This window comes from Dermacentor variabilis, chromosome 10 (genome assembly GCF_050947875.1).
Source record: "Dermacentor variabilis isolate Ectoservices chromosome 10, ASM5094787v1, whole genome shotgun sequence".
Lineage (NCBI taxonomy): Eukaryota > Metazoa > Arthropoda > Arachnida > Ixodida > Ixodidae > Dermacentor > Dermacentor variabilis.
Genome location: NC_134577.1, coordinates 70,816,840 through 71,105,197, shown reverse-complemented (window position 1 = coordinate 71,105,197; position 288,358 = coordinate 70,816,840).

The window sequence follows — 288,358 nt, the reverse complement described above, 5'->3', positions numbered from 1 at the left end:
GGCAAACAGCTGGTGAATGCAGGCAAATCTTGAAGTGGCCCAGGAAGGGCTTAACATAAAAACGACTAATTGGCGTCGCGTATGCACCGTTACATTGGACACGCTGCGAAAGACTTGTGTTTCAACATTATATACGTAAGTTGTCGCAGATAGAGTTAGGCAAGCTGATAAAAGAAAAAATCGTTTAAAAGACTCGGTGCAAGGTAGTATTGTACGAGAGATCGTACTCAGTTGTCACACCTCTGACAGTATAGCACCGTAGTTTTTTATAATCGTATATTGCGCCGTGTTCTCTTAAATTTTTTTTCTTGATTAACGTTAGCGGGGTACAGGGTAAAGCAAATGCACTGCAAAATAAATGTTAGCAACACTCTTGGTATATAATGAAATTTCTGTATTTGTTGTTGCTTGCGTAATTCCTAGTATCTGTGGCATGTCATCAACTCACCCTTTCTGTATCACTGATGCATATGTTTCTTAACTTCCTTTCAGCGGTGATTGATACATATTTGTGATTAGCAGATATTCTTTCTTTTTTTTTCATTTTCCTTCCTATGGCAGAACGCTTACGTGCGCATTGTAGTACATTGCTTGCAATACCCGTTGATTTCCTCGCTAAAGATCTCGTCTGGGCGAAATTCTTATAATTTTGAATCTTTCCGCGTTAATGTGTTCTTGAGTTCTTGTTTTTTTATTGGGTATGTTACTCGTGGCGCTTTCGCATTTGACTATTAAACGTTGCGGAAAAGCTGGCGACGAAAATTACCAACTTATCAGGGACGTGCCATCGTCAGACGGTGGCATGTCAGATGGTGGCACGTGGTTCTTTCCTGAGCAGGAGTTACACGTTCTATACGGAAAGCGCAGCGAAGGCCTCTTGCACTTGACGTGGAACCCTACAGGGGTTTCCTTGCGCAAAACCATCTGTGCCGAAGAACTTGTCATGCACCTCTGAGTAGAAGCACGCGCCACAGGCTTGTTAGAAACAGCAAAAGGGGAGGGGCGACAGGACGATGTCTGAAGTAATTAAGGAGAAAGTAAGCTTTACACTGGGGTGCTGTTGTGGAATTCCTGTTGATCGACGTTTTCTTGGATATTGAAAAAACTGGCGCAGCGCCTGTCAACGTGAAGAAACCACAGTTTCTTCACGTGGGAAAGTGGTACTCGCGTGTCTATCGCGCGCACGTTATTAGCAGCAGGTAGAAAATGAAGTTATCGTTGAGGCTGGGAGAGCATGCGCTGCCATACCGTGGTTTAAAGGGTCATAAAAACAAACGTTAAATCAGAATATTTGGATGAGGCATCACTAAAAGCTCTATTTTAGGTGTTTGTTCGATTGTGGGTCGAATACCAAGGACAAAATGAGCGGAGATTTTTTTTCCATTTCTTTGCAGTCATGCGGATAAATTAGTGCGACGTTAAAAACTTGAAAAAACAAATGCTTTTGTATTTGGAACTTTGCAGCCCAGTGAAAGTACACGAAATATGCTAACTTCAATCTACAGCTATTTCGGGATAAGATTCAGTCTTTATTGATAATCAGTTACTAAGCCCGAGGGGATGCGGCCAATAACCATGATGTTCCAATAACCATTACGTTATGTCCGCAAACCAATCCATGCTTTGTGTCCCAACCCGATGTCTTCGCACATGTAGGCTTGGGAGAAGCACCTAGAATAATGCCCACCGAGAATGTTCGTGCAATTATCGTTGCCAAAGAAGAGGCTGAAATCTATCGCTCGAACAGGTATGTTGGGCATACGCAGAATGCGGTCGCTAGTGTGTCCGGTTCGTGGCAGCGGTCGCAATTCGGGTTGCTCTATTTACCGGCAGGGTGCTCATAGCCAAGCCTGATTGCAGCACAAAGTCACATTCTGTGCACCAGCTTACGTCACAGCATTTAAAGTTAAGGTTAGGTGGTATTTCGCTGTTGAACTTGTGCAAGCGCCCTTGGTTAATAGTCCGCTTGTGACCTTAGGAAAAACACCGTATCACAAATGCAAGCAGAGAATTATCAGGTCCCGCTTCGATCTGTACTGAATATAAGAAAAAAAATAGGCCGACACTATTGTGCGTACAGACCTATTGCATCGTTATTCATCATACAACTTTCCTCATTTTCCCCTTCCCACTGAGCAAAGCAGCCAGTTAGAGGACTTCTACATCTCGCAAACCATTCTCTTTCTATTCATACATTCTCAACTTTCTCCAGTCGATTTGTCGGGTTATTGGTCGGATTGCGATCACAAAATACCAGCGATTTGAAAAATATCTATTAATCGTGATCCTTCACGTCTATTTATTTATTGATTTATTTTTTATTTTAGCCTCGCGGCCGAAGCATTACGGAGGGGAGTGGGTAGAGAATAAAAACAGTGCATAGTAAGAGAATAACAAAATAATAATGAACATAATGATCGATTATGTCATCTTCCATCGTGCCATCTTTCATTATGTCATCGTCACAAAAGTTTTGTTCCCGTGCATGAACAGTAGGACCATGTTCAGCAGCCCGACGTACCTACGTCAAGGTAGCTAGACGTGCCACTATTGCATGTGCATCGCACTGAGCAAGAGCATGGAGCAGCAAGCATTGAAACGCTATCAGCGACTGTGAAGAAGCAGATTTCATTGCGATAGCAACTATATGAACACTGCAGCCACATTTTCGCCATCGGCGTCGCCGTGGAGTTCAGTATAAACTGCAAGGGCAAGTATAACAGCGCGTCCTATGCTGTATGTGCGACTGTAAGCAGGCGAAGGAAGCCGGGCATCGCGGCTCAATCTGGCGCACGTGAAAGAATCGGAGAGCAAATGCGTCGTCTTTCGTTGCACGAAAGGTCGTGGGGTGATGGAAGGGATGGAGGGAGGGGGCGGCGTTGTGCTGCAGCAGCAACTGCGCATTTCGCGACCTAGCACAAGGGCAACTGACGATCGCGGCTCAACCTCGCGCGCCACATATCGAGAAAAGCGTGGAGGTAGAGCGAGAGGGAAGGGGGGGGGCGGCGGCTGCAACGCTCCAATACGTGCGTACTTCGCACGGCCGCGCGCGGCCATTTCTGCAGATCCTTGAAACCTTGAAATCCTGATCCTGAAAATCTTGAAAGGTTCTGAACCATCCGCAGATCCTTAGAAAGGGATCTGCAAATCACTCATATCTTTGTGCGCGTTCTGTATCGCCACTTTAGCGTTGAAGCGATAGACCGCACGAAGGTCACTCCGCTCGCTGCAGCTGCCGCGCTTGCTGACACAAGCGTTTTGACATCGAGTTTCCGCACTCCACTAGCGTGATGCGTTCATATTTGCTTGTGTGCGCAGACGCCATGCTTGTTAATTTAATGAGTAGGCGAATACTTCCAAGTTTATACCGCCGATAAAACTAGTTTCCTTACTTCGTATAGCTGTCGTCTACATTTCTATCGCAATGGATTCTTCGCCTTTCAGTGGAAACTGCGACTTTTTTTTCACGCATCTTTAGAATCACACTATGAGATTCATTTGTACGTCCGACATCCATACGTCTGTGGTACGTGTTCGACAGTCGGATTGGAACTAGTGATCCAAGTGAAGCCGCGTGATGCTTTGCCAATAAGGCGAGGGACACATGCATCGCATGAGACAGTAGCAAACTTACAAGCCTTCCTGCCATGAAAGCTACCACTATCAGACACTTGACACTTAAGTTGCGTCTCACAGAGCAATGTGATTATAAAAAAATTAAATTATGGGGTTTTACGTGCCAAAACCACTTTCTGATTATGAGGCACGCCGTAGTGGAGGACTGCGGAAATTTCGACCAACTGGGGTTCTTTAACGTGCAACTATACCTAAGTACACGGGTGTTTTCGCATTTCGCCCCCATCGAAATGTAGCCGCCGTGGCCGGGATTGGATCCCGCGACCTCGAGCTCACCAGCCTAACACCGCAGCCACTGAGCAACTGCGGCGGATCAATGTGGTTATATAAATGATAGAGTGGAGGATAACAGAAACTTTATTTGTCGTCACGGACACAACATGGTTATTCCGATGCGTTTTTGTAGAACAGATCCAGCAGTCTCTGGATATGTGCTGCTAGATGATGCTGGTGTTTTGCAGATGACGCTTAGGCCAGCTAGGTCAGAACCAGCGGGATGCACAGCTGTGATTCGGGCTGTTGGTTGAGGTGAGGCCAAATGATGAGACATTCCGGAAAGAACGCGCAGTGCACTGGGCGCAGCACGCTTGCTTGTGGCGTGAACGTCCAATGTGAGTGAATGTCCAACGAGAAAGAATGTGCGATAGTGAACATTCAGTCTCATTGGACATTCTGTCTCGCTCGACATTTCGGCTCGCTTTAAGTGCCGTAAATTTGCTGTTATTCTGACTGCGCAGGAATTGCAAGTTTTATATGAAAGGTAGAGGTAGCGCGGTCCGTGGGTTAGGTACGCTCCTTCCACGGTGAGCTCCAACCCAAGGGCAATACTGGCTTCCAGCTTTCGTGTACTCGTTGCCACTCAAGTGTCGTGGAGGCGTCGCCCTTAATACGAATAGGGACACGTCGTGCACGCTTAGCATTGCAAAAATTTCGCTCTTCTGTCGTGGCATGGCAAGGATGCTGGCTTGCACTAAAAGCTCCATTTGCGTGCGTAGACATTTCGTCTCGCGGGAAAGTAAGAAATGTTGCAGAGGGGAATTCAAAGTGGTTAAGCCTTAGCTGCTTAAATACATTTTTCGGATGGTTTAAAGGAAATGTGCACGTGGAATATATTTAGCTCAGAAAGATTTAGCTCTGTGTAGCACGTTAATTCTGTTATCATGGCACTCCAGCGTGTCCACGAATCAATATGATATGAAAGTTATGAGTATAGCACTGACTGGGATATTCGCAGTGTTTTTGTGTAACCTATTCAGCTTGATCTTTCGGCCTGCCTTCCGGTAGTCCGTAAGTATGAGTGTTGGGTATCACTGAGGATAAGCGTAGCTATGCTGGTGTTTGAAAAATCAGTTCTTCGGAAGCCTTCGAGGTGGAATGAAGCTCATGAAAGGGAAATATTGACACCCACCTGTCTTGTGGCATGACATTACAAAAGCAACAGGTATGGCTTTCTCAGAAATAAAGCTACGCAGTTGAAGAAACAATTCTCCTGGTCAGCAATTCAAACCTTGACGTTTGTGGACGTGATAGCGCACAGCTTGAGCAATCTTTTACAGCTCTATGACCGTGTTGTTTAGAGAGGACAGAAATATTCTCTGCAGGAGCAACTACGCCATCAGTGTCAAAATTGAGGGCGGTGATGCTAGCACGATTGTCACTAAGGTGTGCAGCCCGTGACGGCGAGTGGTCTGAGGGCGCCGAATGTTCAACGCTCTTTTGTATTTATACTCCGCGTCCCGTCGTCATTACACAATGCTTCATGTAACATTGATTTCCTTGTGCCATGGGATCTGCGTAAATTTCTTTTGTGTTTGCATACACAGTCAAATGCATTGTTTCCCAATTCAACTTAAAACAGTTGTCATACTGAATCTCAATAATTGAGCAGCCTTTAGGCAATGTATTGCGATAACACACTCTAAAGGACATTAACGTGATGTTAAGTGCATATGAAACACACTTACACGAGGAAGCGTACTTTCTTATCGGCTGCTGCATTGCATATATTTCACTGTCAGGAGCTAACAGTCTCGTACGTTTTGTGATTTCTCATACCTTGAATAAGCACACAGGAAACAAAGTTTGGAGGAGCGATGCTTCTGTAAAAACTCAAGAAAGTACCCAAAAAATGCAACTGAGGCCACCCTATCGACAATGTCTTATACCCAATCCATTCAATTAGTCCAGTCAACGTAAGCGGCACAATCCCTGCTCTTGTAATGCCAATAAAGATTTGTTTGACGCGTGTCTCTGCAAAGTGGAACATTAATTGCAAGAAAAGAATGAGTGTAATACGCAAAACGACATATCATACAAAGGCACATAAAGGCATGGAGACGAGGAAGCAAGAACGGCGCGCGAACCATACTTGGGCAAAGGGACGTCAGATGCGAGAAACTTTCTTCGCGGTGCTTCGGCGACAAACCACCCATTTCGCGACGACAGGCTTATTACGGAAGCAGCTCCGTTGTCTGCGACCACGTGGAAACCACGCCCCAGAGCCGAAATATCCCTTTCTCTGCGGAGAGAACGACGACGTGGTGTCAGTAGCGTGTTCCTTCTGGGGACTAACATATAACGAAAGGGGCAAAAAAATACTTACAAAAGCCTTGCTGATCGGGGCGGCTTAGCTCTCGCTTCCTGTCTTCGCTCTCATTTATTTTTGCCAGCTTCGCCATCCCGACTGTGATGGATGTTTTCGCCGGCTGGAATTGGCTGTCAGGCGACGTACGTGGGGCGTCATAAGGGAGGTCTCACCCAGTCTTCAACCCCTGAACAACGAGCGGCGTTCCCTAGGCATATCTGGGGCCTTGTTGCGCGTTGCTCCAGGTTCTTGTGCTTCCCGAACCGTGCTCTCTGTCAACTCTAAATCGAACGTGTGCTGTCGATATTATTTTGTCCTCGACATAACACATTCAGGCGCTTTTTATTGACGTGGTTCAACGTCTACTTCTTCCTGAAACACGCCGAAACTCATGAACAACCACTTGGACGCACGCTATTTTTTTTTTGTACGAGGCAGAGTAATAAATGTACGGTAAGCAACTAAAGGGGCACTGAGAGAACAACATGAACACTATATTGGTTGCTTCGCTTCACAAATCCACGCGAATGCGGGCATGTGGATACAAAAAAAAATTTTTCCGCAAGGCTTATTCGCAGTTAACTTTCTTTTCGGATGTCAGAGAGCCTGCAACGTGCTAAAAAATTTGTGGGGGGAAAATTAAAGGGTCACTATGCCCAGCTTCATAGGAGGTGCATAGGAATGCTATTCACAGCGTGTTTACAGGAGGTATTCAGAGACCTGGATTGGGAAGAATTGGGGATAAAAGTTAATGGAGAATACCTTAGTAACTTGCGATTCGCTGATGATATTGCCTTGCTTAGTAACTCAGGGGACCAATTGCAATGCATGCTCACTGACCTGGAGAGGCAAAGCAGAAGAGTGGGTCTAAAAATTAATATGCAGAAAACTAAAGTAATGCTTAACAGTCTCGGGAGAGAACAGCAATTTACAATAGGCAGCGAGGCACTGGAAGTCGTAAGGGAATACATCTACTTAGGGCAGGTAGTGACGGCGGATCCGGATCATGAGACGGAAATAATCAGAAGAATAAGAATGGGCTGGAGTGCGTTTGGCAGGCATTCCCAAATCATGAACAGCAGGTTGCCGTTATCGCTCAAGAGAAAAGTATATAATAGCTGTGTCTTACCAGTACTCACCTACGGGGCAGAAACCTGGAGGCTTACGAAAAGGGTTCTACTCAAATTGAGGACGACTCAACGAGCTATGGAAAGAAGAATGATAGGTGTAACGTTAAGGGATAAGAAAAGAGCAGATTGGGTGAGGGAACAAACGCGAGTTAATGACATCTTAGTTGAAATCAAGAAAAAGAAATGGGCATGGGCAGGACATGTAATGAGGAGGGAAGATAACCGATGGTCATTAAGGGTTACGGACTGGATCCCAAGGGAAGGGAAGCGTAGCAGGGGGCGGCAGAAAATTAGGTGGGCGGATGAGATTAAGAAGTTTGCAGGGACGGCATGGCTACAATTAGTACATGACCGGGGTTGTTGGAGAAGTATGGGAGAGGCCTTTGCCCTGCAGTGGGCGTAACCAGGCTGATGATGATGATGATGATGATGCCCAGCTTCGCTGAGACTAACTGCCTATCAAAACTGTAACCCTTAAAATGAACGGTCTCGGGTCAGCACGAAAATATATGTCAACATAGAAGGTGCTTTTGAGATCCTGTGTGTTCATGAATGGTCCCATGAAATAAATAAAACAAACGAGACGTTTAGCGTCCCTGTCGCTATTTCAGTCCCTCCTAATTTTCAATGAATGTGCTTTCAAATCTAGACTAAGCGCAAATGGCAACTGAAAGCAAGCGTCTAAGAACGTGTTGTTTATTCCTCTCTCTTTTATTTGTCCCTTAATATACATCACGTTTCCCTTTTGAGAGAAAGCTGCTAGCCTACTTTCTTTTTCTCCTTGGGATATTTGTATAACTTTACCTGATTATTAATTTCAATATTGTACAAGGGTATCATAGTTATAAAGGTCCCTGTCAACATGTGCGTAAGAGGCTAACATGGCCCAATGAGTCATGTTACATGCGTCACTCAGTATTCATGCGCAACATCTCCTTCTTACCATATCGGCAAAAATGAAAGGAGGGATGCCCATGAAGACGGTGCTAGGAAGCAGACAGCAACGGTGACAATAAATAAAAAAATAGGAACAAAATCGGCGAGAACGCAGGCTGCATGACAACAGTGCCGTAGCCTTGACGAAGACTCACGCATGGCAAACGTGTGGAACGGACTTCTAGCGGAGGACAAATGAAGGAGTGATTAGGCGTGTTCATTTCAATCTGAACTGAAAAAGAGGAAAGGAACAAAATACGATGGAGATTTCAGTAAAACTTAAAGCCTGAAGGTAAAGCCTGAAGGCAAAGAGCTTTCAGTGTTCATATAGCAGATCACACGAAACCGACGAGGCTTCAGGGGATCAATATATGCTCTATGTGAGCAAGTACATTTAGGCACTTATTGCCCCAGCCTCCGAAGTACAGCTTCCAGAGGGCGTCCCCAAGAGGCCTACGTTCGGAGTTTCCAAAAAATATGTTTCGTGTAATGTGCCGTTCTCCGCAAGTGAAACGTGAACAATACCTGCCGCATTTTTATGGTGGCATCCGTATCCGAATAAGATGCAGTACTGTCATGCGTTTAAGACCGGGGATATATGGGTTGCTATTGTACTTCCCGTGCCAGTTCCGATTCCTCGCCCTGTTGCGAACAGCATCCATAATCTCGACGATGACGCATGACGAATGATGCATTTGCAACTTATCAAATACGTACCCTGCATGTATTCTTTTGCAGATGTTCTTAAAAACACCCGCACGCGCCGTGGTGGCGAGTGGCTTCGGTATTCCGCTGCTAAACCTGGGGTGAGGGTGCGAATGCAGGCTGCAGTGGCCACATTTTAATGGGTGCAAAACGAGAAAACACTGCGCATGTTAGGGAACCAGAGTGGTCAAAATTATTCTAGAGTCCCTCACTACGGTGTGCCTCATAACCATACCTATCTTCTGACACATGAAACCCCTGAATATATTTTTTCTTCTTTGGACTAGCCGCAAGATACTGAGGCGTAAACAAAGTGAGGGGGCGCGCTACATGCATTGAAGTAGGTAGAGTGGACGTCATCGGGGCAGGGGGGGGGGTGCAATGCATCGTAATCACGCTTCCTTTTAGCCTGCTAGAGGGAACGAAAAAAAAAACATCTAGCAACTCCCCTGAACACATAGTGTGCCATTCTCGAGCACGATTAGCTCCACTAGAGCAGCCGGGTCGAATGGGCGTAATTGAATTCGCCCTGGTTGTCGCCTCAACGAGCCGCCACGCGGCCACCAATCGGTGGTCGCTGAACGCCAAGTTTGGTAACCTTGTTAGCGGGCGTTGCCGGTGCCTCAGGGAAACGCCGTTTCGGCTCCTTTTCGTCATCCACGATCGTTACGTTGGGGTGTGCGAGGTGGCCCACTTTTTTCCGGTTGTGTTAACTGCTGATATATTGCTCCACCACTTTCCTTTTGTATTGCCTAGTTCATGCCTTGCAGTGCTGTTGCCGTGTCTCTTTGCACAGTCTGTTTCTCTCACGGCTGGCTAGTAATACACTCATCGGTTATCCAGACCGGTCAGTACTTATATGTTTTTCGAAAGCGTAAACGAGTAAATACGTTCATAGGACTGAGACACGAAGCCAACGAGGAAAAAGAAACAACATCAAATATCGGCCCCGGGTTACGCAAAACGACTGCTAAACGGTGTATCACTTAGCGCCACGTTGTGATCATGACAGAAAAACTGGTAGTTTCGCCCGAAGTGCGAAGCATAGTCAGCCATAGAAGGGTAAGTAAGAACAGTGCTTGAGCACTTTGGGCGCTGTTCTAAGTATACGCGAGTGCCATAAACTGGCACAACGCAGCATGCACGGCAAGGTGGTTTAAACAAAAATCGAGCCCACCACTGGTGTTGCACCCTCAATGGTTCGTGAGATGGAACCCACATAAAACTGCTACGCTTTAGCCAGGGCCCAATGAAATAATAAAAATCGCGCTAGCACGACTATTACTGCTCAGGCAACAGCATAAACGGATCAGCTCAGAAGAAAAGGTAGCGTGCGTATGGCGTGCGTGGACACAATGGTCATGCCAGCAGCGGAAGGCAGAACTCTGCCTGTGCTTCGCAACCGAGGCGATTGTGCGCTGTCTTGATGGTGAGTATGGTTCCAGCTGGTTCTGAGAGCTTTGGGTCAGTCTACTTTGCTTCGTCCTTTTATCTGCCGACAAGCGCACTGCGTGTTTGTAAAAGCTGTCTTGCCATTTGTGTGCGAGCCGCGCATGCGTCGTCAGCGAGAGAGCACGTCAACGGAGGCGGTGGTGTCGACGGCCTTATTGCGCCTTGAGAGTCCATACCTTTTTCGTCTCAATGAATGTTTGTGAAGAAGCAACCCCGGTTGCTATCCAAGACTGTGTTGAGCACATTTTGGTGAAGTGATTTCTTCTGGCACTATGTCCGAACTATGTCCTATGAGAGGCGTTCGTAATGCCACCGTGCCTTACTCGTACGCGGAAGCCAACCGGTAATTCCGGCGCCGCTTCCTCAAGGCCCAGCTTGGAACTTCGTGCAGTGTGTGCCACTGTCTGGGTGATGACGCAGACGCTGCTGCACCTTTGTTCGCAGCGTCTTCAACCATTTGGTTTTAGCGTCTTCTGCTGACTTGCTAATCCTCACCAAGACGCAGCACGACTGAAGTTACCTGGTGAACTATACTCAGTATGTCCTGGAAATCTCATTAGCGAAACTCTAGACTGAGGGTTTCGTAAACTAGAGGCAACTTAAAACGAACTAAGGGTTTGTTTATTTGAAGCTCCAGCATTGTCGCCTTCCGCCACAGGTGCAGCTGTCAAAACGCTAGCTGTCATGAGAAAAATGGAGAGAATGGCCCCCTTAGCAATGGCAACAGCGATACCACCGTGTGGATTACTAATAAACTATATGATCTTTGGGATCGGGGATCACAGTCGGTCACGAGAAATAGCGGTTTGTTCGCAAAGAATGCGAAAAGCAATCAAATCCTTTGCAGATGCATGTTAAACTGAATAACGGACGCACGAAACGACAGCTAAGCTCAACAAGCGGGTTGGTCCCACCCTCCGGAAGTGCCAAGGGTCTATTTTGTTGCTTCTCTTATGACTTATTACGGCCATGAAGTTCATTCATGTCTGAAGTACCAAATTACTACCGACTTGCACAATGCGCTACGTTCCTGGTAATGCGGCTGCTTGCCGACTTCCCAGTAGACTACACTGCTGGCGGCTCTTTACAACCGCAGTTGCACAAACTCCTACATGACAACCAACGGAGAGGCGGCGAAACACAATGTGAGAAACAAAATTAAAAAGACAACGTGCAAAGAAGGCGTTGTCAATTTGTGGGCGGTGTACGCAAGGTGCCTTTTTAGTTATAATAATTGTTAATTACGTTTCGAAGCAAACATTCTTCTCAGAGAAGCACGTTTCATTGCCGATTGATACCTTCAAAAGTGCACGGCGCATCATGCCAGGTATTTGCAAAGTGCGAAAGTCGCGCGCAAGCTACTGAATCTCGCTGTCTCCGGTGTTTTGGTAAATGCTCGGCTGCTTGCGACGCATCTATTCGCAGTGGTTCTGTCTGATTGGCCAAAAATGACCGCTTTCCTAGTGGCGCATGCCAAGTTACACATACGTTGTTGTTTGACTTTTGTATTCGCGCCCACGCACATTGGCAAATACCGAGTGGCTATAGTAGTTCTGTACTATAGAAGACAGAGCACCCGCGAAGCATAGTAAGAGACAAAGAAAGCATACGTTTGAAAACTTCCACAGGGGAAGGCTGTCCTTGAGGCTACTCTTCAGCGAAAAGTAGGAAGTTTGAAATTTCCTCTGTCTTACCTCTCAATCTTTCTGCCAATAAAGTTTTGTCTGGCTCTCTGTTCACGTGTGGATTTTATCGACCGCCTATATTGTATGCTTAATCCTTCTCAAGGGTGGTAGAAAACACGTTGGCCTAGAGAGGCGTTGGATTGACGAGCGGTTGTGTTTCAAGTTATCTTGGGAAACGAGGTTCCAAGCTTGCTTTGCGAAAGCAACAGGCACGGGTCAGGTAACTCGTGAAATTACCAAAGTCGCGGAGATAGTAGAGAACGGGTAACTTCGTGCAGCAAGGCTGTGGCGTAGCTTCGAAAGAGACGGCATTTCTGGCACTTTTGCGCAAGTCCATTAGGCACGCGGTAATGCGTTTTAGAATGCTTCTACACGAGTCAGTACATATTTTGTTTTGCTGGATCTTGTTGGTTTAACATGGACATCTCATAAAGATGTATACCAGTGCATATTTCTCAGCAAATATTTATTGCGAGGGAAGCACTCGATCTGTGTGTGCTTCTTATTTCCATCGGAGCTCGCTGTATTTGTGTGTCTAAACCAACAAGCAAACTTTGGTTACAAAGACATAGTGAAATAGAGATGTTTCATATAGTAACTCACGCACATATTCTCAGTTTCCTTTCTTCTTTCTTTGAAGACAGCGGTTGGAAACATGGTGACCAGATCGGCTGACAAACACAAGGTATACGTATAAAGGTGCTTATAAGAGTTCAGGTATAAGGGTGGACATCCTTGAATTACACCGACGCGTTGCATTTCTTGATTGGTCTTATGATTGATTTAATAAACAAGTTTATAAGTATTCCTGAAAATATATTTTCTTAGGTAAATGCTTCGATTGGTATGGTGAATAAAGACTAGAAGTTGAATATAGAAGCACACACAGCGCAACGGATAAAATTTACACTTCACATACTTTAACGAATGTCGCTTGGAGTGGAAACGTCTGCAGGCATACTGTCACCTGTTTACTGTTACCATTTATTTTTGTTTTTGCATTATTACACTCAGTGCCTTTTTTCGATTATAGAATATCCAGTGCCTACATAATATTCCGACCAGCGCAGCTGCCATAACTCTGCACAACCTATTTGCCTCATCTCAGCTTCGCCATTGGTTTTCTTATACACTTCGTTGCGATAAACGCACGTTTATGTTAGGATAACGTTACCCTGCTAACCCCAATTTTGTCGAGCTCACGACACCCACTCTTTCTTTTTTTTCAGTGCCGTTCTTACAAACAGTCTTGCGTTCGCTACGTTACCATGCTTCCTATTGTCCGTGTAATACAGTACTGAAGCTAAACATTTCGACTGAATTACCTGTCTGGTTGGCAAATTGATTAGGACTTTCAGACTCCAACGAAATAAGTGAATTTTAGTAGCCCGATGTTTTGGAGCCTGTCCGACTCTTTCTTCAGGGGGTATTCTTCGAGGGTGGTGGTGTGTAGCTTTTAAAGGGTCTTTCGTAAAAAGGAGGTGGAGAACATGAAAGGTGGGGAGACACTTCACAAACGGGAAAGAGAGGGGCGAAAGGGTGGGATGATGATGTATGGCGTTTTGTGGCGCAAGGGCCAGGTATGGCCAAAGAGCGCCATGTCTGTGCCAATGAGTTTGCAGTGTACTTATGATTACTATGGAGTTGGTGTGAGGTGGCTGTAAAGAGGCCTTAAAATATACGCTCTAAAGTGCGTAAAATCTGTATGATAAAATTATGGCGATGACGTATGACTTGTACTATGAAAATTTAGATGTATATAAAAAGAATGATACGATAGGTAAAATATATCAGATTATGAGAAATGCCAGAGCACTACTGCCTCCTTAGAGCCCTTGAAACTCAAGGGCCTGGAAGCATGTGCTATGCAAAACAATTATCGCAGTGACATCCTCTCGAGAGAGGAGGTGCTACGAATTCATGGGACTAATAACATTTAAGACCACATCTCTCAGAAAACCTAGCACTGAGTCTGTATTAAAAAGAGGTTTCGGACCAAGAAGCATTGCAGGATGAAGAGGAATGTGCTGTCGGTTTGCTAATGAAAAATGTCTCTTTCTCTCAGATTCGGCTTCCCGACACTCCAGGAGGACGTGGAGTACGGTCAGCCTCTCCCCGCATCTACCACAGGTTGGAGGCTCACTTCCGGTCAGTAGAAAGTTATGGGTGCCATATGTGTGTCCTATTCTTAAACGACAGAATAGGACATCTGTTCGGCGTGATTGTGTTGTAGAGGGCCAGGGTCCTAACTGTGGCTTTATTAGGTGGAGCTTATTATCTTTTTCCGCGTCCCACATGCGTTGCCAGTGGGCCCGCAGCCGCCTTCGCAAGAAAGGCCTCAGATCTGTGACAGGCACCTCAGCGGTAGGGTTAACAGTTTGCGATGATATAGACGTGGCCATCTCGTCCGCCAGAACGTTGCCCTCGATGCTCCTATGGCCAGGCACCCAGCATATAATGATATGCTGGTTAGATATGTACGCTTTACACAAGACGGAATATAGTTCATTAAGTACTGGATTTTTGTGTGTATAGGGTGACATCAACGCCTTCACGACGCTTAGGGACTCTGTATATATCGCTGATTTTTGAAGTTTCGATTTTCCTATGTGATTTACAGAAGACAGCACTGCGTAGGCCTCGGCCGTAAAGATACTTGTTTCCGGATGCAGTACACCAGATTCAGAGAAGAATGGGCCGAAGGCAGGATAAGACACCCCGGCATTTGACTTCGAAGCGTCTGTGTAGAACTCTGCGCAGGAGTGCTTGTGCTGGAGTTCAAGAAAATGCATTCGGATTTCTATCTCTGGTGCGTGTTTTGTTACTTCTAAAAAGGATATGTCACATTCAATCAGCTGCCACTCCCAAGGTGGTAACACCTTGGTTGGATGCATTAGGCGAAGCTCGAGGAGTGGGACACGCATTTGATCACTAAGCTCCCTCACACGAAGCGAGAAAGGCCGTGTTACAGAGGGACGGTTGTGGAAAAGTGTAGTAAATGCCATATCGTTAACAGTGTGAAAACATGGATGTTGACGATTGGAAGGTATTTTCAGGAAATATGTAAGGCTGATGTAAGTTCTTTGTAGATGGAGGGACCATTCATTTGATTCCGCGTGTAAGCTTTCAATCGGGCTAGTTCTGAAAGCGCCAGTGGCTAAGCGGATACCTAGATGCTGGACAGGATCTAGGATCTTTAGTGCGCTCGGAGCGGCTGAGTTATATACGACGGCGCCATAGTCCAATCGTGATCGAATTAGGCTCTTATAAACATTCATCAAACACTTCCTGTCGCTACCCCGTGTTGAGTGGGATAGAATTTTAAGTAGGTTCATTGTCCTTAGACATTTTTCTTTAAGATATTTAATGTGCTGTATAAAAGTAAGCTTGGAGTCTAGTATGATACCTAGAAATTTGTGTTCTTTGTTGATAGGTATTTGATGTCCACAGACTTGAACACAAGGATCTGGAACCAGGCCTCTCTTTCTAGTAAAAAGAACACAGGAACTTTTGTGGGGGTTGATTTTGAATCCGTTTTCGTCTGCCCACTTGGAAACCTTGTTCAAGCCCTGCTGTACCTGTCTCTCGCATACTGTGAGGTTGCAGGATTTGAAGCCTATTTGTATATCGTCTACGTATACGGAATAAAAGATGGCCGGTGGCAGTGAAGCACGTAGTGTGTTCATCTTAACGATAAAGAGAGTGCAACTCAGCACGCCTCCCTTTGGTACACCAGTTTCCTGCGTAAAAGGACGTGACAGTGCATTACCAACTTTTACTCGGAAGGTACGATTTGACAAATAGCTTTCTATTAGGACGAGCATATTGCCACGGATGCCAATTCCCGACAAGTCTCTCAAGATTCCGTAGCGCCACGTGGTGTCGTACGCCTTCTCCATATCGAGGAATACGGATAGGAAATATTGTTTATGTAGAAAGGCGTCGCGAATGTTTCCCTCAATGCGCACAAGGTGATCGGTTGTGGACCGCCCTTGTCTAAAGCCACACTGGAAGGGATCGAGCATATTGTTGAGTTCAAGGAAATATACAAGTCTGCGGTTAACCATTTTTTGAAAAAGCTTACAAAGACAATTTGTAAGAGCTATCGGGCGGTAACTTGCCGCCAAGGAAGGGTCTTTACCCTGCTTAAGAACAGGGACCACAATTGCTTGTTTCCATGTGGATGGGAGGTATCCCGCAGCCCAAATAGTGTTGAAAAGTGTGAGAAGTATAAGTTGTGTGTCAGTATGTAAGTTTCTGATCATGTCATACATGACTCGGTCAGGTCCCGGTGCAGTGCTTTTGCATGTGTTCAATGCAGCTCTCAACTCGGCAATACAGAAAGGCTGGTTATACGGTTCATTCTGTCTGGATTTTCGTAAGATTGGCTTACGTTCTTCTATTTCATTAAGTTTAAGAAAGGATTGGGAATAGTTGATTGAGCTTGACACGCGCTCAAAGTGCTCCCCAAGTGAGTCTGCCTGAGCTTGCAGGGTATCGCCTTCTGTGTTTACCAAAGGGAGTGAATATGTTTGCCGCCCTCTTATTCTAATAACCCTGTTCCAGACTTTGGCCTCATCTGTATACGAGTTGATACCTGATAAAAAGTTCTGCCAACTCTCTCTTCTGGCCTGTCGGCGGGTTCGCCTGCCTTGGGATTTTGCTTTTTTAAAATTGATAAGATTCTCCGCAGTCGGGGAGGAGCGTAGGAGCCCCCACGCTTTGTTTTGTTTCTTACGGGCGATCCTACAATCGTCGTTCCACCACGGGACACGCCGTTTGCATGCCAATCCATTTACTTGTGATGTACATTTAGTTGCGGCATCTACTATGAAGGCTGTAAAATATTCCACAGCAGCATCGATTCCTAACGCGGACATGTCATCCCATGATATGCTAGTTAAGGTTCGGAATTTCTCCCAATCTCCTGTGTCAGTCTTCCACCTAGGAGCCTGTGGTGGATATTCGTCTTCTTTAAGTGTTCTTAATAGTATGGGGAAATGGTCGCTTCCGTAAGGATTGTTCGTAACTTCCCATTCGAGTTCAGGCAGTATGGACGGGGAAACTATGCTCAGATCAATTGAAGAAAAGGTATTGTTTGCAAGACAGTAATATGTGGGTTTCTTCTTATTCAGAAGGCACGCACCAGAAGAAAGAAGGAACTGTTCAACAAGACGACCTCGCGCATCTATACGAGAGTCGCCCCAGAGGGAGCTGTGCGCATTGAAATCGCCAAGAACAACATAAGGTTCTGCCAACTGATCTATAAAGGATTGGAATTCGTCTTTTGTTAATTTGTAGTTTGGGGGTACGCAAAGGGAGCAAATGGTGATGAGTTTATTTAGAAGAACAGCTCGAACCGCCACTGCTTCGAGGGGCGTTTGTAGCTGTAAACGCTGACAGGAGATACTTTTATGAATTAAAATGGCAACACCGCCTGATGATACGACAGCATCATCGCGATCTTTGCGGAACTTGACATACGGTCGGAGAAAGTTTGTGTGTTGTGGTGTTAAGTGTGTTTCCTGTAGACACAGCACTTTTGGATTGTGTTTTTGGATAAGCTCTTGTACGTCATCAAGGTTCCTAAGGAGACCTCTGACATTCCATTGAATTATTTGTGTAGCCATATTGGAAGGAAATAAGTGCTGTGTGTATATGGAAAGGGAGGTGTTGCGTTAGGTTACAGAGCTCTTTCGAGGCCCTGTAACGGGAGTTCTGCTCTTTCTGGAGCGTTCGAGGGAGTCTCGACGCTCCTTAGGCGTTTGGTGCGCCTTGGGGATAGGTGTAGTGTCCATTGCCTCTTGTGAGGCGCCGGACACGTGCTCTTGCCAGCGAGAAGTTACAAGGGAGAGTCCTGCCTTGGAGGGCAAGACTCCTGCGCCCACAAGCCCGGAGGTCGATGGGGCACCCTGCGGGATTTGGCTGCGCCGGCTGTTGCCAGCGCTGGAAGGGGCCGGGGAGGTTGGGGCAGCCTCGGCTGCGCCCACCTTCGGGGTCGATGGCCCCGTTTGCTGAGTAGGCGGAGCAGCGCTAGCTGCAACCACCGTGGGTGCAGATGGCGTAACTGCCGACTCACTGCCTGTGGGTCGGACAGCCGCCGGAGACCGTTGTGGCGCTGCCCCCTGACGCGCCACTTCGGCAAAGGTGTTCTTTGGCAGGAAGTACACCCGCCTGCGTGCCTCTTTGAACGATATGTTTTCCTTAACTTTGATTGTGACTATGTTTTTCTCTTTTTTCCAGGACGGGCACGACCGCGAGTATGCGGCGTGCTCGCCTTCACAGTTTACACAATGGAGAGTGTTCTTGCAAGCTTCAGAATTATGCTCGTGGGCACTGCACTTCGCCCAGGTTTGACGGCCTCGGCAGCTCTGCGAACTGTGGCCGAAGCGTTGGCATTTGAAACATCTAAGGGGGTTTGGGACATATGGCCTAACACGGAGCTTGATGTACCCGGCCTCTACAGACTCGGGCAGAATACTTGAGCCGAAAGTCAATATAAGGTGTTTGGTCTTGATTTCTTTGCTGTCACGCCTGATCTTAATTCTTTTAACATTGATAACATTCTGATCACTGAAGCCCTCCAAGAGTTCATCCTCAGTGAGCTCCAGCAAGTCATCGTCCGAGACAACACCGCGGCTTGTGTTCATGGTACGGTGCGGGGTTACTGTTACTTGGGTCTCTCCAAATGACACAAGTTTCGGCAGCTTCTCATACTGCTTCTGGTTTTGGAGCTCCAAAAGGAGATCACCACTTGACATTCTCGACACCTGATATCCTGTACCAAAAACTTCGGTCAGAGACTTGGATACAAGGAACGGTGAAATGGATCGCACTAGTTTGTCTGGCTTTTCTGAGTGAATCACGTGGAATCGCGGAAAGTTGTGGACTTGTCGTCCGAAAAACTGGAAGAGATCTTCGGTGCGCCCCCGTTTCTGAGGGCGATCAGGAAGTTTGGGAAAAGAAGTTTCCATGAAATATATAAAAATTCGGCAACCGCGCCGACCGCCCACCACGGAGCCCAACGAGGGGACGCGGCAGAGCTTGCATGCAAGTCTGCACGACGCCAGCCGTACGCCGCCACTATAACCAAATATGGTGTACCCAAGGTTGGATAGCCACACAGGGTTAACCCTTGCCGCCAAGAAGAAGGAAGTGAATAGAAGAGAGAAGGAGACAGGAAAGGTGGAAAGTAAGGGAAAGACAAAGGTTGTAGGAAGAGAGAGACAGGAAAAGGCGACTGCCGATTTCCCCCGGGTGGGTCAGTCCGGGGATGCTGTCTACGTGAAGCAGAGGCCAAACAGGTGTGTTGCGTCCGCCGGGGGGCCTTAAAGGTCCGAACACCCGGCATTGGCTCAACCCCCAGGATCCCCCTTTCCCCGGACACGTCTAAGCCGCGCACGGCTACACGCGGGAGGGTCCAACCCTCGTGTGCTCGGGTACGTGGTGTCGCAACACACCAAACGCCTGCTTACGCAGACGCCCCTGCGGGGGAAAGGGTCGGATAGCTGCAGCGATGCTGGTCCGCTGGGACGACCGATACTGGGGGAACTTGACCCGCGAGAGTGCCGTTGACGGAAGGCGGCAGGGGGGCATGCACGGGGAGGGCAAATGCTGACCAAATCTTTCAAACAGAGGAGGACTCGCAAAAAGACTACTACTGGAGTCATGGCACATTCAGAATACGGGGGGGGGGGGGGTAACATAAACCACATAGGGAGCAACCTACCATCGGTGTATCCTTGGCCTTGGCGACACGACGAAGAGAAGAAAATGGCGCTCAGCCAGGTAGATCCCCGGTCGAGCTAAGCAACGCCAACACGTCAAATCCAAATGGTGAAAGCGGTATACCACAAAAACACAGACGCTTAATATCTCATCTTACGTGGCGCCTTAAGAGAAAGTTACGGAGTTTGACGTGCCAAAGCCACGACCTGATTATGAGGCACGCCGTAGTGGGAGCGTCCGGAATAATTTGGACCACCCGGGCCTATTCCACGTGCACTTAGATCAAAGTAGACGAGTGTTTTCGCATTTCGCACCAATTGAAATGCGGCCGTCGTGGCCGGGATTAAATCCCGCCACCGTGAGCTCAGCAGTCCAACACCATAGCCACTAATGTGGCACTTACTACACGTCTAGTGTTCCTGTTAGTCAAAAAATACGTTAAAATGTATTAACTGATTTTCGCAGCGCTGTTTTAGGTAGCCAAGTTCCGCCTATTTTTATTACTGAAGTTTTATCTTATTACAATGAAGCCGTATTACCACCATAAGTCAGTGATAATGCTTACTATATTATGTAAAGTTTTTCGATCCAGACCCTAAAAGATAGCTTTGAGAGTGCTTGGTGCAACTGTTCAGGCCTTTATTACCGATTTTCAGTAAGATCACGGTGCCTATGAGCGACTGTCTGAGCACAACGCAACGCGGAGGGAGGTTTTTCGTGCGTCCAAGCATCTGCCACCTGTTATTCTCTTTCTATCTCATTTTCGTTACGTGTTGCTCTCCCTCACCGATAGGTAGAAAGCCGGCTGCCTATTCCTGCTAACGTTCGTACATTCTTGCCTGTTGGTGCCCAACCAACTGCTGCCGTGGACTTTCATTTCACCGTAAGTTATTGAAGCCATGCATTCAATGAAATATTGATCCAACATTCCCATGTGTGGCGAGCCAACCGATATTAACCATGCCTGGCTGATTCCCTCGGGTGGATGAAACATTATTTATTCATCTACTCCAAATATCCACAAAAGAGTGCAGTGCCATTGAGGATACCCGTCTATAGGCCTGCACATTTTCGAGATTATGCGGCCTTGTTCTCCTCTGAGCTTCGCCAAATCTAAGATAACATTTTCTTAGTTTCTTACCGACAAAAACTTAATTTTCGCACGTGCTCATGAAAGAAAGCTTTGTGCAACTTCTTTCCTCGGCGATACGTGTCTTCGGTTCCTAGGGCCACAACCACAGCGCTAAGTTATTCATCTAGAATTCAGAGAAACCTGAACACGTTCGCTACAATGTATATATATGCGGAAGGGAAACCGCATAGGGAGACATAGGGAGAAATTATTCGATAAAACATGCTGGTTACACTGACTACACCTACCGAGGCAATTCGGGCTCTCATGTCAGTCTTGTATTTCAGCCAGGTGCAACGAAGGTAGATCCTCCCCCCCCCCCCCTTTCTTGACACTCTCGCTCTCTCTTCGTCACATCTTTTCCTTACAATGGCGGTGAACCCTAAGAGAAGGGAGGTAGGAGAGGAATAATATTCACGTGGCCCAGCGCCATATCGGCGAAGTCACAGAGGTGCAGCCAGGACTACAGCCTGAAACACATTAGCAATTCAGCTTGCTGCGCACCATGCAACGTCGCACCGGTTTTCGTACAAAGCTCGCCGTGTGTCGTCGTTGCATTGCACAAACTCTGGTTGTCTGCAGAATAAAGTTTTGGCGTCGGTTCTTGGTATGGTCAGAAAAACAACGTGGCTTTCCTTTCCTTAGGCAATTTTCTACACTAAGTTGTTGTCCCTACTCTCATGTCCTTTGCGGCTCGAACCGAGCGAAACCTAACAAGGGACTCTCTGCAGATTTCAAAATATGAAAGAAAAGTATTTTGTCTAAGTTGTTGTCCCACTCTCATGTCCTTTGCGGCTCGAACCGAGCGAAACCTAACAAGGGACTCTCTGCAGATTTCAAAATATGAAAGAAAAGTATTTTGTCTAGGTATCAGTACTCTTTGAACGGACCACATGCAGTGACATTTTTGTGTAGTTTCCGTTACACATATATAAATCGTGCATCTGTTTTCTTTTTTTTTGTGCGAGCCAATTATCTTAAATTAGCTGTGACATCAAACCCTTTCCACACTTTATAGGTCGATTCCTGGAACACGCGTAAGTTAATTTCATGATAAGTCGCTATGTCCTGGTCACTTATTAAAAAGATTAATTGCATTAGTGGTTATTGATTCACATTAGGGCACAAATATTAGTTTGCTCCACAAAAGCCTAACAGTACTTAACAAACACCCGGAAACTGTCGTCATGGGAGACTTGAATGCAAAAGTGAAGAAAGCACAGGCTGGCGAACAAGCGATTGGCAACTACAACATGGATTCTAGGAACGTTCGAGGAGAGTTGTTGGTGTAAATTGTGGAGAGGATAAAGCTCCGCATAATGAATATCTTCTTCAGGAAGCGCAGCAACAGAAAGTGTACCTGGAAAAGCCCTAATGGAAGAAGAAGAAATGAAACAGTAGGTAAGCGCGCGAAAGTAACGAAGGACCTAATAAATAAACCACAATAAGTAAAGTGTCCAAATCAAGAGCTTAGAATAGAAGTCGCGGAATTGTCAAAACTGATCAAGTAGGAGAAGGTAAGGCATGTTCGAAACAATAACTTGAGAATGACTGAGGAAGTAGTAAAAAATGAACGCAGCATGAAACCAGTGAGAAAAGAAACTTGGCATACGACAAGCGAAGGTGTACCCACTGAGAGATAAATGGGGTAATACCATCAGCAATTTCGAAGATATAGTAAATATAGCGGAATAATTATATACTGACATGTACAATACCCAGAGCAGCCATGCTGCCTTTACCCGAAGTAGTAAGGAACACGGTACATAAGCCCCTCCGATAACTACCGATGCCATTAGAAGGGCCTTACAAGAGGTGAATCGGCCAAAAGCGGCAGGAGATGAAATAACGGTCGATTTAATCAAAGATGGAGGAGATGTCAGGTTTCGAAAGCTTGCGGCCCTTTACACGATATGTCTCACGAGTTCAAGGATTCCAGAGGACTGGAAGAATGCCAACATCATACCAATCCCCAAAAAAGGAAACGTAAAAGAATGGAAAAATTATAGGCCCATTAGTTTAATTACCGTATTGTATAAAGGATTCACCAAGATATTTTATAATAGAGTAAGGGCAACACAACTGCAGTCAGCCAAAAGAACAGGCTCGCTTCAGGAAGGGATACTCTACAACGGATCACATCAATATAACCAATCATGTAATCGAGACATCTGCAAAGTACAATCAACCTCTCTATATGGCTTTCATAGATTATGAAAAAGCATTTGATTCAGTAGAGATACTGGCAGTCATAGAGGCATTACGTAATCAAGGAGTACATGAGGCATACATGAATATCTTGGAAAATATCTACAGTGATTCCACTGCCACCGTGATTCTCCACAAGAAACGTATAAATATGCCTATAAAGGAAGGGGTCAGACACGAAGACACGATCTCCCGAATGCTATACACTGCATGCTTGGAAGAAGTATTCAAACTGTTAAACTGGGGAGGTTTGGGAGTGAGGATCAACGGCGAATATCTCAGCAACCTTCGGTTTGCAGACGACATTGTCCTGTTGAGCAGCACTGGGGACAAACTACAGCAAACGATTGAGGACCTTAACAGAGAAAGTGTGAGAGTGGGGTTGAAGATTAATATGCAGAAGGGAAACACAATGCTCAATGGCCTAACAAGGGAATAAGAGTCAGCATCTACAGTGCGTGAAACCCGCCGTGGTTGCTCAGTGGCTATGGTGTTAGGCTACTAAGCACGAGGTGGCGGGATCGAATCCCGGCCACGGCGGCCGCATTTCGATGGGGGCGAAATGCGAAAACGCACTTAGATTTAGGTGCACGTTAAAGAACCCCAGGTGGTCATAATTTCCGGAGTCCTCCACTACGGCGTGCCTCATAATCAGAAAGTGGTTTTGGCATGTAAAAACCCATAATTATTATTATTACAGTGCATGAAGGAGTAGGTTGACCTAGGTCATTTACTCACGGAGGACCCCGATCATGCGAAGGAAACTTAGAGAACAAAAAAAAATGGGTTGGTGTGCATACGGGAGACATTGCCAGATCCTAAACTGCTAGGTACGAGCTTACCACTGTCGTTGAAAGGAAAGAAAGTACGATCATTGCATTCTACCGGTGCTAACATATGGAGCACAAACTAGGACGTTGACAAAGAAACTTGAGAACAACTTATGGACCGCGCAATGATGGATGGAGCTAAGAATGTAAGCGTAACGTAAAGAGAGAGGAAGAGTGATGTGCGGATCAGAGGGCAAACGAGGATTCTAATTGGCATTAAAAAATGGAGCTGGGCAGGCCATGTGATGCTTAGGTTAGATGACCGGGTGTCCATTGGAGTTACAGAATGGGTGCCAAGAGAAGGGAAGCACCGGCGAAGATGGCAGAAAACTTGGTGGGGCATGAAATTGAACTTGCAGTCTTGAGTTCGAATCGGTTGGCGCAGGATAGGAGTAATTGGAGGTCGCAAAGGGAGGTCCTCGTCCTGCACTGGACAAACATAGGCTGATGATGATGAAAACCACATTCGGGATAAAATTTACTAAAAGGTGGAATTGCACTGTTTTGATGTTGCAGTTAAATATTGTCCCAGACTGTGGAGGGAGGCTTTCAGAAACATTTACCACGAGCGTTGTTAAGCTCTGTGGCTGCTTAGTGGCTATGGTGTTTGGCAACTAAGCATGAGGTCGTGGGATCGAATTTCAGAACCGCGGTCGCGTTTCAATGGGGGCGAATTGCGAAAACCACCGCGTACTTAATTTAGTTGCACGGTAAAGAACCCCAGGTGGTCAAAATTATTCCGGACTGCACTATGGCGTGCCTCATAATCAGATCGTGGGTTTGGCGTGTAAAAATTCACAATTAAATTTTTGCCGGCCTTATAGATATTGCAGTTATTCGAAATTCACTCCATCTTACCACCATAAACACACATTTATGATCTTGTGATCTTATGATCTTAGGATCTCTATAAAACATAAATAACAGTTAAAGTAAAGTTCAAGTCGGTTTTTAGAAACACCTCAAGAGTCATTTGATAACTTGATTGATATCAGGTTTAACTGTAACCAGATAACAACGGTCGTATAATCTGATCTTGGAACAAAACGGTCATATCAGAAAGAACTTTCTTACACTTCTTTATAACTGCAAGCTTAGCCCAGGCTGACTACTGCCCTGTTACAGAAGAAAAAGAAACAAACTCATTTTCTTTCCAATAGGCATAAAGGTTTCAAAGGGAGCTTTAGAGTCTATTCGCTATACCAATAGGCATAAAGGCATATAAAGGCATATAACCAATAGGCATAAAGGTTTCAAAGGGAGCTTTAGAGTCTATTCGCTATGCTAAACTTCAAGCTATGGGCAACAACAGTTTGATTTCTTGGCGTATCCCCCCCTTCTATTTCTTCCTTTCCATTCCACCCCCCCGCCTTTTTTTTTGCAGCCGGCGTCTCAGACGCCCTTGACACGCCGGCTAACCCGCGTGCGTTGACAGACCAGGGTAGGGGGGGGGGGTGACTTGGCTTCGGCCTTGTGCAGAGCGTTCCTTTACTCTCAATTCGCCATGCTACCACACCTTCCCTCGTTTCCGCACCCTCCCGCCTCACACCTTCTCCCCTTTAGAAGAACCCCACCTATATAAACTTTGGCGAGGAAAGCGTACGTCGTCTTGAAGCAGACAAGTCCAATTGTCGAAACGTTGGCTCCTGCATTCACCTTGTTCACGATTTGCAAAAATGTGGAACGTCATTCCACTCACAGAAAGTTTTTCTTTTTAAGCACATAGGGTAAACATGTGGCACATTGTCCCATAACCTACATATGATTCCAAAAAGACATGCATGAAGGAGCATTCCGCCTAAAAAGGTGCAGATTTGTGGAAGACAGTTCCGAAAACAGAGCATGCTTCACTAGAACGAAGTTGCGCGTTTCATTATGTGTCATTAAGAAGTAAACGAAAATCTCATATATGGAATGGCGCTCCACATCTGTTGTGCTTTTATGTTCAACGCTTTTCTACTAGCTAAGTGGACATTGTTAGGAAAAATTTTCCACCTTTAGTGGAACCAAAGTTGGACGACAGCAGTAATGTAAGAAACGCAACTGGCGGCCATTGATCTTGCAAGGAACTCTACTTAGCAAAGCGCCGAGTAGCTGGCTGAGCCTAGGACCAAATATCTGCCTTTGATGTCATCAAATTTTCTCTCTCCCTCTGGTTAGAGGTGCCTGCCTACCACCATGATACCCTACTGGCCTGATCTGATCGGTCGCCGCTTGGCTTTGCGTTTTGGCCGCGGCCAAAGTTCGCTCAGCCTGCCGCAAACGGCTTTCCCCGTAATAGTCGCTCTTTGCTAATGTAAACGGCAATAAGGGGACCCCGTAAGCTAGTTTATGCATATTCTAAAAAATTAAATGACGGGGCTTTTAGTACCAAAACCACCTTCTGATTATGAGGCACGCCGTAGTTACCGCGTGCTGATCTCTGTAATATATTTTTTTTTTTGCTCTGCGTAGCTGCGCCAGATCTCGGGACGCTGGCGACGCCATTAAGCGGGTCCTCGAAAGTGCCAACAAAGCCAGCCGTCCTCGAGACTTGGGTGGTCCTGTCAGAATCCTCCAAGTTATGCGCATGCTATCCTTGGGCGTGTCATACGACGCAATACCGTGCTGCCGGTGGGGTTGAAGGGGACGAACACCTCGAAGGGCTCGAGGGTTACGGCGGTGCCGCGATGTTATTCATCGCATCGTGTTACGCTCTGTGCTGTAAAAGCGACACCCTGCTGCCCTTCACCGGGGCCGAATGCGACGAGCCATTCCGAAATGCTGAGGGTTTCGGGGCCGCGTTTGGTTGCGCGCTGGGCAGTGCGATGAACCCTTTCAAAAAGATGGCAATCATGTGGACTTGGCGTGTGCCTAAAAGGTGCGTCATCTGGTTTGTTTTTGTATGCCAAACAAATGTTTGTAGATTTTCTCATTAATGCTAACTCCTGACGTCCCTATATTACTGATAAGGTGACTATTGCTGCACTATTTATGTAATGATTCGGCAGGCAAGCTTCGCCGAACTCAAAGAGCGAGGTGCTTACGCATAAAGCCAGAGATGTACGATTTTTCTTTTCCTTCAGATGTTTGGACATGATTATTGCACGTGTTTGCGCATTCAACATGGCATGTATTGTGCTTAAACTGCCGCAGCATATGAAAACCAACTCGGTGGTCTACCTATTGACTAGCTTGCGCAGCTTAGTCAGCGCTCAAAGAAGCACGATTCTAACGAAATAGAAGACGAAATTTTGCACACAGCGCTGCTTCTGATTAATCGTGCTGGTGCGTTGCTTGGCTCGAAGAAATCAAGTCAGCACTTCCGATTGCGTTTCCTATGAGTTCTGATATTGTTCAGTTGCCAGGTTATCAGAATTGAACGCAATCCAATGTTTCAGTGGACAATCGGACCACAGTGAGACTTACCGAAAATCATTCATTGTGACAACACGTTGGCTGACGTTTCTACGCTTTAACGACGCACATGTGGCTTGTGCTCGCAGAATGCAGATTGCTTTTGTAGCAGTGTGTACAGATTGAAACATATTCTGTTTATAAACATTGATATAAATGTTGTGTCAGTATTGTGCGTCAATATGTAATTCTGTGTCCAAAGCCACAAAAGTGTACACAAAGTAAAGTCAAATATTTACCATCCGTTACTGTTCTTTTTCTAGGTGCTTCGATCGCCAGTAAAGTTGATATTCATGACGAATATGCGTAGTGATCTGGAAACACTGAGTCAGCCCTCATCTCTGAGACCTGTTCCGATGCCGCCTGTATGGGCTAGTGCGGCTCGCGATCCCCGGCCGTGTGGATGCTGAGGATTTTAAAACGAAATTGTCGCCTTGATCATTCCGCGAATGATGCAGAACCACCTTCGCAGTGCACCCACGTGTAAACGAAGCCACGCTCACTGGTTTCCACAAGTTCGAATATACGTTCGGATGACACTTTCCAACGGCGTTCTGCTTTCAAACCGAAACGCCGCAATTTTCGCTGTGCTCTTTTTAGCGGCGACGTGCGCTCTGAACTAAACACCCTAAGTAATTGCGCTTACGTATCCTACTTTTCGGCGGAAGCTTCTAAAACAACCTTGAATCGCATAAAAACCCGCCATATTTGCTCAGGTCCAAAGACCGCCTAATTCACGCACTGTTTTTTTGTGCTGCAGGTGTTCAAGTATTAAGGTCTGGTGCCTTTCAAGCACACCGCAATAACACGAGCAACTCTGGCTAAAGGTGCAGCTAGGCGCACTGCATAGCTCTGCGTCTCGCTACCAGAGCCAATAAAGAGAGATACCCACAAATGGAAGTCTAGTCTATATACGTGCCGCTGGTGATTCGCTCCGAACATGCGCAGAGTGATGTGCGCTAACGTGGTATCACTGTTAGGTTTTCATCTTTTACGGGAAGGCCTGCTTCGATGAACTTTGCGGGGATGTCTTAACATTTCAGTGAATAAATTGTAGTTAGACAATGCACCATCTCGACGCTGCAGACGCTTACGCCTCGAGGCGCTTTTTCTTTTTCAGTATTAATAAAAATTAATTTTGTGATCGTCAAGCTCTTTTCTAAAAACATTTCATTTTTTTTTTTGTCTGGAAATGCAGAGGGGGCAAATTGCGTGGCTCAACAACTGCGAGGTCTATTTTTCTTCTCGTATGCGAAAATATTATTGTAGCCGGAAATATGCTTAACACGACTAAAAATCGCTTCATTATGTATAAAGGAGCAGTGCTTTCAATAAACATTGGACAAATAAAGGTGGCGCTGATGTGCACTAAACAGGCGTTCGCGTTCCCGAAGAATTTGTATCGAAGCAAGCTTTGCCCTCGAGCGCTAATTTAAACGAAGCTGATGGAGTCACCGTAGAAAAACAGGCACGGGTGAATGTGAGGGAAAACGTCGTCTACGGTGGCCATCGTTGATCGCGCGGATTTCATTTAAGTCGCTGATATTTCTATGTCTAAACTGCACCGAAAAAAGAAGAAAGAACACGTCTAGATTGTTTTATGGTTTCCAGGATCAAGGAATCCCTTGTTTCGTCTATAGAACCGAACTGCAATCGGAGGACACAAGAGAACCAGAGTGAAAGCAGCCCCTAGGCGATTCGCTATGCTATCGAGCGAGGAGTTTTGTTTTACCGTGCCCTGGAAAAGATGGTGGATGACACTTTGCTACAATTTTTTCTAATAATAGATTCCTACATACAACCACTTTGGTATGCCTCCAGGCATTAAGGATTCTAAGAAGGAATTGATAATGAACATTCGCTTTTGTACTTTTGGGAATTGAAATACCAAGAATATATTGTTGTAAGGGAGCTCATGAACGCTTTCAAAAACAATATAGCTCCACGAGACCACATATAGCCATTATTATTTCATGAGTGCGAAAGAAACGCTTGGAACATTGCCCCAAAAGGCTACCAATGTAATTGGGGCTGTAAACTACACGTTCTGAGCAATAAAGTAACGGTATGCCGCGGAAAAAAAAGAAAGTTTGTGTATGTGCTGTAGATAAATGACGCATTTTTACAGTCCAAACAAGAGAGACATTCACAGGATTAGAAGGCTTGTATTGATGAGGAGTGGAATTATACAAGCTTCAAGTCCTCATCACAAGCATTAGCTCTAGCCTTGGCGACAGCGCGAAAAATAAAGCATACCGCGCTATTACCAGTACAAAGCAGCTAAAAAGGCTCTTGCGGACACTTCCTAATGGTGGCGCTAAAGATGCTTCAATGCAGCCCTAAATGCTGGAAAGAAAAAAAATGAGTCTATGGTGGACAAAGTGATATCATTCAAATTTAATTATTGCTTTGCCTGGCATAATTTATACACAAACAGCAATTGGTAACATAAGTAACATAAGTCCTTCGGAAATGTGCATGCTACAATTGCACATTGGCGTTGATACATAACCGATTAATGCTAGTGACAAGGCATGTCGAGAAGAGATTCTTTATTTGTGGCGCATTCGACCATACGTAAATAAGAATGCCTCATCACCAACTCGTCCAAGAACTTGTGCTCGTAATGTGTACGAAATTCTCAGATGGTGCCATGACAAATACTATTTCATGGAACCCAAATCGATCCTGCAGGCGGCCTTATCGGTTTGCTCACGGGTTTGCTCATTGCCCTCTCAAGTCGATGGCTAAAGCTGGCATGAGAGGGGTAAACAAAAAGTATGCAAGCAGAGAACGGAAAGAAAGTACAGTTCTATATTGACACCACAGTGTGACACTCTCTTCAGCCAGGGACTTCAGAGAAAGAATTGACTCGCAACTTGAGCCCACTAATTGCTCCATTTCTGTTAATGTTTCCGCCGCATCCTGAGCTTGAAACTTAGCGCCTGCATTTTTTTTATAAGAATGAATGCTTTGAAGAAAAGAATAATGTACTTAGATTAGGGCTGTGTATGGTGTCCAAGAAGCCACCCGCTTCTTCTCAGGACGTTTCCCGTGTTTTCGGCCCTAGAGGGCAGGAGCGCAATGTGTTGATGCTGATGCCAGCAACATTTCATCCAATTCTTTCGCAATACGTCTTCGTTTCGCTTCTCGTAGTACGGCAGTCATGCGCTGATTCGTAATTTGTGTCTGTCTATCAATCTCTGACGAGAAAATTTGTAGCCATATATCTACAGGTGATGGTCTGGAATTCTGTGATTTTAATGGTATGTTCAGAGAAGCGGTAAATCGCAGCTTTTATTCAGAGTTATAGGAAATGCAAGAATGGAGGGTAAAAATTTCCTTAAATCGATTTGTTTTCCAACTAAATTCCTTATATCCCAAATGTCCCAGGCACAAAACGCTTCAAATGGAAAAAGATTAAAATGGGAATTACCCTTAAGCGAACGAATCTAATCGCACTGAAATAAACTTTAGGAGCTTCCGCAAAGCATAAGAAAGCACGTAGACACCAAAATAAAAACGCCTCGACTTCAAAAACACAGCCGGCTCGGGGAGAGAGGTGTGGAAACAAATACTATCCACAGGATTACTAAGGTGATTAAGTAATCGCAGTGCCGGATTTCGCTCTCTCAGTTTGACAATATAAAACGCTATCGTTTGTCAGGAAAGATTGCTAGATCCGCTTGATGGTAAATGGTCCAGAGGTGTCCGCGCAGGGATAGACGAGGACTTTAGCTTTCCTTTGCAGCCATAATATTAGCAGCCTGGCCTTTCGAGGATGTGCGGCGCTGGCCGTTTCAGTTCCTATATTGGAATGCACCCATGCGGCGTGTCTACAGTTTGACTAGCGCAAAAAATTCTCTATACACGTATATTCTATAAATAGCAAGGCCAGTTTTGTTTCAGAAGAGGCCTACGTGCGAATTAAACAGAATACGGCAGCTGCAGTAAGCCGCAACCTTTATAATGAAGATTCGGGCACAGGTAGGCTCTTGCACTTATTGCGCTCTTAAACCATTTGGACACACTTGCACCAGTGACTATATGTATATATGTGTATTATGTGTCCTGCTGCACATTAGTTATTATTTTCTCTGATATCGTCTCTTACATCTTCAGCCCAAAGGTAAAGGCCTGAATTAGGAAGAACTGGTATTTAGAGCTTTCACTAAGCAGGCTTTTTAGGATTTCTCAACACCGGATAAATTACCGCACGGCAAAGCTCATTAAGCCAAAGACATTTGCTATGCAAAAGCGCCCAAGTAAGTAGATGCATTCTGGTGTTTATGGCATAATCCTGACGTGATCGTCAGTGATAAGTAACCGCAAATTTAAAAAAAAGAAACTTCAGTCTCTAGTTTGGCTCGTAATATTCGACGTTTTATTCAAATAAAAGCAAAATTACCTTTTGAGTAATTATCTTTATTGTCTAAGCCGAATTAGCCTTGCACTGTCGAATTCGTTCGAGGTGAGCGCATTCGCGCTGTGATGGCCGGTGTCCTAAAGGTCACGAACTGGACGAAGAAAAACCCAACACTTCCTCTGTGCGATCACATAGAGAGCGTTACTATATGCAAGGAACAGAGATAAAATGAGGCTTTAATCATTCCTGCGACACACAAAATATTGCGGGCAAAAAAAAGAAATCTCGCCTTTCGCTAATAATTTTAAAACCACGCTTTCTATGGTAACCCTCCCGGAATTCTCTAACCGTGCGTGCTTGCTGGCTTAGTGCTGTTGCGACAGATCTTACAACGTGGGTTACTGAGTAGTACATCGTCGAGGAAGTGGATCAGTCGAGCTGCTGTATGGAGGATCCAAACCAACCATCGGAGGAACACTAGTCAGTGGGTATGTAAAAAAAGATTTACATGCCCTCGGCAACGACTGAACCTCGGTACCCCAGCGAAGAATCCCGGTGCTCTAACCATTAGACCACAAGCTTTTCTTTCTTTACTGCCTGCACAACTTCAGTGCAATGCATGTTCAATGGCAAGCATGTTTCCGTTCGAGCGGCTTTTTGTTTCAATAAGCGTATCAACACACTTTTACTCTTTATTACCTAGACTTGAAATAGCGCAAAAAGAAATTCAAGGACAGCGCATCTGAAGCCAAAAAAGCCAAAAATCGGGTAAGCATATCCATGCATTCAGCATCGTCATCAAATCTGGTGGCGGCTCCTGAGCAGCATACAAACTACTTTCATTGGCTGGAGACAGCCGGAAAAATGTTTCTAGTAGACCTCGGGCTTTCAACAATTCCTGCGCCACGTCCTGCATCATCAGAGGCTATGCAAACTAAGGAGAACAATTATATCGTAAGCTAGGACACCGAAATTCCTGAATGACAGATGACGAATTTTTACATGGTGTAATGTGCATATTTTTGAGCGTTCTCTGTAAGATGTCTCAGAACAACACAGCGTCCTGGCAATCAACATAACAATAATAAAATGTTTAAGGCCAAGAACACAGGCGACAATTTGCCGAGCCCAAAACAAAACCGCTCTTTGCTTGTAACCAAACTTTACCTAGAAAACTTGCCTAATTTAGTCTAAGGAAAAACGTTTTTATCGTAAGTGAAATGGACATCTGTCTCTGACAGTCGACGACACCATAACGTTTTCAAGGTACATAAATAAGCGAAGTTTCAACTATTCCCATAGGAGTTGGTTTTTCACTTTACAAAAGTACAAGGAAGCGAAAGAGAAGTTGCCTAACAAAGAGTTGAGCAAAGCCATTTGGCTACGAACAAGGGGAATGAAGGATTATCCCATCTCACAGACAAACATTGTTAGCTCCAAATGAACCTGGCATAAACTGTATGTATTTCTTGCAACCACCGGTGTGAGCAGTGCAATACATACATACATACATATTACAATCTTCTGCACGACTGCACATGAACAGATGTCTTCCCTGTCATTAACTATTTTTGCGACGTCTTTTTTTTTTTTACTTCTGCTTACCAGTGAGCATTTCTATTACCCTACTGAGAGAAAAGCCCCCTGACATGCAAAATGTCCTGCTGCCATTGAATTCGTGAAAAGTGGGCTGGCACCTCGCACCACTGGCTGAACCAAAAACCTCAGCATTTCTCAAAATAATGCAGGCCCTGGATAGCCTACCAAACGCCTGTGTGATGGCGAGTGTAACTTCCACGCTATCTTTTATATGCGGACAAATAGACATCTTCATCGGCACACGCAAGCACACGAACCTCGTTTATTTGCGCACTGAAGCCACGAAGCTATGTTCGCGTACGCTACGTATTCGTAATGGTTTTAAATATAAGCAGTACAGGTGTGTGAACGAAATGAACCCTTGATACACTGACTACTTCAGATAAATTGGTTGTTCGAGGAAACCATTTACTAATCAACCTTGTGAAAATCTTAGCATAGCAAATGCTTATATCATTTAGAAGTCGGCAACGTTTGTTAGCGTGCTTTAACACTTGAAAAAAAAAATGCGATGGTGCACGCTACCAAATGTTTTTACCCAAGCCAATTTGTGTCATGAACACCAAGCCTGATTCTTCTGTTACACACTGAATTATACAGATGGCGCAATATGAGTGCTTCTCTGCACAGATCTCCGTCAAATGCCTGAAGTGTAACGACCTTGAACTAGCGAACCAATGATAGTTTGTAGAGAATGGCGTAAATATGCTCACACACAAGAGATAGCAGCCACCAACGTTTCTTTTTCTTTATCCTTTCTTTATAAGCAACACACCTGGCCCTGACTGTCTGACAGCTGAATGTTATCAGCGCTTCTCTTTTGTCTCCTTTCCTAGTCAACATCTACGTATAGGCGAAGACGCTACGTAGTCGGCCGGCCTCATGTTATAAAACGCACCCGGTGCTTATACATTAAAGCAACGATGGTAAACTGCAGAGAATTGCACGATATTGATTTATATCTAACTAAAGTACTGATTACATTTTGTTTGGTCAAATATTAGCTATTTACCTATTGGACCCGAATTTCACGTATACTTCAATCGTGCCAAGACCAACTAACTCTTTGAGACGTTTACTGCGTGTTGATGATGATTTCCATAGTATGTCACATATACATAACCTAGGATTCGCCAAGAATCGGGTGGTACATCTAAAGTAAAAAAAGAGATGATAAAGGAAGAGTACCCGGTAACGTAAAAGTAAGCCTAAGGCAATAAAATTAAAAACTGCCGCGCGCGTTCGCTTAGGCTATAGACGCCAGAATAGAACGCGAAATACGAATATTTTATTTAAGCGCTTCGCAAAAGCTTCGCTTCACATAGATTCTAAATTCTGCATTCGATCTCAGTAATTTCTTTCCTACAGCCACTCCCAATACATTTAAATTTTAACGGTAGGTCTTAGCGAACGCTTCGGCTGACGCATTTTGCTCCATCGAGTAGAGACGCTCTTCAACGCTGCGTTTTGGGGTATCTAGACTTATAATTGAAGATGTTTACATTGTACAACCCCCGCGCACATTCTGTCAACAAGCCAAACTACTTGTTTAGCATGCAACCAAGTCGAAATTAAGTCGAAAAATGTTGACCTGTTTGTCATGCACGCTTATGAATCGAGCGAGCGCTTACAGGATACAGCGTAACCGTAGCTGTCTTGTGGTAAAGCATCCGCTTTGTAAGCGCGATTTGCTAAGGTTCGAATTCCGCTGCCACCGGAAACACACCAGCTATTCTAATTAACCTGTATATTTATCTCCCGTCCTGGCACTAAGCTTCATGAGGGGGTTCTCACCTCGAAATGCGCCGGGAAATTTTGAAGCATGCTTCCTAATACCTCTTTTAATGCCACAGGTGGCTTTGTACTTGCATACTCGCCGCGGTTGTGGGTGTCGAATGTGCTACTTGCTGTCGGGGTGTGTTGCGGTAGCTTTTGTCGGGCATTGAGTGCTACAGAAATAACTAGATGGAAACAATTGATAGTCTCTAAGTCACCTGCGACCATGACGGTTCATATATACGTATTGTATTGTTATCGTCAATACATGTATTTCGGAAAAAAATTGTCTTTCTGGGTTGGAACGGCTTTGCAGTTTGTTTTTTCTTCACCAGAACGTTCCGCTATATAAGTACAATGATCTTCTACGCGTGCAGAATCCTATTGCATTGGTACATGCAAAAACAAGAAAAGCACTCGCACATTACGATATATCATCCTTCCGGGTTGCAGCTCTGCCAACCTGTTATATGGCTCGAAATGTAAGAATTCAATAAAACAATGGTGAATGCCTCTAAAATCAGCCCCGGTATGAAACGAAGCCGTGGCTTCCGGAGCCCATCTTGTTATAGCCTGGCATCATTTTCCTTACACTGAGGCATTTCTCGGTCTGTCGGGCATTTTTCTAAATTCCACAATCACCTCTCCCAGTCACAAGCGTAGCGCTGGTTCTCGCAGCTCAAACACGTGACCACCTATGATAAACGCTTCAATAAACAATTCTTGATAGTTCGTTTCCACAGTGGCTTGTAAACGTAGGCTGTCTACGTATATATCTAAAAAATTTCACGTATGAACACTAAGAAATTAGTTGACGGATAATTGCTAAATTTTTTGTTCCACCAAGGAACGTTTCGTGGGCGCTCTCAGCACAGCTGCAATTATGAAGTGTGCCCGACATATTTTCTCAGCACTTTCTACAGAAGCGTTCTACGTATTTTCAAGGTGAACTGCGCACCATTGCAAGATGCTGCTCCTGTTTTCAGGCCACTCTTCAATTACTTAGGACTGTCAATATTTAGGCATGTCTGATTAGTCATGGTATCTAGACATTTCTGTGCGTTGTCTTTCGTTGCGATCGAACAGAAAAAAGCATAAAATACATTTCTGAAAGCAAATTATATGAGACAAGTACTTGTCGTCTTTAATGCTTTCCGACATATAGCTCTTCTTTTTCATTCTCTTTGTGGGGAGGGTCGGGCTGTCTTTTCAGTCGTTCACAAGTGCGCTCAAACTCTGCGAGCACGAAGAGTTGTAGACTGAAGTCATCGCACTAAACGTCCAAGCCTGCAGCCCCCTCCTGAAAGACATTACCGGTGCCAAATGCCTCATCAACGCCGGCCCTCGTAGTGCCAGGCAAACTCACACCGGCACTGCCAGAGCGTGCCAGCTTCACTTCGCTGTGCTCACCCTCTCAAGGGCTCAAGCGCGGGGTCGTCGAGAAGTGCCAAGGCAACAGCAATAAAACTCGAAGGTAGTAAAGTTTCATTTTATCCCTCTAGAGCCAAAAAGAACACCAATCTTATAGTCTTGGTCATTGGCCGTGACATCTGAGGGCCTGGACAGAACCTCGCACCTACGACAGAAAAAAAATACGCAGGGGTCCCCAAAACGGCAGTATCGAACTGAACATTAAATGTGCGGAAAGCGGCTTATTGCGCGGAACTTTCTTTTTGATATCTCTCATCAATCACTACCTTAAAGGCGCGCGGATACTGTCGTAAATACTACTTGGCAGTTTCCGCATCCCGCCCTCTGCAAAGATTGCGCTTCGCGCAACCTCCAGGTGGGTCAAGTAGGGTCGTAAACTTCATTCTATGTTTCACTTGGATTGCTTTCGGCGACATGCAACTATAGAATGATCCATTTTCTGTTTCTTTTTATTTGTTAAGAGGAGGAAGCTTTAGCTCTGAGTCATACCTTCTTCAGTCGCTTGAGCTTTACGCTATAAGTGTGCCAACACAATTCGCTGCAGCAGACTTTTCTTTCTTGGCATTGATTGGAACGCTTACAGTCTTTTCTTGGTAGAATAATTTCTGGGAACCACCATTAAACGGTGGCCACTAGGCGCACCGTCTCGCCTAAAACCGGGTATTGTAACACCCTCTAACTCGACGACCTCAGTTTTCAGATGTTCTTTTTCTTGTTTTATTTATGCATTTACTTCTCAGTAAAGAATGTCAACGTTTTCCGGCCGACATGATTTCTGAACTGATCACCCAGATTTGTGATTCGTATTTGGTAGTCGTGATGCTAAGCATTTCTAGCCTTATGATTATTACCCCTTACATATTCGCGCTGACGAAGCACTCCATCCGAAAACATTATTACCTCTGAAGTTCTATTGCTTTGAGGGCAGCCAATCTATGAGATAGTTGTGTTCATAGGAGGTTGTGGCCAAGTACTGCACCAGGGTGGCCAATCCTGCTCTGGTGAGGGAGTGCGTTACCGGTTCTGGTCACCGGGATCAGGCCACACTCCAGGCCTGTTTGTGCAATTTTTATCAACACGCGGATTTTTTTTTTTTTAAATCCGGTGGAAAATTGCCGGCACCGGGATTCGAACCACGGACCTCTTGCACGCGAGGCGGGTGTTCTACCTCTACGCCACCGCTGCAGCTCTGAAGACGTGGAATCGGCGATGGGCAGAGGGAAAACTAAATACACTATACTAATGGGCGACTTTAATGCCAAGGTAGGCAAGAAGCAGGCTGGAGACAAGGCAGTGGGTGAATATGGCATAGGCACTAGGAATAGCAGGGGAGAGTTATTAGTAGAGTTTGCGGAACAGAATAATATGAGGATAATGAACACCTTCTTCCGCAAGCGAGATAGCCGAAAGTGGACGTGGAGGAGCCCGAACGGCGAGACTAGAAATGAAATAGACTTCATACTCTGCGCTAACCCTGGCATCATACAAGATGTGGACGTGCTCGGCAAGGTGCGCTGCAGTGACCACAGGATGGTAAGAACTCGCATTAGCCTAGACCTGAGGAGGGAACGGAAGAAACTGGTACATAAGAAGCCGATCAATGAGTTAGCGGTAAAAGGGAAAATAGAGGAATTCCAGATCAAGCTACAGAACAGGTATTCGGCTTTAACTCAGGAAGAGGACCTTAGTGTTGAAGTAATGAACGACAATCTTGTGGGCATCATTAAGGAGTGTGCAATAGAAGTCGGTGGTAACTCCGTTAGACAGGATACCAGCAAACTATCGCAGGAGACGAAAGATCTGATCAAGAAACGCCAATGTATGAAAGCATCTGACCCTACAGCTAGAATAGAACTTGCAGAACTTTCGAAGTTAATCAACAAGCGTAAGACAGCTGACATAAGGAAGTATAATATGGATAGAATTGAACATGCGCTCAGGAACGGAGGAAGCCTAAAAACAGTGGAGAAGAAACTAGGAATTGGCAAGAATCAGATGTATGCGTTAAGAGACAAAGCCGGCAATATCATTACTAATATGGATGAGATAGTTCAAGTGGCTGAGGAGTTCTATAGAGATTTATACAGTACCAGTGGCATCGACGACGATAATGGAAGAGAAAATAGTCTAGAGGAATTCGAAATCCCAAAGGTAACGCCGGAAGAAGTAAAGAAAGCCTTAGGAGATATGCAAAGGGGGAAGGCAGCTGGGGAGGATCAGGTAACAGCAGATTTGTTGAAGGATGGTGGACAGATTGTTCTAGAGAAACTGGCCACCCTGTATACGCAATGCCTCATGACCTCGAGCGTACCGCAATCTTGGAAGAACGCTAACATAATCCTAATCCATAAGAAAGGGGACGCCAAAGACTTGAAAAATTATAGACCGATCAGCTTACTGTCCGTTGCCTACAAAGTATTTACTAAGGTAATTGCAAATAGAATCAGGAACACCTTAGACTTCTGTCAACCAAAGGACCAGGCAGGATTCCGTAAAGGCTACTCAACAATAGACCATATTCACACTATCAATCAAGTGATAGAGAAATGTGCAGAATATAACCAACCCTTATATATAGCTTTCATTGATTACGAGAAAGCGTTTGATTCAGTCGAAACCTCAGCAGTCATGGAGGCATTACGGAATCAGGGTGTAGATGAGCCATATGTAAAAATACTGGAAGATATCTATAGCGGCTCCACAGCCACCGTAGTCCTCCATAAAGCAAGCAACAAAATCCCAATACAGAAAGGCGTCAGGCAGGGAGATACGATATCTCCAATGCTATTCACAGCGTGTTTACAGGAGGTATTCAGAGACCTGGATTGGGAAGAATTGGGGATAAAAGTTAATGGAGAATACCTCAGTAACTTGCGATTCGCTGATGATATTGCCTTGCTTAGTAACTCAGGGGACCAATTGCAATGCATGCTCACTGACCTGGAGAGGCAAAGCAGAAGAGTGGGTCTAAAAATTAATCTGCAGAAAACTAAAGTAATGCTTAACAGTCTCGGGAGAAAACGGCAATTTACAATAGGCAGCCAGGCACTGGAAGTCGTAAGGGAATACATCTACTTAGGGCAGGTAGTGACGGCGGATCCGGATCATGAGACGGAAATAATCAGAAGAATAAGAATGGGCTGGGGTGCGTTTGGCAGGCATTCCCAAATCATGAACAGCAGGTTGCCATTATCCCTCAAGAGAAAAGTATATAATAGCTGTGTCTTACCAGTACTCACCTACGGGGCAGAAACCTGGAGGCTTACTAAAAGGGTTCTACTCAAATTGAGGACGACACAACGAGCTATGGAAAGAAGAATGATAGGTGTAACGTTAAGGGATAAGAAAAGAGCAGATTGGGTGAGGGAACAAACGCGAGTTAATGACATCTTAGTTGAAATCAAGAAAAAGAAATGGGCATGGGCAGGACATGTAATGAGGAGGGAAGATAACCGATGGTCATTAAGGGTTACGGACTGGATCCCAAGGGAAGGGAAGCGTAGCAGGGGGCGGCAGAAAGTTAGGTGGGCGGATGAGATTAAGAAGTTTGCAGGGACGGCATGGGCACAATTAGTACATGACCGGGGTTGTTGGAGAAGCATGGGAGAGGCCTTTGCCCTGCAGTGGGCGTAACCAGGCTGATGATGATGATGATGATGATGAATCTATGAGAAGGCATCATCACGTTAAGTCGATCTGAGTGTGTATCACTCGTATTTTAGCCCAAGAAAAAGTTGGAGTGAATTTTTTTTTTCTGCATGTGAGGTGTAATATATGCCGTCCAACATTCGCGCTCCTCAATCCCGGCCTTCTTTCAGTATAGATTTAGTAAGCGCCTTGAAGGTAATACTCGATGTATCCTAAACAAGAACACCACGAAAGAACTTTAGCGCAGTTCAGTAAAGCAATTACTTTTCCAAGCCTTTCTGTTAGTGTTATACTTTGCCCGATAACACGCTGAGTCCTGCCTCACAATGTGGAAGACAGTAAATTGCGTTCGCTGAGTGTCACTAAGGCTTCTGGACGGCAGCGTTGTGGCAACTGCGTTACAAAATTAGCCTTAGACAGCATAGAGGAGAAATCTGTCAATAGAAGCCAAATGAATGGGCTGGAGACTTAGCCGAAGCCAACGTGATGTTGTTCACGCGAAGCTGTCCACCAAACAGCGCACTAGGTGGAAGCGCTCGAAGAAGACTAATACCCGTTACAGGAAAAAGTAACCGATTACAACTGCTTCTTTCAACATGTTAATTGATTACACTTACGAATTACTGATCCACAAAAGTAACAGACCAAATACTAAGCAGCAATGGATTACTTGAACGTTACCTTCCTTCCTACCATTTACTAACATTGCAAAAATAAAACGAGCTGGCCTGGCGCTTTCAGTGCATCCTGTGCGTCCTTTAAAGCCCTTGGGTTCAGCGAGAGCAGGGGAAAGTAAACATGTCCGCAATAGAGATTAGCAAGAGGCCATTGGAAGATTGGTGGAAGAAAAGTGGGGAAACGACAAAAAACGGAGACGTACAAAAGCAAAGTTCACAATAGGGGGTCAGAAAATTTGGTTGTGGGAGCTCATAGTGGTTTTTCTTTCTTTTTTTTTTCTTTTTTAGTTTAGGTAGGACATTAGGCAGTATAATAGCAGGAGCTTGGTGGCCCGACCCAGCGCCTCCTTCCAAAGGGGATGCTCATAACATTCATCCATCCTTGCAGCCCTTCACACGTCGTTTACTTTCTACCCTCCGCATTCAGAAATTCATCTCAACTTCAAGCTCACGATTGACTTGATTTAAATGACGCGTTGCGTGAAAGTGCTCAGAACGCTCAATGCGTGTCCTTCGGCACGTTCACGACAGGCGTTATCTAGACGATATCAAGCATGGGCTACAAATAAAGATGCATTTCTAAATACCAAAATTTTGTTCTTTAAATATCCCGCATTTTTTCTTTCGAATAGATATGCAGCGACGCTGAGAAATTTGCTCGATCTACGGGCTGGGGAGCAGGGCTATGTTGTAACGTAAGAACACGTTACTGACAAGATTGTGGTTACTCAGTGCCGCTAAGCTCGGGTGTAGCTCTTTTATGAAGCGCTGTGCTTCATTGTTGTTGCGGCTAGGGGAAGGCGCACCCGACAGGGCCAGTGCAAAAGCGGAAGATCATCAGAGGATGATTCTCTGGTATCAACATCTCAATCAGCCATCACTACCGAGCCATAGAAGCGCTGTTTCAATATATGGGCCTACGCCCCACGCCCTTCACTCGTTGACCCTTCAGACCTAAAGAAGTAATCCTAACAGCCACCTGCAAATGTGCAAGTTCCTTGAAAAGGCGTTTAATGCTGTAATGTTTTAATATACCAGCTGGATATTATTCAACCCTAAAATACTGCTTATGTTAGAAGCGCAGGAATAGGTGCATGGGAGTCACCTATCAGACAAGTAGAAACAGTTGCGTTACACGGCCAAAAGTTCTGACCACATCAGCAAAACCACAGATTACACTAAGCGAACATTTATTAAGCAGCTGTCCTCACGCCCTATGAAGACCGACTCAAAGCGTTTCAAGGAGAATAGAATTAATGAAACAGAAAATTTGTTACTGTACAATATTGATAACAAAAAAGATCCCGAACGAAATTGCCACTTAAGCAAACCAGCTTTACTGTTGGTTGGTTACGCAATAAGGCAATGTAACTAAAAAAACTGTTAAGCGTAACGCCATTCTTTCAAGCTCCGGGTTAGTGGAAGTAAAATTATTGCGAGAATAATATCGATTGGCCAATCTTAGTGGCATGTTCGCGCCGTTCCTTTTCGAGTTTCCCCGCTAGTTCTCTACGTCATCACTAAGTTGGCTTTTGATGGCTTTTCTTGGTACCGTGGTTAATGTGGCTCTATCATGGCCTTGGCTTGCTGCATCTTTTTTGGCGGATATGTGGGTGAGCTGTGACTTCTTTTTCCGATGGCGGCATGGAAACACCCGCACAATGTGCTCACCCCTTAGACGAAGGCCAAAGTTATCATTGACTTCTAGAGAGGTAGCTTTACTAAAACGGCTCTTTCAGTTACTAAATGATTCACTTTCTTCCTGTAAATTAGTTTTGTAGCTCTGGTCCTAGTTAGCGGCTGCATAAAAATGAAGACTTTGTAAGATGAAGCTTTGTAATCAGGTCTGCTACACCTATCATCTGCTGCTGGCAATAAAGTATCTCTCCCTTGCAAAACAAAGCAACTTGTGTAAACTTAAGCTCGATTTCTCTGTAGATAGAACTCCTAATAAACGGAACTTATTCACCTGATCCTGTGATCCTGATCCTGTTCAATGAGAGTCGGTGCACAGGAGAAAAAGCTCAGAGGTCGGACTTTCCAGAGAAGTGTGTAAATCTTCAAGCCTGTCTTTTGCCGGTGCTGGTGATGGAGATATTTACTGCAGTACGCTGATCGTGGGAAAAAGGTAATCCATGTGTTTGCTTTCGTTCTAATGCACTCAGCAGTTCCCGGCAAATTTTGGTGTTCAAAGCGGCGTAGCCAGTTATAGTTTCTTTCTGCAAACATATGACCGGTTAGGCGTAATTAATTACTAAGAAAGCTATGGAATTGTAGTCGGCATTACCGAGTAAACATGTGAGTTCCTCAATTGCCGAAAAAAATAATAATTTGCATGTCATTCGTCACCTACAAGTATGGTCGCAAGCAATCAGAAATATTAGTGTTCGCATTGTCTCTAGAAAAAAGCCTTTATCGAGGAAATATTAGATATATACGGCATGAATTGTCCAATATGAATATCTTTTGATGAAGCTACCACCAGGCAACTGAGAGGAGATTGCTCTAAGTCAAAAAGACATCAGTAAAGACTAAGATAGTAAACACGTGTGCATGATAATTTCTCTGATAATAAGGTTTCATTTGCTTATACATTCTATAAAAAAGATAATCGGTGCTTTGTAAAAGCCACAGTTCGGAAGCGCAGTACAAGTATTGCGTAGAATAACGTTGAAGATTTAGATTGAGAAATTTGTTACAGCGGAATAGACATGAATCACGTGGGAAAGGGCACATGGAAATCTCGGGGAGCGGTATCAGCACCGTTATATGTTAAACAAAATTTGGTCGTGACGATACCGAACTTAGTAGCATTCCAACGAGCTGGTTATCGCACTTGATCGCAAACAAAGGTGTTGCAATACGTAGGGCATCCACAAAGCCAAAACGGCGACACTAGTGCCCTTTTTAACAATATCAGTTGCAATGCTGCTCATGAGCTTGTCAAAAGACAAATAAATGGCGCTGAAACTAAGCATTACCCCTATCCTGGAATACAAATTGCTGTAATAAAAAATATGAAGCTATGTGTACTATGCACACTGCTTTTTGCAGAAAAGTGGTCAGGCCGTTTGCGATTTTGGTGGTCTCTCGTATCGAATGAAGTGACCTCGACAGGTCTTGTAGCTTTATGTAAGTTTAAGCAACGAAGCCTTCCGAACGAAATTAGTCATATGATACGCGCTTCCCCAAGCTACCTACAGCTACAGTACGAGAAACAGCTTTGCAATTTCGGATTGGACGACGGGATCTTTTTGAATGTAGTAAGTGGTGGTAGTGACGGTCCACTATGGCAATTATATATAAATTTATTGGTGCGCTCAGACAGGCGTGTTGATAGAGGTGTGGGGAGTAGTGGAATTCTTAATACTTTTTTTTTGTAAGGATTGCCTAAATTAAAGTTTCATGTTCAAAGTTTCAACTAATATTTTCTTTTTGAATGCTTCATTCATTTCGTGGTCATTTCAGCATGTAAGTGTTATTTTGCGGGTGCAGGAAAAGACGACAATGATGAGAATGCTTCTCCTAGACCAGATGATCGACCGCAGGGTATAAGCGTCTGCCGTATTTTACGCTTTCCTGGATCAGTTGAGTCCGCTGATGTGTACCGACCTCCTAACTGCTACTAAAGTATAAGGTTTCTATGCAACTGTAAAGACAGACGAGTACTTAGTGAATTGGTTCCTTATTGTGCTTTGCGTTATAACTCTGACGTTGTATCTGTTTCCTACACTGCTTTTTTCTTCTACTTCTATCTTGACAGAAAATTATCAAACGAAGTGCGTAATCGAGAACTACCGCGACCTTATCCATATATGGAGTAAAGTTGAATAAGTATGTGGTTCAGAAACTCGGTAAGAATGCAAAGTTCTTTGCATTTAGCTCCTCTGTGTTTACGAAGCGCTACAGTAATACAGTATAGCTGTCTCATGTGGTTTACCTCCAGCTTGAGTTGTCCCTTTAGGCTGCGGAGTTTGGGAATTGCCCATTTGTGAGGTCTGCTGCTCAGCGAAAGCTGTTTTTGGAATGGGAGCATTGGGACTGCTGATTACGCTCATCTACCGAAAAGGTACGAGGAAAAGTGAGCTCATGCTATCTTTGCCTCAGCGTCTGAGCATGCCGAAAATGGACGCAGGGCAACGCTTGCTGTATCTACAGCTGCCCCCAGGAGGCACGGCGCATTTGGACTAAGCGGCGCTGACTGCCGGGTGCCATTAACGCCAGGCAAAGGGGTGCATTAAGGTTAAGCGTGTCGGCGCATTGGTCAACAGGCTCCTGCAGTGAAGCGTACCGGAAGTTGCGTTCATACAATTACTCCGCGGACGCCAAGCAATCATGCCACCAGACAAAGGTTGGAGCTCTGCTTTCCTCGCTCTGGTCGCGCAACTTTTGTGAGTTGCAATGGCCAGTATATTAAGCTGTGTTAATTATCGTTATTACGTAGACTGCATAACTGGGCAGACGCACGTTGGTTTGGGTTTATCTATTCCTTTGTTCATTTTTTTAACATTTAGAACTGCCAGTGTCTAGTTCTGCTCGTTGTGCCGGAACCTTTATACTGGGCCTGATGACGACTCTTTTGAGAAGCAGTCGTAACGGTCAGCGTGTTTCAACAGACAATTCGACGGTATTAAGCTAATAACCTGTAAGCAAATCACAGGTTTCACACTTGAAAAGCGATGGAGTTATTAGATCGGCAATAAAAGTTGCACATTGTATATCGAAGATACCAAACGTAGTTAACGTCGCTTTCAATGGATAATAATAATAATAATAATAATAATAATAATAATAATAATAATAATAATAATAATAATAATAATAATAATAATAATAATAATAATAATAATAACTTTTGCATTTGATAACAGCTAAAGTGCGACCAACTTTAAGATGGCACGAACAACGAGCAATATTTTTTTTCCTTTTCACTTTTATGCCTAAGCCATTAGAAGTTTTAGGCAGAAACACTTCAGATTTCGCTTACCAGGTGTACTTAGAGGAACTTGAAAAACGAGTTTGAAAGAGCGGCTCTCTTGTTTAGTTATAACATTCCGGATTAGAATGTGCGTGCACCGTGTTGTTTCTTTTTAAATCATGCGACGCAACATGATTTTAAAAAAAAATTGCAGAGAGCGCCCTATAAACCTAACAATAACCTAGGAATCTGTTCAAAATACTCTCAACAGCAAAAAGATCGACAGATTTTTTTGTTTTGTAATGTAAAGATCAACTTCTATTTTTTATGACCTGTGGCAACGCTTGTTTACGGGAAGATTGGCTGAGGGGTTGAGATTATGAACTTGCAGAACATAACATTAGGATCCCTGACGCAGGACTCGCGTAACTGGAAATTCATGTGCTGCTGTGGACACAGGCTTTACGCAGTACGTTGGGATGTAGCTCTCGGTCGGCGCCACTGACGCCGCATGCTTTTGAAATGATGCCTGATGGGAGGAAATGCTAGTTTAACACTCCTTAAATACTTTACACGTCTGTGTACATCGTTGATATTGCGCCGCAGCAGAGCCAGTTGAAATATGCTGGTGAACCAGGGATGTTGTCAATAGTTTTTTGCCTTTTGTGACGTTAAAATTTTCAGTAACCCAATTTTCTTGCACAAAACCTGGGCTTTAAGGCCGAATTCATGTTCCGACAGTGGTAATCATGTGATATCGAGCACCCAGAAGAAAGATAAAATCTCGAAGAAACACTTTCTGCATCAGCTATTAGATGTTTATTTTAAACGTTGCATTTCCGTCTTTTTTAACACATCCTTTCTTTTTTCTTGTATTCAACATTATTTCGCGCAAATTTATCTGAAAGCCCACGGGTAGCACTTTCACCAACACCCAAAAAAACAACTACGAGCAGCGGCTAAGTTGGAGGATGGCCACCTGAGAGTGTTAGAACACAACGAGGGAATAAAAATGGTTGCTTACTCTGCACAGACAGAAATATTACAAAATGGTCAACGAAAACGCGTCTACTTCCGCTTCTGACGCTTATCCTCAATGTCATTTCGTCATAGTCCGTTCTTTCATCACAAGCAGCCAAAAACAGTTCATCAATAAATTTATCGAATCTTTTTAGTTAATGTGTATCTTGGAGGGGGTGTCATTATGGGGGACGTCAGAATATTGCTTTTCACTTTGTCTAGCAGGACATAGCAAAGATAAATCAGAAGAACAGCAAAAAAAAATAACTATAAATTAAATGTCTAGCGTGCTAACCGACAATTCACAGAAAGTTACAACTCTCGCATTCAACGTCAGGAAACACACAATTTTCACGTGATCATGGGAGGTCGTAAAAAGAGTAAGTAAAGAAAAAAAAATATAGCTTAGTCACTTCCAGTTCACGTGTAGTTTAACTAAATACCGCCGGCGGCACACCATATCCAAGGTTACAAAACAATTTCCAACAAGACCAAGGGCATTTTAAGTACACTTTGCTGAAAAGTTACACTGCGCGGGGTATCTCAGTTGCACTTAAAGAGGTGGTTCAGGACGTGGCATTGCAGTGGCGAACCAGCAACCTCGAGAAATTTCCGATGGCCAGTCTTTCTCGCCGACTTTACCGTCTGATGACGAGTGTGTTTCCTGTACTCTTTTATGGTTTAGAGGAGAAGCAAGCATCATGCTATAAGGCGGCGTATGACCCATTTCTTGTTTACTTGATGAAGAGACTAATTGATAAAGGGTTTGATTTTCGGAAAGGATGTATTTCAGAAATATGCAACTGCCTTACTCATTCTCTATAGGCTGTGTCATTTGAATTCGTGCTGGCAAAACGCCGTGGGCTATTTCCGTGGTCAATGAACATATCCCAGCCGCGCACGTGGTGAGTGATATTCTATTGTCACGGTGGTTTGCTCCTATCCAGGTGCTATACAAAAAGTGCTGTTCTGGAAGTAGGAGACATTTTGTTTCAACAGGAAACCGCAAGCCTTCCACTGTCTCTGTGACTCCTAAATGCTAAAGATTTGTCTAGTTAGTGCATGATTCAAAACGTATCAGCGCGAATTAATTGGGACAGGAACGTAAATCCAAGAGCAGACAAGGAGATGCGGTGAGACTGTTTCGTGCAAATATAATGCACTGTTGGAAGCTTTATGAAATACAACACGCGAATGCATGCAAGGTATCCTCGTTTCACATTAGTCACGATGCGTTTTCCGCGTTTCTGCGAAAAGTGAAAGCAAGGATAGAAAGTGGTGCCACCATCAAGGCCGTTTACTGCCACTGCAGACAAAAGTTTTCTTAGTTGACTGTTAAGAATGTACTCTGCGTTGTGACGTCTCGCATCAGTATCTGCTAATGTTTCTTGGCTAAATCTAGGAGAAATTGCTGGCCTTGAATTCTCACATGCAGTTGTTCGCGGCAGATTATGATCAAAAGGCAGCAGTGGCTGTCATCTGGCCAGCGCCTGCGCATAACTGTCACACCAGGAAAGTAGGCATTAAAGGAAGCGCGGCCACGATGACGGATGTTTTTGAGATGGTGATATATAGGTATCATTTGCATGGTCACAAAGTAATAGCGTAGAAAGCAAGGCCAGCAACCAGGACACCTGTGAGGGTTGAAAAGATGACAGTGATGCCTTACGTTCGAGCCATTGCGCAACAGTTGAGCGGCTAGCCGGCAGGGTGTGAAAAGTCAAAGCGGACTAGCCGTGAAAACGTTGCTTTAAAGAAATTGCAGTTCGCGCACGTATAGTTCCATGCACTGTGGGAATAGATGATATGCGAAGCACTTTGCTAGTGCATGGTTATGCAGCGTTGTTCGGGGTTTCTCAAAGCGATGCGAGTTGGGCGAACAGGTTTGCGCAAATACAGCAGTTGTGCGCGTGCATGGTTCGCGAGCGTACGTGTGTGACGACAACAGCATGACGACGACCACGTGGAAGAAGATCCTATGCGACAATGGGATGACTTGTACGCCGGCCATTCGTTGCGAGCTTGCGACAATGAATGCTGGTTTTACATAGGTAGTGGGCAAGCCTAAGCGAGAGAAACTCGGATTGTAGTCTCACTACAGACCATGTGTTATACAAACGTACGTACCTATGCCTAGGTCGCGTAGTGTATTTTGGGAAAGACAACGGTATTTGTGTTCTGGCGAAGAAATGGTAAAACAAGCTTGCCCTTGGATGACCATGATGTCGATAGATTGCTGAACCGTGTACACGTAGCTTAAGCTCCAACACGTATCGTAATGGGAAAAGTGGGCCGGTCCCGCAATTGTTGCAGCCTAACATGGTGCCTCAAATCGCGAGCAGTGACGAAGAAAGAAGACGACAAAGTTGCACGAGGCGCACGTACGGCACATTTCAGAAACCTGACTGGATTTCGGGAGATAGAAATATGCGTGTAATCGTGGCCTATAAAGAAAGGGAAGAAAAACATGGTATAGTGGTTCCAGCACCGGAAAGCTGTGCCCGACGGAATAGGTTTGACTCAACCAGTGGTCGCTCATGATTCTTCTTTCCCTTCTTTATTAAAGCGGGGCGGGGCAGGAATCTCCCTGCCTACCTCAATGTGCCGAGAATGAGCCAAAGGAATGCCCGCATTAAGACAGCTTGCCGCACCACCGCCACAGGGATCAGAAGCCACGTGCGTGTGGCAATATAACGCTGCGAGCCCATGGAGCCCTACACATCACCACTACCGGTCTGACTGTATACTTGGTAATTTGAAGTGGGTCTTGCACTAAAATAAACAAAAAACTACAGTTGTAATGCATGTAGCCGCTGCAGGTATTACTGTAGCAGATGAAGACTGCGTTGCGTACAGCGCCCAAAAACATAGATTTAAAATAGATAGTAATGTTTGGTGTGAGAACGCATTTACTGCTATGGCAGTTTGCCAATTTGGACCGATAGAAATGGCGAATGCTCACCATATTTATTATGTGCTGTCTTCTATGCATTCAGATGACCCAATTCCTTATTTGTGTGCGTTTTATATATTTCTTTCTGGGGCCTTTATTTTGCTGAGGATGACGTTGTACTTCAATTTTAGTAGATAATAAGAAAACATAGTTTGGCTGGCATACTTCAATACTTAACTTCGAGACAGCAAAGTATCTGTTCTTTTTCATTATCAACGCGCACTTTGAACGAGATTATTTCCGCGTAACGGCCACAGCTGCGCGGCTAAGCTCAGTCTCTCGATTGGTTAAGCTTTCGCTGCATGTTTTATCTTTACATACTCTCAAACAGACACATACCCCATAGAAAAGTAAGACCACGGAAAAACAAAACCGCTCCATATACTGTCCGACACTGACGCGAGCCTTATCTTAAGCCCCTAGGGTCGTCAGAGACAAACTGCGTGCAGACCTGAACCCTCTAATCCAGTGGATCGTGACACCGTTCAGAGACACCACTCGGCTTAGGACTTCGTCACTGGATTTGCCTCGGGAGAGCATTCGCTGAGCCCTACGGGGACGTGCTGTGAGTGCTGAATGTATCGCGTCTTACGAAGGTATCATCCGGTTCTCCAGAACACTACCGTCTTTCTCGGCAAACACGGCGTAGCCTTATTAGGCTAGTGCTTGTGGCGTGAATTCATTTTTTAGGAGCCTAATTTTCATACATTATGTTTTCAAATGTTGTGTTGTGTGTTAACGCAGCTGTTACGCTGCAGTGCCTCACAATCACCGACTATGTCAAAGCAAGCACAAATATAAGGTGGAATGGCGAGTATTAGCCAAAAATGACAAATAAATGCTGCATGTTGCATGCGTTTGGTTTCAGCGAAGTGAGCGTTAGATTTCCGTTACTTTATTTCTTCACTAAATAATGACAGGTGTTAAACATGTAACTGTCGTTGCCTCCGCTACTAGGCAACATTGACCACCTTATAAGAATTGGCATGCGTGATAAGCTTCTACGAACACATTTTATCATGAAACATGTACGTTATATTACACAACAAGCCAACAGCACCATTGTTCAAATGACATTTCTCGCGCAAGAACGGGAATAGTTCTGGAAATAGGTACTTTTATGAAAACTCATCAGAAAACAAGAGGGTAAATACTAATGCAATAAAACGGCTCCTAAATTTGGCAGCTAAAGAAACATCGAATGTAAAATTTAACTACGTATACTCATATGCTATGGAGCTCATTTGTAAAAATGCCGAAGATCAGTCAACAGAAGGGTAAAAAAACTATGGGTGCGCAAGCTCCCTTGGCGCTCAAGCTACTGTTATATTTTTCTTCACAGTTTTTTTTAAGATAACGCCATGAGTGTGAATGTATCTCAGCACTCACAATGCATTTTTATTTTAGACTATGCTTCTCGATCACTTTTTCTCGCACATGAACACGCAATACTATGTGGTAGTCCTTAGTCTACTAAAGATATTTGGCTTGCAAATCTGACCCTACATTAAGCTCTTCAATCGGTGCCTGTTCGGCAACTTGGCAACACGGACATTGCTATCTGCAGCGTCCTTAGCTTGCCAGGCCTGCAGGTTATTTCGCGTCAGCGTGGTTCTCTGCAGATGCACACAACCTAGCATAGAGTATATGGTTATTTGCACCAGTTCCTCATCGACGGCCAATGAGCTGTAGTGCAAGGGCGCTACAACGTAAAACCATTCCAAACATTTCTATTCAAATTCTACAATCAGGCCACCGCGGTTGGTCAAACACTTTTTTCGACCACCCCAACTTCACCTGTCTGCCACGCGACGCCACAAAAACCGCTATAGCTACCCATCTGATATGACGTGTACACACTGATTATGCATAATTACACCGAACAAAACAAAAATAGTTATTTATGATTCGACGCCTTTTTTGCCATTAGCCCTCGGCTATTGGTCAAAAGTTTTCTGGCTGCAGCCACTTCACCTGCCTCTCACGCGACGCCACAAAACCGCAAAATCTTACCGCGTCAGTGACGCGTGCGCGTTAAAGATGCATTAATATGCCGAACACAACTGACTTTTCTTCTGGATCGCCGCAGGCTGCCCCTTTCCGAAAGGAATAAAAGATGGCTGCTGCCGAGCGCTTTGGCACTTGCTACTCGCACGTGCCGGAGGGCATGAGTTTATTTGCGAGTAACAAAACTTTTTTGTGTGGCCGTGTAACATTTTCGAGCCCTTTCGGCACGTTTACGACCTCGTTCTGCCAGCTCTTCCTTGTTGAGGACCCGTTTTAGCGTCATTCTTAAGCTTCCGTTGCATGCCGCCGCGATTGTCGACGAGCCGCTGCAAGCTAAGTAAGAAAAAGCGGACCAATCGCAGAAGCCGGCACCACCCTCTTCCTCCGTTTATCGATACTCAGTGCAGTGGCTCGGCCCTATCGAATCCCTCTCCACTTTAGCGTGCTCCTCGCCTCTTGTGTGCCAATTAGATAAGACAAAGCGGTCAGAGCAGGCAATGTGATTCGTTTTTCAAGCAAACAAAAGTGACCTCCTATGAACGAGGGGAGCATTTGATTGGTTTGCTCAGACAACCCTGCGGGTGACCGCCCGATGCTTGCGTCGGCGGTTACGCTTGTTTGACGTCAGGAGATTAGAATAAAAACATATTGAAATAGTTTTACGTTATACGGCCCCAAGAGCATGTCACGTACAGTCTATTTTGCATAGCCCTATCAGGAACTTAATATTTCTTTCCGTCGAAAGTTTTGGTTAAACAGATTTGTTGCATCTTCAAAACTACGAAAATCGTACAAATGTGGGATAGTTTCGGACTTTCCAATTATGCAGTAATATTTCTGAAGGTTCCAGGATGTTTACTCTGCGCGGGCACTCATTACGTGAATTTTATGCACGACCGCATCACTTATTTCTTGTCTAGGATGTACGGAAAACTCTTATCTAGCCACTTGAGCCATGTACGTGATGCAACACACAGGGAAACAATGAAAGAAGTTAGTTCGCTACATGGCATTCTAACGCCGAGAGCCAAGCCCCAGACGTCTGCCTTAAATGCGGATTTACTAAAACACTCTGCACCTAATAATCGAACCAGCAGGAGAGGTCAAATCAGGAGTACATCAAGAAATTTTAAATTTGTTGAAATTTTAACTGTTTTCATCAGTACATTTGCTTTTAATGCACTATCAAGGAATGCAAAATTGTGTTAATGATAAAAATACCACTGTCACGAAATGAGGTTACGGTATCTGGCGGAATATTCTTGCTCGAAATGTGACAAATATAGCTGATTTTTACCTCTGCATTCCTAAATGCACCTAAGGTTGGAGCACAACCTAACTGGATATAAATGACGCCTGTTGTGGACACGCCGAAGGAAACGCAATCAGCGTGTTTGGCACGTTCATGCCAGGCGTCATGTTGATCAAGTCCAGCATGGAGTGGAAGTGAAGGCATATTACTGAATACGGGGATAAGTGCAGAAAAATGTGGTTGTCGACGTTTGCAGCTTTTTGGAGAGGTGCATAAATACTCTTGCTCACACAAACGATCATAGACCTAAACGGAACGCTTACTTTTCATTTGTAGCAAACTAAGAACGCGTACGGCGACGGTGACGCCGGGACAGAAATGAAAAATTTGGAAATCAAATGTCCCGGTAGAAAAACAAGTGCATGTTAATGTAACACTGCACTGAACTGTTGTACTAAGACTGGATAAACCACGCTTAGCAAACACCAGGTAACTTCAAAATATATTGTGGTATGTGAAGCGGAATCGGGGGAAACAAACAAATAAACCTACTGATCGTCGCAGCACTATTCCTAAAGTAATGATAAGCTTACCTAGCGTTACCTTCCGGTAGAGAGTCAAAAATATTCTTGAACCAGCATAATACAGCGAAACTTCAGGAAATCGAAAATCAGAGCATTAGATATTAACGGGCATCTTTCGTCTTATAATTAAATTGGATGCGCCTATGACAGATTACAGTAGCAAAGAATGCGGCCCTGTGTTTGCAACAATGCCAAGTGTGTCGCAGCAAGAGAAATTACTACCCGCCGTCATGGCACAGCGGCTTTGGTGTTGCGCAACTGAGCTCGATGACGTGGCATCAAATCCCGGCCTCGGCCGCGGCATTCGATTTGGATGGAACGCAAAAATTGGGTACACGTTAAAAAACCTCGGGTGGTCAAAACTATTCTTGAGGAAAGTCCCCCCCCCCCCTCATATCATATCATATATACAGTGAAATCAGCGGCAGGACTCATTACGCAAGCTCCACACGCCAGGCTTTTGGAAGTTTTGGAGCACCAGCCAAAATCTGACATCAGGTTTTTTTTTTTTTTTACATTTATGACCCTTAGTTTTGTCACTAATGGGCTCGCTATGTGAACAGCAAAAGAGGCTCAAATACCACCGAATCATTCCAGACGCGAAAAAAAAAAGAAACCTGATTTGGACAGTGAAATAGGAAGCAACACGCCTCCGCAATCGGCCACGGCATGCTTGGCTGTGCAAGAAAGCATGAATCAAACTATGGCATGGCAATTGATCCTGAGGTCCCCTGGCGTCGCGGAGGAGAAGGTAATCAAAGTGCGGGGAGCTACGACAATGAAGCGTCTTCACGAGGAAAAAGCATCGAATCCCCAGGCGTATGAAGAATGACAAGCAGAGATCGCGGTATAAGGAAAGTGACGCATTAATCAAAAGAGCGACACGTCGGGATGGGGAAAAAGAACCCCTTCACGGGGATTCTGCCACAAGCCCCGCCGCTGTCACCGAAGGGAATGAGCCCATTAGGGCAACGCCGTACGTGCAGGCTTGTACGCGCGTCACGGCCACGCCCAGGGGAATGCGACTCCTCGGTTCCCTTGAAAGACACACGGCGTTTGAGGCGCCATGTCGCCAGGAGGCAATAGCAAAACCTTCAGCAACGTTGTTGCTCATTGGTGCATACATGAAAGCCGGCGGAAGCGATTGGGACGGCTTATCACCGGCTTCCGGGACGCGTGTGTGTTCGAGCGTGTTGCCGGCGTAAAGACCCGTGACGTGAAACTTTGAATGAAGGTAGCTTGAGTTTAAAAAGGTGATTGCGCAATCAAGTGGTTTCGTTCGTGAAGCCTTTGAAACGGTAGTTTTAACGTTCCTGATCGCTCTGACTTCGACGGCTTAAGCATTGCAAAACCGTTGCTGTACACACGCAGGGGTAAACCAGGATGGTAGTTATGCGGAAATCTGAGCCAGTCTCCTGACTTTTGACACCTCATAGAGGGAGCATGGGCTTAGGGAACTTTCCAGAGTCGTTAAACCCCGCGCGCTAACTACCAAACTTGGAAAAAGAATCCCACGATACGTAGCAGCTTATGCGAGCGCTCAAGTGTAGTGCTTTAACGTGACGGCCGAAAAGAAGAATGTCCAGTTTAGGGCTTTAGCGATCAAAACTTTAACCTTCATTCATGTACTCTGCTATGGTCCCTGTTTGAGAGACTAGCGCATTCAAGAATGAATGATTTGTGCTGTTTTCTTTCGGTTCCGAAAACGGTGGCTAATTTTCATTCGGTTAAATGAGTGAGATATTTGCAATTAGCGGCTTTCATAAACGTATCACTAGTTAAAATGGCTGCATTTTTCTAAAAAAAAAGAAGCGAATGTCTCCAGAAAGGTACGCTCGAGCACACATATATTTGCTCACAAAGCAACGAAACTGTGCACGTTTTTGGCATTGTAACCGAACAATGAGTATTCTATGGGATGTAGCTGAATGGTTATGAGCCTCTGTAACAAATGTGGCTAGTGCCGTAGACCGACTCTAAAGAAGACCAAAGGCTTCGTTGTCATATTTCCTGAGTTCTACAGAGAAACCACAAAAAAAAAAACAAGTCGCTTCGACAACATAATGTAAGCGCTGAAACGAGAGCCGCTACCCAACACCAGAACGTCAACTGGCACCTAGCAATGCCTCACCTCACAATATGTAATTTGGTTCAGGCAATGAACCGTTATGAAAGTAGCATGAAGAAGCTAATGTTAACGCATATAAGTACATTTCCATGTAGTTAAGAAGTGTCACCGTATAAATAAAAATTAAATATTTATTTTGTATATTTTAATTAAGGATGAAGAAATAAACGCTTTTGCTATTTTCTTGTGTTAAGGCCTAATTTTTAAAGTCACACGAAGATTATTTACTGAGCAGCGTTAAAGAAACTGCGTCCGAAATAATTTCACATTATGTGTAACGGGGGCTCACGTTGCAGCATTGTGCTTTGCGGCCCCTGTCTATGCATTTGCTATGCTGTGATTAACCTAAATTGTAATGATAATAGAAATTGAATTGAAAAAGAAATTAAATGCGGACCTGCAAATCGCGCGCAATGATTTGAATGATGCATTAGGTTTTACGTCATCCACCAATTGAGTTGTTCTAACCTTCATCGACATCCATTTGCATAAGCATTTAAGGTTAATAACCATTGATCTAATCAGCATCTTGTCACGGTTGACGCAGTGTTTTCACTGTGAAAATCATAATATCAACTCCACACTATTAGTAAAAGATGTGCTACGACTGCTGTCATGTTCTTTGATGGCAACCCTGCTCTCATTTCTTTGTCAAGCTGGTAATGCGCATAATGCAAAAAACGTCTCTTGAGATTTCATGGTACAATGTTTGCTTGGTTTACCAAATGTTCAGCCTTGGACACTGCTAGCGGGAACACTTGAGCCTGTCGTGGCGCTCCGCGGAATTATCTTTACGCTAAACACAATCAATCAAGAGTTTGAACTATTATACTCATATATCTGAATTTGTGTCGGCCTATGTTAAACGCGCGCGCCGTATAATGTTTTCTATTTATACATCCTAAACGTTCAAATCTGCAGCCTAATCCAAGCGATTGGGCTGTAGAAGCCCAATCTGTAGTGCGTAAGACGGCTGTGAGATAATAATGTCTTAGCATATTTCTGAAGCTTTGTAGGTCACGGCGCAGTGCAGCAGCACGACTACTGCTCCCTGAGACACCAAGCCCAAGACCCACACTACAAATAGTCCACAACCATAGTTTCTGAAATAAAAGAAGTATGGGTGCATAAAGACTGGCGCATAAAGAACTCGCGGCCAATCCGTGCCGTAAGATTGCTTATTTTGCTAACGCTTAAATATACAACCATATGGCCGACGCTTCTCGAATTAGTACGATTCGGGGCAAGCAACACATCAAGTTACCTCTTTTTTTTGCTTGATCGCATAAACTCACGTAATAAAGCACGTCGTCCACGCCTCATCTACTCCTATTACAGTGTCCACAAGTCCATCCTCATCCCTATTTCTCGCGGGACAGCGTAACTCTTTGCCCCATCAATCATCTGTTCTCCTTGTTGAATAGCTATCGTGCTAGGGAAACACATAGCCAAATTTCTTTTACGCCCTCGGCAACTCGTTGAGGCGCATACGCGTTCCATCTATCGTGTCCACCGGAACCGCCTTCGGGCACACCACAGAAGGACCCGCTAAACCCATCATCGCCTTCGTGGCCAAAGCACGCCCAGCTCCATTATAAGTGCCTCTCTCAGGTGCACGTCGCCAGAGAGAGAGAGAGAGAGAGAAAGAGAGAAAAGGCAAGGACAGGAAAGGCAAGGACAGGAAAGGCAGGGAAGCCAATCAGAAGAGCACCCGGTTTGCTAACCTACACATCGCTGGAGCTGAGCAGAAAAAATGTGGGCTCTGACAAGGCCGCGGTCACGGCGAGCGCGACATAACGAAGCACGCCTCGGTAGGGCATATCGTCAGTTTCATTTTCCGCGACGCTAAGGAGCTCCTCACAGCCACACTGTTCCCAAGCGCGTTGATGAGTTCTGGGGCGCACATCACGGTCACTCGTGCTTTTGTTTTGCTTGCCCCGATAGTTCATACCACGTTCCATGGCGTCGGGGCGATTGCGGGCTTTCTACCTGGGCCGCTGCCAGTCTTTGGACGAGCAGCCATGACAGTTTTCGTCCTCTAGAGTCGCTCAGGGTCATTTGACCAGTCTGCATATCACGTGTAATATCCTTCAGAGAACGTTATGTGTTTGCCGTAACTACTCTGTTCAGCTGATGAGCGTGGCATTGTGGGTTCCATTCCCGAAAATGGCGGCCACGTTTAAATGGGGTGGAAATGCAGCTGAGCTCGGCTGCTTATATTTATGTGCGCGTTGAAAAAATCGCAAGTAACCAGTATAAACCAGATCCCTCGGTTATGGCGCACTTGATAGCCACATCGTGGCTTTGTGTTGTTAAATCCTGAGATTCAACCAGCCAGGTTAGACAACCTAAGCGCCTCAACTTTATCAACACTTTAAGCATGATCAGCAATGTGCACTACACTTAGAGTTCAATATAGCCAGGTAGCCAAGCTTCAGTAAATCTCCTCTCATATTATCTATCCAGCATAAGAATTCTTGACATTTTTGCAGCTCCAGCCATCATCTTGGTTAGCTATTTTACGAGCGCATGTCAAAAACACATTATCTGCTTCCAGTTTAGTTTTGCGAATTTTGCGTTGATCTCACCGCGAGAGTGCTTCGTTGCACGTAGGAATTCGTAAATTCATACTCATAAAGCGCAATAAATGAATCACTCCATGAATAAATCATCATCACCAGCCTGGTTACGCCCACTGCAGGGCAAAGGCCTCTCCAATACTTCTCCAACTACCCCGGACATGTACTAACTGTGGCCATGTTGTCCTTCCAACTTCTTATTCTCATCTGCCCACCCAACTTTCTGCCGCCCCCCTGCTACCCTTCCCTTCCCTTGGAATCCAGTCCGTAACCCTTAATAACCATTGGTTATCTTCCCTCCCGAATGCATGTCCTGCCCATGCCCCCCCCCCCCATTTATTTTTCTTGATTTCAACGAAGATGTCATTAACTCGCGATTGTTCCCTCACCCAATCTGCTGTTTTCTTATCCCTTAACGTTACACCCATCATTCTTCTTTCCATAGCTCGTTTCGTCGTCCTCAATTTATGTAGAACCCTTTTCGTAAGCCTCCAGGTTTCTGCCCTGTACGTGAGTACTGGTAAGACACAGCTGTTATATACTCGGTCTACCCGAGAAATTAACAGAAGGAGAAGGATTACATCACAGTCTCTACGCGGATGACATCACCATCTGGGTTCCCGGAGGAGGATGTGACGGTCACGTCGAGCGAACGCTGCAGGCAGGAGTAGATGCGGTTCAGAATTACTTGCGTGGAACGGGCCTCGAGTGCTCGGCAACCAAGTCCGAGCTCTTACTCTACAAACCCACAAGGAGAGGTCGTAAAACCCTGCGCGAAGAGGAACGGGAATATTCTAAAATACGCATTACATTGGCAGATGGTACTCCCGTACCGCACGTAGAGAAAATTAGAATCCTAGGGTTACACCTGCAGGCAAATGGCCATAACGGAGAGACGATGCGAATACTTCGTCGTTCGGTAGATGACACGATCCGACTCTTGCGTCGCATCACGAATAGACGCAATGGTATGCGTGAAGAGTGCGCGATCCGTCTCGTGCAGGCGTACGCGATAAGCCGCATAACGTATGTTACCCCCTACGTGAGGTGGATCGGGTCCGAAAAAAACAAAGTCGAATGCATGATCCGAAAGGCTTTCAAGAGGGCGGTCGGCGTTCCACTCAACGCGAGCACCGACAAGTTTCTAGAGCTCGGAGTTCACAACTCCCTCAACGAGTTAATCGAGGCGCACGACATTGCGCAGTACGAACGATTATCAAGGACAAAGGCAGGTCGATGCATCCTCGAGTCGCTCAGCATCGCGTACCACACTCAGCATGGAGAAAAGACGGCGGTTCCCGCCTCTGTTCGCGACCGCCTGATCATCCCGCCGCTTCCCAAAAACATGCGCCCGACGCACCACGCCGGGAGGCGCAACAAACGAGCAAGCGACCTTCAGAAGAAGTTTGGTAACAGCAACGAGGCGGTGTACGTAGACGCGGCGCGATATGGAGGAGGGAGAAGCGCACACGCGATAGCGGTTGTAGACCGCTCGGGTAGGTGCCTCGCGAGCGCCACGGTGACCACGGGACACACGGAGGCGGCCGAAGAAGCCGCGATAGCCCTAGCACTCGTCGCGGTGCCGAACGCTGCGATCGTGATCAGCGACTCGCAGGCGGCAATCCGCGGCTTCGCGCGTGGTCGTGTCTCGCGGGAAGCGGCCCGCATACTCCAAATTTCTGACGACGGCGACTCGCCCTCGCAACCCCAAAATTCTACGGTCTTCCTCCTCTGGACCCCGGCACACACCGATGTTCCGCTCGCGGGAAACGAGGCGGCCCACGCCACGGCTCGAGGTCTCACACGCCGAGCCGCCGCTGATTATGAGGCCGCCTCCGCCCCCGAGAGCGGGGCATCGGATCTGCCGGATCGGGACACTACAACAGAAACACAGCAACAAGAAACACACTGGGCGTGGGGCGATCGCCTAACCACGTTCAGAGACCTCACCCAACACTACAGACTCGAAAGACGCACATTCCCGCCACCACACGATAAATTGAACAGGAACGAGGCCGTAACATTACGCTTGCTCCAGACACACACCTACCCTAGCCCCGCTATCTTACACCACTGCTATCCGAGTTTGTATCCAACAGACGCGTGTAAAACATGCGGACACAGAGCAACGCTGCGACACATGCTCTGGGAGTGTGCCGGCAACAACGGTAATCAAAGCAGCTCCGTTGGCGACGCGTCCAGAATCGCGGCTGTTGCCAGAGTAGGAGAAGGCTCGAGCTCCGTTCTTCCCGACGCCGCCGCGGATGCGGGAGCCGCCGGGGACCTTCTCCGTAGGCGTCGCCGCCGCTGGGAGGCGGCTATCAGAAGTTCAGAGCTGGCAGACCAGCTCTGGGCCGTCCGGCAAGCCAAAGATGCCGCTCGAGTCCAAGAACTTCGAGCCGTCACCTGAGGCCACCACATCAAGAACTGCCGGACTATTCTTTACTAAAGTTTCTTCTTCTTCTTCTTCTTCTTCTTGAGGGATAATGGCAACCTGCCGTTCGTGATCTGGGAATGCCTGCTTAACGCACCCCAGCCCATTCTTATTCTATCGCAAACTGCTGCTCTCTTTCGAGACTGTTAAACATTACTTCAATTTTCTGCAGATTAATTTTTAGACCCACTCTTCTGCTTTGCCTCGCCAGGTCCGTGAGCATGCATTGCAATTGGTCCCCTGAGTTACTAAGCAAGGTTATATCATCAGCGAATCGCGAGTTACTAAGGTATTCTCCATTAACTCTTATCCCCAATTCTTCCCAATCCAGGTCTCTGAATACCTCCTCTAAACACGCTGGGTATAGCATTGGAAAGACCGTCTCTCCCTGCCTGACGCCTTTCTTTATGGGGATCTTGTTCCTTTCTTTATGGGGGACTACGGTGTCTGTGGAACCGCTATAGATATATTTCAGTATTTTTGCATACGGCTTGTGTACACCCTGATTCCGTAATACTTCCATGACTGCTGAGGTTTCGACTGAATCAAACGCTTTCTCATAATCAATGAAAGCTATATATAATGGTTGGTTATATACCGAACGTTTCTCTATCACCTAATTGATAGTGTGAATATGGTCTATTGTTGAGTAGCCTTTACGGAATCCTGCCTGGTCCTTTGGTTGACAGAAGTTTAAGGTGTTCCTGATTCTATTTGCGATTACCTTAGTAAATACTTTGTAGGCAACGGACAGTAAGTTGATCGGACTATGAGTTTTGAAGTCTTTGGCGTTTTTGTATGTTGTTCAAGTCTTTGAATAGATCAACTGAGTAATATTTTCACTCAACGTGCAGGCTGGAAGACCAGGTCCTGCTCATATGAGCTTCATAAAACCCAACGGTCCTCCTCCGGCCGAAAGGTCACGTAAAACATTCGGCAATATATATATATATATATATATATTTATATATATATATATATATAAGTGTGTGTGCGTGTGTGTCTGTGCGTGTGTGTTCTTATTTAAAGTGTAAGACTCGAAGTATTAAACACACCAATCGTACCTTGGCAAAGTAATCACAGGGTTCCTGATCCTGGCAAAGGTACCAGTGCATAGGATATAAACATCGGATCAAGTGAACTTATAAAGCACCTGAAGAAGGTAAATCAAAAGAGTATATACTTTTGTTTACTATAGAATATTGGTCAAAAACACCTTCAAAGAACACCACTGAGCTTTAAACAAATTAACCTGACCTACGACAAAAAAATATGTGTCGGTTATTTTCGTGTTTATGGACTGTAAATGTCTACCATGAACGAGCAAAGAACACATTGCACTTAACAATGGAGTCGATGGAACTGCGACAATACGGTAACCAATCATTTTGGCTAAAGCAGCGCATCGGCGATGTATTTTGCACAGCAAGCGCACTGCAGCGACAGGGGTGAAGTAAGAGAGCGTGCTCATAAGCGTTGTAGCCTGACAGGGGAATGAGCAAGTAATACAGCCTACAAGGAGGCAAGCCAAAGCGCGAATACGGAAGGCGTTCTACGAAACGATGCACACGATTTCGTCCCGCGTTGCCCCATGGTGCAAGGAATGCTGCCTTCTTGTCGCAGTTCGCTTGGCTGCTAGCTATTTGCGGCAGCTGACGCAAGTCTTAGTGCGTTTCAGGATTCGCAGATCGAGAGGAGTCATTATTGCCATAAAGTCGCGCATAGCCAGGCAGCAAAGAGGCATTTGGCGGAGAATCCGCGTTTCCAGGCAGACACATTTTTTTTTTAACGGAGTTGAGGGAATGCGGCAACGCGCGATTGCACAACCGTTTTCCGCCTTCCACGCTGCATCTAATCCCGCTGGAAGTAGAACGCAAGCGCGTTCTTGCGAAAGCTCGCTTGACGGGCCATTGTTGGGGTTGATTTTGCAATGACATTTTGAGACGATCTCTTAGAATATTTTTATCGTTCCAGATGTTTCTGTGAAGTTAAGAACCTGCTCCATACAGTACCAACAATTTGTATGATTTTCTATTTTTATCAACCAGAGGCTACATAGGTGCATGTTCCGAAAGCATTATGGAGGAAAAAAGTACTGGCCGCTAACGAAAAAAGGCGTGACGGGATAGAGAAACGCACAGAGCTCTATCGAGGATAAGAATCTTGATATTTCCTTGAATGAAATTGAAAACGTTGGTAACAATTTTAACATGAGTGCGCGAAGGAAATTGATGGTTTGAAAGGATAACCATACGCGAAAATGCCGGAGTTATTAATCTATTGCCTAATCTCGATATCAAAAAATATAATGGCCTGGATAATATCCCGAAGGAGTTTTTAAAAGCGTTTGGAGAATGGTGTATTCAATACCTTGCCATTATATACCGCAAATCACTGGCGTCCGCGCAAGTACCCGACGACTAGAAAGAAGTGAAGGCGATGCTAGATATTAATCCGGCGAAATCAACGAACCTTCAATACAGGGCAACCTCACTTACATGTACATTTTGTAAATTATGGGTACGTATTATGTTCAAACACATCACTGTATTTCTCGAGCAGGAGCATATATGAATACATCGAAAACACGGCTTTAGAAGTGGCCACTCAACGGTCACACAACTAAGCGAAGTGGTGTATGACACTGCGGTGAGCCTAAACAACCCGAACTGATGCGGACATGATCCTTCTCGACTTCAGTAAAGCACTTGAGTTGGTAAGCCATGTAAAGTTAATCGAAAAACTAGAGGTTATCACCGAGAATGGACGCATTCCTGAACTGATGAAAATCATGTTATCACATCGAACACAGTATGGTATTGTTGAGAGCAGTCCTACCATGTCTGCAGCTATCACCTCTGGAATTCCTCAAGGGTCAGCGTTGGGCCATTGCTATTTGTAATCTTTATGAAGGACATTAATGCTAACATTGAATGTGACATTATGCTCTTCGCGGATGACTGTATTATTTATAAAGAAATTCTGAGTTACGCAGACCACTTATTATTAAACAGATGCGTAGTCAATATGGCGATTCATATATATATTATAAGTAGCGCAAAGTTCACCGTATCAGCCCTTTGCGTTTGCCTATAAAGCCGGAGGACCTCCAAATGGTGTATCCAGAAAAAAAGAAAAAGAGAAGCCCGAAATGGTTTCACCTTGATCAATATGTTATCAGGCTGCACATTAGAATAAGGTAGGCGGACGATATTTACCTATCTAGAAATAACATGCACACAAGTTGATTTTATTGATATCGATAGCGCTTTAACTGGCCAAGCTCAGCGTGCTTGTAACGGGCAAAATTCGTATTATCGTTCGATGAAGACTCGGTTTGCAGTCACTTGGTTTTGGTTTCATCGACTATCATGAGTTATGGCACAAAGGCGACACGACGTAGCAAATATCAAACCTTCAAAAAGCTTTGGCAAGGGGCCTATGGGGCAATTAGGCTTGACCCGGTTGGGGCGCTTCACCGTGTGCTCACAGCTGCCGATCTTCCACATGTGATGACGATGTGTGGTGTTTAATGATGCAAAGGCCAACTATGGCCAATTAGCGCCACGATATATGGCAATGAATAGTCTATCTATTATGTATGAAGTGCTTCTACAAATTGCAAACGGTAAATGTAACGTGTCCCCATACAGGCTTAAAAAGAAGTCGCTGTGAATCGCGTAAAATGTGTGAGTATTAAAATAATGAGAAGTACTAATGATGTTATCATTGAGCGGAAAAGGTCCGTTACGAAGAGATGATACGATAAAACACGTGCAATAGCACTTGTGCCTCAAGAGGCACTACCAGTCAAGAGACTACAAGGCACTCAAGAGACATCTGCAAGTATGGAGGGAATAATTTCCCGTAGTCGCAAACATGAGCGTCCTAGTTGCTTCGATGATATAAACGGGAACCATGAGTGGAAACGACGAGAAAAAACAAGTTGAACACTAGAATTAAAAGAAAATATCAGACTTCCCTGCTTCCAGCCTTCTGCTCTGAATAAAAAAAAAGCAATGATCTGCTCGCATAAATCACCTCGTAGTCTTGTTTTCCGCTGTGAAGTGCTTGTCTATGCTGTTAGTAAGGCTGCATTTTTAGTATGTTTGTGCTGCTCCATGGGCCAGCACCACGTCACATTTTGCTAATGCAGTCACGACCTAGTTCTGCACCTTATCAAATAGTTTAAAATATTGGATTGTATTCTCTATAGTGCTACTTGATACGTTAAAGAACATACAGCAACCACGTGCACATCTATACCGACGGATCGACTACGTCGTGCAGTTCTTCTGGTGCCGTGGTTATACCAACGCGAGGAATGACACTGCGGTTCAGGACATCGCATGTCACGACCTCAACGGCGGCAGAACTAACCGCCCTGCGTCGAGCACTGGAATTCATTGATTCGGAAAGACCCAGAAAATGGGCTGTGTTCTGTGATTCAAAACCGGCATTACAGTGCACGCAGTCAGTTCTCCGACACGGATGTCATGACCAATTGACATACGAAGTCGTGAAACTTCACCACGATGTCCAACAAAAAGGCCACGAAATCGTTTTTCAGTGGGTACCTGGCCACTGTGGAATCAATGGCAATGAGTCCGCCGATAACGCTGCTCGCACAGCTCATCAAGAAGAGCACTGCATTCCGATTCCGCTTTCGAGGACTGACGCTGCAAGGCAGCTTCGACACCTGGCACGTAGCCTCACAGTGACCGAGTGGAACTCGCAATACTTACGACTTACACGACTACATCGACTAAACCCCTCCCTGCAGCTCCGACCTCCACCCGGACTTCCTCGACGTGAAGCTACGCTTCTCTGTCGCCTTTGGTTAGGAGTGGCCTTCACAAAGGCATACTCTACATTAATTGGCGTGACTGACAGTGCAGCATGCGAGGTCTGTGGCACCGAAGAAAACATCGACCACCTGCTGTGCCACTGTCCAAGATATGCCCTAGAGCGACAAGAACTTGCCAAAGCTTTCCAAAAACTGGACAATCGGCCGCTTTCTGTGCACGTGCTGCTGGAACACCGCCCCCATCGCCCGTCGGCCCATAAAGCGGTGAAGGCACTTTTGTGTTTCTTAAGGACGACGGGTTTGTGCGACCACCTGTGACTATTACGGCAATTTCTGTAAAACCGCACGCGTCAGCGAACTTGCCACAATTTCATTCTTTCCTTCCCTCCTCTCTCTCCCTGTGATCTTTGCTCTCCCCTTTCCCATTCCCCCGGTGTAGGGTAGCCAACCGGACGTTATTCTGGTTAACCTCCCTGCCTTCTTCTTTTCTCTTTCCTCCTCCTCCCTAAAGAACACGATAAGAAAATTAGGGCACTACTACGAAACTCGTGAACTCCATTTCCTGCTAAATTAAAGTGTGCCTGATATTTCGTTCTCTCAGGACAACTTGGAAAAAAATGCTTACAACGTTTTTTTTTTTTCACTTCCTCATGAATCCAAGCGTAACCAATGAACACTGCACGTATATCACACATAACCTGCTCCCCAATTCTACTAAGCATGACGCAGCAACCAAGCTCTGTTCTCTGAGGGTTGCGGGTAAGCACACAGCGCGTTTTGTACAACATCTCAAAATAGTAAGAAATCAATTGTTCCCCATTTAATTCTAAGGCGTATATCTAAGCCAATGTTATGAGCGCATTGTTTTATAGCTTAGCTGGTTGCCGTTTTCACCTATTGCGGTTGTTTTTCTCTCAGAATACTACTCATATTAGCCGAAATTTATCGAATGTTGTCGCCAAATCGAGAGCCATGCCTTTGATTCGTCACTTTGCCGTTTCTTATGGAAGCGCGTGTCCATGACAGGATTATGTTTCATTTTTTAATATTTGCTGCGATATACTCGCGTCATTCGAGCATCGCACCTGCTTATCTTCTCGTGAAATCAAAAGAAAGTTTAATGAAAAATACCGTGGCGCCTTTCTTCCTCTCCTACGTTCTTGCACATACTCGCTTCAAAACACTTTATGAAGAATTGCATTTCAGGAACATTACATTACCCTTCAGCAGGAACACCTTTTAAGAAAGCCTGCAAGTGCACCTACTATTTGAGAAGAATTATAACTCGTATAACGACTTCCACAAAAACACTAATCATACATTATCCTGTTTTTGTATATATGGTTACATTCGATCTCCGCTTCTTTTTCTTTTTCTTCTTTTTTTTCTCTTGTGGCATCGAGGAAAATTGGCCCCACTAGCGCGTTCCCCCGTAAACTGCACGGACCACACCGGCACGGCGGATCGATCTACCGGCTTGTTCATTGGGTGCCCCTGGGCCTCGAGTGAGCGTGTCCAGATGAATTGCTCGCCGGAAGATTGGATCCACGAACGTGACACGCCCAAAGTTACTTAGCCCATCGGTTCGCCGTCTACTTTCTTCTTCCTAAGTGCAATTGCACTTACTCCGCATCCTCTTTCCGAACCTCCGAACGTACGTGCAAAGGCCCAATGAGACACACACAAACAAGCAAAAATCAAGCGTGCGCTTACTCGCTTAAAAAGAAAAAAAAAAGCCGAGGATACGTTTTCACAGGCAAGTATAACTTTGCTTTCGCTGTATCTTTAAAACCTTCTTGTTGCACGACGGAGGAATGCTTTAGTGCCGATGCTTACGAGAAAGAAACAATTCGGGCGTATAGCGCCACTTTAGTACTAGGGTGTGAAACAGCGTGGCTGCTTGTTCAAGCGGAAAAATCTTTCGGCGAATTATGTACCCGGAACGGTTCCCAAGCCCAGACTGCCCTCTGTGTGGTGGTTGTGCGGACTTGGAGCATGTCCTGCGGGGCTGCGCCTCTGCAGATCCCCCTTTCACCCAAGAGGAAATGATGAAGCTCCTAAGGGCCCAGGATCAGACCTCTCAAATCCTGGCCGTCCAGAGGGCTCGCGAGAGGGCCGTCAGGTTTCACCTGATGGTCCCCGAGTGGGCCTAGCTAGGCGGTGTTGGGTTTAATCGCGTGTATAGTGGACCAAACAAAGTTGTTTCACTCACTCACTCACTCACTCACTCACTCACTCACTCACTCACTCACTCACTCACTCACTCACTCACTCACTCACTCACTCACTCACTCACTCACTCACTCACTCACTCACTCACTCACTCACTCACTCACTCACTCACTCACTCACTCACTCGCTCGACGAGTTATATTTCATCCGTAATGCGAAGGACTCATGCAACAGCTGGTTCATTGCTACACGCATTACGTCTTGTCTTGCGTGGTATCGCTCAGCGTTAGTAATCGCAGTGATGTGCGAGCATGCTGATTTCGAGTAGAAGAAAAAAATATGTTGAGGCCACGGGATTAAATCCTTACCACGGTGACCACATTTAGATAGGGGAGAAATGCGAAAACACCGGTGTACACGATTTAGGCGCACGTTAGGGAACACCAGGTGGTCCAAATTTCCGGAGTCCCCCACTACCGCGTGCCTCATAATCAGATCCTGGTTTTGGCCCGTAAAACCCCACAATTTATTTTCTTAGGCCTACGGTTACGCTTCTTGGTAATTCGACGTTTGAGCGCAGCTGCTGCCTTATTTAAACGAGAGGAAATCGCATACAGAACGCGCAGTGCCGAACGAAGACGGTTCTGCGTTTCGGTTTGGGCAGCACACACCGCGATCTTCAGCTGTCGAGCCGGCGCTCGAACGATGCGCCATCGCGCCATATTATAGCGGGTCACCGATGCGGAGAGGGGGGGGGGGGGCAGATTAGCAATCATTATTTAACGTTTCTTCTGAGGTTTCTTCTGAGTAGAGGTTGTGGTGGGAAGTAGAAGTAAGGGGGGACGAAACGCTATAACTGTCTTTCTAGTCACCGCACTGCACTGCGCCAAGTAAGGGGAGGTATAGGGGCAAGAGTGGAGGCGAGAGAAGGACAGCCAGGCGCAAGCACTGCCAGAGGTGACAAATGCGGCTGAAGAACGCGCCCCGGAAACGGGGAAGCGAGACACACACGGCTGAGAGCTGTACAACTACGCGATGCGGAGACGGAGGAGACGTCTTGCGACGTCTTGATACGCGACGCGGAGACGTCTTGCATTCTTGGATTGGAAAATCAGATTGGAGGGAGATAAAATTGAGGTAAAGTGCGTGTCTAAAAGCGACGTACGTGCGGCAGTGAGGCGGATGAACACTAAGATATGCGAAACTGTTTCGAAAGCATCCTTAATTGCTACATCTCTTTAAATGTTACCTTGTTCGGCCTTACGTTCAACAAACCATTTCCTTACATTTTTCCTCACTTCGAATTTGGTGTTTACTTTCCTCTGGTCTGTTTCGCAACGCGTTTAATTTTAGTTCATCTGGCATCATCCTGGCTAAGCTTAACCGCCACGGGCCATTCCTCTGCAATAAAACTGTTTAAAAAAATCTGTTTGACAATGCGAAAAGCGCACAAAGCTTTGAACATGCTTAGGCAGGGACGTTTTGTCGCCGCTAACGCTAAAAACACAGCTCGTTTGCTGCCTTTGCCTCAGGCTACGGCTGTCGCCCATCCCGTGATTACAGGCTCGCAGAATTAAAAGTGGAACTTCGCTTTCTTGCTTGCGCAAAGCTTACATTTTTTTACTCTTTCAGCTACGTCTAGCTAATTGCAGGACAGCCTCCGGCGCTTCGAATATGGGCGCAAGGAGAACCAGTAATTATAACTTTGGGGCACCGTGATGTCGTTACCGAGGAAACCGTCATCCTCATTACCAACGAACTACATTTGCTGTCGCTTTAGGCAACTCTCTATAAAATCTTTACGTGCAACTCTGGGCGCTGCTGTGTGCTTCTTACTTGACTCTAAGTTTACTCGGACCGGATAAATCCAAAGTACAAATATTAGGTCTCCTAAAGGGCAGCTTATTCTAGAATGAGTTCCTAGAATAATAAACTTATTCCGTAACCAAAATCGTGGTACCTGTCTTCTTCGAGGTTGACAAAAAATTTACCGTAGAGAAATATAAAACCAGTGCATTTTGTCCGCTAATATTGAGCATTGATTTTTTGAAGAGGGTGCATGTATGTGGTATAATGGCGAACCATTATAATGCGTCTATTGTTCAATATTTCAAAATGAAAGGTGCAAGGAAAAATTTTGCATAATGAAATTTTTTGTAAAGTACCGACCACGGTTGGTCTCCAGGTTTCCGTTTGTTATGCTTCAAGAAGTGATTATTTCTGGCACTATGCTGGCATGCAGTGCGGGTAACAGCTGGTGCTCCTCTAACAGTAGGCGGGAGCCCACCTTTAATTTGAGCGACATTGACTCGAGGACCAGTTTGGTACCGCCTGCAGATATTGTGACCTGAAGTGCAGCGTCTCAATACCCTAGCGGTCAAGATAGAAAATGTGAGCATGTTCGTCTCACACCCCTCTGATTTGTACCGTTGTGTTAGACTGCACAATCTTCCCTATCGGCGCCTGAATACTGTTGGACGCTTGCGAGGAATCACGGAGAGACACATATTTATTATGAGAGAAAAGCTGAGAGGTCGGCCTGAATCAGTGTTCTGAGGTGCTACTCGGCGTTGGGCTGAAGGGGAAGAATAGGTGTCGAAAGAAAGAATAGAGAATACGTTGACTATGAACATGAAGACGGCGGTGAAAATCTTGCATGCTCCAAGACTCTTCAATGCCTATTGTCCAGTCCGCTCCCATACAAAAATTTGTTGATAGCTTTGAGATCAGCAGGGTGATGACGAGGATCAGGCGGAGGTCCCAATAGAACCTTCTCAGTCTATGGTGCAACGACAAATTTCGACAAGACGTCTGTCGGCAATTTTTTTCTGCACTTCAAATCGCAGGCAGATGCAGAACAGGTATTCTGTCGTCTCAGGAATACTGGATTCCTCACAATTGGAACTGTCTTGCCGGCCTATGAGATACAAGTAGTGTCTATTGAAGACAAAATCTAATCGCAATCAATGCAGCAAGCTTTCATTGCACCTTTGCATGTTGCGTGGTATCCGTATCTTCCTCTCGGAGTCAAGTTCTTGAAGGCAGTGATGACGATGGAATTACGGTGAGTTCCCAAAGAAAGCTAGAGTCTTCGATAACTCCGCAATTACAGATTCGGACAGATATTTCGAGCTCAGTCACAAGTCCACATTGGCTGACAATCTTTTTTTCTGTTGTTTTTTAAATTCCTGCAGCAGGTGCTGTTCATACAGCAGAGAGCGTTTCTGCATATTCCTGTAGTATTGTTTTTTCGGTTAGCAAATATAGAAGTTCATTATAAACCTCATATTTTTCTATTCCTAAAGCGAAACTGTTCTTTTCTGCGCAATGTTTTGTGTGATGCCACCAATTTCATAGCTCGAAGTTCACCCTAGTTTAGCCAAAACGTTGTCCTCAAAATCAGCAGCATGGCCTGAGTGATTCCCACTTAGATTGCCCGAACCTAATGCTTTGAGTACACTGAAACGTTTCTAGACTCGCAGGTTAGAAATACGAAATGACCTGTGCTTGTGTGTTCAGTTGGAAATTTGTAACGGCACTGCTCGTTCGCGCACAGAGTTACTGCTGTTTCCACTGAACGAGTCAATGCAGCCTAACCGGTGTGATGGATTACTTCGCCGCCACAAGACAGGTTCCCGCGATTGACCCGTCCAACTGTCTCAGTAAAAGCCACCAGTTTTTTTTTAATTTTGCTCTGCTTTTCAAAACTCACACTAAACGGGAAAATAGCTACTTCGCAAATATAGATGTATTGGTGTGCTTCAATAATAATTATACCTTTGCTTTTTCGAGCCACTGGGATATAGTCCTAACTGTCCAGTGAAAAGCATGCTTTGGAGTAAGCTGCGCATTGATAAACTGCGTTTCATGGCGCAACACTACTGCCGGAGCTGCAATACTGCTTTCCTGAACGTAAAGCCTTACTTCTGGAACGTCCAATACCGGTTTTTCGGTGAAATTATTTTGAAAAACATTCTTTAGTTTCACGTGGCAAAACCACGATGTGATTGTGGGGCCCAGCCTAATGAGCGCTTGTCGAAATTCTGACCCTCTAGTTTAGCTCGCTCCTACATATAGGTACACGGGCGTCTTCTTTTGCTTTTACCTTCGTTGAAAGGAACTGCCGCTGCAAGGATCCAACCCACGACCTGAGTAGCGCAACGCCTCAGTCACTTGGCTACTGCCGTGGCTTGGCCTTCTGGGTATCTGGTGGCAAAATGAAATATATACTAACAAGTCCACGTGGTGCGATAGGCTTGTCTACGTAACATGCTGCGTCGCTTAGGTTTTGATTACGAGAACAGCTAGCAAGCAAGAGTCACGTTTCCCCTAGGCAGGATGGACGGCAGCAAATGTTAAATGATTCCACGAACTCTCCAAACATGCTACACATTTCGTAGAGCCTAGGACAAATTAATAAAATCTTCGTGCCATTCCATAGCCTAGCAGCGCTATGCTTCATTAAGGAATGTACTATCATGCTTCGTGTAGGAGCAAAGGGCATTACTCTTGACAAGTCTGATGTGGGAAGTTAGAGGGGCATATTAGTCATGACTAGCTGCTCTTGCAAATTTGCACAATAACATGCATTGTACTGCCGTTGTCACTCCCTTAACCGATGACGGCAAGGTGTTAGAAAAGTAGTTTTTGTTAATCTGCGCATCGTCATTTTCCATAGTTTTAATTTGATTTCAACGGTTTCCTTGATTAAAGCGGTACATTATGACGGCACTGCATGTGTTGTAGTGCTTTAGCATAGCTTGAGGAAAACAGTAAGAACGTTCATCTAAGTAATCTGCTTTGTTCAACTGCTGATACTACAGGCAGTAGCTTGCATCGATAGATGTATTTCTTTTCTTGTCATCATTAACAATGTGGTGTAGCCAACTGCACCGACGTTCACCAAATGGGTCGTTCTGTGAGAGTGACTCGTATTTGTCGTCTGATATACGTTTTAAACAGGAGGACAGATTCAGCAATTTTGGGAAAATGCAGGATAATCACACGATACAATAGTTGTGGGCATCTTTCTGACTTTTACTGGAGTCACCTAAGACAAAAGATATAGAGTGTGATGCATGGTTAAAGGGACACTAAAGCGGAACAATAAATCAATTTAGACAAATGAATCATTGTTTGAGAACCCTGCAGGCACTCATAAAAAAATAGTTTCATTATTAGATGAGAAAATCAAAGTTCAAGTATCAGTATTTGAATTTCGCGCTGAAACCCAAGCGCCGGTACGTCAGCGTGACGTCAGAGATTCCAAAGTATGTTTTCGCATTTGGACCGCGTTGGCCGAATAAAGGTTCCCGAAACGTGCCATGTTTCATATTTGGTTCCTTTAGAACAACATGTAGTCAATCTGCACCGCTGTATATAATTAGTAGGCCCTAGAAGATGCCATCAAAATTCAAGACGTCACAGCCTCCAGGTTCGGGAACATAAGTAGGCGTCGCCACCCGTATTTCTTTCTTGCGCTTTTTCTGGCTTACCAAACGTCTTATCGTTGTAAGAGTGGTGTTTTTTGTGTTGTAGAACTGTAATTTACTGATGCAAAAGAAATCATTTTTCCCTTTAGTGTCCCTTCAATGTACACTAAATTGAATCAAGAACTGTTCGGCTAAAATGAACCGTGAACTCAAATTCTGAAGCACTAGCTCTTAGTAATTTAGCCATGAAGTACAAGCTATGCTAAGGAAAGCGAAAATCGGCACCGATTCTCCGAGAGGCTTCCACGTTATGTGAGCGTTTTAACCGAGGTTCGCGGTGTTAACCAAGATTTTTGCATAATGTCTGTTTCGAATTTTAAATATTTTCGCGCGTGCTTAGGAAGCTGCGAACGGCTTCATACAGAGGAAGCACAGGTGCGCGTCTGTCATACTTTTCGTTGGAGTCGAATTTTTGGGACCACGTACTGCCAATAAAGAATAAGCACCCACCCCGAGTCCATAAACCTTAGTTAGCTGCCTCGAGTTCGTTGATAGGGAGCTTTGTACTGAACAAGCCTGTCAAACTCTTATAAAAGCAAACCTGTATATATACATTTTCAATTGAGAATATTTTTAAAAAAAGGAAGAAGATGAAACAGGTAGTATGTACGAGTGCCCGCTGTCACGTCATGTATATTTTGGCGTCCCTCCAAAGACTCGACTGGGTGTACAAACCGGTGCACAAGTCAGCGCGTTCGCTTTCATTCCTGATTAAGCGCCTGTTTACGCTACACGCTATACTGACTGCCACAGCGGTTTTCTTTTCTCGGGCAGCAATCGCACGCGATCGCCGGCTCCGTCACAGTATTCCGATGCATTCCCTGACTGCAGCGTCGAGCCTAGAAGATGGAACATCTGAAACTTTTCCATATTTCTCGTGGTTCTGTCTTCTATACTGTCATCCATCTGCACGAAATATCGCGAGACTGATGCCACGGCTCGTTCTTTGCTTCTCGTTAACAAAACTGCGTTAAGCAGACCTGGTTCATTGTGTAGACAGAGTAACCTGGGTTAGTGCAGGTTATTTCTTACCGCCGCATCCATTACGGCGAAGAGCACTTAGTGCTCAGAAATAAATGTCTCGTGCTAGTGTGTGTTCGCCCTCCCTTCAGCTCTATTCATATAACACGGCAGGCCCCTGGCGGTGTCTCATACGATACGCTGTGCATTTCCCCATGCATAACAATCTGCGATGCTTTTCTACAGGCATTACATTAGTTGCACCACAGTGCCGGCATGCCAGTTTCTTACAGATGAGCCCCATGTCTGTGCTTGCGTGAGAATCTAATGAGCGAACGCGCCTTGTCTCGTGAATGTTTGATAGTAAAAAAAATACCGAAACGAGTTAGGCTATGGCGCATTGATAGGATGAAAGTTTCCAGCCAGTATTATCAGGAGAAACATGAGCGCAACTATGATGAATAACATCTTTTAACTGGCAGTTTTGTTGTTGCCGCTGACATCGTAGTTGTCTGTACACATCGGAATGCTTTGGTTTGCAGCTCTACGTTGCAATCTGAGCTAGATAAAAGCTCCATCGATCATAGGATGCCTTCGTGAGAACGTTTTGCTTGTTCAGTTTCATCCATGTTTTATTGACGCGCCTCTACAATTTCTGCGAGTCGCGCAGCTTTCAAGTAACCTTGTTTTCCCAAAGTCCGCGTATTCGTTCATCTCAATGGAGCCATTGCTTATCCTTTCTCACATATAAAGAACTGGTACACAGAATATAATGCATTTCTTCACTGGCCTAAGTATACCAATCGCAACCACGTAATGTTTTGGAGCAATTGTCTAGGCTAAAGACACAGAACACAGATAAAGCACAGCTTGCTCATTTTGCGTGTAGATCATAAGAATCATTGCAAAGGAGATGTAATGATAACATAATTACGAAATATTAAGGAAATTATCATTACTAGGCGCCCCAGACACAAAAAAATTTGGTTCTCAGTTTGTAAAGTATTGTTTGGAATTACTAAAGAAAATTTCATTGGTGAACATGAAGTTGTTTTGTCAAGAAGTTCGGGTTGCCGGAGACGCGTTTTTCTTCTCTCTGTCTCCCGCTGCTTTCAAAGTATTCTCAAGAATATTAAAATCAATGTAGATGCACCTCATGAAATACTACATAACCACCAATATCGGACCGTCGTTTTCAATATCGTTAGTGTTTTAATATCTAGGCCTATTTTCTTACTACAATGCGGAGCACAAGCTAGAAGAAAGAGTTCTACGAGATTTCGGGGCTGCTAACCCAAACACAGCAGAGATTTTGGCCGTGTTTCGTCTTACGGGACAAACACGCCAACTCGTAATATAAGGTAACATTTCTCTTACACAAAAATTTGCTTTATCAAGTGCATGACTTTATACTTTATAACACCTTCGCGCGATGGCTTCGACGATACTCTCAGAAATGTGTGCTGACAGCTCTAAAATTTATTGTTATAGGGTACCACTTCCGTGAATCCGACGACAGATAATCCGAACTATTTGTAGATCTCCTCCATAGTTGTTGGCATCAAGTGCCTAAAATGCCGCATGTTTCTCGGGCATTTTCTGGCATATTTTGTGCACGTTTGATGGAATGCGCATTGTACTAAAGATGCTATGAATATATCTCTTTACAGTCTTACGAGAGCGAGGACTGGGGAAGATGAGATCTTATGGAGACACGGAGACTCTCCGGGACCACCAGATATCATAGGTCCATAGCAGTATAGCTCTTTTTTCACAGAACCCCATCACGAACAGAGCAACGAGTGGATGACGCTGATTTCCTTGCAGTAGTGAGCAGTGGCACTAAAGTTTTGTCTTTTTGTTGCTAGACCTTAGAGGTATTTAAATCGGGACATCCTGGCTACAATAATCAGTTATATCGGTCGAAGTTGTCAGCGTCGCAGTCTGTCGCTGGAAGAGGCAGTGAGCGTCGGCGTGCTGTCGGCCATTTTTATAGGAAACGGTAAAGTCATGTTCCTATAAATGAAATGTCCAACGAGCAAGCCGGCCTGACGGATCACGGAGTTTAACCAGCCAGCAGAGAGAATGAGGGTGTGTCACTACGGTGGAGGCGGACCCGTGCAGGTGTGACCGTAAGCGCCGTACTGCGAAAATAACTGCAAGACATGCTTGCTCTATGACGGTTAGTTGCGTTCGGACTTACTGAAAGTAGCGAGCCTTGTAGGTGACGACGGGCTGTTTGGTGTCGACGCGCTGAATAAGGACAGCGCCGATGCCAAGAGCGCTAGCGTCCGTATGAGCTTCTGTGGGAGCTGCATGGCCGAGGTGCCAAAGAATGGGATGGAACGTGAGAAGAAACTTCAACTCCCGAAAACTGGCCTCACATTCAGGGGTCAATTCAAAGGGAACGCCCTTCTGGAGGAGGGACGTCATCGGATACGCGATGTCGGGAGATCCACGGATAAACCGGCGGAAGTATGAGCAAAGCCCCAGGAAACTGCGTAGCTGTTTTACATGGCGAGGTTGTGTGAAGGCTTCCATAGCAGCAGTCTTCGCTGGGTCGGGTCGTATGCCGTCTTTATCCACTAGATGGCCCAGAATGAGCGTTTGGCGCTCTCTGAAATGACATTTATTTGAGTTGCGCACCGAACCCGCTTTCCCAAGCAGTCTAGCACAAGATCCACACGTGCGTTGTACTCACTGAATGGGCGCCCGAAAATCACTACATCGTCTAGATAGCACAAGCATACTTCTCATTTTCAACCGTGCAGGACGCTGACCATGAAGCGCTCGAAAGTTGCAGGCGCATTCCAGAATCCGAAACGCACAACATTAAATTGCAAAGGTTCGTCTGGCGTTACAAACACTGTTTCCTCCTTGCCTGCCTTGTGCATAAGAATCTGTCAGTACACCGACCTCAAGTCAACAGGGGAAAAGTAAGAAGCTAAGGAAAGGCAGTCGATAGCATACGCGGAAGACGATATACGTCCTTTTTAGTGATGGTGTTGAGGTAGCGGTAGACAAAACAAAGTTACCATGTACCATCTTTCTTTTTAACCAGGATCACTGGCGCTGCCCACGAACTGGAGGATTCTTTGATCTCATTGTTATTTAGCATTTCCCGGAGTTGGCCGTTGATCACTTTGTGGTGCGATGGTGAGACCCTATGGCTCCTGTCGCAAATGTTTCGTGATCCCGTGTCTATGAGGTTGTGTATACGACGAGGAGGAAACGATGGTGGCATCTTTTGCTGCGAAAAGTAAAAAATTCCGGCATGTTCTAGCAGAATATTCGCCACTTCATGACGCTAGTTAGTCCTGAGTGACTTGTTCACCATAGTTATAATAGAGGAGGCTGCAGCAGGGCACGCATTGCAGAAATGACGTTTATTCGCAGGGGCCTCTTTAAGAATGGCGAGCGACATCACTTCATCGTCGTGATAGGTGGCAAGTCTTAGACTTTGTGGTATTATTGCAGATTTACTGGAACAGCTTACGGTCCATAAGTTATTGCATCCCTGAGCAATTGACAGGGTGAAATACGGCATCAGCGTATTCCTCATTACGCAGCTCAAATGAACGGGCTCCACGGCAGCGTCAAATGTTCCGTCGGTGGTAGGGAAACAAGCGACGTACGTTGCGTGTAACGGAGGCACAAGTGTATTCCTGGATACACAAAGCACACTTTCGTGACACGGCGGGCCTTCCGTAAAGGCAGCAGAAAAGCTCGTACCTACACTGATTTCCCCTGTTCTGGAGTCGACAATGGCACTACGCAGTTTCAAACTCTCAAGGCCCAGGATTAAGGCATGCGAAGAATGAGGTAGAACCGCGAGCTCTGCGTTAAATATTTGATCAACCAAAGCAACATCTACATTGCACATCGCGACAGGATGCAAACACTCCCCGCTTGCTCAACGAAAAGTATCGGCATGGTGCCAGCGAAACATTTTGAAACTTTTGGTCCTAGGAGGCTTTTAAACGTAAGATTGTCACTCCCGTGGTTGCCCCCGTGTCCACTAAGGCCATTGATGAAACTCCTTCAATTAGTACAGACACCTTATATTAAGTATGCAAACGTTCGGAGGTATCTCTGTCGATATTGAAGATAGTCCAGCAACCTCACCTCCAACGGCCGTGCTGACTAGTTTCACGGAGGTGGCGACAGGTAGCGACGCCGCGGAGACGGCGACCGGTTTACTCGAGCAGCGGGTGGTGGTGTCAAGCTGCGATCCAATGCCGCAGCGGCTCCACGTGCTGGTGAGGCAAGCTTCCTGGATATGTGTGCGATGGCGAATACGTTTCGCTAAGTGAATCGCGGTGCACGCCTAGACATCGGTGTAACCTCGGTGGTTGCCAGCGATTGCAGTACCTGGAAATGGGAATCAAGTCCCCGCAGCTATAGCACACAGGTAAAAGGCTGTCGATGAGCTGCTCCTCGAAGCGATCAGACGTGGTAGATCGTGTAGTAGAGTGAAGTGGCTGAGCCTGCTGGACAGGAGGAATGGTCGGTCTGCATGCAAATCTGCCGGGGCGAGCGTGTTCAAGTCGGTGTTCGGGGCGCAAATGCGCCCTCACGTGACCATGTAGCGCCTCTGGGGTTGGTGTCTGTGACACACACGGCCGGTTGCTACGTAGCGCATGGTGCTGCAGGCGTCATGTGTTGCGGGGAATAAGCATCGGGTTGTTGCATGACGTTGCACGCAAGTACTAGGTGTCGCAGCCGTCCTTCACGCGTGATCTGCAGTTTAGTAGACGAAATATTAGAGGACGCGCTCTCATCGACGCTGGCAACGGTTGTCATATTCGCGAGGTGTCCAAATTTTGGCCCAATGCGACGTGTCTTCAACGCCTCAAACGTACGGCAGTGAGGTGCGACATCTGAAACGAAATCAACGTGTGCCCTGCTTATCGGAAAATTGTAGAGATCGTCTGCAATTCCTTTGAGGAGATTTCCGATTCGGTCTTCCTCAGATATAGGTGAATTCACTATTTTTCACTGCTTGATGACCTCTCCTACGTATGCAGTGCAAGCTTCTCCAGGAAGTTTGAACTCTTTGAGCTAATGTTCGCTCCGCACGTTTCTGTTTGGCGTAGAAGGGGCCAACTCAACGAAGCGCTCCTACGCTGTGAGCGAGTCTTTGTGATTTTTGTATCACGTCAGCGCTGTCTCAGTCACAAACAGGACGACATATTTGAGCTGAGTGAGAGAGCCCCAACGGTTGTAGCGGCTCACCCTTGCGTAGTGCGTCAGCCACTCGTAGACATCCTCGCCTGCGTTTCCCGTGAAAGAGCGTGTCTTTATGTAGCGCTTTATGTCCAACCACCGTTGACCTTTAAAACAGGTACAACTAGAGCTGGCGTTTGTCCGCCTCCATCGTGAGCTAGGGAAGGCCGTTTGCAAGAGACCAGCAAGATGGCGGCTCTCGCGAAGTTCCAGGTGTTGCGACTCCGTAGTACGATGTGTCCTACGCAGCACACTCCTCCACTAAGTTACGCCCACGAAGTGCGTTTATTGTCAAGCCAGGTAGAGTTAGACGCGACGGCCTTGTGCAGCTGAGCGCCTATCGAGATCCAGGGATCCAACAACACGTCGCCTTCCTCCTTCACCTCTCTTGAATGCTCCACATACGGCGTACGCGTAAACCCACTACGCGCGTAGGCTTATCAGAAATATATATATATATATATATATATATATATATATATGGATGTACCCCTAACACACCACCATGGGAAGTCACCGCGAGATGGTTTCTCCACCAATTATTTCTTTTCTGTTGCAGAAAGACTAGCCGCAGAGACATGACCTCTGCCCTATGTGCTCCTCATGAAACCGCACCCGCGGGACTAAATATACGCTTTGCGCGAAGAACAGAGTTCACGCAGTGTACGCGAGGGCTGATACGTGACGGGGCGTCAATGCGCAGAACATAGTCTAGTCCCGTGCTCAGCGTCGCTTTATTGTTGGTGAAGTTATCTCTGTCTTAGTTATTTTATGCATACCTCAACATAAGCGAAAACAAAACTGACATTTCCAGTATGGGGTCCATTCATTACGACCGCCCTAAGGTGTTTATTGCCTTTTGAACGACGGCTGTAGATCACAGTGCCACCAGCCTGGAAGTCCATATGTTTAAAGGTGTTCTCTTGCTGAAAGCAAGCTTGCCGCTGCCACACACGCCCATGAAGCCCACAAACTGCAGTAAAGAGTGAATGCGCACAATGAAATCACAAATAACGGATGACAGTTTCCACATTGGTGGACACTCGGGCACGTTCAATGATAAAGATCGGCCTGACAATGACCCGATCACTGCCGGATGGCTCCATACGGGCGACACCTAAATTCCCGGGTATTATTATTATTATTTGTTTTGAACACATATACACATATATACAGTTAACAGGAAAGGGAAGGCGAGGAGCAGGCTGGCAACTGCCACCGGAAGGGGCACAACGCCTGCCTACTCTTCTGAAGGGAGGTGACAGCAACACAGAAATGGAAGATAGGAAGGAAGGGAGGAAAGAGGAAAGGAAGAGCAACAGGACAAATCTAAAGACTAAAGTAGAACACAGTACACTAGCACGTTGTTCCGCCGAGTTTCGACTCTGCACGCAATCACCGTTTCACTGGTAGTCGGTTCACAATATACACTACAAGGTGTTTGAACCCGCCACTTCCCATCTTCGAAGCAAGAAGCGTTAGGACACAGTACAGATCACACACAGTAGGGCCGGTCACTGAAGGTCACGCTACTACAGAATGTTTAACGTTCACGCTACAGACGTGAACTTAAGTTAGTTAGCTCTAGAAAGGTTAGTAGGGCGCGATGGGCCTGATCACGTTTAGATGCACAACCACTGGGGTATAAGCATTCCTCGAGTGTCGCACACCGCAGGCCAAGGAGGTGATAGTTTCTCACTAGCGACATGCGCTGCGCACTGAAAGCGGGACACTCAAATATAAGGTGCTGAAGTGTCTCGTAGCAGCCACAAGACGCACAGAATGGACTTGCCACACGCCCTTGTCTGTATAAACGTTCGTGCACGTTCACGCAACCAACCCTCAGCTTGAGCAGTTGTGCTCTAGCGCGACGAGGCAAGCCTCGACCACGAACACAGGGCGGGAACGTTCCATTTGCGACACGCTGATCTGGATGCTGCTTAAGTAGGTGGCGACGTATCAGGAGACGAGCGTCATCAAGCTTGCACAGAATTTCTGGGCAGTCACAGTTGTTATGAGCGCAACTTGAAGCGAGCCGATCAGCTTCTTCATTTCCGGCGATTCCTACGTGTGAAGGTATCCATTGAGCGACGACAGATACCTCACGTGATGTAAGTTTGCTCGCAGAGTCAGTAATGCTGCGCACAAGTGGGCAATCAAGCTCACTGCGTTGTAACCTGCTAAGGGCAGCACGGGAGTCCGTAAAGATGACAACTTTCGATGTAGTTAACTCCTCTTGCACGTATTTCAATGCAACATTAATCGCTGCTAGTTCTGCAGTTGTTGACGAAGCTGGATGAGGTATTTGAAATATACGTCGTACTTTAGTTGAAGGGCAGAAAAAAGCTGCAGAGGCGCCTTGACCGTCGTTGTGTACAGATGCATCTGTGAAAACTTGAAGGTAATCTGGAAACTTTTCGAACATGTGAGACTGAGCCAATTGGAATATTGCCGAAACAGCCATATCAGACTTTTTGTGCATGTCAGGGATTGTGAGGTAAATGGGAAGTACGTGTTTCGTGATACCTTTTGGAGGCGGAGACGTATCTGAAGCAGCATGTTCAGAAATGGTAGTGATCTTCATAAATAAAGCCGCCATTTTTCCCATTCGAGATAACGGGCGGTTAATGAGACGATCAAGGAGCGATTGACCATTCGATGCGCGGTGCAGACGCTCAATATGATACAGAGCTCTCTGATCTGCTTGCAGCCTCAGGGGTAACTGATGCGCTTCAGTGAGTAATGCAATAGATTGCGCCTCACGAGGTAATCCAAGCATTAGTCGAAGGGCAACGCGATGATCTCGCTCCAGTTGGGACATCAAACTATGTGGTATGTTCAAAATTGGTAATGCGTACAGCATGCCTGAGAGTACAGATGACTGGTACACCTGAAGAGCCGTTGTTTGGTCGCAGCCAGCACCTCGAGCAGTCAAGGCGGCCACATACTTAAGGAGGGAGTGCGATTTGCGTCGTACAGATTTAACGGCAGGACGCCAAGAGATACGATCATCCACAATTAACCCCAAATAACGGTGTTGTCGCACCCAGTTTATAGGCGTTTCGTCAAGATACAGTCGGCTCATCGTTCGACGAGCGCGTTGTTTAGGGTGATATGCTATTGCAGCCGACTTAGCAGGTGATATGAGCAGGCCAACTTCACCCAAATACTCCGAAGTAGCGTTGAGAGCTCTTTGCAAGCTTGCACGAAGCCGCGGACCAAGGTGTGAAGGGCCGCTTATCCACAGAGCAATGTCATCTGCGTAGACAGCTATGCTCACAGGGAAGTCAGTGTCCCGTGGCAAACGACTTGGAAGTGCGGCGAGTACGGTGTTAAACAAAAGCGGCGATAATACGCTGCCCTGTGGCACACCGCACTTCACATTTCGGTATTCACTAGTTACTCCTCCGACACGCACTTTCATACGGCGCTCCGATAGAAAATTATGCACAAATTGTAGCAGACGACCCGAAATTCCCGCGGTTGCAAGAGCGAAAATAATCGCCTTATGCGGAACTGAATCGAAAGCTTGCTGTATGTCTAGGAAGAGCATGTAGGCAGAGTGCTTGTTTTCTTTAGCAAATTCGAGTGCTGAGACAAGGTCTGATATGCTGTCCAGAGCCGAACGGCGGTGCCGAAAGCCACTCATGACATCAGGGAAAAAATTCAGCTCCTCTAGCCTGACATCTAAACGAAACAAGACCATTCGCTCCATTAACTTGATGACATTTGAAGTTAGGGATATTGGTCGGTAGGACTTTAGGTGCCTTGCAGGACGCCCGGGCTTTAAGATTGGTATTACCACGGACGATTTCCATTCAGCAGGGATTACACCGGCTCTCCATACTTCATTATACTCGTCCAATATACGGTCATGGAAACTCTTATCAACGTTCCGCAATGCTTGGTACGTCACACCATCTTCGCCTGGAGCAGTGCGGCGTTTGGAGAGGCTCAGCGCGTGTCGCAGCTCCTCAAGAGTGAAATCTGCCTCATCCATCTGGCAGGCTGGACCATAGGAAGCGGTTATGGTGCTGTGACTTGTCAAAGAACGAAGGTCGCTAATTGTGGTGTCACTGGATGCAGAAGAGATGAAAATGTCTGCGAATGCCTCCGCTATTACTTTTGGTGACTGGTCAGTCGCTATGCTCAATGCAGCCGTAGGATTCTTGCAGATTTGAGGAGTGCGGAGAGCCTTCAGTATGCGCCATACATTTCCAAAACCACTTCCAGTGTGCAACGAACTACACAAAGCTTCCCAGCTCTTTCGACGAAGCTGTTTCGTATGCCGCCGTATGGCTGCATCAATGCGATTGTATATAGTCCAGTCGGTGCGTCGTTTAGAGCGCTGTGCCCGTCTATAAGCGCGCCGTCGACATGCGCGGAGCCGCAAAAGCTTTAGATCGGGATTTGGTTTGCCGATACTCCGTCGTCGTTGTACTGTAGCTTTTCGTAAGCACTCACTCATAAGTTTAAATAGGTAAAGCACATGCGAACCAAGCACTTTGTAGATTAACATGCCAGCTATCGTGATGGGGTTGTGAGTTGCCAGGTGTAGTGACGCCAATCAGTAAAAAAAGAAAAAAAAATCACCGCCCAAGCACTCCGTACAGATGGCTATCAAGCGAATGAAACGTGCGGCCCCGGTGTTTATCACTTATTTCATTCCGACGGTTCATTAAACGATGGCTTGGTAGGCTGCCGGATCCGCAGTGCAGTGCTTGCGCTCGGCTCCACGAGCCCGTTCTTGTGCCCGCGCTGCAACGGCACGGCTTAGACAAGCTCGGTCCTTGGTTCTGCTTTTGGCGTTGCTGAGCGAAAGCCGCCTGCCCCTCAGGAGTACGTATGACGCGTGGCCTAACCATTTCGGAGCCAAGAAAAAATCTTGTAAATATATTTTGATTCTTACCTTTTCCAGTAGCAATATAACGATGTCTGGTTTTCTCTATTTTAGTGGACAGTGAACTATGACCGCAATGTCAAGCACGACATCCTGTGATAGGAAATGAATTTGATAGCACGGAAACAAAAAATAATAATAACGAGAGGGCTGTAGTGTTACCTTAAGCTTTCAGACCAAAACAAAACTTCGACGCGTGTTTTTTTAAATTTGTTTTTTAAGAAGACGAATGCTGCTTTAATAATGGCGCCTGTCCTTGAAAATGTAACGAAACCGTGTAACCTTTCTGCCTAGGATAAAAGAATAATTTGCCAGTATTTTGGTATCGCACAACCCGAATAAAGCGCACTTTTTGGAATTTTCCACTGCTGCTGCTGCTGCTGCTGCTGTCTGTCACGAAGTCTCGGGGGGTGGTGGTTCCGAGCTTGTATGTACATAGCAGGTGCACGGCAGAGGAGAAAGGTGGCGTAAGAAAGCATGCCTCCTTTCGGGGTCTCTTCAATCAAAGGGACATGGCTACTAGACATGGCGGCAGTTACAGACATATTTGGTAAATGTAAATTCTAGATAGGGTGTGGTACGTTTCCGCGATTTCTGAAAAAAAATTTGCGCCATGCAAATTTGTCCAGCTTGCAAATTTGGTGAGAGGACGACTAATGCAGAGCGTGCATACGCAAAGTGGCATTAAAGCGGCGCAGCCTCCAGCCGACGCTACACAAGCAACCGCCAAGCAAATCAGCATTTCTGTAACCGCCACGGTAGCTTTGTGGCTATAGCACTTCTCGATGATGCAGGTTCAAAACCGAGCACGTCAGCCTCAATTTGAAGGGAACGAAATGCAAAAAGCACTCCACTACTTCGGTTTATGCGCACGGTAAGGAATCCCAGGAGGTCAGGCTTAATACCGAGTAACCGACTATGTTAGGTCTGATAGTCACATTCTGGGTTTGTCACTTAAGGCCCATATATGTGAATAATGATTAACACCGCTGCCGCCATGAGATTCACCGACTGAAGAAACGAGAGTGCTAACCTCTTCGCCGGTTATGAGCAATGGCGGACAACGTTCATTCAAGCGAACACATCTCAGCCTGGGTGCTAGACGTAGACGAACTCAAGTTGCGAACTAAAGTAAACGTTTAACTCCACTAACTACTCTCTCATTGCACTAAACGCTGCAGAACGCAAACATTCACCGCCAAAATTTTCGTCAATTAATGCAAACAGCAAAGAAAGCTCCGTTTACTATGGCAGTGCGGGGGATCAGCATGATTTTTTTTTCACTTTGACACCACTGATTCTAACGCATTAAAAAAGAAAAATAACATGTGCACCATTTCAAGGACAAACAAAATTCAAATTCCAGCAAATCAGGCACAATAAGCAACATCTGCTCGAGAGTGGTGAATGTCTTAAAAGGTTCTAGAGCTTTATTTCACTTACCTGGCTGTGGACCGAAGATTTCAAGTATGTACCACGAAATAAATAGCGTATATAAGTTTAATCTGGCGACAATTGTGCACTACAAAAAAAGAAAAGAAATAAATCAGTGAGCGTCCTTATAATGAGGTGCTCACCAAAGGGGACATGCTTCATTATGAAAATTGCTCGCCTAAAGATATGCCTTTGCCCCCAAAACATGATTTAAATCACGTTTAGGCTAGCCTGCACTCATAAATAAATTTAAAACAGAGCAGTACCACAGTACTCTATACATGCCCGTGTAAAAATGAGAGCCCGCCCTGGTTGCTTAGGGAGTTTCGTGTTGGCCCTAATTTAATAATATTAATTAAATATGAGACTAAAAGGCATGCTTGCTTCACCATAATATTGTTTCCTTAACGTTTATTACCTTACATTCGTATTCTATTTCAGTGACGTGCAGAATAATCGTAGAGTATGCATCAGTTTGAAACGTCATTTTTTCTTCGTTCCTTTGCTTATATTAGAGTGAGTGAGTAAAACCTTTATTGAAAATAAATCAAATAAGGCACGATGGTTGGGGCCCCTATTCCAGGGCCCCATTGGCACCAGCGGCTCGCTAGACCTAGTCCAGAAGAGCCAATTGGCTCTTCCGACCATCGTCCGCAAGCCATGCCTCCCAAAACCTATTCCTCATTAGTGGATGTTGGTGTATTATGGGCCTTTCTATGTGCGGAGGCCTCCTGGAGCACTCCCATGTGATGTGTTTTAGTGTGGGTGTGTCTGTGCACCACGGGTACGCATCAGTGGGCCTCGTGGGGTGTATTCTGTGTAGGAGGTGCAGGTTGGGCTAAGTATTCGTCTGAATACGACGCTAGTCCCTCACCTGTTGGCTGTTTAAATTCAAGTGAAGATGTCCAAAGCGTCCCCGCTCCTGCTTTTGTTGTAGGAGGATGTCACGAGAATCCGATGGAAGGTCGTCGCTGAGCCATGCCGTTGCTTGTACGTTTGATTCTCGAGCAATACGGCCTGCTCTCGCGTTTCTTGCCAGTCCCTCGTGTGCCGCACACCACATGATAGTGTGGTGCCCTTCTAGTTGATTGCCTAAAATTTTGATTATTCATTGGGGTGCCGTTCCATGTAGAAAGAGGCTGCAAGCCGCTTGTGAGTCGGATAATATGACAGCCGAATTGGCTTGGCGCTCGGCGTCCTGAATGGCCAAGGCGATGGCTACAGCCTCTGCCACGCATGCCGAGGTAGTTTTGAAGGATGCCGTTGTTATGTTGTTCTGACACGTAGAGACTATGGTGAAGGTGTCTAGGCCGGTTCGACTGGCATCCGTATAATACACTCCCAGTCCCATGCCAAAACGTTTGGGAAGAGTCTTTACCCTTGCTCGGCGTCGTCCGGGACGGTACTTGGGACACATGTGTTTAATTATATTTATAATTATAATCAAAGGTTCTTGAAGTTGTTCATGTCAGTTGGCTTTAAATTTCAACAATTTCCAACTGTGCAATAAATTGCCCTTTTGAGAGCTTCATCTCATGTGTAATTTCGCACATTTCGCACCAAAAGATTGCATATTCCTTTTCACTGGCTCATCACGCATTACTCCTTTCTTATTAAAACACCCTTCTTATAAATGTTTACTTTCTAGCGACATAAGCGCAGGCAGAAATTTTTGAATTGTCGGCATTTTATGTAGTTATCCTTTTTTAAGCCATTTCGATTTTTGCCCAATCAAGCGATCTGACTAGTACTCTTCCAGGCAGAATCTCCTGGAAGACATTGAACCTTTCTCCCATCCGTTTTTGCGTATGTTGACATCTTCTCCATAAGTATATGTTCTCTTTGTTGATAAATAGTTTAGGCTACAGAGGATGATAGGAGCGGTATAGTGGATTGTCCTCTCCGGCGCTTTCTAGTGGGTCGTTGTTTTCAGCGCTCTTGCTCAGGAAACGTTGTTCGTGCTGGGAGTCCGGGCACTGCTCTAACAGTTGGTTTCACACGCCGCTGACTAAAAAACGCCGCTACAAGTAGTGGAGGTACAGGGTGTCACTCGCAAGGACGTCTACCCTCTCCCGCGCATAGACGTCGCGATTGACAGGTTACAACGCGTAGAATTCTTTTCAACTCTAGGTTTGTGCTCAGCGTATGGCAGTATCCATGGCACACGCCGATAGGCTGAAGACAGCTTTAGTCACATCCGACGGCTTATACAAATTTTACGTAATGCTTTTTGGAGTTTGTAATGCGCCAGTAAATGTTAAGCGCATGATGGACACAGTTTAACGCGGCTTGAAGCGGCACACATTCTTGTGCGATGTTGACGACGTTGTAGTTTTAGCTCCTTACTTCAACACGCACCTTCAACGGCTACCATGTGTTCTGACGTGTTTAACAACCGTTGACCTACAACTAAAGCTAAAGAAGTGCCGATTCACATCTCAAGAGCTGACAATTCTAGATTATGTCGTATCCAAGGATGTAATACTCCTCGATCCAGCCAAACTTCGTACCGTCGCCGACTTCCCAAAGCCAACGTCCGTCGAAAAATTGCGCAGTTTCGTTGGTCTCTGTTCTTACTTCATACGCAATCTCGCCGCCATCGTGTCGCCCCTGACAAAGCTACTTTGAAGCAACGGACCCCTCACTTCGTGGTCATCGGATTGCGACGCGGCCTTCAAAAAGCTCCGTCGTTTGATAACATCTCCGTCAATTTTGCACCATTACGACGCCACAGCCCCTATCGAGGTGCACACAGATGCCAGCGCTGTCGGCCTCGATGTTGTGCTTGCCAAGTGCAAACAAGGGTTTCCTGAGTATTTCGTGGCTTACAGAATCCGCATGCTTACAAAAGTCGAGACCGATTACACTGTGACAGAAAAAGAATGCTTGGCCATGATGCGGGCTCTCACCAAATTCAGGCCTTATTTGTAGGGCGTTCATTTGATGCAGTCGCGGACCACCATGCACTATGTTGGCTGTCGTCCTTGGAAGATCTCTCGCGCAGTCTTGCCCGATGGGCACTTCGCCTGTAGGACTGCTATATCCGCATGCTGTACCGCAGCGGACGCTAGCATTCTGACGTCGACGCCCTCTCGCGCTTTCCCTTACCTGACGCTTGTGTGGCTCTCGGATCCTTCCGCTGCACCAAGCTCTCTTCAAAACTATTGCCGAAGTATGAAGGGCCATACATAGTCGTCATGCGCGCATCTCCCGTTCACATGCGCCGTCGTGGACGAGACATTGTCAACGTCAAACGCCGCAAGCCGTGCTATGATCCACTCATAGTGAGGAGCTGTTAGGTCTCCGGGTGGCTCCCTTTTCGTTTCCGGAGGTAACTGTAGAGGAGGATTGGAACGGTATTGAGGGTTGTCCTCTCCAGTGCTTTCTGTTGGGTCGTTCTCTTTAGCGCTGTTTCTCGTGAAACGCTGCTCGTGCAGGGAGACCGTACCCTGCTCTAACGGTTGGTCCCAAACGCCTGTCGAGCACGTCCTGCTCAACAGGTGGCAAGACTACCTGGAACGAGAAGGGCTGTACCCGGCCACTTTGATCGGCTTCAGACAGCACCTCAGCACGCAGGACGCGACGCTGCAGCTCAAATACGAAATCATCGATGATGGCGGCAGCGCCCGCGTCAACAAAACAATCCTAGGGCTCGACCTGCAGAGCGCCTTCGATAAGGTCAAACACTCGGCAATTCTGTCCCAAATCTCCAAGCTCAACATGGGCGAAAGATCCTACAACTACATTAAGGACTTCCTCACGGACAGGACCGTCGAGATACAAGCAGGCGACCTACAGACGCAAGAGAAGAAGCTCGGGAGCGCCGGCACATCGCAGAGATCGGTCATATGGCCGATGCTGTTCAACCTGGTAATAATCGGAGTGGCCGAAAAGCTCGGGGATATCGAAGACGTCAGGCACACCATCTACGCGGGCGATATCACGCTATGTGTGACCAGTGGCAGCGACGCCCACATCGAGGGCGCGCTGCAAGCCGCCGTCGCCGCAATAGAAGACCAGCTGGAAGGCACCGGACTGAGATGTTCGCGGAGCAAATCGAAGCTTCTCATACTTGCACCTACCAAAAACAGCAGAGGCAAGACAAGACAACGCGAAAACGAAAAAAGTCAGAATCGTAACCAAATCCGGCAACTTGATCCCCGAGGTCGGCAAAATTGGGATCCTAGGCATGGTCATCTAAAAGCACGGAAGAAACGGCGAAACCATCACCCGTCTCAAGCAAAAGCAGCCAACGTGATTCCACTCCTCAAACGAGTCACTTCCCGGAAGGCTGGCATGAGAGAGGAGAGCCTAATTAGGCTTGTCCAATCCGTCGTCATCAGCCACATCGCGTACGTTACAGCCTACCACGGATGGCTGCAGCACGAACGTAACAAAGTCAACGTGCTCATCAGAAGAGCGTACAAGACAGCGCTGGGCCTGTTCGAGTCCACGAGCACGACCCGCTTGTTACAACTCGGGATACACAATATGCTCGAAGAAATAGCCGAAGCGCAACGGACCTCTCATCTTGAGCGGCTGTCCATGACCAAAGCCGGGAGGAAGATACTGGACGATCTAGGAACTGGACGCTCGAACGAGGTGGAGATGAAGCTCCCCGCCCCCGAAGAGGTCCGACGCCAGACCAGAACAGACCCCAAACCGAACCACATGAATCCCGAGTTCCTGGTATCCGTTCTAGCGCACCTTGACACTAGACCATTGTCCCTCGAGACGATTTTCACATGCCTCCGACAGAAGACATCGCAGGTAAAGGCGACGAAGGGACTACTTCGGTTTTTGAAAGAGACGGGATTGGACAAGCGACTGGGACAGTGATATCACGTACCATGCCAGATTGATGGACTCAAACGGACGATGTGCTGTGTGCGATGTGTGTGTGCGATGTGTGTGTGTGCTGTGCTATGTGCTCTCTCTCTCTCCCCCTTCCCCACCTTTCATCGCTCCCATCCCTCTCCCATATGTAGGGTAGCAAACCGGCTAAGCTAAACTGGTTAACTTCCCTGCCTTTCCTTCTCCACTTTTTCCTTCCTTCCTTCCGAGTTCAACAAGGGAAGAAGAGCGGCGAGGGCCAAGGCTCTCATCGACCAGCATGCCAACGACGAACACGCGCGGTATGTGGACGCGGTCGAATACCAACGGAACGCCTTCGCAGCGGTCATCATAAAGGCGTCTACCGGCGCCACGGGGACGGCAGCGAGCGTGAGAAGCGCCAGAGCGGAACAAGCGGAGGAGGTAGCCATTGCCCTGGCCATCGCCGACGCACACTGCCACACGGTGCTGAATGACTCAAGACAGGCGGTGCGAAACTTTGCCAAAGGCCAAATCTGCAGGGAGGCTGAGCGCGTGCTGCGAGCGGTCAAACGACAAGAACGAAAAGTGCGACTCAAGTGGTTCCCGGCGCGCGCGGGCGACGCGTCGGAACGCAATTAGAACCAGAATGAGACGGCACACACAGCGGCGCGAGCGCTAACCAACCGCGCCCGGCGACAGACCATCCGACGTGGTTCGGAACCAAGGACCGCATGACGGATTACAATGAAATCAAGAAGGCCTACCGCCTGGCTCGCAGGACTCTCCCACCCCCGCACCCGAGGCTCAGTCGAGCGGAGGCGGTAGTACTGAGACAGCTCATGACCGGATCGCTACCGAGTCCGAGACTGATGAATCGCATGTACCCCGAGACATATCCGACCGATAAGTGCCGCGTCTGCCGGAGGGAGACCGCAGACTACACGCACATCTTGTGGGACTGCGTTAAATATCCAGAAGAAGCTAAATCAAGAACGCTCCCACCGCGGCTAGAGGCAGCCGCGAAGAGACACGACCGAGACGATCAGCTCTGGGCCGTCCAGCAGGTCCTGGAAGCACTCGAAAGGCACGGACCCAGCGAGCCGGCAACGGCGAGCGGAGAACCGCGCCGAGTAACGGCGACTTCGTAGATGACGTAGGCCCTCGTCGGGGCGCGCGAGCACCCAACTGCAGGCATAAATAAAGTTGGCTCCAATCCAATCTAATAACAAACGCTTTTACAAGGCGTTCGCTCATACAATGTGACTCTGTGTGGTGTTGCACCCATCTTTCAAAAAAATTGCTGCTGCTGACGGCGTCACTTTGTCGCCACCTCCATGGAAGATGAAACAAAAATACGTGCTCTGCTGCTTTTTATTAACGCACAATAATTTCTAGCTCATAACGTACTAAATGTAGCGCGCACTTTTGGAAGACAAATAGACGTGGTGAATAAAAACATTGCAAGAAGCGGCTATCGTAAAGCTGGATGCACAGACAGGACGCAACCCAGCCTGAAGTCGCCATTCACTGAGTCAAGTGAAAAGAAGCGTGCTTCAACGCTTCCTTTCTTACTCGTCTTGACGGGTTTCTTCTTAATCCCCACACTTGGAGGAGAAAGGCAGGAGCCCAGGCGGCTCAGCGGCCAGGCGCCGTTGTACAAAAGTTGGTATAAGCCGAACGTGCATTTGCAATTCATATGAGGCGCAGCTTTACAATCTACGACTAAGCCTAGCATATATGTTTGCGTGGAGGAGAGTATAGAAAGGGGGTTCGTGAAATACTGGAGCAAGAGACTGGAGCCGCAAGGGAGATCATCAGATTTCTTGCAGGGTCGGCAATCATTCATTTGCATGTTTTATTCATCTTTTGCCTTTCTCTGATACTTCGCACGCTCGAGGCGAACGCTAAGAACACTTCCACGGAAAGTGGGTGGCAGCGTTTTGGTTTCGACGACATATTAATTGTGGAGGCAGGATACTTTCACTGCTGTTTTCTCGACAAGAATGAAGAATATCACACAAGAATGTCAAGAGAATTGCAGCGTGCGCATCAGATGTTCATTGGGTGTTATCTCTCACAGTCCGTTCTCAGTGTTAATGTCGTCTACTAGGGCGTCAAGCCGCGGCTTGAACATGCCGTTCCAACAGTATGCTACATAAAGCCAACGTTAGCTACTGTATCTCGGAAGCTCTCATTTTATTTTGCGTTCTACTTATCTTCATCAATGGCAGTCCACGTGAACAATCCGGGCAATAACAGCCGCTCTGCGAAGACAGAGTCAGTGAGGAATGGAGGTTAAAAAAAGCTGAAGTCTGTTGAAGCAAAACCTTGACCACCAGCCTTGAAGGTTACTTGATGGCGCACTGCAGCACGTGTTGGTGCTGACAATTGTTTATTTGGTGTGCCCTGTCTCATCACTTGTATATAGGTTCCTACTGAAATAACCAGAGTGTTCAGGAACCTTCAGCGTTATCAACTCGATCGCGTTAAGGGCTCCGCGTCGCGGAAAGAAATTCGGCGTCGGCTTCGGCATCCAGTGTCGGACGTAGTTAGGACCAAACATTTCTCGAACCACCCATACCCAGGCCATCCATGTGGGGCAAGGAAGTTACTGAACTAATTGAATTTCTCAGGGGAAAATACGTAGAAAAATTGTAAGGTACGACTTACACACCACCTACAAAAATGATAGCGTCGGATTGTCATTTAAATAAAGGAAAAAACAATTCTATAACATGAAGACTCAAACACCTTTTTCAGCGTTTCTACCATACACAGACCGGCCACGGCGTCCGCCATTTGCGAGCATCGGCGCGTGAATATCTCGGAGGCCACGGAGCGGTGCTCCCGTTTCCTTGAAACGCTTCCAGATGGCGCTTGCCTTTACCGAATCGCAGCCCCCGCAAGCGGCCGCGCTTCTAACAGAAAGCCCGCGTCGTGCATAGCGTTCACCGCAATTGTTTCCCGGTAAATATTACGGTTACATACGCTGCAGTTACCTGGAAGCGTGAGAAGTAGTCAGATATCTTCGGATGCTATCGCGTTCCGCTCATGAAAGCGAAACTTAAGCATCCTCCAAATATTACTAGAGTGATCAAATTTTCAGAAGATGCACCAAGCTAGGTCCTTTTTTAAGTATGGATCACAATATTTCATAACTTAGTTTTCACGAGAGGTTCCGTTTATAACTGCGGTGCCCATGAACTGAAGTAGAGTTTCCTGCGGCCGTCAGCCGAAAGAATTAACTAGGCGACTCGCGCGCCTCGTGTGTCGCATATGGCGTTCAACTGCACTTTTGATAAGCTTCGCCAGAGTAGTCCTATCACTGCTACAATCGGAAAAAAAGGTCGGTCACAGGTGCTTCTACGATAGTACTGAAAGTAGCGCTTTCCTGAATAGAGGCTCGAAATATCAATATTTGTCTCAGAAACATATACAGCAAAAGCAGAAATAGCATAAGAGAGAGGGATGCACGTTTTCTAGCGTTTAGCGCCGTAATTTCAAAAGCAGCAATAGACAGGACAGTAGACATACACAATCGTAAACGCACGCATTGCCTCTTCTGTCGGCTGTTCTTTTGAATTTTGTGCGCTAAACACGGGAAAACATGTACGAACAAGGCCGAAACTCAACAAGTGATAAAAGAGTTGCAATTTTACATAACGCTACTAAAGAAGCCGAATAAATAATGGTGATTTGTCATGTTTGTTACATTTCTCTTTTTTTTCTTGATTAGAATGAAAATATTTGGATATCTCGTTCGGCCAAAAATGTGGCCTATGTGTCCGTATGATCCTATGTACTACGCAGTCGAGAGCAAAAGCCCTCGCGCCTATGTGGTAACTTCATTACTTGAATAGCTCGGAAATGAAACTCAGCTGTCGGTTTGAAGCCAACTCTCTGGTCGAATACACGGAGCTGCGTTGACTGCATTCACTCGTTGGCTTAGTTTTCCGAGGTTACAAACAAATTAGCGTACGCAAAACAATCGAGCAGCAGTCAGCGAGAGTGACGATTCCGTGATGACGGTGAACGGTTGAAGTCCTTTTTTGCGAAGTTAATGACACATTGTGATACTTCTCTATTGTCCCGAAAGAACAGAGGTGCGCAATTTTGGTGGCTGATATTGAAGACTGACCGACGTACGCGCGAAAGTCGGCCGGTTGGGACAAAGAGAGGACATGTTTTTGAGTCCTATACAGTTGACGCCGATGAACTTTTTGTCACGTGTTCTCCACTGGGTGGAAACATATCGCGGTTTCGGCGATGTGGATAGAGAGTGCCAGACGAATAGCGGAAGCTTGACAGGGAAACAGCACAGTCCAGCTGAATTCCGGCGTTCGCTAATTTCGCTAATCAAAGGCAGCTGGAGATGCGGGCGCAACCTGGCACCATTCGATGAGCGCCATGTCGTCGATTGCATCCGGTTAATTAGGCAGCCAGAGAGTTTCTTAATAAATAATGCAGCGATGGCGTTCGGAAGCCGCAGAAACAGCCGTGCACTTTGGCGACTCTTTTAACTGTTCCTCAAAATATTGGCCATTTGCAGTATTCTGGTTCATTGCGTCCTCTTTAACGTACTAAAAAACGGGGCAAACTGTCACAAGCGATTCCTTTTGGCACAAGATTAACCTCGTCTGATACACGTGTCTCGAATGGTCGCAAAAAAGCAAAGGTATCCTTAATGCATACTTGATATGAGCCGCCAAATAATTTCAGTGGGAGGAGGAGGAGGAGGAAAAAAACTTTATTCTGGTCCTGTACAAGGCGTTTGCGCCTGCTTGGCTAGTCCCATATTCGTACCGGGAGGTCAAGCATCCTAGCTCTATCACGGGCGCACTAGACAGCCAAGTCTTCAGAGATATGATCGTGGGATCTAATGATTCCTGAAAAGCGATTCCGCAAAATGCCAGGGCCGAGCGATCCACACTCCCACAGCATATGTTCAAGCGTGCATATCTCCTTTCTGCATGCTTATACATACAATATACATCCCTGCAGAGCAGACATGAATTTCTGCAGAGAGCTGCATATGCAAGAAGGTTAATTAAGAGTAAAAACTGCAGTACACTACTGTAGCATGAAGTTACAAAACAAAGCTACAAAGAAAACTCATATAATCCTTCGTTCACTTTGCGGGCTTCCACAGAACCAATTATTCATATACCGTGTCACTGATGCTTCTAGTTGTCGATTAGATTGATCAGGTTGTGCGATCTGCTGACTTCCAAATAAGGTCCGCAGTTAGAAAACCGTCCTGAATATGCACTGGTCCGAGGTTCGGTCCTCTTATAACGGGGCAAATGTTTCTGCAACTGCAAAGCTTTTTTTTGTTTTCTGAGAAACGCGCACGGGTGCACAAGAGGCGTGTTTATTTTTCAATGCGCGCTTATGTCCACCTGGCTTTCACTCAATTCGCGTATACACACAGCTCGGAGCGAACCTGTGCTCTATATATAGCAGTCGCATTCTCCAATCTGTGCACGTCATTTTCAGAACTTCAATTTGCGCGCGCGTCGTTTGTTACAAACACAATTCATGTTTGTTAGCATGTGTGCTTGGTCCAAGCGGCCATGAGAGCTTGCGCGTTCGGAGGAATAAAACTATAGAACTCAACGACGGCAACTGCCGCTTCACAAAACGTACTAAAATGCGAATGCACACATATTGTAAGCAGGAGGAAGTACCCATATTGGAAGCAGGAAGAAGATGGGTCCCTGAGTTTGCGCACGAAGGTATTCCCTGCCGCCATGTTGCTTTACGAGTGCCTCTTGCGATGGAAAGTTCTGTTTTGTCTGGCAGTGGCTAAGCCACTCTGCTGGGAATGTAATCGCGAAGGAAGCAGGTAAGATATATATTCCTGTAAATAATTAAAGAAACGTGTTCAGGGTTCTCGAACAACAAACTAGTGCTTTAGAAGGCAACATGACGAACCGGCCACTGTAGCTGAGGAACACCTTCTTTGTCTTTTGGTCGCAGCTTCAAGCCGGTGCCTACGCCACAGAGGTGACTGAAACGTCCGAGCTACCAAGTTCCCCTCCACTCATGGTGCTCTTTAGGGACTTAACTAAATTCGTTAGCTGCGCAGTTTTGCCTGTGCTTGACTCTGCAGACGAGTGCGTTGCTGGACGCCCTTTAAAGGACTTTACACCAGGCGAGACCAAGTCTTTATGAAAAATAGTGAAAGAACTAGCTTTTAATGTTCTCTCATCAAAGTCGGTCATTTTATTGCCACTAGAAACCTCGTTCAACTAATATACACAAAGAAGCGGTATTCACGAAGATGAGCATATAAAATCCATGGACATGAGCGTAGGTTGGCGCATCAGTTATTGTACTGCGCGCTTCAGTGTAAAGGCTCAATGTAAAGATGTGAAGGTCAAGCAAAGGCTGGAATTAGTGCCCAGTTTATCCTGGTGGTTTAAGTTTCTAGCGTATCTATGAAGTACGTGTCTCAGGGCTTGTGGACGGTGTCTTTGAAAGCTGTCATTTAATTTTTGGGAGGTGTTGATGGGGAATTTATGCACACGGTACAAGAATGTTTCCGGGATTTTAAAACTTAACATATTTCATCTGTATGTAATTCTTTCCATAACATCTTAGACGTGCTTACATTGTCTTCCTCTGGGGACATCATACAGCGCTCTTTTTTTTTTCTCATCAGCTCTTGTAGGCTTTATGCCTTAAACCAATGGCTCATAACATCGCCGAATGTTGTATTCTTGTTTCTTTCACTCCTGGAGAGAAATTTTGTCCATTTCAGCAACTCCTAGTCCCGCACAAATGAAGCGCGAATGACAGGAGATGCAGAAAGAGGAAGAGATAGTGTGAGTGCTGACTAAAAACGGTAGGTTTATTTGAAAAATATGTTATAAGGGCAGTCATACAGGCATGCAAATGGGAAAAGAACGCGTACAGTGCCGCCTCCACTAGATTATTGTTTACGGCTTGTCAGTGCATGCACATACGCAAGATATTATTTTTAAAATCCTTGTTTTCTAAACTGTTGCAAGCGGAGAAAATAGAGAGAGATTTTCTTAAATCAATTTTTGCAATCATTGTGGTTGCGTTTCAAGGTTCTAACATACGGGTATTATAGTCAAGCGCGACAATGGTTGCGCAACAATAATTACAGAAGCAGTAATTATGACCCGGGATTGTGGCGTAAGCAAATCTTCGACTGCGCTCTCTGAAAAAGAGCTGTAATAATTGAGTAGTATAGTGTGCAATGCTCCTTTGTAGAAAAAAAGACGTTGTTGTCCCTTGCTCTAGTGCTATTACGAGACACAAGGAAGGGATGTGCAGTCGTCGAGCATTGCAATTGTCCTCCAGAACTTCTTCATGTTCCTTGGGTGAGCGAGACACTCCTTAACTTTCAAGACATCTTATATGAAGTCTTGGAGTGGCACTTCACGCCTGCCAAGAATAAATACAGAGAGCCAGTGGGGCTTTACTACAGTTCAGGTGAACCCAAATTAGAAAGGCCCACTACTTCGACGAAGACACTCCCTCACCAGAACACGAACTGGCCTCCTTGGTGCAGTATTCGGCCTCCCTCATTACTTTTGCAATGAAACCGTGGCCCTCAGTCCCCAGTGGCTGCGGAGCACTGACCAAGGCGTGTATCGCAAGCTTAAGACGCGGCAGAGGGCACCAAGAATATCTGGATCCGGACACTCCGCCACTGGAAACAAAACCTGGCAACGTTTATCACGCGGACTCTCCTGAGGGAGACTAGCTTAGTGGGGCTCTTTGAGGAAGTATCAAGAACTGCCTGGGATATTATGGCCGTAGTGAGGTTAGAACAACTTGAGAGGCTTATGCAGTGCTGACTAATGATCACGTCTTCTACGGCAAAGGCCTTTCATAGAATAGAGAATAGAGGTTAGGGTTTATAGTTCCTAAGGAAGTAGTGAAAAAAAATTATGAATGTTAAAACATTAATAAGAAGGCAGCAGCTATCGTAATAAAGGCAAACAGGAGATATAGAGTTAAGGTAGTACAATTATACGCTCCAACCTCCAGTCGTAATGATGAATAAATATAACAGTTTCATGATGATGTGGAACTAGCAGTGAGTAAGGTGGAAACTCAAGCAAACTGTAGTCATGGGCGACTTCAATGCGAGAAAAAGGGGGGGGGGCGCAGGCTGGGGAACAAGCAATTGGCAACTACGCATAGATTGTACGAATTCTAGAGCAGAGATGATGGTAGAATTCGTGGAATGGAATAGACTCCAAATAATGAATACGTTCTTCATGAAGTACAGTAACAGGAAGTGGGCCGGGAAAAGCTATACTGGAAAAACAAGACATTAAATAGATTTCATACACATCTGCCGATCCCAGCACAGCGCAGGATGTAGAAGTGTTTGGTATGGTGACGCGCAGTGATCATAGGTTATTCAGGTCAAGGATTCACCTCAATATGAAGAGAAAAACAGTAAAATTTCTCAAAAAGCAAAAGGCCAACCTAGACGCAGTAAGTGTAAGACAAGATGAATTCAGGCTGATGCTCACGAATAAATATGCAGCTTTAGAACAAGAAGATGAAGGTAACATAGAGATAATGAATGACAGTGTATCTAGACTGATTTCAGAAGTAGCAATTAAAGTGGGTGGTAATTTAAAGCAACCAATAGGTAAGCAATAGGTAAGCAAGAAAGGACCTAATACAGCATTGACAAATTATGCAAGTGTCCAACTCAAGAAATCAGATAGAATTCACCGAACTGTCAAAACTGATAACTAAGAGGCAAATAAGTGACATTCGAAATTATAACGCTGGAAAAGCTGAGGAAACAGTAAAAATGGCCGCAGCATGAAATCAGTGAGGATAAAACTTTGCATAGGACAGGGCAAGATGTATGCAGTAAAATATAAGCAAAGTAATATAATTGGCAATTTACATGACAAAACAAAACCAGCAGAAGAATTCCGTTCCGACCTGCACGGTACCCAGAGCAGCCACGCAACTTTAATTGGAAGTAATGACGAACAGGCTAGGGAGCCTCATTCTATAACTAGCAAGGATCACAGAAGGGCCTTGCAAGATATGACCCGGGGAAAAGCGGCAGAAGAAGGTGAAGGAGAAGCTGTACATTTATTGAAATATGTAAGAGATATTGTCTGATCATTATCGGGGTCAGGAACACCGCGTCACCTTTCATTGCATTTGCATATAACTCTTTATGACTTGACACAGCCGGCTACTCTCCTTTTTAGTTATTTGGACGTGACCTTCTCCTCCCTCAATAGTAATTATTATTATTATTATTATTATTATTATTATTATTATTATTATTATTATTATTATTATTATTATTATTATTATTATTATTATTATTATTATTATTATTCCGGTGACTGTTTCTTTGTTACCCATTGTCCTGCTATTGCAGGTCAGGTGTTCATGAATTTGTGTACCCGTCGTGATGGCGTACTGGCTGAGGCATTGCGCTGCTGAGCCTGAGGGCCCGCGATAGAATCCCGGCAGCAGCGACCACATTTCGATGGGAGATCCTCGCATTGGGTACACACTGACATAAACCCAGGTTGCTTAAATCGATCCCGAGGCCATCATTACGGCGTGACTGATGTTCACATATCGGCTTTGGCAGGTAAAACTCCAGAATGATTATGAACTTGTGCGCACTACAAATGCTACAAGTAAACCTTTATTTTGCAGCCAGTGTTTATTTCAGACCCTGTTATTCGTCCTTCGTCTGTTCCTGCGCGCAGGTCACTTAAGAATGATAGCGGCGGCCTCGGTCGCTGGTCGCCGAAATCTTGTCTTTCTCGTCAATTTCATCCGGTAGTTATACATGACTCACCATACACTTCAAGGCAATCGCTGACTTTCGCGCGTACGTTGCAGAATGTTCAATACTCGCAGTGATGTTTGTGCAATCTCTCAACACACGCCTTCTTTGCTGTAGGCTACGCGGCAACGTCAAATAAATTGCGGGTAATCCAGGAGCCGTTTCGCGCCAAGGGAAAACTTGAAAGAAAAAAAAGAAACAATGCGGGGAAGACTAAAGCCGCCAAAACAGAAAACAATAACTATGCTTGGCAACCCACGAACAAGCAATACCTTCGCTTTTCCTGCACCGGACAAAAAGTGGTTTTACCCTATTCGTACATTCGAGTGCCGTACTGCAATAACGCGTGACCGTACAGCCGCTTTTTTGGATGCTTTGAGGTTACTTTTTTTGTCCCTGTGGCCACGGTTTGCCATAATTTCGCAAGTGCAGCGAACGCTGTGATTATTTTCAGAGCTCCCGACCTTGTGTCCTTGTTACGCTAGAAGCGATGGCGTGTTACGTGCTGTTCGGTGAAAACAGCGCTCGTGGGATTTGACACTTCTTGTTTTTTACGAGAACTTCAACTGGCACGGAAATGCACGCTCGATATACGTGACCACATGATCGCACTCGATGTCCTTCCTTTATAGAGGGCGCGGTAGCTTTCAGTTGGATCAAGTGCGTCCGAATGAAAACGGCCCCCCCCCCCCCCCCGCCCCAGTATACCTTTTCCCGTAATTCATGGCACCCTCTTTCGAATAACCCATGAGATACCTGACTTCCTTACAAAGCTAACGTTTTGCCAAAGCCGTATAGCAAAGAAATAAGGCACTATTCTGACTGCAACATTGCCTGTGGTGTAATGTTTTTTGCAAGGTGCCCCCACCAGTAGCTTGTATTTTTACAAACAGAATGCAAGCTTGCCTGGATTTCTTCTCCATCTTGTTTCCCTTTATTCCGGTCAAACTACGCAAGGATTTTGTAAAAAAAAATGTACCAAAAGAAAGGAGGTTCGCAATAAAACATTGTAATGCTTCGCATTAATTCGTCGTTGTTATTGGAGTGTTCTATAGTCGCAGTGTGCTGTGTACACAGTGATTTGCCTCGTACTATGTAGGGCAGTATTTTTTGAAGGGGCCCTTTAATCGTTTCGCGCTGCTCCTCTATTCCATGGAATTTGATGTCCCACATTGGCCTTTTTTTGTTTTCTTACGAAACGATGTTCTTCTTGGCCACTTATCCCACTCGCACTCTTTTTTCGTATCGGAGGCAAGTGAACACGGGTTCTTGTACCGTTTATTGAGCGCTCGTTAAAGATCCCCTGGGGGTTAAATTATTATTCTAGAGTCCCCCACTGCGACGTATCTCGCAATCGGATCCTGGTTTGGGCTCGTTGAACTGCAGAATTTATTAATTAAGCTCTCTAGCTTCTTCGTGGGCTGACCCCGCGAAGATTACGCAGTCGAAAAACGTGCGCCGATCCCGAAGATAGATCTCGTACCGCGGCACCTGGTGGTATCGGTACAGCTGGTATGGTGTCGATACCGGTGGAAAGGGGATCGTTGTGGACTCCTTCTCTCGCGACAGCTAGCGTTTCGAGGTGCTGTCGTCCAAACGCTATGCGTCTGGTCGAACAGGAGGACGTTGTCTTTTCAGGCGCTGTGGGCCTCAGCACGAACGCTATGGTCCAAAGACCCGGTTCGCTTCTCCAGCTTGCTCAGGAATGTATTGACTTTTGTCGACGCTAACGAGAGGTTCAATTGCCTGAACATCTCTTATCATGTGTAACGTTGCGGAAGTGCTGAATAGGAATTCCGCAACATAAGCACAGCTTAAAAAAAAAAAAAAGGAACGTAACCGCTGCTTAGACATGTTGCTGTGCTTATTGAGTGTCCGGTCACAGTTTTCATGGTTCATATCTTCATCTGCCCCTTGAAAATGAATCTTGTTAAAACAAAGTACATAATTCTAGCACCGAACGTGCAAATCTTCCAAAGAGACACAGCGCAGTGCGCGACTTTCGGCTAAAGTCGTTCGAAAAAATTTTTTTCATAAAATAATCTTCATCCCGCTTCATCGATTCTATGTTATCCTTACGGTTTCTTCACGATAATTTTACACCCTTTCTTTCATAACTTAGGGAGTAGAATTTGTACATTAGGACCCAATACGCAATGTTTCGTGCTGTCTGATGTCATCTTAACAAACAAACAAGAAAACAGCGTCAGAAAGTAATAGGCGAGCAGAGAAACGACAGACACGGTTGCTGTCATTTCTTTGTTCGTCTACATCTTTATCGCGCCGGCTTTTTTTTTTTTTGTTGATTGTAACCGCACCAACTTGCCCAGCTTTCAGTTTTGATGATGTGTGATGTCAACGGGCAGTTATCTTAAAAGGAATGCAGTCCTTAACCGAAGGTTCTTTTAAAAAACTATAGGCTGCGTGAAAGTGTGATAATGAAGAAAAAAAGAAGAATAACAGCTCGAACGCGCCGATGCAGAAATCACTGCCGGAGGTGTTGAACTATGGAGACTGGCACTACTACACCTATCGCCTCGAGCTCACGTACAAACCATCATACACTGATAATATAGAAAGCTTCCAGACCTCCTGAACACTAAGGAACGAGCTTTCTCTACACACTGAGCGCATCATATGCTGCAAGAATAAAGGTACACGGTTGCAACGTGCGGCTTTTACGAAGAAAAAGCTAAATTCAGGGTGATCATCAAATATTTACGAAATTTAATAAAAAATTGCCTGTGGCAGATAGCATAATTCTTGTCATTAACCTGGTTTATTCGAAGAGGCCAAGATTTTTCGCACGAGAAATTGAAACCAGTATTGTATTAATAAAAAAAGCATTCACTAATTTACATCTTCATTAATTATTTTAGCGTAGATTTGCAAATTATTTATTGTAACAGGTGTCTTTGCAAGACATATACACTTGAGAGGAATTTCCAAGATTACACCACTTTGAGATATTATTTCATAAAGTGTCAGACGAAGTACAAGGGCGATCCAGTTACTTTTGTTCTTGACTGTATAAATTAGAGTGTTAAAGCAGTAAATGGAACAGAGGCGAATTTTTATCTCGATTTATTAGTGAATGTCTCCAAACCAGCGTCATTCTAGCAATTAATTCGAAGTGGACACCCTTTGCAATCTCAACGGCTACAATTCGTAAAGTGCAGTTCATGCCGTAGTTAATTAACAAGATTGTAAGTAAATTCTTAATTACATAAATACGTGTTTTGATTTCTCTTGCAAGTTATGTCCGCCTGTCGGTAGAATCCAGCTCAGCGACAAGATTTGTGTTATCTGAAAAAGGCAACCTTCACAAAAATTCCACAAAGCTCAAAAACTGTCACCCCGAAGATGCGAAACTGTGTTCAAATAAGACGTCGCTCATTTGTACGACGCCTTTTCTTTGCAACTCATACGTGAGCCGGTTGAATTTTGTAGTCTTCATTTTTCGGCGATGAACATGCAAACTCAAAGAAATTCATCTTGCAGAACGGTCATCCGAAACAAATGTTTCATCTTCACTACAGAACGTAAGCAATCGCCACAGCGACAGCATAATGTGAAACTTGGTGACTAGGGAACCGTCACAGTGGCTGACTGTGCGCCCTATGATTGGAGAGCTACGTTTGCATTTCTCCGTAGTCGTTATTTCTCGTCAGTTTCCAGCATCGCTGGAAACCAAAAGAAGCCTCGAAGAAAAGCTCCTTTGTTAAAATAAGTATAGTGCCTTATTACGTGTTTCCCAAATCGCATGAAGCGGTTGGTTTCATTTCTTTAGGAGTTCAAATTATACAGTCAACGTTTCGCTTTTCAGCCCGAAAAGTTTGCAAGGCCTACATACTCAAACACAACACTATCATTTTGACGTGCTTATAGGCATACAATCAGAGCTATTTCGTTTTATTTGGGAAGACAGTGAGAAGTGAATTCCATGTTAAGAATGCCTTCAGTGCCAAGGAAGTCGGGCCCTGTATGCACAAGGACAATACAAACAAAAATAAATACATAAACAGAAAGCAAAAGAAAGAAACACAGGAATAGAAGAAGTGTTATATAAATACAGGCAGCGTAAACCACCGCAGTTTCTTTTTCACCTGTACAGCAGATTATTTTCTTGCCTGCAGTCTGGAATATGGTATCCTAAATATATTCAGTACAATACATAATAAAAGTGTTTACTGAAGTCCATCACCAGAATATCGAGGTTTGCTCACCGCCTTCAGTGAGGAACGTAGTGTGACGCACAGCAAAAAAATGAAAGTTACTGAAGTGAGACAAATGAGAACCATTCCAAGTTTTCCACCGCGATGAGCGTTATGGTAAACGAGCTGTGGACTTTTTCGGGTCTCTGTCGGAACATTTTGCGTCAAGCAAATATAAAGACGCGCTTGGAAAAAAAATAGAGAAATAATTCAGCGTTCGTGGAAGACATACGAGGACGAAGAGACCACTCGAGCCTTAAATAAAAAACGCTCCGATGCGTTGACTTTGGAGCAGAGCCATTTCATTCCCTTTCCACATTCAGGATATGATGAACGAGTACCGCGCAAGAACCGGAAGTGCTTTAGACAGCTGGAGAAGTTTAATTCCGCTACCTAGCCATCAGACGATTTCTGTACTTCGAAACGCGCAGAGAGGTGCGGGCATTAAGACAACTTAAGCTGAAGCTCTTCACGTGCAAAATCCAAAATAGACTACATACGCATTTGGAACAGGAAGCCCTCAAGTGTTTCTTCCAGAAATAAGGGCTTTTTTTTTTCCTGAACGCTGTTATTGTACCAACTGCATTCACGGTAGATGAGTTTCGCAATAGCGATGCATTATTTCGATCTTGCACAAGAAGTTCAAGTAAATGCACGTCCTAGATACAGAGTGATTCTTTCTGTGGTTTCTTGGCCTGTTAATGTTCTTTGCAATACTTGTATTTTTTGTTCTCGTTTTGTTTCAATTCACAAATCGTTCGCGTTCGCTTAGTAGCCATCGAGTATGTACAGTTTTTGAAACATTTGTTCTTGTTGCCCAACATTGTGATTCTCTTTCTGATATGGTTATGTTCCACTCAAAAGGTGTATCTCAAGCCAGCCCCTTTGGATCTGTAGCTTATTTTTGCGCTGCATATTATAAACAGGAATTATGGAAATTAACATTTCGTTCAGGAACGGCGTGCACCCAGAGTAGGAAAAAATTGCGCAGATACCAATGACAATGATTATCAATGTACGCTAACAGAAATCTGTTAGAAAGTTCCTAGAAAGCTATCCGCTTTACAAAAGGAATGATCCTCTTCAAGCACGCACATTTCTTGCAGCGAGACGATTAACGTGTATGTGCTGTTTCATCGAACAATTCCGCAAAGCACAGAGCCGTTAACTATCATATCTGTAGCGCTAGCGCATGTGGCTATACATGCAAAATGATTCGTCATGTAAATGTTTGTTTCCAAGGCCGCTAGCGCCAGCGTGGGAGGGTGGCCGCAATCCGCCGTCTCCTGCCACCGGTATCCTTTTCCGCAGCTGCCCCAGGGAGAGTGGCGAGAAACGTGGAAGGCTGTCCTCCAAGAACACTTCACAACAGCATCCAAGCCGTCAGATGTACCAACGCCCTCGCGCGATAGCACGTGCGTTGGTACATCGATGGTACATCGATGGTAAATCAATGGTACATCGATCGGTTCCGGACGTGCCGCACCACAGGGCTGCGCGAAAGTACGGGCCCTTTGCAGCAATCACCATGGCCGTGAATGCTGTTGGCTAAAACTGTGACGGTTCATTTTGTACAAACACATACTACGTACATACTACAGACAACACTACATACGTAGTGACTGTACGTCACTACGTAGTCTCCGCTTCGCGGAAATCCAGTTTGCCTCGCCGTGGAGGTCACTGCCCCCTGCTTTTTCTTGGAAGCGAGGTGGCTGCTCGGGTGAAGTTCCACCACTGCCACTCGGCAAACCTGCTCTTACTTTGAATAAAGCCAGTCGGCTCTGTCACGCTTTGCCCTGGGCATGCCGGAAGGATCAGACAAGTTCTGGGTGAACGACGTTTATTAATCCATGCTCGTGGTTTGGGGCTCGGGCAAGAAAAGAGGACCGCTAGCAAGCGGCACTCTGCTTTTAACATTTAGTGCTGCATGCGCCCTTCGCAGAGTGCTCTTATCAACATGAGCGCCAGCTAACACAACAGGGTCCGCGTTCTCAAGCCATCAAAATGTCCATTCATTGCCTCCGCTAAATCGAGCCGCCCAGTCTCCGCTAAACCCAGCCTTTAACAGACAGATGGCAAGGGAGGACGACCACCGCACTTCAGTTGATCGTGGATCAGTGAAAAGACCAAAACAGAAATCACTGCACTTAGTGTGTAGCGCTCCAAGAAATTCGTGTGTGGTGCTCGACTTTTTTGAGTATCTACGTATCACGGCATATGACAAAGACCATGCCAGGAGTGACAAGTGCCCAAATGTTTCATTATCCTGCTTCAATTTCTTCTTTTTTTTATTCCTCCGTCCAAAATACGTCTACGGCAATTTCTTTTCCTTCATTCAAACAAGCTTAACTTCCTCTTGCCTTTCTTGGCTTAACTATGTCGAGCCTCTCTATTTTCGCAATTCTCCTCGGTTACTGCATAGAACGGATTTCGACTCTGGTAGTCTTTATGGCCTGGGGCTGCCTTAGAAGGATGCCTGCTCTTTTATGGAATCCTGCACTATGTTGCATTTACAGTTAAATGGGCGTTCGTAGATTCTCCACTGAAAGTGCCACATGTGGCATCGACTAGCTACGCCATTGATATATTATGAGTACGTATACGTAAGTACCAAAATTAGTGGACAATTTGACAGGCGTCGGCGTCGTTCAATTGGAATTAACGGGCCCTGAATAGGTCTTTCCCTAGTGGACAGTGCTTTTCTGTGCGAAAGTTTCAGTACATTGGGACTGACGGAGATATCTTTTGAAAATAAGGATAGAGGTGGGGACACATACACCAGATGTTCCTTCTGCCACACTATAAAAGAGAGAGTTACTACATAGATATAGCTGCGTGCTGCTAAGTTTACTTTGAACGTTTTGGTTACGTTCAATAATTCTTCCATAGATTTGGATGTCCAAACTCAAGTAAATATACGTGCACAATTCAGTGAAGCCCACATAAATTTCCTCTTTGTAGTTTCGTTGGCTTCGTATCGTAGTTACCGAAAATCTAGCCGCTGAGGCTCAGTACCCAAATTTATGTGTATATTTACAAATATAGAACTTGCTCATGCGAAACAAAGCCCGATACGTACAATTTCATGTGATAGTGTTGGAATAAAAATCGCCCTGAAGCCTTGGCTCGCCCCTAGCTTGCCGACTTTATGCCAAAAGGTTTCCAGAGAGAATGCCACCATTGCATTTCGTTTTATTTGGATAGCAATTATGTGGATACTCAGACGCATTTTTGTCTTCAACGTCGGCGTTGCCATCGCGTTGTTGTTTCATGTAAAGTCCAAGGGCGATAACCCATTCGCCACACGCCGTATGCTGTAAGTGCGAGCGAAAGCGGGCGAGGGAAGCCGACCATCGCGACTCAAAGTCGCGAGCACAACGGAGGAAAGCGCGCAAAAAGTGCGATGTCTTCCGTCACGTGCTAGATTCCGGCGGGGACGGTGAGGGGGGGGGACGGAAGTGTACTGCGTATGACACGGCCGCGCACGCCATATCTTGAAAGCGATCTGCGTTGAGGGCAGGGTCTAGGCGCTTCGGCAACGAATGCTTTTGTGCGTGCTGCGCTCTTGCCGGTCAATTTGAGTTGAAGCAATAGACAGCACAAAGGACGTTTTGCTCTCTGCAGCGCGGCAGGATCTCGGTACGCCGACGACTGATAACTTTGTGCGTGATGCGTTATCGCCGCTTAGTTTGCGTCGAGCCGATAGACAGCACGAAGGTCACTTCACTCGCTGCTACTGCGCGCTTCCTTAGGCCAGCGCTTCGAAAGCGAGTGCCCGCACTCATCGAGTGCGATGTGTTTATGTTTGTCTGTGCGCGCTGACACCACGCTTTTTAACTTATATAGTAAGCGAATTTTTGCAAGTTTATACCGTCGACAAAACTACCATCCTTAATTTTTATAGCTGTTCATAGTAAAATATTTAGAGCGCACAATTGACAAGGACACAGTGAAGGGGAACAGACGAGCGCTTAGTCACAACTATTTTATTTTCGGAAAGATACAGAACATTCTGTCCTTGTCAATTGTGCGCGCTAAATATTTTACTATCAATTCGTACCAACTCGCCCGACTATCAGTTCTGCTGCAGTTCTATAGCCGTCTATTACTGCGCTATCGCAATCGATGGTTCGCCTTTCTGGCGAAACTGCGAGTTTTTTTTTAGCATTCCCACTTAACTCTTCAACATCGCAATGCCGAAAGAGAAAACGCGTGAAATCGGGCGCCATATCGACCACCTGCCATTGCACAAGAGTGAGTTCAAGCGGAATTCGCATTAGCAATTCATATTAGGCGAGGTTTTATGCTTCACAACTAAGACGCGCATTTAATCTACTCGGAAAGCACCACTGAGTAGAAAGGCAAAAAAGATCACCGGATTTTCCACAGGACGGCGATCATCCGCTATACTTTCATATTCTTATTTCATTGATGTCCCTGCGTCGCAAGAACTGATTCATTAAGGCGGGAGACAAAAAAAGGAAAGATTATTTCGCAACCTGGTATTGATATCCTAGAACCACTAAAGTTGCGACGTGCTTTGCCACAAGATAAAGCAGAAGGCGTTTTCATGTTACTTCAATTTGGAGAAAACATCTTGCATAACACATCACTGATCCCAGAGAAAGCAATAATGCCAAATTCAATGTTGAAAGACATGATTCGCGTACATAAGATACGTACAAAAAGGTAGACGCATAGTTTTGCAAAGGACCAGCGCGTATGAATCGCACGAGGAAGACGACAGACACGAACACCGACTAGAAACCTTGCTGTTTAATCGTGTAGCGAAAGGCTACGTATATGCAGTAATTATCAAGTGCACAGGATGATGACACGTGAAACATTTATAATTGGTGAACTAGATATGAAAACTCTTTCTCGAGCAGTGAAAGAGACGTTTCACTGCTGCATGTGTTGGCCTACATGTGAGTAAGAAACGCTTCAAGCGTCTGACATGCTCTCTGTTCTTGATGTCTTTTCAAGATGGTTCTTTTGTCAAAGTTTGGATGGCATTTACACTCGCGCTAGCGACTAGACAAGTAACTACAAGGCGCCCCTTTAAACGAATTTGCATGTTCCCATAACCTATCATTAACGCAACGCCCCGTTTCGTTTACATAGCCGCGGCCACATGATCAAGAAATTCTGTAAACCACTTTCTTGGCTCATGTCACTTAGAGACGGGCATGCTTTTTATCCCAAGGTTTCTTTCTTTTGTCGTCTTGGCTGATCGTCCAGCAAAGCAGGGTTATTATGTTGGGAGCGCTGAACAGAAGCCTCACACCAGCTTTCTGCACAATAATTTTGAAATTGCAATCACCACTAGTGCGTGTTGTCATCCTTGTCCTGTTCTTAAGCATGGTTCCTTTAGGAAAACCTGTAGCAACCGACCCAAGTTAGCGCGCTGTTAACGCACGACACCGGCAGCATTTTGCGTCTACATTTATCTGCGTGTCCTATTCGCGGCACTCATGGTTTGCAGCAAATACCAACTAGGCCAGGAAACAGTTCCTCTTGAAGCGTAGTTGGTGCTCTTTTGTTTCTAGCTGCTCCTACGTCGTGATAGCGCGACGCTAAGGTGCACTTATCAGAAACGTTGTCTCCACGTTGCTGGATACGTTTTCGCGACACCTGCTCACGAAACCGACCAGACGCAACTAAATTCGATAGCGCAGGCGACTAAAACGGTAACCAACGGCAAACTTTCGCGAAAGTACTACGCACACCTCCTCTTGCCTTGGGCTTGCGTGGTTATACACTGGAGATTGGAGTGTCTTGAGGCCGTATTTTATGCCTGGAAGTTTGTGAAAAAGAATGTTAGCGTGCCAACTCAACAGATATTGGAACGTAAGGTGGCAAGACACAGTTTTTGTGTAGTAGCAAGTGTAAAATTTCTGAAATGTTTCTTTAGGCATCACACTGGTTTGGTATCTCCACTCCTCCGTTTGATTTGATAACGCTTTGCCTTAGTATTCAGTACATTAAAGAAGGCCCTTCCCCCGATGACGCGCCGTCCAGAACTTTAGTAGTCTTAAAGTGTTTCGGGAAGTCTCTCGATGGATCATACCTCTCAAAATCAAAAACAAAATTTACACAAAAACAGACCTTTAAACAGGCTGACATAGAGACAACTTTATTTCTAGCTATCACTTTAGCAACCTTCGCTTGTAACCTTGTAACCTTTTTGGTACATGAATTACGCCGTTACATGCATAGAGTTAGTACCCCTTTCTGCACTCACTTCCCTATTTAGTTATTCACCACTTTTAGCAATGTGTCTCTATTTCTAGTGCAAGTATTTATGGAGTTATAATGGTAAAATGTACCAAACTGTTATTTTCTTACCATGAAATGTGCATTTCTGACCATAAATTGTGGGCCAAAGGCACTGGAGCAGTTCTAGCTTTCATATTTTTAAACAGAAGCTTTGTTGCGGCTTCTGCTTGATGCGATCAAAACAGTTTAAACGCTTAATTTTTTCTTCTTTCCCTTCATCCTTTTTTACTGCACCAAGGGCAACAAAAGTTCGTCACCTGTTCCATGAAACTTTCATCTCTAACACCAGCGTCATCTGGTTCCCGTCCTTGCTCGCCGCTTCTATCAGTCTATTTCGATGTCTTGAGGACTTGATGGCCGGATGCGGCACGACCACGAACCGCTGAGGTGGTCAGCACGGATGTACAATAGAAGCTCTGATGCAGACTGCCAGAACCCTAAACCAACTAAATAAAGTGGCTTCTCTTTGAATTTACTAGTAAATATGGAGCGCGAAGTAGGCCGGTCATCTGATTCCTCACGCTGTAACTACGATAACATGAGTATTTTGAGATAGTCCTAAACAAGCTGACTCAGGCGCAGCTAGGGCGGGCAGCACGCCTCCTCTTTTGCATCAATCTATTACTATAACTAAAAAATAGCACTTGTTTTCTTTTGACAGCGTCAGCTTTTTGCTATTTTTTTTCTAAGGCGTTTTTCCACCGGCTGTATGGCGGGATATGTTTTATGTCGGGTGAGGTGTGCGATATTACAGCCCTTACAACAAGAACAAAATACAGAAACAAAAATGTTGGAACTTGCGAATGTTATGTGCACCTAGCATTACCAGTAAACATATTGCTTTTGGAAAATGGAAAGGTCTTGTGGAATAACCAACAATTGGAATATGTCGAAACTGCCGTTCACTGAAAATCTCAGTGCATAGAGTCATCCTTAACCATTCCTATGATAAGCTGTCACACATAGCTTCTGAATTAAATGTACTGAAGTGTTCAATAAGATATCCGATGGTTGCTTAGAAATGTTTCTAGGATCAGACAATGTTTGACAAAAGATGCGTTTGATTACGTTAGGCTGGTGACGGAGTGAGGGAGGGTCCGTGAACCTACAGTCATAAGAGATAGTGAGCCCACTTCAGTAACAGTGCTAGAAGTAACACGTTGCATGTTAACATGTTTCAAATAATAAACGTGGCGCACAATGTACAGGCTGTAATTTGATTGTCATTGCTCACACTGTCACGCCTGCACCAAATTAGCGACAGTCCAACTTTCGGTTCGCAGGGCAGTGGACAGACCAAAACGAGTTTTGTATTCGTTTTCGCTGTAGTGTGATCACGCCTGCGGGTTTGGGGAAAATAGGAAAGGAATCAGAAGGGGTACCGCTGAACAGCTGACGCTTTTTGGCATATGTCTACTGCAATGTTGCATAAGTCAGATAGTGTTTTGTTTGTTACTATTTCTATTTTCCATTTCACTTACTTTTAGATCGTCTAAACGCTATCACTGCTTTTCCAAAGCAAGGAGCTTAAACATGTCATAAACTGGTCCTCGCAATGTTCCTTGCATATTTTACATCACCTTTCATACCTCACCACATTTGCGGGTGCAAAGGTGTCGTTTTGAGTACAGACTGCTTTCATCAAGCTCCTTAGATAAGTTTCATTTCAACACAAGTGAAAACACCTAAATTAACGATTTGCACCTACACACAAAAAAAGAAAACATGGCGAGCGGTGGCCAACCGCCTGAATTATCAACAATATTTACAAATGCAGCCTTTACGGAGTCGCCACAGAGTCAGACAGACGTAGGGGAAAGCTTGCACAAACACTCTTAGAAGTTCAAGACAGTTCTCAGCTGGACGCCTTAACCAGCTGGTGCCTCGTACTTGATTTCATGAGGGAAGCCATAAAGAAAAGCTCTCAGCTAGTTTGAATCACGTGCAGCTCTTTAACGTGCATGTAAGCCTAAGCAAACCAAGACTTTTGCAGTTTGGATCCATCTAAAGGCGGCCATGTGGCAGGCAATCGAATATGCGTCTTGAAGCACAGCAGCAGAACTTCACAGCCGCTCATTTACTGCAAAAGGTAAAAAGTGGTTCGCCAGGAGCTTCCATCGTTGCTTCTAAAATTTCTTGGAAAAATGTCTCTGTGTGAAGTCCTCAGTTGGGCAAATTGGTTGAGGAACGATCCGAGAGAAAAAAAAAAAGACAGCGCAGCAACAGGAACGTTGAAAGATAAAACTACACAGGCCTGGAGGTAGGAGTTTCTCATTCTTACCGGACACATTGCCAGGGAATCTGGGGGTGTCTAGACAGGCTGTCGTTTGATATTTCCAAAGTTTGGATCAGATAACTCTACACGTTCGCCTGTGAGGTAGCATGAGAACTGTCTGTGCGAACACCGAAGATTAGACACGGACGACGGCAACGAAATGTGGCGAAGCGTAGACCGGAGCAGCCCATTTCGGTAACAATAAAAAAAATAGAAAAACACGAAGCACCAAGTAAGTAGAAGAAATAGTTTTCCTTCCAGCCACCTTTCCGTGTGCGACAACACTTCAACCGGCTAGCGTCTTTGTGGCCGCAACCCAGAATATAAGGTGAAAAAGAGACTTCGCGTGCTGCACGAACTTTACCAGTTAGAAGCTAAGACGCAGGACCACAACTCTAGCTACCGCCGAGATAACGTCGGAAGCTATACTTCTTGATTAGCGCTGACAGTGAGCGATGGCCACTCCACGAAGCAAAAGCAGGCAGTCCGGTGAAAAGGAAATGTGTTCCTTTTTTCGGCATCAGAATAAACTAGGAAAAAGTAAGGACAAAAAGAAACTGCTCGAAATGTTTTTGAAGCTTTGGAACGGGGAAGTTGTTTAGCGAGCATTTTTTCGAAAGAAAACTAGCATTATGCTCGCAAAGTTTCTATTCAGCGCTGCAAAATATTTCAAATAGAATTCTATTCTGATTCCTGTTATCGCAGGTCAGAGCGTTAGTTATTCAATGTCGTGAGAAGAAAAAACTAGGATTTATAGTAAGATTATTCCTACATGAAAGTCGAATACGATGATCACTGCTACTTTTCAGCCGTGGCAGACACAGATGAGGTAACTTGAATGGCGAGATTTTCGCTGCTTTTACGTAGGTGTCAGATCAAAAACGTACAAATAAATGGGGAAATTTCAGCAAGAAAGCTATCAGCTAATAAATCCCTAAAAAGACAATACAGTAACGAAGAGCTGTTTATATCTCAAATACATACCTTTATGCGACCATCGCTCCTGATGAAACACCCTGATTGCGATTCACCCGGCTGCGAATGATAAACGAGACCTCCGGCAGACCGGAAAGGAAACAGACAGTCGGAAGAAGAACTTTGTGATCCTAAGTGAAAAAGTGACAGTTTGGATTATACCTGAAGAAAAACCTCAAAATACGACCCTGCTCTACTAAATTTAACAGCAATACGCTTCAGACAACGTTTCTGAGTCCACTACGGTCCAACTGATGCTTCAATTTAGTTGGATAAGTATCGCTTCAGATAACTCAAATAGCAAAGCGCACGCTGTCTGCATTTGTACCCTAAAAAGAATCATACAAAAGAACCACACTACATTCACCTCACTTTCAGCGGTCGTAAGTACATGCATTGTTTAATTCACCCAACTTTCTTCCAAGTGCATTGAGAACTCATTCCTAGCATGTGGTTTTGTCGCGCTCAGTGACAAAATCATGTCTCAGGGAAGTGGCAAGCGCGACATTGAGCATGAATGAAAAAAAATCTAATTTGTGTGCAAACAGCGACAGGCAGAAAACCATTACAACCAATCTGCGCAAACGCAACTCAGTTGTCCATTTTTACCCCTCTCCCGTTTTAGCTAAGTACTCTTCAAATATATTGGCTGTTAAGACCATATTCACTATTGCGGCTATCACGGAGAAACGTTCGCGCCACATTACATAAAATCGGCGAATAGAACTTATATTCAAGTTGACATAGTTTATTTACATACAAAGCCCTTTCTCCCTAGCTCAAGCTATCTGAACGTTAGAGAGTGACAAATGTGCTAAAAGCCAGAGCCATTCTGAATAATAAAAATAAATAAATTGACGAAGCCCTAGAACAACATTAGCAAGCACAAAATAAGCATGAACGTTAAATTAGGTTAGAGGCACACAATGTATTGAATCAAAATTAAGCAGGACAGTCTCATGAGCTATTTCATTGCTATGAAAGTAAGGCGGACGTTGAGTGCGAAAGGATTAGAGTACCCTGAATCTGCATAATATTGTGACTGCACTTTCAATAAAGATATGAAGCTGCCACGTGCAACTACCTAGGAATTGAGGTTAAGTGAGAGAGCGGTTTGAGAAGAATAAAATAACATACATAAATGGCACACGTCAACACGATAACTTTAAGTCAAGCCAAAGAAACTGTATAAAGTGCCAAATTGTGAAAACCCGTCAGTGAATTACGACTTGAACTGAGCAAGCAGACACACGTCTTTAGAGTCGGAAAACCTCGTTTCTCGCGCGACGTAGCACATTGCTTTAACAAGAAGTTCACGAAGAACATGTCGATGTCGCTGGTGGATACCGAGGGGGGCCCTGAAGGCCTCTGCACCCGGGTCCTTTTATTTGTTCCCCTCCCCCTCCTTCGTGTTTTAACGCGGCCCAGGAGTCACCGCTGACACAAGTAGCAAGCAACAGTTATCGAAACTTCCCCATTCATGCGGAATTGCTTGTTTCTTTCTTAATGCTGTATAATTTAACACTGTTATATTTACTTTCTTTGTTTTCTGTAAATTACGTTCATGCAATGTAATATCCGCAGCATCCCACACATAAAGTGGCAATCTTCTTTTTTTATTTTTGCTTACTGCGCGACTTTCTGGTCACATTATTCCGGGCATGGTGACTCATCGAGCGCTGGTATAGGCCGTGGCAAAACGTTGTGGTGCCTGTAAGCACCTGCCCAACCGCCACCTTGCACCCCTGACAAAACAAGCGCCAGGTGTAGAGACATGCCATTGCGCACGCGTGTCCTTACGGGCCGTATGGCTCTTGGTATGACCGTTTGTGGTCGACTTGACGTAATGATGGTGAGCGCTTAAGGTTAATTTAGGAGAGCCGTATCCGGACCGGTTGGTGGGGGCCCGGGGTGGACTGCCACACGTCGGGACTGTAGAAATAGACGCCGCTCTCCTAGCACAATATTTTGAGCTCTCGCACTTATCGCGATTCCCAACAGCTAGCTGCAGCGAAGAAGTGGCCGTACAGGCAAGCACTCGACAAGAAAAAAGACAACGCATGTGCGGTGACGTGTGTCGACACAACGCGCTTGCTTCGTCAGAGGGCACAGAAATGCAGTTTTGGCACACGCTCGCGCAACCTTCAATATTTTTATCCCTACCTCTACACGTTGACTACGAATTTCACATTTGAAGCCACGAACACAATGTCAAGCACGGAACAGTCGTGCTAACAGAATCGCTCGGAAAACTACTGCATCCTCGATGTCAAGCATCGCTGAGCCGCTAAGGGAAACGCCATCATAGCGGCCTGCCGTACGAAGGTGTACGACAAGTCTGGTGTGGTCAGTAGGAAAGTGGAGGCTTTTTCCTATCTACAAAGTGTTAAGCTGAGATGAGCTGCAGCTGAAGCCATTTGCAGCTGTCACCGGAAAATCACCCGTCGCAGCTAGTGGGCGATCCTGGCGATAACATCGCCACTTAGCATCCGAACTAATGATTAAGTTCTGACGGAAAGAAGGGAGTAGAATGAATTGCTACAAAATCTGACCTGATGCTTCGATGGTGGAGCGCAAAGGCTTAGCTGTACGAGTAAACATTTTCAGTAAAAAATCTGCGTTGATTATGCTGATGGCTACTCTGTGTCCGGCTGTTATCTGACAGGTGAGTGCTGATTGCTTAGCGCTTATTATTTCTCGAGGGTAACCGCATGGCCGTAACTGCCGGAGCCGTTTTTCACGTGGCAAGTTGCACGTGAGCACATGGGTTGTTATGCCAGTGCAAGCACACGTGTAATACAAGAGCCGTGGATGCTATGCTCTGTTCATGTTTTAGGCACCTAACACTTTCCCTACCGAGGACGGACCGATCTGTAGGTCCATATTTGCAGCCCCGCTCCTGCTGAGGAGGAGCTCGTCTCGCCCGTATGAAAACTTGTGAACACAAACAAGTTCGGCTTCACCACGCACCACGCACCTTCGGCTTCAATATGTGGGGTATTATTATTTCTCTATGTCGCACGCCAGGCGACGTCAGGAAAAATTCATATCTCGACATGTACACCTAATTTTGAGAGCAGTACGTTCTTGTACAAGACAGAGGTGTCTGTGGATTACAACACAATGTCTGGTGTCCACAAAATTTATGAAGACCTCTCTTACTACCCATCCATGCGGCACCAGCAGAAATTTCGTTACCTAAAGGATTTCCGGCACATCTTAGATACAGCTGTTTTCAATTCAACTGTATACGACAAGGCGACTGGTAAGAACGGCACTCATATTGAGTTTCGCCTCAGTGTAACATAGTCCATGATTGACGATAATTCCCTTCCTCAATCTTGCATTGAAAGATTCAAATCCTCAGCTGCTCAAATATGCCACTGCTTGTAACTCGCCGCTGCCCAAACTGCGTTGCGCGCTAGCTGCCAAAGCTCAAAATTTGACAAGTAGATGTTTCGTGTGCTAAAATTGATCCCCGTTCGGTCAGAACTCGATAGAAAACTAGGACCTGGGACGCGAGTGGGAGATCGTAGTTCCAAAGGCACGTTCACTTTCTGTTCAGTTTCGTCTCACACGAGTGACCCACTCGCGTGAGGCGAAACTGAATACAAACTGAACGTGCGTTTCGGACGACAATCTCCGGTCGCGCCCTTGATGTGAAAAATGCACTGGTGTGGTGTTTAGAGCCGCAGAAGAAATGTCATACAGGCATTTTCCCAAGTGATAGTATCACTCACTCTTTGTACAAAGAACACACTTTCTCAACTAATTTTAGAATTTCGAAGCTTTGTAGGGAAAATTTTACTATTACAGTGTTTAAGCAATCTTTCAGTGCTTTTTTTAAGTGCCTGTGAAAATGCTTTCTTCAACACCTTCTGCAGGAATAAGTATGTTCAATAGTACTTTTTCTCGCTCTTTGCCCATACATTGGCTTGAAGCAATAACAAATTGATCAGTATATTCGGTTGGTTTGATGCAGGGAGTGCGCTGTTGCGAAAGCGTTAAAGAAGCTAGTTTGGCACGTGACTCACACCCTTACACCAATGAACTATGGGAAGCTATGAACTTTGGGAAGCTGGAAAATGAACAATAAGAAATCCGAAGCTTTAAGAAAAAACAGATATGTCAGGAAGTGGCAAGTTGGGAGCAAAAGGTTGGACTTGTAAAACAACGCCATGAGTGTAAATTTATGCCCTGACAAAGGTTGACAGAGACAGCGAACATTATTGAAAAAGTAGTATATTAGGCTGCATTCGGATTCACCTAAGCAGTATAGGAAAATACCTACTGAGAAGCGAAATTAGTCCACAATGGCTTGTAAAAAAGAGAAATTAGGAATGGTGGCTGGGAATACTATTGCCTATTTTCGGGCAAGGTATACGAATAAGAAGATTGAATGGCTGCTGTTGATACTCTTGCCATTTTTATCACATACAGACTTGATAGCTATTTTTGAAACATCAAATTCCGTTCATTGTAAGGTGTAGAACTGTGGAGACGAGATAACTGCACATTTTTCTTTCACCGCAAGATCGAAAGCTACACGATCGTATGTGACGCACTCCAAAGTGGTGACAGTTCAGGTTTGAATGACAGAGCTATAAGCGCACCGAATTGACAACACCTGCTTGTAGGCGGTGATGCTTTCTTTCTGCTTATTCCACCGCTGCTGGTTGCAAGTGGGAATGTACATCTGTAATTTAACGCACGAGCATGAGGGACTCTTATGCTTAGATGTACTTTTTCTTTTACTCCTATCTATATTGTTTGTAGACATAGTATGTTTCAGTGTCTGCAGTGCATTCGTCCGAAAACGTTTGCGGACCACGGGATCTCAGAAAACATTAAATTTCTGAGTAGCTAAGTAGTTAATAAGACTCTGGAGCCGTGGTTTTTCCAGCGAAAGCGACCACAATCAGTTTCAAGACATGTCACTCAAGGACACCGATGGCTGCGGAACTTTCAGCTCTTTGGGCTGCACTTCGTCTCGTCAGCCAAGAACAACCTCGAAGATGGTCAATATTCAGTGACTCGAAGGCAGCACTGCAGTCTTTGCTATCAGCCCTGCGGCGTGGACCACACAAACAACTGGTATACGAGATTAGAGAACTAATCCATACCTTGACTGAGAAAGGACACCACGTGACATTTCAGTGGCTTCCAAGTCACTGCTGCGTCATAGGAAACCAACAATAACGCTGCTCGGTCGGCTCTTCAAGGCGACAAAGAGGAGCCGATGCCCTTATCAAGGACAGATGCCGCAAGAAAACTTCGAATGCTTAGCCGAGATATCACGTTCTCCTTGTGGAATGCAGGAAGATTTCAAAACAACCGGCTGCACAACCTACACTCTTGTCTACACCTTTGCATTCCAGCTGGACTCTGCCGTCGCGAAGCTACCCTGCTTTGTCGAATACGGCTAGGAGTGGCGTTCACCAAGTCTTTTGCTTTCCAAATCAGATGGGCCGACGACGCCTTGTGTGATAACTGTGGTAACGAGGAGACTCTTCAGCACCTTCTCTGTGACTACCCTCGCTATAATTTACAGAGACAGAATTAACAGAATTATCGCTCGCAAACGCGATAGCGCGCTTTGACCGAAGACCTCTAACAGAGGAAGTTATATTAAAATGCCGCCATCACAAGCCATCGCAGCAGAGGGCGACGAGGGCACTGTAGCAGTATTTAAGGGCTACAGAATTGGACAAGCGGCTGTAGCATGAACAGATGTCCAAAGTGCTGCAAGCGCTGCTGTGCTGTGCTGTGACAGTGTGCGGCGACAGTGACCAACTGTGATTGCATGTCTGTGCTTCTTTCTTTCTTTATCTCTACTTCGTTATCACTTTATCTCCCCCTCCCCCTTTCCCCAGCGTAGGGTAGGAAACCGGATCTTCCCCTCTGGTTAACTTCCCTGCCTTTCCCCTTTCCTCTCTCTCTCTCATCAGAATGTTGTTCGCACTTACTAGTAGACTGAAAATAGGTTTATTGCGACTTAACAAATTAAAACAAAAGGGTACAGATGTTTCATCACCTATGCTGGTGGCATCTTCAGTACACGCGGACACAAATGAAGGCAGGTACAGTCTGCTCATCCCTAATGTCCTTGTGAACGTCCAGCAGGGGCCACGGTTGTTGTTATACGCCGATGCACACCAACCTTGACCCCTTTCCGGGGCCCCTGCAGTGCGACCACAGCTGCAAGGTGTGTGATATACTGTGGTTTGATCACAACCTCACGCAACTGAAGAGTGTGCACAATTCGGAACCAAAGCTCGATTATAACAAAACGAAAACAACGAGACAACAGACTTTCATGAAAATAGCGCTAAACATGAGTTCAAACTTGAGAAAACGAACACCAGCTTCGCTGTTTTGACAGCTTTCACTGCGTGGAACTGGCTTTACTTTTTTGCTTCAGCAGCTGTCACAGCTCTTTCATTACCAGACGTGTGCCATTGGACGTCGTTGTAGTAGTAACACGAAACATTATCATTGCATTGTCGTACGTCAGCTCAAGCACAGCGGATAAAATCAAGAAAAATAAAACCCACATCACGTTTGAAGATGCAAAGTTTTCTTCTAACAGCGTCCATTTGCAGCAACCACTTCAACGCGTCGTTGGTCCAATGCAAACACTAGGAATCGCACTGTTTCTCAAGGCCCTCGTAGCCATGCGTTTAGTATATATTACAGAATAAGGGACTAGCCCTGAAGTTAAAGATGTCCATCACTGCAGGACAGGTTTAAGCAGCGGGGCAAGTAATAATGCTGAAAACATCTAGAGCCATGTTCATTCGCATCCGCACAATATGCCGTTCGTGATTGGCCCCAGAGCATATTGGAGGCAGGAAACGCTGGTAATAGCTCAGGATGTTTTTGAGGTGTGCGGAAAATTGAGTTACTCCGTGAGCGCATTGTTGTCAAGGTACTATAGAACTAGAGTTCAAGGAAGTTCCTATGGCTGTGTAATTCTGTAATGAATGATGCACTGAGTTGTGGACCTCTGCACTGGGCGCCGCAGTTCGAGGGTCTGGTCGATTCCTTAGAATTCTTTTCTTTTGAAATTCCATAGAAATCCTTTAGATGCTCCGCTACTTAGAGAACCAGTTCGTAGGTTGTCTTTGCAGCCAATGCGCGAAGAATTGTGTGATTCACCAAGAATAATATTGGACCGGTAAATAATGTCTTGACTTCGCAATTAGGGCAAAGCTGTAATTACTTTTATTTTTCAAGCGAAGCTTGTATTGGCTCACAAGTTTCGGTGGCAATATGGTCACACGGAAAAAAAACTAGTTGCTCCCATAGCAGAGCAGCTAAGTGTAAGGGCGGTTTGGTGAGTTGACAGCTGCGCCGGTGCCAGAGCGTGAGTCATAGGCAAGGGTTCCAGCTGCATAGGCGCCCGCTCACGGCACGCGCGCAACCAATCAGAGTAATTTCGCTTCCGTCGGGAAGGAAAATGGCAGTAAAGGATACCGCGTGCGCTGCGCCGGCTTCGTTTGCGTTCAGTTCAGTCACAAAAAACGGATGGCACGCCAACGCGTTCTGCCTTCCCCGGAGAAACAGGCGGCCTACGACGATCGGCGGCGAGAACTCGCCCGTGAAAGGGCTCGCCGCCGGCCCACCGATCCAGTCGTTAGAGCCGCTCGAGCCCAGACAATCCGACAGCAACGAGAAGCACATCCCGATATGAGGAAGCGGGAGGTCGAAGCAATCCGGCACTGTTACTTGTGGGTTACTTAAACGTGAGGAAGGTAAGGTGACCACCAGACAAGCTTCGCCTACCTACATTTTGCTGCGGGGGAAAGGTTGGGGATTTTTTTATACTTCCAGCCCACAAGAAGGGCGCGTTCTTGTAATCGAGCCATTGTTGACATTACACAGATAAAAATTGTTTTCGGTAGTAGTATAATTGGCTTGCGAGACACTAAGGTAGTGATTAGCGACAGCAAAAACGTGGCAATTGGAAAATCACAAAGCGCCTCTTATCGTTAATTCTTACGGAGAGAAAGCAGTGATCACATGAAGGTATTACAGCGTTCACAATTCATGAAGTTAAAGAAGAGAATGGCTAAATGATTTCCTTGAAAACATTTCAAAGTCCAGGCTATGTTGAACAGACAAGAGTTCTTAGCCCAAAGAATCTCCGTAGTTTTCGTTTGGAGGCACGAACACGACGATGAGAAAAAGAATTTTTCAAACGTGACGAAGTATGTTGTAATGTAACTCCGCTTTGGGTTCACGCGCAGAATACATTATATTTAGTACTCCCATAATGAACTGTAATTCGTCTGACTTTAGCGATCTTTAAAAAGATCACTTCTTGCGTTCTTCAGATTCAGCAGATTCAGTGCTGTGATCAGACAGGAAAACACGGCACACATGGGAGGCGACGCGTCATAAACGCGATTAAGGCCCCCCGATCCCACGACCCCATCCAGCCCCGCCTTACCGCCAACTTTCTCCTCCTCACTTTTTCGCGCCTTGATGATTGCGGCTCTGCTTTTTCCTGACAGTGCTTCGATTGAAGTGGTGCGCGCTCCCGGTTGCTTGTTGCCCCTCGTGTTCTCGGGCATTGCTGAATCATTTTTATTTCTTTGCTTTTTCATTCTTTTAGTTTATTTTGCGCAGCGTCGATTTTCCCGAGCATGCCAGACGGCGTATTTTCCCCCGACGCAGTTTAACGCCTTCCTATGCGAGACGTGATTTTATGCTGCAATGTATGGACATCACTTGAAAGTTATGTTATGGCAATGTTTTCGCTTTGCGGGCGTGGTATTTTGGTGTGCCCTGGCTCAGTACAGAACTAATGCCGCAGGCTACGTTTACCCCTGTCAGATTGCGAATATAGTGTCGATTACTATACCAGCGCGAGTACTACAACAACACCTTATCACACGTGCGTAAACAATGCAGCAGTAAAAAACCCACAGCACGCTATAATAATACTCGAAGCAATTTAAACAAGCGAGAAAGGGGTTTGCATGAGATGTTGTACTTGTTGAAGGGACACTAAATAGCAACAATAAGTTAGTTTAAATTAGAAATTCTTTCTGGAAAACAAGGGGAAAGTGGACTACAGGTGGAAAAAAAGAAGGGCAAGACTTCCTTTTTTGTCCATCGTCACGCTAAGACCAGAATACTTATATGTCGACCAAGCTGTTCGAAATTCAGCTCATCTTTATTAAGTGGAGGATAACCCTTAAAAAACGTCATTGTTGCGGTATACCGTTGACGAGAACAAGCGCTAAAAATACGAGTAAAGACGGTGAAGAAGAGGGGAAGAATACATCTCTTCCCAATTTATCTGCATGCATCTTTTTGGCGCTAATTTCCCACAAGAGCTATGCAAGACCAACTAACTCAACAGTTTTTATTTCTTTGATGTAGGATCATCTTGGGTTTGGTAACTTAATTTTGTAAGGACCGTTTATTGTTATTCGCCTGAGCCTAAAAAAAACTAAACACAAAGAAAGGAAGAAGAAGGTGAGAGGGTATATTAAACAATAACTGAGCTTTCTGTCGGCCAATGTTAGACCATCTGCGACTACTGTTGCAGAGAAGGAGCCAAGGCAGACAAAGACCTTGCAGAAAAGGGGGAGAGAGGAATGAAGTTGTCGAGAAACTTGTGATTTATTGTTGCTTAGAACGCTCCAGATGTTTGAAGATCGCTTTTAGGAACAAAAGATATAAGAAAATATTTCGTATTAGTGAAGGAGGGTGAGTATCAGTCTCGATAGAAAACACGACGCCAAATTTTCTTCCACGGTATGAGCTTGCAAAATTGCTCTTTGTTTTTATATATGCTGCATGAGTTTGGCCAGTTGACTTTCAATATATTTCTCATTAAGTGAAATCTGGGCATTGGCAAGGCGTTCATACGCACATTTTGGTTGACTGCCATATGCTGCGAACCTATATATATGTGCAAATCACGTACCTCGTGGAACGTAGTGCCCACACAAAGAGGGGTGCGCTTTAGTCGTGCGCTTGTATTTCAGCTCCTGGCGGAGAGAACGGAGAGGGGCATGTAGCCCCACGGGATATCATTGCCATGGCAACAAGACCGCGTCCGCCGGTCAGGGCGAGCAGAAGCGCCGCGCCAACTCTGGAGCCTCTTTTGCCGCATCAAGGCCAGCGCTCGGGAACGTGGCGCCATCTGTGGAGCGAATCTAAAGCAAGGATAAGAATGGATGAAGGGATACGAGGGCGAGAAGAATACAGATTGACGAGAGCGGGTCGCTCTCGGATGCGGCCGTGTTGGGGGAGCAATTCATTTTGGAAGCCACATCCGAGAGAACGACGAGGGCTTAGGCACGGCGCGCCCTAGCCGCTCGCGGATGGAGAGATGACTACCGGCAGCTGGGGGATGTACTGCTGATAGAGTCAGATGGGACAATCTTCGGTCTTTACGGAGAGTTTACTTACCGCTTGCTTTCAGCATTTCTCCATTTTTATCCCGTATAGCGCATACGAAATATACCTAAACTGCGTGCTTATTTACTGCCTGTGATTGTTGCTAATTCTCGCGAAAAGCCTGTATGGTGAGTCTTATGATTTCTGCAAAGCGAATCTAGTTAAGGGCTCTCCGTGATGCAAACTTGTTGGTATTGATTGTTGATATGTGTTTGGCTGTCAAAGGAAACGCGCAATATTTGGTCAACTAACGACTGTCGTTGACACATGAGATATGCTTGGACTGGCAGTTTTGGGTGCACATATGCGTGCGATGCATAATATAAACGAATTAGTTCCGATTAACTTGCACAAATGTTCCTGTTTATTAGTGTCATTTCATGTTGGGACGTCTCAGCTAACAGTGGACTGCCGTTTACGGCGTTTATAGTGGCTGACGTAAGCAGCAGCCAGAAGAAAAAAGGTATCAGATCAAAATAACACCAATGTATTGCAGGCTCAAAAGTATAATTGTTCTTAGTCAAACTTCAACACCTACGGAAATGTGATTTGTGATAACCAGGCTCACTTTAGTGATTGCAAAAGCTTACGGATTATTAAAAAAAAAATCAGATCACCTGATATACAAAAGTAACCACACAATGTAATGTTGAGGTTGACTACAATGCGTGGCGCCAATTTCTCAAGTTTACCATAATGCATAATCTTCCACACTTTTTGGAGACATATCTGTCGCAGTGAAGCGAACGCTACGGGTGCCCAGATGCTCGAATAAAAGCCGATGGTGCATATTTTTATTATATACGTAGGCTGAGTTTACTGGCAACAACTTATGCCCGCCAAGACTGAGTGAATAGATGGGGCCAACGCGTTTGGAATGCGTTTTCTTTTACTTTATATGGTGCTTATAGGCGCAGCCGCCACAGAAACCCTCATTCACCCGAATACACGGGATGTCATACGGAAACAGAGTCAGTTTACATGACGTGGACAACTGCAACTAATAACACCCTGCACCCTTGCTATGCATCCTTTGTGGTGGAATGCGACAGAAAAGTTCGTGTCGGTCTGCCGTGCTATTCTCTATAATAACTTCGCCTGACTTAGGGATGAAACTTTGGTTACCACTCGAAGACGTTTCCTGGAAGGTAGCTCTGCTTCAGTGATACGGCATTAAGAGACGTAATATGGACGGTCATTGCTCCGGACCGTTTTATATGAAGCTGCCAGGTGGTGCCTCCGTAGTTACCATAAGAATAACGACGGGGCCTGTCCTTTCATTCCGACGTTGACAGCTGCTGCACCAATAATCATGCTCTGGCACCTCGCTCTTGCGACACGGTTCTCCTGGCAACACCTAATAATATCCAACTGGAAAGCGTGTGGATAATTATGAGCCAAGCCTACTTATAAGTCGAGGGATATATTTTAGTGGCGTCGCATGTAGTGTTGGAGGAAACGAAACTTGTGGATGTCGGAGCGTTTTTCGGCGCTGCTTCTCACAGTAACTCATTTGGTTAGAGAAACAGCTTTCCTTAGTGCGAAAGGGAGACAGTGAAGCTCGTTCCTTGTGTAAAAATAGAAAGTAGTAAAAGAGCGGCCAGGCAGCACCGGCGTTTAGGAGCTCACATTTGAATGTGCCTCGAGACACTCCGGCGTAAACTAAGACTGACAAGTCCTTTCAGAGACTTCTTTTATAGCACGGCTCTGCGGATGGAGCCACGCAGTCTATTGCAAAAAAAAAAAAAAATCACAGTACCTCAGCACGTGTACCTGCTTTATTGCAATATACAATATATACTGGCATGCATTCGGTTTAGCCACAAAAACAGTTTGCCGCGCGGCGAAGGATAGATACAGGTTCCCCCAGGGATCGGACAGTGTGGTAAAAACGGTGAAAGTACGATAGCACACCAGCTTCTTACATCCAGTTGCTGAAATGGGAGAGCTTCACGAGGTTAAGAGATGGGGTTCAGAATACCGGTAAGGTCCCAAATTTTTTATATACGCTTACGTCTACGGTGGCACACCTTGACCGAAAGTACCCATTTCTTTAGAACTGCGATAACAGTAACATGAGACCTTAATGCCTTGCACAGTCTCCTTCGCCAAATACCAAAACATAGTTTTGCTGTTTGCGGTGCCTTAAAGGCAAAATGCGGAACAAGAAAAATGGAACGCATGCCCTACGCTTTCTGTATTTCTTTCTCAAGATTGTGCCTTTCATTATGAAGCCTGCCGGAACCTCAAGCCCTATCTACTATTGCCTCAAGCGTAGATAGCCGCTGTCAGTTCAGACAAAGCTACAGTCATTGCTGTTCGAAGAGCAGAAAAATAAAGAAGAAGATGGCATTTCCTCTGAAGCAAAATAACGATCGACGAATGCCTCCCAAGGAGGAACAATCGACCAGGAGCGTTGGCCCTGTGCCTATCGATCCACGGTAACCGTATGACCCCCGCTGCCTAACGATGGTCCTACCCCTACGGTTTTACACCTCTGCGCTGGGGGCGCGAAACGTTATAGTGAGCCCTACCGGCAGTTCCAAAAAAAGTTTACGAGGCAGCACCGCCAGCAACGTTGCACAACTCAGAGGCGGTTCGCGGGTAGAGGGAGTTGGGCGTTACTTGTGGGCGTCGTTAGAACAAAAGTCGGAAAGGCTGCTTCGATGAAAACAAAAGTTGTGGGAATTTTCAGGCAAGAAAGCTGACGAGGGCGCACCTAAGTTACCGGGACGACTTCACTCACGGCGTTATCCTTCTTAAATAACTGCCCTCAGAAATGTAATTCGGAGCTGAAGGTTGGCACTTCCAACCGCTGCTCGGTGTCATGCTTTCTATAATTCTAGTCTTGCCACTATGTTTAACTCTCCTGTTTCACCTTTCTCTACCCCCTTCCTCTTTCCACAGTGCAGGGTAACAAATTGGATTTATTTATTTATTTATTTATTTATTTATTTATTTATTTATTTATTTATTTATTTATTTATTTCCATAACTTCAAGGCACTACAGAAGAGAGTGGGGAACAACATGCACAGTGAAAAAGGACAAAATAATGCGGCCGCTAAGGGCAAAAGTAACATTCAAATGCAGGTATAAATGCAATTATATTGGCGAGTTGAACAATAAAAATGGGTAGGTGGTTGGATTCATTCGAGGTGCTTGGAATAATAGAATCATAAAAGAACTTTGTACAGGAGAAAGGAACATATACTTTGTGCTGGTGACCAAATGTGCTTGATACGTAGGATGGCTATGAAAGAAGATAATGTTTTAATTGCAGTTTGTAATGGATCTTATGAAACAAGAACTAAAGAAGACAGCTTCCTCCGTTAACAAAGAAGGGCAGGGCCTAAAGCTGTTTACAAAGACGATACACTAGATGTGCGTGCATAGTCGGCAAGAACGCACCGTGCGCGGTTATTCTGGACAAATTCCAAGGTATGACTAACAGTGTCAGTGCCGGGATCCCACAGAGAACTGGCATACTCGAGCTTCGAGTGAACAGCAGCTTGATAGCGAAGTTTTAGAGGGGTAGGTGCCTCGGATAATTATCTCCGTAGGCAGCCAAATCGTGTGACTGATATTGTTGTTAATGTAATTGACGTGAGTCTGTCATTCAAGTTTAGAGGTAAATTTAACGCCATAATAATTAAAGCATGAAACACATTCTGAAACACTGTATTTAATAAAATACTTGTTAACCCTAATATATCTAGAGTTACGCCAAACACGCATTACTTTACATATGCTAGCGTTAAGTCGCAGGCGCCATCCAGTGCACCAGGAGGACACTTCACTAGGATCGTGTTGCAGAAGAATACGATGATTATTAGTGGAAATATTTGTGTAAATGACGCATTAATCCGCAAATAATTTACCTGAGGATAAGATAGTATTAGGCAGGTCATTTACTTAAATAAGGAATAAACGAGAGCCTAAAAAGAGCCCAAGGCATAGAAGAAGTTACAGTAGAATCTGAAGAATTACAATTGTAAGCGGATCAAAGTGCGTTCTCTTAGCGAGGAAAGGTTCAATCCATGCTGCTTTAATGTGCTGAATGCCTAATTTACTGAGCTTAAAACAGACTAACTTTTGAGAAACGAAATCAAGTGCTTTAGAAAAGCCGAAAAATAGGCAATGTATAAATGGCCACTTGCCCAATGCCGCCCCCCCATAACGGTCTTATATGAAAAAAAAAAAGAAACTGCTGTGTTTAACAGGAGAATTCCTTACGGAAACCATGTTGATAGGGAGAGAAGCATTAATTTGTTTCCAAAAAGGCAAGCGGCTGAAAACAAATTCACAGAGTTTTGGCATGTCTAAAGCCATGCGTCAAGCCCAGTGGCTTGGAGAAAGGCTGTAGGGGCATTTGTTATCAGGAATGCGCTGTTTGCCTTAGACCAAGGACCTAAAAAAAAACTCGTCTGATAACGGCCTCTTATCGACATTTACAATGGAAGAGACCAGTTCCTGTTGTTCTTGCGCGTACATGGGACACACGCAAAATATATGATCAAGTGTTTCTGGTACCTCACCGTATTGACAGTTTGGGCTAGTATCACCGCAACCTATCAGATGTCTATAACGGTTGGCGAATGCGACACCAAGGCGAATCCGGTGCACCACGCTTGTTTGACTTCTTTTCAGCTTGTGAGGCATACGAAATTTCATTTCTGCCATGTTGTGTACTCGCTTGCGTCGTGGACCTCGTTGGGTCGAGTGTTGCAACGCGCGGTTGCGTCTTACGCGACGAAGTATGGCGTTTGTGTCTGTTCGTGATAACGAAATGCGTACTTCAGAAGTATTATTTTAAGCAATTTTCGCTTCAGCGTCTGCCTGTTCCTTCCCTATCACGCCCCAGTGTGATGGTACCGACTGAAATGTGACATTGCGGCCATTTCTATTTGCGTGGTCGAGATGCCCTGTAATTTATATAGCCACTGAATAATACGGGCCCCCCTCTGAGGACAGAGCCAGTCATTTGAAGAGCTGACCTGATATCGCAGAATATCGTCCATGCATGAGGAGGCTCCTCGGAGAGAAATCGAAGTGCCTGCCGGGTAGCAACAAGTTCTGCGGCAGTTGATGTTGATCTATGATCCAGTTCAAACCGGCGAGCGATGATCATATGCGGGATGACGAATGCTGCAGTGGAGGCATATAGTGTGACGCAGCCATCGGTATACACGTGTACAGTACCTCCGTGCTCTGCAGAATTGTGAAACGGAGTAAGTTGCTTGAGGGCAATAGATGCAACAGATTACTTTATTTTGTAATTCCAGGGATCTGCAATGTAACGAAGTAGTACGCATTTGGGCTGGTTGGTTCATGATTACGAGCAGTAAATAGCGCTAAACAACAGGACAAAGAGATGAACACAGACACAAGCGCTGGAGTCTGTGTCTGTCTCTGCTGGTGTCTCTGTGCCTCTTTTCGTCCAGTTGTTTAGCGCTCTTTACTGCTTACAATGAAATGTTTAGGCAGAATTCCCGGGGGTGTTCTCGGAGTAACACAGGGACCAATATTTACATGAAATAGCGCCCAGCAGGATGTACAGTCACCTGAAATATGACCGGCAACATTATACCTTTCAATCAAACTTGTAATTTTATCTTTTAAAGTTTTACAATTACCTTAAATAGAATGTTCTTGAAATTTCCGCATGTATTGCTTCGAATTTCCACAGGTTAATTGAAGAAACATCTGCCCTATTAGAATCTCCAATGAGCTTCGGTTCGTGTACACAGTGACGAACTCCACCGTGAAGGCTAAAGTACACGAAGCAATGATCGCAAAATTTAGGTGGGAAGCATGCGTAGCGGGCCAAATCGGGGGAAGTAGTGACAACGAGGTCGAGTATATGTTTGCACTCGTCGAATACGTTCGCGTGGGGTGAAGTGTAATTTGTGAAAATTGAAAATCATGGGACAAGTTTACAAATTCGGAAGATTTTCGAGATGAATGGCTTGGTTGGTTGTGCCTGCAGAAAATGACTGAATACCTGGGAAAGTTAAAATCACACAGTGAAAGCAAAGGCGCGCGTGGGAACCTTGCAATTCACTGATTTAATACGTCATGTAGATCGACCAAGAACGTCCAAGAAGAAACGGGGGGTCGACAGCAGCAGCGTGAAATGATATTATAGTGGTTGATACGAAAGCACACACAAATAATTTCCAAGGAACAAGTGCTAGGTACAACATTCGAGTGCAGGTGATACGAAACAGTGAATAAAATTCTGTCTATCTGTTATTGCCTTGAGATTGATAGATGTTGAACGGAACATTGCATTCAAATGTTTCATCGTTACTACCATTTGGGGGCAGCTACGTTTCGGTGAGTGCTATTATAGGAGCACTACGCGTGTCAATACGGGAAGATACCACTACCTAAATTTGATAAAAGATAATTCGCATTTCGAACGGAACCCTCCGCAACTTGTTCACAGGCCGATAGCTCCACTGAAGCAGAGCCGTGTTCAACGAGTGGAGCAGTGGTGTCTTTTAATGGTGGCATTTCACTACCGTCCATGTCTATTTCGCATACGCTGCCACATGACGGGAGATAAGCATTGCGCTAATTCTTGAGAACTAACTTATTATAGCGAACAGAGAGTTGCTGACCACTTGATTTTCCAAACTTATATAATCTCTTAGGGAAAGTGCGCGTGGCAATGCACACATATTTGGAGGCTTAAATACCCAAAGTTCTACAGGGAAGCTGTACATAGCTAAGGTTCCATGCATTTTTATTCTCCGTGAACAAAAACTATCTTAATTGTTCATAGCCCCGAAAGCATTTATACTACCTTAAGCAAGCCAAAAATATAATGACTCATGCCCTATAAGGCAAAGGTTAAAAGCACGCAGCAGCAGTGAAGCGAACAGTGCTTAAATTCTTTTTAATTACGCATACAACACACAAAACAGCATGTCAAAAACTGTCATCATCAATAGTTCATACCCCGTGAGCAGTGGCTCATACTCCCGTGAGTAATGGCTCATACCCCGTAAGCAAGCAAAAAATGAAATGATTCATAGTCCTGCAAGGTTCATGGCTACTAACTTTGCGTGAATTAGCTGCGATGACACTAACCCTGTTGTTGTCGGTGATTTCGATGTGGATGTGTCGGTACCGAAAAGGGAGCGGCTAACGCGTTCTGTGTTGCAGACACATCCTTTGCGATGTGTTACAAGTGAAATAATGAGCAGCGATGAAGGCCATAAATTAGTATGCGTACCTTTCGTCATGATGACCACCCATCAAGACAATAACTCAGTTCATACCTCTGTTCAAAATTGTGCCACCTTCGTGTCGTGTGCGAAACGGCTTCGGTGGCCAATCACCTTCACAGAGTGGAACGGCCCATAATTTTTTTCCTTCCGCTTTTTTGGCGCTGGCGGCCTCTGCTGCTGCGGCGGCTGCCTGGCACGCCGCGTCTATGGGTGGTTCACAGCGTGTATATACATGTACGTAGTACGATTACGACACACAAGAATGGTGTCCTGAGAAACTTCTTTTGAAGCTTTCCGTTGTGTCGCCGCAGTATGCTCTCGACCGTGAGTTATCGTCAGTCAACGAAAACAGCACTGAAAGCTTCGCTTACATCGATTCTCGTAGTGCGTGGAATCCGTACAATTTTTTTTCTCCGCCATAGCTTCTATGCTTTCCCTAGCAAATGCCATAAGCGCCTCTAATTGAGCCAGATGCTGAAAGGATGTAGGCTCTTTTGGAGCCTTCACTCGGCTCAAAGCCATGCTCTTTACCGAGCCCATAGCATCCGCTGAAGCCGCCCGAAGGCAGATCTGAAGTCATTAACGACCACCGTTCCCACCATTTTTTCCCAGCACTCTACCTATTCGCTGCACCTGTGGCTGCAGTCGGCTAACGAGCTTTGAAGCTTTTCAGCCTATGCTTTTAGGCGCACGCGCCGAACGTAATGACTTCCCATACTACGCATTGTCGTCTCCTCATTAGCTCTGACTTTGGACGTGATTGTGCCGGGGGTATCCGAAAACGTGAATGTTGCATAGAGATGTATAAAAATGAGATCTGGGCCCATTTCCTTGAGAGAATTCCTGGAAGTGACGAGATATTTTGGACGTACGAGACTTCCGCAGCAGCTGAAATATTATAAGACGTTTCATACCTTGCCTTTTATTACCTGGTATATGGTAACTTCATTTATACATACGTGGTCGTAGATTTACTCACGCTAGCTGTGGTCACCGTTAGATCTTGTCGAGCTAGGTCGTTGAACCAAAAAAAAGAGCTGAAGTATACAATATAAACATTTGCTTCGCTATTCGCGATGGCTAATGCTTAAGAAGCTTTCCGTTCGTAAAAAGGCTAAGGGTACAGTAACCTTCACACCCGGTCACTGATCGCAGGCCGGCTGATCTTGCTACGCACGCGCTTTTCTCTTTGTGCATAACAAATGCCGTGAAGGTGTACTAAATGTTTGAACTCCAAGCGTTAGGTTTTTATATGGTCCTTTCATCCGACCTTCCCGATCGGCATATGCCTGAACAATGGCGGCACTTTTAAATGCGCTCTGGTGACGTCAGCGGGGTACTCGCTTTGTCGTCTGCTATACACCGTCTTGAACAGCTGCATCTTTGTTGAATGTTTTGAGCTCTGAATGCGTGCTTTGGCAGCCCGGTACGTTCCCATTACAGCCTATATTGTTTTATAGTGTCACTTATACAAATGTCGGTATTGTGAAAAAGACCAAGGTATAATATTTATTGTATCTTCCTTGCAAACAAAGCTGTCGTGGTCAGAGTACTATCTCGTGACTCCGTCATAAACCACCACGTCGAGTGAGTCAGCGAAAAGCCTGCGCAGCTATGGAAGTGAAGGATGATCTAAGAACAGGTTTGCAAAATTTTGCGTCGACTACGTGGCATTCAAGTTCAACACGAATCTTTTTTTAGATTTCGTTCCTAATTCTAGTCAACTGTCCTTGTGTATATAAAGCTTTTGCAGAAATAAAAAAAAGTTTCATAATTTCTCTGACAAGTCGTTCATCTCAACGTCATTTCGCATTAGTAGAGCATTATTTACCCAACTGTCTTGCACCAAATCTCATTATTACTTCTCCAATGAGAAATTGTTTTTCTTTTTTTTGTTTGCATAACTATCAATTAATCAATTACTATTAATTGCTCCAGAAAAATCTGCATAGTCTTCAAGGCTCAAAGCTGCTCTAGGCAGGTTGAGTAGGTACCTGAACACCCTTACGTTCAAAGCATAGGACGTTCATTATACAACTATAGAGCCTAGAAATATGTATATATACCATTAGCCTATTTTATGTTCACTGCAGGGCGAAGACCTCGCCCCGCGATCTCCAATTGCCCCTGTTCTGCGCCAGCCGATTCCAACTGGCACCCGCATATTTCCTAATTTCGTCGCGCCGCCTAGTCTTCCGTAGTCCTCTACAGCGCTTCCCTTCTCTTGGTATCCATTCTATCACCCTAATTCTCCGACGATTATCTAATCTATGCATTACATGACCTGCCCAGCTCCATTTTTTTTATCTTCATGTCAATTAGAATGTCGTCTATACTCGTTTGACTCTGATACAAACCGCTCTCTTTTTGTCTCTTAAAGTTATGTCTTGTATACATCGGTACATCGCTCTTTGCGCAGTCCCCTTAACATATTCTCAATCTTCTTTGTCAGCCTCCAAGTCTCTGCCTCATGTGTCACCACCGGTAAAATGCACTGATTCTATACCTTCCGTTTCGATGATAACCGTAAGCTTCCAGTCAGGAGCCCACGATGTGGGCCGAATGCGATCCAACCCACGCTTATTCTTCTGTGCATTTCCTTCTCATTTTCAGGGTTCCCTGCGATTAGTCGACCTAAGTGAACGTACCCCTTCACAGACTCTAGAGACTGACTGGCGATCTTGAATTCTTGTTTCCTTGCCCGGTCATTCATCATTATCTTTGTCTTCTGCATGTTATTCTTCAGCCCCACACTTACACTCTCTTTGTTAGGGTCCTGAAGCACATTTAGTTCGTCTGAAGTGTTGCTGAATGGAAGAATTCAATCGGCAAACCGAACGTTGCTGAGGTACTCACCGTCGATCCTTACTCCCAAACCGTCCCAGTTTAATAGCTTCAATATCTCTTCCATGCACGCCGTGAATAGCATTGGAGAGATTGTGTCTCCTTGGCTGACTCCTTTCTTTATTGGTATGTTCCTACTTTGCTTGCGTAGAATTATGGTGGCTGTGGAATCTCTGAAGATATCTTACATGGGATTTACGTAAGTGGTCTATACTCCTTGATTACGCAGTGCCTCTATGACTTCTGGTATTTCTACTGAATCAAATGCTTTTTCGTAATCTATGAAATCCATATAGAGAGGCTTATTGTGATCTGCGGATTTTTCGATAACCTGATTAATGACATGGATGTGATGCATTGTAGAGAAACCCTTCCTGAAGCCCACCTGTTCCCTTGGTTGACTAAAGTCCAGTGTTGCCCTTATCCTTTTGGAGATTATTTTGGTAATTATTTTATATAATAGTGGGAGTAAACTAATAGGCCTGTAATTTTTCATTTCTTTAATGTCTCCCTTCTTGTGGATTAGTATAATATTTGCATTCTTCCAGCGTACTGGGACCCTTGTAGTTGATATAAATTTCGTATAGAGAGCCGCTAGTTTTTCAAGCATTATGTATCCTACCTCTTTGATTAAATCGACTGTTATTCCATCTTCAGCTTCCGATTTTCCCCTTTTCATGTCTTGCAAGGCCCTTCTGACGTCATCTCTAGTTATAGGAGTTGTTTCTGTATCCTGTTCATTATAGTTCCGAATGGAGTTCTCCTGAGTTCTCTGGATACTCTACCGGTCAGTATGGAATTCTTCCGCTGCATTTATTATACCTTCCAGATTGCTGATGAGATTATCCTGCTTATCTTTCAGTGCAAACATCTTGGTTTGTCCTATGCCAAGTTTCCTCCTCACTGATTTAAGGCTGCGACTATATTTGAGGCCTTCTCGGTATTTCTCAAGGTATAATTTCAAATATCACTCATTTCCGCCTTCTTGATCAGTTTTTACAATTCCGCGAATTCTATCTAATCTCTGACCTGGACACTTTCGTTCTTTGTCGCTTCTTTATTAGGTCCTTGGTCATTCGGGAGAGCTTGCCGACTGGTTGCCTTGGTGCCTTGCCTCATACTTCAGCTGCTGCCTTTGAAGCGAGCCTCATTACCGTTTCATTCATTAGCTCTATGTCATAATCATCATTATCTCTCTGTTCTAAGGCTCCAATTTGTTTGCAACTACCAGCCTAAATTTGTCTGCTTCTCCCATTACTGCCTCTAAGATGACCTGTTTCTTCTTGACCAATTTTGCTCTTTCTCTCTCCAAATTGAGGTGAATCCTAGCCCTCACCAACCTATGATCACTTCACTTTACCTTACCTATCACTTTTAGATCCTGCAGTACGCGGGGATCGGCAAAACATATGAAATCAATTTCATTCCTTGTTTCACCATTAGGGCTTTTCCATATCCACTCTCTGTTGCTACGCTTCGTGAAAAAGGTGTTCATTATTCTCAGCTTATTCCTATCTGCCAATTCTACCAGCACCTCCCCTCTAGCGTTTCTACAATCGACACCGTAGTTGCCAATTGCCTGTTCACCCACCTGCTTTTTCACCACTTTTGCATTGGAGTCACTCATTGCTACTGTATACCGAGTTTGCACTTTTCTCTTTGCTAATTCAACAACTTCATAAAATTGATCTACTTCCTCATCGTCGTGACTGGATCTTGGAGCCTAGGCTTGTACTACCTTCAATCTATACGTCTTATTAAGTTTGATTACGACTACGGCTACCCTCTCGTTAGTGCTGTAGAATTCGTCAATGTTGCCTGCTATGTCCTTGTGGCTTAGGAATCTTACCCTGTATTGCTTCTCATCAGGGATACCTCTACAGCAGAGGACATGTCCGTTATTCAGCAATGTGCAAGCCTCGCCAGTTCTTCTACTCTCACTAAGGCCGATAAATTCCCAAACAATGTCTGATAGTTCTTCGAAGAGTCCTGCTAAGCCAGCCTCACTCGAGAGAGTTCGGCAATTAAAGGTTGACAGGATCGGTTTCCATTGGCGGCCTGTCCGAACCGAGAGATTCTTAGCACCCTCTGCTGCGTTACAGGTCTTACCGCCGCCTTGGACAGATGCTCAGCAGCTGCTGGGGATTGAGAGCCATGAGTTACTTGTAGATATCATTGGGGAGGTTGTGGCCGAATACTGCACCAGGGAGGCCAATTTCTGTTCTGCTGAGGGAGTGTCCTTGTTCAAGCTTAGTGGGCCTTCCTAATTTGGTTGTACCTGGATTAGTGTAGCCCCACTCGCTCTCGGCATCTTTCGCCGGTGTCAGGCGCCACTCCAAGCCTGCAGATGTAGTCTGCAGATATATATATATATATATATATATATATATATATATATATATATATATATGGGCGTTCAGCTAACTTTCGCCAGAGTTTAAAAATATCCCGATGCACACTAAGACGACGCGACCAAATGCATGTTGCTCACTTTTTCATTGCTTATAGCACATACATTCTTATAGTTTTTGCGTCTGCAATGTCTTTTTTGTGCCTGCGTGCTCGGCGTGCTGCATATACATACATATGACTTATTAAACAGAGCAGTGAGTAACAGACGATTCAAGCAGTATTCAAGCATAGAAATGAATTTGTTAACAGCACAGTTCTTCGGTGGCCTAAGGGAGCGTTCTACAGGAGTGAAAAAACAAATTACTGCGATAACGTGACAGGACACTTCTCATATATTACAAATGGTGGTTCACAGTTTCGAAGGCTTTGAGCGAATCTAGGAAATTGCAGATCAGAACATGCCTTGCTGCGAAGCACGACAGAAAGCAAAAAAAAAAATGAAGTCTCAATTAGCATTGGCTGTGCGTTTTTTGCAACACTGAAGAAGTGTTGAATAGTTATATGCAAAATTTAGGTAAATTTGCATTGGTTTCGCAACCGACGCAGCACTATAAAATAACAAAAACATGACAAAATACTCCTAGCACAGCGATTGGAATGTAACAACAACTTTGTTTCAACCCGGCACAAAACAAATTATTTTCAAAGAGACACCCCCTACTTAAGCTAACAAAAATATACGGAGCAGTACAGGTGGGTTGATTTGCGCTCGTTTCGTGTTGCTTCAAAAACGAATCACAGAAACACGGCACAATAGAAACTCCCGGCTGTACCCAAATGAGATGATCATAGAAGCGCAGAACCTTTGTGATCTCTGCCGTAGCCGGGAGATTTACGCCAACTCTCGGCCCTCCTTTGGAGAGCGCCCGCGAAAAAGCGCAGTGGTGCGCCTGCTTGCCGAATCAGAATTGCTAATGTGTTGCACGCCCCGTTCCCCGTGGGATCCAACCACCTGGTCGATATACGGTGCAGCCTCTCAAACTTCTTCTCATGAGTTGCGGACAACCCTCGAGTGTCCCGAAGTCCAAGAGAAAAGAAGGAGAGCGAGGCGGAGAAATGGAGTGTCTTCCTTTGTGAAAATACGCCTCGAGACCCGTTGGCCGTGACAGCTTGACTTCTCTCGGTTGACACGAATGCGGTTGCACGAGATACCTGTATTCCGCCCGGCGTTCCATCTTATGTTTGGCCATTGAGTTGCGCTCTCTTCCGCGAGGCTTGTGCACTTCCCTTCTCCACGGCCTCGGTGGTTTGAAGGCGAGGCGGCAGTTTTTGTATGTGAGAGCACTACAGATAGAAGAACACGACGTTGGTTGGTGCATATTCCCCCTCGGTTCACTGTGGAACTGGAACAGACAAAGCCGTGCGCAGAACACCGGCTTCGGAGGACGGAAAACAGAGCAATGAGAATTTTCCGGACAGTCATAAAGTGCGCGAGAGCGTAGGAAGAATGGTAGGCTGTTATTTTGCGTCCCTCTGAACGTGTGACTTTTTTTTGTTGCTGCCAAATGCAGCCTTCGAAGTTTGAAAAGGAGAGAGGTGAGGTGGATAACGGCAGGCACTTCGAAGACGCCCACACGAAGACCATGTCAGAAACATCGGCTCTTTGCGTACGGGAAATTTCTTTGTGGTCGAGAAGACGTACATGAATTCACTGGGAGACTGACTCTTATGTCCGCGGTTGCAAAGCGGGCAGGCAAGTTGTAGCGCAAGCAAGTATAAAGGAACACAAACGGAAAAACCATATTGTGGCTACCCGTATTGAAGAAGAATGATAATGTAGACATGGCCACGCGCTCACAAAAATTTACCATCGGATACTCTTCGATCTCAAATAGCGATCTATTTTGAGGGAATAGCTTTAAGTTCACTCACAAACATGTCCCAAATATTTATTGTTGGAATAGGTAAATTGGGTGCAACAGAAATGGAAAGTAATGACGACTGTGACTGAGGAGCTCACTGCACACGCATAACAACTCGAAAGGCTACGCTGCGTCAAACATAACCTTAGCTTCTTTTATTTGTTTGTAAAATCAACAGCGGCATTGATCGCTTGACGAGCAGGTTATGGTGGGTACAGACGCCGTTATGTGTAGATGTACAAGGTGAATAGACTGATATGTGGCTGCAATGAGAGCCAGTACTCAGAATTACCCCGTATTTTTCTGTTTCCGTTTGTTTTACTTAAAACAAACTTTCTTCGATACACAAGCAGGTAATGCATTGATCCGCGTAAACTATGATCGTTCCTAAGTGCATTCGCGATGCTTTCGGGAACTCACTAACTGCAATGTATTCTGTCAAACATTTAAGGTCGGATCTCCCGTAAGTATTTCGAGTGTTTGGAGTTATGCTAACCTGACATGGCTTCACCAAGGCTCGGCTTGAATTTCGTAGTTGCGACGAGTACGCCAAGGTAATAATTGAGAGGTTAATTAGGTAATATCCTCGTTCAGCTACCATCACATTGCGACTTCGCATACAACTTGTATAAGATCTTGACGAATTACCCTTGAAAAATTGAAACGGCACCAATTGACTCGGGGGATCTTAAAGCGAAGCTTCCCTTATGAGTGTTGGATATATTTGAAATATTTAGGCATATGTTTTATTTCTGTGTTTATAACATTTTTATCACCCTTACTTTTTCCTTAACAGCGAACATCGCCTTAGTAATCCTTAGCAGAAATATAAATATTGCTTCAAAATAAGGTTGTAACCTGAGTGATCCAACACTACAAGTTCATTACATACAAGTTCAAGCGTATCAGTTCCATTGAGTAAATTAAGCACAGCTGCATGAATTTAATTTTGATAATGTAGACCTAATTAGAACTAGATTTAATTCAGATAAGGAACGCACTCGGCTCTAAAGCGAATATTAAACATCTTGCAATGAATGATCTTAGTTAATAAACTAATTAGGCAGAATGTAAAAAAATTATTTTAGTAGCGCAAAATCACATGCCGTTGCTTCCATTCAGCTGCCGGTTAGCCACATAAAAAAATCCTTAGTTCAAGTTACGTGAAACACCCTGTATATGCCTTAAATGACAGTTTAGTGCCTGTTTATGGTGCCTAATAAGGCACTTTTTAGCGCCTAGACATTCGATCTTTCGACATTCGATCTTTCGATATTTTCAACTCCAACTATTAGCAGCTTGCGTTGCTTACTTTAGTTAACGGTTATATAAGTCATTGGCACACTTACGAAATACTTTTTTTAAGATATCGCTTCCCTTCTTCTCCCTACGGTTATCGTGTTATGCTTGTAGTTTCGCTTTCTTTGCGCATATTTGGTTCGCAAAGATCTAAGATCCTATTAGCGCAACAAAATAGAGGCGACTCCAAACATTTCTAAGTTTGTGCCGGACACACTGACTCCACTAGAATCAGCTGTGAGAATGCGAACCTACGACAATAAATTGCTATGTCAGTAACATAATTTTCTATTATTTCTTTGCCTCAGTACTTTCAAAAAGCTAAGGCGTTACAGAAATGAGCGGACAAAAAAGAAGTGAACCGGGATCTTACATTTACAATTAGTTGCTGTACACGGAAATGTTCAGCCGTAGGTACCAACGTACAAGTGTCGTCGACGTTGATTAGTAGGTGCGCAGATGTTTCTTGTGATTCGTTGCAGCAGAGATAGAATTCTCCAAACAGAATTTGGTTGTTAAACAGGCGCGTCTACTCTCTGGCTCTTACACTGTATTACGTTTCACCTCATCTGCTTTCGATAATATCACTAACTGTTTGTAAAAGTCATCATAATAATCACAAGAATCATCATAATCATCATCCGCCAGTTTTATGTCCGCTGCAGGACGAAGCCCTTACTGCTATCTCAAATTACCACTGTCCTGCGCCCACCGATTCCAACTAGCGCCCACGAATTTCCTCATTTTATCACTCCACCTAGTCTTCTGTCGTCCTCGATTGCGTTCCCCTTCTCTTGGTACCCATTCTCTAACCCTAATTGTACAACGGTTATCTAACCGGTGCAACCCATGACCTGCGCTCCTTCATTTTTTTTTCTCTTGATGTAAATTAGAATATCGTGTATACCCTGTTGCTCTCTGATCCAAAGCGCTCCCTTTCTGTTTCTTAACGTTAGACCTAGCAATCTTCCTTCCATCACTCTTTGCGCGGTCCTTAACTTGTTCTCGAGCTTCTTTGTCACTCTCCAAGTCTCTGCCCCATATATCATCGAACGCTAGTAAAATGCACTGATTGTACACCTTCCTTTTCAATGATAATGGCAAGCTTCCAGTCAGGAGCTGGTAATGTTCGCCGTATGCGATCCAAAACATTTTTATTCTTCTGTGAATTTCCTTCACATGATCAGTGTTCCCTGTGGTTAATTGACCTAAGTAAACGTACTCCTTCACACACTCTAGAGGGTGACTGGCGATCCTGAACACTTGTTCCTTTGCCCGGCTATTTATCGTTATTTTTGTCTTCTGCATATTTATCTTCAACCCAACTATTACACTCTCTCTGTTAAGGTCGTCAATGATTTGCTGTAACTCATCTGCATTGTTGCTGAATAGAACAATGTCAACGGCAAACCGAAGGTTACTGAGATATTCGCCGTCCATCTGTATTGCTAAGCCTTCCCAGTTGACTTGCTTGAGTACTTCTTCCAAGCGCGCAGTGAATAGCATTGGAGAGATTGTGTCTCCCTGTCTGACCCCTTTCTTTATAGACATTTTCCTGCTTTACTTGTGAAGAATTAATGGAGCTGTAGAACCTCTGTAGATATTTTCCAAGGTATTTACGTAAGCGTTCTCCTTGATTACGTATTGTCGCTATGACTGTTGGTATCTCTACTGAATGAAATGCCTTTTCATAATCTATGAAAGCCACATGGAAACAAACATGTCTCGCTACCATGGGCTAACAATAGAACTTGTTCCAATGGCTCATTTGTTCGATATCCGGTAAAATAAATGCGGAGAAACAGTGTCAGCGTAAAAACAAGAAACTCTGAATGCAAGAAAAAAATAACAATAAAGTCCAAACAATGTTGGCGAGCAGGTCTGCCGAAAAAAAATATCCTCTTGCAATCGCAGACTGCCAAGAAACGAAACGGAAAGGTCCCGGTGAGCAGCGAATGATCCGATATCGGGAAAATACGTGGTTCTGTAAGGCACTGACACTGCCAAGCTCCGAGTCCTAATCGTGTTCGTTAACGCGTTCACACAACGGCAGCAGGGTCAACGAAGCCGTCCCGATAACCTACGGAAGCCGAAATCAGCTTTTCTGTTAAGCCCATGCTACCGATTCTCTTCTGCGACGCGGTGGCCCGGTTGTCAATGAACGGCGACCATACATAACGCCTTTCTTCTCTAGCACTCTGCCCTCTTTCAGGCTTCCGCAGTGCAACGGGCTGTTCTGCCTCGTAAACTTCTCCCGTGCAACGACCGTCGGGGCGCTCTTTGTTAGGTTTATCGTAGTTGCACCAAGGTGTAAAACACTATGGGCAGGACCGCCGTTAGGCGTCAGAGGTCGTACGGTTACTGTGGGTCGATCATCACTCACGATTTTTTCTGGTCGATTGTTTCTTCCTCAGACACATTCTTCCATTCCTTTGCCTCTTATAGGCGCAGGATTTGTTTTCTGTGTTCCAAGAAAGAGTGTTGAATGTAGCCTTATCTGCAATGACACTGCTGAAGCACGCGTGGCAGCGCCGATTGAAGTGCCGTAAGGTTCTACGCTGGGTTCCGACTTGTCAGATCAAGCTTGGAAAGCAAGGAAATTTAGCGGCCATTTCAGCCTCACGGCGACGTCAATAGATGTGTAAATTGCGTGCACTGCAGCAAAATCTGTGTTGCTTTCGGAAGCTCCACATTCAGCGTGTTTAAAACGTAATTTGTGATGCGTTGAACTCCCCTAAGATGAAATAAAGCAATGACAAATATAACAAGTTGAGCCTGAAGAAATAAAGCAACAGCCTGAAGCCAACGTTTCTACAATGTGTGTTTTATTCGTCAGTGCAAGTTCCGTATCGAAAAATTCTCGACAGGTTTCTTCGTCGAAACGGGGGTTTCAGGCTGATGCTTCTTCGGTTCGACCATTATCGTTCACCTCATTTCCATGAACCGGTGAAGGCTGCGGCTTGTTTGATGAGTGATAGTCAAAATGAGGTGGGAGAGAAAAAAGAAGGCTGACGAAGTAAGGACGTTTCTTGGCTTTGTCAAACTTGTTTTCCCTTTCCTACCTTACTTTGACTATTACAGATCCAAGGCACAGCCAGAAGAGCGTCGGGTGTGTGTGCTACTGTGTAGACTAGGGGTATAGGAACAAAAGACAGTAGCAAAAAGTAAAAAGGGAAAGAGCAAACACAGATCATACGCGGAAATGGGCACAAGACTATAAATGAACCTTGGTTTCTGCACTTCACTAGCTCCACTAGTATGCGAATAGCTTATTGCGCACGAGAGCTCGCTCAATTATGTAATTACACGTCTTTATGTGAACAATCATAACTTTCCTTTTGTCGAGATGCCTCAGTCGGCTACTCGACTCCTCCGTGCCACCTACAACGTTTACTGCTTCTCGTATAGCCGCATTTCGTTAAGCAAGGAAAAGGAGCAGCGTCCTTGCGTGGAAGTAATCGAAGACCTAACCTCATGCAACCGTTTTTGTAGTTTCCACACTCCAAGGAATACGCGCATTTCAATGCGCCTGTACGTAGCAAACCATGTATGCACAGGGGCTCACAGCCACGTTAGTTACCGGCATACTTGCAAGGAGAAAACACCCCTTAAATGCGCAGTCATGTGCAAGCATGCAAACGCGTACGCATACGCGCAAATTAGACGTTCGATAGCGAGCGTCGACAGAACATTCTGGCCCATAAGGGACGTTTATAAAAGCAAAGCTTGCTGAAACAGTTAAATATGAAATAAATAAATGTCATGTGCTACGTTATGTTGACGAATATCCGGTCTTTACAGAAGTATGTATATTTATTAGCCCGGTATACACAATAACGGGAATTATTTGTGACTTTGTTCTGAGTTATGCAGAAAGGACATGCGCTCACTGGCAGGCAATGTATGGGTTGAATTGCCGTCCTACAAATCTATAAACTGGTTTGCTTACATTGTCTGCACTGCAAGCAGTGTAGTGGTCTCGAGTGATCGCAGTAGTTTACAATACTACGGATTACAATACCGGGAGGCGGTAAGAGCTATTTTCTATTAGGAGAAAACGAGAAAGAAAGCACGCATAAATGGGTGTCGTTTCGTCGAAGGACCCATAACGGACTTTTCACTCGCCACCATCGCGTTAAAATAAGGGCGTGTTGAACTACCACCAGCATTAACACTCTGTTTGCACTTTGCACAAAGCGTTGCAATACAGGAGACTAACACAGTTAAAACTAGATCTAAGAAAACACGATTTTGCGAAATTCCCGATCTAGCGAAGAAATGTTCATTCCGAAGCAGGTACCCTTAGGGTTCAGTGTTATCATCAAGCCGACTAAACGAAACACACTTGGCCGAACTCGATTCATTGAAGTTTTTCCTGAAACAAATGTGTAAATAAAATGGGTAATTTCTTTCTTATTTTGACACCGACGGCTCCTTCGAGCGTGCGCTCTAAACCTATCGCGTCAAAACATCCAGGCACCATGGTTACATCCATAGCTTAATTTTCACGAGGCTGCACGCCGTGCCCATGCACTCAACAGCGCATCGGTAGGGTGGTTGCTTACGCAATTTGATGCTTTATGCGACCAATGGCTGGATTAGCGGCAAATGCAATGCCGCGGTAGCTTTTGCGCGTCGCTACGTCACAATTGTAGATTTCGAAGGACCCAAATATTTATTTCTAGATTTTACACACTTTCCGATTTAACGACATAATTCGAGCGTGATCAGCACTTTGTTAAATCGAGTTTCAACCGTATTACACGGACAATGCGAAAACAGCGAATTTTTGAGTTTACTCAGCGCGTGATGCTCGGTCAGGGATTGGAAGCCTGAAGGCGCTCAACGGCAACGTAGTCACCTGTTAAAATGCTAAAGCATATAACGTACTCCACGAATAATAAATAAACAAGTCGATTTTAACTGCTATCCGCTCTTCATAGTCGGTGCCCGTCCGGAACTATGTACACTAGCTGAGGACGCGCCTTCCTCCCAGCAAATTGCACAAATGAGGTGGAAAGTATGCGTTGTGGTTAGTCCGTATTTTCTCATATATAATTTGTCAAAGGTGGCGCACCGGACTGGACGAACCGTTGCTTGCAGCATAAAAAAGAAAGCTGCTCGTGAGGAGCACGGCGCTGTCCTTGCCACTTCAATCAACGTGAGACTCATTTCCCACCACCTAACCATATCTCTACATTAAATGAAATCACTTATGGTGCACACGATATACAAGCACACAGATAAGAAGTTAGCCTAATTGAGTTAGGCATTGAAACAGACAAGAACGTCAGACGATGTCATACGGCAAGCATCTGGTGGAAATAGGTGGGACACCCGTTCTACACAACAAATGACAAAGAGCGTCGGCAGACCGTCGACGTGCACGCATGCACGCGCGCGAGTTCACGGTTCAATGAACAGATTTCATGTTCCTCCCAAAATAGCTATACAGCCTGGACGTAACATGTATAGCCTGACACCAACCGTCCCTTGTAAACTGTTGGCACGATGACTTTAGGCAACGCAGCCTGTCTCAGTTTTTTGGTAGTTACCTTGATTCATGTAATTGATCCTCTGTAGCCTCGTTACTGCTGTTGCGCTGTGTTCCGAAGAAAAAAAAACATGTTGAAAACATCCGCATATGCAAACAATTGCTACAGGAATTTAATTTGAACAAGTAAATATAAAAAGAGCAGAGCTTAATTTTTGTCAGTGCATTAGCAGATACGGAAAAAAATGTGTTCGCTAAAATCAAAGCGTTTGTTCTTTCCATTGGCTGCTCATGCTCACTGAATAAATAAACGAGGATACCCTACATCTTTCAACTGTAAAATACCCTAGGCCCGTTTGACTTCAGCCCATCCACTGATTAACGGCAAAGTATATACATATTTCCCCTTTATTATTCCCTTAATGAAACTATACTAATTAGTCTCAGTCTCCTTGATACTTGCAGTGAGTGCCACGTGTCCTCACATTATTTAGAATTTTTTTGGCAACAGGGAGTGAACTGCACCCGGCAACATGTAAGCAAGTAGTGCACGACACCTGAAGGTCAGCTAATACCATTTTTTCACGTTGTAAGGCCACTGAGATATAAATAACGACGGAAGCCACTTCGGCGGGTGGCATTGGCATATTTTTGCCATTGCATATTCCTGTGCGGGCCATTATCGGGAGGCGGTCCCTAGTGCGTTCAGTGGGACGTCATTCTATCAGTTCACCTTGGTTCCAGACGGAGGCTGCTGGATTAAAGGACGCGTGAGTCCAACAAACACAGGGAACAAAAAAAATGGAGCAAGGCAATCTGACCGCTGTGATCCTCCAATCTTCCTTTTTCTTTTTATTTTTAACCGCCAGCCAACACGCTTTCTACGCATCGCTTTCCTGGTCGAGAGTGGCCTTCGCTGCAATGCGGATCGGTTTCCCATAGACGACCTCTTCCTAAGAGCTCAGTAAACGGCGCTCATCCTGCTTTGGTTTTGCGTAAAGTTACACCGTTTCCTTTGCTGAAAGTGTTGCAGAGTATTTGTGCTGTGCGCTAGTTGTTTGTTGCTGATTGAAGACGGTGTACTGAGACCACGTTCAAGTGAGCGCGTCCTTTCTGTGTGACCTCATGGACACATCATCGTTCAATTAACTTTATTTCCAAAGTTAGTATTTCCCTCATGGTCCTTTCTTTGATGGCAAAATAATGTCGCCATAGCGCTGGTTTAGGACGCAAGTAAACTGTCTTCCCTAGTCACCGATAAGGCGTTTTGCTCGATCTCGAATAGTGGAAAATATCTAGCGAAATTCTCGCCTTTTATTTATTTATTTCACCTATTTATTTGATCTGAGCCCGTTTTAACTTCAGCCAGTTTGGATCACGCGCGCTCATTCGAGAAACAAATGCGAACGAATAGTTTATTTCTACAGTGTGGAATTGATATTAGGACGCTGTGAGGAATTCATAGTTGCTCAGTTACCGCTAAGTATTTGCAAGGAAGTTAGTCAGTTCCCTTTTCAATTTATTCCATTAAGAGGACATGTAGCACACAGTAAAGGTTGTTGGGCCATAGCTCTTGACCTATATACCATACTTTATCGAATATGAATGCGTAATAACAGTAGATATATTCGAATATTGAAAACCGTTGAAGGGATTCGCATTTAGTGGGAGGACTGCCGTCAGCTGAGTAAATAAGTATATATATATATATATATATATATATATATATATATATATATATATTTGTTTATGCATAATCTGAAGGTTGTTACTTCGAGCACTCTGTGCAGGTTGCAAAGTCGGGGTGAGTGGATAAAGTGAGGTGAGGAGTCATCAGGCGTTAACTATCTCCACTGAGAACTACGCAGGAAAGATATGCGACACAGAATCTTGTTCTTTTATTTATTCTGACAGTAACAATTTCCGACTACTCAAGAAGGAGTAGCTACTGAACTTTCCCCGCAGCTTATGCTGAACGTAATCTGTGCTTTGGGAAACCAACGCGAGAAAAAACACAGTTCACATGTTTCCTTTATTCCAGAATATAGATGTGAGCTTGATTACTCTTTCTTTTTATTTTCGTCCTTCTAGTCTATTGCTATTGTTTCCTACTTTTATTATGGTTTAAGCTACGAACATGACGCTGCTCTTTCGGCAAAAAAAATTTAACCGTGAGAACTACAAAACGCGGAGAGCAAGTACCAGAACGACATATTAAGCGAGCTTCAAGGAATAAATATTGTTATCATTGTCCTCTTATTGTGTGTTCGTGCGTGTGTGTGTGTCTGTGCACGTATGTGACGCTGTAAACAGTGTCATTGGAACACACAAACGTTTGTAAAATAACAGGATTGCTTGGCATGCACTAAAGAAAAAGAACATGACACATTCAGGCTAGTTTAAACGTATCTTTGTCGTACACTTTGTTATTAGCTAAATGTCTGCCGGGCTACCTTTACTGAGTAGTAATAGAATGCCACTTTTAATATTAGTCATTGATGACAGCTTATGATAATCCACATATATTAGGGCACCGCTGGAAGAGATATGCTTGCAAACATTTGTTCTAACATCACCTTGAAAAAGAAAGGGGGCTTCTTCCTAAGTACGCGAAGCTAAAAAAATAAGTGGAGTTCACACTTAACATGTCATTCATGTAGAACCACTAAAGTTTCAGGCCATACGCTTCTGAAGTTTTAAAGATCCCCTACAAAAACTCCACCCGGAAGGTGAAATTCAGTGTTTTGAATAGCAACAATACATCATAATATTCCGGCACTCCACTAGCCATTCACATTTAGTGTGAATTCTCATGCTAAGCGCACTGCCATGCGCTCGATTCGCGTTTCATGTACCCAGTTCTGACTAAGACTAATTGTTATTGAGTCAGAAGGCAACTCATTGGCTAGAGGGTAGGATAAACAACCATGGTTAGCGCAAGATAGTCTACAGACATCTGATAAGGTAAGTCTTGAAGCTCTTGCGTTGTTTTTAGACGCTAAACCGGAAAATTAGTAAAAACAATCAATCAATCGTTCAAATAAACAATGCAACGGTAATGGTCTTCGCGGCTATTGCCTTCGCAGGCTCAACAACTGTCCGTTCCTGCGAGTAAGCAATGATGGGGTCTGGAAGAAGCATTCAAACATAAGGCCTTCGTCAAGTAGTATAGCACTTGCCAATGCTTAGGTTTCCGGTAACACATAGTGTTAGGATTGGGGGCTCAATCCCATCGCTCGTAACCCGTTGTCAAGATTGGAGTCCGGCATAAATTAGAAGGTAGCTGGCCCATGCCGTCGTCCAACTTATCCACGCTGAGGACGTTCATGATGGGAAGGACTGCTTCTCATTGAGAAGGAGGAAATATGGGTTTATTTATAGTATCTACATCAGTCTAGCATGACTGCGAGAGAAAGTACGTCAGTCTAACATGACTGCTTGAGAGAGTACATCAATCTAACATGACTGCTTCAAAGAGTGTCTCGAGCATCCGCACAACAGTGGTTTATAAACACTTGGTCCCCCCCTCGATTCCAAGGGGACGGAAACGTTCGTCCAGCCATCATAAACAATCCGCCTCTCCGCGGTACAACTTACACACACACACACACGCACACACACGGGTTCATAGTCCGGAACCGACGTCACACGTACTTCGTAGAACTCAGCGCTTGCTGCAAGAACGGTGCGTGGGAAGGGGTCTCCGTCGACGTTCCCGCGGCGCTTCCCCGCTAGCGGCAGGCCAAGGCGGCGGTGGCGAGTGCAGGCACAAAGCCTGCCTCGTTGAACTCGGCTTCAGCGACGGAGAGTTTAGGACGCGCGTATTGTTCTCGACACACATTCGACTTAGTCACGCTGTGGCTAGAGGCTTGCGGCGACGCTCCTGGAAAAGTTGCCGCCCGCGGTCGCAACTGGTTGGCAAAACTTGCACGTCAGCGGGCCGTTCTTAACAATAGGGATAGTCATACGGATACGGATAGCTTGAACATTTAGACTACATCAGTCATACCACGCGAAACTGCAAGCGAGGAACTTTTGTCGGACAATCGAAACAAAGAATAAGAATCTGTAGCGAAGTCAACGACTATACCCACCACCTAAATGACATTAAAGCAACGCTAGCAAAATGAAAGTATCCACGAGTTAGTCTTAACAAGGCTTATGACGTCGCATCAAGATTGGAGAGGCAATCGGAATTAGCTAAGAAACAGCCTACACCAGAATCAGAGAGACCCCATCAGCCTTTAAATAAAATATTCTAATGCCCTTCTAAACATAAACAACGTCCTGCAAAATACCACCCAATGTTATCAAGTAACGAGCGTCCGAGAAAAGCGCTTCCGGTAGAACCAAGGGTTACCTATCGCCGCAACAGAAACATTAAAGGCATGATAGTGCACGAAAAAAGAAGCCAACATCATTCTCCGGTAATGAAAGCATGTTCTCGCCCGCACGTTAAAAACCTGCAGGCACCTTCAAAGTTACCTTAAAATTAAAAGCACCGGCGAAAACTAGCCTTACTTACGCTAATTCCCATGTAATTTATATGCTTGAATGCTCATTCTCTAAGAAACAATATTTCGGCGAAACGGGACAATCAATGGACGTCAGACTAAACGGACATCGCGGGGAAAAGGCTTTCAAAAGCCGTCGCAGAGCATTTGAACCAACTAGGCCACCACTTTGATGAACTTAAACTGTACATCCTGCAGTCATACTTCCGCGCGAGACAGGAAGTACAGAGAATCATACCTCATCTATGAACTCAAGCCGTTGCAACAAACAGGTATGAACGTTTCAAAGGGAACTCTACAATCTATTTGCTACGTTAAATTTACAACTATATACATCAGAGCACCTAGTTGTTTTTATTTGAAATCGGGTCGCTTAGCTTTCTTTTCTCTTCATTTCTTTCCTTAATTTCTTTACAATTTTATAAAATTCTTGTTCCACGAGCACCATTTTCTGCAGCAACTTTTATTCGCTCCTTCAAAGAGATGATAGTTCATCCTACCTCCAACTTAGCAGATAATCCACCGCCTCTCCCATCGTCCAGGCCCCTTCCACGAAAAAAGGAACCTAGATTGACACGTCAACCGGCTAACACATGACGCCGCAACCTGACATTCCTCCCCCGACATTGAATAGCGCACATCTATTTTCAGTTCTACACCCTCACCGCTAACACACCTTAGTACATTGCGTCCCCCACCCGCATTACCCCCTCTCCTTTTAGAAGAACCGTGCCTATGTGCACTGTGCCGAGGAAAGCACATGTCGCCTTGTCCACTTGTTGAAACGGTAGCTCCGGCTTTCACCTTGTATTCGTTTTGCTCATCGTCTTGAATTTCCATCCCCCCGCCTTCCCCGTGTTTGCCCTTGCACTCTTTGCTTGGCCGTTTGCCAAGTCCTTCCCTGACTCTTGTGACTATTTGATTTTTCAGCGTTGAAATTTGACCTGGCTTCCTTCTGGACAGGATGCGCCATCTAGAGGCGCCGCCACGAAGTGCTGGGCGTGTCAGAGTATAGATAACGCAGTTTCGACACCACCCAGCACTGGATATTTTGAAACATTTTTTTATAATTGAAGAGCGGCCTCTACGCAGTGGCACATACCCACCGATTAAGGTTGGGGTCAAAGTAGTTCAGTGAAGAGCGGCACATACAAAGACGCATCTGCCAAGACACCCAAGTTGGCGTAACAGTGTTTCCTTGAAGAGCGGCTCGTACCTATTTTCAGAGCTCCACTTACCAACGTTGTCCGACTGTTGCTTTTGATCTCCGTTCCTTCGGAGCTGCAGCACGCCGCTCCACACTAGACCATAGACTACCAAGTGTCTCAAATTGACTTGACTGAGGCTAGTTAAGGACTGACTGTTGATTTTAATCTCGGTTCCCTTTGCTCAGCAACACGGCGCTTTACACTTTAGACCATGGACTCCATAGCGTCTCAAATCGGGATGATTGAGGATAGTTAAGGACTGACTGTTGGTTTTCACCTCCTCTCTCTTAGCTCAGCAACATGGCGCTTTGCACTTTAGACCATGGACTGCCAAGCGTCTCAAATTGGACTAATTGAGGATAGTTGAGCACCGACTGTTGGTTTACAGCTCCATTCCCTTTGCCCAGCGAAACGGCGTTTTACACTTTAGACCATCGACTACCAAGCGTCCCAAATTGGCCTGATTAAGGATAGTTAAGGACTGACTGTTCGTTATCATCTCGGTTCCCTTAGCCCACCAGCATGGCGCTTTACACTTTAGACCATGGACTACCAAGCGTATAAAATTGGCCTGATTAAGGATAGTCAAGGACGAACTGTTGGTTTTCATCTCCGTTCCCTTAGCCTAGCAAAACGGCGCTTTACACTTTAGACCATGGACTACCCAAGCGTCTCAAATTGATTTAATTGAGGATAGTTACGGACTGAATCTTCGTTTTCATCTCGGTTCCCTTAGCCCAGCAACACGACGCTTGACACTTTAGACCATGGACTACCAAGCCTCTCAAATTGCCCTGATTGACGATAGTTAAAGGCAGACCGTTGGTTTTCGTCTCGGTTCCCTTAGCCCAGCAACAGAGGGATTTACACTTTAGACCATGGACTACCAAGCGTCTCAAATTGGCCTGATTGAGGATAGTTGAGAACTGACTGTTGTTTTTCATCTCGGTTCCCTTAGCACAGCAACACGGCGCTTTACACTTTAGAGCATGAACTACCAAGCGTTTGAAATTGGCCTGATTGAGGATAGTTAGGGACTGACTGTTGGTTTTCATCTCGGTTTCCTTAGCACAGCAACACGGCGCTTTGCACTTTAGACCATGAACTACCAAGCGTCTCAAATTGGCCGGATTGAGGTTAGATACACAGTGGCAAACCTGTCGATTGGCAAGCATGCCACTAATTCGGTGAAGTTTCCAAAGAATTCCAATCCCATTAAAAATGAACATGGATTTCATTACCTCTTGCAGATTTCGTTCCTTAAATGTATTCTGTATTTATTTTCTGCCTGTCTGAGTTCACCTGCCAACCTGGTCTTCTCAACTGTCTTCAATTGTTGGATATTTTTTTTTCTGTCTTCTCCATCTTATTCACGCTGGAAGTATTTCGCTTAGTGCAGTTCCCCCTTTCAGCTTTCTATCTCTTCTGTCGGAGCTTTATTTCTTTGCCTTCTGTCATTCATGTTCTTTTTCATTACTGTTCTTTCAATTTTTGCGTTCTTGCGTGTTCCTAACCTAGCAAACCCATTATCTCCAGTCTCGTTAATATCCGCTTTCGCTGCTAAGATGCTTCTCTTATCTAGTTTTCCTTTGTTCCCACATGCCCTTGATAAATAGGTTGCTCTGGAGAGGTCGAGGTAGAAATCTGCCCCCGGCTATATTTCCCTCTGTGCCACGGGAAGAACCAAATACAACTGGAAAAGAAGAAATGGCTTCCGCTTATACACGCCCTTCCTTTCACTGAATGTTCTATTCCCGCGATTCTTTCCTCCGTGTAAGTATTTACATTTCCGTTCTCATTTACCACTGTGCTTTTTCTATTTTTGCGTTTGCACACCCACTTTTCTATTCAATTTATCTTACTCCTTCTTTATGCTCTATCGGTCTTTGTTCGACACGTTCCCATTTCCTTCGTTTCTTGTGTCAGCTCCTACGTCTTGTCATCATTCGTTCAAACAGCCAGGTTAGGTTCAAGCTGGATAGCCATCTCCTCAAGGAACGCCCGACTTCCGAGATTTTACGGTACCTTCATTTTCACATTCTTTACTAGCCGGCGCGTCGGAGAATTTGGCTGAGTGCTGGTGAAACCAAATACAATCGAAAACAAAGGAACGGTAGCGACTTTTTAAGCGCATCGCAGTCATTAAATTTTCCTTCTCTCCAATCTTTCTTTTCGCGCCTGAGGCTATTCATAAAATTATTTGCATTGTAACTTATCTTTCTTCCTTTTTTTATTATGGACCCACCGTCATCCCTAATTATTTATTTTACCATCTTCCGTTATTCTTTAAAGTCCTGTGCTCCTCCCGTTCTTATTGCTTTTATGTTTTTTTTTGTCATGAACTCCTTCACCGCTGTTTTCTTTCCTAGATTCATTCCAGGAGCCAGGTTTATATTTGAGCTGGACCGCCAGCACCACAAAGACCGCGCATCCTACAGGCGGGTTTCCACGGTGCCTTCGTCTTTAACTTCTGCACCGGCTGGCAGATGGCAGCACTTCCTGGAGCACACGCCGGACCGCTCGAACACCGACGGCACGCCAACGCCTGTCCGTCGCAGTGAATGGCCAGGGTGTCATCGGGTCTGTCAACTCTTTCGCATACTTTCGCCAGTACCACATCAGACGCTCGACAGCTGTTGGGTTTCGTTCGCCAGTCGTTCATGTTTTCGCACTCGCGGGAACCTTACGTCCGCTATGCCAGGCCACGTGCCCTCCTCACAGGCTGAAAACTTTCCTTTATACGAACACTCTGTTTAAAAACTCGTCTAGTGGTCTTACGCGTCGCTGTCCTGTCGGTGAGTAAGCAGACGAGTGCGGATCCCTGGAGATTTAGTTTCAATAGGAACAGTGTCCCAGTACGCGCTTCACCGCATGGTCGCCGCACCCTGTCACCAGCTCATTTAGTGCATAGACAACGAGAAGGACAATGACGGCGCTTCGAGGATTGTACAGGTTGTCTTTCTATTACTTCACGTTTTAATTTCTTCTGTTCTTTTCTGAACTATTATTCAAGTCGCGGTTTGTGCCGTTGGCGTGCAGAGCATGTATTCGGTGCTCGCACCCTGAAGCAGAGGGAAGTCGTCGTCGTCGTGTCGTACGTATCGCCTTTGACTGTCGAAGAAACGCGCCTTATATAAAACATGACCGCAGATTCTGATGTTGTGTCGTTGAGAGCGTTGACGGAAACGGCATTCGTGATCGGGCATACTTCTGGCTGCACTCTGGTGGCCTTCAGTAAGCCGTCCTACGCTGCACATGCTTCGGAAGCGCCCAATCGACCATATAGTGTCCGGTTCCGTGGTTTGTGTGCAAGTCTTAACTATACAAAGCGCTGTTGATGAAAGTACGTGGATCCAGAATGCGACATCTGCATGCGTGATGTAAACATTCCAAATGCTGTTTGTTGTACGGTACTCGGTTATGGTTGTAGGAGGATGGTCGGCTGGAGGCGCAGAATCGACCCTGCTCCATGCATACCTTGAGTCCTCTGGAGATGCGTCCATCACGACATTGGGAACAACAGTAACATCAATCGAACGGCGAGCGGAAACGCTGGTACCCATAGACGCACTAGCGGTACTCCTGCATTTCCTGCACTGTTTTGGTTCGTGTCGATTTTTGTAGAATAGTTTACCGTGTGTTTGCTATCGCTAAGTATATATGCTACTCTGATCCATAATGAGCAAAGTTTCTGTTAATGGCGTTGCGGAAGATTGAAAGACAGTGACACCAGGAAAGAAAAAAAAACTATGAACATCTCTTCCGAGATTTCATTGATGACAGCGGGTGAAGGAAACACGGAACAAGGAAAGCATATCAGTAAACTCAAGCCCCCTTCAGTTGAAGATTCCAAGACCCGATCGTTCCCATCGGGTAAACGCTGATAGACGACGCCACCGTGTCGCAGTAAGTTTCTCAGCGTTGCTTTTGTCGAGCGTCTCGGGGGAACCAACGACAAATATAGCAAGTGCTGTTTTATCACTAAATACCCTCGTCCTCGACAGCGACGCGGAGCCCTTGTGAAGCTGGGCCTTTGTTCGCGGAAACGGCGCTGAATTTTTCTGGCGTTCTTTCCTGTTCCTGCTTTTTTCAGCTTACGTCAGCGATGGGTCGTAGCGTTCTCGAGAAAAGATTTTCGAAGTACCGCCAGACCATGCCTTCAAGAACTAGTCTTAATCTCTCGGGAATACGGCACTATCTAAAGCAGCCACTGCGCGGAACCGATATCGTCTGCTTCGATACAACCTGAAGCGCCCGCCGGCTACATTTGTGTCTTGTGTGAAATATTTCTTTTTAACATGTGAAATATTTCTTTTTAACATAACAGACAAACTTGCACGTCGTTCTTATCTCTCTGTGGCCCGAAGTTGTGACTTCAGCTGATCTCCACATCATTCCTTTTTCTGTCTAGTCGTTTTCTTTTTTTGTTAGTTTCGAAATATTGTGCTCCACATGCGCTTGTACTCATCTACAGTAGTGCTTTGTATGGCGAATGTTTCTGCGCACATTTTCAGTAAGTTTTAAAAATCGTCTCTGGCAGATAGCGTAATTAAAATCTTTGAGCTGGACTGCCCATACATGCGGACATTATCTGCGCAAAGAACCAAAATACATAACTTATTAATAAGAAATATCATCCAATTACGTTTTTTTAAAAAATTCACATTACAGCACATATTTCAATATACTAATTTTAGCTCCGAGACCTGCAGGGCATACCAACTAGAACAGAATTCTGTAGACGGCCCCATTTTCTAAATATGCACTATCAAACTTCTTGCGATATTGCACTGTCTTTCTACTTACTTTCTTCGAAAAGCGCTGTTTTATGCCTATAAGCACGAATTTAACTGGACCGCCAATGTAATTGTTCGCACAGTTTGGGAATTTTCTCGAAACTGGTGTCATTCAGAGAACCTGTTCCAGATGGATCTAGGTTGCGAACTCCAAGGCTTCAAATTGTAAATTGAAATATGCACTGCAAAGTTACAAACATAATTTGTGAAATTTTGTTATTTCAAATATGCATTTAGATTTCTCGCCTACATAATGTCCGACTGTTGGAGAATCCAGCTCAAAGATTACAATTGCGCCATCTGCCACAGATGATATTTAAGAATTATTGCAAGTCTTCGCAGAAACACCTGGTATATCTCAGACGAGTACATTTCTAAATTGGGACATATTGCATACTTCTCTTGCCTTTTTATGCAGAAGAAAGCAAATGCGGCCGCCCTGACTTTATGTTTACATCTGAACAGTGCGCTGAAAGTTCCCACACAATGTACTTCATAAAGGAATTTGCATTTATGGTATTGCAAGACAACTGGGAAGAATTTATTATCGTGCTGTTATATAATACTGCAGTGACCACTCTGAAGTACCAGTGCAGTAAAATTGGTACAGCACTAGTGTGAAACGGTTTCCTGTACGTTAACAAGTCACAGTTTCGCCCGACCGACGAAGCATTGATTGCAATAAAGAGTTACTATACAGCTATACGAAAGAACTTAGTCATTTTATCAGCTGCACAAACTGCTGCAAAAAATTTGCTTACTAACTAAACCATCAAGCACGTGGTCACGTGCGTAGAGGCAGACGCGAACACATCTCACTCGACGACCGGTGACACTCGCTGACAGAAGAACGCTGGTGTGATGAAGGGCGGCAGCAGTGCGAGCTCTCCCTCCTGCTCCCTCGTGCTGCCTTCGTGCTTGCCTTCGAGCTATCCCCAGTGGGCTAGCTTTGAACCCACCGCAAATTTCCGCCAATATAGGATGCGACCGCACGCCGCAGCAGCTGTAGAAGAGAAGGTGCGCACAAACTTGTCCCTTTCCCACCTGCTAGAACGCGCACATCTCCCCGCTCTCGCCATCCCCCCTTGCGCGTGAGATGATGGCGCGCAACCTCCCCCTCCCCCCGGCGCCTTGCTCCCTTGGGAACGTGAGAAGACGTCGACGCACCAAGTCGCCAACCTTCTCGGCTCGCCTTCGCAAGCCTTCCCAAGTCACACCAAAGCACAAGGGCGCGCGGCCGCGATGTTATCACACTCGAACTTTATACGGAACATCACGGCGATGCCCACGCCGACGATGCAATTAGCCTGTAGTGTCAATACAATCGCTGCCGCAACAGAAACGAAGGGTTTCACTATATAAGATATACGCGCAATTCAGCAGGTCCACTTCTCCATACTTGTGATTTAATGTCATTTCGTCTACACAAGTAGGAAACGAAACGCTATCCTAGAGGAGACAGCTATCCTTGCTGTCTCCTCTATCTTACCGCTTTCAGGGTGTACGCCAGCGTATAGTACTTGAGCAATGGTTTCATCAGCGTGACGTCAGCCATCTTGTGTAGGGTGACCTTATAACGTTAAAAAAATTGTAGGGTTTTACGTGCTAAAACCACTTTCTAATTAAGAAACACACCGCACTGGAGGACTCCGGTAATTTTGACCATCTGGGGTTGTTTAACGTGCACCTAAATCTAAGTACACGGGTATTTTCGCATTTCGCCTCCGTCGAAATGCGGCCGCCATGACCGGGATTCAATCCCGCGACCTCGTGCTCAGCAGGCCAACACCATAACCTTAAGATGCACTGTAATTAATTTTGTCCCAGTTTGGTTTTTGTGTTGTATTTACATTTACACACTGCTCTTTGCCTCACCAATGTAGCCTTTACCCTAAGTAATACCCTCCCTAAAGGGCCTTTAGGGTTAATGTGAAATAAATAAATAAATAAATATAACTTGCGAGAGCCTAATTCTAGTATTTTGCGCATCTCTTTTTTTTTTTGCTTAAGATAATCAATTTACCACAATCCCACTGCATTGACTAACTTCTTAGTAGATAATGCTGTTTAGTACCTCCGTCTTGCTCAACTATCCAGCGATTCCCGGATTTAGGTTCTTGTATTCAACACTGTGGGTAAAGAGAATTAGCTCAGCGCGGGCTAAGAATTGTACATTGAAATACGTGTGAGACAGAGAAATGTCAGTGTACAACTGCTTACCCAATTGATTAAGCTATGCTGCAGATTAAAAAAAGAAGCTTAGTTTCATTTAACTCGCTATTTTTTTTTTGCAAGCCCGTCGGAAACTGTTTTGTTTGTTTAAAAATATATGTACCCCCTAGTGAAAAATATCAATTTCTTCTGCAATAACTTTATTGAAAAATTGTAAAACTGCATTCACTGTAGTCTGTACGATTCAGATATATCGCATATTGTTTGGTTTGCGTATTCGAAGCGTCTTAGTACCAAGTCACCGGTACAATCCAGAATGTGTAAAGCAGAAAGCAAACGTGTTTTTTTATTTTATTTTGTCAAACGTTGAAACATCGTAAACTGGGATGCATAGCTCAAAAACGACACAAGGACGAATCAAGAACATGGGACGAGCGCTAACTGTGTTTTTGCTTTGTCCTTGTGTCGTTTGTTCTCTGTGTATCCCAGTTTACGATTGAACTACTAACACGCCCAAACTTCTTGCCTACTAAAGTGCGTTGAAACATATCTAGTAGCGAGACGGTTAAATCTGACTTGTCATGGAAATAAGTCCTTCTAATCTTCAAGGTCATAAATATCGTAAAGTTTCGTCCGCGACTCCTCTGAAGTAAAAAAGCCGCCTTGGTATTTTTGTGGTAACCCCAGTACATTTTCAGGCAACAAATTAAATTAAAATAGCTTCACCCGTTGCCGGAGCAAATGCTTCCGCCTTTCGTCTATCTGCATGTATTTAGAAAGCATCCGAGGCAAGCCATCTTCGTAAACATACGCTCACACTATCGCATCAACCGAGCCATCATTCTACTAGATGTCCGCGTGAATCCAGGAACAAAATGCAGGTCGGCACACTGTTTACCGAGATATATAGTGGCGGAATTTGCCAGGCTGTACCGTATGCGATCTGAAAGCACGCTTTTTACCTCCAGTGAACACAAAGGCTGGGATGATGTACTTCGCGCCATGTGTCCCGACCGGTGACACGTGATTAACGTGTCTGAAGCATGCAGCCGCTTCGTTGAAGCATCGCTATTTGCAGTATCGCTCCAACACTCCCGGCGCGAGATCGAGGCGTATATCACGCGAACTGTATGTTTTAATATACAAAAATAACTTCATGCCTAGAGTATGAACGCTTGAAATGAAGCCGTCGTACGGTGATTCGCGAGGCTTCGTTTAGTATGCACCAGTTAGTGCAGGCGTTGTTTTTAAAGCACGCGCAAAGAGTAATTTACTAGAAGGATAAAAATTACATGGTCTGTACTTTTTCAACAGAGCCCTTTTGGACTACATCCTTTATATGCCTAGACGCTACGCAATGCCAATTGAAATAATCCGGGAGACCTCCATCTCACGATGAATGGCGACATTATTGCGACAAGCATCGGAGGAATGCAGCGACACGCTGCATTGCCAACACCAAAACGCGCATGCAGTCGGGCTCCTCTCTCGCGCTTCTTATTCTACACGCTACGCCATCTAGCGTCGCCGTCATAAAGTCCGTGCATGACACAGGTTAAATTACACGGAGCAAAGGACAATATTAAAGAATCATTTCTGTCAGCGTAGAGCAGAACATACCCGGTTACCCACGTTAACGTCAAAGAGGTTCAATAAAGAGCGTCACACACCTACTAGAACATGCCCAGTGACCCAAGTTGGTATCAAAGATGTTCACTGAAAAGCAGCGCATACAGAGTGGCACCACTCAATGCTTCAAGTCCTTGTCAAAGATGGTCATTGAAGAGCGGTACATTCGGAGTTCCGCATGCCCAGTGCCGCATCGCCAGTGGACAATGTCGGCGTCTTTAAGCGCAACCGATGGGTTCACAGTGCCACATACCCGTGACCAAAGTTGGTCCGAGGGCTGGCTTTAAACCTCAGCAAAGAAGCCAGTCGCGCTACCCATTGAACTGTGGACTACAGAGTGACCCAGGTTCGCAGGAAAACGGCAAAATACCTAGATAGATAAGCAGGTAAATATATAAAGAGAGATGCCCCATGATGTACTCTAAGCATGCTAATCGCAATAATATATTGACAATTCACTCTTTTATGTAGTATTAGGCCTTCGACCTACCAGTTGGCAGTCTCTAAGAGTACAAGAAAACTTAGAGAGAACAACTAGACGCCCGTCTGATTTGCTATCCCACGCTCAGGAAGTCGCGTAATGGACAAAGAGAAAGGATGAAATGAAAATGTGGAAGGCATTAGCAGTGGGTACGTGTGGGCCTCCCATGACGCCTAGAAAATGAGTCCAGTCGATTTCTTAAAGTGAAGTATGAGGCCAGCGTTGCATTGTAACCCCGCGAGGTAAAGCAGCATTATTCAAGAATATTTATGGGCGTTTTGTAGAAGGTCAATTCAGATATTAGCGCACAAAAATTTGTGGTAGTCTCTAAACCGACCCCTTGCAGATACTTAGCAGGCTGTACTCAACTGGAGTTTCCCCGTACACTGTTAATCTTCGTGCACATAAGTTCAACTAAGTAGAACATTTAAAAAAAATATACCTTCCACTTGTTTACGAGAATAAGTAGAGCGAGATTAAGAGGATCCACTTAGTGAAACCTATGCGTAAGGGTGGTTTGCTGGACACACAGCAACAGTAGCGAGGAGGTAAACCGCAGTCGACGATCAGGGACATTCGTTCCTCGTAGGTTCGACTTAGAAAGTGAAACATCCTTGCAAATCTGTTCCACAAACTTAGTAGAACCTACGTGTAAAGGCATTAAGAGTGCGCATCAATAAATTTCTGTCAATGGTTCGGCGCACCGCGCAAGCAACCTCTACGGTCTTAGGCGAATTGAATCTGTCCGCCCACCTCGGTATCTAGGCCCAAAGCAAAATAGGAAAACTACGGAAGCCACGAGCGAAACGTTCTAATGCCCCATAATGAAAAAAAGTACCCGTCGCCTCACCGTTGACGAGTGGCACTCAGAAGGCGAAGATTACCTTGGCCAGGACGATGACTGGGCTGCACCCGGTACTTGTATGTTTATGTGCATACAACGTGGTCCGCATTCGTCGAATAAGCATGCCATAACAAAAAAAAATTAGGCACCAGATGCTATTGGAATGCGGAAGGGGGCACCTCGACGAACCTTGCTAGCGCAAGAGGCATGTTTCGTAATATAGCTAAATCACATCACGAGCATGCATATATATTTTTTTCTGTCTATCTTATGGGGGGAGGTGGGCGAGTGGCTTGCTTCGTAGGTGCTTTTCTTTCTAGCCGCAAACAGAAAGCACTGAAGGAGTACAGCTTGCAATAAAGTTGCGTCATTCAGCACCTGCCGTCAAGACGGACGAATATGAAACATCGAGAGTGTTTCCAATACGGCGACTCAGTTGCTGAGACGTTGTCCTTCTAAGCACTGGTCGCGGGGAAGTTGCTCGGTCGCGACGGCCAAAACTCAATGGGGGATGAAATACAAATCCTGTCATGAACTCGGATGCACTAATTCTTGAGCGCGGGTTAAATAATAACCCGGAATCAAAATGAATCTGGTGGCCTCGAATACGGCCTCCTTCGTAACAGGCTGCGTAGAATCTGGACGCTCAACATCCTGATTAGTCATTTTAGATATGAAGTAAACAATAGCTTTGTGCGTACAGTTTACATCAGTGTACAACTGCATGCAAGCATTCCAGAAAGAGATAATATGCCAGGACGGGGAAGGCGAGGATGTCAACCAGGCGAGCGCCCGGTTTGCTACCCTGCACTATGGTTAAAGGAAAGGGCGATAGGAAGCAGAGAAAAAGGAGAGAGTGAGCACGGCAAGCACTCAGTAGGACGCCCAGAAGGAATGCAATCAATCACGGATACCGGTGTTTCTTTAAAAAAAACTGCAGCAGTACACGAACAGCTTTCTGCGCCATCGACGGATGTAGCCGAGGTTCACGAATGTTTATTTCGAGAAAATGTTCCAGGGTCCAAGCATCTTGGTGTGGTCTGTAAAGAGAATTCGTGCTGGACATCGTGTTGAGGGCAAGTGAGCAACAGGTGCTGGAAAGTTTCTTCGGGTCAACAAGAGATATAGATAGAAATTAGAATAAGGCAGGGAGATTACCCAGAGTTAAAGCATCCGGTTTGCTACCCTACATTAGGGGAAAGGAAAGGGTAATTAAACATGGAATGAAGAGCGGGGACAAAAGAAAGGCGTGAAAAAGAAAGACGGGAGAATTATAGTCTTTCTAATAGGCCACTGCCACGTTAAACGGTCAACAAAGCCTTGACCGACTTTCGGTGCGACGACAGTTCACATTGGAATTCCAAGACTCTCTCTTCTGAAAGTGACCTGTCGTCAAGGGGTGCCAGCACGGCCGCTAGCGACAGCCGGGGTGCGCTGTATCGAGGACAGTGGCACAGTACGTGTTCTGTAGTCTCCTCACCGCCGCAGTGACTGCAAGCCGCGCTATCTTCCATACTGACTCGGAAGGCAAAAGATCTTGTCAAAGCGACACCAAGCCACAGTCGGCAAAGTACTGTTGTCTCCAGTCGAAAGAGTCCAGATGGGGGTTGAAGTCGAAGGCACGAGTCCAGTCAGTGCAAACGTGTGTGCTTCAAGCTTGGTGTGTTCCATGAAGACCTCATGGATTCATTTGCAAGCACACGATTTTCATTTCTGTGTTTGTTCTTGAGAATGGTATGGAAACTTGCAAGCCCTCCTCATGTGCAGAACGTGCTGCTGCATCGGCATTTTCATTGCCCATTGTGCTACAATGGCTTGGCATCCACTGTAAGGTCATGTCGTGTCCTTGCTGGACGAGGTGGTGAAGCAGCACTCTGATTTCTAGAACTAGTTGTTCGTGGGGTACGCGACGTAAGGCAGAAACCGAACAATGAGGAGTAGCATTGGAGTCCCAGGAACACGCTCCCTTTCTTGGGCAGTTTATCAGAAATTACATGAAGTGCACAACGAATAGCAGCGAGTTCCGCGGCAGTCGATGTGGTCTGGTGAGATAGTCGAATCATTACGGTGCAGCTTCTTGCAGGACAGATGGCCGATCGTGCAGACCCATTCACCGTGATTGAAGCATCAGTATATAGATGTCGGGTCAACAAGTTATTCACGTCGATGCATTGGCCATTCCAGGAGGAAAATAATGCGCGTTCGTAACAGCTACGCAAGCCATAGGCGAGAAAGCGCTGTTTCATCCCCCTGAGAGAGGCTATTTGGCACTCGTGGTCGTGACAAATGGTTCAGGGTATGTAGGTGGCAATTTAAGACGCTCGGAGAGCTCCAGAAAGCTTGTTTTTGTGCAAGCAAGCAAATGAACTTCTCTAATAGCATCAAACACCTTTCAAAAAAAGCAGCCCATGTGCTCATCATTACTGACGCGCGATAGTAATGAGTATTTTCTACTTAATGTATTTCTGCTTGGGGCAATTTTCTTTTTTAAAAGCAGTGTTTATAGGTTAACAAGAAAATTTTATTGATACGTGTGTATGCGCACTCCTTACTGTGCTCTCGCGAGACCACGCCTCGAGCTTGCGTCAGAGCCTGGAATGATGTCTCCGTTAGCTAATCAAATCGAATGGAAAATGTTCAGCGTGAGTTCGCACGCATACTGTATGATATATATATATATATATATTGGTTGCCGTCGTTTTTACAACTATAACTCACTCCTACAGACCTTGTTATGTCTACTCTTCATGACAGGTGACTTCTGTGTGACATGCTCAATAAGCACTGATGGCTCAGTCATTAGCTTCTTGAAAGCCTTTGCGTCGAATCAGCATGGGTGACAAATTCTCTGTTGGCACCGGGTGTTTAATTGTTGTATGCCACAATACTATTACTCTATTAGCAGCTACAAACCTAGTATGGCTCGCCTCGTAGCCCACAGTGTTGCATTAGAACTTGAAAATTTGTTAAGCAAGTAAAAACTGCTAGAAAAGTCGGCGAACAGCGCTGCGAAACTCTTGGCAGGCCGCTTCTTGGCCCCAGCAAGATGGCCGTCGCAGGCTTCATCCTAGCTCATAGGCCGGTATAGGCGACTTCCACTCCAGGAGTTTTATATAACCTCCTCGGTGCATGTTGGCGACATATTCCGTAATTTTTTAAATGCATAAAAATTGCTACTGTTTGTACCGCTGTCATGGTTGCGGCTGTTAAATAGGCTGACATTTTAAGTTGGTAAGCTCTTGCTAAAGTTGCATTTGTAAAAAAAACACATGGAAATGAAAATTTATCAACTGCCGCCGGTCTGTTTGCACTCAGCGCATCACTTAGGTAGTATTTCATGTACATATTTGCTCATTTGGACATAATTCTTTATTATTTTGGCTTTGTTAATCAACCTCAACTTACCTCATCTTTCGGCGTGCGTCGTGACATGCTTCTGCCAGCATACTATGCATCACGGGAGTTTTGCCACCAGGGTGAAATTCCCAGCTACAGATAATGCTTTAAGGCGTGTTTACTACACACTGCACCCCTTAGTTCCGTGGCTGGTGGCCGTAGGGCCCTAAAATTAGCAATGACACTAAATTTATTACCCTCAAGAACACTAGCAAAGCTTAGTTTCATGCTACAACTCTGCTTAGCAATGCTATTCAAGTGACAGTCATGAATGCAGCATGCAGAAGGGCACACACGGGGGCAAAATGCATTTAGTATTGTTTTCTATTTAGATTAGCTTACACCCCCCAAGCGCCATCACACGGCAATGTGCCGCTTCTGCTGCGTCCAAACAGCGTGCTGTTAATGCCTTTATGTGCGCTGCTACAACAGCGATTGGTAACTTCGGCGACACAATACTTTTCGCTCTCGGAAATCGGCTGATCTTTCCTGATTACAGTCGCAACTGAAAAACGTGTCGCCATGATGTAACGCTTCAAGCGGTGATAGCCGCGAAAGCGCGCCATGGAATGCATCGTAGATGCCATGAAGAACAAAGGGTATCAGCACAGGCAGAGGGCACGGTTGAACACTGTGCGCCTTTTCTTGCGAGGACATTAGTTGGCCGCGCTGAATGCACTGAGTTATAGGCCTAGTTGGCGCTCCTCCATATTTTCCTCCGTGGCGTCGGATTTCACATTTGCCGAGATATCTGTTCAAGCAATGAACCAAACAAACTCGGATATGTGATAAGTACTGCACGTCACTTCTTGAAGTTCCACAAGCGCGTTGCTATTGACAGGCAGCAAAGAAGGGCGGTGACGTTTTGGCAGAAGATGGCGATGTATCAGAGACGAGAGCTGCGGCGATCGCCTGTCAGTTTTAGTGGCGGCCTATTTATGCCTTCCATCTTCGTGAGGCATCAATCATTAGTTGGTAACATGTTCGGGAGCAGTCATTACAGGGTGCGAAAGTGGTCACTCACGTGCTGCTTTTTTTTTTTTTTCAAATCTCGCGCACTACTTTTGCAGCTAGGGGAAATGTTAAACAGCAGCTGCCCAAATCCTGGAAAAAAATTATGTCGTTATTTGTCGATAGCCATTATACTTTCTGCATTGAGCATTTCGTGTTCAGAATAATACTTCAAAAGTTCGTTATTATTTAATAGTAAATAATTACATCAGCTCAGAATATAGCATATTCTGGGTTTCTCAGAGAGGACTGTGAATAACAGTATGTGGAGGAACACCAGAAACTGAATTTTTGCCGATCTGCATCTTAACTGTGCTTCACTTTACCTATATTGAACAGGAAACTTTTCTACCAAAGTGAGTTAACACATTCTCGACACGTGTAGTAGGTAACTAACCACCATGACGAGATCAAGATGAACAGATGGATGGATATTGAGTTTGCCCTTCAGTATTTTAATTCTATTTTGAGAATTGGGGAAATCAATGAAGTCAAAGATACGCCGTCTGAAAAGGTGAATTGCTGGCACCTGAGTCTGAAACAAAAGCGTTAAAATGCCTTTTGCTTCTTACAGGTGCAGTTTCTGAGTACAATTAATCGTGGATTCCAGATAGGATCTTGTTTTAAAGTTTATAACTTTTGTCGTGCTAACAATGCATGCATCACTACATTTTTTGTCATTTAGTGTCATGAAGTAGAGGCTAGGGTAGAACGACAAAGAGATACATGGCACAAGTCACGTGTATCTTAGCGGTTAAGCCCTTGCGCTACATGTAATAAAGTCAGCACCAACTAGCTAAGCAATTTGTTTATTTTCTTGCCGTTGCTGCCAGAAACAATGACAGTTTTGGACAACATTCACTATAATCACTTAATTATTACAGGAATCTTGAGCAAGTACGAGTGCGAGACCGTGTATTGGGCGTTGTAATCTTTTGTCATTAAGTTGAAGCCTTGATCACTGCATCAGTGAAGAGACTTTTAATGTTCGTTAGAGAGAATGGTCTCAATGAGATACTTTGCATTGTCGTGTGGCAGCAGGTTTTGTGTACGTTCTGTGCCTGTGAAATGCACTGTGCCAATCATTTCATTTATATTCACGTAGCGTAGCACGCGAGGAAAGCCGCCAAGCAAAACCATCTACTATTTATTACAGAGCTCTCTCTCTCTCCTTTTATTCCCTTTACCCCTTTCCCCAGCACAGGGTAGCCAGCCGGTACTTACACTGGCTAACCTCCCTGTCTTTCCTCTCCTTTGTCTCCTCCTCTCCTCCTCTCTTTTTCAGCGCATAACCGAGAGCAAGTCAGGTGTAAAGGGCATAAATTAAACCTACATTTTTTTTGCGCAATACTACGTTACACATGCAACACGCGTTTACCGTCGCATCTGAAGCTGCGCGAACCGCCCGCAGAAGCGAGGCAGAATGAAAGATTTCGTCTTTGTCCGTCAAGACAGGCTCCATTTCCCGTCCAATTTCGGAACCACTTGCCGAGCCGCGATTTCGCGCTAAAAAAGCCCACTCGGTTTCTTTTCTCTTTCCTTTTTTTGCGTTATGACCTTGCGGTGCGCGCGTGACTACGGTCGGCATGCGACACCATATTATGCACAGTAGCTCAAAGTTCAGTGTCGGGGGCCATTCAACCAGGGGATGTCAGAACCATCGGGAGGCACCGAGCTCGTAAAGAGTGCGGGCCAAAAATGATAACAGTTCGGGGAGTAGTCTTCACCCTCCCACGATGTAAGGGAGAGGGGGGAGTGGCATCCTCTGTAAATGGCCTGCCCATCGTGGTGTCCTGGGAAAGAAGCGCACGCGACCCTTTCACCCGTGTTGCGACGGGTCTGACGCCCTGGGGACCCCACGCAAGTCTGCGGTAGGGTGCTCCTCTATCACGCCAGCTTTATCGTTGGTGTTTTTACGTTCCTTCTGTCCTTTCTTTTCCTTTTGGCATCTAATGCAGGGGGTTTTTTGTGGGCTTGCACATTTCCAACCGTTTATGAGCGAGTAGGAGGGGTTCCCCACTCAGCGACATTCTCGACGTGGCTTTGCGAATGCGCTACCGTGTTTTCAGGTGTGAAAGGTTCAGCACGCCGTGCAAGCGGTAGACGATCATATATTTCCTCTTCCTGACTGCCCCCCGCCCCCCCCCCCCTTTTTTTTGTTTTCCGTATAACAGGTGCCGAGCCTCCAAAACAGCTACAGGAACTCTTGAAATATTTATGGCTGGGGTGCTGCGAGCCGTTTATAGTTATGTGTAGGCATCGTTTGCATTGGCCGCATTTGTGACTGTTAAAGTAAGTTATTGTAAAGTAAGTAAACTAATGGCAGAAATAGGAAGCCACTAGTCACTAAACGATCAAATTATGAAAAAACGGCATCATAAGTGCACCATTGGTATTGACTTAATTTGCGCGTACGGGGACGTCCATGTTGCGCAAAGACTCCCGTATGCACGTATTTTTTTCAGACGAAATAAGTTGGATTACTTACTGCACGAGATTTGCAATATCATAGTCTCTTCCTCTGATATGGACATGTGATTACGCGGTTTTTTCAATGAGGTTGCAAGAAGAACTCGCGAACTATTCTCATGCGGTAACGAAGTGTTTCTTTATCTCAAACGCAATGTGCGCATATAATTGAACTTTTTATTACCTTTCGATTATATCCGGTAAGACAGTTGCTTCACCCGTATTCTTTGATACTAAACGCTGACTTCTATACAGTCTATAAACAGTATCCCGCAGCAAAGTGCAGACAATGCTTACTTCAATGACAGAGTACAAAAAGTGCTTCATATCTATACACGGTGCAAAACCACAAAAAGCTGAGGGCGTACACTGAACGCAATGCAAACCTCAGACGTGATTCGAGCTTTGCAGTGTTATGCCACAAAGATTGTGGCCGGTTTATTCCACGAACTGTCGGACTGTTTAATGTTGAAATCCCTAAATACTCTACAGTCGTAAAAGAAGCAAAGAAATAGATGCGAAAAATTTCACCCTCGGTTAATAATTATTTACTGGTTTTACATTCATGAAGAATAAGCATAGCATATTACCTCTGTCAAAATAAAAATCTCTTGATGCTTGCTATTGAGGTATTCGGTGGTATTCTAATATTCTGTCCTCCTTGTAGAATCTTCTTTTTCTTTTTCAGACTTCGAGCTCACCCTCTGATCTTGTAGGCTAGGTTATTCATTTCAGTATAACTCACATTTCAACAATTACACTAACATTGTCATTTTATGTCACCCCAATATGGCGGCGAGAAGAGGCAGCTGCCGTTGCCATGGTATGTTTAGGCCAGCCAGGTTCTCGTAGGTTCTGCCGCAGGTTCCCGTTTATGCACGGACCTGGTAGAAGTCGGAACTCCGAAAAAAGACCTTCTGGCAGCTATAGACTTACTTGCAGATAGCGCAAGTTTTGAACATTCACGTTGTTGACGTAAAAGTGATCTCGAGCTCAAGAAACCAGACGGCAGAATGCACGTGCAAAAGTTCAGTAGGCCATGCGCCCGCGGAAGGTACGAGTACAGATCATTGTAAGGCTGGCCTGCTACGGCTTGCAGTAAAATCTCGAATGCCGGTAGCATCAGGGTTGCGCAGGTCGCTGAAGGCATCGCGAAGGTTGAGCTTGTGGCATCGCCGTACTTGCTATGATGAAATTTGCGTCTGTTGGACCCAGTGGCAGAGCCTTTCAATCAGTGATGAGTGAGCGGCCCTGAACAGAAAGCGGATACCTCGCGGGAACGTCTCTGAAGAAGAGCGGTGGGCCGTAGAAAAGCCAAAAGCGCTTGCGTTTGGCCCCGTGAATTCCTTGGAAAGAGCCGTCGCGCAGCTGCCTTTGAGCTGGGGAGGAGGCTCACGGACCGAGTAGAGGTTTGATGCTGGGGTCGGCGGGTGCTGATGATCAGCAAGGGTGGTCACAGACGATGTGAGACAACACTTGCGGAATGACGCGACGGTTCAAATGTCGAGAGCCGTTGTGACTGTGCGCGAGAGGTGACGTATTCAGCAAGGATGGCTGCCCGCAAGTACTCGTAGAAGTCGGTGCCGGGGTGTGGCAGCTGGAGCCTGGAGCCTTATCGATACGGAATGGGCGTGCTGCTGGACGAACCAGAATTCCTGGCCATCCTACAATCGTGGGATGTCTGCGGAACCGCGTGAGGCGACGTCACTCTCGCCTTGGTAGAGTCCGCGCATTGACCCTGACGTGGCTAGGCTCGGTTGTCCGGTGTTACCAATTTGTGGGAGGCGGCACGAAGAGGCGGCCGCCGTGGCAATGGTTTATTCAGGCTGGCCAGCCATTGCCTCGGCATCTCGGAAGCGGCAGCTACCGCGTACGCTCAGGTCCAGAGCGCTAGCGTGTTCTGTTGTTGTTGAGTCAAAACGTGGCTTGTGTTCTATTTCCCGAGCTACCCGCACGTGAGCCGTCTTCTTCACTGGCTATGAAGTCAATAGTTGCGCCGGTACAAATATATAGTTGTATTTCCTCTGCATAGTTCTAGTTAGCTTGATTTTCTGTGTTAATCTGACTCTACTGTATCATCTTGATATTGTGAGGTTCCTTAATCTATGATGGAACTGGAGGCAAAACGAAGTCTTAATGACGTACGTATTTTAGGGTAGTAAATTTGCAACAGAACCTCATAATATACTCTACTGTCATCACCTGGGCGCTACTTCTTATTAATAAGGCGAACTGTTCGATGTGTGTCTTCCTTCACTTCAGCCATAGAGTTTAGGTAACTTTCCAATCGTGATTGCTAATCACCTGACACGTGTGTTTATACGTGCTGCATAGGTCAATATTGCTAAAGGAACAAAAACGTCGAGTTAGCTTAGTCTTCATTGTACGATTTGTAGCGAGTACACATTCTGTCTTACACACAAGCGATGTATTTATTTATTTTATTTATTGAAACCATCGATCCAACTCGAGATAAAATTAGGAGTGGTAGAATTCACATGAAACTTGCAAGTGACTCCCAACTCACATGGTACTAGTGCGCCGTGGTGCTAAAGGCTTAGGAGAACGGTGAGACCGTAAGGCGGTTTATGATACATTTGTATTTGACACTTTCTAGGATATGTCTACATATTTAGGACATTCCTGTAAGTGCGCATACTACCATTGTGTCCACTATGTGCATATAAACTTCCAGTGTCTTTTTATTATTATTATTCATTTGGTAAGAAAGTCCTTAGGCGGGTGAGAATAATTACTCTGACCTTGCTCGCCTGGTATGCATTTTTTTGAAAGTTAACCAAAACAAACATCTAGTTCAATTCACTTGAAGTGCTAGCTATAGAACCACAAGGGTCAGGCTGTCGCAACTCTTTAATGACAGTTGAAGCATCACGTAGTAAGCAGAAATAGAGAAGTCTACTATACCTTTAAAGGTAAAATTAGCTTCGCGTTTCAGTGTAGCACAAAAGACACACTAGCAATTTGTACTTATTCAGAGAGCTAGGGTTAACATCAATACGGTTATTCAGGTGCTCCAAAACCAACTACCACATCACGAATTTTCGTTCTCAGATATCTCCTACCCTCCATGACGACTCGTTTCTGCAAGAATCGAAATTTCGGAAGAAGGAATTTTTCGCAAACGAGATATGTTTGTGCTGATATGTTTGAGCTTATACCAGATGTACTTTCGATGCCCTGGCTATATTCAAGCATATATATAGGTTTTTGTCAAACGAATTTCTCTACAACTGCCTTTGTTAGTCAATAATGAAACCAAATGCAGGCGTTTAAACTATCGCACATGACATTATCAGCAACCGCAGAGCTTTTTGCAATTTTGTCTTTGTGGCTATACATAAATTCAAAGCAGAAAGGGGAACATTTGGTCATTCTTTGTGACTCGCAGGCAGCTTCGTCTTCACTTGAGGGTGACATTAGCAATTCGGAAACATGGCGTTAGTTCGCGAGACACTAAGGGAGCTCACAAAAGCGAGTTAACTGCACAATGACGTTTTAATTCATGCCTGGCCGCTTCAATATCCCTGGAAATGCTGCAGCAGAAAAGGCAGCTGGACTAGCGCATGTTAATAATGCCACATAAGGTCTCCCTCCAACGCTAGGCGAATTGCACCACCATATTAAGATAGAACATCTCAGCCCGCGGTTGCAAAGCGACAAGGTTTGATCAGAACTCGAAATCAGCAGATTTATTTAACATTAACCCATCGCTTTAATTTAATATCCCATACACATTACATAAAATCGCAGTTCTTTTAAGCACTCGTTCTTCGTGTGCGGCTCGATACCGCGTACACAAAACACTTTCTGCATAAAATTTCGAGAGCTGATAGTTCGGAATGCACTTGTGGCCACGCGGATGAGGACCTACAGCATCTTCTGGTAGAATGTCTGCGACACGACAAACGCAGACCATGCTTAGCACGCGATTTATTGACAGTAGGCCTCAGGCCTTTATCCCTAACGAAGATCTCAGGTCCCTGGTCAACATATTCATTGCAAAGACGGGCGTTGCTGGCCCTGCACAGAGATCTAGAAGCGAGCAATATTCTCGGGAACTATTGAGTAGAGTGTTTCAATGTGATAAGCACATTATACGGAATTTTTGAACCGAATTTGTCCGACTCAATGCCTGGAATAATGTACCTTTATTTCATTCTATTCCGCGCTTTTTTATGTGCCCTAATTTTAGTGTAGTTATCTGACGGGACTTTATGTTTACTCTAGTGCATTTGCATGACAGGGCTTTGTGGGGCTGTGTTTCTTGGTTGACATTATGTTTCAGGATGCTTTTAATGTACGTATGACTGGGCATTGTGTTTTTATGATTTGGAGGTGACTTACAGATTTAGTGTGAGATTAGTGCGTCTATGTGACTGGATTTTGTGTTACCCTGATTTGGTGTTGACTATTAGTTTTATTGCGTTTAAGTTAGTTAATTTTTCATTTATTTGTGAAAAGGAATAGCCGTGCCAACTAAAGGCGACATCTCCCAAGTACCATATAATAAAAAAATTACCTCAACAAAGCGCTGTGACTCAATTCACTCATTCTACCTACAAGAGAAACAACAGCTGCGTCATTCCTGTAAGGAAAATAACGCCGCACACTTTCAGAATGTTTACGAAGCATATGCCTTTTTCTCGCATCGCAGCAATATGTTTGTTTGTTGTTAGTTGCAGAAAACTGCATACCTACGCTTATCTGTAAAGAACGCTTAATAAATGTGGCCCCCCAGTTCGGACTGTACCGATTTAGAGTAGTCGATCGAGGAGAATGGCTGCTGTTCGGGTGACAGCGGAAAAAACAACTATGAACGTCTGCTGCAGCTGACCTCTTTCTTGACAGGCAGGGCTGCGCAAGAGTGCCTCATGATATGTCGGGCACAACAGGTCTACAGACGAAGGCGCTGACTACGACTGTTCGCCCGGAGTGCTGAGCTCAGGCGGTACCGATTGGCCCCTGTGTTCCTGGTTTTCCTATTGCGAAGTTTGTTGTATTTATTTCCACTTTGTCGCGGTTTTTTTTCTTTCCTTATCACTACGCCCAACTTTCTGGAGGACAACTTCTAGTTTCATATCGCGCATCCAAGTATTTGCGACATCATTATTTTTGTTTTGTTTTTTGTATCACGGACTACCCTGCCGGCCTTGCTGAGTGTGCCCGACAGGGCATCACGCTGCGAGTTTTGAAATGATGTGTCAGGGGGCTCGCTTAGACTGGTCGAAGTAGGGGTGCTGTTGGTTTTCTTTTTACTCAGGGTTGCTTACAAAACGACTGTTGGGGTCGCCTTTCGCAAAGCGCTCTTTTCTTTGCTATATCATTATCTGTATCTCTTGTTCAGCAGCCCTCGCTCAACAGTGCCGATATTAGCGATTATGACACCGCATGAGCTAATGACAGTCAAAATTAAAGGCATCGATGAATATATTGTGATAAAGTTTGGAAGTTCGTTACTTCTTTATTGAGGACGCTGAAATCATAAAAACCGTCCTTTCCTGGAAAAATTACAGCTATCAAAAAATGTAGTGTTCCACAAATGCTGCCGGTCATGAAATGTGCATAGAATTGACATTGTTGTTGGGCCCTTGATACATGGGATCCTCATAAGTACATTTACTATTTCGCGCATTTCTGCACTTACGTTTCCGCGTATGCAATGTGCGGCTACCCAGTAGTGATAAGATCAATTTCATTCTTTTGTTTGCCAATTTCTCTGCGCAAAGAATTACGTTCTCATGTAATCACCATTGATGTACTTTTTAACAGACATTGTTCCTACTGTGGTGAAGACGAAGACGAAGAAGGCGCTCTTGTGTCGGCTGGGGAGGTCCATCGTTGAGAGGCAGCATAGACAATTGGCGAGCCACCTCCTCACGAATGAAATCCTTAATCTCAACAGAGAGCGATGCTGCTGGTGTGGTGTTTGAGCGAAGCGTGAGGCCCGCGAGAGAGTCGCCAGGTGCGAGAGCGCTGCGCGCAAGGACCCTCTGTCGACGCAGCTCATCGAAGCTCTGGCAAAGAGTGACGACAGCTGCGACAGAAGTAGGGTTCCGCGCCAGGAGCATTTGAAATGCGTCGTCCTCGATGCCCTTGAGGATGTGCTTCACCTTGTCCTCTTCAGTCATGGTGGAATCGACGCGGGCGCAAATATCAACGACATCCTCTATGTAACTAGTATAAGTCTCGCCGGGCTGTTGAGCGCGCTGGCGGAGGCGTTGTTCAGCACGAAGTTTTCGCAAGGCTGGGCGACCGAAGACTTCCGCGAATGCAGTTTTGAAAGCGGACCAAGTTTGGAGTTCCCGTTCGTGATTGTGGAACCAGAGGTTCGCAACGTCAGCAAGATAGAAGATGACGCTACGGAGCTTCGTCGGGTCATCCCACTTGTTGTGTTCGCTGACGCGCTCGTAGGTAGAGAGCCAATCTTCTACGTCAGTCTCACCTGATCCGCTATAAACAGGAGGGTCCCGCTGCCGTTGCACGGCGCGGCACATGACAGGAGCGGCAGATGCGCCAAGCGGATTGTTGGGAGCGTCGTTCATAGTAGCGGCTGGAGCAGATGTTAAAGTTCGGCTGCGAAGTTCCAGGGTGAGGTCGGGGAGTGCAGCACCTTCCACCAAATGTAATAAGATGATTTATTATGAGGCACTAGGCCCAGTCTAGTAGCACTGGCAGTAGACGAAAGCTGATCACGCGCACAGCCGACACAAGAGCGCCTTCTTCGTCTTCGTCTTCACCACACTACGTTCTACTGGTTAGTTACCTCTGCTAGTCAAAGATGCCATGTGGATTAAATGTTTCTGCTTTATCCGAGTCTTCCTGCAGAGCATTCCTTTTATTCATTTCTTCAATGTAATAAAGTATTAATGTGCCTTAAAATTTAGTCCGTAAGATAGCATTGCGAAAGTACTCTTAAAAGAGCAACACTATCATATGTTGTGAGCGCAGAGGTGCTACGCGGAGCTTATAATGAGGGTGGATCATACACCATAACTCTAGTTTACTTCAATGATAAAAGAGAACTGGCTACTCAGCGAGAGCCAGCTCTTTAGACATGACAGTGGAAGGACGTAAACGGAGTCGATATCGACCGTTCGCGGTAGTCTTGTGGTTGGTTCTCTCTGTGGCCCCCAGTGGCTCCGTGTTCGCTCCGGCTCATTTTTTTCCCGCTCTGCTATCCCAGAGGGAAGTAGAATAAGCCCAGCGAACAGTTCGGTAGTGTCCCATTAATGTAAAACAGCGATAGAAAAGAAACCAAGTGATGAAGGTAAAGTCGCCTCCTTGGAGTGCGTGGAGGTCAGCCTTTGATATGAACCCCGTCGTCGTTTCTAACAAGTGTCCGGGGATTAATCAATGCCCTCGGCGCGCACATCTACACCATCTCAGGAAGCGTTCCTCCCTCTGTCTCCTTCCCGTTTCCAGGCCGCTACTCGATAGGAGCGCGATAGGCTTTTAAGCGATAGGGATCTGAGAATGATCGCCTCCCAGGAGAGCGGGAAGGTTAAGAATGTTAGTTCTAAACGAGAAATGCTTGAGCTTCTACATTTAAAAACATGGAGCATATCAAAAAGGAATACCGAACATGATACAAGTAAGCAAAAAAAAACACATTAAAAGGATTGGTGTTGTTTCGAGGAAGTCCCTAGGACAAAGAAGCTTAGATAGGAGCGTCTGAACTTTTGCGCATAACTTCGTTGTCTGACAAACCAGGTGTCTCTACTAAGTGGCACCATATCTTTTTTAAAAGGAAGAATCCACAGTTTTATGTGTAAAAATCAATTATAATCTGTAAGCTTTTTGAATTTTGTTCCATTGCTCAATGCATTTTGTTGTCGCCAATCAGTAGAAATTTGTCAATAGGAAAATACTTGAAAAAATTTTAAACGGTGACAGGGACCGCGATATCAATTGAAGCGTTTTAGGCTTTTTCATAAGCACTTTAATCAGGTGCACACGACCGGTAAAGTTGCCGCACTGCCGTTTAAAGCCTAGAAAGTGAGCCTGCTATAAGGCGAAAAGGCGACACAACTCTGCAACCCCATGGGCCAACCTATATTAGAAAAAAGAGGAAGCTGGCTTTCTGAATAGGTAGTCTCAGTTGGTGTATCACAGTTCTGTTTAGCTACGGTTCAGGAACATCCACACGAGCGACTGCAGCTGAACGCTGAGTTTACTCAGAGAACAGGCAGCGAGGTTCCAACTTACAGTTGTATCTTCGCTGCTTACATTCTGAGGACGCATGAAATGCTTTTAACTCCTTTAACAGAAACGGTTGTCTACGTTCGACCCTGTTTGAGGGGCCTCTCGTATCTCTCAATAGAGAACACGCACCGTTTAGGTAGATGCAGGGTATAAGAACTCTCGCCTTTGTTTTAAGAAGCCTATACGATGGAGTAGAGTGAGATTCCTCCCGCCATAACAAAGATATTGCTACGGGGTAGTATTCCCAATGACGACGAGCCGAGTAGGAAGAAGACGAGGACGACGATTGGAAGCTAGCGCGGGCTGTTTCCTCTTGGTCAACTGCGGCGTCTTGCCTTGTAAATATACTTGTAAATAGCTTTTCGTCGGCGTCTTCCTACGTAACATATTTGGTGGAGGTGGACGTTCCCTGTACCTCGTCACGGAGCTTCGCAGTGGACGGTACGTCGAGCCTACCTTCATGGCTCCCGGCGACGCCAACCCGACTGCGCCGGCTCCGACGCTATGTTGCTGCCTGTGATCCCTGCCAGCGTCGGAAAACGCCTCAGGTGCTACCTTCCGGTCATCTCCAGCCGATCACCGTCCCTGTGGAACCGTTTTTTCGTGTTGGATTAGACCTCCTCGGTCCCTTTCCCACGTCATCCTCTGGGAACAAATGGGTAGCCGTCGCAACTGATTACGCCACCCGATACGCTATCACGCGAGCTCTACCTACCAGTTGCGCCACTGACGTCGCGGACTTTCTCTTGCGTGACATTATCTTAGTGCATGGCGCCCCGCGACAGCTGCTTACTGACCGTGGTCGTAACTTCCTCTCGAAAGTTATCGCCGACATTGTGCGTTCCTGCTCTATTCAACACAAGCTGACTACCTCATACCATCCTCAAACCAATGGCCTGACAGAGTGGTTAAACCGTACTCTTACCGACATGCTGTCCAAGTACGTTTCGAAGGACCACCACGACTGGGACGTTTCCCTTCCTTACGTCACCTTTGCTTACAATTCTTCCCGGCACGACACCGCCGGATTTTCTCCATTTTATCTACTCTACGGTCGCGAACCGACCTTGCCCCTTGACACGGTACTTCGTCCTGCTGCGACCTCAACAACCGAGTATGCGCGCGACGCCATCGCCCTCGCCGATCATGCACGCCAGCTTGCCCGTGCTCGACTGACGGACTCGCAAACCACGCAGCAGCGTCAGGACAACGCCCGCCACCGTGACGTACAGTTTTGGCCTGGTGCACTCGTGCTCCTGTGGTCGCCCTGTCGTCACGTCGGACTTTCCGAAAAGCTCCTTTCGCGATACACAGGGCCCTACCGCGTGCTGCGCCAGGTGACGCCTGTGACTTATGAAATTGCTCCTGTGAGCTCAACCTCGTCATCTACTCTGGTGTCTAGTGATGTCGTGCACGTCAGTAGGCTCAAGAGCTACTACACTGCTTCAGAGTCCGGCCTTTAGTCGCTCCGGGACGGCGCTTTTGCCGCCGGGGGTAGTGCTACGGGGTAGTATTCCCAATGACGAAGAGCCGAGTCGGAAGAAGACGAGGAGGACGATTGGAAGCTAGCGCGGGCTGTTGCCTCTTGGTCAACTGCGACGTCTTGCCTTGTAAATATACTTGTAAATAGCTTTTCGTCGGCGTCTTCCTACGTAACAATATCATCACTATATTGCTTTCAATCCTGTATCATACTACTTTACCGACGTTCTCGGTCCACTGCGGCGCCCATGGAGTTCCGTCCTGCAACAGTACTTCACATATAACGCGTATCACTATTGACGATGGCATCGTCTACCCTTGCGGCTGTCATGATAGGCCAGTTGCGCTATAGTTTTGACTGATTCTTGCATGGTATAGTGGCTAGAATTGAAGGAGACAAGCCGCAAATAATTTTTGCTACCGCAAGGATGCAAATCGTGTCTCCTTGTGTGGTTGGTTTACGGTAGATATTGTATCACTATTCTTTCAACATGGGCTACAGGTAGGGCCCTTGTTCCACCACTGTTGATTTACGAATGCTGAAGGCAACTAAAAGCGTCGCTATTTTGTGGAACTTTCAAGAAAGAAAGACTTAAGAAAGACTGCCATCTGGTTTCTAGAACTATTTCTTCTACTACCTACCTTCTTAACCTTCATCTAGTTATTTAGGAGAAAACCTATCGTCTAGGGGCCTTGAAATCTGTTGTTCCTACTGCGGTTGCACTTAAAGCTACCACAGAAGACTATTTATACCTGCCTTCGTAATGCGTCAATTCTTATATAGAAGTGAAACAGGCAGGCTACAACGCGCAATGCCTGCACGCCAGTGACAAGTACCAGCCAAATACGTTGCATAGTTGGCCCGTAGCCTGGAAAAAAATTATTATAAATCGCACACTGAGCTCCAGCAAGTAAAAATGAGCGTGAATTGAAATCGCGCAACTTTCCATCGCAGTACTGTTTACACTCCGAATTAATGTTCCTTGCTGCTGTCCCCGCTACAACGAAGTGAAATAGGGCGAAATGTATACTAGCACCATCGCTCGTGATCGTTTTAGTGCGTCTGAACTAGCGACCTGATTTGCAGCGGGCAATCCTGAAATTTTGGCCTTCGTGGTTTATTTATTTATTTATACATACTGCAGCGCAATTTGCGCTATAGCAGGAGTGGGTTAAGAAAAGGTACAGAAAATGTATTGGAGCATACAGCGGTAAACACAAGTGAACACTTTTAAAGAGCACTGATGAAAGAAAAATACACTAGAAGTTATACAAATGCTGCCAGGCATGCGTGAGCACGATTATGCATCTGGGATGGCACACAAGAAGGCAATGAAGGCACACTAAGCGTCGCAAGTTCATCTGACTTATTCAATACACTTTGCTACCTGGATGTGTTCTTTCGTGCTTTCTTTCTTGCTTATAAACTTCATATTCTGCATGCCCCTCGTTGTAGGATAGCAAACTTCATGTTTATAGATGGTTGATGTGTCTGATTTTCCCACTGTCGTTTCTATTTCTTTGACACATTTTTGAAGACACTAGTTACAATATTGTCTTGGTGATCTCGCAGAGAAGTGCTAAGAAATCCACCGACCTCGTTACGATGGCACAAACCTCACCAAAACTAAGAACAGTCGTTTACAGAGAACATACGCTCTCTGCAAACGACTGTTTCGCTCATGCCCCTTCATATATATATATATATATATATATATATATATATATATATATATATATATATATATGAAGGGGCATGAGCGATGAGTTATCTGCAATGAAATTATTGTCTACACAAATTCAAATAAGCACTAATAGGTCTCATTAAACAACTTTGTAGCGTATATTCAAACGAAGTCGACAGAAAAATGAAGTACCTCGCGCAATCATAACTAGACATTTATCAAATATAATTTGCACAGTTTTATTATTTCATCAAATTGGTGGGGCATAAAACTAGCAGGGACAAATTCACTGAAATCGAGATGAAGTCACTGAGCATGTGCTGGTGGGCTAGTTGGCTATGGCGGGCTATGGTTGGTTAGAGTGGGTTATGGTTATGGTGGTGGGCTTGTTGGCTATGTGCTGATGGGCTAGTGGGCTAGTTGGTTGGGCTAGTTGGTTTGAAATCGAGAAATCAACCGGGTGTGCGAAACGGTTAAGGGGTGGTCACTTTGATTGTGGAAAGCATTGATTTCATTAATTTTTTCAATGTATTAGTAATCATACAGGCATCTTTGTTTGTTCTGCTTTGCCAAGTTCTCTGCTGAGTTCTATCTTGGTATATTTTCTATCCGCGTCAGCAAACTCCAACATTTAAGAGGTCCGAGCTAAGGAAATGTCACCAGTAAGAGCAAATCAAGAGTGCACGCAGTTGCTGAGTCCTGTTTTTGTGTTCCCTCTTTCTTGCGCATAAAAGCGAGCGTGTTTCTTTTTTACATCCAGCTTGCGCTCTTGCGGTTGCTTCAATGATATAAAAGCGCTTTCCTTCACCTCGAATGTCTTTCGAGTGCTGTACTGTTAGGAATAAATATAACATGTTAGGGAAGCACGTGTGCAGAAAAAAATACAGAAACTACCCTTGTCCTTTAACAGGGACCCTTCTTTATTGTTTCTTTCGTGACACTGTTGGTTATTCACTTCTTGAATCAGCGACATCCGTTATTTTGAGCCTTGAATATTTGTTGCAGCCGCATTTCTGGCTGCAGCAAATGTGGCTGTTGGTATTAAGTCCGGCTCTTGGTATTACCAAGAGCCGGACAGGCATTTCCCAGCCTACCAATCGGGTCTTCCCGCAACCCCTGATGGCATTGACAGCTGGCGGTCCTATATTTTCAAGGGAAGAGGAAGGACCCACAAGGATGATGAAAACACAACGATGCAGTTCGACATAAGTGCCCCGGCGGCCAAACACCCCTTCGGGGAAGGTCGGGCTATAGGCACGGCACAGACACTTAAAAAGGGCGACGATTCCAAATTACAAGTTCGCGATCCGACCAGCGGATAAACTCGATAAGTGTGCCGTGTACAACTCTCTTCTGACTGAATGAGTAAAGAGCAAGGCGCAATATACCAGGACAGAAGAACAGAAGCGACACGACAGGCATAGTTTGTGTTCTTCTTCAGTCTTGATCTATTGCGCCTTGCTCTTTTCTCATTCAAGCATGAACCAACTAGCCCAAGCAAGAGTTTTACGTGAGCATATCTCTTCTGACCGCTGGCGAGTCTGGTTGGCTTCTCATACTGCTAGGTCCACGCAGATAACTGACTGATTGTCATCTGCTAAGCGCTCCCTTTCCACCCATTCCCAAATCTAAATTCGCCAAGCCCCCTAACATTAGCATAAGCGCAACCCTTGCAAATAAAATATGTAGTATTGATTCATCGCACTCACAACCTAGCTAAACATTGGTTGGAACTCAGAGTAAAAAGAACGTGCCTTGTAAAAATCGAAATAAGCGCGGCGAGAGCAACTTGAATACATGAAATGATCGTTACCTTGAGTAACGGAGTGTTGAGGTGCAATGTACCGTAAGCGAAGTTTCATATGGCACTTGCAAAAGTTTATTTACTTCCATTTACCGTCTTTTTTTCATTTAGCCGATGGTAAGATGAACATTTAGCAACCGAATCTTACGGTTCACATTTCAATTTCTACGAAATTCGGCTATGCTCCACTTACCGAGCACAAGAGCATTCCATTTCGTTGTTATGGATAGCATCACATGAGTAAGACCAGCACATCCGAAAATGGTGATGCATTTACAAAACAGGTTTATTCATAAATCGCATGCCGCAAAAATTCACTTTTTGTTGCATGCGTACCAGACGTTATCATTGTAGTGCCTACGATGTGCGCAATTGTCACTCAACGTCTACAACTGGCGTGCAAGGCATATTTAATTATGTATGATGGGAGGACTCCAAGTAGATACCCCACGCACACATTGCGCGATCACCATTATACATTACATTCCCATTACACCACACACAGTTACTAAGCACACTCTCCCCCCCCCCCTCCTTTCGTTTTGGTTGTAGCTTGAAACACGCATAAACTACGCTGCATCCAAACGATTTCCGCGTGAACAATCTCGAAACAAAACTACGGCTGCTGTCTTTGCCGGGCCAAGCGCATTGGGACGACGTAGAGTTCTTTAAGATTATGAAGTTATATGATGGCGTCTTCTTATCAAGAAAGCGATTATCATCGGAAGGAGGTAAAATTGAAATACGCCAAAGCGCGAAAGAAAGTTGTCTGCTTTACTGAAAGGGTAACCAGAGTGCGGATCACACACAAAAAGAAATTAGGCAGCGAGAGATACCTGAAGAAGAACATGTCCGTGGGTTCTAAGCAGCAAAGCACGAATGACGACGCTGAACTGTACGGAAGGCAGATTTCATTTTGTATGATAGGAGGCTTCGCACAGACACCAATATCTAGCGCCTACAGTTTATTTACGTGTCCGGAATCTCTGCAAACCTCTTGGCTATGTCTAATTGACTGCCCAAAAGCATTCTTAGACATTAGTTAGATAATTCGACTGCGCTTACGACACTCTTGACAGATGCAAAGGCATCTTTCACAGGAAGTCACAGGGCGCGTAGGAATGATGGGTTACCTATGCTCCGTTCCGCACATAGCAGTCAACGCTGTGGAAGACGCTACTGACGAACTTCGGCCAAGAAAAGTTATCGCTCCGTGCGTTCCGTCCATCTGCGTGCCAACGACGTTCGCTTGCGCGAGCATGCACATAAGGCACCTTGCGACGGGTTGCCAGATGAAGAAAACCAGAGTAGAACAACAAAATAAAAATAGACCCTTTTGCTGTTTATAGACGTAGGTCTTTGACGGCTTCCGGTTTTGCGCACTGACGTAGCCCGCTAAATCTAGCAAGAAGGAAAAGCATTGGCCGCTATATCGAGTAGCAGGAGTGCCTTGATGTCTAAGCCCGCGGATTTTCAGAACTCCTCCTCTATACATAACGACATATTAATCGTAAAGATTGCCGTCAGTTATACGAGAAATTTTAGGTATTAATCTTAAGGTGTAAAGCGCATGTATTTTATCTCAAAAGTTAAAAATAGACCTTCCGCCAAGTGGAAGACCCTAAAAACACGTTTTGTGTTCCGGCGCAGCAGGCTCATGAGGCCCATCACCGCAAGCTTCTAGAGTCCGCTCTCTCGCTGCTGTTATCGCGCGAATGAAGCCGTCTACACCGCAGAGTTTTTGTTTCCAAGGATTAAAACTTGTTTCATTCAATACTGAGCTTCCATAAAACATAGTTGCGCACAATTGCGACCAAGAAACATCAAACTATATTCAAGTGCGAACGAAGCCACTGCATGGTCTCTTTAGCTTCCACTGCGTTGACTGCTCTTTATGGAACGCTGTATAGTATTGGTGATAAGCTTTATGAAAACGATGCGCAATATTAGTAGGACTTAAAATATTCGCAGGGCAAAAACTTACGCAAAAGAAAAGCTCTAGTACCCATAAATCAGACATGGACGATTGTACAACAGATCTCAGTGAGCTATGAAAGATAAGATTACCACTTTAGTGAGTGAGCTTGGAGCTGATCAGTACGGAATGTTCAATTACTAAGGTTTAATAAAAAACGCACGAACAGAAACAACCCTGTAATTGACGCATGGGTGCTACAAATAGCTTTCTCGTTCGCTATGCTCAAGCGGACGTCTAAAGCTCGTTATAAATTCAAATTCGCACGCATTGCTGAAGTTGATAATAGCTGCAGGTTGCCACTGAAAAGTGTAAACTTTATCTGGACTGCCTTCACTGAGTGAGTGGAAATTCTCACTGCATTGCTCTACGCTTCCCCGACAGTAGGTACGAATTCTTTGCACATGACGTCATGGTGTGGTTGTGTGTCTCCCATGGTCGAAAACGTTCGTCGCGGCTCCAGTAATTGTTTGCGACCGTTCGGCAGAATGTACGTGCTTAGTGTTTGATTAACTTCCACTGTGGTTGCTTGTCGAGGGAGAAACATACAGGACTATCTCCCGTATACTTTGATGCACTTGTAGGACCAACGCTGACTGCGTACAGAAAGAATATGGTCGTGTGTGACGGCGTCGGTACATATATGGATAGCCAGTGGCAGTGGAAGCTTACGTGGACTTTACCCCTACTGCGAGCTGTCAGGCATATTGACTATATGAAATATCTTGCCTCTTCGTCCAGTTAGATCGTAAACTTCTCATCATGTCAAGCGGCTACGCGCGCATGCACTGAAGTTCGAGGTTGTTCAAAGTTCTGCAAGGTTTTGCAATTCCTTTCTGTTGATCTGCGAAATCGTGTCTCATTTGCGCTTTGCGGATGAAAGCTTCGTGCGGTGGCAGTTGGTTGTAATCACCTTCCGCAAAAAGCGCAATCAACAAAAACTGACTTGTTAACTGCGGAACACGTGCGCCACAAGCGTAACTGAAAGTACGGTGCGCACCGTCGGCCGGCCATCAACAGATAGAAGCCCGCATGCTCGGTTTGTCCGTCAGCTGCGAAACCACTCGCCCTTCTGCGACAATTATGATTTCTTCGATTTTCATTTTGCGGCTTTCGAATCAAAGGCAAGGAAAACTATCGCAGTAGGGTTAGCGTCGTGGATGACACGCCGAGGGCGCAACGTGTACTTTCAGTTATGTTTCGAGCACGTGATCCGTTATTCTGATTAGAATTTTTGTTGGTTGTTCATGCAATCGCTCGGCTTGGTCTTTCCCATATGTCTCGACGTGCTGCTGGTTCAGCAGCAAAATCTGCAGAAATAGCCACTGCGACGGCGCCGACGGAGAATGCGGTCACAGAGCTATAGATCATGTGATGATGTCAACATTTCGTCGTCTGCTCCAATGCGCTTTGAGATGACGGCAGGGGAAGCTGATGAGTTCTATTCAGTAACATGGGTGCCTGGTATGTACTACGCGCACTGAACTACACCTACAGATAGTGCAGGAGAGCAAAGCCCTCGCTTGATCACGTCATCTCGCTGACTACCGTCAGTGCGTGCACATTTCATTAAAAGATATCATTTCATATCGAAAAGCTCTTCTGTCACAATACGACAGCAAGCGTGTCAAAGTAAGAAGCGTTCAGCTTTTCGAAGCCTTCGCCTAGATGATTTTTATTTAAAACGCACGCATTTGAAAACACGAATGACACGGAAATGAAATTGGTATTTGGAGATGATAAAGCATTTTCTACTTCATCCGTATGCCAGATCTTGCAAATTTATCTGCCACAGAATAAAAATCGCGGCCAAGGAAAGGTCGCACAAGTCGGACGAAATAAAAAAAGAGCCGCAATAGTGTGTTTGCGTTTAAACACTTAACAAGGCCCAAAGGTGGATCTATGTGTTAATAGAGAAAAGGCACAAAAAATTAACAAATTCTGACGGTCGGTGCCTAGATTGTGGCACGAACAGAGCAGCCACGCACTGGGCCGCTGCAGTTCTGCGCAGCATTTTGGATGTGTCATCGGGGACACGACTCTCAAAGCTGCGCGCGAGTATGGTGCGACAAGGGATACAGTTTAGCTGACGTTCGACAAAAACGAAATATCTCTCGTAAAAAAAGTAGCTAGCGTGGGCTGAACTCTACTCACCATTGAATGGCTGGCTACGTCTCAATTTCGGCTTGAACCTCCATCATCCAGTTCTAAGGGCCGTCTTCCTCCGTTTGGGAATCAAAGGAATGTCACTAACTCCAGCCAAGCCTTCTCGCCGTGGCATCCGAACACACCGCCTCAAAGGAGGCATAATGAACGTCACACTTCCTGGTTGGGCATATCACAACGCCAAAACGAAGAGGCGCACAGGAAAAGATCAGTCCTTGTTTAAACCATACTGGCTAAGAACACGTAGGGTAGGGAGCATGCAGCGCTGTTTCGTGTGCGCCAGCCATCTGAAAATAGTTTTCAGACATGGTACACGACGCTACAAGACGCGCCTGACATTCCGCGGCTCGCGCACTGCAAGAACTACGCCGTTCCATTACGTGCCCATCACTGTACATTGCTTGCAAGCAGCGCCACCGGAAAGGCTCGGCCTTCAAACGCTGGAGATAGGCCGGCGTTTCTTGTGTAACAGGCAGCAGCCGGTGAGGCCGGATACGTCACGCCGGCGACGCCAGGATTACCGAAAATTTGGCCCCTGGTACACTTCGGAGCGTTTCACGTGGCTTGCATCGGCGGGGCTATGAGCTGCTGCCTCAGCGCATGCGCACACGGATGCGGCGTTCCAGAGTTTTCTTTTTTTTTTTGGCAAAAGCGCTAAACCAACGCAATACCTTCAATGCATCGGAACTTTACGCCGGCCAGCCAAACTAGCGCGCGATGAACTCTGGTGTAGCGGCTCTGGCGCTACATTCCCAAGAAGTCACATTACCTGTAAGAAACTAAGTGACCATATCAATACAATCATTCCACCTGCTTTCCGTTAACTTATGGCCAATGACCCATTCAATTAAGAGTATGAGAAAGACATTTAAATGTGTATTAGGCAAAATAAATGACAATGTTTGGCTTCATACTGTGAATACTCCAGTCACTCTTCTGAGCATATCCCTTTGCGCGGGCACATTTAGTTACCAGCAAAAAAATGCACCGACAGTTTAACTCGGTAACCCTGTTTCAGCAATTGATATAGAGATCATTTGGTATAATTAGAATTTTGTGTCATATATGAACTTGTCTTAAAAGTTTGCTGTAGCAGAAGCAGCATTTGTGACTGTCTAATTGTTCAAGGTGTCATAAAATGAAACATTGCATAATAGTACTGATTCGTACTCACAAGCAGCCGTTAGTCATACTTAAACCGCATTGTGTATTGACTTAAATGGTTTGAGTAAATATATGAAGCTTCTTAATGAACAAAGAATGCGCAATTGTTACTTTTGCCTCACATTGTTGCATCTACTTATTTGCAGCATACAGGTGCAGCATCTTCGGAGCATATGACACCAAGATCAACGCCGGCCTGGCGGCCTTGCTTGCCAACGGGAAGTACACACTAAGAAAAAAAAGAGTACCGCTTACTCTTTTCGGAGAGTCTGGACTCGCCACGTATACGACACACTTTGTGGGAGACACCCGAACTCTCTTTCGGCAGAGAGTCCCGAGACTATCTGTGCTCGATACAAGGTGGTTACGTGACTCCGCACACAATAGTCATGCACACTCTCTTGTAGTAGTCTCCTAACCTTCTCAAATGGGTTACACGACTACTGCTGAGGGAGTCCCGTTAACTATTCTGCATGAGTCAGACGAGTCAAGATAAAGGGTCACATGACCACTGCTCAAGGATTCGGGCAACTAGTCGTGATGAGTCTGACGACTCCAGCAGTGTGTGTCAAGTTACCCTTAGTGTGTGGTGCAGGACTCTTGCAAATAGAGTAAAATAACTAATCCATGTAAGTCGTTTGACTCTCGGATGGCAGTGTCGAGCCGCTTTTCAAAATGTGTCACCAACTTTTGCTGTAAGTACACACAACTACGGCTAGTTCTCAAGATGACTACTGTGAAAAGACAACGTATAAGAACCCATAGCAAACTTGCCAAAAAGGACGTGGCAGGTTAGCAACAATAAGTTAACATTTCATCACCCTTTGTTGTCTTCTGGAAAATTCAAATGTATTAGTCAGCACAGAATCACCATGAAAGCAAGACAGTTCTCATTACTATTAAACTGGAATCAATAGCCAACCAAGCAAAACAGCCTTAAATAAACATCCAATATGTAGCCTGCAGGTGCATATGCATGACACTGCAATGCAACTCAGAACCATAATGAGACCCCAAAATATTAGGTAACTCATGTAGAAGTTCAATTAAGCACTGCACAAGTCTCTAATGTCAAAACATTTATAAGTCAAACCTATTTCACTGTTCTTCGAGACGTGTATTTATTTAGAACTTACGATTTAACATATTAAGCAAGTAAGCTACACATAACAAATAAAAAAGGCCGCACTTATGTACAAAGGAGACCCAGATAATCAAGTGCAATAAACAATATTCCAACTTAGATTACATAATCTATGCGTTACACTATGCTTGCTGAAAACAACTGGTCGGCAATTGATAATCCAATCTAACAGTAAGAACAGCTGTCTTACCTTATGGTACTCTTGTTGGCACTTTTCCCCCACAACTTGTGCGTGTTAGTGGCAGTTGAAAATTGATCTGAAAAATACCACATTAAAAAGTTGTGCATCAATTTTATTCTGTCATACAACGTGCAACAGTGTATAAAAGCTTCACAACAGATATTACAAAAATAAATACAGCAAAATTTATACTAATTGTTTATTTATGTTGACAAACATACTTTTGCAAGACGAAGTATAATAGCTGACACAGACAATTTCACAGATTGCAATACCCACTAATACAAAACCTGCCATATTGCAAACACGCTGACAAAATATGTAGCACAGGTAGCTGTATTTTGTTACGGCAAAGATTGCACATGAATAATGAGGACAAGGGAGGAAGCAGAACACATAAACAAACTACACCCAGCTGCATGCATGCAGCTGTAGCAATACACATGGTGCACCAATGTCCAAAAGAAAGAGGAAGATGTGAGGAAGGCTTCTTTTACTCATCACAAGCTATCCTGTAAGAGCAGATTATGCACTGGCTGTAATCTACCCTCAGCACACACGTAAATAAGTTACATTAGGTGCCACATTTACAAATCACTCATACAATGTTCTTGTGATTGTCCTTATTCAGATTTTTAACTTGGAAAGCATGACTGAGTAACATAAAGCCTCCCTACGGCTTGGCACATATACAGAAAGAAGTGTTTCTATAAACACCGGAAGTCATGGAAGGATGACTGACACATACCTCTTTTAATTCTTTTGTCTTTATGATTATCTACCACAGTAGTCTTTTGTAGAGTGAAACACATCCAGATAATACACTGTGGGCAACAAAGTGTGAATACCTGTTCTTGATTTCTACCTTTCTCTGGTGTCCCGCTAAGGTAAGATTGGTGCAAAAAATTGTCTTCTCAATGTATGCGTTCCCACAAAACAAAACAGGAGCAGATGATAAGCCACATTAATGGTGCGTGAAATAAAACATCTGTTCTTAACTTACCACTGCCATTCCAATCTGGTGCGATTTTCTGCTTTGTTGTGCACTCTAGCACAGGTGCTACGCAGTTCACTTGGTGCCCAAAGCAACTCTCACACCATAGCAGGATGTCAATATTGTTTTTCAAATTCTAAGCGAAACTCTGGTTATGGGGGACAATTGCAAACTTAGTTTTGCTTTGTATCTTCATAATGTTGTAGAGCAAGGTAGAAAGCAACAGATATTTATAATTTGGGTTGCCACTGTGCATTGCATGGATATGTTTCAATGAATGATAAAACTACGTGGTAGATAAACATATGAAAAATAAGAGAATTAAGCTCGAAGTCTACCATATCAGTAACTGGGAATATTATGTGTAATTGAAATTTTGTAATTCCCATTGATGAAGAAACACTTTTGACAATATGTGCCAAGGCAACTAAGTCACTCATGCTCACAAAGGAAACAAAATAAAAACAAGCAAGATTGCAAGAAGTTCCAACTTGCAACCTAAAGTGAGACACCTCACATGACTGACTTATGTATTTACTGAGCATAAATTACATCTAGCGCATAATCTGCTTGTACAAGATGACGAAAAATGAGTTACTGCTGCTTTCTCTCTGGGGAATTTGGCTCTTCTGAACACATGCACATTGTGTGGCACAGCTGCGTGGATGTAGCTGGGCACAGCTGTTATTCAGCATCAGTCTGTTTTTATGACCTGTACTATTATCGTTGTAATTTATAATTAGCGAATAGCCTAACTATTGGGTTGATCAGCTCCATTTTAAACAAAACATACTGACAGATTTCCCTGTTTATCGCTAACAAAGAGATGGGTACATCATTTCAGATTTCAAGAAACAGCTGTGGAACAGAACAAATGCTGAAGACCGAAAATCTACAACGACCAGTACCTTTTTTATTAAATGCCATGTAATAGCTCTTTCTGCAATGAATACCATTATTATCAAAAATTGTAGCCTGAAAAAATAATTGGCAAATATTTACAAAAGCGACAGGGATTAGAACTGCACGTTAATTTCAAATGTCTTCTTAAACAAGATCACAATATTTGAAGTTTCATTAACTTCAGCAAAACGCTGACATCCCATTATTGAAGCTAGTCAGTGCTGAAGGTATTGTTAGCTTGTAGGAGTCCTCAGACTGGCAGCTCTGAAATATTTGTCACCATACTTGGTGGAACATGCTTTGCTCTTTCAGATATTACTTTGCCAAAAAGCCTTCTGTAAGCCTTGTGTGACAATTCTGTGTGGAAGAGAAATCTATTTGATCATTACTTTTTGGGTATATGTATCTCAGAACTGGTGCTAGTCCGAGTTCTTACAAAGTAGACGTTATGGAGTACTGTAATTTTTATGCCTGCCACTGCTATAAATTTCTGGTAGTGAAAATTGTCGCACTTTCATGAAGCAGCTATGTTCAATAATTAGTGGCAGTCACCGCTGAAACACTCAGTACAAAACACAACATAAATACATGGAGTCAAAATATAAATGTCCAACAAGGTCACGTCTCAAGTCTACATTTCACAGAGCTGTCTTTTTTTCTGTTAGTGTGCCAATACCAATCGCACATTCACAAACATTTTAGTATTGCACTTCTGGTAAATGCAGGAAAATTCACCGTCTTTAACAGAAGCCCTTGGGAAGACAGCCCAGAATCACTTCGACAAGAGGACTTGCCTTAAGCTTTGCATCGCTATGTTGTAGGTCACTGTAGCAACGGGAACGTTTTGCTGATTGAATATTACTCGAAATATTTTTATTATTTGTACTAGAGGTTTGAAAAGAGACCCAATTGTAGAGTGCTTCATGCAGATTTCATATATTCCATTAGCTTCTGTTTAGCTGCTTCTTGAGTTATGTCCTACACAACAGCAAAATATAGTCATATTTGCAGGCACTTTCTTGTGTATTAAATTTTCACAAAAAGCAGTGTGCTGCAGTTAACTCAACTCCCTGTAGACTGCAAGGTGCCGATATCTATTCAAACAGCACGTAAAGTTACTAGAAGTATGCAAGATTAGTAGGCAGGCAGGCCTGCATACTAATGTTGCATACCTCTCATGTACTCTGAAAAAAAAATTATTGAGAATACTTCAATAATTTTTTCACACAATAGCATGAGAATGAGCTTGTGCACTTATAATTGTCCTACACAAATTAAATTTCACGCACATACTCTTCAAGATAAGCAGAACACCAATATCTAATTGAAATTGCAATCTGCAAAAATTATTTAAAGTGGCCTAATATTTTTTGCATAGTTCCAGAAATTGTACAAGCTGTTTGGATAGGTATCGCCACTTTGCGGTATACAACTAGCTAAATAAGATACAGCATGAAACTATTTGCGAAACTTTTATAAACAAGTGCCCATAAAAATATATTGCCACTATGTAGGACATAACTAAAGAACACCAGCTACACAAAAACCAATGACAATTCAAATCTACATAAAACTCCCTATGAATGGCTGTACATTCAAATTTCTAGCACAAATAATTTAAGAAGTTGTTTCGAGGAGCATTTCCCCTTAAGTGGGTGTCAGTATTTCTACCAAAGGGTTACAAAATACCTTGAGGCATACCATAGGGAGTTTTATATATAGCACACACACGCATCTGCCTAAAAAGCCCCATGCCCTGCTTGCATTCCTTAGACATTTTTCTGCGTTCTGTTGTATGTCACCGTTTGCATCCCTTAACACTGACGGCGCAAACCCCAAAAAAAACAGCCTATTAACACACTGAATCTTTAGGCTGTAAAGGGGTTGTATGCGAATGGGGGCAGCCAACTCTAGCATGAGAATAAAGAAATATTTGTTCTCGCATTAATGAAACCAGTCAAAATATAATCTCGCAAATGTGGAAATGAATGCACGAAGAACCTTGCCGATTGTTACATTAGTGTCCCGAACAAGATCTTTTGATGTTTATAATTCCTAGTTTAATTCACTTTCCTGTATTAACTGGGCTCTGACCTAGAATACTAAGTGTAGGAGACTAACCCAGGCCTGGAAGCCAATATTTAAATCTGAAATAGACATTCATTCCCCGACCACATGGCACTGCTACGTCATCAGAAGAAGCATGCATCCATGGACATATAGTCTGTAAAATTATTTTTACATGATCTGTAGCGTTACTCTTGCACTAACAAATTCTGAAAATTAGGAAATACATCTGCTATTTAAAGCACTGTTGCAAACCCGTGTTTTTGAGAAATGCAATACTCAAAAGGTGTAATACAACCAATGTGTGCATGAAACCTATGCAGCTGCCTTTGACATTCGTCAGTGTGGCAAATAAGCACTGAGAAATGCCAAGGGTATCATAGCTTTCATGTTTCAAACCTTGTATGCGAGTACCAGTATCTTTGCAGTGAAAGGAAGTCACATTATTACCAGACTCATGAGGGGAATTTATGTTTCTCTAGTTCAATATATTCTTTCTTGTGCTCCTATATCCTTGAGTTTTTCAAAAATAACGGGTGCTTGAAATAAGTGCTCTATATTGCTCTCAAATTTATCCTGCACCAGAGCCTGTGTTATGTTACATTTCTTGAACACATTGCAGTGCTGTAGATTATCAAAGGAAGAAAAAATGCAGTAAGTTCGCATTTTAGCCTTCTGTACAACAATTAAGAACCTATCAATTACATCCACAAGTACAAAAGAACTACGAGAAACGGGGCTTAAAGGCAGGTATAAATTAGAATAGCAGGAGCTGATGGTGAGAATTCTAAGAGAAAGGAACTATTAAAAACTAGATACTAAAGACACATATGAATTATAATAACAGAAATATTTGCAAAGAACTTGAAGAGACAAATAGAATGTCTGTTCAAATCACTCCACCCCAACAATCATCCATGGTTCGATCAGTGATCACAGTCGGTGATGCTGTTTGGATAGATGAAAGTGAGGCACAGCTGTCAAATAGGTAGCACATGTAGAGGGGTCACCAAAGGTTGCACGCTGGTTGCACAGCAGGTTGCCTTGATCTCCGGACTCCCTCGACCCTGATGCGTTGAACCTGGTTATATGTTGTTTGCACGAGGCCCAGCCCGAGTGTGCGGCATGGCTTGGGTAAAATTTCGAGGCAACCTGAAAAACACAGATCCATATATTTAGCCCCAAAATATTCTGTACCATAGGGCAAATCTGAAGTTTACCCTCTGCACATAGCAGATGATGAAAACAGACACAAGTCACGAGACTCAAGGTATATAAATGTGCAAAAGTGGAAATGAATGGAAAGAGCTGCTTATAGGATGGAATCCTTCATTTGGCTTTTGTGGATCAATAATAGTATATTAACATAAAGTGTACATGACCCTCCCTATTTGTGTAGGTAGGCTATTCCATGCCAGCTGTTCCAACCTGGCACACGACCACTTGGAATTTTATTTTGAACACTGAGGGCCCTTCAATATAGAACAAATCTCAATTTCACGCAATACTTAAAGCAAAAAAAATTTTTACTGGCATAAACATTATGTCAAATTTTGTGTAACGCACCAAAGAATGCATCATAAAATGGCATAGCCAAAAATATGGTTCCTTCATTAAGAGAGCCGAATCTTTAACGACAATGAAGAGAGGCCTTACACCAAAAACTTAACTGCTTATTAGCCACGACTCAGTTTATTATGGCTGATTAAAAATGGACAAAATGGCTTATTAACTTTATTTTCATAGAAGTGACCTACAGCAAAAGCTGCAAATTTATGCAATCTATGTGTTTAGGACTTGGCCTGTGTGCAAGAATGGTATCAGAAAGATACATTACGCAGCAGTGCAGAGAGAGGAGGATGAACTTGGAAAAGAAGTCAGTTTTGGCGTACGTTTATCGGCCTACTTACCATTGAGGCAGCCCTAGTAAATTTATGCCAAATACCATGTATGAGAGTACATTGTATTGTTTTTAAATTGGTAAAGCTTTATCAAAGTAGTTTTTGTGTTAAGCAAGAAAAAAATTGTACAAGTGGTCTCTTGTAGTTTCAAAATTTGCATCGCATTTCGCCTAATACACATAACCTCTTGGCGGCTAAGACAAAATGCATGGACTTGAGCATCCCTGCACGGATAGCAGGGAGTCTAAACTGCTTCGAAGTTACTTCTGTTATTGCTGAGTGACTACAAGCCATTTCACTCAAAAAGACGCCGCTTAAATACAGGTATTTACCTGAATTTTTCTGTCGGCTGTCAGCCTGCTGGCATCATCACTAAGGCTGCCAACTCCCTAGTGGACATAGTCGGGACATGGTGGCGGCAGGATGCAGTAACAGAAGCCGCCAAAGGCTCCCAACTACCTAGTGGACGTAGTCAGGACAGGGTGGTGGCAGGACGCAGTGGTAGGAGCCGCCAGAGTGCACCTGCAACAAATTTGCACAAATGTTCTTAGTCCTACCATGTCACGATTTACAATAAAAATTTAGCTGTCTGTGTAACATGGCTACCAATACAAATAAAGATAAACGGTTAGGTCCTACGACACAACTAGAAGCCCGACAAAAAGAAACAGTACTTATGTTTATGAAAATCCAAACAATGAAACAAAAATGTGTAACTGGTTTGTGCATGGAAGCTCGGTTTAAACCTGAGCTCATACCATCAAGTGACCTGCTAGTCAACTGTAAGCCTGCCACCTTAAAATGTCATTGTAAATTCTTTTACATGCATTATGTTAAGCTTCATTAATACAAGTTCAAAATCTTTTAATATAAGTAAATCACCAAGGTAATTCAATTAACGAATTCCAGTGGTCGTTAATGCAACAAAGTGCAAGCTCGGAATGAAGCTGGCCAAACTGGGCAGTGAAAAATAACAATGTGATTCTCTACATCTTGTTTTCCTGGTTTTCGCTCTAGCACTGGAATATACAAGAATTTTGACATTTCTGATATTTCACCCTGCTAATTTTTATGCCATAATGCATAATACTTCAGCAAGAGCAATGATGCTTTCTTTTAACTGTAAATAGTGATAGAACAAGAAAATTTATTGGAGCCAACGTTTTGAGAAGAAAAATCTTCTCTGTCGAAATACTGGCTCCAGCGATTCTTGTTCAATGGCTCTTCATCAGTTCACGTCTCTGTCTTCCTGTGTACCTCTGTACTTTCAATGTTATGTCAATAAAACTGTAATAACGGATCATTAGTAAATGTAGCTGATGAGGAACTTGGGCTTGTTGGTAGGTAACAACAGAGTAACTGCGCAACGTAGAGATACGGACAAAGGAGGCTTGTGTGTGTTGTCTCTTCCAGCCATGTCTCCCCTTTGGGCGATTACTCTGTCTAAATGTAAAACTGTTATCCTTTGCACAATAATAGTAAAATGCATAAAGACAGGAAAGCGGACACAAAAATTACAACAAATGGCATCATATGCTAATGAGATATGCAAAAGTGCCTGCTACGATCTGTCTCACCCATAACGTGCTGGATAAGATGGCGTCTTCTTCTGGATGTTGGCATTTCTTGAATACCTAAAGTAAAGTACATTTCAAAATTACAAAAATACGCAGAACAACAGCAGTAGCAGAAGAGACAACGCATCGTTTAGTAAAAGAAAGTAAACTAATCGCTGATACACCGTAGACGAAATTTCCTTTATTAAATTAGTAGAAAAATACACCACACCTCATCTCATTCAATGCTGTGAGCGTTTCTTGGTACAAGAAAAAAAGGTATTTCTGCATGAAAACAGTAAAATAATCATAGCCTTCTACTTTTACAAAATACGCTACAGCGACTAAGCCAACTACGGCTGTATATACTTAAAATTGTTATATGCACATTGCAATAGCCAAGACAGGATAAATTTGAGTTCATATGCAGCTCACCGGGAGATACAACTTTGCAATCAACTCATTTCTGCTTGCCAAATATCTGCACTAACATAAGACTACAAATAAAAAGACCCTCTTTTTCATAAAACACCGGACTCAAAATAGAAAATCCAGTAGCAATATTACAATTTCACCACATAACACAGCCAGGTTTTGTAAGCCTAGTAGGATTTACTATATAAATGTTGCAGCATATTCATGCTTTCAAATATTTACAACCGTGAAAATAAAGATTAAGTAAAAATAATACATTATATATAGGCTTAGATTGTGAGCTAATGTGTTTTCTACTTACAGCCAAATGCACAAAAAATTTGTTCTCTTTCAGCGCTTTTAAAGCGCTGTGTCTGTTTGCTTGTGCATGCAGCCGCTTTACCGCTCTTAAAATTTCTGTGCTGCCACATCGCCTGACACTGCCGTACAGCGTTGTAGCGCTTTTATTATTCGCGGTAATATACCTAAAGCGCTAGTAAATCTTCAGAATACACAAGCTGCCTTTTCGACTACCTGTCTTCGTCATGCGAAAGTCACACTGGCGCTAGTATTGTATCTACACTTCAAGTTACGCAGTACTTGATATTCTACGTATTTTTCGATGCGACAGGCCACTCGTCACTAAAGTCCTTAAGAACGGTGTTTCTCCTGGCAGTACAGCTTTGCAATAATTTCAGATGCTCTCCTGAGGCTTCCGTCGGTCAGTAGTATTTTCGCATACATACGCGCACGCATGCCTAAGAAACGTCTGTGAACTGCCAAGAGAAACGTGGCGCAAAATGTAGCCATACCAGAAGGGCCGAGTACGCGCCGTTTGTAAACTCGGAACAAAAGCTGATATGCTTACCTGAGACGTTAAGAGAAATATGGCACAGGTCACTCCCCGCTGGTAGTCGTTCGTATGCATCTGGTCGTCTCTGTCCGTTGCGATCTCCCATATCACAATAAAAGATGCTGTGCAAACCGCAGCACTTCGGGCGCTTGTGATGGTCCGGCGAGCTGCACTTGCGCGATGTCGGCAAAGACGAAATAGGCGACACGCTGCTACTGGCGGCGGTCCCCCTCGTCGCAATCACACAGCACGGACAGAAGCTCCCACCGTTACTTGCCGCAACGCCTGATCTGGTCGTCTCTGTCCGTTGCGATCTCCCATATCACAATAAAAGATGCTGTGCAAACCGCAGCACTTCGGGCGCTTGTGATGGTCCGGCGAGCTGCACTTGCGCGATGTCGGCAAAGACGAAATAGGCGACACGCTGCTACTGGCGGCGGTCCCCCTCGTCGCAATCACACAGCACGGACAGAAGCTCCCACCGTTACTTGCCGCAACGCCTGGTTGCAGTCGCCCCTAACGCGGCGATTTCAGAACCACTCAACGACAACGTACCCGCGCGTGATGCAGCGCAACTGTAAAATGGCGTCATGCTACTGACGGCTTCGGCTTTGGATCATTTTGTGTCTGCACAACTGGGCAAAACAGTTGCGATAGTTTCGGTTTTGTTTCCTTGCGTTGAAATAAAAACTGTTTTGCTCACAGCCATGAATTTAACACGCGTCTTGAAATACCCGCTACGTTCACTTGGCAGAAGCAAAATTTGCTCGTCCGAGTGTGGTTGTGTTTGAAATATCTATCGCTGGGCTGTCGGAGCGTGCTCGAAGTGTGAAGACGCGGCGTAATTGTCCTTAATTTGCTTAGCTATAATGGTGCGGTTGCCCTTGATTTCTGTCGAGTGCAGTTTGCTCTGATGTAAGGTAGAACTACAAAGCCACCCATGTTACTGAATGATCTAGTGCACCTGAAGCTGCCAGAACTCCGGTATTTCCTCCACAAGTTCTTGCGACTGTGTGCCGCGATCACCAAATGGGAGCGTAGTCATTTGGCGGAGATTTAGCAACACATTTTCTAGAGCTATCGTTCACCGCTATATCACGACATGGAGAAGCAGCGGGGTTGGTCCTTAGTGAAATTTTCTATTTATTGCGAATTTTGCGATAGCAATTATATGGACACAACCGTCGAAATATATCTGTCGGTGTTGCCGTGACCTTACGCATAAAGTCAAGTGCGATAAGATCTTATCCTGCGCCGTTAGCTGTGCGCGTTAAAAGAAGTGTACGAGGGCGAGCCGAGATGGGTGCCCCAAGTCTGAATGGGTGCCCCAAGTATCTATAGGTGGTCACGTGATAAAACGCGCGCAAGCCGGGGAAAGGAGGCGCTTATTTAGCACGCTTCTCCTCTGGCCGTTGCTCTAGCCCGGTCTGGCGCCACTCTCGCTCTGTCTTGGAGATAATTTCCGATGGGTGCAAAGCGGCGAGGGGAGGGGGAGGGTGAGGGGAAGGGCGCTTTTATTGCGCCATTTCAAGTTTCGGAGGCGCTTCGAAGGATGAGGCAGCAGCAGTGTTCTGTCCGCTCTGTTCGCGTCCTTCATCACGCCGAGGCTGTGACCGCGAGTGTTCGCGGTCATTGAGTGAAATCTGTTCATGTTTGCACGTGCGCGTGTGACCCCGTGCTTGCTAATTTACGGAGTAAGCGATTGTTTACTGCAGTTTATTCAGGTGATGAAACTACGAACCTTGGTTCGTGCAGTTGTTCGTGCAGTGGTTCATGCAGCATTGGGGGGAAACTGCTACATTTTTCTTTTCAAATTTCTAGGGGGTTCAAAAGCAGTGCTGCGTTCGTTAATGTTTGTTTCTGGTCGCGGAACGCAACGCACTCCGGTAGCCCAGTGGCTTTGGTGTTGCGCTGCTGAGCTCGAGGTAACGGGAACAATCACACCCGCAGCAGTCGCGTTCCAATGGGGGCAGAATGCGAAAACGCGCGTATATTGTGCATTCCGTGCGCGTTAAATAACCCGAGCTGCTGAAAATAAATCTGCAGTTTTCCATTACCGTGCGCCTCATAACAAGATCTTGATTTTGGAACCTAAATCCTCAAAATTTAACTTTACGTAGTGCAATTACATTTACAATCGACACTGTTGAGTGCGCCTATACTGAACTTGTTATCTCGTTGCTGTGCTCTCTGTAGTAGCCAATGCTATATTTTTTAGATTTACTTATGGTCAGAATCCAGTTTGACAAATCTGGGTATTCCTTAGCATAGGATGCCAGCGTGTGAGATATTAACAAACATGTTCAAGGAAAATCGATATTTAGAGTTCGATGTAATTTCAGAACATGACAAGCTTGACGAAAGAATGATACACCGCATTACAACCAGGACAGGAAACCGAGGGCCTGCCTAAAACATAAGACGTTATCCTTATCCGGTATTTCTTCTCCTGCATTTTAATCTTTCTCTCGCCAGACTCATCTCGAATATCAGAGGAGTCGCGATCTTGCACGACGACTCTTCGCGTGCTATTAAGAGTCAAACGACCCACACACAAATGTTGACTCTTGTTTTGTGACTCTACCCGCGCGAAAATGGGTCTTCGTAAGAAAAAAGAGAGTCAAGTTGCCGTGACTCACTTTTTACTCTCTTTTTTCTTAGAGTGTAGTCTGTGAATATGTAAGTAGTCTCTTTCGATCATAGCATAAGACCTTCATTCTAAGACAATTAATATATCGCGGAATAAAAAGAGTTAATTCAATACCGGTGCATTGCTTTATTTTTTGCATTGTGTGATTCAGCACTAGTGTAATTGAACTTTTTTTGTTTATGCAACATATGAGAGTGCAGCTGGTCCAGGAGCGTTATTTAGATATCAACATTATTGCCTAAGTGCAGATGAGAAGCAACCCGGGAATATACATAATTTACATACAAAAATTTGTGCGCCATATGTAAACAGAAATGTAAACTAACTTATAATTAGCTGATAGCTAGCAGATTTAGTTCAATCGGATGCATTGCATTTAATTGTAGTATTTCTGAAATGTGCTCGTGCATAAATACTCATTCAGTCTTGCATAAAGATTCACAGCCACGTACATTTTAGATTTTTCAACTGCTTCCATCTGCATGCATTATTTTCTATGTTCAGTTCCCTGGGTATGTTCCGACATGCATGCTGGATGCAGTACATATTTATAGACATTTCCAATAGAATGCTCATTAGCAACCCCAGACGCAAGTGCTTATATATAATCGAAACTTATTTGGCAAAATGTGTGGTTTATATGGCTAGTATATAGGGTGTCGATCCCGGCTATGTTAGCCAATATGGGCAATAAAAATACAAGGTTTAAAAAGAACACGGTGCAGGATATACTATTGTGACAACACCTACATGTCAGATCTCGGACGGCTGAACACCATAAGTCTTAAATTCCGATCTCACTGCACCGTCTTTATTCACATTATTCTTCATTGAATAGCTTCACTGAATTTATGTTAGCTCGGACATTCTGTATTGACAATAATCAACAAATAGTGTAAGGCTAAAGTCTATGGATAAGCTATAGACGGATCTGCAGGAACTGTCTACAGAAAGTCTATGGACTTATAACCTTACACTTTTTGTAGACTAGTCTAAAGAATCTGTGAGTCTATAGACACTCTGTAAACAGTCTATAGATGAATGAAAATTTGTGTTTGTAGACAAATGTCTGCAGAATGTCTATAGACAAAGGGTATAGGAATCTACAGTTCAACTTTTGTGGACTGAAGTCTATAGAATGTCTATAGTATATAGACATTTGCTTATAGACATTTTGTAGACTTCAGTCTACAAAAGTAATACATTATATAGCCCTATTTTTGTATTCTGATGTCTATGGGATGTCTATAGGTGTTTGCTTATAGACATTTTATAGATTTCAGTCTACAAAAGTAGAACCGCTGTAGAGTTCTATTCTTGTAGACTGACGTCTATAAAATTTCTATAAGCAAATGTCTTTACACTATATATAGACATTTGTCTAAAGAGATTCTGCAGACATTTGTCTGCAAACGTGAATTTTAATTTGTCTATAGACAGTCTATAATGCCTGGAGACTCGGACATTTTATAGATAAGTCTATAAAAAGTGTATGGCCATAAGTGTATAGACTAGTCTAAAGAAATGTCTATAGACAGTCTATTGACATTTTTTATAAACAGTCTATAGATATTTATGTATAGACATTCTATAGACTTCAGTCTATAAAAGTAGAACTGTATAAGCCTATACACTTTTGTCTGTAGATATTCTGCAGACATTTGTGTTCAAACGTGTTTTCATTAATCTGTAGAATGCCAATTGGCAGTCTATAGACCGAGACTTTTTATGGACTAGTCTATAAAAAGTGTATGGCCATAAGTCAATAGACTGTCTATAGACTTTCTATAGACAGTCTATAGACCCAGACTTTTTATAGACTTGTCTATACAAAGTGTATGGCCGTAAGTATATAGGCTGTCTATAGACCCAGTCTATAGGCCCAGACTATTTGTAGACTAGTCTATAAAAATAATTTTTTTAATAGTTGGGGTTTTACGTGCCAAAACCACTTTCTGATTATGAGGCACGCCGTAGTGGAGGACTGCGGAAATTTTGACCACCTGGGGTTCTTTAACGTGCACCTAAATCTAAGCACACGGGTGTTTTCGCATTTAGCCCCCATCGAAATGCGGCCGCCGTGGCCGGGATTCGATCCCGCGACCTCGTGCTCAGCAGCCCAACACCATAGCCACTGAGCAACCACGGCGGGTTAGTCTATAAAAAGTGTGTGGCCATAAGTCTATAGATTTTCGATAGACTGCTCTAAAGAAATGTTTATGGACAGTCTATAGATTTCGTAGACAAATGTCTATAGACTTTATATAGACTTTCTATAAAACATTCTATAAGGGTCATGTTGAGCGATGCCGCAAATTAAACGAGATAGTTTTTATGATAGCTGTTGTCGCAAAATGTTTGCATCTTACAGGTAATCGGCTCATGAAGCAAAAAATTCTATCAAAAGAAACTTTGGGTTGATGTCATTGTGAAAGATAACTTGCACATTACGACGCGAGACAGACTGAAAATTTCACTGTCGAACGTGCTCCTCAGCCACCTTGTTGGATCTTGCAGAGAATTAGTTACTTTTAGTCATCGTTAAAACATGCTCAGTCGCAAGGCATGGCATATTGGACTTTGCAGAAGCGGGTCACAGTGCAAGAATACCATCGGACACTTACAGCGTGGTTGCTGGTAAAGAATGCATCATGCCCCTACAGGAGATTCGCAAACACGCAGGCGGTTTTAGAAGCGTCCGCTTATTAGGCTTGTAACCCAAATTATCTTAGCAAATCAAAGCGCAATTTTGGAGTGAGCGCGTTCTGCACTTACTTTTTTCATGGTTGTGTAAATCAAGCTAGTGCGCGCACTATTTTTATAAGTAATTTGTGGCTATGCGACGCATGTCGCATTGTGAGCCTCTCAAGTGCTGGATTGCACGAGCTTATTTCACGTTTCGGGCACGTGTCTGTGTATGAATTAATTAATCGCTGAGATTCAGAGCTTTGGGGTAAGTGTTCAAAACCGACAATTGGATATATTTATTACAGCGGCGCTGTCTTAGTCTAGTTTCCAGCGTTCCGTGATGTGCTTGTGAAAAAAACTATCATCATGTGGGCCACGTTTATGGAGGTATGAGCCATTGCTTAAGCAGTATTGAACCTTGGGGGGGGGGGGGGCGTATGGCTCTACAGACAGACGACGTACAGATCACGTACAAGTACGACGAGCCTTTCGGTGGTCTTAGCATCATAATGTGCGGCGATCTGCGACAACTGCCTCCGGTTCGCGCTAACGAGACCTTTAGGCGTGCACACGGTCACAACGAGGTGTTGAGCCCGGAGGTGAAGTGGTATGATCTCTCCTACTTCCCGTCGCGGCAGACTGCGCACCACAAGGACGTCGCGTTCTCGCCAAACCTCGCGAGAATCGGGGAGGGGAGGGCCCTCCAACCGGAGGAGGTGCGCGTCATCGAGAGTCGGTTCGTCAGCGCCGATGGAGCTTTGGTCGTCGCGCCCGGTGCTGTGCGACTCTTCTACTCGAATGAGGATGTCGATTCGTTCAACACCGATACTGCCCTACAGGGTGCGGAAGACGTACACGAGGCTAGAGCAGTCGATGTGTCGCTCGGATATGGGTCCGACGACGAGTGTGTTCAAGCACAGCCCATGGGGGCCGGTATGACGCATGTCCACATGAACAATTTACCCCGTACGATACTGCTCAGCCGGGCCAAGCCCTACGTGGTCACGTTCAACATCGACGTGAAGGACGGATTGATGAATTTTGAGAGACTTGTACTTCGAGAGATCGAAGTACAGGGAAGGTGAAGAGTGCGATGCGGTGCGGATTTGGGTGAAATGTGATATGCCACACACTGGCCGACTGGCTCAGACAAAAGCCAAGCCCCTCGAGCATGCTGCTTGGAGACGGGGGACCAAGAACACGGCGGACTTGGTCCCCATCGAGTGGCGTACCTTCACCCTGGATAAAAAGACTGGACTCAATTGACGACGAAGGCAGTTTCCGGTGGTTCAATCTAGTGTGGTTACCGCATAGATTGTGAAGGGAATCGATGTCACTACCGTATGCTTTCATCCCGGAACGCCAAAGCGGGACCTTGAAGAATTTATGAGCGACACATTTGGGTGGATCCTCCCGGCGGACCCGAGTTCCATAGTCATTGTGGGTGACTTTAACGTCCATGTGTCATGTGTCCCGATCGAATATGGTTCCTGGTGTTTCTCGTGGGAAGGTTCGACCTTCAATGGTACACCAAGACCAACGTCTCCATGATACGCCATCGGTCGTGTATAGAACTAACGTTCGCCAAAGACACCTCCAGTCTTGCCAAAGCGCCCATGGCCGTCTATCATGGTGACCATAACGCAATAATTACTGTGGTGACGAGATAAACGTTAGTACAAATAAATATAAAAAGTACATAGTTGTGCAATATTGTTTTGTTGTTTTATTTTCTTTTCTGTATACTTATATACAACTCCGCTGGTAATCCACCCTCACAGAGTCTCTGATTTCTTTTAGATATTCAATTTATTTTTACTGACAACTAGTGCCCTCTAGTGCGTACAGTGTGCAGTGAGCGGCCAGAAACTGACATTCGGCAAATTGGGGGTCAGGCAGGGCGGGGAACCAAAGAAAGCAATCGCTTCCAAAAAATTGCGGCAGAACCGATCTCCCGATCGCTGTCGACAGTAAATCGTTTGCGTTCAATAAATACAGCGACACAACGTACTGCCACCGTCCAAACAAGATATATATGACACGTGCACTGCAGCGGAAATCCTCTTTCGACGTTTCCTTAAGAACCTTCGACGCCATCTAGCGTCGTTGCCGCGAAACTTGCACGTGGGCTCCGAAATGTGCGGCACGTCGCTGCATGCGAACACTGAGAAAAGCGTCAAGTGGCAACCGGGCTCTTCTTTAGCGCTTCCTTGTGGATACACTGCGCCATCTAGTGGTACTGCCAAGAAGTACGCGCGTGGCCTCCAAGACAATAATTGTGGAGCGCTGGTGCCTGCCGGAGGTTCATTGAAGAGCGGCACATACCCCGAGCATTATGGCGCCGCTCACTAAATCGTTGGCGTGAAAGGCGTTCGCCAAGTTTGTGTGCTGCACTGCAAGCAATGCGGACTCAAGCCGATCTTCGAAAACACGACAGTTGTTCTTCGCCATAGAGGTCAGTCAACAAGGGAGCTGACTGAAGCTTCTTTATTATCCACAGCACGGCTCCACGTACGTGAACCAACCTTCGGTACACCTTTTAGACAATGAAATTGCGTACCCTTGTTCTAGATAAAGTTGTCATGGTCTGATGTCATAATTCTATGTCGCAGTAGTCATTCTTTCTACCGATTGTTAACTTACATGGGTGCATGCGCTATTCAATTTATGATTTAGGGCGATAGTGAGCATAGCCTTGCTTTTTTTTTCCTTTTTCATGCGTGATGTGTGAGGTAGCCAGGATAAAAGTACCATATATTACGCCAATGCTTCGGAATAGACGTTGGTTTGAAGTCAGTGCATGTAAGGCTAAACTTTTTTCTTTTTGTACTCGTCTTTCTTGGTCGCTATTTTACAATCACCGTGCAAATTTACTCTCGTGGAAAAGAGCTTAAGTGCTCTCGCAGTAAAACTGAATGAAAAAACAAACACACGGAACAAACTCTTAGTGCCCGGAGGGAAATTTCAAAAGAATCAAAATGTAGTCTTATGAACTGCTAAGCTAAGCAAAGTAGTCATACGAACTGAAAAGGTAATCTGCAATACTTGTAACTACAACAGGCTGACACACAAAGAAGACTACATGAAGAAACTAAGAAACGCGACGTAATCAAGTCATTATTCTGGGAGCTTATCAAGGGACCACGTGTGAAATGAGAGGAAGAAAGAATAGCCTAAGGGGAAAACGCATAATTAAGTGGACGCGCAAGTTTGGGTTCCCCAGCAATCGCTGAAAAGCAGAACATAGCATAGGAAAAACAAGGCGACTTAAGAAAAAGCACATGCAATAAGTAATTAAATAAAGTTACGAAAGAGGACGAACGATGGAATGACAAAACAAATATTGAGCCGACATCAAGACGTAGGCAGGCAAACCAAAGAACAATGAAAAACGGCAGTGGATTGGGAAAGACACCTGTAAGCTTGCAGTTTCCCGCCCCAACACGGAAAATATTAAAAAACAAGCGCTGTATTAGGGAAAGACACCAGTAAGCGTGTAGTTTCCCGCCCCAACGCTGAAAATATTTGCACGTAGAAAAGGTGACAGAGAGGCCAGGCTGGTAGCCAGGGCGATGTACTTGAGAAAACAGTGCTCTCTCTTTTGCTGTTTTGTGCTACGGAAAGTAAGGAACGGCTAGGCAGAGAAAATATAGCAACTAGAATCATCAGCAATCATGTATTTGATTGACACACTGTACTGTACTTAAACATTACCTGTACAATATTATCTCATGTCGAGTTACCGATAAACCACCAGTTATTGCGATAATTTGGAAATTAGCTGTCTCGCTACCCTGACCTGCCTGAGTAATCAGGAGTCAAGCAATTATCACAACGAGAAAGATGTGTAAAAGGGTTCCCTTTTCGGTGCCTGCTCATAGGTCACCTTACTACAAATCTTCTTAAAGAAAACAGTTGAGCACGCTATTGTAACCTTGCAACAAATGCACTTAAACGCTCTCTCGTGCGCGTTCTTTCATTACATCGTCCGTGTAGAATCATTGCAAACGGCACCGAAAGAACCAATCAGACCTTGTCAGACGTATCGAAGACAATCCGTCGGAGACACCGTCACTGAAGCCACTTTCCAGTGATGGTGTAGACACCCGCCGTATCGTCGGCCAACATTGCCTCCTTGTATGTTCGCTAGTTTTCGCAGAATGGCTTAGTCGCGCATCACACCACATCGATTCGCTTGAGCAAGCTAACGAACCTAGCGCTGTACCCTCTGCTTCATTTTTTTATCGTGAAACCACCGACAGAGTTCAGCGCGATCACCACTGGCCGAACGTACGCAGCGAGGCACACGTCGTTTTGGAATTCCTGCAAGTATGTTCCCGCGCGTGTCGTCTGGAGTGCGGCGTTTGGTTCGCTTCTGCAATGGTGTTCTCCACACTCAGCGCTACAACACCAAGGTCGGCCAGAAACTTTCAGGTAAAAGGACGTCTGCTCCCTCGAATACGTCAGCCGCTAATCGCGTCATTCAGCTTGGTGTGGATTTTTCGCTCAGCGTATAGTTCTTGCAGCGGCGGACTTCCTGTGGCCCGTGCCGTGACCACGTTTGCTCTAATCTAACCGGGTGTGCTATTGTTCTGAAAGAGGGGGAGTTCACCATGTCTGGCATTCTTGGTGCAAGAGCGTGATTATGGAGATTGCCCCGCTTGGATGCCTTCGGTATGATCTGCACGGTAAGCTGCAGAATTAAGACTAGTGGGCTCGAAATGGCACTATGTCATAGTAAATATTTGAGCATTGATAAAAGTCTCCCTTGCTCCAAATCCATCTTACTTCGCCCCGTTTATATCGCAGAACAATCAGCCGCCACGGTAGCTAAGTAGTTGTGGCATTGCACCGGTGAGCACATTGTGGCGGATTCGATCCCAGCAGGGGCTGCCCCGTTCCGATGGTGGCGGAACGCAAGAATGCTCATGTGCCGTGTCATCGGGTGCACGTTTAAAATCTGCATATTGTAAACGTATTTTTTTTTTCGGAAACCCCTTGCCCCCCCCCCCCCGCCCTTTCTACGTCGTGCCTCATAATCAGATCGTGGTTTTGTCACGGAGGCAGATTTTTCTTTTATTCCAGAACTAAACCATTTGAAACAACAACGGTAGCATACAAATTCAGTATATTAGTCCACGTATCGCTTAAATGTATCTTTTTATAAAAGCTCTGCATGCAGAATTCATTATTGATCCCATTGTGGGGGTTGGGTGGCAGGGGCGACAAGAAGAGGGAGGAGTGAGACCACGTGGGAAGTAGAAGTGGTGGGAACGCTGAAAAAAAAAAAGTGTACAATTCTTTGTGAACCACACCTTGTAAAACGGGAGGTAGTGCGCAGGTTGTTGCACAGCTGCTAAAAATTGCCATGTAACTTGTGTCGTTTGGAAGAGCGGAGCACATGCTGGGCTTCATCTTCACTAGTACTTCCTGAAGGTGCTGGGAGGTTAAGCGTGCTGTAGTGCACATATTAGCTGTGCCACTGTAGGCGTTTTCTGTCCATGCTCTCCCCGCTCGGTCTTCCCAAGTGGTTCTCCTCCCAAGGCCTCATAGATATGAAATGCTGCTGAAAGTCGGTAATTTCCAGAAAAACTCATTTTCAGTATTGGAAGGCCTAACGTAATGAACTTTGTTACTACTGTCGTTGTGTAAAAACAGTTTCGACGTAAAGGATAAACAAGCGAAGTGCAGAAAAACATGTGCAGAAACTACATGTTTTGTGATTCCTATGATATATTAAGATGTGCTTACTTTCCATAGAAAACAATGCAAAATTAAGTGTGCATTCACAGCTACTAAGACAGTTTCGATTGAATGGAAATTGAAATGAGGACGAACTGCGGGGCAAGTAATGAGACATGCAGAATCAAGCACGTAAGAGCAAGCGCCCCATAGCTAACTGAAGACCAAAATATTCAAGTGTGCTGAATACTGAAGGTTACATTGGGGGGAGGGGGGGTGGCAAGGCTTGTATGTAAATTTACTGTTAGCGTTGGCAGCGCTGTCAGCGCTGTCAGCGCAATACTTAATACGAATACTTCAAATACTTAAAATAATAGTATTATATTGGAGCCGAAGCAAAGCAAGAAAGCGGAATTGGAGGCACTGTGGAAAGAATCGTGTTTCTTTCAGTGTTTTGTTGGCCCCAAGTCCAGAAAAAAGAAAGGCATGTGAACGAAGAGCACTCCTAGCGGCTGCATGATAACCTGAAGCAGGCACGGTTCCCATGGAAACGCACCATTTTTTTGCGAATAAGGACTCGCGCAGCCCTTCAGCCAGTAATGTTCATCGAAACTTTATAGATTGCATTCTCCTAGCTCTGTAACCGTACATACGCGTTGCATTTCCTCGCGGCCGAAATGCTATTGAGAATCGCGAGCAAGTTTGAAGCATAGGAGCGCGTTAAGATTGTTCAAACTCGGAGGCATTTTTGCATCAAGAAACAGAGTTATTAAACGGAATGCAGTTTAGAGCAGACTATTCCTTTTAGTGAAGTAAAACGCAGCGTATCTGGGTAGGATTAAACTGTCGTTGTAAAATTAATAGCTTGGTAACCTAGTCATAATAGCAAACTGAACATCATTGGTGAAAGCCTGCTCCAGAGCCGCCGCGCTCCTTTGGGCAATGACCATGCGCTTTTTAATGAGCAGTGACTCAAATAAGGTGATTAAGGTAGACTTGAGAACGTCAGTGTAACTCCGGAGCACCACGCTGGTTCTTTGCAAAAAAAAAAAAAGCACTCTTCAGTTGAGTGACTCTCTACACGTTTTGCCCTACGCCACTGCTTGGGCCATCATTTTGGGGACTTCAATTATTATCAAAGCGTGCGGTGTACCCATATAGCGCCGGATTTCCCTAAATGATCCTAATTACGGTGCATATTTTGCCCAGACATTTTCTTGGATGGATATTGTGTCCTGATTCTGCAATTTGGCTCGCTTCCGCAGTTTCCTTTTTTTTCCGTAAGAAACGGCGCTCGATGGCGAAAGGCGTCTCAATCGAGGCGCAATTTTTAAAAAATTCATTTCCACAGCAAATAAAAATATTTGTATGGCGAGTTCCCACTGCACCTTCCAGGCTCGGGCAGGTTTTTCATTGGACGTAAGCGTTTCCTTGATTACGGACAAATCTGGCTGTAGTCAAACGACTACACGAATTTATAATGAGTTGCATGAATTCTTATGAACGGGAGGTTACCCCATCGAAAGAAAAAAAATCGAATTAAGAAATAATCAAACCGCATAGCAAACGAAGTAGAAACGAACCAGCTTGGGCGTGTTTTAGGGGCTAGAACTGAAAAGTCGATGACAAAGTGCGCTTTCATCGAGAACTCCGAAATAATGTCCGTCATAAAAGAAAATGTTTTGACATGTGCCTAAATCACGGTTCACGTGCGTTTTGACTGTCATGTCTCCATCGAAACGCAGCGACTTCTTCCTCGTCCTGAGCAACGGAATACAATAGCCGCTGAATCAGGGCGATGGATGAACATCGCAGCAGATAGCAAGAAAGATGTGGCTAAAATCTACCCACTTTGAAATGTATTTTTGTCACCATCGTTGTTCAACTAAAAGCTCCGGATATCTGCTTATGGATGAATCGAATAATCCGACCAAAGCACCGAACACAGACAGTTTCAGAAACGCTGCAAAGCTATTTCCAAAGCCATATTTAAAAACGTAATGGAATACATGGAACAAAATACTTATTCGTGCGCCAGAATTAATCCTCTTTCTTGAAAACCCGAATTGCGGTGACGTACTTTATCGACTTACGCAAAAAACTGAATGTCTCCTTTATTCATTCCAGAAATAAAAAAAATTACGCCATAAATAAATACTCAGAGCAGAGCGCAGTCGCCAAGGCAAGAAACAGAACGCTCGCTTGCAATGAACATTTAAGCCCTAAAACCGTATTTCAAAGCCCATTCGAAGTTTTTTAATGAAAAGAATCGAAATGAAAGGATTAAAAGAAATGCCACATAGCTCCACGATCAGAAAAATATGGCCACCACTCCTTAGGGCGAACGTTGATATGCAGCTTTAACCAGTTTTACTTTGAGAGTTTTCTTACGAGTAATAAAATGTCGCAACGCCACAAATGGACGGATGAGTAAAATGCAACGGCAGTATCACATTCATTCTATGCTTGGATACATCTCTCTGCAAAATACGTTTGCCACTTCTGAGCGACCATTTGCTCCATTCTCGCTTTGCGTATACACCGTGCGATTCATTCATGCGGCTCCAAGAAAATATGACACATTCCACTAGCCTGCGCCGGCACACTCGAACACACAGAAGGTACGACGCGCATGTTGCATTTGTTAGGGCTTGCGCTATCTGACCGTTTTTTTTTTTGTTCTAGGTGTAATCTAACTGTACTTCACTCCTATGAAAAGACGACCATACTTTCTTATTGCTGTTCACTATCTCTGAGAAGGTTGCCTATAAAATACTGAAATGCTTGTTCATCTGTCTTTTCTGGCGTGCAACCTCAGGCCGACCTCACTGCCTTGTTTCAAATGATCTCTCTCTCTCATTTCACAAAAGTATAATGCGCTACAAAAAGCGCACCATAACCTTTCGGTCCCTCTTGAGAACCAAAACCGCTGCATGCCTAACTGCACGTCTTAGTGTAGTCGGTTTAGCTTCCAAAAAAAAGCTATTTATATTCTGTGCTTTTGTGTGGGAAAAGCACAATCCCATCATGATGCCCGACGTAGTGGGGAGCTATGGATTATATTTTAACCACCTGGGGTCTGCACCTACCATAATCTAAATACAAGTGCGTTATTGCATATCGCTCCCATAAAAGTGCGACCGCTGCGGCCAGAATCGAAGCCCATGCTTTAAGCCTGTAGCAGCATAACTATAGCCGCTAAACGACCACAAGTAAATTAGCTTTCCTTGTTCCATCGTAAGGGAATTGATGCAAATATGTAATACTTCCAGCCATACTTGGAACAGGAACTTGAAGACGCGTATAGAAAGAAACAAAAGCAGTGCCCTGTCCATTTTATTACTTTCTGTGTGTGTGAGTTTTCTTCAATTTTCCACCGCCAATATGAACGCAACCTTGTGAAAGCAACAAGCCAAACTTTGCGCATTGGCAGTAATGCTTAACAGGGTACCGGATCACACGATATGCATTCCCGACTTCTGGTTTATCACTTTAAATGAAGACCCTAAAATCATAATGTTCCGTTTAGTGTCCCGAAAGAGCACAATCTGTTGGGAGGGACGCCACAGTGAGGGGCTCCGGAAAAATTTCAACCACCTGGGACTTCTTTTACGCACACCTAAAGATCAGCACACGGCGTTTTTCATAATCCGCCCCATTGAAATATGGCCGCCATGGATGGGTGTCAAGATCGCCACGTCGTGGTCAGGAGGAGAACGTTACAGCCATTTAGCTATCGTTGCGGGTTAAGGTTCTGCACGTGAAAACTATAAAAAGCAAAACCGGTAAGCTTGGGAATGCCTTTAATAGTTGAGTACAAAGTTATGCTGAATTATTCAGGACACTTTCAGGCTCGCCCGTGTTATTTCTATGGTTTTAGAGCTCAGGACTATACCCACCGCGATGCCTCAATGGCTATAGCGTTCCGGTCCTGAAAGCTATTAGCGTCTCTCTATTAGCGCCCTCTGTGTGGTGATTATGCGGACTTCAAACATGTCCTGCGGGGCTGCGCCTCTGCCGGTCCCCCTTTCACTCAAGAGGAAATGACGAAGCTAATTAGGGCCCAGGATCACACCTCTCAAATCCTGGCAGTCCGGAGGGCTCACGAGAGGGCCGTCAGGTTTCACCTGATGGTCCCCGAGAAAGCCTAGCCAGGTGACGTGGAGTTTGCATACGTCTATAGTGGACCAACTAAAGTTGTTTCACTCACTCACCCTTATAAGGGAAAAAGGGTGTAAATGTGTTTTAACTCACACCTTTAGGGTATCAGTTACATAAGTAACACCCTAAGAATGTGAAATATGATATACGTATACACCCTTTTTCACGTTTAATGCTGCAAACTATTTTGCTAGACACGGCATTTTATCGGATATCTCATCTGAACTGCTCGGCTCATGCTTGCTTTCCCAATTCATCATAACTGTTTTTCTATAAGTAATAGACGTGTTGGTTATGGGTGTTTCTGTGAAGGCTGGCAAGTTTTTTTAAGGCCGTGCAGTAATAAAGACGCTTTTAAGGGCGTGGACTATCCTGCGCAACTTTACGCATCGGTCGTCAGAAAAGCAGGAACAATACTTAGCAAATAAAGTCTGGAAAACAACTTAATACCTCACAAGACATTTATAAAAAAAGACGTTGTAAGAAGCGTTTAAATATCAAATCAAAACCTAATTGTGTCGCGGTGAATGCATGGCAAAGCGTTAGGAATGCTAGCTCTTGCAAATCTTTCAATTAGTTGGTCTTCATAGCATGGAGTGAAACGCGTCACCGGTATTATGTCCTAGTAATAGATTTATGCGTAGCCCACGCAATGGCGAACTGGGGTTAAGCAATAGTTTTTTATATACTGGAAACATTCTTTTTTTGTATTGTGGTCATTGAGGGGTATAAGCGATACGAAGGCTTTGATCCCGTTTTTACTGGGAAATGCTTCTCTCAAGCTAAACAACGTACATCCTGATTAAAGAACAGTGGGCAACTTAAACTCGAAAGAGTACTTGCTCCTACTCTATGAACTTATAAAAGCAGTTGTTTGCAACCGTAACCGACATTGTCCTGTTGCACTGCTACCTAAGAACTGCGCAAAAACGCCGCCTACCTTCACACTTACGAGCAGGTGTGCACTCGGGTCTCAAGCTATATGTCATCATCATCATTGTCCTACTTTACATGCACTGCAGGACGAAGGCCTCTCCCAGCGATCTCCAATTACCCCTGTCCGGCGCCAACCAATTCCAACTAGCTGCTGCGAATTTCTTAATTTCATCACCACACCTTGTCTTCTACCGTCATCAACTGCGCTTCCCTTCTCTTCGCACGCATTCTGTAACAATAGTCGACCACCGGTTATCTAACGTACGCATTATATGGCCTGCCCAGCTTCATTTTTTTTCTCTTAATGCCTATTAGAATATCGGCTATCGCTGTTTGCTTTGTGATCCGAACAGCTGTCTTCCTGTCTCTTAACGTTACCCCTAACATTCTTCATTATATCGCTCTTTGCGCGGTCCTCAACTTCTTTTCGATCTTCTTTTTCTCTCTCCAAGTTTCTGCCCCATATGTCAGCGCCGGCAAAATTCATTGATTGTACACCTTCCTTTTCAGTGATAGTGGTAAGCTTCTAGTCAGGAGCTGACAATGCTTGTCGTGTGCAAGAAACCCATTTTTATTCTTCTATATATGAGTTTCCTTCTCATGATCAGGGTTCACTGTGATTAGTCGATCTAGGTAAACGTACTCATTCGCAGACTCTAGAGGCTGACTGGCGATCCTGAACTCTTGTTCCCTTGCCCAGCTATTCATGATTATCTTTTTTTTCTGAATACTAATCTTTAACCCCGCTCTTAGACTGTCTGTGTTAAGGTATTGAATCATTTGTTGAAGATCATCCCCAGTGTTTCGGAACAGGGCAATGTCATTTGCAAATCGAAGGTTGCTGTATTTAAGGTGTTTGTTTTTTCTAACTGCATCAAATTTTGAAAAATTGACTATATAGAATAGCACGTGTTCTAATATTTGAGTTTATTGACTCGATGAGACGGCCATTACTTCCATGAGAAATCAAAATCCCTAAGTAAATAAATACCATAATCGTGCTAAATACTTTTTACATATTCACAATGCGGTACATATCTTAATATACGAATTGTAGCTAGTGAGTTTGCAAGCCATGCCCACTTGGAAAGAATTCTGAGGATTGCACTGCTTTAGAGACAAGTGCTGTCAAACTTGCGATAAAAATGCGCGGTTATTCCACTTAGTCTTTTATGAAACCGCAGTTTCTTTTTATTGAAGAATAAATGTAACTGGAATGCCAATGCATTTCGTCGGACACTATGGAATTGAAGACCTCGAAGGTCTTGTAGTAATGAGATTCGTTGTAAGTGGATACGCCTCGTGAACTCACCGGCTATAATAAGTAGTTGAAAACATGTGCCGTAAGCTGTTTAACTAAAATTTACTTAGTGTCGTTTGCGGTGATTCATCAAATAAAGGTGCTTACAAGGTAAAAATATTCCAATCTGCCTATATGCTAATTTCCGGACCTCAAATTTACGTAACCGCCGACTGAAGTGTCTGGCGGTTACCCGCTAAGTTGTCTGAGGCGTCCAATCAAACGCTCTCCTCGTTTATTGGAGGTCACTTTTGTTTGCTCTCAAAGCGAATAGTATTGCCTACTTTTGCAGGCTTTTCTTGTCTGATTGGCTGACAAGAGGCCACGAGTACGCAGAAGTGGAGAGGGTTTCGGTGGGGTCCGAGATAGGTCAGTCAAACAAGATAACCGGATAAGGAGGGTGGTGCCGGCGTGCGGGATCGGCCCACTTCCCCTTGCTTTAGCTTGCGCTAGCTGGTGGAAAACCGCGGTGGCACGCTACGGAAGCTTAAACTCTCGCAAAACCAGAATTTAAGCGAAGAATAGTCGGCGGAGCAATGTCATCTACTTGCCGAAGCGAAAGGGCTCGACAACGTCACACGGCAACGTAGAAATTTTTATTATACGCAAATAAATCTTTTCTTCCTGGCAACTCGACGCCGCCAAACTTCGCGTTTACGAGCCACATATGAGATCGTCCCCTAAACTATGCTTCAGAGCGTACGGGTGATGATCGTATTTGGCTTGATCCTTGCGAGCCAGAAGCCGCCCCCTAGTACCCACAAATTGGGCAAAAACTCAAAGAAAGCTTCGCTCTAATGATCGTATCGCGCTGAATTGGGCCTCCATGCCGGCCACTACAACCACCTTTTTGACGGGGATAGTTCAAGCGCTGAGCTTCTGTAAACCTTCACGCAATACAGCAGCTAGCGCATACCACCCATGATTTACATAGTTTACGTAAAAAAGCCCCACTTTAATATTTCTCCCTCTAGTCCTCGAACTGAATACTTGCACCACTAATATATTTTGCATCAGACTTTCTGGTCACATTGCTTCAAGCTGTCTGCGCTCCACTCAGAAGAAGAGAGGGAGAAAAACTCTTTCCTCGTACTAATTGCCAGAAGTAAGATGTACCTAGACAGGCAGTCAACATCGTTTAACGTAAATCACAACGCGTGGCTTTAAGTTTGCAGTGCAAGCTGCAGTGACAACTTCTTGGAATAATCTGATCCTTAGGCAGTAACAGAAGGAAAAGAACGAGAAAATGGACACAACTCGCGCGATTATATGGAAAACCAACTGTTTTCAACTTTATTGCAGCTTTAAGCGATATTATCTTGGTTTTCATAGAAGCACTTTGTTTACCGCCGACTAGTTATATAGCAAAAACATAACGGATCTTTCCACGCAACGTTTGTAAAGAGCCACCTGAGATGAAGAAGCACCATGGCACATATAAACAGCGAGCACTAACAACAAGGTAATTAAGCGTTACCCGTTCTGAGGCAAAGTCTTACTACTGGATATTTACTTGTGAAGAATGTGCTCTGCTTCGGCGAAGTGTTAAAAAATATTTGACAACTAGCACAAAGAGACTTGGAAGTGGTTCATAAACAAAGGAAAATTATGAGGCCTACTATGGCGGTGCCGGATACGCAGAAAAGTGCCGATACTATTCGGAAGAAAACCTCATATCAAGGTGTGAGCGTCGGCTGTTTGATTGCAAGATAAATTAAACTTGCAAGATAAATTAAAAACAGCGCAGAGGCAAAGTGACAAGCAGAACAAGAGTCAGGCTTGTTTTGCTCGTTTCTTACCTCTGTTCGGTAGGTAACGCGCTTTTGCAAGTTTACGAGTTCTAATAGCAGTAATATAAAAAATAATTTTGGCCACTTCTAGCAGCAAGCTACGGGTGCTGGTTCCTGCGTTATAGTTACTACGCTACCAATTTTTCGGCACTGTCATTTTACAAGTAGACTTACCTAACGCTAGCATGGCGCACTGCATTCACATGTGAGAGGGAATACTTTGTCCTACAATTTTGAACGGACGCATTGGTCACAGTTCGGCCAGCATACAGAATAGCTTTTTCGATTACGAAATAACATTTCGATTCAAAACTTCTCCTCTTTGATTACGAAACAAGGCGATCGCAGCAGTCACTTCAATTGTTTGACGAGTGATGTAGACGGTAATGTCCGTCTTCCTCTGTGAAATGTACGGAATAAACAGCTTTTTTTTGAAAACTAAGGGCCTGATGTTGATCGTGCATTTGACTTGCCGATTTCGAGTGCTCGAGAACGCTCTTGCAGTGTGCTTTGCGTCGACAAAATCGTTCGCTAGAGATGCATTCGCCTGCATTATTGAGTACACTGAGCTCGAGCAGGATCTGTTCTAAGACCGTATAACCATAATAAGAAATACAGCAGAGATTCAGTCACGTGAAGACGAAGCGTTTTGTTGTTGTTGTTGTTGTTGTTGTTGTTGTTATTGACGCGGCGTTTGCTGCTACCATTCAGGCAGGATTTTTTTGTGTGTGCTCACCCTGAGTATCCACCCTGCATGTCTAGGAGGTATAGCAGCCGAGACGTGTTCCTTTTCGGGGCTTGCGGTTCTTTTGGCAAGCGGCAACACGAAACAGTTAATATCGGTTTACATCAGCTCCGAGAGACAACGTGCTCTGCACCATTTGAATGTGAAATCTGAAAAGAAAAAATAATTGAAAAACACATTTAGGGGCCCTGCCTTGGTGACAAATTTATGCATCTCGGTGCTCCTATGCGTCGGGTACTATTTAAATATTTAGCGAAGGTTCATAGTGCCTTTTTGTGCTCAGTGGTTAGCATCACTTACATTTAGTGGCTTGTCAAAACCTGCGCAAATCAATAAAAGTGCGACATTGGGCAAATAACCTAACCGTCTAGTGGGGCTACGTGAGACGCCATGTTAAGCTGAACAACTGTTATGCGGTCTGCCACATAAGCCCACAGGCACTTTGGGGAAGCACTGTATTCATCAAGAAAAATCAGTGGGCTGGGTGCGTATACTGTAACAGGGAATACAAGAGTACGTGCACATATTCACCAGCCATATTAGTGGAAGGCACAGTGCGTTTTTTGAGTATTTTGGCTGTTCACAACCAGGCGGAACAAAATTTTGTCTCGTCGTTGAAGGAACACACGCGAAAACCGCTACAGAATAGTCATCGCTCACTTCCGTTGTGTGCGAAAGTATTTAGGTGGTTTGAAGAATTTTGGGTGATAATCTCGGTGATCTGAAAAAGTTAGTCAGGGGGCGAAAGTAAAAAAAAAAGACATATGCTTCAGAAAAAGTTTCAAGTAGCCCGCACATAACTTTGTGCGGGCAAACTTATGTGGGGCCTTCGCACAAACCACAAACACACACTCACACACAAAGTCACTGCTCCACCGCACGGGTATGCCGTACATCAAGTACACAGTAGACTGCAAGAGGCAGATGTGTGCAGAATGCCGCAACAGGGGAAAGCAATGGCAAGATATAACTACCGGTGCGACCAAATATTTACTTCCGATTCTATCGGGAGTTTGAAGTGCTCACTTCTCAACCCACGCCACTTTCTTAGGATCCCACAAGAAGAGGCGCCCTGTCTTCTGGGCGAGAAACTAACAGGAAGAAGACACTTCGGGAAAAGTTTCATCATGAACCGTCAATTATTTTTTTTTGCTACAAAACTTCGCAAGGCGCAGGATGTGCAAGTAAACTAGAAGACTAAAAACACAAATCTATGCGTTACCCTTGAGTGTACTGATCGAATCCCACTTTTGTTCTTTCTCTTTGTCTTACGTCATCCCGGCACTCACTAGATTAACCCCGTTTCATCGCGAAGCATAAGGTAGTATATTCTCTATGCTCTTATACTATGATTTATCTCTATGTGTGGCTTAAATTTTTAGCACCTTTGCTTGTTTCAAGCTCTTCTTCGGAACTAAGGCCTGTGCAACTGTGTATGGTGATAACTTAGTGAAAACTGATAACCTCGTATCATTAAGGTATTCGCGCATTTCGGTGCGACGATACTAATAATAACGCGTTCCTAATAACACGTTAATGTTAATAATAGCGTGATACTAATAAAAATGACACTACGAGTAATTCAGCAGGAAGGTTCTTCCTCCAATCATTGGGCGTTCCAAGATAATGCATTCGCGATATTCACAGCAACATCAAACAAACGAATCACGAGGGCGGAAAGCCGCAGTCTACACGAGCGCCCGAGATTGTCATTCCTAACGAAGCTGAATGGTTTTCCAAAAGTCAACTTCACTTCCTTAAAATTATGGCTGTTAATCTTCACGCCTCCATTTGAGTTCTTCAAATTACGGTTGTTTATATTTTTCTCCTGTAACCAAATGACGTGCGCTTACGCTATATTTTGGCGTACCAAAGAGCAATATGATCTAGAAATATAAAAAAAAACAATATTTGAAAGCACTCAAAGCTTTGAACCATATCAGTTTGTTTAAACATGATAACGAATGTGAAAGGGTGTAAGGGAAACATTTTTGTTTCAACGGCTTTTCTAAGTAATTCTACATGAAACCTTTCCAGTGGTTGCTCTTCTACGATACTGTGGTCCTTAAACGAGTTCACGGCAATAAAGGTCATATTGCCTAACCTTCTCTATGACATGATATATTCTTTCGTCCTCCCAAGTATAGCAGAGCACTTTCTTGTGGTAGCAGCTGATGCAACAGTCGATCACTCATACTTCTCCCGTTGGTTCTTTCAAAGTAGGCGTTTGCAAGCGATACCCAACGGCAGGCAATTCTTCCTGACGGACGAAACTTTTACCTGGTGGTCCAATGCCTACAGTAAGTCGAGCTTTCAACAATTTTGGCTTATAGCACACATTTTGGAGGTCCGCTAAGTAATGTGGGCAGCTCGAATAAAAGTAAGTAATTAAAACACTTTATTTCCAGTAGTTTCTTGTAAAGGTGTATAAGTAAGCGAAATGCTGAAATTAGGCTGTTTATATGCAAACTCGCTGACTCAATGTTTTCGGGAAAATTAAGGACTAATATATTGCTAAACGAGCCCGCCCGTTCATCTTACATGGTACCGCGGCTTTTTGATATCAGCAAACTTCAGAAAGTGGCATCGGGATGCAATTACTATCAGGATAATTGATATAACATTTAAACCATGTCCATTAGCAATTGGTCACTCATCGTAAGCGAGATTGCTATTCGCCTGCATTTCTCCAAACATCTCCAAAGATTGAGGCACTGGTAACTTAATTTCGCCGCTATAAGATCGTTATCAAGATGTCCCTCGGCGCAGGGTTTGACTACTGCGTCTTGAATTTTTTTAATGCCCTCGCCAATTACATAGCGATAGGTGTTGTCTAACAACATTGCACGCTTTACGCAAATAGGTTTCCACATTCTCAAATGCAAATACGCCAGCACCAGCCAGCAGCTCACTCGATCCATTAGTACGTATTCGATGACCAACGACTATGCCCAGGGCTCTTGCTTGGAGTTGTGTTTGCTTATATTTCTGAGCGCAATCTGACCCCACCCCCCCCCCCCTCAAAAAAAAAAAAGAGTTCGATTTTTATTCGTTTCTCTTGGAAGAATCTGTTATTCTTCACAGTCACCAAGACACGAAAATTTCGGGAAATTGCAATATGCCATAATTTCTTCTGCCGAGTCAATTCGCTGAAACGGAAGGACAGATAATAATAAGGAAGTCCCTTGTTCACAACTTGAGAATCCACCGAGCTATATAGCCGAACGCCTCAACGCTTCCTTCTCGCTTACAATGTCCGACCATTGCGCGGTTCGCCTCTACTCGCAAAATATGCACGCATAAACAAATGAAGGGAAAGCGGGAAGATTTAATTTCGTTTTTTTTTTTTTTTTGGAGGCTACTAAGATTATCGCGTACTCGCGAACCAAGGCAGGAACACAGAGCGTAAATTTCTCGAGGCTCCAGCTCTCCCCGTCGCCTTGAAGCGAGCGTGGCACAGAAGTTGTGCGCCGTTGCGCACGTTTTATGAGAAACGCGCCCGAATATGCAAGCGCACGCACCGAGAACACGTGCCCGTATGCGCAGTGTGGGAGCAGTCGTCTCTCGGGAACGAAATTAATCTTCTCGGATGCGAAAGTTTCTTTCATCAACGCCAACGCGCCCGCGGCGAGAGAAACGCTTCCGCTTCACGCCTTGCAAGGTAAAGGTAAGTTTATTCCATTCGCAAGAAAACGTGTTTCTCTTCCCTGTCCGAGTAAGCGCCGAAATGCGCCAGTTTCGCACGACTTGCCCTAATAACGCCTCGCGCAGTTAGAGCCGCTGGGTATACAACCACTCAACTTTCTTTTTTTTTTTCCCAGACAGCCCTTATATACTCTCGAAAGCAAGCAATCCATTAAAACGGTTGTTTACCTAAACAAACTTGAGCGTCCTGCGTAGGCACTAGTGCAGGTGCATTAATGTATTTTTCTGCACATTACTTACACGCCGGGACCGCGCAGTTGTAACTTTCGTTGAGACCAAGAACGCAGTGTTATGCTGCAGTGGCATGCCCGTGGTGGGCTGATTTCGAGCACTGTAGGAGGCACGCGACAGCACTCCACGAAGGTTTAGTGATAGAAGATTAGCCGTGCTGCGCAAGTGCTGGTTGCCGTTTACCCACTCAATCTGCAATACATACGCGCGGACACAAAACGATGCGTTTAAACAACGTGAAGTCGTGCACTAACAGTTTGCCGCATTCTCCGCTGTCTAAACAAGTTGGAACGCCGGATCGTACGTTGCACGATGAAACAACGACATCAGAATCAGGTTTGTTTATATATATATATATATATATATATCATGAGAAGCGCACAATTAAGGACTCGAAGGAAAACGTAGGAAAAATTACATGTACTTAATAAATGAAATAAAGAACTCAGAAATTAGTGGTAATCAAAAATGGATGACTAAACAACTTGCCGCAGGTGGCACGTCTTCGCATTACTCGTGCGCAAGTACGTGTAATTCCTTCTGTTTTCCTTGGCGCATTTGTTTGTTGGCTTCTCATGATAGGATTAATAAAAATCGGGCTCCTCGCTTAACCGTCTTTCTTCTTGTACTATATATATATATATATATATATATATATATATATATATATATATATATATATATATATATATATATATATATATATATATATATATATATATATATATATATATATTATTTACTAAGCCATATTATATGAATAGCTGGGGATAGTTTCCGATGGAGAGGAGAGAGCGTTCTGGTTGTGAGGATTGACAATTAAATCCTTATTAGCGGTGGCAGCCGTCGGGTACTGTGTAACTGGCAAGGGTCAGCAACGCTGTGCGCCTGATGGTCGGTTGCTTTGCTAGACATTACCACAGTTTCACTGGATTCTAGATAGAAATTTCGCATGGCTGCTGTACACGTAATACGCGCAAAGCTCATGGATAGAATAATTCGCAAAAAGGCTCCTAGGTCCGAGCATAAAGGACCTGCCCTTGATATCCAGTGCCGTTGCTTACGTCACGTCTGCCGTAAAGACTCATTAACCATTTCGTAACCATTTTAATTATGTTGTTCTAGGGCCGTGTTTATTCAGGATTATTCGCCACTTATACTTTTTTTTTTTTGTCGTACGTATTACTGATTGTCTGATCACGACTATAGTAGGGGGCACGTCTTTCTTCGAGTAGAAGAGAAACGGCAAAAAAAAAAAATTTCACCCGTGCTGTTGCTACTCCTTTTTTAAAGTTTTTTGTGTCAGGGGAATCGCCACTTGTTGAGCCTACATTCCCAAGTGTCGTAAGCGTTGAGAGCAATGGCATGCCTCACAGTTATGCTGAAACCGGAAACTCTCCCAGCCAATGATTTATACAATACAATTTATACAGGGCAATGCTAGCACACGCAATCTGCAAGTCATGTGCACGAATTACATGACGACGTGTTCCTTTGTGTAGCTAAAAGTTCTCACCACTCATGATACGGCACGACCGAGAAAATTATGTGCCATAAACACGTATCTTTATGTTTTCCTTCTTCTAGAAATATGCCCCACAGAAAATACAGCCCGCAGCACACACGCGAAAGAAAAGAACCGCACGTTTGACCCTGAAAGGGAAGTAATGCTATAGTTCGATACAGGGCGCAACAGTATACCTGTGTGACAATGAGAAACCTACTGATGAATTAATGGTGAAATAATTTCGGTTGAGGACACCGTTCATTGCAACATCCAAATTGATGATATCAATCGTCACTTACAGCGCATACATAGACGAGGGACAAAAAGGACGACGAAGACAAGCGCCGGATGTAGTTAAGTATTTGCAGTGAGGAACCCCGTCGTATCCCGTTAGTTAGCGACCTTTTCTCCCAAGCGAATCTTTGTTATGGTAAAGTTCGTTCCTTCTTTCAAAACCCACCAGATTGTTACCGAAACCTATACACATACCAGTCGATCAAGGCCCGAGTGCACGTTCACGGTTTTTGATCTTCCGCGGTAAACATAAACCTAAATGATGGTCACGAGCATGGCTAAGTTAAATTTAGAAGTCACTTCTTTGGTGCACTCATCCTAAGCAGCAACCGAATTTGTGATATCATCGCTCTCTGCCTACTGACGAGCACACCTCATTAATGAACCTTGCGTCTGCTTCCAGGAAGCATTACTTTCACGAAAGAAAAATGTTTCGCCCGTCAACTAAGAAAGCCGAAACTTCAGCGCCGCAAGACAACCGCGTGCTTCTTTTAGATGCAGATTGGGGGGAAACAGACCACAAGAAAATACCATTGCTTGTACTGCGTAACCATGTACACGGCAATGCCCCAAGTCTACGGGACACGAGCGAAAAGTGTCAGCAGAAATAATCAACAACCACGTTCCTGTCAGTAGTTTTTTATTTGTCGAGAACTCCGCAAACAAAGAAACAACATAACAAACAGCACAACAAATTATTACGCACTGCAAGAACCTTGTAATGTTACATAATGTTCAGTGCACAGTGATTTCCACCAGCCCGTTAGCCCTCACGCAAGAAAAACATAAAATTGCCAAGAGGATTACAACAGCTCCATAGTAGTGAGAAATCGCAGCGGACAGCTGCTCTAATTGCCACTTGCCCAATCGCCAACTGACTGCTTACGACGAAACAAGCTTTAGCAAATCTGGTATTCCAAGCATGCAGGTCCAGCTGTTGCACCTCTAATTGCACTGGCCTGACTCTGCCTCGGGATTTGACAAAAGTTTTTCTTTCTGTTGCATTTGAGAAATTAGTGCCAAGAAGAGTCTGCGCAATAGTGAGTGCGATATTAGGAATCGTGGGCAGAAAGCTGAGAAAAAAAGAATTAAATATCTCTCTGGTGCTTCGTTCTTTATTTTGCATCATTGAGAGTTCTTTGTATAATGTTTTTATTTTATTAAGTTATAAAAAAATGTCCCCCTCAAATGCAATAGCACTAATTAAATATTGGACACTTTTTTCTTTTCAACTAGCTACAAAGGACTGGCGCTTTAGAGGCTTCTGCGAAAGCATCGGTAATATGGTACATGTTATTGCAAAACTAATGCAGCTAATTTCGAAAAAGAACGACTCACTTCTAAATTAACCACGGAAGATAATCAGATTTATGAATTACGCATCATTTCACCCGCTGCGGTAATACATTGGCACTGGCCTTCTCCGGCCCAGGATAGGTGTTGTGATTTCAACTTCCGGCTGCAGCAGGTATATTCCCACGGGAGCGGAACTGAAAACACTCATGTGCGCAATTTATAGAGCACGTAACGAAAGACACTTCGATATACAAATAAAATGTATTTATAAGATATGCTATTACAAAGAATCAGGCAAAAATAAACTATAATACGCTCCAGAAATAGAGCTTTGGTGATCAATAACGCAGAAGGAGATGTTCGAGGAATCGTTGGTGCGTGCACGATGATATGATGAAGCGCAATAGCACAACCAATAAGAAGATAGACACAGAACACGCAATAATATCATTCATGGAAGAAAACAATATTGAAATCGATTGGGTATGTTCAAGGCTTTGATGTTAGGTGTTCTTTACCTTTCTTTTTCTCTGCACCTTATTTTCTTAAAACATGCTGGTCACAGTGAATTCAAGGCCGTCACCTCAAGTGGGTCTCTTATAGTGACCGCGTTCCTTTATGACCTCAAACCCTTGTGTCCAAACATCAGTCACACTTTGCATTACACAGAGTGCGCTAGCGCCGCGGTCTTTCTCCGAGGTCCACATTGCACTGTGTTGTTGTTGGAAGCTACCCTTCATGAAGCTATCGCAGTATGGCCTTTGTGTTATGGAGACGTAAGCTATGCGTCCCTGGAAAATGATTTTTTTTCTTTTTGCTGGCTAACGATTGTCATGAGTTGAGAAGCAGAATGAGCTGAAAATGTTAGGTAGCATCTAGTGTACTTATCCCAACCGTGTTCTCACGCCTTCATATATGTCTCCCCAGCTGTTGCACCTTAATTGTTACAAAGACACCTCTGTCGCCTAGAGACATATTTTACCAATCTCCCTAAAAACAGGAGCAGCAAGGCACTTTACGGTATTTATACATTGCGAACACTATGGTCCCTCACATGAAGCTATGTTTAGCAGGCATGCTTCGTCCACGACGTTTTCGGTAGACTAAAGACATCCAACGGCACTTATGTGTTAATTTAGAAAAGATACTTTAACGCCTTCGTAAAGTTTCGCTTACAAATACGGGTCCCGCTGAACCTTTACATAACTTCTTAAAATTCTTAGTAAAGCTACGTAGCGTGTTTGCGCATTTCTTCACAGTTGTAATATTCTCACAAACTCGCTGAATGAGAGAGAGTGAAAGAAAGTTCAGAAACGCAGGGAGGTTAACTAGTAGTCTGGTTGGCTACCCTGCAAGGGGGGAAATGTTAAGGCAATTGACAAATAGTATTACTAACAAAATCGGCGCACGCTGCACTCAAGCTTTGGCGCACAAAGCGCAAGCATGTGCCTCGTAAAGTTATCACGCATAATACAGGACATTACAGAAACAATAATTAAGCGCGAAATTAGCACCGCTAACAAGTACGTGATAGTATACTAAGAATGTGATGATTCTGACATCTCGACAGTAGTGCACGCCTACATTCGGGTCACCCCGCGCACTGATTTATCAAAGAGGCATTTCTACTTCTCGTATCTCTTACAAAGCTTTGCGATTTCATTCACATTAGGATGCTGTGGCACGCGCTAAGTGCACTCGGAGTGTGCCGTTCGATACGTTTAAAGTGGGTAAAGTCCGCCTAAAGCACTCTAAACAAATGCGAGACAGATGGTGGGATACAGCCTGGGCGTTCCAACACAGCAGCTAATAGTGCTCTAATCGCTGGGTCACCGTCGTACAAACGCTGCCCTGTAGCCAATATCGCCCTTTAAAACGTCTTAAGCTTACGTTCTGTGCTAGCTTCCCTCTTGTTTCGCTCGTGGCAGCTAGGGATTCGTCACGATGCGTACGCGAGCACTGCGTTTGGGGTCAGGCCATATTTCACGTCAGGCGGATGCCTATATAACGTCCGCCAACCATCATCATCATATTCATCAGCATCATCAACCTGGTTACGCCCACTGCAGGACAAAGGACTCTCCTATACTTCTCCAACTTCCCCGGTCATGTACTAATTGTGGCCATGTCGTCCCTACAAACTTCCTAATCTCATCCGCCCACCTAACGTTCTGCCGCCCCCTGCTACGCTTCCCTTGCCTTGGAATCCAGTCCGTAACCCTGAATGACCATCGGTTATCTTCCCTCCTCGTTACATGTCCTGCCCATGTCCATTTCTTTTTCTTGAATTCAACTAAGATGTCATTAACTCGCGTTTGTTCCCTAACCCAACCTGCTCTTTTCTTATGCCTGAACGTTACATCCATCATTCTTCTTTGCATAGCTCGTTGCGTTGTCCTCAATTTAAGTAGAACCCTTTTCGTAAGCCTCCAGGTTTCTCACCCGTACGTGACTACTGGTAAGACACAGCTATTATACACTTTCCTCTTGAGGAATAATGACAACCTGCTGTTCATGATCTGAGAATGCCTGCCAAACGCACCCCAGCCCATTTTTATTCTTCTGATTATTTCCGTCTCATGATCCGGATCCGCGGTAAGTACCTGTCCTAAGTAGATGTACTCCCTTACCGCTTCCAGTGCCTCGCTACCTATCGTAAACTGCTGTTCTCTTCCGAGATTGTTAAATAATACTTTCTGCAGAATAATTTTTAGACCCCGCCTTCCGCTTTGCCTCTCCAGGTCAGTGAGCATGCATTGCAATTGGTCCCTTGAGTTACTAAGCAAGGTAATATCATCAGCGAATCGCAACTTACTAAAGTATTCTTCATTAACTCTTATCCTCAATTCTTCCCAATCCAGGTCTCTGAATACCTCGTATAAACACGCTGTGAATAGCATTGGAGCGATCGTATCGGTCTGCCTGACACCTTTCTTTATTGGGATTTTGTTGCTTTCTTTATGAAGGACTACGGTGGCTGGTGGACCCGCTATAGACATCTTTCAATATTTTTCCGTATGACTCGTCTACACCCTGATTCCGTAATGCCTCCATGACTGCTGAGGTTTCGACTGCATCAAATGCTTTCTCTTAATTAATAAACGCTATATATAAGGGTTAGCTATATGCTAGCACCTGATTGATAGTGTGAATATGCTCTATTGTTGAGTAGCCTTTACGGAATCCCGCCTGGTCCTTTGGTTGACAGAAGTCTAAGGTGTTCCTGATTCTATTTGCGATTACCTTAGCAAATACTTTCTAGGAAACGGACAGTAAGCTGATCGGTCTATAACTTTTCAAGTCTTTGGCGTCCCCTTTCTTATGGATTAGGATTATGTTAGCGTTCTTCCAAGATTCCGGTTCGCTCGAAGTCATGAGGCATTGCGTATACAGGGTGGCCAGTTTTTCTAGAAAAATCTGCGCAACATCCTTCAACAAATCTGCTGTTAACTGATCCTCCCCAGCTGCTTTGCCCCTTTGAATAGCTCCCAAGGCTTTCTTTACTTCTTCCGCCGTTACTTGTGGGATTTCGAATTCCTCTAGACTATTCTCTCTGCCATTATCGTCGTGAGTGCCGCTGATAGTTTATAAATCTGTATACAACTCCTCGGCCATTTGAACTATCTCATCCATATTAATAATAATATTGCCGGCTTTGTTTTTTAACGCTTACATCTGATCCTTGCCTATTCCTAGTTTATTCTTCGCTGCTTTTAGGCTTCCTCCGTTCCTGAGAGCATGTTCAATTCTATCCATATTATACTTCCATATGTCAACTGTTTTACGCTTCTTGATTAACTTGGAAAGTTCTGCCACTACTATTCTAGCTGTAGGGTTAGAGGCTTTCATACATTGGCGTTTCTTGATCAGATCTTTCGTCTCCTGCGATAGCTTACTGGCGTCCTGTTTAACGGAGTTACCACAGACTTCTATTGCACACTCCTTAATGATGCCCATAAGATTGTCGTTCATATCTGCAACACTAAGGCCCTCTTCCTGAGTTAAAGCCGAATACCTGTTCTGTAGTTTGATCCGGAATCAGCTTCTTATGTGCCAGTTTCTTCCGTTCCCTCCTCAAGTCTAGGCTAGTTCGAGTTCTTACCATCCTATGGTCCCTGCAGGTCACCTTGCCGAGCACGTCCACATATTGTATGATGCCAGGGTTAGCGCAGAGTATAAAGTATATTTCATTTCTAGTCTCGCCATTCGGGCTCCTCCACGTCCACTTTCGGATATCCTGCTTGCGGAAGAAGGTATTCATTATCAGCATATTATTCTGTTCGGCAAACTCTACTAATAACTCTTCCTTGTTATTCCTAGAGCCTATGCCATATTCCCCCACTGACTTGTCTCCAGCCTGCTTCTTGCCTACCCTCGCATTGAAGTCGTCCATCAGATAGTGTAATAATAATTTAACCAATAATAATAACGCAATAAAAATTACTTCGCTTGCATTTCACGCTTCCAGGAAACGAGTACCGCAACTGTGGTAAAGTCGATTGGAGCGCTGGTTCCAATATTAGTCTTTGTTTAGAAAATTTCAGCTGATGGTGTAAATTACGGGGTATGCATATAAACTACAGTAAATCAACATACACACATATGACTAAGAAAGTAAACGTTCTGCCTTTTAACTATTACATCGATCGTAATTTGTTAGTTCGCGCTAACCAGTTTAAATATTTAGGTGTTACAGTTACGCATAATCTGACATGGCATACGCACATAGAACATGTGTGCTCGAAGGCGAATCAGACATTAGGTTTCTTAAGGCAAAAACTAGGTCAAGCTTGGCGAGATGTAAAGCTGATAGCTAATAAAACTTTTGTTAGTCCTTTACTTGAATATGCTTCAGTTATCTGGAGCCCCCATAAATGACTACAAAGTTAGAAAAAGTTCAACGTCGTGCCGCGCGCTTCATATGCTCAAAGTACCGCCGTTTAGATTCCGTCACACTGATAATGCAGTCTTGTGAACTGGAAACACTAGAAGTACGAAGGCAAAAAAATCGTCTGAAAGTGTTTTTAGAATACTACATGGACATTTAAAAATAAACAAAGATGAGTATGTGCAGCTTCCAGGAAAATAAAGCAGTCGTGTTAATCATCAATATGTTTTACACCCATACTTTACTCACAGTGATGTGTTCCGCTTTTCTTTTTTCCCTGCCGTGATTGAACTCTGGAACGCGCTAGCAAGCTTTGTAGTAGATGCCAGTGATGTTTGTGAATTTGAAAAATTGGTAAACAAGGTATTTTTGTGATTCCGCTGCCGCTTGATGCACCTGTATATATGGTCTGCCTGTATTTAAACCCTCCCTGTAAGAACCCTCAGCAGAGGGTTGACAGTATGAAGAAATATACAAACGTAACCTTAAATATTTCTTGTTTCCCACCACGCACATCAGATTTCTCTATTGCGGCTTGAACACATATACACATATACACAGGCTTCAAGGACAGGGGGTAAAATGCAGAGTCCTTGTGCTTTATCAATGCGCGATGCACAAATAATATGCGGCGTATAGCTCTTCAACAAATACTACTGGGAACTATATACCTTGCTTCGACGGTCAAATTAAAAAAATAATTAAATTATGGGGTTTAAAGTGTCACAGCCACTTTCTGATTACGAGGCACGCCGTAGTGGAGGACTCCGGAAATTTTGACCACCTGGGGTTCTTTAACGTGCACCTAAATCTAAGTACACTGGTGGTTTCGTATTTCGCCCCCAACGAAATGCGGTCGCCGGGGCCAGGATTCGATCCCGAGACCTCGTGCTCAGCAGCCCAACACCATAGCCACTGAGCAACAACGCTGGGTGGTCAAATTTTGCTGACAGCAAATTCTGATGGCAAACAGGCAACAGAATGCCTCTGACGGAAAACTGGACACCGAGAGCCAACTAGAAGAAAGGGTGCTCACTGCAAGGGAAAACCGTGCACGTTCTACTGTGCAGCAATCATACTACGGAAAAGCACCTGAAGAACGTCAAATTCTCAGACGCAGCTCCTTCTCGCTGAGCGCCACCACTTTATTTCACGATGCTGTACAGGGAAACTAAGCAGAATTGCTCGGCCTAGAGTATCTGCGTCGAAGACAAAGATATGATTACGAACCATCTGGCTCTTGTAAAGATACATAAGGTTTGTGTGTGTTTCATGTTACTTTTGTAATGCGAATGCAGCAGTACGGCTCGCACCATTTTGGTTGTGTCCATTTTTTATGAAAGCAGCGAAACTTTCCAACGTCTGCAAATTCTGTAGAACTCGTTCTGGGGATCTGAAGGAACACGGTAGTTATACAGAGGGGACTGTCAGTGGGTCGTTGGATTTCTTTTCTTTCAATGAGCGCGAGCACGTCGTTAGTTGTTCAATGACGCTGCCATCAACGTCTTCCATTTCCGGAGAAGTTTGGTTTGTGGTTCGCTTCGCTTTTTCCAGTTCTGTGAAATAATTGTCTCCTATTAACGAGAATGACAGTTTGCAGCTGAATAGCCATGAACACGAACTCGCCTAGTTAAAGCGAAAAAAAGGAAACGGAGCTTGTGTAGGTTCCTGGTTATTCGTCCTCTGTCGACAGCGTCGTTGCTTGGATGTGAGGATTCGATTTCTGCAAACGCTCCATATTAACTTGAAGGAGTAAAGAACGTCTCATCTGCTAGGTCAGGTCTACGGTGCAATTGTATAAGATTGCCGCTATATAAAACAAAAGTATTAAGACCATTTGCACAAATATAAACGAAATAGGCTGTTCGAGAAGCTATCTGAGCAATAGAAGGTTGTGCTCTCTCTCTCTCTCTCTTTCTTTTTGCAGGATTCCTTTAACATTCTCCAGCCCATCGTGACGACTTGACGATGGGCCGCTTTCCGTGCAGGTGCCACTCGAACAACGTCCCCATTGTTCATCCGCCCACAAGGCAGTGGAGGCCATTTTATCTGTCCTCCTGCACTCTAATAACAGTTGCACTCTTCGGGGTGTATATTTGTGCCACAACGATAATCGTCATCTGTCTTGCCCGTGTTTCCTTTCTTTAAAGCTGCGAGCCCGGTACTTCCCAGTCACGAACGGCATGCGCGTAATCAGTGTGACGCAGCATTCTCGACAGGAAAGTAGCGAGCGCCGAGTTTTCAAGAAAGGAAACGCAAGCAAGGCAGATGATTATTGTTGTGGGACAAATATACACCCCAAAAGGTGCAAACTGTTTTTAGAGTGTGGATGACGACTCACTTGTGCGAACGTCTTTGTCCGTGTGCCACCGTCTACACTCTAAGAACAGTTTATACTCTTTGGCGTGCCCCTTCTGCCACACAACGATAATCGTCATCTGCCTTGATGCGTTTCCTTTCTTTATCGCTGCGAGCTCGAAACTTTCCAGTAACGAACGGCACGCGCGTTATCAGAAGGGACACTCCAAAGGGTGTAAACTGTTCCATGCTGATAACGCGCGTGCCGTTCGTTACGTTAGCGAAGGGATGCTGCTTACAAATTATAATGTATTACTGTATAGTCGTACCATAAGCTGAAATGTGAAAGCACGCTTAATGCGGAAAAGATTTGAGTATCACAAAACGCGATATTTCCTGCTACGGTCGTCGAGATCTTTGTGGATCCTGGTTTCCGTAGACGGAATCCCTGTGTACGACTTTAGCGCCCACATATACGCGATTCCGAACACGACTCCACACGTAGCCGGGGTGCACAGCAAAGAGAAGTTTAGATACCAACGAAGACAGTGAGCCATTTCTTGTGGTGCGCAGAATGTCAAGGAAGGAGCCTGGCAGGTGTCGATTGCAGTAATGTTCGTATATATATATATATATATATATATATATATATATATATATATATATATATATATATATATATATATATATATATATATATATACATATATACATATATATATATATATATATATATATATATATATATATATATATATATATATATATATAATTTAGGGACATGCCAGATAGCAATCGAAAGGTCCTTAAAGGTTACAGGTAAAGGTTTTGAAACTGGAACGCCCGGTCATCTTATATTTACCCGCGTAGAAGCAAAATGCACGTGACCGTAAAACTATAGAACTTTTCGCAGCGCCGCATTGTGTACTGGGAAGAAGTGCGGCAAAAACAGCGCGTGCGGAGGTAAGCACGTGAGCCGAAATGATTAAGTCAGTGAGTACTAGTTTCATGACGTGGAGACATCTCCCTTTCTTTCTGCTGCCACACTGGTGACAACGGACCATCGATCACAGTTGTTCGAGAATTGACTCAGTAGCCACCGATCACCGAGTCAACCGAGTTCCCCTGATGCCTAGCACAATCATGGTGTTCCCGCCCAAGGAAACCGCACTGCGATGCTTCATCGAGCCGCCGCGGCCGCCGATCCCGGAGTTCTGTTTGAGAGGCCCACCACCTAGGTTCTCAACCAAGAGGTGGGACACGACCTCCGTGGCATCACCCCGCAGCAGGAAAGGTAGCGCATCATGACGCGCCGCGGTGGCTTAGCTATGGCTATGTGCGTTGGGCGGTTGAACAGGAGGGCGGGGGAACAAATCCAGGCCGCGGCGGCCGAATTTCAATGGGGGACGAAATGCAAAAACCGCCGCGTGCCATGCCTTGTGGGCACTTTAAAGAGCCCCCGGTGGTCAAACATCAATCCGAAAGGCCCCACTCCATGGCGCGCCTCATAATCCAATCGCGGTTTTGGCGCGCAAAAACTTCAGAATTCAATTCAACCGCATCGTGTCAGCTATGCTTTCACCTGCACTGCGTTGTGACGTCTCGCCTCCTGGGCCACACGGACCACACGGACGCGCCTCGGGTATTCGCGTCAGCCATCACTGACCGACAGTTGGATCTCACTGGCTCGCTGCCGGTAGAACATGACTCTACGCACTTTCGACCGCAACTACGGCTTCGTAACTATATACGGCTTCGCCTTAGGCAGCCACGTCAGGCACTCTCATAACATCATCGAGTCCTCCCATTCCGCCAGGTTCCATAGCGCTGCGGTACCACTCCATTCGCGACTGACCGCGATGTCATTAGCGCACACTGTCACCTTTGCCAAGACGCTCAGGTCAAAGCGGCACGCGTTAGACGTCTTGAATGTTTGCAAAACCACATCAGCAGCATTTAAGAGAAGCTCTGATACCGCCAAGGCCACAAATCAAGCGCCACCTGATTATCCCCGTCAACTAGCCCCTGCTCCCACATCGCCCCTTAAACGACGGCCTACAACCAGAACGCACCGCGACCATAGACGCCGTCGGGCTCCATGCGGCCCATGCCCTGCCAACTACGCGTCCGCCTTCTTGCTCGTCCTTGCAACGATGCTGCAGCATTTCGATGCTTCTGCTTCTCTGCCGACGACGCTGGCTGAGCGCCGCTTTTGTCGCTTTCCTGGGTTCTTCGATAAAAGGAAGTATAGTTCATCTACATGCCTCTTTTTTTTCGTGCAGTTATCACAGCTTTGTTAACAAGACTACTTGCGGCATGCAGCCCAACTCTAATCCTTGTGCTGTATTACTCCATAAGACGCGCATTGTTTGCACGAGCACTTCAGGAGTATAGGCCCTATAACGTAAAACTACTCCAATATGTTGTTATTGCAATCTCCAAATTTACGTAAACTCCGACGGAAGCATGGGGCGGTGACCAGCACTCTTAACTGAACCAGTGCAATCAAATGCTCTCCTCGTTTGTAGGGGATAACATTTGTTTGCATTCAAACAGCATTCCGCGTATTCAGCGGTTTTTCTTATGTAACTGGCTGACAAGGGGAGAGGAACACGCTCAAGTAGAGAGGGGTTTGATAGGGCCGAGCCAGCGCATTGAAAATAGGCAACTGAATGAAGAGGGAGGTGCCGGCGTCTGCGATTGGTTCGCTTTCCCTATACTTAGCCAGCAATCGCCTGTATAAAATCGTGGTGGCATGCAACGGACAGTTAAAAATGCAGTTGAAACGGATCCTCAGCAAATAATAGTTGGCAGAGCAATGGCGTATTCGTGCCGAAACGATAACTTTATACCGCCACGCAAGAAATTTTGTTATACGAAAATATACCCATGCTCTTCGGCAGGTGCAAGTAGCCAGTGCCTCAGCGATCAGCGGCAGCCACCTTCTATTCCTTTCGGAACGGGACAGTCTCCGGCTATTCAGAAAGAAAATAGTTTTTTAATGAGGTTTTGTTATTAACAGGCAACATATAGCACAAGGCAATAATATACAGGAGCAGGTCCCGAGGTCAAAGACTGCAATGGGACCTCCTGTACAGTGTATTCGTAAAACCTTACACGACAACAGTTGCAACAAATAGTGTAAAATACTTATCTAAGTGGTTGAAGATGATAAAATGTGGTCTTTTATATGTCGTTTAAATTGAAATGATTTACATGACTAAATAGTGGCAGGCAGTGTGTCCCAGAAGGAAACGGACGAAAAGTGGACACTCTGCTTACCATAATTTGTGCCTACCATGAGAAGAATAAAGTTATTGTTTAGTGCAAATCGCGTAAGATTAGTATTCATTAGACAAGATTGAGGTATCAGACTGTTGCGGTAATGGTTATCTGGTTGTCGATATACAAACGTACCAAGACTAAAGTTAATACGCTCGTCCACAGTAAGAATATTACAGTTATGTTATAAGTATTCGGAATTGAAATGGTTAGGACTAAATGTAATTATTCTAACAGCCTGGTTTTGTAGTACTTGTAATGATTGTAAGTTGGTACGATACGTATTGCCCCAGCATGCAATGCAATATTTTATATGTGGATGGATAAATAAGTAGTATAAAGAGAGTAGTGTTTCCTGGTTAAGCACATATCGAGCTTTTAAAAGTGTCCTCATTTCATATGTTGCCATCCGCCTAACGTTGACTATGTGCTGATGAAACTTAAGGTTAGAATCAAGTTCTACACCCAAGTAGTTACAGCAAGTACTACGCGGGATAAGATTATTACCAAGGTAGAGCGAAGGAATGAATGCGGATGAGCGTTGGTGGGACGTGAATAAAACAAATTTATTTTTACACGAGTTTATATTGGAGCTGGTTAATATTGCACCAATTTAACGAGTTGTTTAAGCCGGAATTAAGTTTAGAAACTACGTTCCCTACACAAATGCAAGAGTTAAACACAGTTGTGTCGTCTGCATAAAAAATGCAGTTAGAAGAAAGCAGGCAATTAGGCAGGCCGTTGACATATATTAAAAACAATAGTGGGCCAAGCATGGATCCCTGAGGCACACCCATGTTTGTTGTCCTTGATTTAGAAAGAATACCATTATTTCTAACTCTTTGTGTTCTATCTTTTCATTTTGTATCATAGTTAATGCAGCACCTCTTATTCCGATATATTCAAGTTTAAAGGATAAATTATGGTGGTTAATCTTATCAAAGGCTTTAGTTAGACCCACGAACACTGATCAAGCATACATGCCCTTATCGATTGCCATCTTTAATTGTTCAGTTAGGGCGATAAGACCAAGTTTGGTTGAATAGCCCTTGCGGAAGCCGAATTGGAGTGGTGAAAGAATACTAAATTCAGATAGGTAATTAGTTAGGTAGTTTTCTACAAGACGTTCATTAACTTTGCTAAAGAAGGGTAGAATATAAATGGGCCTATAATTAGTAATCAAGACACGGTCACCCTTTTTAAATAGAGGAGTAATTCTAGCTTGTTTTAGTTCTTGTGGAAAGGTTGCAGTCTTAAATAATAGGTTAATAATACTTGCAAGAGCATCTGAGATTAGGTGGCCAATTAGCTTGATGTGATATGAATGCATAATATCAAGACCTCTACTTGTTGTTTTTACATTTCTTATAGTGTTTTCTATTTCCTGTGGTGCGGTTGGAAAAAGAAAGAATGGGTGAGGTAGGCGTCGCAATAAATTGTTATATTGCGTTGGTGCATGCGAATCGCTGCTAAAGAAAAATTCTGCAAAAGCTTCAGCAATGTCTTGTGAGGAGGTGTAAGCTCTGTCGTTATGAATAATTTTCTTGAAATTATCGTGATCGTTTCGCCTATTTAGAAAAATCATTTACTATCTTCCATTTCTTACTACTGTCTCTTCCGCATTCTAATAATTTTTTTCGTAATAAAGTTTTTTAGCTTTTTTTCGATAGCAAGAAAGCTGGAAAATATTTTGTACCTCTTAGTCAAATTGCTGTTAAATGGCCGCAATTTTGTTTTCTTGTATCTTGTACAGATTGTCTTTCTTCCGCATCAAGGCTCGAAGCTTATCTGACAGCCGAGGATTTTGTGGGGATGCAAACTTCTTTTTGCGCATCACTTTGCGGGTGTGATAGTCAAAATAGGATTTTAGTACCGATATAAAGAACCAGAAGGCCGTTTGTGGATCTTTCATATCTGCTATAGAAGACCAATCAGCTTGGCTTAGTGAATAAATGAAATCTTCTTTGTTAAGTGTCAGCTTTGTGTAAGTGGCTTTGACAGAGTCTTCATTATTCTGAAAGGGTAAAAATATCGGGTAGTGATCAGTCAGATTTCATAACAGGACGCCTGCGTCTGGTGGAGACAGCAAATTGGAAAGCGCATGATCGATTATTGAACCGTCTGTATAGTTAGTGCACCGCGTAGGCGCTTTTATTAAGCATTCGTAACCGAAGCCATTGAAACAACTTGAATATTGTAAGGTGTTTGCAGACGAGCTGTCTGCGAGGTTAATGTTAATATCGCCTATAATTATAACGTTCTTATTCTCGTCTGCAAAGATATTTAGCACGTCATGAAGCGGGGCGCAAAAATCATTGATAGGCGATGAAGCCGAGCGCTATACACAACCTATTAGATTTTGTTGTGCGCATTAATAAAGTCCCTTTTAAGTTCGACCCTCACTGATTCACCGTCACGTACACCGAGAAGAAGGTCGTGCCTTCTTTTGTACGTAACAGCACTTAAAATATAGAGTGCGGCACCGCCATGACAGCTATACGTACGATTTGAGTATCCTGCTTCATACTTAAGAAAGCAAAACAGGTTCTTGTCGTTGTCACTTAGCCAAGTTTCCCAGATTCTAATTATTGAGCATGAGAATTCAAGTGCCGCAAACAGATTTGAAAAGTCATCATAGTGTCTACGTATGCTTCGTGCGTTAAAATGAATGATAGATTTTTGATTATTGGACATATAATTATTTAGCTCGTTAGTTGTAAAATGTGATGACATTGTGAATTTGTATAGTGATGCGATTTATCAAAGGCAAAGGTAGGTAAGTGATCACAGAAAGGTCTGCCTCCGTGACGATCCGAAAAACGCGGCTGCCAGTTGTTTTGCGAGCCTTTATTTGGCAGTTGCCAGTCCATAAGAATTGCCATTTATTAGATTTACTTAGGGTTAAGGCCTTAGAAAAGAGTGCCTTATTTTCAGGTGTTAGGTGGTCATTTACATACAGCGGCGTTTCCTTGCTTGCCGATAAGCCAATGTCATCTAGAGTTAGCCGCGCTTTCATTGCTTTTGTCACGAAGCCGGACTTTTTCGTTCGCGAGATAAAACGGCCAATGATGTTTTTCTTGTTGTTAGATAGGCACACGGTGAACCACGTCGATATCATCTGGTGATACTGGGCAACAAATTTTGTGATCAATGCTTTGCATTACCACCAGGCAGTCTCGAGTGCTGTTCTGTATCGCTCACTTTTTTTTTGTGAGCATACTGATGCTAGCTTTTAGAGCGTCATTTTCAGCTACCAGTGTAGCCTTTTCATCCTTCATTTCCTCTACCAGATTGTTGAAGAATTCCACACTGGCCACCATATTATCCATTTGTTTTTTCATTTCGACGACGTCTAATCCCGAAGTGCTAATTTTTAGTAAGAATTTTCCGTATACGTCATCAAGAAACTCGGAACTCAAATTTTCAAGCTTGGATTCAAGTTGCTCCACTCGTTTTGCTAGTTCTGCGTTTGAGTTTTGTTCGCCATATTATTGCATCTTTAACGCGCACACGTCAATTTGACGCAATGAGTTTTCGCGGTTTTGCGACGTCAAGTGAGATAAAGGTGAAGTGGCTCCAGCCTGAAACCTTTTGACAAATAGCAGAGGGTTAATCGCGAAACGGCGTCGAATCAGAAATAATTATTTTTCTTTTGTTTGGTCGAATCTTGCATAATCAGTGTGTACACGTCATGTCGGATTGAGAGCTACTGCGGTTTTCGTAACGTCTCATGACAGACAGGCGAAGTGGGGTAGTCCAAAAAATGTTTGACCAATCGCGGAGGGCTGATTTCGGAATTGGAATAGGAAAGTTTGGAATAGCTTTATCTTATAGCACCCTATATCTGAATTTCTGTTAATTCGGCTATTTAATACTTTAACTTATCATTTTACGGCAAACGCTGTAATTTACTAATTGTAGCCGGCGAAGTTGCAAAGTACGTTAACTGGGATTAAATCTTCGAGGTGACAATAGTTCTTACGTAGATGTTCCGAAAGCATTCGACGAAATGCATTGATGTACCATTTACTCTTAGCTTCAGTGCATAAAGCATCGTTTAGAAACAAAAAATATGGGCAGCAACACAGCATTTCTGACGCGAATTTGGCGGCGCTCACCTGAAAACTGCGGCTGTAGTTTCAGAAACCGCTTCAAGTGCCACCAAGAACCCGTTTTTTACGTGCCACAAGAACAATATGATTATGAGCCTCGCCGTGAAGGGGAACTCCGAATTGATTCTGACCACCTGCGGTTCCTTAAGGAGCAGCCAATGCACTGTACACGGATGTTTCTGCATTTCATGATCATCATCATCAGCCTGGTTACGCCCACTGCAGGGCAAAGGCCTCTCCCATACTTCTCCAACAACCCCGGTCATGTACTAATTGTGGCCATGCCGTCCCTGCAAACTTCTTAATCTCATCCGCCCACCTAACTTTCTGCCGCCCCCTGCTACGCTTCCCTTCCCTTGGGATCCAGTCCGTAACCCTTAATGACCATCGGTTATCTTCCCTCCTCATTACATGTCCTGCCCATGCCCATTTCTCTTTCTTGATTTCAACTAAGATGTCATTAACTCGCGTTTGTTCCCTTACCCAATCTGCTCTTTTCTTATCCCTTAACGTTACACCTATCATTCTTCTTTCCATAGCTCGTTGTGTCGTCCTCAATTTGAGTAGAACCCTTTTAGTAAGCCTCCAGGTTTCTGCCCCGTAGGTGAGTACTGGTAAGACACAGCTATTATATACTTTTCTCTTGAGGGATAATTTATCGTGCGGTGGCGGGAATGTGCGTCTTACACCACTGCTATCCGAGTTTGTATCCAACAGACGCGTGTAAAACATGCGAACACAGAGCAACGCTGCGACACATGCTCTGGGAGTGTGCCGGCAACAACGGTAATCAAAGCAGCTCCGTTGGCGACGCGTCCAGAATCGCGGCTGTTGCCAGAGTAGGAGAAGGCTCGAGCTCCGTTCTTCCCGACGCCGCCCCGGATGCGGGGGCCGCCGGGGACCTTCTCCGTAGGCGTCGCCGCCGCTGGGATGCGGCTATCAGAAGTTCAGAGCTGGCAGACCAGCTCTGGGCCGTCCGGCAAGCCAAAGATGTTGCTCGAGTCCAAGAACTTCGAGCCGTCACCTGAGGCCACCACATCAAGAACTGCCGGACTATTCTTTACTAAAGTTTCTTCTTCTTCTTCTTCTTCTTGAGGGATAATGGCAACCTGCTGTTCATGATTTGGGAATGCCTGCCAAACGCACCCCAGCCCATTCTTATTCTACTGATTATTTCTGCATTTCGCCAACATCTAAAGGCGGCCGCCGCGGGCGAGATTCAGCCTTGCGTCCTCGGGATTAGCAGAGTAACGCCACTAAAATCAACACGGCGGGTATCAAGACAGGGGTAATTGTCTTTGATACGAAGTAAGTGCTGCAGTTTCTTGTGCTTTACATTCGTTACAAATGTACGGTATGTGAAGCATCAAGTAGCCCAACCAGACAAATTCGCCTCCGCTGGCCTGCATATATACGCGAAACTAAGCTTACAGCTTTCCTTCAAACAAGACAACCTTTAGCAACGTTCTCCTGTTGCCTCCTTATCTTAACACTCTCATTGTTGTACTGGTTCGTTTTTTGGCAACGTGGTCCACAAACTCGGCACACGCATTAGCGTTGCCTTCTTCTCACACTGTCTAAATATTTGTGTAATTCTCGCCACCCAAAATGTGTTTGTGCTGCTTGCGGTTACAAGCCTGCAGTGGTATGAAACGAGCCTAGTGGGCCAAACGGGTTGCTTTGAAGCCGTACAGAATCAACTTTGTGGGCCTCCGTGGAGATCACTCGCGGTATTTTAGGACAAGACCAAGCTAGTTCACATGGTCACCGCGCACGCAAACATTCCTGCGCTGCACTCTGTGCTGGCGGAAAATTGCGTGCTCGGTATAACAACTGTGGTCGTTGCCGCCCACGCGTCTAACACACGAGGTTTCGGTGTTATATATTTACACACACTGCCATCCACCAGACCCCCCCCCCCCCCTTGGGAGCGTTATTACGACAACGTTAGCGCTCTGCGCTTACGTGAAGCAAGGAAGATCAAGGAATTACCAATCGGAGCCTTCCGGTCCGGGGATAATTGAGTTAAGGCAGAAGACGACCACAAAGGCCACTGTCGACAAGCCCACGTCAGGAACCGCTCACACTAATTGTCGCACCAATTAGATTAGGCCCACTCGACGCAGCGGTAAAACTGTTTATCAACAGACTCTCTCTTTTTTCTTCGTGTTGATATACAGTCTCTATGGTGAATATTTGACTAACTGTCTTTCTTGATTCCTGTTTGATGGGCTTTTGCACTTATACCACAGCGCAACCGCACGCTACTTACCTGTTCTTATATGATTACTCGGTTCTTTTTTAGCATCAACTTAGTACCGTGTTTGCAAGATTTAACATGCTCTTTATTTAATAAAAGTTACGTTCAAATTTGTATGCGCGTTACAATCGCAACGTATTCTCAATGCAAAATAGCTAGCCACACTGCCATCGAGCGGGTCGTCTGGAGAAAGCAACGATCGGTGACATCACAAGGTGGGTCCACGATGCGTGGAATGCCCCTCTTGCAGACAATGGTTGCGGGTGCCTCCAGTAGATTGGCATTTCTAATGCGTTAGATGGAACTGAAGATCGCTTTCTGTGGTTGGTAGACAGCGATAAGGAGGTGTCGTCGGTCGCTAGCCACTAATATTCAGCTGCGTGTGTGTGTCTGTGTGCCTTTGTATATTTCGTAATATCGTTTCAACATGGTAGGCGTCGACTCAGGTTTCGTTAATTGATGTCCGAGGTATAATCGCAACCAAGCTATTTCTTTTTATATTTGATGGTTATATACGTGCGCGTAAATATCGTGGAAATACGGTATTTCCTTCATGGTGTAAAAAATAAATCACCGTATTTTGAACGTAACCAGGTGGAGGGCAGCTTCGCGTCAGTAAAGACTTCTTAAGTTTTTATTGCAAGCACTGTTCGATTTGCCTTTGCAGAAACCTGCTCGCACTTTCATAAATATAATGTGTAATGTGTATCAGGTAAAGGAAATAACTGTACTAACACGAAACTACCACTTCCAGCCCCTCCGTTTCCAGTTGGTTGCTATAAAAACACTGTATATTCACCTTGAAGTACGAAAACGTAAGAGCAAGGCAAAGACAGTGAGACAGAGCCAACGATCCCTACTATTGGGGAGGAAAACCGTCCCTTCCTTTTGCACAGAAAAGCAATATTTAAAAGAAATAACAAATTCAAGTGCAGGTCATTTCTGAAGGCAGGAAAACGGTTGTAGACGTCAGTTTGTACCATATACGTCATAAAATGTAACGACAAAGAGTCAAGCGAACGTCACGGTTGAACAAGTACGAAAGAAAAATGAGGGCGCTCTTTCGTCGAATGCCTCGAACAGACGCTTGGATAACTCTAAATTCTGTAGACATGCCGCTTTTTAATCCGGCTTTTCCTTTTTCTTTTCTTCCAGGCATCTTGTTGTGCTGTGTGCATACAATAAGTTCGCTCTCCACTTCTCAATATATTTGTTACATCTGTGGTTAGCTTAGTTAGCCTGAACGAAAATCGCGCGCTTAACGAGACGCTTGACGAGATTGAAAGCCTGCCAACGCATGACAGTATATTAAGTGTTCCAGCTAACATCAGTCAAGCTTTTGAAAAAATATACATTTAAAAAACACGGTGTAGGGTACGATTTCCAGAAATACGGAGTTCGGTCTTCCGACTTCTGCCGAACGAGCCCAACCAGACTTACAATCGTATCTTGCACCGTGAACTTGCAATTATTTTGTATTATAAACAGATTGGCTCACGTTCGCTGGGACATACTATATATTCGATCTGCTTTATGGAACCGCCGCGTTCAGCAAAATTCCGTCCACGGCGTAGTTCGAAAATTTATTGCGGTAGCAGATATATGGACACTCTAGGCGCATTTTTGCCGTCGCCGCCGGCACCATACTCCGTATAAATACCAACGGCGATAAAATCGTCGCTGACCGTCGTATATGCTGTATGTGCGAGTGAAAGCACGCGAGGGAAGCCGGCGATCGCGACTCAATCTGACGCGCGCGAAGGATGAAGCGCGGGGCAAATGCGCTGTCTTTTGTGGCGCGAAAGGCCCTATAGGGGGATGGGAGGAAGGGAAGGGGGGTCGGCGTTTTGCTCTGACAGCAACTGCGCATTTCGCGACCAGGCGCAAAGGGAACTGAGGGCCGCGGCTCAATCTCGCACGCCACATATATAGGACAGCGGGGAGCCAGCTCGCAAGGGAGGGGAGCGGCTTCGACTCGGCGAACAAGTGCCTACTTTGCACGGACGCGCGTGGTCGCGTGCGCCGCATCTTGAAAGGGATCTGCAGACGGCACATACCCTAGTGCGCCCCCTGTTCTCGCCGCTCTTGCGTTGAAGCGATAGGTCGCGCGGAGGTCACTTCGCTCGCAGCTGCTGCCGCGATTGCTTGCACAGCGTCCAGCGTGTTGACAGCGAGTGCGCGCGCTTGTCGAATGTGATATATTCACGTTTACTTGTGCGCTGACACCATGTTTATTCAGTTAGCGAATGTTTCCAACTTTATACAGCCGATAAAACTACTATACTTACTTCGTATAGCTATCGAGTAATCTGCAATTGCAATCGATGCTTCGCATTTCAGGCGAAACTGCGACCTTCTTTTTTTGTTATCAAATTGCTTTGAAGAGTATACGGACACTGTGATCACCACGCTATGATGACTACACTGAAGCTGTTATAGCTACAACAATGCAACCAGTTGTTGATTCAGCGTAATATTTTTGTACATGCAGCATAAAAGAGCGTAGTCCTTGTTTGGCCACAAGAAATTATACTTAAAACATCATATTCCAATCCCACCTGCCCGTAATTTAAACCTCAAGTTATTTTCAGCATGCCCCCCATTACTCTTCCCACAACTACCACAACACACATTTCATATAACGTCTATTACAAGCAATATCGGCAGATATAAACATTAATATCCGTGTGCGTAACTGAAATGAGTGATTGTTACAAACGGTATGCTCCTGCAGCCTACGTTGACGTGAGAATAAAAGAAATTCTCTAGAGGAGGCAGTGTGCTGAAACCAAACATTCGTGGTTTTAACAATATGAGAAAAATTTGGAGGTGGCTAGAGGCCGCTAGTACGACGCAGCATGTTCGCCAGCCGTTGGCGACATCAGGTTCGTCAGGTTACAGTGGCTAGGGTGCCTCGATGTCTTCCTCGTCCGCCGCTTCGTACAGGGCGGAGGCAACCGCCGCCATTCTCATACTCGCTAAGAGGGACGCCATCGAAACGCGGCAAGCGTTCACGTCTCGACACGCGAGCTGGACATGATAATGGCAGTTTTGGAGGCGAGAGCTTCGTCAAAGAATGGCTACAAACTGTATGGAGCGCCGGGCGAGGAGGACATTGAGCGAGTGGAACGCGATGGCACTCAAATATCGCTGACTGCTTCTCACGCTTCCCGGCAACTGCAGGATTCAACAACCGAGCTGCGGCCGAGCCGAGCGTGGGACTTATTCCAAGCACTCGTGACATTCTTCTACAACAACGGGAGGAACGCAGAGTCTACGGTCATCACACAAGGCCCTTAACAGACAGCCGAGTATGGACTGGCGATGCATTCAAACAAACGGCTTCCCCAAACTGCATCAACTCAGTAAAATAAACCCAACAACTAGGTTTCTGGGCGTCCGTCCATGGTGTTCCAACGAACCCACACTGCGACATTCACATGTCACTAACCCATACACAAATGCGCACCCGCTCAAATAGCCAGTGGGAGGCACGGCTCACGGACTAAAGAAAGGAGAGCCAAGTAGCTCTCCTGGACCAAGCCCGGCGAGCCGCTCGCTACAGTGGAGTCCTGGACTAAGGGCGCAACCACGCTCACCTAATTTTCTTTTTGAGAAATAAAGTTTCTTTCCTTCCTTCCTTGTGGCAACTACAGCTTATGTACTGTTTTACTGGGAAATGCCAGCTGCGAATGCTATGCACGAAAGCGAGCTTTCTGGTTGAAACGCGACCTCTTGCGAGGGCCGATGCTTTGTATTTGTTTCGCACTTTTATTATTTCAGTTTGGGAAGACTAGACATATAAGGCCTGCGCTGTCGATATTTTGTTTCATGAGATTTGTTCGAGGGCTGAAATTCTCAAAATTCCGAAGACTAACTTTGTAAAGAATGCAAGACAAGGTATGAGCAACTTTGGTGATGAAGAACTTTAGTGCTATATAGAATATTTAGGGCCGTTTTCGCTCATGTAGCGCCAGCGCCGGCTACCACGCTGACACCGAATTTTCCACGACATGGGGCCCTTAACGCTATCGCGTTAATAATTCTACTATTCCAAAAAGCCTACTACACAATAAACCTGAACCACCTTGGACTTTTTAGCCATGAAAATAATAAGCCTACGCTCAGACACATCCCTGAACATAAACTTGTATACATCATTATTGTTGGCACCTTCCTAAATTTTACAAAAATAACCAATCTAAGTCAAGTATACTAGCATCATAATAACACTGATTTTCGGCAAGAATCTGTAGCTCGCTGGTGGCAGAAAGGTCGAACATGAGCACAACGCGTGGCTTATGGCTAGAGCCAGAGTCCTTCCATGTTTTTCTGGTCACGAATCTCCGCCGTCACGCTATGGGAAAGGTTCATATGCTGCCCAAAGGTGCCGCGACGCGGCGCCACTGTGCCACAGAAGGCATCGTTCGCGTACCGAAACGCGTGCGCAGTGCGAGGCCAGCTGAGTGTTCGGGTGCGTTCTGTGCATGTGCTGCGCTATTTTTCGAATGCTGGGCTGTTTAGTTGAAGTGGCGGGGTGGGACAACGATGCCGAACACGTGTTGCAAGTAACAGCTGAAGAAGTAGAATGGTGGTATCTATAACAAGCCATTTGAAAAAAAATGCTGTATTTGGGATGTAGCTACTTGTGTTCGTTTGAGAGTTGTTTTCCCATGTGTTATGAAATGCTTATGCTTTACACTTTCTTGTGTATAGAAACAATAGATTATTCATTCTGTATTAATTGCCATTCGTTTGCTGGTGTTTGTTTCCTGCCCCCAATACATATCTCTCACGTTTGATGTTATTTTTTATGCTTACTATATCAGTGTCATGCTTTTAACAAACTTCTTACATTGTGAATGGTGGACAATTCGTGACCAGACGCCTCTGTGCTGTCTGTATTTCGCTCCGCTTATTTTACATGATAAATAAATTATCGTGCTTAAGTTGTTTGTTGTTTTTGCACCAACACGTTCTATTTCTTTTCTTAATCGAATTATAAAGCTTTTAACATATTGCAAATAGTTGCGCATTAAGAACCAAAATACCTAGTCTCGTCGTTTCTGCGTCGAAACCACGAGCAGCGTGAATAAGTGCTGGGTTTACTGACGCTTCTAAACGACTGCTTGCTAAGGCAATTGCCCAATTAAAATACAGCTAGTTTCAACTGTGCAGGTCCTAACAGTTCACGTTCGCCTTAATCCGTTGCTAAAAGCCGCACCGAAGACATTTAGTAGCGAAGTTTGTCTTGCATTAGTCCTACCTAAATCTCATTCAGAAATGGCATCTCTTTGCAGAGAAATGTTAAGCGCACGGAGCAGCTCCATTTCCTTTTGTTTGTCATTAAGTATTCTACGGTAGCCGCCCTTTGCAATAACAATTTCATTCTTTTGATCTCCTCATAAGATACTGCCCACAGTCAGAGTCCTTCTCTGCCACAGTTTAACAGAAAGTGAACAGCTGTGCTCGGTGAACAATCTGGCGCTGTGCGCAACGGAGAGTTGGCGCTTACTTAAGTGTAAGCGGGGGTGCAACAGCCCGTATTTTTGCATCTGGTGATAAGTGGGACCACTGGCGCTTTGTTGCGAATGCGCGGCGTGTAATTTCAGGCAAATATTAAAAAGCGGAGTTCACCGAAGTGTTGAGGCGAACGGCGATAATGAAGAAATCTGGACCGAGACCGCCCGGCCGTGTACAGCGGAAGCATTCCGACGGGGGCGAAATGCAAAAAAACCGTTTATTTAAATTTAGAATCAATTTAAAGACATTTAGTAGCGAGGTTTGTTTTGCATTAATCCTACCTAAATCTCATTCAGACATCTATTTACGTTTATTTAAATTTAGGTGCACATTAAAGAATCCCAGGTGGTCAAAATTAATCCTGAGTCCCCCACTACGGTGTGCCTCATAATCGTATCGCGGTTCTGGCTCTTAAAATCTCAGATTATTTAATTTTTTTTTTTTTTTTTGGTCTGAGACCGCCGCAAGCTCCATGTTATGAGCGGACTTTTTTCGTCCCGGGCGCTCATATCATGGCAGAAGACACGCTCAGGCAGTAATTTAAGCATATTCAATGCTAAATATAGTTACGTTAAACTAAAGCGACGGTTGAGGAAGTTGAGAAGGCTAGAATAACGAGGCTGCCCCACACACAATCACAGCGGTAGCGGCGTTCGCATGCCCTCTCATGCATGGTTGCGCCTCTAGCGGCGGGCGCTGGCTCTATATGAAATTGAGGCGGCACTTTCGTGACCAGAAAAAAAAATGGAAGGACTCTGCTAGAACTAAAGCAGTGTCCTGATAAATGATCTCATCGGGTTCAGACTTACACCCAGAGGAGCAGAACAAGAATATCGCCCACCAATCTTCCACAATAAAGTTCCCGGCACTCTTACGTGCTTTGTTATTAGCGAGCTAGAATTACACGAACCTTCCACCTAGGCTGTGACTAATGACCGTCGGAGTAAGAAAGTTGGTGGCTACCTAGATCTATAGCAAGGAAGTTGCTTCTTCGGTGAGCACGTCGCCCGTTTCCGAGTAAATATATAGGTTATACTTCCCGACATTACTGTTACCAGCGTTCTTCCGTCTCCATGAGGCAACTTATAATCAACGCTATCGTCTGGCTTGCTTAGTGTTAACCGTAAATAGTTTTGGAGGTGTCAGAACGCGGCTACGGCATGCTCGGGTGCATATAATTGGATTACAAGGCATTCAATGTCATTCCCCTCTCTATAATAGTGTAAAGGCGATATAGTCAAAGCAAAAATAATGAATGAACTTTGGGCAGATAGTACACCACGCGTCGCATAACTTGGTACCATGACACCCTTTTTTCCGTGAAATGTTTACAACGCAAGTGAGACTCTTATCATACTAAGGCCATGCTGAGGCACAAATTGTTTTTTAGCGATAATTATTGCAGCTGAAAGTAAATCGGCCCACTCTTCTCTACTTTGTGGTGTTTTCTCTTGCCTCTTATCTCAACACAGAGTAACAGGCCCGAGACAAGCTTTTCCGGTCCGCCTGTGATTGCTATTTTTCTCATTAAGCCTTGTTCTCTTTATCCACGTTCCCTAACCAGATTGGCCTATTGCATATCATTGTATTCTGTTGAAAAAACAATTCCAAGTGTAGTAGCATGGTAGGCACGAAACACTGGCAGACCACTGAATATATACATTGCCTACTGACGGCCTATAATTTATGTTCGCCATACCATCCTGTCATACTATGCCTGCTATGGTACATACCAAGACATATGTTGCTGTTTCATGAAGTAAATGACATTCATGTCATGACCTATCATTTGTGTTCGTCATACACTCTTGTCATAGTATGCGAATTTTGGCACATACCAAGCCGTAGGTGGCTGTATCATGACCTGCATGATACGCATGTCATGGCATTCATGTCATCACCGATTATTTATGTTCGTAATACACTCTTGTCGTACTACGTCAATTTTGGTGCATACCAAGTTAAGGAAACAACCATGAGAACCCTAAGACGTCGGCGGCTGGATGGATATATACTGTAAAGTGGCAACCATTTGCCAAGAAATGCTTCGAATTTAAACTTGAAACTTTCATATTTTGAGGATGTCTCGTTGCTCGGTTTCCTTGTTGGCTTTATGCGCTTATGATTAACAAAATCGAGCCCCTTGGTTCCCGTTCTTCTCTCATGCAATTATAATATAGCACGAACACATATGATACTGGCAGTATAAATTGCAGCAAACATTCGCTTGCTAACTATACATGCACGGTGTTAAAGAACAACAAAACTTGATGTTAATTGGCCACTCGTGAAAAGCAAACGTTTCGTGCTAGCGTTTTCTTTATAATTTCACTGCGCTGTAGGCATATAATCCCAAATATTTAGGCTTCACTGCAGCTTAGAAATCAGGCTATCATAGTTGAAATATGCGACTTTTTGCATATACACTTAGACCTAATACTTTCCTTGGTAAATTAATACGTATAATGCTGAGATTTTACGACATTCGCAGACATGAAACATGGCCGCTTTGATTTACCAACTCTATTCTACCGTGCCTGCCCTTCTTTGAGTGCTGAATGAACTTTTTTTCTTTTCAATATATTGAGTGTGGTGAAAAGTAATAAAAAATGGTTGAAGAGTTACAGATTTAAGCCTACGGTATTGATGCAAAGCTGTTGCCGGTTTTATTACGCACGACTATGATAGCGCTGTCAGCGAGGAAGTTTCTAGATAAAACACCGAATATTGAACACTGCTCTTAAAATAGCGTGCTTGTCAAATCCAACCATATATATATTTCTTTGCGATATCGCGCTTTACATGAAACAAACAAAGCAATTCTCAAGCAAACAGCAGCAGCTCCGAAGTACTCGCAAATTATTCATTCTATTCTTTGCTGTTCACAACCTTGCGCAGGAAAAGAAATTACAACTTTAACTGCTACAGAAAAACAAAGATTTATGTGCGAAGAAAAACGCTGACGGATGTGGTATTTAAGATGAATTATTGGTGAGGGGGCATCGCGAAAGAGAAGTGATTTCCTGTTTTGTATAAATAATAGGTGATTTTTCAGGTTATGCTTGCGACAGCTGAAAAGTAATAGCAGAGTCCTTCCATACTTTTCTGGTCATGAAACTACGCCGTAACGCTATGGGAGAGCTTGCTATCTTGCCGCAGCTGACACGTGGAGCACGGTGGGGGCTAGACGAAAGCTGCGCTCTGCGTCAGTCGGTTCTTTATTCTATGGCTGATCGCCCAAGTAGACCGGCGGCATCGGAAGTCGGTTTGCCTCATTTCAAGAGATAATTTGTTGATCTGTACCGCGTTGTCGCTTCGGCTACAGAGCTACGAGCGAAAAGGTATCGTTATTTTGTTTGCCTTGTGACGCCAATCAGTGGTTGAAGTGGAAACGTGCAATACAGCGACAGAAAGCTGGTGGCCTTACCTTCAACTCTCAACACGCCAGAGTGTGCGAAAAAGATTTTGACACCATGAGCGGGGGGGTCGCTGTTCTAAGCGATAAGTTCATTGTAAAAGGTGACTCTGTGTCCTCGTCCGGCGCCGTTCCTTGGCGGTTCGAAGGGTTGCCGGTGTACTAGGCACCACGGCAGAAAGTGTGAATTTTTTTCTCAGATGCCGTCTGCACTTCTTCGCAAGGGAAAAAAAAAACTTGCATGGGCAAGTAAGCACGCAACATGCCCAGCTGGTGGGGGAAAGAAAGTGATGTGCTGAATCGCTTCCTTAACGGTTTCAGTCATGCAAGCAAGCAGCAGTTCCTTTTTTCACTGCTTTTTCTTAATGTGATAGATAATCGTAAAAAAATGCATTTGACTCTTTTCATTCGCTATTATGTCAACCATGTTCATTTTTCTATTTTTAAGCTACTTCATTAGAACTACTTCGTAGCTTGCTGTTTTTTGAGATGCTTTTCATAATATCATGTATTTTGCATTCCTGCCTTGTTTACTGTAATTTTTTTTTTGCGCAACAGTGTCACGTTCACGGACATATCTAATGAAATGCGCCATTGTTCTGATGCTTGTGACGCAATGGGCATTAGTGTCTCCTCAGCTTGACCCGGTTTGGGGCATTTTGCCCCACGTTATGTGGTTCACATTCTGAATAAATCGGCTGCGCAGCCGCGTCATGGTCGTGAACACGGGTGCTTATTTTTATTTAGATTATAGTGACATGAAACTCGGCTTCGTTTCAGTTAATCAAGTCTCTCCAGTGCAGTCTTCATTACACAATCTCACGCCATGCAAGCGTAGTCCGTCCAAGCAACACAGGCTGCCATTATGAACCATGCCAAATCGGAGTGGAGGTGATAGCGGCACTCGTCCCAGAAGGCTGGACATTTGTGAATGCGCAACGAACGCGAGAATTAGAGCTGCACGGGTGGCCTTGCGAAGCTGCGCAATGTAAAGCGAGACTCACTTTCGCTTGCGCAATGCATACGTAACATGAACTCGTCAAGGTTTCACGTTGGAAATGAACCGACGGTGGTTGCAAAGTCGGAGTTATGTGAAATCGGCGCGTATTCACGCGACACACGGACGTTGCTTTGCGAAAGGTTCGTCGTTCCCGCTTTGAAGTGTTGCCGACGCTCTCTGCGATAGGCTGCAACAGAATGAAGTTTGCTTTTATAAACCATAAACACGGCAAATCTAGCAGCTTTTCCGTTTTGTAATGCAGCAGCTGCAGTCTCGCGCGGCGTAGTCGGTCTCATTGCAAATAGCTAGCGCGATTGGCGCTGCTTCAAGTCTCGCTGCGAGATCTAAATTTGCGTGTTAACGAGTTTCTCAGGCTTGCACAGTGACACAAGCCCCGACAAACGACCTATTCTTAAATAAATAATCCCATGCTCCCCCGCCTGAAATAAGGGACTGCGCTGCAATGACACATAACATTTGATATTGCTGCGTTGGCACGACTGCCTCCCCCGTGGCCTTGCTATATTGCAAAGGTAAGCGAAGGCAACTTTTTCACGCGCACGTGCAATAACTACATATTGTATGTGGGCGAAATATGAGTGGTAGTAGAATGTTAGTTGTTTGATGAAACATAAACAATCGCCTCGAACCGGTATAGGAGTTTCAGCCGACTGCTGTGCACGCGGATGCGGAATGCCCCCATGCTAACAGCAGTGACCCTAGTGGCAGCTTCTGTCCCTGTATAAAAAGTGCGGCCGGAGTTTCGTGTCCAGAAAAGCATTGAAGGACTCTGGCAAAAGTTACGAGGAAGGTGTTCTGCTCACCTGAGTATGGGAAAATACTTCGGCGAGGTTTTTCAATTTCCAGTCAATCGCAAACAGACAAAAATGCAATATACGCAAAATGATTCGCACAAGATTGATTCACTTCAATCTAAGCCCTTAGACAAGGGCGCAGAATTCAAAAGCCACGCAGAACATCTGCCGGAAACCAAGTTTAGCGCAAAAAAGCAGTAGAAAGACAAACTTGCCTTATACATATTTGTACTAAACAAAATTTTCTGTGCTCCATATCGCCGATACATTTGAATGTCTTGAACGTTTATATGTTAGCCTAAAGAAATACCTGCGGTGGTGCATTTTTCGTATTTTATTGTCGAAGCTGATTGCGACCGATGGTTGAACAGTGATTCGATATTCCTTGGCGATATGCTGTAGTTTTAATGTGTTAGCAATTGAAATAACTGAACAGATATCGAGTGCTGGCATATGTATAGTTCTTCTGGATTTACAGGACGTCAGCGCGTGGTTGTATAAACAATAAAAGTAGGCCTTCGATAACAAATCGTGAGCATACTTCGTACCTCTACTGGTAAGCACATTGCTTCTCCTTACGCACTTCCATTGGTGTTCCCGTATTTAACGTAATTATTCAGGTCACATGCCACAATGAGCGCGCAAATTGAAATTCGTTATTTATACGTTGTAATTTGCAAGGCATGCAACAAAACACTTCGAATGCACGAGAGGTGACTTTTTGGCGTTTCCTATTCTATCAGTGTCCAAGACACTGCTGCCGGCACCTAGAGAAGAATGTTTCAAAAAGAAAAGACAAGCTTCCACTTTCTTGCTAAATCAAAAGCTGCCCAAATAACTAGAGAGGCTGTTGCGCCGGATGGAAAGTCAGCCTAGCTTAGGCTGCAACATTGAAAAAAGATACTGCGTGTACCTTTTGTTAGATAGTGGGGAAACAGTCTGAATAAGCAGTATAGCTAATCTCAGCGGCAAACGCCAACGTTCCACTTCGCCGTCCCATGGCCGTTTCTCCTTAGTAATTAATTGCCTACTGTCTGCATGCGCCTAAACATGTCACGAGGTCAGGCGATGTCTGCAGCCGACACTGAGGGAAGAGTAAACTGTTTTGCGCGCCAACACTAGTGCAACTGAGCGCCAAATTTCGTCAGATTTATGAAGCAGAGAGTAATAAATTTCAGAACACTTCGTCAACCCCTAGCAATAAATGTAGTATGATCCTTGAGGGAACACGAAAAAAGAAAGCGAATGATCTATCCATAAATATGTTTACTAAAGGACTTGCGACAGGAGGCCCAGACTTCTTGCGCAACGAATGCCCTCCGATTTACACGCTATTCTTGATAATTTGCCGCTTTGGGTGCAGTTGGAAAAATTTGCCACAGCAATTAAGGCTCTCACACTACACGCCCAAGAGAGGTCACTGCGGTGAGTCGCTGTTTTAAGGATCCATCTTACGTGCACTCGTGGAATAACGGCTGCAGCAAACGGAATTTCGGTACACACTTTATGCATTTTTCTGCAATAGCAGTTAGGCACGAAAAAGTTGGGTTTCCATTTTCTATCCTTCAAGTCTGCCTGTCCCGTATGTCCTGCCCATTTGTCCATTCATTTACGTTATGATTACAAACAACGATGAATTTTTATTTACATTAAGCCACCTCTCCACCCCTAACTTCGCCATCGCAACAGCGTGAAAAAACAAACATAGTACTCCTCCACAACCGCCTAAATTGGAAATTCAACCAATCCCACTGAAGCAACCTGCATTTCGGAGTCTAGTGTCCCACCCATTCAGCCATGCCTTTCAGTCACCATGTCTCTATATGTAGATGCTATTTCTTTCGTTGCGTTTTTCTTCAAAAAGCGAAGGAGCACATTGTGAACGGTTGCGACTAATGCTGGAGATACATAGATGCGTGGATGCTATGAGCGTCGCTTTGCAATGAGGTGGTGGCTTACGCCACTGAGCTCTTGTTGTTATATTGCCCCATGTCTTACGTACGTTAAAAAGAACTCCACCAAAATTCCCCTTCCCCTCCCCCCTTTCAAAAAATTTCACCAGCCCCACCCCCACCACTGCAGTTTTTGGACCCCTATTTGGTAACTTTGTTTTTGAACGCCTCCGTTGCTTGTCGTTTCCTACTTTTGTTTCACCGATCTTCCAATCGCCTCTTACTAATTTCTACTGCGGACATGTTAAGTTCTCCCTGCTCTCCCTGAACCCAGGGGCTTCCAGGAGGCCAGAGGCACCTAAAACAACCACTGGAGAAATATCTTAAAATTGTAATAAAACATGCTCCATCGTTTCCCTAGATTTACTGCACCAAGCACATCCCTCTTCTTCCTTGTTATATCTCGCTTTATATATGCGTGTTCTATGGAATCCTGACCTCGCTTAGAAAAGTCAAGAGCTTCCCTTTGAGTTGTCATATATTGTATCTTTCCCGATTTCGCTTTGTTCCTCCTAATGGTCACTCATAATAGGTTTCTTTTCCATTGCTGTCACCCATGAGATTATCTCATCCTTTCTGGCTTTCGACTTGACGTTCTTTGTTGCCATATTGTTGGTGAGAAACACAAATAACCGCAATACACAGAGAAACGTAATCAGCGCTATCTGACACGATGCGGCGAAACACTAATAAAAAAAAAGGTGCTTCGATATTGACGCCTCCACGTTTTACGGGAGCTTTCATGAGTCGCTGTTCAAATTTCTCTTTTACCGCTGCCTCAATCATTCAGAATAGTTGAAAACCTCTTTTCAGAAAGCGATACGTTTACTGAAGAAGAGTAACTTAATAATCAGGGTTCCGTTACCTATTAGTTTTCACCCTGTCTTGATCCGCATCTCGTTACTGAGACACCGCGACTTACGCCTCCTTTGCCACGCCGGCGACCCCCTACGCACCGCGCGACAGCTTAAAAGTATCGACGCTTTTATGGACTTCTCGCGCCATCTAGTTTACTGTCAAAGAACTAAATTTTGGTTTTTTCAGTATGTTTTTTTTTATTTCCGAGTGGCGGCAATTTTTAAACGCGGAACAAATATCGCCATACGCCACGTTTGATCGTGAAGATGGTAAACGCTATCGTTTCCAGGCGAACGAGCGAATGACGTCGGTCTTTCAGTTACGTCGCATCCTCGCGTGGTTGTCTGAATATCAGTGACTCCTGGTTTGATGCCAGGTCAACAGAATTTCTTTTGGACGAAGCAGACCCGCCGAACCAGCCTGGACTGTTGTTTTTAATTGGAGAAGTTCGTGTGCGCTGCGTTTTGGAATTGTTTCTTTATATGACCTTTCTGAATAGCTCATTATATGTCCTTGTCCCTGCGCTACACATGTCGCGATCATTTTCGCGAGAGGTACGACGACAGAAACCACTGGCCTCAGCAAGTCCCCTGGCTGTTTGTGCAGCGCTGCGAATGCGAGATGTGTGTGACGAAAACCAGGGTCCGGCGCTGCCGGAATTGCCATGTGTTCCCGTACACTGCAGCTGAGAAGAACTGTTTTTCCCGGTATCCCATCCCGTGAACCCGTTGCTGCCTCGTCCGCAAAACCTTGAATAAATTATTTGCCTCCTTTCCGTAAACTATCAAAGCGTACTTGGGAAAAACAAATTTGTAAAATGTCACTATGCCTACATAAGGGCACGCAACCGAATTTTCACAATACCTGTCCTAGAGAAATGAATTTTTCCTTCGCCCTCTAGACACCTGAAATATCAGTACCTGCAAGGTTTAGAATTTTCCTTGCAGAATATCATAATTCGTGACAACAGTGCTGGGTAAGTAGTGGAAGGTTTTTCGATCCATTCAGATTTCGAGATAAGTGCCATCTCTGCATTTATTTCGGAAGCCAAAATGAGTAATGTGGTGTAGTGGACGCTGATTACATGACGTGCACAGCATAGGAATTGTTCTTTAGAATATGACGGTGTGTTTGCGAGCAACTTTTTGTTGTCATGCTGGTGGAAGGAGCGCTGGAGGCACAAAAAAGAGTCGTAGGATGCAATGATGATGATAGGCCTTGCACATGGCACTTGCCGGTCATGGAATAGGCGCCGAGAATAGGGTTGATGGGGGAAAACATCGTCGAACGCATCGACAACCTCAATAAGCACAACGACGTCGCAGCGACAAAGCCCTGTAATTTACAGTGCAGCTTGAAGTGCTCAAATGTGTCAGGTGCCGCATGCAGAAATACGTCAAATGCATAGATAAAATGAAATCGCTCAAATCTCGTAGGTCATGACTGCGTAATTTTACTGGTAACATCAGTTCTAGTCGCCATCCGTCACCTACCGTAACGGCTATTGAAATTAGCCCATAACAGCTTACGCTGTAATATTTAGCAGCGCTTCTTTAAAGCGTGAAGTGTGCGCCAACTGCACGAGAGAGCTTTACATGCTTTATTGTTACAGTTCATGCTTTAAAGTAGTTTTCAGTTTCGGTGTTTTAGGGCCTATAAAACACCCAGCCCAACTGCGGTATGTAACACACCAATGGCAAACGATGGTACCCACTCGAGCAAAAGAAAATCACGAAACTGAAAACCAGCACTGATCTTCTAGCAAAACAAAATCAAAACTTCAAACCAGCAAAAAATATTTTCTGAAAGTCTCATAGCTTCGATACGGCGATTTCTATAGTAGTTGACTATGTGCACGTTCTGCCAAGAGAAGGCGTGCTTCAGGGAACAGCGATATGGATTCAATGGCGGGAATTGTTCCTCGCGACGCTATTTCCGTACCCTGTCAATGGTCGCGTGCCTGCAAGTTATTGCAGATGTCACGCGATGCGGTGCTTCATCATATCGGATATTAAAGTAGCCTCGAACGGTGAGAGCGGGCACTCTAAATAGCCTTTCTGAAAACAGTACTTCAATCTAGTTCCAGCTACTGCAAATACTTACGGGGGCTGCCGCCTATGGGTGCTCCACTCGGGGTGCTCCCGAGCTGGACGTGTGGCAAGGCGAAGCAAGTGAAACGATGGCTAGGTTCGTGGGAACGACTACTAATCGTAGCTAAGACTTCAACCAGACGGTTATGGCTAAATGAGGAGTATTGGGGACGTCTCTAAGAGGCAATAGTTCTCTTTCACACCACATCAGTCATGGCGCTCTTTGGCCATACCTGGCCCTTGCGCCACTAAACAACACACATCCATCCATCTCTTTCACACCATGCAGAGAGAATGTCACGAGGGGTATCGCGTCGGTCAAAATGCGGAGGAGACTGCGCGGAAAAACGACATCACTTTGGCAGATAGATTTTTTGGTAGCTGAATTACATGAGAAAACCTATGAAGTACAGGAGCTAGAATTGACACTCCCTGCTATATAACTATTTACTTCGCCTACGAAAATGCACGACTTGTTTCGGCTCCAAATTGTGATCCTACAGTAATGCTTACTCTCCCAGCCCGCACTAATTTACTGGTTGTCTGAGCCGACTGCGATCCATCAAGGAAATAAACGTAACGTGTTACCCATGTATTCCCTCTTCATCAATGAATATTTTAGGACTGTGAACACGCGTGCACATTTCCAAGTAACGCTGTGTTTGCGAAAAGATCAGCTAACATAAGGACCGCTTAAATTATAAAGCGCAGAAGAAAAAGCGCAGTACTAAACTTAAAAGGAAGTTGAAGGAGGAATGAAGAAGTTTTCTATCAAGTCAGAACCGGGCTTATTTCCTAATAAACCAAACCAAAAAGAACCACAATCATTATTCCCGTTGCTCATGCAGGTAGTTTTTTTTTTCTTTACAAAAAGATAGAATAGCCTTGCAGCCGAGATAACGAGTGGCCCGCATGTATTCTCTAGCAGCCGAAATAAAGGCGAGAAAGTGAGCGTGAACGCATCTCCTTATGAGTGGCGATCGCCGCATGTGCGGATGGAAGTAGCGTTTTCAGAAAAGGCTAATTAAGGTGCACCCACTCACCCTTCGAGGCTTCCTCAATATCCGATATAACGAAACACCGCTTCGCGTGACATCTGCACTAACTTGCCGGCACGCTACCGTTCCAACGGCACAGAAATAACGTCGCAGTGAATAACTCTCGCCATTGAATCCATATCGCTGTTCCCTGAAGCCCGCGCTCTCTTGGCAGAAAGTACACAGCGTCTCTCTTCAACTTCGGACCGTATATGCCTATCAATACGGTCTGTTGTCCTGCGACCGAAAAAAAGAACTTAAATATTCTTCCTGAATGATCGGGTGCACCGTTCGAAGTTCCAATGCGCATCTAAAATGCTGTTTCTCGAAGTAGAATTTTTTTTTATTGATCTTGCTTTTCAGAACATCACATACTGAACACAGGCTGCAAGCCAACCAATTTTACTAATTATGAAGCGTTTATCAAGCTTCGAGCAGCTCAAGAGGGAACGACAAAATGTTGATATAAAAGGAATGCGATATAGAAACGGAGACATACACTGATAACTATTTGGACGCCTGACGTAAATTCTCTTTTGTTTGACTGAGCCACACATAGACCTACGAGCAAATGTACAGTACCAACAGCCGAAACACCAACGAATCATCGCACCATCTTGCTAGTGAAAGAGGGAGGGAGAACAAAATTAAATGCGAAAGGCAGGGAAGTTACCCGGACGAGAAACAACCGATTTGTTTCTTTGCCTAAGGACGAGGTAAGTGGGAACAGAAAGGTAAAAAAAAAGGCTAGTTTGAAATACACTAATAAAGTAGGTGTCTTGTCATCACGTACAGTCATTAAGTACCATTAGCCACCTCGCATGACTATTGTATTGTCTTGAAACTACGTGCCCTGGACTTTCTTTCTTCATATTTGCTTCCTACTTTATCCGCTGCAGGGCAGTCGATCGGACTCATTCTTGTTTACCCTCCCTGCCTTTCACTTATACACCTCTCTCTCCGTACAGTGCGAAGACGTACACATACGTCAATGGGGCTAAGCCTTCAAAAAGCTGAATTCGAGCACGTTTGCTGCATACCCACAGTGCGGTGTGCTAGAACCGAGTGGCACTTGTTCTACGTGGGCCACTCTTTTGTTAAACTGAACAAACTCTGTGGATATATCAACACATTGTCCGGTCTTTTCCTCTTCTTCATTATTCACAGCAATTATGCAAGGATACAGCAGCCGACAAGGCCATGCAACCATTGCACTCACATCCCAGTGTAGCAGACGTAACCGAAACAAACACCAGACAAATGTTTAGAAAAAGCTGGTCGAGCGAATAAACAAACAAGTTATAATCACGGTATTCATTACATCAATCAAACAATGTCATAAGTACTGATAGTAGATAGAAAAACTCGCAGATTCCATGAAAAATATGTATGAACATAATCTTGAAGTTTTCTAGGGAAAAGAGAAGAGACAGTTGATTGGTACTCCAACCGGATTACAATGTGCCATGCGCTCTTGCCAGAAAATATTCCTTGTTGCTGTTCGTCACTTTAGCGTCTCCGAAATATAGGGTAATGATTTATTAAGTTTGATGCCCGTCAAATGGCGAACTGCAAGTTTGTTCGCAAACGTACTGTACAAATTAGGTTGCCAGAAAACATATACAGGGTGTCCCATGTAATTGTGCCAAGAATTTCAAAATGAAAGGCGCGTCGGAAGAGAATTGAATCGAACGCATACGGTTCGCGATAGCCTATAGTACCTCAGGCAATTTCCTGTTTTCCCCATAACTCACTAATTAATTAAGTATGATTACTCAACTTTTCACTTGTTGGCTGAGGACCTGAAGTATGTGAATCACCCAAGAAAAAGTGGCTTTTTATGGTTCAGCTAGTAAGAAGCATGAATAAATTTTTACATTGAATGTAGTGCGGTCCACCGTGCGAGTGTCAATAGAGCCACGGTCTAACGAAAAGCGCACTCAACTTTTCATTTGTTGGCTGAGGACCTGAAGTATGTGAATCACCCAAAAAAAAGTGACTTTTTATGGTTCAGCTAGTAAGAAGCATGAATAAATTTCTACATTGAATGTAGTGCGGTCCACCGTACACGTGTCTATGGAGCCACGGTCTAACAAAAAGCGCACTCATGGCACGTTACGCATACTCCACAGGTGCCCTGGAATCTCTACAGAAGTTTCTCCTGATTCGCGAATGGTACTGGGTATATGCAAACGGTAATCAAAAATTATTTTCCTAAAATATCCGCAGCTCGTGTTTTTATGTGGAGATCTTTATTACTATTGAAACACGCTAGTCAGTTCGTTTTGCTCTGTGGTGTATTCTCGGTGTCCTACATAACTTGAGCCAAGAATTTAAAAATGGAAGGCGCGTCTGAAGCGAATTGAACCGAACGCATACTATTAGCAATAGCCTAAAGTACCTCACACAATCCTGTTTCCCCGTAACTTACTACTTAGTTAAGTTTAATTACCCAGCTTTTTCATTATTGGCTGAGAACCCCAAGCATGATACGCAGACTTGTAGAGAACCTTAAGAAAGAACCGATTCATTTGTTTCCTTTACGATACGTCTGACGCAGTACTTTTTCCGGGTTTCTAAGAAAGCCCGCAAAATATGAAAAAAAAAAGCCACGTGACGGAGCGTTTGCGCAGTGGTATCGTGCTTCTCTCACGCGATCGCTCGGTGAACAAGGTCGGCTCCCATCGGATGACGGCGAAAATGCACGCTGCTGGCCGAGCGCTGCCCATGAGATAAAAAAACGCCCCTGCGGGTTCCCCGTCGCCAGTCACGAGGCAGCCGATCTTGTTCACCGAACGCACGCTTGAGAGCAGCGCAATACGACTGCGCAAACGCTCAGTCACGTGGCTCTTTTTCGTATTTCGCGGACTTTCCTTTCAACCCGGAGAAAAGGACTACGTGAGACGTATCGTAAAAGATACAACTCGATCGGTAGTTGCTGAAGGTGCTCTACAAATCTGCGTATCTTACTTGTGGTTCTCAGCCAATAATTGAAAAGTTGGGTAATTAAACTGAAGTAGTTATTGAGGTATGGGTAAAGCAATACATTGCCTGTGTTGCTATGGGCCAGTGCGAATAGTATGCGTACGGGTCAATTCGCTTCCGATGCGTCTTTAATTTTTAAAATCTTCGCTCAATTTTGGTGTGACACCCTGTATTGTGCATCACTAACATAGAAGCTTATTCTAAATGTAGCCTTATGTTCGCCTTGGGAAAAATCACCAGACTCCATTTTTATATAATATTAAAATATTCGATATTCTAAATTTATAAAGCTATTGCGAAGTGCTCAAAGTTATGTATGTTGGCTACGGCCCGAATTAATCGTTTTTTAAAGCAGAAGAACGTGATCCTAATTTTTCTTGATTGTGGTCCAATCAAAAATACAGTAACTACTGCGCGAATGAATATGCTAAATGTATATTCCTCCCATTAGTCTAGTTGGTAGATAGTGTCTTAATTACTTTGTCATCGCTGTTGTACGAGATAGGTGCCTCCATAGTTTACCTATATATAATGTCTATGAATCATTTTAATTAATTCTTAATCTGACCAGCAGCTTTGGATCACTGATACCTTTTTGCTTTATACATCGTTTTTTTTTAATAATAAGGCTTTCGGTGTCACTTTGCTAACTCCACTACTATTTTTGTCTTTCCTCGCTCTTCCGAGTCTTGTGGGAAAGTAAGCGCTGACAGAACTAAACGTGCAGTTAAGATATTTCATGTCTGAACTGCAGAATTATTGTGACCGGCTTCTTTTAGTTTGTATCATTTGCTAAGTTCTGCAGGTAATTTTGTACGCCCTGTGAAAGGAGAAAGGAAGTGTAGCCCGTGGTACCAACAGGCAACAACATATTTATGAATAAAGTTGATAAAAAGTAACGACGCAAAATGGTATAATCTTGCTCTAACGAACGTATGTCAGAACCAACATTATCGGCATAGCAAATACAATTGCGTACAATGACGTGCACATCATCCAGCGAAATAAATGGCAAATGAAGATCTGTGCATTAAGTAAAAACTTTGAAATTAATAACAACTGTTACCGTACATATTACGTTCCTTTCACTTGAAGAAAAACGATTACAAAATATAAAGACAAAATGAAGTACAATGTAGCCTTCTGAACTCAGAGACAGCTTTGAATGGATGACGCAGAACTCTACCCATAAAGCAAGCGAACAGTTTCAGGATACCATCCGATCAAAAGATGCCAGAACATGCGCGAAATACATGTGATAACAGTTTTCAGAAGAAAATACGCAATTCCCCATTTGGCCAGTGTCACTGAGATTTCTCTCTTCGAGTGCGAGAAATGGAACTATAGCATTTCATGCACTTTCTTTAGTATATCCCACGATATTCGAACTCGGCTTGACATAAGGCAAGAGTGAGACGCAACAAGTTCAATTCAAGAAGTAGTGTGCATCAAAAACCATCCCTACTTTTGCCGCTTTTCTGGTTGATACACTTTTCGTGCACCTTCGCAGACACCCATAACAAAGAGATATAGCACAAACTGTTCACGTTGGCTGCGGGAGACAATTATCCAAAACATATACTTCGTGACTGTTTTACCAGACATCGCTTTTATTTTAACAGCCGGCTTCTCAATTTGTATACTTGTCCTCAAGACTACATGCGAATACGAAAATGCGGCCAAAGCGGAATCGGGCAAAGATATACCGGTACTCTATGTTCGTACAAAAAGAGAAACTTTCAGCGCGCGCTATGTCAGGACCATTTGGCGTGGTCAAGAGACAAAGTTAGGCCCAACGAACACACGAATTGCTTTCTTTATCAATCATGCGTTTTACACCTCTCCTTTCGCTCTTGGAAGACAAGGTCTTATTCGGAGACTTGACTTCGATTTGTGCTTCGTGGAATTATGGTTTATGGTCACTTTTGCTTTCTAAGTCAGACATTTTCAGGCTTCCTGGTACACGTAGCATAACAAAAGAGCTGTAAAAATGAAGCTCGCAATAAAAACAACGCACCAAGTTACCCTACGTTGTTCCAACCAAGTTATCGTAGAGCCATACATGTATGAAGCAGTAATAGCGCTCAATATAGGCAAACAGACTGAAAGAAAACTTAATACGCGCTCTTTTGAACCATGCGCCCCTCAAACCAGAGACGGAAGTGAAGTTTTTATTCAATGAACGAAGTGATTTGACGTTTTCTATTGCACGTATCACCACAAAAAAGGCGTCAAAGTAAGGCTTGGAACTAATGAAAGAGGTACCTTAGCATAGAGGTACGTATTGAGAAAAAATAATGCGTAATTGGCGCAGAACAGCCGGCAATAAACTCATATACACTTGCTCAAAGTGCAGGTACCCAAAAACTGAAACCAGAAGTGCGGCTTTGCAAAACTAAAAATATGGGTCGACCCCGGAGATCACACCGTCTTAAAATGTGAGGCGATCCCGATGGTATATAGTGCAGTCTAAATAAACCAGACTTCATAAAAAAATCCGGGCTCTCCCGTAATCCAGAGAAGATGTAAGCATGAAATGGCTACCGGCAAAGCATATTGGTTGGAGATCATACTGGCCACAATGTTAAAGTCGGTGTAGTGCATGTTCGCGACGGCACACCACATTACACGACACCACACTGCACCACGCCATACTGTGCACTGGTCCATATGTACGCAACAGTTTCCTGTCACAGACAGAACCTCATTGCAAGTCTCATCTCGGTCAAACAGCCATTCGCGATACGCCGGACGCCCCGCCGGACTCATGAACCTCTGGCACTCAAAAAAAAAAAAGCACTCAGCGACAAAAGATGACAATCAAGTGTACAGTGCCCTGTATCTGCCTTTTGAACGTCACTATTGGAATGACAAATAAAATTTCAGCGTACTGGAAGTTACAGTCTGAGTGATATTGGGAACGCAGATTAAGAATAACTCGGCAGCAATTTTCTTTGTATCTTGTTTGGGAAGCAACTAGCGCATGCATTGCGGTCTTATGTAAAACCCTCATATTGGGCGTCTTTGAGGTAATCGAAGTGTTCTTGTGTTTTTCTCGCAAGGCAGTCAAATAGAGCAATGTACCTCAGAATGCGAAAACTACGGGTGATAGTATGGCGCCATCTTGAGCAAGTTCCTCCCTTCAACCAGGTCCTTAGCGTGGATGAGTCGGACGACGGCATGGGCCAGCTACCACTTCTACATGTCCGACTCTAACTCGTACAGCGCGCAGTGTTGCCGCTACTCACTTTTTCGGTGTGCGCTTTACGTAATGAAGAATGGTTGATTTAAAATCACTGTGGTAAAAACTCAACTATATAAACGCTACTTTCTTTCATCTAATGCCTTGTGCTTAAGGCCGCGTGTGCACGTAGCGGGCGCACAAACTCGGGGTCTGTGCTGGACCTAACGTCCTCAGTTCAACGTCATCGACACTGGCTCAAATTGTGTTCGCGGTTCGTGAAGACTGAAAGTTATATAGCCAATAATGCATCACCACTTTCCAACCATGAGTCACCCGTTCACCGGGAACTTAACTTCTCGTGACAGTAACATCTCATGTCAAACCCAACCTCACTATTGTCTACTTTGTTGTCTGCCATTAATTGCCTGTATGCTCTGCATGTACTGCTATATAAACACAATGTGGCCAATAGGTGAGGAGGAGACAAAGTATGTCGTCTCAGGTGATTCATGAGGTGATTTGCAAAAAAAAAGTTCGCTACCTGCCACCTTGCGAAGGCCGCCGCATTTCGATGGGGTCGAAAAGCGAAAACACCTGTGTACTTAGATTTAGGTACCAGTTAAAATACCCTAGGTGGTCCAAATGTCCGGCGTCCCCCACTATAGCCTACTTCAAAATCAGGTCGTAGTTTTGACCCATATAACCCGACATTTATTTATCTCAACCCTGCTTTTTCGAAGATGTGGCCGACGAGCATGTCCAAATGAACGTCTCCAGCCCAATTTCACAGACGGCCACTGAACTTGAAATATCGTTGGGGTTAACGTATATGGTTAAGCCTAGAGGAATCAATTACTTCCAGTATAGAACTAAAGTCAGAGGTGAAATGCACTGTGAATGGAGCAAGCAGTATAACGAAAAGTGCACTCTTTCTATGGTTAAAGCATAGAGAAGGAAATTCAACAAGCGGGGACACTCGGCGAAAACTGGCACCAGGAAACACGTCACGCCTAGTGTTAACCCCATCCGTTAGTTGACGCGAGCATCGGAAAAAAAACGAATGTGAAATGAAGTTACAGACAACGTCTTATTTTTTATTTTTTTCCCGCTAAATCTAAAGAGTTTCGCGTATAAATGAACCTAAACGTCGCGACCTAGTTTTCTTGCATTACATTGCAACAAGCTAGCGGCACACCGGACTGCGTCATGCGCCAGACATGCCACCAAAGCGAACGAGGCCTGCTGCGCATGTGAAGTTTGTCTGTTCGACGACCCGAATCTTTGGGATGTAGCCCGTTTTTTGGGGTCCTGGCGTTTTCTTGCTTTCGTTCTGTATTTCGACACCGCACCACTGCACTATTGGACTAGGGCAAGGTGAGAAATTTCGTTTGACAGTCTGCGACGCATTTGAAACAAATTTAGGCTTACGACACAAAACCGAGACTTGTGACGCAGTTAGCGAAAAACAGCTCGGCCGTCCTGGCGCAGTTAACTTTAGTTAATGACTCGTACTGCGAAATGTTCGCGACACTCTCTATAAGCCCCAGCATTATCTTAACTTATTTCGGTTGTTTTGGGCATGCTTGCCGCTGCCGGCCTTGAGACGCAGTTGGCGAAAAACACCTGGGCCACGTGACGCAGTTGCGCGGGTACTGAATCTTGCCGGGACAAGTCTTGGAGCTTTCTCTGACCCCGACAGCTATTTTAAATAATTTCATTACTTTTTTGGGGCACTTTTCATGCACAGTGGCCGCGCCCGGCGTTGTTACGCAGTTAGCGAAAAGCTGCTCGGCCCTGTGCCACAGTTTCGCGCGTGCTGAATCTTACTGGGACAAGTTCGTGACGCATTCTCTGACACGAAAAATTATTGCAAGTTCGTAATTTTTGGGATACCTTTGGGCCATGCTAGCCGCACCTGTGTTTGTGAAGCAGTTAGCAAAAAGGCAAGCCGGCCGTGGTGATAGTTAGTTTGGCGTGTACTGAATATTAGTGGGACAAGTTTGTGAAGTTTTTATGGCTCTGCAACAACATATACCTTCTTTCGGTACTCACGCTTGTCGAAAACGCGAGAAGCGATTGCCAAGAGTGATAACACGGTAGTGAGTTGCTTGGGCCAGCAGGACGCGTAAAAGATAACGACAGGCACTCCGAAGCTACGAACATAAAAATTCTGTATTCCCAGCGAATGAAAACAGGCTTTGCACCCACAAGTTTGTCTTGAGTGCGACTAGAAGGCATTCTGCGATCATGTAACATGGTATGGCTGAGAACCTGTGTTGGGGCCACCTCTGTGTACTTGACCTCAGTCGACACGATGGTACACCAAGTTGTTTTGGAAACGCGTAGTCACCCGTGTATTTGTGCTCTTAAAGTGCAGGAAGTAATGCCCGGGAAGGGACGAATGCTTCAAAATCATATTTTCTCTTAATTTTTTTATGGCATTGTTCGAGAGGAGTCTATCTGCTGCGAAATGTATGTAAAAGTGAATTTATCTGTAATGCCGCTCATTCACCACTTACGCGCGTTTCGCCTCTACACGCAATTATTCCGTTTGGTCAGTATGCCAAAATGATACATGCTTGTAATTTACCGTTTTTCAGCTGATTTGCATCCGGTGGAGCTTCGTACGACAACGACTGCTGCTTACCCGGTGCTACAACTTTGGATGAATACAAAGAAAGCCCCGAACGAGCATTTATGTAGAGCAAAATAAGCATTTCATCATGTCAGAAGACGTCTTGCGTTTACTTTATGAAATTATTGCGCTTAGCATAGATTCGGTAGAGGCTTGTAAACATCGTTCGCATTCATTTTTACTAAATAATAAAATGATCCCGTGCCAAGGCCGCGCGTGGTTCACCAGTAGAAACGACAAAAAAATGCCGCACCGATCAGCGGAGCTGGCATAGCGTGCAACAGCTGGCGTTCAGAACGCGCGCGCCCAAAACCGAAACCCGAACATGTTAATCCCATCCGCTTGGTGCGCTACAGTCAATTCGACCGCTTCGCTCTATGGGGGTGTCTGCTCTTGTTGAATCTCAAGAAAGCCCGCCCTTGGTATGTTACGCAAACTCCATAAATGCCCTGGCATCCCTACAGAAGTTTCTCTTGGGTTCCCAAAGGGTACTGGGCTTAGGCAAACGGTAATAAAATAATATTTAAGTAAAATATCCGCAACCCGCGCTTTTATATGTAGGGCTTCCTTTGTACGTCTTTGGAGAGCCGGATGGTTCGTGGCGCGGATGCGAGTTGACGTCCCCATGCCTCTAACGGGAATGATGACCAGCGGGGGCTGCGTCTAGGAAGCGGAGCAGCCTCCAGTGCGACACCGACGGCGATGACACCAGCGTCTACTCGCTCAGCAGTGAGGACTTCTCCGATGACGCCTTCGAGCTTGTGCGGAGCCGCAAGGTGAAAAGAAGACACACCAGCAGGGCATCTATGTCTTGCAGCATGCCAACGGAAGGACCAACTCAGAATACCGCAGTCAGTAGGATCCTATTTGTTTGTAGCAGAACTCGCTACCGACAACCTGAGGCGACTCAACAGACAGTTTGTATAGGCGCAACTTGAAGCGGTGGCGCCAAATCAGGCAACAGACGTTAGAGTCAACACGCGAAAAAATGTATTGGCTATCGACGCCACACATGAGACTGCGCTGAGAAATTTGACTAAAGTTACCAAACTAGGTGGCGTTAAGCTCCGCTCGTACATCCCCCTGAACAGTGGTTCCACTACTGGTGTCAGCTACGACGTGGACGACTCCATCTCCAGCGCTGACTTGCCGATTCTAGTAAAGCTTGCCGTTGATGGCGTCGCCATATGACATGTGTATCGCCTCGGCACATTCCGCTGTGTGAAAATTATTTTCGAGGGCGAGACTCTCCCTTCGCACGTCAAGGTGGGCCACTTTAGACACCCTGTGCGACCATTTATCCCAAGGCCACGGCAATGCCGCAATTGTATGAGGCTGGGACACGTGAGCACCGTGTGAGAGAACATAAGAGTTTGCTCCCGCTGCAGCGAGCCCCACGCTGCATCCACATGTGCAGCCACGGTTCTCAAATGGACCAATTGCCTTGGGTCCCATGATGCTTCCTCGAAACACTGCCCCCAAAAGAAGACGGAAAGGCGATCTTGAAGCAGATGGCGAGAGACCATTCGTCTCCTCGGGAAGCAGTTGCGGCCGTTAGAAAGCGACGCTCCTGACGCCGTCAGACTTCAAAGGACGCTGATGCCTCTGCGAAGAGTACGACCCATCCGACAACACCTCCTCCTCTGCCCCCTAGGCCTGGCGCTATTAGATCTAAATCTGACAAGGTCATGGCGGAGAATAATACAACTTGGCCCGCACTACTAAGCAACAGCCAAAGGCAGAGCAACAGCGGAAGTCCCAACCGAAGCCGTAGCTGATGTTGCAGCCGATGCCGCAGCCGATGCTACAGCCGGTGGCACACACGGAGCCGGAACCACGTCAAGTGATACAGCTGCGCACGGCAGTAGAGTGCAAAGCGCGGGTTCCTGACCGATTGCCGGAAGACCGGCAAGCGGTTATGATGCTCTGGTCTTTAATGAATACTTTCCGAATGCTCTTGAATAGCCTGCACACTCCGTCAGCGCGAAGCGCAATGCAAGTGCTGGGATGCTCTCAATTCATTAAATGCAACTCTTGAGTAAGCACCATGGCTCACCAGCATCATTCTATTCGCGCTGATGTAAAAAAAACCTGGGGTTTAGCTTACCGATATACTGCCAATCACTGCAACGTACTGCTGGCGCCCACCGGCTCCTTGGTCTTCACTGGTGACTTCAACGTGCATCACCAGCTATGGGGAAGCACCAAGATTAGCTTCAGACAGGAGAATGACGGCAGCCTAACGTATCGGTGCAGCACTTGCTTGGACTTGACTGATTTCCAGGCGCTTTGCTGCGTACAAACACAGTGTTCCCTCTTTCCCGCTTTGCTCTTTCTGTTCCTCTTTCCCTTCCCCCGCGTAGGGTAGCAAACCGGACGCTCGTCTCTTTGGCCTCACTGCCTTTCCTCTCTTTGCTATTGCTCTCTTCTTTTCTGCAATCGAAAACTGTTAATCTTCTCCTTTTTCTATACGGAACATATTTACCTGTCAATTACGTAGGTTGCTAGCACACTAAGGCATGACATCGTAATGATTTCACCGCTAAACAGGGAATAAAACTGCGCGAAGCAAAGTGGCAACCGCAAAGGACAAGTTGCTACCCCGCATTTCTGTCAGATTAGCAATATTCAATATGTGATGCGAAAACTTGCATTTACACATGATTTAACTATATGGAAGCGTGGCTCTGTATCGCGTTGATTACGCGTCTCCCAACTGTGCTGTTTGGCCTTCAAGCTGGTGCGACTCACCTTCCTGTATACAACCACTTCCTATTCCCGATTACGTTGCTTCGTGGTCAATCTCTCGGCACTGTGGGGCCTTACGACACCATTACCACCTTGAAACTTCCTATTGGATCGTCAGAGGTCAACACCCTCTAGTGTAGTCGCGTAACTGCCACATCGCCTGAAGACGTTTTCAGCCACTTCATCGACCACGCCTTAAACCCCAAGCAACGCCATGACCTTCTCCATCTCCTCGAGACATTTCGCACTGCTTTTAACAGCCATAACACTTCTCTGGACCGAACGACGACTGTATGTCACCGGATTGACACCGGTTCTCAGTCGCCGCTACGGCGGCGACCATACCGCGTATCGTCGGCAGAACGACGCGTCATTGATGAGCAAGTAGGTGACATGCTAAAGCGTGGTGCCATTGAACCGTCCGACAGCCCATGGGCATCGCCAGTTGTTTTAGTTAAAAAGAAGGATGGCTCGATCCGCTTTTGCGTGGATTCTCGTCGCCTAAACAAAATAACCCGAAAGGATGTTTATCCATTGCTGTGGATCGACGATGCCCTAGACTGCTTACAAGGTGCAGAGTTCTTTTCCTCCCTCGATCTACGCACTAGTTGTTGACTGGTGCCTATGGCTGCAGACGATAAGCCTAAAGCTGCTTTCATCACACCAGATGGCTTATACTAATTTCGTGTGATGCCATTCGGACTCTGCAACGCGCCCGCGATTTTTGATCGGATGATGGACGCTATTCTTCGAGGCCTCAAATTGAACACGTGCTGTGTTATTTGGATGATATAGTAGTGTTTGCACTAGATTTCACTGCTCACCTTCATCGCTTGGAGCAGGTTTTACGCTGTCTCAGTGACGCTGGCCTCCAACTAAGCCTGAAAAAAAATGTCACTTTGGGGCACGCAAGCTGATAATTCTCGGACATGTCGTGTCGAAAGACGACGTTCTTCCTGATGCCGCTAAGCTCCGTGCTTTTAATGAATTCCCGAGGCCAACATCTCTAAAAGACTTCCGCAGTTTCATTGGCCTCTGCTTGTGCTTCCGCCACTTTATTCGAAATTTCGCTTCGATTATGACACCTCTGACAGAGCTTCTTCAGGGAGACCCCAATCTTTCCGCGTGGTCCCCGGTTTGCGATGATGCCTTCGCGACGCTACGTCGCCTGGTCAAACCACCACCAATACTACGCAATTTCGATCCAATTGCTCCTACAGAAATCCGTAGGTATGCTAGCGGTGTTGGTCTTGGCGCTGTGCTCAGCCAGCGAAAGCCCGGCTGCCAAGAATACGTTGTTGCTTACGCGAGCCGCACTCTCACGAAAACTGAAGCGAACTATTCAGTCACGGAAAAAGAATGTCTAGCGATCATCTGGGCCATCCCAAAATTTTGTCCATACCTGTATGGCTGGTCATTGAATGTCGTTACCGATCACCACGCACTTTGCTGGTTGTCGTCTCTCAAAGATCCCTGTGGCCGCCTAGCCCGGCGGGCACTGAGGCTCCAAGAGTACAACATCCGGGTTGTCTACCCGCTCAGTTAAGAAGCACGCCGATACTGATGACTTTCGTGCTCGGCCGTCCACGCCGACATTGTCAGTGTCTCCGTCCTAGACGACCCACTTATCCCATTCGCTTCTGTCGACATGGCTTTGGAGCAGCGCAAAGGCTCCTGGATTTCATCTTTGATAGATTACATCTCTGATTCACCTGCACGCCCACCATCCAGAGCGTTACGCCGACAAGCTTCGCACTTTTTCCATCCGCGACGGAATCGTCCATCGCCGTAACTACAGTTCCGACGGCCGCAAATGGCTGCTTGTAATACCCGGCAGCTCCGCACTAATTTATGCGCCGCTTTCCACGCCGATCGACCATCAGTAAGCACTCGATGGTCTCTTCAAGACCTACACCAGACTACGTCATAGGTTTTATTGGCGCGGTATGTACACATTTGTGCAAAACTCCATTCGCGGTTGCACAGAATGTCAGCGCCGCAAGCCTGATCCTTGCAGCCCTTCTGGACGAATGCAACCTTTGCCGTGCCCTTCGCGACCCTTTGACCGGGTTGGGATAGACCTATACGAACCACCGCCATACACAGCTGCTGGCGATTGCTGGGTCATTGCAGCTATAGGCCACCTTACGAGGTATGCAGAAACGGCCGCTCTACCAGCCGCGATGGTTCGTGACGTTGCCTCCTTCCTGCTTCAACGCTGCGTTCTACGTCACGGCGCTCCCCGCGAACTCTTGAGCGACCGAAGCCGCGTCATTCTCCCCGATTTCATTCAAGATCTTCTCGCTGAATGCCGCGTTATTCATCGCTGTACCACCGCATATCACCGGCAAATAAACGGATTGACAGAGCGCTTTAACTGAACTCTTGGCGACATGCTTTCGATATTTGTCGCCTCCAAACACACCAACTGGGACCTCATCCTTCCTTATGTCACGTACGCCTCCCATACGGCACGCCAGTCAACGACGGGCTTTTCTCCCGTCTTCCTTCTATATGGCCGTGAACCATCATTCCCCATTGACACTATTCTTACTTACTGTCCGGACTTATCAGAGGGTACACCGATTTCCGATGCCGCCCATTACGCAGAACAATGTCGGCAACCAGCTCGCTCCCTTACAACGCAAGAACAAGCGCTACAGAAATTTCGTCATGATGACGGGCGCCCCGACCACCAGTTTTCGCCTGACGCTCTCGTTTGGTTGCGGATGCCTTCTACTTCGACACCAGGTGGCTCCTCCAAGTTTGTATCCCGATACCATGGACATGCTTGCAGTGCCGGTTACTGCGTCGAATTCCTTCTAGCAGTAAGCAACAACAATGACCAAATGCAAATTCACCGTGACAGAACGGGGATTCGTATCCGATTGAGTCTCACGCACTAAACTAAGAGGCACATGAAATCGGAACGTCGTGTCTGAATCCGCCACTAGTTCCACTGGCCGCGACGAGCGGTTGTGCTTTTATCATTTGCCGCGTTCCTGTCGCGCGATTCCCAAGTTCGCCGAGCACCAAACGTGCGTAGAACTTGCAAGTGCCCTCCACGTGCGACATGCCCAGGTAGAATATAGATTGATAGCTGCGCGCAGATGCGATCTTTTGCTGCTACGTACTTCATGGTAATAAACCTCAGTTGCTAGTTACAGCTCGTCTTCTCCATTCGCTCGTATTACTTTCCGTCTGAAGACGCGGTTATTTTTCTATTTAAACCAGATAGAATAGAACATCAAGCAGAGCATACGATATATTGCCGCCGCTATTCCCTTCGCTTTTATTCGTCCCGTGTGCACACAATTTTTGGAAGAAATCAGAGATTCTATATCAGTGAGTTTTCTCACGGAATGAGCAAAAAAAAAAAAGCTTTATTAAACCGGAAGGGGGGTTAGTGTAGCAATAGCAGGTGCAATATTTAGTGTAAAATCTAAATCCAATCAATCTTGTTTATTTGTTCGTCTTGACCTGCTAAATTGATTCTACTACAAGAGCGCTTGTAGTAATAGCTGATCGCATATAGTTAAACTGATACCTCGAAACGTCGCTGTATCAAAATATTGCAGACTGTCACACCGTTGTCTTGATGTCAGGCTATCGAAGGCAGAAGCAAAATGGAAGAAGCATTTAAAACGACAGCTGCAACAACGAGGAATTCTGCCTAATGAAATCATTTCCCCTTTGCACGTTCATCGAAATCTGGCTGATTTTGCAAGGTACAATGATACTAGCTATTCTTCACTGTCCGCCAACAAAAACAAGCACACAAAAAGGAAGCATAACAAATGTCAATATGAATACAAACAATCTATCACGATTTTCGGTCTTTGCTGTAGAAGAAAACTGATGTCCCAGTTGCAACCGAGATATCAAGGGGGAAAATGTGGGGAGGTATCACATAAGAGTAATCACTCTTCTACGAACCGAACACGAACACGCAGGCAACGGGCTTCTATTTCATCACTTCTAGCGAACGCTCGTCGAGCTTCGACAGGTATGTTGATACGTTGACCACACGTTTGTCCAATGCTCAGAACTCTAGTTCGGAAACAAGTTATACAATGTTGGGGGCCAAAAACCGTCGAACATGTTTCTCCGTAAGATCTCGTTAACGAGGCTTAATATTTTAATGCAGTCACAGCAGCCGGCGAGCACTCAGCTTCTATTGTAACTTTAGTTACCGAGCGGAAAAAAAACCCTCATATTGCAATTGCCAAAATGTAGTAGGAATTAAGGCAGGAGTGAAGCATTTATGATCACCAGGAACGCAACAACCCACTGATACAAGCCGAAGTTCTCACGCGCCATAGGGAAAATTGGAGAAAAACTCGCCACTAGGGACTTGTCATACAGTGCCTAGCATATTCTCCGGAACAATTACCTATCAATTTTATGCCAGGGTGAAAAGCATTAAAGCACCCACCTTGTAATCTACTCTTGAAACCAATAATGCCGTATTTTAGTAGACGAGCAGCTCCTTAGAGTACCGCGCACACTGACGATCTCCCAAGGAAACTCTTTTTGTACCACCAGTCTTGTGTCTGTTAAATGAGAGGAATGACGACGGGTTGTTGCTTTTATGCGAAGCATATTACTAGAGCTCAACCCAGCTCCTCAGGCGCGGCGGTGTCGCCTTCAATACCACGTGAGACCGTGACGTCACGACAGAGGAGAAACGGGGCTCCAACTCGCGCCGTCACTCGCAGCGTCGCCCCCCGCATCGGACGCGGTGAGCGTCGAGCAACGCACACGTTCGGCGCGACAACGAAATGTGCGCCTGAGCAAGCGCCGCACGCCTGAGCCGACGCCGACGACACCGGCTTTTCTGCGATACGAGCTCCTTAACGCTGTCGCGTTAAAATAAAGGCTAGTATGCTTCGCGTCCTGGGCTTAACCTTAGCTAAGCCACAGCCATTTTTTTTCGGAGACATCGCCGCGAAGAGCCAGCAGTTTGTGGTGCCGAGAATGGAGCTCCTGTGCCGCTGCTCCTCCAGCTCACGATGTGATTGTGCAGCGTACACCAAGTAGGGCTGTTACTGTTTTCTGTAATGAGTACAGATCTTCGGAGCAGTGAGCAGGATACCGCATATAAGTACTGCATATTTATCACTCTTCGTAATCTCTTCATGCATACAGTTCACGTGTAGCCTAAATCACACGTATAATAGGACTTATTGCGTATAATCGCTCATTCTGGGATCGCTTAGTTGCCTCGAAGCAACGCCGGGCGCCGATGCAAATACTGAAGGTGCTGGTAGCCGAACGAGGCGGTTTTTTCCCGCTGATGCGTGGAAGTGGTCACCACATGTTTCCCCTTTGATATAAAAGGCAGACAGTGAATCTGGGAAGGTAAAAATGGAGCCTGCTTAACAATATGCACAAGTACACCCATCTACGTCGTCACAACTGGACGCTTTCGAGAACGGCAACGTACCGATCTTATTAGCGCGCAGTCTCACCGCTTCTCACTTTTTTTGGTTTGCGCTTTACGAAATGAACAATGGTTGATTTCAACTCCGTCTGCTAAGAACTCAACTATAGAAAAGCAATCTTCTTTCATCTAATGACTTGTGCTTAAGTTCGGGTCTGCGTGCATAGCAGGCACACAAACTCGGGGAATGTCCTTACCTAACCTAATGGACTAACCTAACCTCATCGATTCAACGGGATCGGCATTGGCTCAAACTGGGCTCACGGCTCGGGAAGACTGAAGCTTGTGCAACCAACAATGCATCACCACTTTAACACCATGATTCACCCGTTCACAGGGAACTGAACTTCTCGGGACAGCAACATCTCATGTCAAACTCGACTTCACGGTTGTCGACTTTGGTGTCTGCCATTAATTCGCAGTATGCTCAGTGTGTATACAGATACTTAACTCATAACCTAATATGGCCAATAGCTGAGGAGAAGAAAAAGTATGTGCTTCCACGAGACTGAAGATATAATTTCTAGGAAATCTGTTCTACTCTCGACCGTGCTAATGGCCGACGCCTGTCGATTGCGGAGAAATGGGAAAACATCCGTGTACATCGGTTTAGGTGCACGGTAAGGAATGCCTGGCGGTCTGAATTTTCACTGTGCCCCACTACGATGGGCCTCAAAATGAGATCTGTTCTACTCTCGACCGTGCTAATGGCCGACGCCTGTCGATTGCGGAGAAATGGGAAAACATCCGTGTACTTCGGTTTAAGTGCACGGTAAAGAATGCCTGGCGGTCTGAATTTTCACTATGCCCCACTACGGTGGGCCTCAAAATGAAATTGTAGCTTTGGCACCTAATACCCAATATTTATTTAGCTCGACCCTGCTGTTACGAAGATGTGGCCGACATGCATGTCCAGAGGAACGTCTCCAGCGAATTGAACAGACATCCACACAACTCGAAATATCGCGGGAGTTAACGTTTATAGTACAGTTAAGCCCATACGAATCAGTGAAGTTGGTCATGTAAGCGGGGCGACGCCACCCTGTGTACGTCAATGGAGCCACCCTCCTAACGAAAAGCGCACTGCACATATGCTTGACAAACTTCACCGGAGCCCTGGTTTTTCTACATCAGTTTATCTTCAGCTCCTAAAGGTTTCTGAGTAAATGCAAACGGCGATCTAAAACATGCACGTAAAATATCCTCAGCCCGTGTCTTTATACGGAGATCTGCTTTTCTGCTTTCGAACAATGCTAGTCTTCTCGTTTTGCTTGAAGGAGTACGCGTGCCTGTCCACTACTTAGCTTGATAGCGCATGACATCGTAATGATTTTACCGCTAAACACATTAGAGTAAGTTTGCGCGAAAAAAGGGGGTGACCGAAAAGGTGCCCTATGGTTTCGATTCATATACCACTCACCATGCCAAAGTTGAAGCGCTGCGCAGACAATCTCACCACTGTCATCCAATGTTGCGATTCGGGGTTCGAAGGCGAGGGATCCTGTTTCCTCGTGGAGCGGTAAGAGAACGTGAGGCTGGGTTCGATATTCAGGACGCTGGAGAAACACGTATACATTTCACAACAGTTTCAAGAGTGAAGTATAAGGAAGGTGTTGCGATATTTTTTTACCCTGTGATGAAGTTCATAGGGTATGCTTCCGGACAACGCTACGCGCTGTATAACAATTCACCAGTGGCGAGGTTTTCTTCAATTTCAGCTATGGCTCGTGAGAACTTCGTATATTGTCGGCGGATTGTCGCGTTCCTGGTGATCCTGAACGCGCCACTCATGTGCTTATTGTTACTGCTCTTGACAATGGCTAGGCGAGGTTTTTTTCCTCTCAGTAATTAAAGTTGCAATTTAAGCTGACTGCACGCCGGCTGCTGTGACTGCACGTAAATTTTGAGTCGCGTTGACGGGATCGTACGTGGAAACGTTTTAGACTGTTTGTGTGCACCCAAAATGTGCCACTTGTTTCCGAGCAAGAGTTCTGAGTATTGGACAAAACTATGGTCAGCGTGGCAATAACTTTGTGGAACACGCGACGAGCGTTCACTAGGAGTGATAACAAGAAAGCGCATTGCTTGCGTGTTCCTTTCCGGTTAGTAGTAGTGTGACTAATCGTATGAGATTCTTGCCCACATTTTCCCCATTAATATGTCAGCTGTAGCGAAGGCATCAGTTTTGTTGTACACCCAAAACCGAAAATCGTGAAAAAGCTTACATATAGTTATTTGTAATGCTTCATTTTTGTGTGCCTCTTGCTGTTGACGGATAGCTGAAGAATAGCTGGTATCATTGGCCTTCGCAAAATCAGCCTGATTTCGGTGAAGGCGCAAGCGCGAAATGATTTGATTAAGCAGAATTCTTCGCTGTTGCAGCAGTTATTTAAATGCTTCTTCCATGTGTCATTGCATTCGTTAGCGTGACATGAAAACACCAGTGTGACGCTCTGAAATTGATTGCTACAGCGACGTTTCCAGCTATCAATTTTTACCCGCCGTGGTTGCTCAGTGGCTATGGTGTTGGGCTGCTGAGCACGAGGTCGCGGGATCGAATCCCGGCCACGGCGGCCGCATTTCGATGGGGGCGAAATGCGAAAACACCCGTGTGCTTAGATTTAGGTGCACGTTAAAGAACCCCAGGTGGTCAAAATTTCCGGAGTCCTCCACTACGGCGTGCCTCATAATCAGAAGGTGGTTGTGGCACGTAAAACCCCAGATATTATTATTATATTAGCTATCAATTTAACCACATGCGGTGAGTTATTACTACAGGTGCTCTTATTGTAGGAGCAGTTGAGCTGGTCGAGGCGAACAAATAACAAAAAAAATTGGATTTAGATTTTAAACATTACACCAAATGTTGCACCTGCTATTGTCACACTAACCCCATTGCGGTTTAATAAAGCTTTTGTCGTCCCTGCTGTGTGGTAACCTTATTAATATATTGTTACGGAAGGATGAAAGCAGAGAGAGGACGAAAAATACCGAAGACGCTGGCTGCTACTTGTTGTTGGTGGTCAGCCATGTTAACTACACTGACTCAGCGTGTATATGTACCGTCAATATAGTCTTTCTATACTCGACTCCACAACCTACCCAATGATATCTACAATGAACTCACGGCCCTCAGTCCCCAGAAGCTGCGCAGCATCTGTCCAAGGCGGTGGTCAGACCTGTAACGTAGGAGAGGGTGCTAAGAATATCTGGGACCGGACAGGCCGCGAATGCAAACTGACCCTGCCAGCATTTAATTGCCGAACTCTGTCGAGTGAGGCTAGCTTACCAGTACTGTCCGAGGAACTATGAATTATTGTTTGGGATACTGTCGGCCTTAGGGAGGTTAGAAGGATTGGTGAGGCTTATACGTTACTGAATAAGAGCCATGTCTGCTATAGAGGTCTGCCAGATAAGAATCAACACGTAGTAGGATTCTTAATCCATAAGGACATAGCGGGCAGCAATTAATCCTATGTGCTTAATTCATAAGGACAAAGCGGATCATTCGCAACTCGGGGGCTCTCGGTAAGCGCTGAAAAACATTGTTATTTTTTTTATTTTTACGCACAAGGCTTAAGTGCTGTTCAAATTCAGCGAAAATATATCGCGTACCTAGGTGCACTCAAGACTGCGCGCATGCGTGAGATTCGGGAAACGAGGTGTTAGGGCCACCGATAATTGACACTATGTCGTGCAACATATGGCGATTAGCAAAACCCGTAAATGGCGGACAAATTAGCGGATTTCTTAGGCATCATCTTATTGAGCTACGTCGAATGCTCGGTTACCGTAGTCGGAAGTGCTAATCCCCCCGTTTTTTTTTCTTTTCATTCTCGAGTGCACTACATCTGCAGGCTTGGAATGACGTCTGACACCGGCGAAAGATGCTGCGAGCGAGAGGGGCTATACTAATGCAGGTACAACCAAATTAGGAAGGCCCACTAAGCTCGACCAAGGATACTCCCTCACGAAAACAGGAATTGTCCTCACTGGTGCAGTATTCAGCCACAACCTCCCTAATGATATCTTCAATTAACCAATGTCCCTCAGTCCCCAGCGGCTGCGGAGAAGCTGACCAAGGTGGCGGTCAGACTTGCAACGCAGCAGACGGTGCTAAGCATCGCTGGGTCCGGACAGGCTGCAATGGAAACTGAACCTTGCAACGTTCAACTCCCGAACCCTTTCGAGTGAGGCTAACTTAGTAGGAGTTTTCGAAGAAATACCAGACATTGTTTGGGATATTATCGGCCTTAGTGAGAGTAGAAGAACTGGCGAGGGTTACACATTGCCGAATAACGGCCATGTCCTCTGCTATATAGAGATCTCCCGGATAAGAAGCAATATGGGATAGGATTCCTAATCCATAACGACATAGTGGGCAACATTGACGAATTCTACAGCATCAACGAGCGGGTAGCAGTAGTCATAATCAAACTCAATAAAAGTTATAGATTAAAAGTAGCACAGACCTATGCTCCAACGTTCAATCACGACGATGATGAAGTAGACCAGTTTTATGAAGATGCTCAATTTGCGGTGAGAAAAGTGCAAACTCAGTATAGAGTATTAATGGGTGACTTCCATGCAAAAGTGGGGAAAAAGCAGGTGGGTGAACAGGCAATTGGCAACTACCGTGTCGAATCTTGAAACGCTAGAGGAAAGATCCTGGTATAATTCGCTGAAAGGAATAAGCTGAGAATAATGAACACCTATTTCAGGAAACGTAGCAACAGAAATGGACACGGAAAAGCCCTAATGGTGAAACAACAAATGAAATTGATTTCATACTTTCTGCCGATCCCAGCATAGTGCAGGATGTAGAAGTGACAGGTAGGGTAAAGTGCGGTGATCATAGGTTAGTGAGGTGCAGGATTCACCTAAATTTGAACAGAGAAAGAGTAAGATTGGTCAAGAAAAAAACACGTGAAACTAGAGGCAGTAAGGGTAAAAGCAGACAAATTTAGGCTGGTACTTCCAAACAAATATTCAGCCTTAGAACAGAGAGATTATGATGATTACATAGAGGTAATGAATGAAACCGTAACGAGGTTGTCTTCAGAGGCAGCAACTGAAGTGGGAGGCAAGGCACCAAGGCAACAAGTAGGCAAGCTGTCCCAATTAAGAAAGGACCTAATAAAGAAACGACAAAGAATGAAAGTTTCCAACTCAAGAGATAAGTTAGAATTCGCGGAACTGTCAAAACTGATCAACAAGGCGAAAATAAGCGATATTCGAAATTTTAACGTGAGAAAGACTAAGGAAGCCGTAATAAATGGTCGCAGCCTGAAATCGGTGAGAAGGAAACTTGGCATAGGATCAACCGAGATGTATGAAGTGAACGATAAGCATGGTAATATCATCAGCAATATCGAAGGTATAATAAGTTAAGCGGAAGAATTCTATACTGACCTGTACGGTGCCCAGAGGACTCAGGAGAACTCCACTCAAAATGACAATGAAAACGACACCGAAACTCCTCCTATAACTAGAGATGTGGTCAGAAGGGCCTTCCAAGACATGAAATGGGGAAACGCGGCAGGAGAAGATGGAATAACACTCGATTTAATCAAAGATGGAGGAGACATGATGCTCTAAAAACTGGGCGCTCTCTATACGAAATGTCTATCAACTACAAGGGTCCCGGAAAACTGGAAGAATGCAAATATTACACTAATCCACAAAAAGGGAGACATCAAAGAACTGAAAAATTATAGGCATATTAGTTAACTTCCAGTATTATATAAAATATTTACCAAAATAATCTCCAATAGGATAGGGGCAAAACTGGACTTTATCCAACCAAGGAAACAGACGGGCTTCAGGAAAGGATTCTCTACAATGGATCACATCCATGTCATTAATCAAGTTATTGAGAAATCCGCAGAGTACAATAAGCCTCTTTGTATGGCATTCATAGATTACGAAAAAGCATTTGATTCAGTAGAGATACCAGCAGTCATGGAGGCACTGCATAATCAAGGAGTACGTACCGCTTACGTAAATACATTGGAAAATATCTACAGATATTGCACAGCCAACCTAATTCTACACAAGTACGAAGATACCTATAAAGAAAGGAACGTGAAGAATGGGGGTTAACCGAGGGGCCCGATTTTTATTATTCATATCATACGAAGCCAACAAAACTGACACCAAGGACCACATAGGGAAAATTACTTGTGCTTATTGAATAAAATTATTGGTTTCAGTGCTTGTTGGCTTCTAAAGCTATGAAGAAAGGAGTCAGACAAGGAGACGCAATCTCTCCAATGCTATTCACTGCGTGCTCGGAACAAATATTCAAGCTAATAAACTGGGAAGGTTTGGGAATAAGGATCGACGGCGAATACCTGAGCAAACTTCGGTTTGCCGATGTCATTGTTCTATTCAGCAACACCGCAGGCGAGTTAAAACAAATGATTGAGGACCTTAACAGAGAGAGTGTGGGTGAAGATCAATATGCATAAGACAAAGATAATGATGAACAACCTGGCAACTAAACAAGATTTCAGGATCGTGGTCAGCCTCTAGAGTCTGTGAAGGAGTACGTTTACCTAGGTCGACTAATCACAGGGAAGCCACACCATGAGAAGGAAATTCATAACATAAAAATGGGTTGGATCGCATACGGCTGACATCGTGAGCTCCTGAGTGGAAGCTTACTGTTATCATTGAAAAAGAAGGTATATAATCAGTGCAGTTTACCGGTGCTGAAATATGGGGCAGAGACTTGGAGACTGACAAAGAAACTTGAGAACAAATTGAGGACGGCGCAAAGAGCGATGGAACGAAGAATGCTGTGCATACCTTTAAGAGACAGAAAGAGCGGTTTGGATCAGAGAGCAAACGGGTATCGACGATATTCTAACAAACATTAGGAGAAAGAGATGGCGCTGGGCAGGTCATATAATGCGCAGATCAGATAACCGTTGGACCATTAGGGTAACAGAAGGGATACCAAGAGAAGGGAGGCTCAGTAGAGGACGACAGAAGGGTAGGTGGTCCGACGAAATCAGGAAATTTGCCGGTGCTAGGGGGAATCGGCTGGCACAGGATAGGGGTGAATGGAGATCGCGGGGAAAGGAGTTCGTGCTGCAGTGGACAGAAAATAGACTGATGATAATGATGATGATGGGGATGATGATACTCGCAACATCCCCGTAGCATATTGGTGGGAGGTGCGGGTTATCACGGCTGAAAACGGAGCTCCGCAGTGCACGTCGTATCACCGTCCGCCGAATGAATGACGGCAATCGTAGCTCGTCTACACCCTGATTCCGTAATGCCTCTATGTCAGCTGAGGTTTCGTCAGAATCAAACGCTTTCTCGTAATCTATGAAAGCTATATATAAGGGTTGGTGATATTCCGCACATTTCTCCATCACCTGATTGATAGTGTGAATATGATCTATTGTTGAGTAGCCTCTACAGAATCCTGCCTGGTCCTTTGGTTGACGGAAGTCTAAGGTGTTCCTGATTCTATTTGCAATTACCTTAGTAAATACTTTGTAGGCAACGGACAGTAAGCTGCTCGGTCTATAATTTTTCGAGTCTATGGCGTCCCCTTTCGTATGGATTAGGATTATGTTAGCGTTTTTCCAAGATTCCGGTAAGCTCGAGGTCATGAGGCATTGCGTATACAGGGTGGCCAGTTTCTCTAGAACAATATGCCCTCCATCCTTCAACAAATCTGCTGTTACCTGATCCTCCACAGCTGCCTTCCCCCTTTGCATAGCTCCCAAGGCTTTCTTTACTTCTTCCGGCGTTACCTGTGGGATTTCGAATTCCTCTAGACTATTCTCTCATGCACTATCGTCGTGGGTGCCACTGGTACTGTATAAATCTCTATAGAACTCCTCAGCCACTTAAACTATCTCATTCATATTAGTAATGATATTGCCGGCTTTGTCTCTTAACGCATACATTTGATTCTTTCCAATTCCTAGTTTCTTCTTCACTGCTTTTAGGCTTCCTCCGTTTTTGAGAGCATGTTCAATTCTATCCATGTTATAGTTCCTTATGTCAGGTGTCTTACGCTTGTTGATTAACTCGGAAAGTTCTGTCAGTTCTATTCTAGCTGTGGGGTTAGAGGCTTTCATACATTGGCGTTTCTTGATCAGATCTATCGTCTCCTGCGATAGCTTAGTGGTCTCCTTTCTAACGGAGTTACCACCGACTTCTATTGCGGTGGTAATGAACAGTAGGTTGCCATTATCCCTCAAGAAAAAAGTGCATAACAGCTGTGCCTTACCAGTACTCATGTACGGAGCAGTAACCTGGAGGCTTACGTAAAGGGTTCTACTTAAATTGAGGACGACGCAACGAGATATGGAAAGAAGAATGATGGGTGTGAAGTTAAAAAATAAGAAAAGAGCAGATTAGCTGAGGGAGCAAACGCGAGTTAATGAGAAGTTAGTTGAAATGAAGAAAAACAATTGGGGGAGGGGGGGGGGCATGGGCAGGACATGCAATGAGGAGGGAAGATTCCCGACGGTCATTAAAGGTTACGGATTGGATTCCTAGGGAAGAGAAGCGTAGCAGGGGGCGGCAGAAAGTTAGGTGGGCGGATGCGATTAAGAAGTTTGCAGGGACAACTTGGCCACAATTAGTACATGACCGGGGTAGTTGGAGAAGTACGGGAGAGGCTTTTGCACGGCAGTGGGCGTAACCAGGCTAATGATGATGAAAGCTAAGTACACGGGTGTTTTCGCATGTCGCCTCCATCGAAACGAGGCAGCCGTGGCCGGGATTCGATCCCGCGACCTGGTGCTCAGCAGCGCAACACCATAGCCACTGAGCAGCCACGGCGGGTCCAGTTGAGATGTTTATCTACAGAATGTTGCTGCACAGCGTGCAGAAAGATTAACTGAAACAGCAAAGCATTTCATTGCAGATGCTGACTTCCAAATTCTGGAAAGTCGTGCCAGGCACAATTTATGGCACATTGGTATGCTTTCAGTACTGGCTGCCTTCAATGTGCTATGACATGTCCCCTAAAGGACCGAAAAAGTTAATTAGAAAAATTTTGTCCCTAGATAATTGTATTATCTATCACGCAAATTCTGATTTCTGTCGCTGCTATGAAGCTTTCACGGCAATAAAATATGATTTTGTCTTAAGACGTCATTATTTATTAATTTTCGACAGAGTCATGTCCATGAAACTTGGACGTAACCCCTCCAGCTATATTTTATCAACTATTTTTTTTTCTCTTTCGTGTAGGCATGGAATCTTGCACGTCTTCACAAGCGCGTCATTCTGCGCATGCCCATCAATTTTGTACACGGCTCCTTCAACTATCCATCGAACTTTCCTGCAGTGCACTAACGTAACTCAATGCGCAACGCTTTCAAAAAATGGTATTTCTGAAGGTAAGCCGAAGTTCAAGAATATTTCGTTACCTACGTCGAAAGGATACGTTTTTTTCCTATACCATACGCTTTTACGACACTTTGTCGCATTTACGACTATGTGCCTCAAATGCCCACATCTTCATGAGAGTATCCTCCTTACGTTGCTAACTGAAAGTTGTCGAAATGCGGCCATCCTTTTGAAATAGAATTTTCGTAAGATGCTGCTGAGTGAGCTAGGCTAGTGCATTGCGGTGAAGTTGGACGGATGGCCGAAGAGTCAGTTGTCTTATATTTATGGGCATGCGCAGAATGACGCAATGGGGAACAGTTGCAAGACCGTATGCTTATATGAAAGGTTATAATACAAAAAGACTACTTGCTCCTATACTAAAAGTTATTATATAGCTTTTAATTTATAGATTCACGAAATTGTGAGAACATGCCCCTGTATTAAACGTTACTTGAATAAAAGTTACAGTATTATTTCGGGTTTTAGGTGCACAAATATGCCCCTTTATAAAGGTTACTTGAGGAAAAGTTACTATGTAGTTTTTATTTATAAGTGCAGAAATTTGTGAGAATATACCTCTTTATTAAACGTTACCATGCTAATAGTGTGCGAGCGAATTGTAATAATAATATTTGGGGTTTTACGTGCCAAAACCACTTTCTGATTATGAGGCACGCCGTAGTGGAGGACTCCGGAAATTTCGACCACCTGGGGTTCTTTAACGTGCACCTTAATCTAAGCACACGGGTGTTTTCGCATTTCGCCCCCATCGAAATGTAGCCGCCGTGGCCGGGATTCGATCCCGCGACCTCGTGCTCAGCAGCCCAACACCATAGCCACTGAGCAACCACGGCGGGTGAGCGAATTGTATCTTCTTACACTTTACCTTGATAAAATTAGATTCATTCTACATTATCGCCAACCGTCTGGTATTCGTCGATCCTTTACCCATTTTTCTAATGCTTTCAACAGAGCTTCCTTATTTTTTGGTACTGGTTCATTATTTACCCTAACGGGAACCTCGTCTTGCCCTGTGGCTGCGGCCTTAGCAATTGTCTCTTCGGCTTTCTTCCAGTTGAAACTTGTCACCACCAGTTCCTTTCCCATCTGGCTCTCTTTCATACCTCTTTTTTCCTGAACTGCAACCTCGTCATAGGGTTGGAATGATTTGGCTGGTTTTTTCGGATGTAATTTGATACCGCGTCCCCCTTCCAGTTTGTTTCCGCCTTCGTCTAGAATATGTTTTTATTTTGTTGTTAACTACCTGCCTAATAGTTTTGTGTGGTTCCAAAATATTCTAGGTGCGGCCTTCCTTTTGTCACGCATTTCTGACAATCAGCGCTGACTTTAACATTCTATGTTTGCTCGCACCAGTATTTTGAACCATATATATTTTTTCTCCGGGTATATTTGCAATTTTCAAGCTACTCCATCCTGCGACAACAGCGCTTTTTTGCATGCCTGAGCTCTCGGGATGCTTTCTGTCGTTCGGTGATCGTTTCTCGTATCTCCCTGTTCCACCATCTTCTCACTATATTTTTTTTTCCTTTCCAACGAGTATGTTGCAGCCGCCGGCGTAGGTCTCCCCCTTGTGCACATTCGTTTATAAACTAAATTACCAAGCATGGTGTCAGCATGCACAGGCAATGCGTGAACACACCCCACTCGATGACCGTAGACGCTCGCCGTCAAAGCACAGGCGTGAGGCATCGCGGCATCAGCATGGAACGATTCAGCGCAGTGCACGCAAACCTACGAGCCATCGGGCCAACTAGTTGAGCCCCCAAAGCAGGCCCGTTCCCAGGTAAAGCGCGGTCATGAGATAAACCCATCGATTAAAATAAAGGTACAAACACTATCATCACCACTGGCCTATACTACCGTAAGGATGCAAGATGGATGACAAAAATGGATTATAAGGCAAATAAGAAAGGTGCAGTAAGCGAATGAAGGGGATTGCTCAGGCGAGTCAAAGGCAATATAATCGAGATTGATGACAAGGCGCTTTATGAGGACGACTCAGCGAATTAAGAGGAATGATTATGCGGAGTAAGTGAATTAAGGGGGATAACTATGCGAATTAGGTGTTGAGTAAGGGAATTAAGAGGGATGACTAAACGAAGTACAATAGGGGAATTTAGGGTGCCATGGTGTTCGTCTTTATTGCAGTGGCGCTTGGGCTTTCACCTTCAGGTGGTCATAGGCATACCACAAAAGGCACCGCGAATTTTTGCACCAGGTAGAGCGCAATGCTGCAGATGCACAGGTTGCGGCAAATGCGTATGTAGATGTAGATCAATTGTGACCGGCAGTTAAAGAATGTTTAAATTGAAAAAGAAGTTTAGATAGATGTGTACAAGAATGCTAGAAAAAATATACATTGTCCACCTGCATAAATGAAGCTGGCTATGTGACGATGTCACCATCGCGTTTCAAGGGAGTGGCAATATTCATCATCAACACCATAATTACCATCGTACCGTGTCTCATCCCTTGATGATGATGATGATGAAGATGAACAAATGTGGAAGGGTCCTTTCAATCGGGCTGGCAAACTGAATAGAGGCTAGCCAAAGAATTAGCAGAAAAACAAACACGCACCAGAAAAACCATGCCACATACGCGCTCACAGGCACTACAGTGCGAGTGTGCCGTCAGTTTTAGGCGGCTACGGACACTATCGCCAGCTGCTATTGGGACGATCACACATCAGCCTACCCTGTAAAAAGGAAGAAAAGTAATTTAAAAGTAATCAACTACCGTTTTGTTTCTGATGAAATATTTTCGCAGGGCTGTAACTTGTAACCTCAGTCAAAATATTTTGCACAGAAGTGATTGCAAGCGATTGCTTTTTTTTCAACTGAAGCTGTCATGGGCTCGTACCAGTAGCCGTTCCGGTTAGTGACTGTGTCCGCCGGCGGTGTCCGGTGTCCGTAGCAGCGATCACCGGGCATGAGAAAGAAACTCCAGTTCCCGCCGGGGTAGAACCCGGGACTGCTGAGCGGGAGTGAGCTACTCTATCACTGAGCCAAGCCAGCGCTGCCTAGAACACAGCGGGAAAATGCCCTATAAATGCAGCCTAGCGCGCAAGGAAGGAGACAGGCGATATGACATACGTGCCGCGTACCATCGATGTGTGCACATTTTTCATTACGTTATTACACGAGGTATTCCGCCGTGTAGCACATACGCAGGCAGCGGCGCAAGACAGTTAAAGAAAGTTTGACGCATACAACAATGCGAGAAAAATATACATTGTGTACCTGATCAGTGGGCACGGAGGACCCGGCCCTAGCGACAACGAAGCTGACCAGGCACCTGCTCTTCGCTGTGCAGGTTGGCCCCACTGTGACATTTAGCAGAATTTGCAGTTGATTACAGTGATTACAGTGACCGTCGTTGCATTGTCGTCCTACCGTGCCCCCAACGGTGTATTAGCCTGGCTTATGAGTGTTTACAGGTGTGCAAGTTACTTCTTTGCGGTGATATAGAAACGAATCCTGGACCGACACAAAATTAACTGTATGGCCAACTGCTTGAAGGCCAAAAAGCTACCCTTACAGATGTAACTGAAATGAAAGTGCAGTTATGCAACATAAACAGTGTACTTGCCAGCTTACAACGTACTCTACAGGACGTGCAAACTAAACTCTGATTCTTCTGCAACCCTAGTTCAGGCCGGTCAAGTAGAAACGACGCTGAAATCTTTAGAGAAAGTGAAGACTTTCCAGACAAACGAATTGACTTATTTGCAGGACCATAGCAGGTGTTCCAATGTGATCATTTACGGGATAAAGGAGTTAGCCGACGAAACCGAATCTATAATGAAGGAAAAGATTTCGAGAAAGTATTTCAAGGCAAGCTGGGTGTGGAATGTGAGTCTATTTTGTGAGTCTATTAGTTCGAATACATAGGCTAGAAAAAAAACAAAGGAAACCACCGGTCATAATTTGCCTTCAGGATTACAGTGAAAAGAAGGCAATTCTTGCAAACTGCAAGAAATTTAAAGGGTCTGACATCTGCATTCAGAACAATTATTCCCCTTACACACTAAAAAAAAAGAAAACTCCTCTGGGACAGCTGTAAAGAAGATAGGCTGCTTAAAAAATGAGCTTCATTGATCCACGATAAGCTTAAGATTGGCAGCGATACTTTTTATTGGGTTTAATATCTAAACAGACGCATACAAATTTCCCAAAGCTCCCTTCGAACTCCAACTACGAGCGAACTAAACAATTGCTCAAACACAAAGGATTGACGTGCTCCCCAAGGGTGACATAAGCAGTTCCGACTGATTATTGTTAATGCCAGCAGTTATGAAAATAAAACTGATTCGTTGGAAATTTTATTACTGAAGCATGATCCTCATATTACTGTCTTGACTGAAACTTGGCTACATGATGAAATAAGTGACGATATATTTCCTTCGCTGGGGAGGATCAGGTAACAGCAGATTTGTTGAAGGATGGTAGGCAGATTGTTCTAGAGAAACTGGCCACCCTGTATACGCAATGCCTCATGACGTCGAGCGTACCGGAATCTTGGAAAAACGCTAACATAATCCTAATCCATAAGAAAGGGGCTGCCAAAGACTTGAAAAATTATAGACCGATCAGCTTACTGTCCGTTGCCTATAAAGTATTTACTAAGGTAATCGCAAATAGAATCAGGAACACCTTAGACTTCTGCCAAGCAAAGGACCAGGCAGGATTCCGTAAAG